Source organism: Sorghum bicolor, chromosome 9 (genome assembly GCF_000003195.3).
Source record: "Sorghum bicolor cultivar BTx623 chromosome 9, Sorghum_bicolor_NCBIv3, whole genome shotgun sequence".
Taxonomy (NCBI): domain Eukaryota; kingdom Viridiplantae; phylum Streptophyta; class Magnoliopsida; order Poales; family Poaceae; genus Sorghum; species Sorghum bicolor.
In genome coordinates this window covers 56489876-56739700 of record NC_012878.2, presented here as the reverse complement: position 1 = coordinate 56739700, position 249825 = coordinate 56489876, and the positions used below count along the sequence as shown (strand labels likewise).

The following is a 249825-nucleotide window of genomic DNA, read 5'->3' as shown; positions in this document are numbered from 1 at the left end:
ATACAAAGCGAGGCTTGTAGCACAATGGTTCACGCAGAGACCCGACATTGACTTCAATGAAACATACTCTCCAGTCATGGGTGGAATAACATTCCGATACTTAATCTCTCTGGCTGTACAAAATCGTCTATCTATGCAGTTGAGGGACGTAGTGACTGCATATCTCTATGGGTCGCTCGATTCGGACATATACATGAAGGTTCCCGACGGAATCCCAATACTGAATCAAAACGCAAATCGCAACATGTATTGTGTAAAGCTACAGAAATCACTCTATGGCTTAAAGCAGTCGGGAAGAATGTGGTATAACCGACTCAGCGAGTACCTTCTGCAGAAGGGCTACTCCAACAGTGATGATTGCCCATGTGTCTTCATCAAGAAATCCCAAACGGGATTCTGCATCATATCGGTGTATGTTGATGATTTAAATATCATCGGCCACAAACAAGATATTGATGAGGCATGCAAACATCTTAAGACGGAGTTCGAGTTGAAGGATTTGGGTAAAACCAAATTCTTCTTAGGCCTACAGCTTGAGCATCTTTCAACTGGAATCTTTGTGCATCAATCTGCATATGTCCAGAAAGTATTGGAGAGATTCAATATGGACAAAGCATATCCTTCCAAAACCCTTATGGTTGTTCGGTCTTTGGGACTAAACACTGATCCATTCAGACCACAAGATGAGGGGGAGGAAATCCTAGGACCTCATGTCCCATACCTTAGTGCCGTCGGAGCACTGATGTACCTTGCCAATAGCACCAGGCCTGACATCGCTTTCGCAGTGAATTTGCTAGCAAGGCACAGTGCCGCTCCTACCAAGAGACATTGGACAGGAGTAAAACAGATCCTCAGATATGTTAATGGCACAAGGGATCTCGGATTATTCTTCCAAAGAGGAACAAATTCCGAGATGATAGGATACACCGATGCTGGATATCAATCAGACCCCCATAATGGCAGATCACAAACCGGTTTCGTATTCTTACAAAACGGAACCGCCATATCATGGACATCATCCAAGCAAACCTTGGCAACAACGTCCACGAATCATTCTGAAATAGTCGCATTATATGAGGCCTCACGTGAATGCGTTTGGCTTCGCAGAATGATCAACCACATACAGCAGTCGTGTGGTCTTAAAGCTATCATAGCTCCAACCATTATCTATGAAGATAATGCTGCTTGTGTTACACAGATGGAGACAGGCTATATCAAGAGCAATATCAACAAACACATCTCTCCAAAGTTGTTCTATCCTCATGAATTACAACAAAAAGGAGAGATTGATATCTTGAAAACCAAATCATGCGACAATCTCGCTGATCTATTCACTAAGTCCCTACCAGCTTCCTCATTTGAAAAATGTGTCAAAGGAATTGGTATGCGACGACTTAGGGATTTACAAAGTTCAGGGGGAGAAATCTCCTAGACATTGGCATGTCTACACCATCATATTATACTCTTTTCTCTCTATGAGTTTTTCCTCACAAGGTTTCTCATAAGGAGTTTTTAATGAGATAATATTAATACAAGAGTGTCATATTCCTTGTTTTCCCCACAGAGGTTTTTAAAGGAGTATCAAAGACACATATTGTCCTCTAAACTACAATATGAGTTTTCTCCTGCAAAGGTTTTCTCATATTAGTTTACAATGAGGCAATCATTAAGTGCTATAACTTTCTCCTTCTTTTCCCAAGCGGTTTTAAGGAGTTTTACCATAGCACATATACACACGTATTTTTCCTCGTTTTTATCCTACAGGAATTTTTGGAGGAGCAATACAATTCATTGATCTCAACAAGTGATTCGATCAAGGGGGAGTGTTACGGATATTTTCCGGGGTGATCTCATCTCCTCGGATTCCCTTTACGGGAGATCTATCCTAACTACGACTTCCCCCACGACGGCCTACGGGATATCACCCACAACTACGCACGTATCCGTGGAGACCGGTTCCACCTCCGTGATATCACCCACGACTCATCGTGGGCACGAGTTTACTTGGGGCGAGAGTTTCCTCTCCCCCCCCCCGACTGTATAAATACCCGTGATCAATGAATAAATAAACACCCCGAGTTCATTCTATTTCTCTCTGTTCTCGTACTCTCGCATTCTACTTGTAACATTTATCACCCTCTGTTTGTTGTTGTTTTTTTTTTTTGAAGACATCACCCTCTGTTTGTGACGAGCGAAACAGACAAACAGTGCGGCGATTCTGAAACAAATCGCCTATAGGCAAAGAGTGCAGGTTGCAAGGGGTTGTTTGCTATCCGTCCGCAAATCAGCCCTCGAAAATCATCAAACATTCGTCCAAAACGATGTGATATGAGGTTTTGGATTTAAAATATTTTGTGTACCCTCGTTGCAACCATCCGTTGTAGTCTAGCTGGTTAGGATACTCGGCTCTCACCCGAGAGACCCGGGTTCGAGTCCCGGCAACGGAATTTTTTTAATGCTTTTCAGGTCAGATTGGAGTGTTTTTTTTTCTTGCGTATCCAGGCCATTTGGCAGTGACAGTGACAGTGAGACTGCAAAAGCCTTTCGCCACATCTCCTGGAAACTCTTTTCAGGTCAGATTGGAGTTTTTTTTTCTTCTTCTTCTTGCGTATCCAGGCCACTTGGCAGTGACAGGTCAGATTGGAGTGTTTTTTTTTCTTGCGTATCCAGGCCATTTGGCAGTGACAGTGACAGTGAGACTGCAAAAGCCTTTCGCCACATCTCCTGGAAACTCTTTTCAGGTCAGATTGGAGTTTTTTTTTCTTCTTCTTCTTGCGTATCCAGGCCACTTGGCAGTGACAGTGAGACTGCAAAAGTCTTTCGCCACATCTCCTGGAAACTCTTCATTTCTTGAACCTGGAAAGAAGCCCACAGCTAACACGCTGGCAGGGATGCCATTATATAGCTATAAAAACTACATAAAACTCTATCCTACCAAATTGATAATTCTGCATCGATCAGTAATCCATATAGCCTATATAGGCAAGCTGAAAAGTGAAATTAAACTGTAGGACAATTGTTCATCCATAAATAGGCAAAGATACATGTAAAGAGAGTGTCAGCACTCGGCAATCTTACATTACAGGTATTCTTGCCTTATGAACATAAACATCCGGAAATAGTTACAACTTACTACACTGATTACTCATACCACAAATGCAAAAAAAAAAAAAAAGGAAAACAGGGAACACTACACTTGCTGCGCTTCACCAAAAGGGGGAAGAGCACCTTTGCTTGTGCGGCATGCATGAGCTAGATCAGGGTGGCGATCATATTTGCTGATGGCTGGTGGCCTACTAGGACGGCTGTATGGCCAGTCACTGGCTGGAAAGCTGCAGCTGCCTCAAGCTTCTCCCAGGTAAGCTTACGCTTCGCTTCTAGCGACACACGTTTTTCTTCTTCCTCCTTGTACTTGGCCAGGCATGATGAGAAGAGATCATCGTCCATCTCAGAAAACATTTTCTTGACATTCACAGTCAGATTCAGGACTGCTTGGTTCCAGTGATTCTGAATATTCTGCTCTAGTGCTGGAACAACAAGAGGCATGATCACTTGGCGGTTTTGTGCAATCAAGCTGATAATGTGATCATTATTCCATACGAAGAGCGCTCTTTCAGCAACCTGAAACCATGCAACTTGTTAAGGCGACAACGACAACAAAACTACCAACAAAGAGGATTTGTTAAGGCAACAACTGTGATTTAAAAAAAATAAAAGCAAAAGCAAACCTTAAAGATAGGACAGCCAACTGTGTTTTTATATTTAGATTATTCCAATGCTTAATGCTGGTCCAAATAGCTGATGTTTTCCATATTAAACAGTATCTAGGGGCCCCTATGATTTAGTGGTGACTGTGACATGATTGCCCACTGTTGTTAGTGCCCACAATTATTTCAGATGTTATGCATTTGGCATGTTGACAAATTATGAGTTTCAAATGCTAGGTACATTAAGGGACTAAATAACCTGTCTGTCAGAGTCAGAGATAAACAGCAAATGTATATGTAATCATGAATCACTCTGATTGAGTTATATCTACTCTCTTTTCCAGACTTACCACCAATAAGATTAGGTTTATAGTACAAGTTGTAGGAGCAAGTAATATAGAATGAATCTAATCCCATATGGCACTTTTGTTACTGAAATGCATACTGCAACAAGCAACTGAAACATTTACTAGATTAGATTTGTCAGGGCAAGTTACCTGGAAGTGAGAACTGGTGATACAATGAGTGATTCTCCGAAACAATGGTACCATACATTTCTGGAATTCTGCCTGGCTGGTAGACTCCAAAATCTCTTCAATCTCACTGAGAAACATCACTTCCTTCTGACAATTTGTTATTGGCCAATATCTTAACAAACCAATTATCACTGAGCTTGCAAGCTTTGGGTCCTTTTCTATAAACTGTGTTACACAGTAGGTCAGCTGCTGAAGATACACACCAACAGATTTCGGTTTGTGTAGGGGAACCAAAACCCTCCAAAGAAAGATCTTGTGTTCTTCTTTCAGAGGCAATGCAAAACCACTAATGACACTGCCAAAGACCTCCAGCAGCTCTGCGATCCCATTGTGCCGATCAGTCTCAAAGACAAACTGGTAGAATATGTTGCTCACTGCTTTGCGAATGAAAGGACGGTGCACCATGAACTTCCCATATACCCTGTGCAGAATAGTTTTCAAGCAATCCCTTTCTCTTGGATCCTCTGAGTCAAGAAGATTCAGGAGCTTCACAATGAATGAGTGATCAAAGTGCTTCTTCCCTATCTTTGCATCCAAGGATGATGATCCAATAAATTTCAGTAGCAGCTCATAAACAAGCTGCAGATGGCACCAAGCAGGATCGAACATTGGCTCGTCCTCGTCGCCCTCGCCACCACCTGATGAGCCAGACCTGCAGTTTGGAGGGAACGCCCGGAACAGGTTGATAGCACACATCCTAGAGCAGGCCGCGATCGCCGCCTCCGAGAAGCGAGTATTGGTGGACTCGACAAACTCTATAAGATCCAGCAATGCCTGCCTCTTGATATCCTTCTCCACAGAACTCTTGTTCGGGTCCGAGAAATCAAAGACAACACAGCACAGGCTCAGCTTGCTCACAAACAGGTTCTGCTTCTCCGAGTTGGGGACATCCTTGAACGAGACCAGCGGCTCGATACCAGCCACAACACTAGATGGGAAGACGGCGGATGACATGCGCCGGATGGCTGAAGCCGGGCGGCCAGACGGGATGCTGCTGCAGCTGCTCGTGCGCTGTATCCCGGTGCCATTGCTGCACTGGCCTGAATCCCCCGAGGCCGACGACTTCCGGGGCAGCTTGCTGAGGAACTGCTTCCACATCTTTCACAAAACCTTGATGGGCCGTCAGACCAACACCATGGCAACAGTAAACCTTGCCACTAACACACCAACACTAGCACCGGGAACGGAACAAGAACCAGGATTGCTCGCCAAAAGATATCTATCTATAGCTCTACGTCTAAACCGACGGCAAGACTGCTCCGTAGATTTCTGGCACAGAAGAGCACAGCCCGGAAAAATGCAGCTAAAAACGCTGGTGGAAACCAACCGAAGAAAACCAGCAGCAACCCGAAAACCCACCAGAGTTGAACAGACTCGCCTTGAAACCTTGAGCAGTAAGAAGAAGAGGAGGGGAAATGGCAGCCGCCAATCTGGAGCTAGAGCGACGATATCACCCCCGGACGGCTGGGTTTCGCTCGGATCTGAGGCTCCTAGCCACGCGCTCCCCGGATCCAGGCAGCGCGCCGCGGAGACTGGAGGAGCGGGGGACGGGAGCTAGCACAGGACGACGGCGGGCATGGGAGGCATTGGGAAGCGGATCGAAATCTGCAGCGCCTCGCTTTGTCCGCTTCTCCTCGGGACGAGACGAGACACGAGAGAGAGGAGGGAGAGGCGCTGAGGAGGACCGAGCAGTGAGATGGGAAGGGAAGGTGGGGGGCTCTTTGCTGTTTCTTGCGGAGAAATGGTTTGTTTATCACGGCACATGTACGGACAAAGAAACAAATTAGGTGGCCGTCAGCGATGATGTACGGCTCACGAGGCTCGTGCTGATGGAGGGGAAATCATCATCGCCCCAAATCCGGGGGCTTTTTTAAAGCCAAGATCCTGGCTTTGCTTCGAAATTACTGCCGCTTTGTCGACGATTAAACCGGCCGTAATTGCGCAGGAACGCAGGGGGGCATGTGCAAACCGCAGCAGGCTTTAATCGCCCCGGTCCGGCGCCATCGTCCTTGGGTGGGCACGGCGCACGGGACCGGCCGGCGATCGAGCGCTTTAATTCGAAAGGAGTGGTCACGGGCGGGGGGATCCCGGCCGTCCGTCGGATGCGGGGACGGACGGGTCAGATGGGCTGGGGCGCTGGGCGGCAGCGTCCCGTGACCTCAGCGAGCGGCGCACGGCCGGGCGGTGGGGCACCGGCGGGTGAGTGACGGCACGGGTACTCTCGCCGGACCAGACCCGTACCGTCCGGCAAGTGCGGTGCGGGTGCGGCTCCGTCGCTGTCGCGCCGCAGGGGGGCTGCCGGCCGGGCTGCAGCGACGAGACCGTGGTTGGCCGCGGGGCTCGGCGTCGGGAGAGCGTGGCGTGCCGCGTGGGTGCGTGTCAGCAGACACTCGGCATGTGCGCTGGCCTGTAGCGTGGTCCGCCACGGCCTAGCGGCAGAAGGATGCGCGCCCATCCGTGACGCGTCATCGACACGGTGCGATCATGCTGGCTCTGACAGATGGGATATACGAGGGTGCAAGCAAAACAACACTGCGTTGGTGAAATTTTTTTTAGTTTTAGTTACTCTAGCACTTTAGTTTGTATATAATAATTATTATCTAATTATAAGTTATCTAGATTTAGAAAATTATCTTGAAAAATACAGATAAATTATAAAATTAGTTATTTCATTTATATTTAATATTTTATATATATACTGAAAAATTTAATATGACAAAAGATCTTGAAAATTTTTGTAAAATTTTTCAGGACTAACCAACCCCTTATTACTCGCAAAAACATTCACGAGCGGCCAGCCAAGGTACCGTAACGTAAAAAAAAACAGTGACAGCCGAAACACAAGCTCCTCCGGCAATTCTTCGGTTCTGACCGTAGTCCAGTGCCTCCATCATGCACGCATTCATGATTCATGCCCAGTTGTGTGACAGATGAGCGATTTGAACGCACATTGCCCTCATTGGCGCGCCATGGTCCCAGCTCTGGCTGCGTTCTACGGGACACAGAACTTTTACTTGTTCAGGACATTCAGAACGCGACGTACAGCATCGTCACAAAGGCCCAAAGTTTAGAGAATTTTTATTAGATATTTAAATACTTCTATTTTAGATTTCTCTCTTCTTAAAGATAAAGAACAAGATTGGCTCTAAAATACACAAAGGATATAGATGATGGAGGACGGAAAGATATAGGAAACCGATTGTATTCGAATGATTACCAAATGATGTACCTAAAGTGCGAACAAAGTATAGAAAAAGCTGGTGGAGAGTGAAAAAAATAGACAGAGCGTTTTTTATTCAAATGATTCTCTAATGATGATTTAAAGAGTGAGTTTAAGAAATAATCTTAGAAAATGATCATTTAAATAGTGGGTTTAAAATGACTCTTGGAGATGCTTTTATTTCTTAAGCCTTCTCCAATAGCGGGTTTGATTCCTTCCAAAATAGGGTATGTTTGATTTTGCCTTCTAAGAGCAACTACAACAGCTTGGCTATTTTTATTGTGGAGGCTATTTTAGAATTTGTATCACAAAAGTTAGACTCCAACATATATGATATTTAGTTTTGTGAAATAGAAAGTTAGCTATTTCTTAATTTTCACTAGCTATATATAGCCAACCACTGATACAAGCTATATGATTTTTTAAAATAGCAAGACTGTTATGGATCTCTTTTTTTAAGAAGTTTTCTACTTTACAAAATGGTTAAACAATAGAATTTAGCTACTAATTTTAACCAGACTCTTTGGAGTTGCTCTAATAGCCAGTCTCATAAAAAAGATTGTTTAAGAGCATCTCTAAGAGACTCTTTATATTCTTTCTAAATGTTAGGAATAGAGATTTTGATAAAAAATTACTCTCCAAGTGCTTCTCTAAATGGTCATCCAAATATAGTCATTGTCTATTCTGCATTTTTCGCTAGCAAAATATAGAAAACGAGAATGACTCTCTAGAATGCGTATGCGATTTAACAAAACTGTTGGAGAGTGAAAAGATATAGAAAGTGATTTTTATGCAAATGGCTCTCTAAATGATGATTTAGAAAGTGAGATTTAGAAAGACTCTTGGAGATGCTCTAATGCGTAAGAACCTATTCTTATTTTCAGCTCGTATTCTCTTTAAGAGCTGGGTTTCAGTTTGCCTTAAGTGGTGAAGAATTGATTTCTTGAGCTCACATGTCATCGTAGCATTCAACCACTAGAGAAGTCCTTACAGCCTTCATGTAAAAAAATGTTATAGCTCCATATCTAGGTCTTGTTTAGTTCACCTCAAAAACTAAATTTTTTTCAAGATTCCTCATCACATCAAATCTTACAGCACATCCATGAAGCATTAAATATAGACGAAAACAAACACTAATTGCACAGTTTGTCTGTAAATCATGAGATGAATCTTTTAAGCCTAGTTAGTCCATGATTAGATATTATTTGTCAAATAAAAACGAAAGTTCTACGGTACCGAAATCCAAAATATTTTCGGAACTAAACAAGACCCTAGTTAAGTTTTTCCAAAGCTTAGCCAAATTTATAGAAAAGGGTATGATATTCATAACACAAAATATTAAGAAAATATATGTCAATAAATCTAACCATACTTATTTCTTATCTTATATATCAAATCTTTTTTATATAATTTTGATCAAACATAAAATGGATAGAATTGATACTGTGCCCATGGAGTTAAAGGGACAAAAGTATATCTCGACACCGTTTGACACAGCTTCACCATCAGACCCTTCAGCTGTTTGTGCGAAACACCATAAAATCCAAATAGCTCTACCCAACAAGACCCTTAAAATATTTTGCTGAAATTTGGCTTATATTAAAATATTATGGGAGGAACATATTATTTGTTTGCTAAAAGCAACTGCTAAAATAGTACAGCACAACAGGGCCACTCAGCTTCACCTAACTCCACCTCGTCCTAGTGGATCCCAACAAGGATGGAAAATTGTTTTGCCCTCACACACAGATGCAGAGACGCACGGAGCCAAGGCACGTGGCACGGCCAGATGGGGAACAACGGGGAAGAGACACATAGAAGAAAAAGATAATAAGATTGGCATTTTGGTCTTTTTAATTTTTTATCCAGTGAGAAAAACTGTTTTGCCGAATAGCACCAACTTCACTAGTAGAGTTGTTTATGAAAGTATGGAAGTGTTTAGGACTGCTTCACTCTACGTTTTTTAAAGCTCTATGTTATGTTTTTCTACCAAATGATTTCAACTTTAATTGTTAGAGCACCTAAAAAGGTGCTTTACAAACTTTAAATTTTTATAGAGCTACTTCATAGTGGAGTTTGGGGATCATCATCATTGTTATATATTGATGCATCTTCATCCTGAACGCCTAGAATGAAAAATAAACAAAGCACATTCTGTCATTCATCAATTCGTGGTTAAAACGGCTTTAAATGGACCGGCAAAAAAAAATGATGGGTGGAGCGCGGCGTGGTTGCATTGTTGGATCCAAACTGCCTACCGTGAAGTCGGCCCGGCCCAGTAAGGTATTTTCTCCTGCACACTAGGCTCAATAAGTAGCCCATGACCCTTTCTACTTAAAAACTGTTTCAACTGGCAAAACAGAAAAGGCCCAGTAAGGTATTTTCTCCTGGACCAGGCTCAGTAAGTAGCTCCTGCCTTTCTGGCCTTCTCTACCTCAAAACGGTCTCAACTCGCAAAACAAAAATAATAAACGCCGTTGCCGGGGATCGAACCCGGGTCACCCGCGTGACAGGCGGGAATACTCACCACTATACTACAACGACTTGGTTGGTTACGCTGATTGCTGCAACGTAATCAATAGAAACCATTTTAACCAATGAGAACCATGTTCTATAAACTACGGTTATTAAAGCCCGTTTAGATACGATTTTTTTTTGGATTTCGCTACTATAGCACTTTCGTTTGTTTGTGACGAATATTATCAAATCATGGACTGACTACGGTCAAAATATTAGTCTCGTGATTTACAGCTAAACTGTATAATTAGTTTTTGTTTTCGTTTATATTTAATGATTTATGCATGTGCCGCAAGATTTAATATGACGTGAAATCTTGAAAACTTTTTGGTTTTTGGGGTGAACTAAACAAGGCCTGAACTCCACCACTTGATGGATCTGGTGCAGCTGCTACGCCGGCTTCCTGCCTGAAGGCTGAAGCTCACAGTCGTTAGAGGAGCGGCGGCCGGCTGTACGTGAAAGAAAACGAGCAGCCAAGTCAGAGCGATGCGTGGCGTGGTGGACTGCTGGCCAGTGGCCAGGCAGGCAGGCATGCCTCGACCTCCCGAGCGCAGAAGGCAGCCGTAGCGTGCCGGCAACACCCAGCTACTCCCTTCTCGCAGCCGCAGGCCCGCACAGCGGAGCCCGCGCCGCCGCCGCCGCGGCAGGCAAGGCAAGGCAAGGCAGCCTCCTCTCGTCGTACTAGTCGAGTTGTCGTAGGTGACAGCACGCGTGCCGGGGCCGGGGCCGGGGCGCCGGGCCATACCCATCGGCTCTGCCCCGCCCACCGCACGCGCGCGCCTGGCGAGGTGTGCCGCGGCTAGGCCCGCGGCGCCGCCGGACCCTCGTCCCGTCCCGTCGCGCGGCGCACCTTAAAAGCGTGCGCGCGGCCTGTGACGGCTATGGCATGCTCCTGCGGCTGTGACTGGCGCGCTGTGGGCGCCAGCATCTCGCGGATCACACGTCGTGTCCGCGCTGCCACCCACTGTCCACTGACGCCCGCGTCCCATCCATGCCGCCGCACTCTCTCTCTCTCTCTCTCTGTGCAATTTTTTTACTCGGGCACCTCAGTGTACGGCGTCCGGTTTCGGGGCCTCCGTATGCCTTGTTTTTTCTTTTACCTCGACCGTTCCATTCCAAGGAGTATTTTACTGCGCCTCGATCTGGCCTGGAACTCCCTTTACCCTTTTTTAGGGACTAGTAATATTTTTCAAAGGAAGCAAAGCGAAGGCGTATTCGTTCCTTCCTTGAGCAGCTCTGGTGCGGGCGGGACAAACGGAGTCCAGGTTTCATGGCCGTTGTGCCTGCTGCGGGGGTGCAGGCCGGACTGCAGGCGCAGCGGAGGAGTACGTTGTACGTACGTAGCGGAGAGGGACGGCAGCCAGCAGAAGCGGGCACGGCCGGCTACGGCCAGCGTCCCCGTGCCGGTCCCGGCAGCCAGGCCGCACAAGCGCTCCACGGCCTGCTGCGCATTTGTGCCGCTGCGGCGGCCGCGGCTCCCACCGATCCTTCCCTGTTCCTCCATTAAAAGCCTTGCCCGTGTGTGTGTGTGTAAACCGTTGACTCTGCTCAGAGCCGCGCGCGCGGCGCCGATCACCGATGCATGCAAGCACGGGGAACCAGGATCTTTTTCTGGGATACACTGTACAGTACACACACCGGGCTCAACAGCGCCAACCCAGCACTCCAGCTACTCCTATCAGCTAGAGTCCCGGCGACGGCGAAGGCGACGGCCGTGCCTGGAGCGGAGTGTAACCGTACTCCTATGCCTTTTTAAGTTCCTAGAAAATTTTATAAAACTTTTCAAATTCTCCGTTATATCGAATCGTGTGGCACATACATAAAACATTAAATATATAAAATAATAATAACTAATTGCACAATTTATTTGTAATTTATAAAATTAAATTTTTAAGTTTAATTAATTTATAATTAGACAATATTTATTAAATATAAACAAAAGTGTTTGAATGTTCATTTTAAAAAAAAAATAGAAGTAAACAAGGCCTATTCGACAAGGGCAGGAGTGCAGGACCATGACTATTAGCGGCAGACGTGCGGCAGCACAAGATGTATGTACGTACGTACTGTACGCTCTGCCAGCAACGGCATGCAATTCATGGGTATACTCTGCTTGAATAGGATTAGTAACTAGTACTACAGCAGTACTAGTAAAGTAGCATACTGCACTCTACCGCCGCGTAATTCATACACTTTTCTTATATGTTGTCTGATTTTTGTTGTTGCTGTTTGGACAACATGTAATATTGTCGTTATTTAACTATAACTTCCTAATTCATAGTATTATATTATACTCCAGTTCACACATAGTACACCTACATGTACCCGTGTATTTACATTATTACCGGAGAGGAAAAGAAAATTCACGGCGAAAGACAGTAGAACCGAACTAGGGCCTTGTTTACTTCTATCCAAAATTCAAAAACTTTTCAAAATTCTCTGTCAAATCGAATATTTAGACACATGCATGAATTATTAAATATAAATATAAATAAAACTAATTACATAGTTTGGTCGAAATTTACAAATCTTTTAAAGCTAGTTAGTCCATGATTGGATAATAATTATCATAAATAAACGAAAATGCTACAGTGTCGCGAAAAATTTTCGAAAAGTAACTAAACAAGGCCTAGAGCGAGCGAGAGCATGCACAGATCGAGCAGTATTCAGCAGGATGCATGAGCGAGCAAGCCTTCGTTTCTCCAGTTGAGATCGACGACCGTCGGCTCCTCAGCAAGCACCGTAGTAGTACACCGTATGCTGCTGACACGCTGGTACGTAGGTCGGAGTAGGGGGGTATATAGGCAGGCAGGATGCTTCCAAAAAACACTCTTGCCCGGTCGCTCCGTGCGGGCCGTCGCGTCGCGCCGCGCGAGCATACGTGCACGACGCGCGGATCACGAAGAAGGGCCGGCCGGGAGGGGGCCGCGGGCCTACTACTAGGTGGCCGGCCGTCGCTCCGTGAGTTAGTGGTGTCAAGCATCAGTCTCGATCCCTCCATCGCCGTGCATGTCGTCCGTCGTCTCCTGGCCGGCCAGCACCCTGCCGCGCGCGAGGATCGTCAATCCGCCGTCAAATCGGGGGGAAAATATGAGAACAATCCCAGTCCATGTCCATGGCTCCTGCGTGCGCACTGGTACTCGGTGTGGCATTTTTACAACACACCGTCGCATTATTGTAGCAACAACAGGTGGTGGGAGCAAGTATTTTTACAGGTTCCATGGAGAGATGGATCGACGACCAAAGCACGTTGGGGGAGAGGGGGTAGGCAGACGGACAGGGCAAAAGGCCGGACAGGATAACAACAGGACACTGGCCGGCACGACCTGTGGGTGGCTCCGTGGCTGGCTGCTGCTTCCATCCGTCGTCTCTGCCCGACTGCCTGCCCTAGGGCCAAGGGCCAATGCCACCACCAGGCACAGGCAGGGAGCACCATCGGCAGCGACAGCGAGGCGAGCGAGTGCTGTCACAGCGATTAAAAGCAAAAGCGTAAAGCGCACAGCAGGATGAGGAGAGGAGCTCGGGAGAGCACGGGCGTCGCCATGCCATGCCATGCCATGCATGCACGAGCCGACGCAGAGGCAAAGGCAGAGCGCAGCAGGCAGGCCCCTGCGCAGCCGCTGAATATTCCCTGCACCAGCCATTAACCGCCAGAGTTCAGAGGAGGCAACGACAAGGCGCGGCGACGCAGCCACAGTAACCACCACCAGAACGCTTGCATCGCGCCGTTGCCTTGTGCCCTTGCCGCCCACTTGCCTTGCCTCCCGGGCCGGCCCCTGTCTGCCCTGCCTGCCTGCCGTCCGCCGATGTCGCCTCTCGCCCCTCCTAGCGTGGTCTACTCTGTGCCATCTCTCTCTCTCTCTCTCTCTCTCTCTCTCTCTCTCTCATGCTGCCATGGCCTGTGGCCTGTGGACCATGGAGGCATGGAGCGCGACGAAGACACAAGGGAAGAGAAGCGAAGCAGAGGAGACGAGGGATGAATGCGCGTCGCCTTGAAGCCTGATGAATCAATGAATCCCCGACCAGACGGATTGCGGTCGGTACACGCATTGCCTACTAGTAGTACTACTACTGTGGCCTGTAGATGCCTCGATCGTCAGAATTCTGAGCTGCTCTGACGGCTTGCTGTGGCCTGTAGCCTGTGTGGCTGTGGGTACAAAGGGTAAAATGCCGCAGCCTAGTTGTTTTTTTCCTTTTCGTTTTCCTCTTTTATTTTATTTACTTGTTGAGGGCCACTAGTACATTTTATAGAATTTGTGTAAAAACTTCCCTCTGGAATGTACTACGAGACAGAAAATTGTTAGAAATTTCGGTTCAAATAGTGCTAATACTACATGCTTATTATAATTATGAACTGCTCGTATATACTAGGTGAAAGAAAACTCGGATTTGATTTGGAACATTGAAAGGAGGTGACAGAAAGCTAGGAGATGTGAGAACTTTTTGCGCCTACTGTATTTTCTTTTAACTCCCAGCTCACAGTCGTTCTGCGCCTGTTCCACACCTGCAGCTCCAACTGAAGAAGTGAAGAACGTGAATGCACAATAGTTTTCTTGAGAAAATGCCTGTATCTAGAACACAGGTCCTCTATATGAACTTGAGAGCAGACGACTCATGAACGAACGAACGAGATATCATCAACCCAAGAACATGGCAGACCCATGGGAAGAGAGGAATTAACAAACATACTAGTACGTGCTGGCACTTCCTGAAAGCATTGTAACAACATGGAACAGAGTGCAGAATCAGAGACTACAGGCATTACAAAATGTAGTGACCGACCGCTGCATTCCAAACTTAATATACTGCCTCTAACAACATTATTATTACATCACTTAGAGGACAACATTGAGACAACTTGGGCATTGCAGCAGCAAGTTAAGTAGCCAGCCAAGAACATCCCGTCTGGACGCATCGTCCTCTCAAAATAGCAGTAATAAAGAAAGCAGGGGAGATGGAAAGAAGATGAGCAAGAGAAGAGGGGGAAAATGAAAAATGATATAGCTAGGAAATCTAAATTAGTAGTAGTAGGTGCTAGTAGTTAAGATACCTAGAGATATTTATATATATCTCGGACCATCAAGCCTCAATTCCCCAAGAAAGCTCAGACCATCTGCGTCGTCTTCCTCCTCATGCTCACGCTCAGCTCATGGATCGAGCAAGCAGCTGAGAGTTCCAGCCGGCAGGCAGTGGGAGCCAAAGGTGACTGCACGCCCTTCTCCTATCTGTGCGGGTGCGGCCGTCCATCCAGCCGCACCTTTCCTCTGTCGCCGCCGCTCATTGGCCAGCTACTCCGTCTAGAGCTCGCCGTGAACTCCATTCCGGCAAGCAAAGCGTGAGGAGGAGGAACAAGCTGCTAAGCTAGCTGTGGTCGAGAAGGAGCTAGTGGGATGGGGAACTGAGGGAGGGAGGAGAGGCCTGCAATGCAAGAGGGAGGAGGAATAGATGAAGGAAGCAGAGACTGAAGAACACGAGTGGTGCTTATATACAAAAGCCCCTCCTCACATGGCTGGCAAGGCAACGGCAGATGGGAGAAGAAAGCGATGGGTTTAACAATGGTTTGTGGGTAGCCTTGTGGAAGGAGGAAGCATGGAGAATGGGAAGCATGTTTGTGGGGAACGCAAAACGCACTTGCACGGCTTTCAAGGCTTGTTGGGGGCGGTAAACAAGAAGAGAATAAAATGTGCAGGAGGGAGCCTGTTCTATGTTTTTTTAAAAAAAAAATAGTATACAATGTGTGTGTGTGTGTGTGCAGGAGGAGGAGCACTGAGCAGAAGCCAGCAGCAGCGGCAGCAATGCAAGCAAAGCATACTGAGGCCTTGTTTAGTTGGCAAAATTTTAGGTTTTTGGCAACTGTAGCACTTTCGTTTTTATTTGACAAATATTGTCCAATCATAAAGTAACTAGGCTTAAAAGATTCATCTCACAAATTACAAGTAAACTGTGCAATTAATTTTTATTTTCATCTATATTTAAAGCTCCATGCATGCGACCAAAAATTCGATGTGACGGGGAATCTTGAAAATTTTTGAGAACTAAACAAGGCCTGAATTACTGATGACTGCCACTGAAGCGCTGGCCCATGCGGGTGGCATGTGTGCGCCTGTTGTTGGTGCAGGGAGAAATGGACCTTACATGGAGGGAGGGAGGAGGAGGAGGAGGACAGGGGAAGGAAAGGGGTGGAATGGGCTTTCTGTTTGACTGCCTTGTCGAGCTGCCTCCTCCTCTCCTCGACTCCTCCTCCTCTTTGCTTTGCTTTTCTAGTGCTAAAGGGAAATATACTTTTCTGTACGTCCTTGCGCGCTGCCATGATCAAAATGATTGAAGAATGAAGAAACGGTATAATGGCGCCCAGAAAAGTCCCTATGATTATCAAACCGCTGCTGGTCAAAAGAATGCATGCATGGATTTGAAAATTGGATTATTGGGCTTTCTATACCACTGAATCTTGCTGAGATCACCTAGTATACTAAGTAAGTGAACAAAAATTGCAGGATGACGGAGATGCAGTCTTCAAACTTCACAATTTTGACCAGTTTGGATTACGACAGGTAGTTTTCAGCTGCATGTGCTTTCATTTTCGGCATATTAAAAGTTAAAAGCTACTCAAAAGGAGGGATTTCTTTTTTTTCAAATGGGAGGGATGGTTGCTTTGCTTGTGATTTACTTCTGTAACTGTAAATGCTTGATCTGATGTGTTACTTTATGAATGAAGGTGAATGAGTCACTCAACCTAACAAGATGGCCAACTTACCTGCCTGGCTATGTAAGTAGCTAGCTGTAGCTGCATGCATGGAGATGAAGCAAACAATAAGTAATTCATGATGAATCACTTTGGAGCAGCAGACAGGGGATCACTTGATTAAGGAAAACCCATTGGCTCGTCAGTGCTGTAGCTTCCATCTGTCGGTTTAGTAGCAGGCTAGCAGGGGTTAGGGTTTGTTAAAGGAGGGGGGGGGGGATTAGGCACCAACTTAACCGCACTTAGTCTCCATGCATGTGCTTGCCACTTAGCAGCTCGCTTAGCTTAGTCGTAGGCCATGGAAGCTTCAGTCAGTCCATGCATTTCTCTCCTCCTCCTCATCTCTCTCTCTCTCTCTCTACCCATCCGAGCATGCATGCAAAGTAGAGGTAACATGCGTGTTAACATTGTCAGAGGGAACGGTCCCAGTGTTTATGCAACTTTGCAAACCTTCCTTTGCATTGTTAATGATTTTCCCCAAAAAGTGGCACGCTGGTGTGTGGTGTAGAATAGGATTCTCACCATGATAGGAGAGAAGGGGGGAGGTTTTGTTTACAGGCAGTTTTGATGACTTTCATGCAATGGCGCCATTGTCGTCGTCCATTCAGGAGAGGACGACATGCACTGCCAGGCCACCTCAAATAATGGATGGGAGTACAGTGGAGAGTATTGCATTGCATTGGTGTGTGTAGTGTACTACTAGTGTAGGGCTTCTTTGCAGGTCTCGGGAGGAGAGACGAGAAAACAATGGGCTGCTTGCGCCTGCGCGGCGCGTTGGACAAAGCCATGATCCACAGCTCAGCTCACAGTCACAGCTGCTGCTTGCTTCAGAGAGAAGAAGACGAAGAAACTGATGAAGGCCTGTGACTGATCGACTTCGACTGTGGGCTGACCTATCGGCAGGGCGTTCAGCATGGATCGACAATCGGGCATGCATGCATCATGCTTTAGCAGCGATCGACGACAAAGTAATAAAGCAAAAACAAATACTGTTCCATTCATCGCTTAAAAATTAGTAAGAAATAAAACGAAAAGGAGACTGTAGGTAATTACATTTAAAAGAAAAAGAAGTCCAATAAAATCCCCGACATTCTGCCTTTGCGATCGAGTTGAAGATAGCATGCATTGTGCGAGAAAGTAAACAAAAACATGTGGTAACAGTGGAGAGCGTCATTTTGAGCCTGAGATATCTTACTCCTGGGTAAGCTAAGCTGCATTCATATATTGCATTACATGGACCATTACATACGGAGAACTACGGCAGTGTGCAGGACTGAAGGAGCAGTCCCTATCAGTGGACAAAAGGCTTCAGCTGGTGGTCAAGTTTGATAGATTCTCCTCACACACTCTTCTCGATCAGACTCTAGTGCTGCTGGCCACTGAGGCTGTGAACGTGTTTCCCTGTACGTCGTCCTCTTGTCATTCCGGGTAGGTGATCGACTTTAGGATGCATGCATGCACATGCATGGATGAGCATGGCTGCATGGGAAAAGGGGCATGGTTTTTTCAGCTAGCGACCAGCAGCAGAAAAACAAAAGGGGAGGCTTCCTTTGTGCAACACCCTTTTTTCTCTCCGTTTGGTGCCGGGAATGTCGTTGTGCACGCGAAGTGGTGCTGTGCATGTCTAGCAAAGCACAATGCAAAGCATCTCTCATTCTCCCCCTCCTTTTGTTCGCTTCTGCCTAGTGTTTTCCTCTTTGTTCTGTTTTGTTTTTATTTCTTGGACGGGAGAAGCATGCATGCATGGAGCATGTCCTCTTATCTAAAAAATTATGGCTGAAAATATTATTTGCTGAATTACTATAAGTAAAAAACACCGTCGAATAGCTGACAGATTTGAAAGATAAACTAAAGTGAACATGACCTAAATAAGAGCAGTGTATTGTAGTGTATCGCAACAATGGTGTTTAAACTCTTCTAACTTTTAGAGGGTCAAGTAATGGTATCCTCAGTACTTTAGCTCCGGGTTCTTTCGTAACCTTCGGTTATTGTTTTCCTTGTCTAAGTTGGGTTGTAGTTAGTTGTTAAGCATTGATTAATTCCTATGCAATGATGTGCAAGTTGTTAGAGTGCACGGTTAGTTCCATACCTAAACGGATCTATTAACCGATGAATGTGGAGGCATAATCGATATAGAAGAAAATATACAAACATGAACGAAACCGAGGCACGATGTTTTTTAATGAGGTTAGGCAATATGTTTAATCCTCGGTGCAATGACTATGAGTGCTCCTCCCCACAAAACAACAGCGGCATCCGGGCGATCCTGCGGCTTCGCCACCACCCAAACCAGCCGCCAAGTCATCTCATGGTTACAACATGGATGACCTCATATTTATGGCCTCCTAGGACATAGAGTTTGACTAAAACTCTATCCTAGCTCCTAATACAACTCAAGTCTAGCGTAACCAAATATACACATATTCGAAATATATCTAAAAAAACACCTTGGTGAATACGCACGCCATCTTGAAGATGTCCATGCACAAACCTCCGTATACCCGGACTTGAGCGGTCTCTTCCGCCGCTGCGACACCGCTTGTTAAGTGCGCAGCGGAATCTGGCCTAGCTCATTATACCACGAGCCGTTGATCAGCCCCTCGGATCTAGGTCCACCACCAGAGCCCACAACATATAAAGCCTTAGGCCTAACTCAACCCAAAAAACTAGCCCCGATAGGTGAGGATTGCTCCTGCCTTATATGTTATGCTTTCCCATCATCAATTACCGATGTGAGACTAAACCTAACACAAGTCTTTTGTGCATTTGAGAAAAAAAACAAGGCCACAATGGGGTGGCATAAATAAGTGCCTGTTGAAATGTGAAGGCTGATTGAATGGGAAACAACAACAACAACAACAACACCTGTTGCTTCGAGATCTTTGAACGTGAAAATCAACCTAGCAGATAGAAAGAAAACGCAACAATGACAGTGGTGTGTGTATAGATTATTCTTGAGAGCCTTTTTGTGCTGAACTCATGATCGGCAAAATCTGTGTACCGAAAGGTGTTCTTGATACCTGTCTGCCACGCCGGCACAAGCAAGCAACGCCGCCCTCGGCCACCATCGCCTTTTCGTCACGGCTGCGTGCGTTGCTATCAGCTGCAGAGCGAGCTGCTGGTAGCTTATCTCTCGTCCGATCCCGATCCTGCATGCTAACTATAAAGCGGCGCAAACGTGAAGCCAACGTTCGGAACCAGCCGGCCCCCCCCATCGCTAGCCTTTTCTAGTAGCTCGGCGGTGGGTGGTGGACCGCCGCCGTCGACCACCACCACGTACGTTCGCGACGCGACGAACGAGCTTTGCATGCTCCGAACGAGCAGTCACAGCTGCGTGCGATGCGCGCGACCATGCATGCAGTACTATGGAGTAGTGGTGCTTTGCATGCTCCTGTCGTCCACGCCTAGCTCGACGACATACGTCAGGAGCACGTAATTCGCTCGCTTTTTTGTTGGTTGCGGCTCGATCCATGCATGCATTCTCTTGGAAGCAAAGGCGAACGGAAAAGGGAAATCCCAGAGCCGAGCCGAGAGCCGCGCCGCCCGCGCGCGGGGCCGCCCGGCGTGGCGTGGCAGGCAACAACGTGCCGGTGTGGGCTTTTCTCCGCTCTGGAATAGGAAAAAGCGGGGGAATCGGCGACGACGCACCGGCGACGGCGGACGAGGAAAGAAAAGGCGGTGGTGCTCGGCGCGAGGGCCGGAAGGGGAGGATGGACTGGATGGGGGCGCGAGAACGTGGGGGAGCGGCAGGCAGCGGCCAGCGGGGGAGTATAATAAGGCCAATCATTGGGCACTCAACCGCGGTCCACGTCCGCGGCCCGGCGCTGCCGGCCCGGAGCGCGACACGGCGAGCGGCGCGTGCGGGCGGGACCCTCGCGCGACCCCCGGGCGCGAGGCCGAGGGCGCACGCGCGCGCGCGTGGAGGGCACCGGGGGGGCGGGGGGGGCCGGCCGGCTTTGGTGGGCGGTGGGCGCCCGCGCCCGGCCGCGATCTGTTCTGATCCCGCCACTGTTGCTGATGTGGAGTGAGTGAGCGAGTGGTCCGTCTCCGTCCCCTGCACCACGTCGCTCTGCCCGTGCCGTGCCGAGCGCGCGCACCGCGCGCGGGTCGCAACACAGCACGGCACGCGCGTCCAGGAGTCGTCGCCGGGAAACCAACGGAGCGGGCGGCGGCACGCGAATCGCGGACGCTGCAAGTGCAAGCCATACTCGCCTGCAAAGTGCGCGCGTGTGTTTTCTTTAGAGGAGCCAGCTAGAGCAAAACACATTTGCCCATCTTAATAGTAGGGGCTTGTCAATCCGGTGATTTACATCCTCTAATTATCTCATGACAGGCTAAACAAAACCCTATTGTTATACTTTTTTTTTAAAAAAAAAACATGGAAGAAAACTCGATTACTCATCAGACGGTGCCAAATCTTTGGCGACCAGGGATACAAGAGGGTATGATATCCCTAACCGAAGTCGGGCTAGATCTCAAACCAGCCCCTAAACTAGCAAGACCATGTGCTACAGAATTACAAAGTCGAGGATCATGAGAGATCGTACTGGATACAAAATTAGAAAATAAAAGATCTTTAAGCTCCCAAATCAAACCACATGCTGAGCTGCAATCCAGGGGCGACGAGGCAGCTGCTCTTGTACCACATCTAATGTGTTCGCCAGGATCCAGGATCAGTCGTTGCACGCCTAACTCAGCTGCTCGTTGTAACGAGTCACAAAAAAAAAAAAAGGCTGCTCGTTGTAACGCCTGGAGACAAGCTAATCTCCGCATGCAGCGGCTCAAGGACGGTGTCCAATTTGCCATAACCAGAGCTTATGACGTTGCCACCTTCAGCTCGCAGCACAAAGCCCCAACCCGCGGAACATGATATTGAACAACCCAGCAGTTGGATGCTTCCAACCTGCTTCCTTGCCATCTCCACCATGACATCTATGTAGCTCAAAGCCTTCGTGGGAACTATATTGTTACCTTTCATATCTCATATGAAAATATTAGTCCTTGTGTGATGTCATTAATTACCAAAACCCAAAGACTATGTACTTTGATTGATAACTTATGCAAAAAGAAATCTATAATTTCTCGATAAAGTCTATTTGACTTGTCTAAACCGTCAACATACATGGCTAACCTGGCGTCCTGTCAACCAAAATCACACAAAAGATGGATGAGAAAATAAAATGTCCTCTATGAGATTTATTATATATGTTTCATCACATCACATATAATTTGCATGGTATATTTTAGATTATAGGATTCATATTTTTAAGATCCTTTGTGAGAAGTATTTCACATCACATATATTTTGCATGTTATAAAAGTATATGATTTTATAAAAATTGACAGTAATAAATGCATACACACTTGACTTGGTTTGGGACTTTTAGTCAAGAGAAGACGCGGGAGAGAGAGGGGAGGATGGAAACTAAAAGGGATACAAAGAAGGTGGTTTTGGGGGGAAAAGGACGCTGACACAACGATGTACACAGTACATCTCAAATAAAAACTATGGACCTTCGGTTAATCATTTAAAATTTGTAACCTAAGAATGCACTTTTAAAGTTGATGAAGCTAAGTGACACTGACCAATAATTTGATGGACTAACAATGGATTTCGCTCATTATATGTGTTCACAATATACTTGTTTGACTTCTCAAAAAACAATATACTTGTTTGGAGACTTAAATGTACATAATATTTTATTTATAATATAAAATTAATTATACTTAAGAACAATAACTTGGTCCACATTTTGAATTACACTCTTTAAAGGAAGAGTACGTCTCTTGGCGTTGTCCTATGCAGAACAATAAGGGCGCACCGCGCACAGTCGAAACAAGCTTGTTACAACCACCATAGGGGACTTGCACGTGCGTTGTTGGGCACCACCGAGGCTAGAATTTATATATTTTTTTAGAAAAAATGTCACTACTGTGACATTAGTTTACCGCCAAGTGAACCAGCAAAATTACCTTACCTCTGATTCAAACGATCAAATTGCTTTTTTAGATAATAAACCTTAAAATAATATTTTTTTTCATATGAATATGGTCTTGATGGAGATATTTTTTATAAAAAAAATAGTGCTCAAAGAGATACACAACTTTATATTTCATAACTTTATCTTTTGAAACCATCTTGATTATTAACCATCTTGATTACTGAATACAGTGCTCAGGTTCGAATCTTATATCAATTATTTCGGAACTAACGTTGAATTCCATTGTCTCATCGAGATATGTATTTTTTTATATAATTTTCATCTTTGTATAGAATCATATGAAAATATTAAGATTTATTTTATAAATACGTTGTGCTATTGAGTGGATAAAGTAAGCATTTTTTTATTCACTCTATCATATAATATATGTCTAAAATCATATCGTTTTCATATGATATCTTATGAAAATAAAATGTGTGTGTGTATATATATTAATATGATCTATAACTTTGTAATTTACATGTTTTTTTTGCATGAAGTCATATTGGTAACAATAATCGATACAAGTTCCATATTTGTATTTGTAGATCTAAATGTTGTATCAATTGTTTTAGCACTAAGATGACTTCAGATGGGAAAAAAGGAACTTCAAAGTTGTAGGTTTCATTGCGACGTACAATTTCCATGTCTCCATCTGTTTTAATATAAAAAGATTATGATTTTTTTAAGATTTACACAAATATAGGCATAAACACTCAATACACATACACACTCACCTTATTACTATAAGCACCTGTGAATGTGTCGGTATATCTTGAGATTGGTGAAGTCACTCAATTCGTCTCGCCGTCGATGAGAGCACAACACCGTTAAATTTTAGAATAAATCTAAGAAAATGCAAACACCCGTACCAAAGTCCAGTTAAACCCGGGTGGGCAGTGAAAGTACTATTTGCTGAATTGTTGTGAGAGAAAAAGACTACTGAATGACTAATAGATTCATCAGATGAGCTAGGACTTTTTTAAGACATATTGTTTCAAAAAGGTTCCACAGTTTGCGTTGGCAGTAGGAAGGGTAAGGCCCTGTTTGGTTCACCCTGTTAAAGTTTAACTCCCGTCATATCGAATGTTTGGACACATATATGGAGTACTAAATATAGACTATTTACGAAACTAAAAACACAACTAGAGAGTAGTTTGCGAGAAAAATCTTTTAAGCCTAATTAATCCATAATTGGATATAAATTGTCAAATAAGACAAAAGTGCTATAATACCTGTTAAACTTTAATACCCTCACCAAACACCCTCTAATTCCGCCGATTCACTTGGAGAGAAGTCATATCAATTGACAATGCTAGTTAATGTATTCATAGTTTTTTTTGCAGAAAACAAATTACTTATATTAAAAATATAAAAATAAAAAAGGTTCGTGAGACGGTCACTTGAATACCTGCGTGCTCAGACCTTGTTTAGTTGGTGAAATTTTTTGATTTAGATACTGTATCATTTTTGTTTGTATTTAGTAATTATTGTCCAACCATAGACTAATTAGATTTAAAATTTTAGTCTCATAAATTACAGACAAATTGTATACTTAGTTATTTTTTATTTATATTTAATGTTCAATATATGCGTCCAAATATTTGATGTGGCCAGAAATGTTAAAAAAAATTTGAAAATTTTTAGGAACTAGGCCCAACCATGCAAAAGTTTCTTCACTTGTGAAACCCGTGGCGGGCCGGACGTCACCAAATGTATTGCCGGACGGCACAAGGCACCCCACAGCCCACTGCATGTCCGCATTGGTTGACAGCCTAGGGGAAAGCAGGTTAAAGAATAAAGAGCTCATGATGCATTAATCCCATATCGTGCAGCGTCCAGAGATGAGGTTATGGGGTATGCTATAAGAAGAAGGGCAGAGCCTCATATGCAAATCACGCAGCTGCGTGATGAGCACAAAGCGAACTATTCTTTCGCCTTTTACTGTGCTCATCACAATTAGCAGCATACCCTAATTTTTGAAGGGTGTTCTCCTAAATAGGAGGGCCCAACAATATAATTCCAATTTATTATTTTCAAAATTAACAATATGATATCAATTTGTCTTCAAAATTTAAAACTAAAAAGGAGGTCCCTGATAATATGAATTTAATTTGTTCCTATTTTTCTAAAGTTCAATTACAAAAGTCTTAAACTGTTATTTTAAATTTTGTTGTAGTATCTGTTGTTTCATATATACGCCTGTTTTATCAAATTGAGAATCATCTTATTCTGAGGTCTTGTTTAGTTTTCAATTTATTTTAAGATTTCCGTCATAGCAATATAGAGCACTAAATATAGATAAAAAAATAATTAATTATATAGTTTATCTGTAATTTGCAAAATAAATATTTTGAGCCTAGTTAGTCCATGGTTGAACAATAATTACTGAATATGTGGAATCCCATGAACAGTAATAAATGCATACACACTAGCCGAATCTAAAATTTTTTGCAAACTAAAAATCTGTCGGAAGATGCTCTCGCCTAGTTCCTGCTTTAGTGTTTGCCATTGCTTACATTCGTCTAAGGGCCTCGTTTGGATCCCATGAACTGAAACCAACATCTAGACTCTCAATTTATAGGAACCAAAATAGCCTAAAAGTTCTGTTACGGCACCTGTTTACTACAATCTGCAGAAGATATGACGCTACAAATCATTGGTCGAAGCGTGCCAAGGTATTTTGCTAGACAATGGATAAGTCCGATAACAACAACGATTGAATGAAAAAGTTGCAAAGTCTGAGGGGGAAAAAAGAGAACGTAAACAATCTTATCCGCTCAATCATTGACCCGTAATAGTGACATCACTAACTGGAGAAGTTACAGCAAACCAAGCCCACTTTCTTACTTTACAATCAATGGCTCATTTACTGAAATAAGAAAAGCTCCATCCATTGTGCAAAATCAGAAGATATACCGGCATAACATTGCTATAACAAATCTGAACATTACGTGCTAATAGCTAATATTAAGATTTTCCATCTCGTTCGCCACATCATCAGATAACTTTGCCTGTAGAGATCCAATGCACTTTTCAAATCCTTCAAGGGCTGCAAAGGTGCTCTCAGGTGAGCCGCCAAGGTTCCCTACTTCCTTGCGCATCCCATTGATGCCATTGTACAGTCTTTTTATAGCGAGCTTCATCTCAGATGAGTCTTGTGGTGGGTATACAGAAGCCCCTAGATCATTGACCTGGTCGGCAATCTCCTTGCAATGGCTCAGCAATTTTTCCATTGGCTCAACTTTGTCCTCATTAGCCCCATCTTTGTTACCTGAGCTCTTGAGCAAACCAGTAATGAAACGAATTGCCTCTTTCACTACAACCAGGGAATCGGATGCCACACTAATAACCAACTTGGCAACAGCAGCCTCTTCTTCAGTGAAATCATCATCATCATCTAGATCAAGATCAGATATCTCATCTCTATCAGAACAACTCGCTGTGTCAACAACACCATTGGAAGACTTCTCAGCAGCACTATCACCAGAATCACCAATAGGGAGCTCATTCATTTCACGGAGAACATCTTTCAGATACACACCTATCTTGGTCATGGCTCGTCCTATGGCAATACAGTTTGATGTAGGCACCTTCTTGAGAGCAGCACAAGCTTCCCATACAGTTCCTGTGACCTGGGGTATAGTTGTGTTGCGGTCAGGGCTGCGAGATTCTGCATTAGATTAAAAAAAGGACATATTAGCCCAATTAAAAATCTTCTGAGAGATCAAAATAAATGATGTGTAAGACTTCATGGTGAAAGTAATAGATTGCATGTTTGTTGCTATTTCAGATGTCCTTTACTATTTATCCACTCGAGGACTAGAATCACAATGCGATGCAACCAACAAAGTTAAAATGTCAAATGTTTCTCCTCACTTCAAATATGTGGAATTTAAATCAGTAATTTTACTCATGTGACTATTTCTCATCAAGATCGCTTTACACAAAATTCTGACTAATGTCTTCCAAAAAAAAACAGTAGAGACTATCAGAAGGCAATGTTACAAATAACAGCACCTTGGGCAGGTTTTTTACATACCACAAGCAGAAACAGCATGCTTGAACAATGAGAAGCTGGAGTCAACCACGTTCTTTGCAGAACCATAGATGGACTTGTGAAGAGTAGGCCCAGCACCGACCATGCTTCCGTGGCAAACCAAAAGAAATCCCTGTAGGATGTTGAAGTAAGCATCGACGTTCTCCTTGAGGGTCTCTACATCAGGCAAGTCACCGCTCCAGAGCATTCCAGCTGCAGCAAAAGACAAGCATCAGCCAACAACCATCAATGCCAAGCCGCGTCATCGACCAAACAATATCGCTTTACTGCAACCAGATGGATGGTGTATACTAAATGACCTAAAGGTAGCTAGAAACAAAGTGCCAAAGGGATACCTATAGAGGTAATAACACAGATACTCTCCTACATTCAGCAAAGAGATTATGCACACTCCGGTAACTGTAAGTGCCAAGTTAATTCCAGTACCGGATTCTGACCTCTTTATGGGCGTATTATTTCAGACAGAACTCAATTTCCCTAACCTGTCAATCGTCTGAGCTGAAATACACTATGTACACCCAGATAAATTCTCCATCAATTCAGCTACAAACGCATGCTCTGAAAAGCTAAGCTCGCGAAACTAGCACATGTAATCGGTCAATTTTGGACTTACCGACGGTGGCCTGCCTGGAGACCTGGTCGCCGAGCTTAACGACCTCAGACCACTCCGTCCGCTCCAAGCTCACCGGAGCCGACTCCGCCATCATCTGTCAAACCAAGAGCAAACAAGCGTGTGAACCGCGCCGGAGAGGTTATCGCGTGGGACGGGATCGGAGCTGTGCCAGGACCGCGGTCGGTTGGGTCGTACTCGTACCTGGAAGGTGTCGCTGATGGTCTGGAGATGCGACTCTAGGAAGCGGGACAGCTCGCCGCCGCCCGCCGCTTTCTTCGCTCGTCCTCCTTTCTTCGACATCACGACGGCCCTTGTGGTGTGTCGCGTTGGGGCTGGGAAGATGAGGGCGGCGCGAGCGGCGAGGAGGGGCCGACGGGGACAGGAAGCGGCGGCGGCGGCGCGGCAGTGGAGGGTTTATGCGCGGTTAGGGCTCGGGACTCTTGACGATGATGTCGGAGTTGCGCGAGCCGTACGAGACACATCAAGATTCGTGCGAGCAAACGTAGTAGTATCTCATCACCAGCATAAAGGGCAGCAAAACAGGCTTGTTTAATTAAAAAAAAAAACAGGCTTGTTTAGCTCTGTGCCGTACGAACTCGAGCAAGGTCTGAATTTGTTTGGATTATATACAGCCAAAACTCACGAAATCCTGTTCCTGGCATTTACTTGGATTGTAATGATGAATCAGGGCGTGGCCTGTAGTATGAGAATATGAGATGCTGTATACTCTGAATCGCTGAACATTTAGGTCGTGTTACAAACTTGCAACACATATAGGCCACGATTTGGTCATGGAACTCTATAGTTTATCTCACCAACAACAAAATGATCCAAGATTTTTATTCTGATTTTTTTTTTTAAAAAAAATGAAGGCATCAAGGGCTTCAACTGGTGGACCGGTGAGACAAACTGAATAAATGATACACCATCCAAGATAGAGATAGGTATTACAGAACTGTGCATTATTGGCCCAGAAGAAGTTTCCAACCCAAATATGCAGTGATCTTGATGCTGCAGCTATCTCATTTATTTATCAATCTCATGTTGACAACAATGATCTATCGTGACAAACCAAGTCCCTGCCAGGAGCAGCAGAAAAATGGGGCTCCCCTAAAACGTAAGTTACATCACGTATCATATCAAATATGTACAGCGCCTATATAAAAATGAAAAAGAAAATAAACAAGCGAATTGAAATAATCTGAGATAAGTTCTTGCAGTCTATCACAGCCGCTTTCTCCTGAATCTTTGGTGACTCCTCCATGACCATGAAAGCAAGAAAATCACAAGTGCAATCCCAACCGAGCTCCAAAAGATGATCAGCCAGGTTGGCATTGGGTCATGAAACAATCCTGCTCAGATTGTTGAGTGTCAGGCAAACGGTTTGTAGAACATTGTCCTTTTTTCCCCCCTCCCAAACATTTATCATACTGCATACTGAATTGACAGGTGAAAGAGGAATGTTACCATGCCCAAACTTCATGCAGATAAGCAGCTCCACTATGCATATAGCCAGAGAGAGCCAACAAAAGGCTCCAACCTTCTTCACCGGTTTGCTGTGATGACCAAAACCAGCACCACATATTAGTAATCAATCAGAAAAAGTTAAAGTGCTGTTCATGCATGCTATTGCTAACAAATGAATGACACTCTTGGACGACTAACCTGTCTTGTAAGTAGGAGTTGTACTCGCGGATGGTTGGGATGGCAATCAGCCACCAGAGGATCAATCTGTAGACGACCAAGGGATTCCTTGGAGGGATCCAAAGGCAAAACTTAAGGAAGAATGTGTTAAGCTCCACGGTCATGAAGACAACGCAGAGGAACAGCACTTGGATGAACCGCAGTGGCCCCATGAAAGGATGCCACTGATCCTTGTCCCATTGAGCAGGGGTGAACTGGCTCAACGATCTTTTCACCTGCCAAACGTAGAGAGTAAAATTAGTCTGCCGGTCTGCACAAATTGCGTTCAAGTTCTAATATCAATACACTGTGAATTCTAAACTTGCTAAAGTTCAGGCGTTCCATACGTTCCTGAAGTGACAAGAACTAAGAACACAGTTCAACTATTTCAGTTCGTGTTTATAACCTTGTTTTGTCATCGCATAATTAGAAATATTCCTTCTGAACAATTTTTCTATGTTCTATTTCTTATGATACAATTGTTTTTGCCCTAGGGCAACATATGGTCGGGCAAGCCTGATTACAAGTTTGGCTGTCTGAAACATATGCAACTATTCACATGTGAGTGGCTGAGTGCAGTTTATAAGATAACAGTGCATGCATAACTGTATGCAGAAAAACAAATTGTGAAGAAACTTCAGTGCTCAATAATGACAAAGATCAGATTTGGACAGCACAACAGAAATGTGAACAGGCCCACTGGGAAAACATCACATGTTGTCTGGCATCTCACATGCAAGAAGTCAAAGCTAGTTACTTTTGCTCAGTAAACTGCATTGCTTTGGAGTCACTTGTCTTGGACTATCCTTTGGAAAGTTGCTTTCCTTACTCAGAGGAGTATCCATGGCATGCAATTCATATGAGAAATACAACGCAAGATTCGGCTGATTTACTTGTTTCAGACTTCAGCAGTGTCTAAAACATGCATTTTTTTCAAAATATTTTCCTAGTCACATGCAGGGAAAATACACGAACATTATGATAATAAGGATGTGACTACTTTCTCCTACCAGAGGTCAAAGTTTTGGCAGTTTAATTTGATGCATCCTAAAAGAACAGCTATCTAGGAACGAAGGTCATATCTATATAATGATTAAATTATGACAATAGTAACCATGAAATGGAGAAACCATGCGTCTGTTAAGGTATTGTCAGTGAACATACCTTACCCATGATGCTTCGTTGGCGGCTCAGTCCAACCCATTCATACGTTTTGCCATCAAAGTAACGGACTGTGTGCATTCCTGCCCAAATACCTGGATAAAAAATAGCAGCATTTCAGCTGAAAGCATGGAATTACCATTGACAAATAATGTCACAAATGCCAGCAATTCTTCTTGGATTCCCAAGGCCATGAGCATTCAACAAGCTTAAGATGTTGATTTATTCAATAGAAAGTTTACTTTCTAAGCACCAAGTGACATAACATTAAATATTCTAGTCAAATAATGCAATGTCAGAAGTATGTCAAAGATGTATTAGTTTTTATTTTCCTTTCTGACTAATGGATACGATTGATAGGATCTGATGCAAAGAAACTGTATAAAATCAAGAAAACCGAGAACATGTCGGCTGCTTGACTCTTTAACTTATTGCAGACCACATTAATGTAAGCAAGGTAACTGAATGTATGAGACATGAACATTAATTATCTTCAAATGTCTCACCAAACCAATTGCAGATCAAGATATCCAAGATAATGCTATCCCACCAGCACTCATTAAAGTTTGGCAACATATGTCTGAACGTTAGCTGCAAAATGTCATAGTAAGCATACTTCCTTGTTAAAAAAAAGGGACAGGAATAAAAAGATATCTTTAAAGTCCTTTCCAATAGGGCACTCAGATCTAACCTCCATTAGCTCAAAGCCAATTGACAAGACCCAAAGGAGAAGTTGATTCCGTATCATTACAGCTTTACCCCACCACCCAAGGATATGGGCAACGACAAATTCATCAAACAATGTCTCCTATACATAGATCAGATAGTCTAGTTTTAATAAAGTAATAGAAACGATGACAAGCAGAGCATGTGCATCGTCACAGAATAGGAAAGTTCATACAGAAAATCATACATAAATATTTATGAACTTGTTTTTAGGGTTTTCTGGAACATACAAACGGCAATCGGCTCCATAAGATCTCTCCGGCAATTCTGCATTGGAAAGGTAAAAGTTTATTACCACCAACATTTTTAAAAATAAATAAATATTTTATTGTGACACTATTTAACGCAGAAATTTTACCAACTCCAAGATCAGGGTGAAGGTGTTTCATGAATTGGCGAGCATCGTCACGATTCTGGTAAATGAGCAAAAGATAAGAACCAATAACATGCCCTTTATCTGAGTTGTCAAAACTAATAAAATCATTTGGACAAAAAGCCAACAATTAACAGAGACTATCTAACTGAAACCCACATGTGGCTAACGCTAACCTGGAAAAGAAGGAAGGTAAGAGCAACGAGGTAAACGACAGCCAGTCCATGTACCAGGCGCCAGACAGCAGGATGGGGCCTAATAAGTATCCTGTGACAAAATTGCCAGGGCACTGAATCAGTATCGTCCAAAAATATCAGCACATTGACCTATACTGATGTACGTAGTACAGTAGATTTATTGGAGCTGAAAATGGCTATGGATTGGTAAAGCAATATTGCGATTTATGGGAGCTGAAAATGGCTATAGAATGAGAGATTGGTGATGCAACATTACGAAGACAGGAAGATAAGGAGCAGAATCTTGCAGCAAGTACAGACAGTAAAATTGGCATTGGTACCGTGTCCCTGGGCAATTTGTCAATTGCTACTTAAAAATAGCCTCATCCACATATGCAGAAAACTACTGTTGCTTCAGCGCCAATTGACAAACAAGAAGTACTGCACTGATAGAGCTCCTATGTTTGAGTTGCATTTTTTTTTTCTTTGACTGAATGGAAACTGACAGTGCCTATTTTTATTCATATAGAGGAAAAATACAAGCAGAAAGCCACGAGAGGCTATATCTACAAGAAAAAAGAAGAAGAAGAAGAAAATTTACTCACGTTGAAGGTGCCTGAAGCGTGCAGTAGGCAAGGAAGACTGCAATCATAGCCCAGACACCCCTGGAAAGTTTCGGTAAGAAGATGAGTCAGCATCACTCACTCTCTCCAATCATTGCGCGATGCTGTGAAGGTAAAACAGCTCGAGTCCAAAAGGCAGCATCAGAATCGAATAGTGGCCTGATTATCTTTTTCCGTTTGGAACACATGAAAAAGTGGGCTGTTTCTTCTTTTCTTTCTTTCTACTTTTGAAAGTTCAGTGCTGCCTAAACAAGGTCATAATTAAATCTCTGAGATGATTCAGCCATACCTCTTGATTGATGTCACGCTACTGTGAGCAGCAGCACCTTCAGGATCAAGTGCTCCACTTGCCCAGCTGAAAGCGAAGAACAAATGAATGTGAGGTCAGATGTGATGGCAGCACCACGAGAAAGCGCAAAGGAAACGCCCCACATTTGGTTAGTAGGGTTGGTATGGTATCCACCGCTGGGCAGCCTACAAGTTAGTCATGAATTGAGTGTTCCGACTCCCGTGAGGCACGTCGATCTCTGGGATAACTTGGGACCGGGGTTAGCCAGCTAATGGTTGTACCTTAGATTCAGGTCCAAGCTTAATTGCATGGTATGTTCCTCGCAAGAAGCAGGGCGGTAAAAAAGAAAATATTGCCATGTGTCTGTTTATCTTTACTTAATGAGCTGAAAATGAACTCATTTCACGCTCGCTTAAGTGTGCAAGGAAAATAATCTGAGCGCAAAATTCAGACAACTTCGTTTTCATGAAAAATTTCAGAACAATTTAATTTTGCACGAGATACTTGAGCCTCCACAGCCACTCGTATCCGACGTGCCAATCCATTGATCATGCTCCAATTATTCGATAGTTCGATGCTTTCGCACATATATATCCACTAAATTCCAGACCAGAAACTATAATTTTTTCATTTTTCAGGGAAAAGGAAAAAAGAAACATAAAAGAGAAAACAACAATGCATGGCTGCGTTTCATCTCTGACACTGTTGCAGCACCTGGTGGTATCCCTCTGGCAGCTCTTGTACTTTGCCCAGCACAGGCAGACAAAGCCTTTTCGCACTCGTAAAAATCCCAGCCTTCGAGTCAAGCGGAGCCGTACGAACACGGTAGCAAAAGGTGAAACGAAACAAGCCTCTCCGTCTCCCCATGCGAGCGCGGGGGAGAGAGAGAGAGAGAGGAGGAGGAGGAGAATTCGAGGGCGCTTGCTTACATGAGAAGGCACGCGCCGACGAGGAGCACCGAGATAGTGTGCGGCTTGTAGAGCCACGCCGTCCATGGGTCGTACTCCTCGCCGCCGCCGCCGCCGCTGTTGTCCGTCGCCGGCGGCCTCCTCTCCTCGCCGTGCCGCGGCCGCTGCTTCGCCTCCATGGATGGTGGCACGACAAGGATACAGCCGCGCCGCCTGCGCCTGTTGCCCGCGGCACGCAGCAGAAACCGCCGCCGGAAAGCAACACCTGTCAGAGCAGAGGGGAAGGTACGCAAACCGCCAAATTAGCAGGCCGCGCACCAAAAACCAAGTCAACAAACGAAACGAACATGGATCGCCGCCGTTGCACCTGTGCAACGAACGAACCGTAAAAAAGGAGATAGGGGGAGAGAGAGGGGGACGCGAGAAGCGCCGCGGGGCGATTCTACTGTTCCTACATGCAAAGGCACATGCGCAACGTACCGGCGAGGCGGCGAGGGATCGGCGCCGAGGAGCCCGGGAAATTGGGGTTGGGAAGTGATTCCGGGCGTGCGGATGATGCCCTTATTTACACGAATACTATGATCCAATCCAACAACACACCGGCCGCAATGGAAACGGAATCGACGGTGACGCGCGCGCGAATTCGGGAATCGGCCGGGGACACCGCAGACGCACGCACGCACGCACGCACGCAACACCGCGAGCCCGTGGGGCGTAGGGCGCCCGCGAGGTGGGAGCTGCGATGAGAAGGGGAGGGCGGCGAGGCTGGAGAGGCGCGAGGGGTGGCGGTGGCGTCGTCTTTAAAAGAGGAGGGCGGAAAGAGAGAGAGAGAGCGCGACGCGAGACGAGACGAGGCGAGGCGACGGGCTGCCGTTAATAATCTGTTCGGCTTCGGCTCGATCGATGGGGTTGCGTTGCGTTGCGTTGCGTTGCGTTGCGTTCCGTGGTTTCTGCGCGTCTGGCTGGCGTGTCCACGTAGTCGCGACGCGTCATGGACTCCCGGGCGGTCTGGGCTCTGCCTGCCGCTGCCGGTGGGGCAGCCGCAGGGGCTCGGGAACCGGCGGCACGCGCACAGCGCGGAAGCAGAGGCAGGATCAGGGGAAGGAAGGGCGCCGTCCGGGTTGCCCGGTGGCGGTGCCCCATGTGTGTGTGCCCCGGACGCTCTGGCAGGGTCCCGGCTTCATGGCCGGGCTGGCGCTGGCGCCCCGGGTAGCGGTAGGGGCAGCAAGGGGTACTACTATTATTCGTCGAGGCTGGCCACCAGCTACTTTTGTTTCTTGTATTTGTGTCCATCCCAAATCTCCAATCTCCGTGCACCCAAGTGGCTTGCGATTCACGTATTTGGGGTATATATGTAAACTTTGACACCACCCGTGTTCTAGGGATTATGGAACAATGCAAGCTGTTACTTGTTGCCTTTTTGTGATTCGGTTCACCCGTGTTCTATGGAGTAGGTGCTTGCATTGCACACATGCCCTGCCGATCGTCGATAAAAGTCTGATCCTGCGTGGTTTTTTCCGACATGCTTTTATTAATTAGTAGTAGTTTAGCATAATGATGATCCCTGATCGTAGTGGCGATCGTGATTTATTACGTTTTGTACACATTCTCTCTCTTTGTTGGTTTTTACTATTGTTTGTGTTAGGCTGATCAGTCTTGTTTATCTGGCTGATAAGCCATAGCCGAAAATATTATTCTTTGATTTGTTGTGAGAGAAAAACACTACTGAATGACTGATAGGTTCGGCTGATAATCTCAAGCGAACAAATGAGCCCCAAGATACAATACTTCATTCATACATCAACGTTGGATAATCTGCCAATTTTTCCCAAAAATAAAAAAAATGAAGCGGCTAAGACCTCGAGCCCACCCACATCTGCTGCAAATGATCCAGGACCAGGATCTTCGGAACTTTTTTTTCTTCGTTAAATTAAAACAATAGGAGCAGGACACGTACTGACGGTGAATGTTGGGTACACCTGAAAAGTAAAAAAAAAAAAAGCAGTAGTGGTAGTGGAGAGGGTGAAGGTGCAGCACAGCAGCAGAAAAGCAGAAACGAACCGCGCCAACAGTTACCCGCCGGTGACGCAACTAGTACTAGGATCAGAGAGCGGATCAGCGAGGGGTCGACACGGCGGCGCACGGAGGCTGGGCAGGCGACAAAGCGCGCCGCTGGCGTACGAGTACGATCCGCAGCTTGGCGCGATCGTGGCCGCGCAGCAGTCAACCCCGCACGCCCGCAGCCGCACCACCGTTCACCGAGGCCGCGCTCCTCCGCCTCAGCAGGTCGGACCTCTCCTTCTCCTTTCGGCAGCCCGCACACTGGGGTCGGGTCTGGGGGCCAGGGGCGGAGGCGCGCGTGGCCGCAGCAGCGGCGGACCCGACCGGGGGGCGGGGGGCAAAGCGCCAAGCGGACAAGGCCACAAGGCCCGCACACGGGCGTGGGGGCGTGCGCGCCCGGGTCCGGCCGGCCGGCCGTGCCAAATTGACCGGCCCTGCAACGACATTTGATGGTTGTGTCACCTCACCTAACAGGATGCCGTGCCGCCGAGTGCTCCCCGTCGTCGTCCAGTCTTTCTGTTTGCGGCCGCCTGTTTGCTGGTGGTAACAGCAACAGCAACGGGGTTTATTACACTGTCCGTCTGGTTCTGATTCTTACGGAGAGAGATTAAACACTGCGTGCGGTGGACCGGTGGTGGTGTCGAATTGTCATGCTCGGGTCTCTTGAGACGTGGGAAGGTCTCAGACGACACAGGGTAGATAAAATTCTGCTCGTTACGTTGCGTGTGGACTGATGCACCTCCTGCGATCCGCATAGCAGTGACCGAGTAATTAAACGCTCAGGACCAGTTTGAATTAGAGGATTTTCACAGGAATTTCAAAGAAATAGATTTTTTGTTTTGTTTTGCTGACACCATACACCATTTGGAATGGAGAAAAGCAGCCAGCCGTTAAGAGGCAAGGAATCACTTGCCTCACATAACACGAGAAAAAAAACATCCACTCTCTGAGCTGTAGTTTTGTGGAAGACCAAGGCGAGTGAAGGGAAAAGAAGCATTTAGGGCGCCAAACTTAAGCCTGAGAACCGATGCAGTGAGCCGAATAGGCAACCATAGCGCCACCGCTGTTTCCCATGCCTACCTCGTCGAGTCGCCGTCTCGCCGAGCAGCAGTTCCCTGCCGCATCGCCCTCCATGCGTGGATCCGCACCTGCCGCTCTCCTCAACATCACAGTCCATCAGCTGTAGCTCATGGTTCTCGCCCAGCTGCTTCCCCTTTGATCGGGATCTTCGCGATAGAGAACAGGCGAGGATGAGAACAATATAGTTTAAGATGAGAATGAATTGATGATGGACTAAACCAGGGAGCTTCTCGGAACAACAAAATGATGGGTCAAATATGTCAGTAGCATACACATGCAATTTTGGTTTGAAGCCTATCCACTTGTGGGACCCATGTTAATCTAGTTTCCTATGTTTAGGATTCATTCCAAACACATTTGGTAAGTTTTTTATGCGTTTTTCATTCCTCTGTTTTGCTACTATTGGGGTGTTTGGGACTGCTCCACAAACTCCGCTCTATAAACTCCGCCATGGAGCAGCTCCACAAAAAACTGGAGTTTGTGGAGTACCTCTTTAGTTGCTCTCACAACTCCACCCTTTTTCCTCGAACAGAGTGCGTGGAGCTAAAACCGTTTGGCTAAAAAACGTGGAGCGGAGTTGAAAACGTGGAGCGGAGCAGTCCCAAACACCCCCTATATATCTCTTCTATTACTGTAGTTATTTCTTTTCTCTATTTTGCATTTATTTGTTCCAAACAGGCCTTCAATTAAGTTTTCAAAAGGTTACATGATTACAGAAATATATCCCTTAGTCCATGGTGGATTGAGCTTCGAGGGCATGTTTGGATCGGACCTCTAAGGCATCCCCGATGCCAGGTGCTCAAATCGAACGAGCAAGAGCGCTTAGGCCCTCCACACTGTGGGCTAAGATTGAAGCTTGTAGAGGAGAAATACTCACTCCATACTAAATTGTAAGTCATTTCAAGAATGTTGTAGAATTAAAACATCTTAATTTTGACTAAAATTATAGAAAAAATTACAAATATTTATAACATCAAATAGGTATAATATGAAAATATAATTAATGAACAATATAATGAAACTAAATTGACACCATAAATTTTATTATCTTATCATATAAATTTAATCAAATTTAAGATAGTTTGGCTCTTCAAAATTCTTGAAATGACTTACAATTTGAGATGGAGATAGTAGTATTTAAGCATTACTGTACACGTATGCATGTAGTGATGCATGTCCTAAAATCTTAGGAGCGATGCATCAACAAGCGCCAATTCTTGATGATTTTAAAAAGAATCGTTCCAGCTTTTGAGAAGTTATTTTAAAAATGATATTGATCGGAGAAACTTTTTTTAAGTATTCACAACCAGATTTTTCAATTTCTCCTAGTGATGTGGGGTTCTCCTAGTGTTTTAGCATTCAAAATTTAGTATAAACTTTTCCTAGTAAATGTCTCCTACTGAGGATTCCCTAGTGTTTTGACTAGTGGTAGTGTTTTATTACTAACTAAAAACACTAGGAGAACTCTACCATTTTTGTAGTGATTGTTTAAGCAGTTTTCAAGATTTGCTTACTCATTAGTGCCTATAAGTACCAAATACAAGTGCCCCCTAATTTATGCACCCCATCTATTATATACGGCTCAACCAAGCTAAAGCTCTTAGGGCACCCTCAATAACTGAGCTAGCTAATAGCTTATAGTTTGTCATATCAGATAAGAGACAACATGTAAGATAATATGTTCATAATCAACTCCAGTGATCATGGCAGAATCTGTTGCTATGGCATCTATAGCACGATTGCTCAATCATCTCCAGTTTCGCCAGGCCACCATTCTGTCGGACAACCAACAGCTGGCGTACTTTCTAAATGGCTCCAATCTCTCCAATCTCCCTGATTGGAGAATTAAGCCATACACTCAGATAATAGCTAATCTTTTATCAGAGCAGTGTGGAGGATAAAAAGAACTCAGAATCAGATGGCTGACTCCCTAGCAAGACAAACCCTTTATGCTCTTCAATCTAATTAGCTGGATTATTCAAGAACCTGTACTAATCTTAGTCATGATATTGATTGCCTCGTTATTCGGGCAATCAATGCTCTAACCATTAACTCTGTAATGGTTCTTTCAGCTTCGTGTTGTTAATATATTTATGGTTACTTGTAAAAAAAAACTCTACATCAGGCGTTGTGGAATCCATGTCATCTTTTTCCTATGCACTTCCTCTCATGCTGCCTATATTTTTCGAGAGCCTAGCCTAATGGAGGAGAGAGAGAGGATGAATAGGGTCCATGGGTCCACGCATGGCCTTGGACTCTAAGCGAGACTAGCGTTGCACGAAAGAGACAGACATTTTGATTTGCTGGTTTTTGTCTCTTTCACATGAGCAAAATGATGATGTGGATTACTGTAAGCTAGTTGAGATGGCGGAACGCCTTAAGTCTAGTTATTTTTATCTTCTATGGTTGACTAGTCTTTAAATGTTTGTTGCTATTTATGTGATTGTGTTATGTGTGAACTGTGGCTATGATCTTACGATGCTATAACAATAATGAAGCACCAAACCAGCTGAGGTATTTGCTAGTACTACTCATTGTAAGGATGGCAACGGGGCGGATTCGGATCAGGTGAAGTCTCTATACACCCGAACTCGAAACCCAAAATCACATCGAACACCAATTCGGGTGATAACCCGTTCCCAAAACCAAACCCGCGGATATGTGAAACCCACTTTCTATGGCAACATAATAATAACAATAAGGACTTTATATAAACATATTCATGATATACATACACATACTTACATGTATAAACAAGAGGTAATAAAAAAATATTTCCATGTGTTAGCTTAAAATAAATTTAATAATATAAGTAAACAAGTTATTATTATCATATTATAAAATATGAAATTTAATTCTAATGATTTATTTCGGATATACATTGGATATTCATGGGTAGAAAACCAAATCCGAAACCGAACCTAATAAGTTTCGGGGCCCCGAAACCGAAAACCGTGGGTGAAAAAATCATCTCCAAACCCGAACCCGCGAGAACCGAAACCCACAGATATTTAACCCAAAACCGCCCCACTGCCATCCTTACTCATTTGCTAGCCGTGTCATTCTGTGTCGTTACTTATTGCTCGTATAGCAATATAGGTACCGAATTCGTACTATACTTATGATCAAGTGGCACATAGCTTGGTGTTTGTGTCATGAATAGACCCGGTAGATATCCAGCCGGTGCGGTTACAAATTAAAATCTCGCCGTAACGCATTTGTGGATGCGAGAATGAAGCTAGGTTTCATATATTCCAGTAGGTTGGATAGATATATACTACCATGATGTAAATGATGAAACGTTATCATTAGTCTGGTCCCAATGACTCAGCGACACAAGGATTTGGCTCCTTCGTGATTATAAAGCCGCTAGCATATTCTTCGTGGCTTTTAGGCATCAGATTCTTCGACATCAACTAAAGAATCCTACCTCCAGAATCTTTTCTATAGAACCACTGCCTCTTGCTACCGTTAGATAAGGAAAAGTCAAACAAGAAACTTATCTCTTCGGGGCCGAGCTAGTAAAGTAGACTTTGTAGCTCCTCTGTTTTTTTGTTTCTTTTTGTTTTTTTAAAACTTTCGCTTCATTCATTAAACTTATTCTTACAATCGAATTGCAGATAATTTTGCAAGACGCTAGGAGGCCGTAGCCAAATAAAAATTTGCTTCAAAAAAGAGGACGCATACTGGATGCACATGTGAGCTATTCGCCGATCTTCTAGTGTCTCTTTTTTTCTTTTCCTAAAAGCATTAGGATAGCCTCGCAGACACTTGCATATGCATATATGAACACGAACTATGTAAACTAAGAGCTTGTTTGGTTGTGGACGGTAAAATTTATCGTCCATCGCATCGAATATTTGAACACATATTTAAAATACTAAATGTAGATTATTTACGAAACTAAAAACATAGTTAGAGAATAATTTGCAAGACAAATCTTTTAAGTCTAGTTAGTTTATAATAGGACACTAATTATTAAATAAAACGAGAATACTACAGTACCTGTTAAACTTTAACAACTCTAACAAACACCCTCTAGTCTTTACTTCTCCCTAAGCATTGCACCCTTCACTAGTTCACTTCTTTCAAAAGTTCAGTGAGATTAAGCATCACACACATATACCTTTTAAAACCATTCGTTCAAAAATACAAAAGTTGTTTTAGAGAATTGAAGTTTGATCTTTTAGAAACGAGCTGAGACTACATATATATACTACAGTTCTTCCTTTACGTTATAGTAAAATTCAATCTGGATGACCGTACTCCCAAACCTTTTTTGAAAGAAGAGTAGTATGTATATGGTCCTGGCCTAGCTAGTGATCTGGACCCATTTTATTTGTGCACACGGCACAGCATATACAGTACATGTCACAGCTCACGACCTCGTGCGTTCGATTACGTTCAGGGATTCCTATACAACATTAGCACATGACGATTATCTGGTTTGGACCACGGCACACGGCATGATCACACAAAGGCACCACCGCACCGGCACACGCAACGTTGCAATGAATCAATCAGAGGCAGGCCTTTGAGGATGCAGCATGCCCACACAAGACACTTCCACCACACCCATGATGCGAAACCAGCGCAGAATCGGGGCCAAATCGTGGCGAAAGAGCCTCACGGACCGAGGACCACCGAAGCAATACGTACACGAGTTTGCTCGCTGGACAACGGTGGCCAGAACAGGAGAAAGATTCGTCCTCGAAATAACGAAGGGATCGGAGAGAATCGTCGGAGTCTCAGAGACATCAATTGATCTTGATCATGATTCTCTAGTGATACGGCGGGTCATTATCTAGGCAAGAGGGTTGGCATTTTTTTGGGATATAAAACGGGACTAAATAAATCCCGTTTCGTTTTCGGTGCTTATCTCGCACGTTTTTGTATTTTCATTTCATCAAAAAAGAGTTCTGCTTTCCGGGATCGGGTGGGCAGAGGCTGGCCTTTGTTTGGGCACATAATCTAGACCCACGAAGAAAAAAATTTTAATTAATTATATTACCAGCAGCTTTAAGAGCCGTGCAGAATTTTCGAAGAAGCAAAACTCTTCCAAACAAAATTTAAAATAGGATGCAAAACAGGACGAGGTGTTTTTTTTTTCTGTTTTTGTATGATCTCGTTTTTAGGTGGGATAGACATAATTCAGCCTGTTTTTCCAATACAGGATAAGCTTGAGCATTGTTATTATAGTACCTTTCTAAACTGAAAAAATAGATTTCTATAACAAATATCAATTAAGAGTTTGGAAAGTCCTCTCAATGAGGGGTCTAAAAAATGTTGGTTGAGACACTTTTAGCGGGGCGGAGCCTCCTAAAGGCGAAATTGAGTGTTCGTCTCTCCTTAAAGTTAGGATGACTTTTAGTTTAGATATGAGTACAAATTTGATGCCATTAAAATATGTTCAAATATAACATCCAATAATAGGAAAAAATATAATTAGAATAAATAAATAGTAAAAAAATAGAAAGCCATGTTTTCTGACTATGACTTATAAATTGGACGGATGAAGTACTTAATAGTTTAAAAAATATATATGGATTTCTGACTTAGAATGGATCTAAAGTAAATATAATTACAAATGGATGAAATGTCGCTAAATAAAAATATTTTCTTACTATAAATCCTTCAATCAAAAGACATAATATGATTTTAACTCCTCGGCTTTTATAGGATTTGTTTGGAACTATTTTCGTGCAGATAGACATCTTTTATAGGATTTATTTGGAACTGTTTTCATGTTCTCGGATAAATGCGGAGAGAAAACTAAACGTCAAACAGTTCTAAGGGCGCCTTCTTTAGTAGAAGGTAGTTACTAGCTTTAAGAAAATTTTCCAATAACATCAACTTTTATTTAATGTATATCTCAGAACATGAGTAGCCTCACCCCTCACATGATGATGTCATATAATTTTAAAATATGTGTATAAACCTAGTTCTTGATCACATGTTAACTTTTCTCCTATTTCTATTAATTAATATTATACTTAGAGCAAGCTTCTAAGTCACCGTCGGGTTGTCCTAAAAGCTTTCTTGAATGTGCTCTATAAATTATTATGTTTAAATAGCCATTTGAATAAAAATTGCTCTCTATATCTTATGCACAATCTATATTTTTTGGCTAAGGAGAAATCTAGAATAAAAGAAAATAACAATTAAAGATTTAATTAAAAAAAGCTGTCTGCGTGGCTGAGGCGGCATCGCCAGTAAGTCAGTAACGAGACAGCTCGAGCACCTTGCGACTTGCGAGTTCCGACTCCCGCATCGCTCGATCCTCTCCCTCCGTCCGCCGCACCGTCGCCGAGCGCCGCCCCGCGCCGGAGACTTCCTGCCTTCTTGCCGCCGACGAGCGCCGCCCCGCTGTTCCTTCCGCGGTTCCGCCCCAGCCTCTGCATCCGAATACGAAGCTGTCACGGCGATGGCGGCGGCCGGCGGCGTTTCAACTGACGATGTCCCGATCCTGCAGGCAGAGAACCTCACCAGCAACGTCAAGTCCGTCTACTACAGGTCTGTCTCTCCCTTCCTTCCGCCCCATCCCCATGCGCTCGATCCGATCTGGAGGCGCGCTTAGTTTAATGTTAGGTTTGATCTGGATTTAGCGAGATCTCTTGAACTGGTAGCCACGGCCCACGGGGTAATTTGCGTTCCCCGTATACTGGGAAGTTTTGCTGGTAAAGGCTACACTATTGAGTGTTTAAATGCTGATCAGAGAGGAAGAAGGGAGTTGTGAGTTCATAACTTGAAATATCTTTTACTACAGTTTTGATGTCTAAGTCGCAGCCATCCTAGTTGTGGAGGTCACACGAGAGGGATTTAGTAATTTTTGTATCTTGATGTAAGTTGCAGCCATTCTAGTTGTGGAGGTCACATGAGAGGGATTTAGTAAATTTTGTGATAGGCAAATTGCTCCTTTCTATAGATGACTAGTTGAATCTGCTACTTATAATTAACCGGGTCTGATTTGCTTGTCGTGTAACATTGCTAGGCCTAGGGACTAGGGATTGAATTCCGCAATGCTTGATGAATAGTGAACTTCGTACTGTTATCCATGAACAGTGAGCAATTATCTGCAAAGACTTTTGTATTATGTTGAGAAGTGAGAACTACCCCTTAGATTCACTAGAGTTGCGAGTTGATAACCTGATTTTTTTTTTCCTACAAGCTGTGGAGGTCACTTTTGAGAGATTTAGTAAATATTAACAGTCTTGTGACTGGTTAATTGCTCCTTTTTATGTTGAATTATCTGGATCTGGTTTATTCTTCATGCTATTACATTGCTACGTTCCGACCCGCTCAACACCTCTGGCACATGACTTGGGCGAAAGCCGTGCCAATGCCCATGTGGAGCTCCTCTTCATGCTTGGCTGACGATGACTACGTTGCGACGTCGTTCACCTCCCTGGAGGCATCGTCAATGAGTTCATGTGTCTTGGTGATTGTGGTAGTGCGGTTGTTGTTCTTGCTCTTCTCCTTTTCTCTCTACTCTCTTCTCTTCTCTTCTCTCCTTTGGTTGCTCTCCTTTGGTTGCTGGCACTTTTCACCCCTGCTTGGGCGTGTGCCGTTGTAAACAAATGTGTAACTTTATCCGGCCGTTTTGGGCCACTATATATATAAACTTCAGGTGGGGAACGCCTCCCCCCCGGTGACCTTAAAAAAAAACAACTAGGGATTGAATTCCATGATGATTGATGAATTGTGAAGTTCATGCTGTTATCCATGAGCACTGAGCAGTTATCTGATATGACTTTTTTATTCTGTTGAGAGGTGAGAAGTGAGAACTACCCCTTAGAACCGATAGGCACGTTCAGTGTGCAATGGGTTTTGTGGTTTTAGTGTTGCGCTTGGCCATAAAGGGTTTTTATTCTTTAGCATGCTTTGCAGAGAATATTCACACTTTAGTGAGTATAATAGGATCAACTGAATATGTACATAGTATTCTTTATAAACAGGTTTAAGGCACAATGTAAAACTCATGAAGATATTGTTTTTTGTGTGATGACATACCGCTCAACTTCCCCTTGTAATGTATCATTAGTACCTCATATGTTGAATATGCCTGACTGATTTGCTATTTTAACTATGATGGTTTATCTAATTCCTAAACATGAGGTATTTTCATGTTACAGTCGAACATTCTTGTCGATCATTGGTGGAGTTGTTGCTGGAATCTGGGGATTCACAGGCTTGACGGGATTTGTCTTCTACTTTCTGATAATGATGATTGCATCTATTGGGCTCTTAGCGAAGTCAAAGTTCTCAGTCCAGAAATACTTCGATAGTTGGACCAGGATTTCAATTGAAGGAGTTTTTGGTGGTCTTATGGTAAGCCTTGTTTACTGCCATGTCACATTCTGTTGCTTATCATGTTGTTTAATGATGTCCTAATACAGTGCAATCTCCTTTGCAGTCATTTGTGCTGTTCTGGACGTATCCTTTTTCTTAGATAATTTATAAACAGTCTTGTCCATACTCTATTTCTGTTCTTCATGTGCTTATATAGATAGGCTGAATATTGCATACAGCTGGGTGCTGGATGGTAAACCAACATATTCATACTCTACTGCTTGCATATTGGGTAACATACTGCTATTATCTAGTGACTGAAAGCCTACCAACGAATATTTCTGTATTCTGTTTACTGCTGCCATCAAATTTGTCAAGGTGGGAATATAAATGAAAATTCAATATTTTAGACAATCATACAAACCAATCCCTGAACCAGCAAAGCAGTTTATTTTCCAAATCACTAAACATGTTTATGCATCTTTCCTGTCTATATTCAAATGTTTCAGTGTTGGTCCTTTTCTGCTTGAGTTCATCCTTGACGAGAGATATAGATTTGCTTATGACATTGTTCACATCTTCTGATGGACATAGAAAGATCTACTCTCCAAAGAAAATGCGGAATTTCATATGACGTTTTGAACATTCCCAATGGACTCTTGTACACTCAATTTTTGTATTGGTAATTGATATAATCTTTAGTGAGACTATCAATGTAGACCTAAGCAAAGCTCATGAACTGATGTAGCAGTTCCTTTCCTTGGATGATCTATAGCTGTTGGCGATTTGTCATTTCCAGTAATGAATATAAACTTTGATTGATGGACACTCATATTTTCCTGGCACAATCAGATGAAATGAATTCATCTCCTGTTTTATGGCACATTGTCATCAGGTTTGTGTTGATGTTTGCTATTTGTGGGGGTGCACACTTTGTCGATGCTTCCACTGTCAGACATTTCTTCTAGATAAAAAATGCCTTGCCTTAATGAAGCTGCCCGGCTTGCTTACCGCAGCTCGGTCCTGCCATCTAATAGAACCCATCTCATCTGAGAGACTGAGAGGGTTATCGGGCCGAAATATCTAAATGGGCCTAAGCCCACATCCAAACTTCCAAACGCATCCCCATGCAGCATCCCGCAGCCAGAATCCTAGCCTCGTCGCCATGGCCTCCTCCTTGCTCCGCTCCGGCCACCGCCTCTTCCTCCGTCGCCATCGCCTTTCCGCGGCATTCTCCACCGGTGCGGCCGAGGAGCTCATCGACGTACGCAAGCTCCCCACCGACTACGACCCCTCCACCTTCGACCCGTCTTCCCCGTCCCGCCCGCCGCCGTCCGACCGCGTGTGACGCCTCGTCGAGGAGATGTCTCCTCCCTGACCCTCGCCGAGACATCCTCGCCATAGCAGTTGGTATCAATCATTCATCATTATGTATGTTGTGGGATGGAAAGGAACTATTTCATTGCAATCTGCTATGAAGATTTTGTTGTGGAGTTAAAATGACCTAGGCCTTGTTAAGTTCACCCAAAAACCAAAAACTTTTCAAGATTCCCTGTCACATCGAATTTTGTGGCACATAAATGAAACATTAAATATAAACGAAAATAAAAACTAATTACACAGTCTAAATCGCGAGATGAATCTTTTGAGCTTAGTTAGTCCATGATTGAACAATAATTGTCAAATAAAAACAAAAGTGCTACAGTATCCAAAACCAAAAAAGTTTTTGGAACTAAACAAGACCCTAGTTAGTTATACTGTTCATAAGAGAATCTGTTGTTTAAGACAAAGTTGCCCATATACATATATAGATACCATTTTGATCTTGTTTCTGTGAATTCACATACCGTACGTTTCTTACTGCATGCAACTTAGCTGTTGACTATTGCTATGTGCAAGTGCTGTTCACAGTCTTAGTTTGCATCCTTTTCGTGTCCGCCAGCTCCATGCGCTTCTCTATTCTTAGGGTTGATGCTACATGCTGCTTGGCTCGGCACTGTTATTGAATTTGTGAGGCTTAACGGTCTTCAACTATTCATGACATCATGTGTTTCCTCTTATTCTGTTGAGGAATAACCTTCGCTAACAGGAAACATGGAATAAGCTATTTTCAAAATTGAGATAAAAAGCATGCACAATTGGAGTATTACAGCATGTGTAGTTCTACTTCTGGACTTGCGGTTGACAAATGTTTCTGTAAGCCTATATTCTGGTTGATGTCATGCACCAGTATCCTTATCTATCATTCTATCCTCTATATCTCTGCAAAGATATCATATGAATTGGTACCCAATGTAACCATGTTGTGGCTCATGATTTACATTCAGTACCTTTTTGGAAGATACCATGATTTGGGAATAGAATATCTATCTGAAATTTTAATCCTTTGTTGTGTGGTAAGTAATCTTATGCTGGTGATTTGATCTTTTAAGTTAGTCAGATCTTAGGGCTTGTTTTGTGCGGATAGAGGAGCTCTACCAAACACTTCAGGAGGAGGAGCCATTTCTTGGCGAACAGTAGAGGTTTTAAGTTTGCCAGATCTTAGGGAATGTTTGTCATGGCCCTGGCTCCGGCAGCAGCTTCTGCGGAGAAGCCGGAGGAGTTCGACCAAACACTTAGGAGCTGTTTTTAGGTCAGGAGCCAGAGCCACAAAAAGTGGCTTCTCCTCTAAGTGCTCCTTGAGGAACCCTGCCAAACATACCCTTAGCCACTAAATTGGTGAAGTTTGTTTTCTGGCCAGTTTTTTTCCTGACGAAGAGAACTCATCACAGCTGGTTTATCTACAGATCTGCCTAAATGTCGTGTTATTCTGTTGTTGCTTCAGTTAATAATTGACTCTTACAATGTCATGCGTAGCACCGAGCACGCACGTTAGCTCCGGCATTAGCCACCATTCTGAGGCTCTGCCACCACTACTCCAGGTACAGACATGCAAAGTTGCAACACAATGGACCCACAACATCAGGGTCAGACAGAAGCAGCGTGCAGACATGCAAAATTGCAAACTGTTGTTACTATCTCTATCATATTATCGTCATGTCTTATGTTTCTGATACAATTGTCCCATTGCTTCAACAAACAAGCAAGCACAGACACAGAACACTGGTCAGAGTTCAGCGAGTTCCCTGTACATTCAGTTCAGAGACCAGAAAGCAAGGCATCATAAACCTATTCCAAGAGGGGCTTCTTTCTCTACAAGATCTTGTCCGCTGCTTCTCTACAAGGGATCAGATGACTCGTGCTAAAATCAGAACAAATTCGATCCATCCGATTCCAAAGGTTCCTTATCTGACGGCTCATCGCTGAAAACTCTCTCCCTTGCCTTCTCAGACTGCATAGACAGAAACAGATCAGTACGCTACAAATCATTTTTATTCTTCAGTGCTCAGTGATGATATAAGGGGAAAACAAAGACTTGCATAGTTCTATAGAATGCACAAACCATCTTCTGCCAGTTGCTGAAGAATGTTATGATGGCAAGAAGTAAGAACTGCACTATGGAGCCGCAGGAAATGCCCATCCAAAGCCCTTTCGCTTCCATCTTCAGAACAAAGCCGAGGAAGAGTGCTGTTGGAATCCCAACGAGATAGAACGAGCCTAGGTTGACATAGGCGCCCAAGTGCTGCCACCCGCATCCTCGGGCAATACCTGATGATCACAAAACTAGAAGGGTTAGCATTTAACACCAACTGTATCTTGAGAGCAACAGAGAGGGCATGAACAATCAGAGTGCTCCTGTTCTGTGAAGTTCAGCGGTGTCAGTCATCAAGCATTACAACATGACAACCACACCCCTGCGTGTAGTTTTAAGTTCAGATCGCTATTCACGTGCCCAAACACTCTTCAGAAGAAGTAAGCCAAAATATGTAGCAGACAGAAATACCACTAATAGCTAGGAGAAAAGGTGTAATTTGCATACATAGTGATGTGGAGCCTGCTTACGGTAACATCTCTGCTAGATGCGTGTTGATGAAAACACCGGCATCCATGTTCACGTAAGAGCCCATTTTTGAAGGAACAAACAATAACTCCCCGAGTAACAAATTTTTGCTTCCACAACACAGAATACCATTAGTACCGTGGAACAAAGTAAAAACAGAAGCGACGTCTTACCTGGTATGACATTGGCATGTCTGACAAAACAGTAATGGCCACCTGAGAGGGCTTGTTATCGAAATTGAAAAGAGCACACAGATTGAATTATGCAGATCAAACTATGGGTAAAAGGTGTAGTAATTTGGTGTAAAGAACAAAAACAAATAGTTTCATAACTTCACAGGTATAATTGGAAGATGTGTCTTCTCGAGGTTCTAGGGAGCAGGAAAATACTTTTCCTTTATACTCTTTTGATGAAGAGAGAGACAGACAGATAAACAATTTAACAAAGTTAAGAGATGTAACCTGATAGAACACCTTGTAGACTGTCAGCAGCAACAGAGACGCACACAAAGGGAACCATTGCATTGACATACGCGACAACATCCTTATCACTGCTATATGCATAGCCCAAGATGTGCTGTGACGCTAACAATATAATTGTGATTATAACTGCTTCCATCACTGCAATACACATGACAACCTGAACAGATGATCGAGCTCCTTCAGGGTTACCACCACCCAATTCATTTGCTACCCTAGTGCTGCTCATTGGACAATATGAACAAAGTTAATTGTGGTTTTGTATTGATATGGATGTAGCATCTAGGAGTGGTTAAGCTTCTCATACCTTGCAGCCGCTCCAAGCCCATAAGGTATAGTATACATTAACGTGATAGTCGTCAAACTGATGAAGAGAGTGCAAATACTTTTAGAGAGAGAGAGAGAGAGAGAGAGAGAGAGAGAGAGAGAGAGAGAGAGAGAAAAGAAATGTACCACAACTATACGGTACTGTAGATGTGAAAGTACTTACCAGATTGAAAGAACTGAAGTTTGCAGCTCTGGATTTGGTAAAATCCCTGAGACAAGAATAAGGATCTCAAAAGACCACCATTCGAAACTATAAAATTGTGGAATAGAATTCATTAACCCAATATGGAACCTTACACAGAAGAAGATAAAGAAGCTTAAGAACATCACTATAATTACCATAACATCAGTGCAGATGGCAGAGCTAGGCGTAGAAACACACCAACTCCTTTGAAAGCCTCAACTGTAGGAGGTGAGCGGGTCTCCTTACAAGAATTCGAGTATCTGATGTAAGCAGCAAGCATAATCACATTTAACCAATATGACAAGCTTATTGCCAAAGAAGCTCCAATATACCCCAAACTGGTCTTGAACACTAATAGCCAACAAATAGGAATGTGCAAGAGCAAAGTTGCAATGGAAGACCAAAGCATAGGAATTATCAGACTCTGAGACTGTAGAAATTTTGTGAGAGGCTGGCTGATGGCGTATGCAAAGAGACCTGGAATCAACCAGGCTATGTATCTCCCCGCTTCCTTTGAGATCAAGGGGTCCTGACCTATGAGCATCAGGAGTTTGCCTATGAATGCCCACAGAAGTGAGATTGGAATGCTCACAACAATGAGTGTGACTATAGCTCTATAGGTGTGCATCCCCAGTTTGTCATACTGTTTTGCGCCATAGGCTTGACCACATAGAGTTTCCAATCCACTTGCCATCCCAATCTGTTTTAGAAGTATACAAGTTAAGTTACGGGAAGAACAATAATATTGCAATAGTTTTCATTAGATCGGATCAGAAGATAGTCACACAAGGACAAAAAAAATGAAGACGATTCTACTAGTGGACAAAAAAAATGAAGACGATTCTACTAGTTGTGCTAAGGACATGTTGGCTACACCAGGAGTGCTGGATAAGGAGAGCAAGTTTATACTTGAATGAAGCATAAGTTTGCTACCCCTCGAAAAAAAAGGCTGCTTCATGTACCACCATTCTGCAAAGATTTATTTTAGTTGACGAAATCATGAAGGACTAACCTGCCATGCAATGCATGCAAACAATTTCGGCAGCAGAGATACTTATATATTTAAATTTTAGATACAAGCTTTATAGCTTCTTTGATGAAAAAGGAACTGTATATGTCTGTACTGGCAAGTTATACAGGTTTATAGAATGCCAGTTTCTAAATACTATGCGATGTTGAAGAATCACTGTATAATTTTAAGGTTCCCTACCGGCTACCGTGCTACAGTGGATCGGAATTGTTAATACAATTCCTTATAAATACGCTAGTTGAAGCCAATCATCGATTTTGAATTGAAAAGCTTGTAACTCCGTTTGTTTGGTTCTCAGCTTCTGTAATCACAGTAGTTACGGATTTTGAAGGAACTGTAAACTCAACCAATATGGTAACAGTAAAACGCTTGTGTATATAACAAATTTAAGCACGAACGAAACGAGAAGGCACGGTGTGCGTAATGTGAAACGTACTAGGAGGCTGAAACCGGAGACAGTGGCGAGGGAAGTGGCGATGGCGGAGGCGGAGAGCGGGAGGACGCCGGGGAGGTGGCCGACCATCATGTTGGACGCCACCTGCACCGCGTACTGCGACACGCTCACGGCCGCCATCGGCAGGGCCACGCAACCGACCTTGCCGGCCTCCCGCGCCAGCAGCTCCCTCCACCACCTCACGCCGCCGCCGCCGCCGCACTTCTCCTCCCGTCCGTCGTCGTTCCGCAACGTGTACTGCGGCAGAAGCGGCACCCTCTCTTCCATGGCGTCGACTCGTCGCGCGCTTCTCTCTCTCCTCCGCTTCTTCTCCCCTCCCGAGGAGTCGTTCGTGTCTGGGATAGGAGTGTCTGGATGGTGGGCATGGTGGCGGTGGCGGGGGCTTCTTAACGGGGACGGACTCGCGCTGTCAGCGGCGGGTGAACGAAGCAGACGGGATTCTATATACGAAAAATAATGATTTCTGAATATATATATACTCCTCTTTCCAAAATAAACACACGTATCTTTTTAGGAGAAGTCATGTTTTTTAAAATGTAACTAAATTTATATAAAAATATATTAATATTAAATTAATATTATATAATAAATATTATTAGATTAAGTATGGAGTATATTTTTATAATAAACTTATTTAGATATACAAATTTTAATATTATGTTCATATTAGTATATTTCTAGTTAAATTTTAAAAAGTTTAAATTCTTGAGGAATGAGATGTGTATTTATTTTGGGACAGAGGGTGTACATGAGTTCATATAGATATTTTATCAGGCGTGAATTAAAAGTGTATTTGTGCACTTGACCACCTGTCTTTTGTTTCAGAATCCAGGGTTATTTGTGCGGATAAAATTTTTGCTACATTATTTTCCAAAATCTGTGAGCATGTTAAAAAAATGTTTTAGTGTGCTTCGCTATCCAAATTAGATGTTTTGCAAGAATGGAGTGAAATATTCCATCTCCACACCATGATTTTTAGCTACACCAATTCTAAGAAACAGCAACACGGTCACTGTAACTCTTCTAAAATCCCTTATAAGTTGACCGTAACTAAAATTGAGTAGCTAGAGAGAAGATTTTCACCCGATTCTTGAGTTACACAAAATTTACTTTGAAACTATAGCAAAATAATCACTATATATTCAACATAATTTAATAGTAACTAAATTGAAGTGTGGTTGCACCTAAATCTTAGTTTTACTCCAAAAAAAAGAAAAGGAAAGAAAAAAAAACAGATCTAGAACAGAAGGTTTTTTCAAGATTGATGATGAAGTTACCAACTGACACATCATCACAAATTCACAATGAATAACAACACTAAATCATGACATAAATAAATTCAAAAAATAGAAACATCAAAAAATAGAAACGTTCGCATGAAGTCGAGAACTTAATTAAATATGGCTAGACAATTCCACCTCATAGAATAGCAGCTGAGCTATATTAAATTCAGAATGCATGTATTTTCTTTTCACAAGACTAAACAAGTTTGCGGTTGGACAGAAATGCAGTTTTTTATATTCATGAAAACATTGGTGTTTATCAATATAAAATTTCTGCTTTATTTAGAGCAAAATTTGGTCTATTAGATTAGATGTGATCGGATGAGATGCATGCACACACAACTACACAACCAGGTTATACGCATTTTATTTACACATGTATTAGATTAGAGTACCTCAACAGCTCCTTAAAACTACGAAAATAAACATTTGATATTGTTGAATATAATGGGCTATTAGTCCATATTTATATTTGATGATTAATTTAAGGGCCCATAATTAATGCTATAATAATGGTTTAGTACCATATTGATGATTGACCATGTGTTAACTCAACTTAAATAGGTGGCCTTTGTTAGCCCCTATGGAGAAGTTGAGGGAGGATGAAGGGGTGCCACACGCGCGCGCCGCCGCCGCCGCCGAGCCGTGGACTTGTCTTGTCTTAAACGATTGTTTTTCGTTTTCAGTATGTCTGCTGTTGTTGCAGTAGTATTTGCAATGTTTGTCTCTAATCTGAGTAGTGATAAAATTGCACACGTGCACATATATGCCACCACAATATTATGCGTAATTTTCTGGATTAAATCAAACAGTAAAATGTCTAAATTTCTAACAATCCAAAAACCTGATATTAGGCATTTTTCTGTTAGTGGTTTTGCTGCTGCGTTAAAACCGGATGCGTTCGATGGTTCAAACTATAAGCGGTGGCGCGCGAGAATGATATTGTGGTTGACTGCTATGAGTTGCTATGACGTCGCGAAGGGGAAGCCTGAACAGTTTACTCCTGAGGAGGAGAAAACGTTCATGGCTGCTGATAACCTCTTCAGAGGCGCCGTCATAAGTGCGCTCGATAAAAAGTATGTCGACAACTATATTATTTGCTCCACTGCTAAAGAATTATGGGATGCGCTTGAGGCCAAGTTCGGGGTTTCTGATGCTGGTAGCGAGCTGTACCTCATGGAACAATTGTTTGATTACAAGATGGTGGATAGCCGTTCTGTGATTGAACAAGCACATGAGATACAGGCACTAGCTAAGGAACTAGAACAATTTCCTTGTGTGTTGCCTGAAAAGTTTGTGGCCGGCGGTATAATCGCTAAGCTGCCACCTTCTTGGAAGGATTTTGCTACTTCTCTAAAACATCAGAGGAAAGAGTTTGGTCTTGCTGAACTCATGGGAACTCTTGATGTTGAGGAGAAGACGAGAGCAAAAGATACACATGGGAAAGGCGTTGAGTCTTCTAGTGCCAATGTGGTGCAGAAGAAAAAGCAATTCGCATTCCGTAATAAGAAAAAGAACAAGCAAGAGAACAAGCAAGGAGCAAACCCGAAGCCAAAACAAACTACAACTTTTAAGAAGAAAAAGGCAGAAGGAGGCTGCTTTGTTTGCGGTAGCGATGACCACTGGGCGAGTGGTTGTCCAGACCGCAAATTTAAACGAGAAGAGAAAAAGTCAGTAAACATGGTCATTGGCGATGCTGAAGGAGGAACATCTGGGTATGGTAATTATTTACCTACTGTTCTTTCAGTCTGTCATTCACCTGAGTGGTGGATGGATACTGGGGCTAATGTTCATGTATGTGCTGACATCTCTTTGTTTTCTTCTTATCAGGCCGGCAACACTGGAGCCTTACTGATGGGGAACGGATCTCATTCGCGTGTTCTTGGTGTTGGTACGGTCATTCTGAAGTTCACTTCGGGAAAGACGGTGCTGATGAAGAACGTGCAGCATGTCCCCTCCATCAAAAAGAATCTAGTTAGCGGCTCACAACTTTGTAGAGATGGCTACAAAATAGTCTTTGAGGCCAATAAAGTTATACTTTCAAAGTTTGGAACTTTTATTGGTAAAGGTTATGATTGCGGAGGCTTGTTCCGTTTATCCATGCATGATGTGCGTAATAAAATCGTGAACCATACTGTGATTTCGAATGAGTCGAATATTTGGCATTCGCGATTTTGTCATGTTAATTATGGTTGTTTAACGTGGCTAGCAAATATGAATTTAATCCCGAAATTTAATTTAGTCAAAGGTTCTAAGTGCCATGTATGCGTGCAATCCAAGCAACCTCGCAAGCCTCACAAGGCTGCGGAGGCGAGGAACTTGGCACCATTAGAATTAATCCATTCCGATCTATGCGAGATGAATGGTGAGTTGACTAAAGGTGGTAAACGATACTTCATCACTTTTATAGATGATTGTACTAGATTTTGTCATGTGTACTTGCTTAAAACAAAGGATGAAGCATTACAATATTTTAAAACCTATAAAGCTGAAGTAGAAAATCAACTTGAGAGGAAAATTAAACGCTTAAGGTCCGATCGTGGTGGAGAATATTTTCAAGTGATTTTTCTGACTTCTGCGTAGAACATGGAATTATTCATGAGAGGACACCACCATACTCACCACAGTCCAATGGGATTGCCGAAAGAAAGAACCGTACTCTAACTGAGATGGTTAACGCCATGTTAGAGACTTCGGGTCTATCTAAGGAATGGTGGGGTGAGGCGATATTGACAGCGAGTCATGTCCTGAATAGAGTTCCTACTAAGAATAAAGAAATCACACCATTTGAGGAATGGGAAAAGAAAAGAGTAAATGTCTCTTATTTGCGTACTTGGGGTTGTTTGGCTAAAGTGAATGTGCCAATAAACAAGAAACGCAAACTCGGACCTAAGACAGTTGACTGTATTTTCCTTGGTTATGCTACTCACAGCATAGGGTATAGGTTCTTAATCATAAACTCTGGAGTACCAGATATGCATGTTGGTACTATAATGGAATCTAGAGATGCAACATTCTTTGAAAGTGAGTTTCCTATGAAAAGTACACCTAATATTTCTAGTCATGAGTCTATAAACTCCCATGAGCAATTTATTCCGATAGAACAATCTGAGGAACCCCATGTTCACTATCCTGAGGAGGACGATAATGTAGTCACTCGAACGAGCAAAAGACAAAGAAAAGTGAAGTCTTTTGGAGATGACTATATTGTGTACCTCGTGGATGATACCCCAACAACCATTAAAGAAGCATTTTCCTCTCCTGATGCTGACTTGTGGAAGGAAGCAATAAGGAATGAGATGGATTCTATAATGTCTAATGGAACTTGGGAAGTGGTTGAACGACCTTATGGGTGCAAACCTATAGGGTGTAAATGGGTGTTTAAGAAAAAGCTTAGGCCTGATGGTACAATTGAGAGGTACAAGGCTAGGCTTGTGGCTAAGGGTTATACCCAAAGAGAAGGGGAAGATTTCTTTGATACTTATTCACCTGTTGCCCGTTTGACCACAATTCGAGTGTTATTGTCTTTGGCTGCCTCTCATGGTCTTCTCATTCATCAGATGGATGTGAAGACAGCTTTCCTAAATGGAGAGTTAGAGGAAGAGATCTATATGGATCAGCCTGATGGATTTGTAACAAGTGGTGAAAAGGGCAAGGTGTGTAAGTTATTAAAATCCCTTTATGGCCTAAAACAAGCTCCAAAACAATGGCATGAGAAGTTTGACAGAACCTTAACTTCTGCCGGCTTTGCTGTTAATGAAGCTGACAGATGTGTGTACTATCGGTTTGGTGGGGGTGAAGGTGTGATCCTTTGTCTGTACGTGGATGACATACTGATCTTTGGGACAAGCCTTGTTGTGATCAAGGAAGTTAAAGACTTTTTGTCTAATAACTTTGAGATGAAAGATTTGGGAGAAGTTGATGTTATTCTAAACATTAAGCTTTCAAGAGAAGGCAATGGTGGGATAACACTTGTGCAGTCCCACTATGTGGAAAAGATTTTAAGTCGCTTTGGGTACAGTGACTGTCAATCTGCTCCTACGCCTTATGATCCTAGTGTGCTATTGAGGAAAAATCGAAGAATAGCAAGGGATCAACTAAGATTCTCCCAAATTATAGGCTCATTGATGTACCTTGCTAGTGCCACGAGGCCTGATATCTCGTTTGCAGTGAGCAAACTTAGCCGGTTTGTGTCAAATCCGGGAGATATTCATTGGCAAGCTCTTGAGAGAGTGATGCGCTATTTGAAAGGTACTGTGAGCTATGGCATTCACTATACCGGATACCCGAAGGTATTAGAGGGTTATTGTGATGCAAACTGGATATCTGATGCTGATGTGTTAAAGGCCACAAGTGGATATGTGTTTCTGCTTGGAGGTGGCGCTGTTTCATGGAAGTCTTGCAAGCAGACTATCTTAACGAAGTCAACCATGGAAGCAGAACTCACAGCATTAGACACCGCCGGTGCTGAGGCCGAGTGGCTTCGTGAACTCCTGATGGATCTACCGGTGGTTGAAAAACCTGTGCCGGCTATTTCCATGAACTGTGACAATCAAACAGTGATCACTAAAGTCAACAGTTCTAAGGACAACATGAAGTCTACTAGGCATGTCAAACGGCGTTTGAAGACTGTCAGAAAGTTGAGAAACTCCGGAGTTATAGCATTGGACTATGTTCATACGTCCAAGAATCTGGCAGATCAATTTACAAAGGGACTATCACGTAATGTGATAGATAGTGCATCGAGTGAGATGGGTTTGAGACCCACGTGAGGTCTACCATGGTGGCAACCTGTTCTATGAGATCGGAGATCCCGTGAAGTAGAATGGTGAAACAAGCCAGAAGTAGATTGTGAGGAAAGACCCTTTACTTAACTCATCTCAATTGCACTTCTTTCCTAAGTCTGTAAGGAAGGCTGGTTATATACCTTAATGTATTCCAAAGCGGCTTGTGAAGCGATAGATGTTGTCCTACAGAACATCTTTAAGGAATACACCTATATGAGTTTGACTGCTAGTCACAGTCTATGAGATTTTGGGTGATCTCTAGATACTCATGAATGGGCCAGAAGTATGACTTATATGCTTCAACCAGAGGGGATGTTCATGCAACCCGGTATCAGTTATGAGTATAGATGAAACTTATATCACACAAAACTTGCAATTCAAGGCATAGTCCATTGTTCAAGTTGTGGCTAAGTGTAGTCTGTACTCTAGGTGGAAGTTCAACTTAACAGTCTCCACTGAAACGACTGGTATATGAAACGACATGGAAACTCGAGAGTTTTTCTTATGTGCCCTAGAAATAGGTGGGGATTGTTGAATATAATGGGCCATTAGCCCATATTTATATTTGATGATTAATTCAAGGGCCCATAATTAATGCTATAATGAAAATGGTTTAGTACCATATTGATGATTGACCATGTGTTAACTCAACTTAAATAGGTGGCCTTTGTTAGCCCCTATGGAGAAGTTGAGGGAGGATGAAGGGGTGCCACACGCGCGCGCCGCCGCCGCCGCCGAGCCGTGGACTTGACTTGTCTTGTCTTGTCAAAAGGGAGGAAAAACGGGATCTGACCGTTGTGTAATTAATGGCAATTAATTGCTAATTGATTGACTCGGTTTATGGCAATTAAATGAGATTAATGGTCATCAATCAGATGTTTCCTCCTGAGGCCTATATATACCATACGCACCCACTCCTTCCATTCCTGTGAGAACACACTCAGTCTTCTCTCTTCCTGTCGAGTTGCACTCTGTCCATTCCCGTCCCAAACCTCTGCGCGCACAGAGATCGGGAGAGCAGGCCTCCGGAACCCGACGCCTTGCATCGAGACACCTGCTCGGGTGTTGCGGGCAATCAGGTTTTTGGGGAGCGTCTTCCGCGACTGCTCACCGGCGAGATCGTCTTCTTCTACTCCGGCGGGTCTTCTTCCTGGTGGACGTTCGCGCGGATCGAGATCGACTACTTCGTCTTCTTCCTGGTGGACGTTCGCGGGACTGCACTGCGAACATCTTCCTGCACCGACTGTGGTCCGCTACTTCGAGCAACGCACTATGTCGACTAGTGCGAATGGAGCCGCCGGTGCCTTCGGCACTGGTCCCTCCTCTGGGTACAATCTTAAACGATTGTTTTTCGTTTTCAGTATGTCTGCTGTTGTTGCAGTAGTATTTGCAATGTTTGTCTCTAATCTGAGTAGTGATAAAATTGCACACGTGCACATATATACCACCACAATATTATGCGTAATTTTCTGGATTAAATCAAACAGTAAAATGTCTAAATTTCTAACAGATATATCCATCCCTCAACTTACAAATATGCATGTGCATTCAAAACTGCTATCGGTCGGGACGCCCCTCCACTCCACCGTCGTTTTCACGCGGGTTCTCTCTCTCTCACCCAATTTTTGAGTTTCAAAAGGCTAATTATTGGGGCAAAAAACAAGAAAGACAATAATATGTATGGCTCCCTGTTTTGTTTGATTACTTGACACAATTATTAGTTTAACGAGTAATATTTTTTTTAAAAAAAATGGAGATGCCATCCTGGGCATGTGCTTAGTCTATATTGTGCTAACTAAAGTATGTAAATAAAGAGTATATCTAAAAAATTATGTAAATAAAGAGTATATCTAAAAGTCATTAGTTTAACAAGTAATTTTACTTTACTTAGCACAATCACAAAAAAGTGCCTCTATTATTGTGCTAACTAAAGCATGTAAATAAAGAGTGTATCTAAAAGTTCTTTGCTGAGATATCCAAAGTATTAATCTATATTATCTTAGACATTTTCCTGCACCCATCTTGTTGAACATGGATCACAATTCACATGTCCACCCTAATCCGTGAAAGTGGCTCTCAATTGCCTGTGTCTAAATAAAATACTTATAAAAAGGATGCTAGTAACAATCCAAGTCTATATTATGTATAAATCTTACTATTTGCTTTTCTTTCTCTTTTTTTTTGATAAAACTATTTGTGTTTCTGTACTAGGCTTGAGCCTATAGCTTGAGGTCAGTGTTATTCGGGCAACAAAAATGAAAAAGAAAATTAATCCACATAACTTACTCTAGCGATGAGAAGAAATGACAATGACGAAATCATCAATCCGTGAGTATGACATAAAATTGAATTGTACAAGATGGTATAGGATGTGACTCCATATATTGAGGTCGTAACGATGAGAAGACATGTCAATGAAGCCATCAATCAATGAGTATGACACACAAAATGAAATAGTACTAAGACGGTACCATATATCTGAGGTCGTGGCGTCTATCAAATATAAGAGTAAGGCATAGCTTACAATTTGCTAATGGTGGAACATTTAGGTCAGCGAAGTGAAAAAATCATTTGTTCCACATTCCCAAAGTCTAGGTAAAAGTATCGGCCTTCCCACGGGCGATGTGTGCAGGCATGAGGTTGGACCCTTGGAAGATTTTTTCGACTTAGGCCTTGTTTGGATGTAGTCGTATTCACATCAATCCACATGGGTTGAGTTGGATTGGAGTGGAACTTGAAATAATTTCCACTCTAATCCACACCAACCCACATGGATTGAAGTAAATACGACAACATCCAAACAAAGCCTTATGTGAGAAAGTCTCCGTCTAAGAAAGAGGGACGTCAACTCCTATGGGTTGAGTTTTGATAAAAACATTAATGAAGTCACAAATTTGGTAGTATAACACGAGAGTAAAATAAATGTGAAGAGTGCATGCAGGTTTTCTTTTTTGAGATAAAGAGAGCACGCATCATGCATACTATGTTGTATACTTGTATTAGAGATGAACATCATGACCCCATTAATTCGATTTATGTCTGAACTTTTGAAGCCGAGAATTTCTGGAAAAAAAAAGGAGCGGAGCGCGGCACATGCATGTACGCCTTTTTTATGATCTGAATAAAAGCGAAACTGATGAAGTACAGCACAGACTTGCATGAACGCTGCCGTGGCATTTTGTTTGGTCGGCACCTTTGTCAGCTTGCCGTGGTTGAAATTGTATTGTTTCCTTCGTCTGTTCCGCGACAGAGTTTCCCGTTCGGAGACGTCACTCACTTGTTTATCCGGCCGTGCGCAGATACAACGGATATGCTCGGTGCAGGAGAAAGAAAACCGGCGGCGGCGATGGCTCCGGCGGCACCAACCTGCTGCCATTGCGCTCATGGTTAGTTGCACATAAAGATGGGGGATAGTTCTCTAAATAGATAGTCAGTTAGTCACGGTTCTTCTCTAATCTAATTTAATGAATATTCATTAAGTTAGATTAGAAAAGAACTGCGGTTATCTATTTGAAGCGTTATCTCCATCTTTAGTTGCATGCAGATGAGCAGAAGCTTCTCCACGCATGTTTTATTAGTGCCATTAATGTTTTTTTGCGACCGGATTTTGTGCCCGTTTTTTAATAAGAGGAAGAGAAATTCAAGGTATACAAGCCTGTTACGAGTAAGGCAAAGGCGAGCAGCCATGATCCTAGTATGCATGGTTTAGGAACAAAGATGTCTCACTAGAAACAGCTCAGCTGAATTTCTACGAAGCAGCATAGTATAGGAAACGGTGCGTGTGTTCATCTCTTGTTCACGGCAGACACGCTAGCTGCAACCACCGGCGCGGCGGTGACGGTGCCGCCTGGATTCAGGAAAACAGACGGTGTGTAGCCGCTATCTGTCCACGATTATTACGTATTATATAAAAAAGAAGCCAGGTAAGCATGTCGATCCATGCAGAAGCAGATCGAATTTCTAAAGCTTCAGATAAGTGGAGCAGGATTGCCGATGATACTGTCAAGTGACAACAAATTAAATGTGCCAAGGTGATTTCCTTGCCGAACGGTACTCTACCTTCTGATGAAGTGGAGTAGAAAAGCATGGAGTGTATGTGTTTGTCGCTGGTGCACCCACAGGAAGACAGTAGCAAGCAGCAAGTAGCAACCGCTGGCGTTCAAAGAAACGGGCTGCCTAATGTTTGTTTTCACTTTTCAGAAACGGTCAAAATAGATGGGGTAGTTTTTCTTTTGGATCATATACACATATACATAGTCTACCAATAGTTTTAATAAGGTTTAATTAAATATTTTGATAAATGGTATATATATTTTTATGACCAGATAAAGTAGCTTGTAGTCATGTAGTAGACGATAAAAGCTGCTTCGACAGAATGACCCATTTGAATCAGGCAGAGATCTCTCCAGCCACAGTGGCATCCAGACGGAAAAGCGTGTACATATGACGATTCATACATAACCGACCTCAATAATCGTAAGAAGTCATCTAAGCATGTCGGTTCATAAAAGCGCCATCAGTTTCCTGAAGCATCAGAAATGGCAGTAGCCATAAACACAGAAACACAAGACGAGAAACAAGCATTACTCTTTTCCTTTGTGCACTCCTCGCCTCAACAATATCAAATCCAGGCATCAGCTGGACATTTCAGAGTTCAAACTCGTACACCCTCTTCTTTGACGAATCCGCGTATGGTTTTGCAGAAGTTCGGGGCGTCTGGAACGCCTAGTCTTGCAAGTAAAAACTCAAACTCGTACTGATCCGGAGGAGGGAGATTCAGAAAGAGAAATGTTCATGGGGTTGTCCTCGTTTGAAATTCGGACCACCCTCTTCTCTGGTAACTGAACAACGACCAGCTGCACATAATCTACACTGAAGACCATCACAAAAGATTCTGTAAATAAGGAACTAAAAATAGTGCAATTGCCTCGTCACCATGCAAAAAATCACACAAACGAATTTTGTAGAGAGATGAAAAGTTTACTTCAAAAAAAAAGAGGTGAAAAGATGATAAATGAAATGATCATGACAAGGGGTTGTGGCAAGCTGCAGGCACCAAAAAGGACTAGAAAAAATCACGTGCAGCAGCGTAAGCATGGCATGGCAGGCAGCCCGATTGGACATGCAGGTTTAGTGCCGTCCACAAAACTGAGATCAAAACTATCCAGGGCTGGTCACGGAGCATGCATCCAATTGGCAGGATATTCAATTTGGTCTGGAGAGCACCATGCCCTAGACAGTTGATGAAAGCAGAGGCATCGGCAAGCTTAATCCCTTTAAAGCAGCATTCATGGCATCCATAATCAATATATGAAAACCAAGGCTGAACAAAGCATAATAGATTACAATCACAAATCATTTCATTTCACCATTTGCGTTAAGTGAACAAAAGGATTCCAGTTAGAAGCTATACTGCGAAGACCAAAGCTGGTAACCAAGACTAGCCAATGAGTAGTTTTGAGGTAAAACACTACTCTAAACTCTAAAGAAGCATACAGCAATTGCAGGAGAACAGGCTGAAATACTCTTGTACTAAGGAAACATACAGGTACCCAGCATTTGCATCTCAAGGTACAGAACAAAGAGTTCTAAACAACCACCATGTGCTAGAACCAGGATCCCAGGGCAATGCATAACCACTAATCCCGTTTGTAATATTACAGCACAACCTGTAAGTGGCGCGCATCAAAATATTTGAAGCCAACTGTGTTCATTGGTCAGCTTCAGGCTTGCTTCCATCGCCATTGCCATGGCCATTGCCTGTGTGGTTTTCTGGCGAGGCTGCCTGGGGTTCCTGCTGCTGCTGTCCCGTGCCAGTACTGGGTTCAGGATGGAAGTTGATAGGGAACTTGGTGACTCGGGGCTTGTCAGCCAAGATATTTCTCTGCACCCGGTCAATTAGCACCTTTGCTGGAGGCTCTTCCCTCAATTGCTCATCATCATAATCATTGTTCACGTAGTAACCTACTCTCATGAACTCCTGGCCCATGTAAGAGCACGTCAGTAGCAGCACAGTCACACCAATTATGTCTTCCTCACGGATCTTTGAGGGATCCGGTGGGTCAGCCTGCAATTGGATTGACATATTGTTTTTCAAAATTCTGTAGATATAACAGGGGAAATCATGAGCAGTGCTAAAAAAATCAGGACCTATTGTCTCGTGATTTTTTTGGACTTTGGAGTAACTGGAATAGAGCAACACAACATTGATTGAATACCTGGAGGACGAAACGGTAGGTCCCAACATTGACAGGGCCAACAAGCACGCTCTCAAGCTGTTGGTCGTAGTTTTCATCTTCAGCTGATCCAACATATATAAGCTTCCACTCCAGATCTGAAATGCAAACAAAGGAGCTCTTTACATGTATTTAAAAAATCCAATATCCAAAAGCAAAAGAACAGAGAAATTAAAACATACGAATTGCATATATGCTGCATACAGATCATGTATATCTAGATATGCCTTAATAGTATGCATGGAAAATAGACATAACATTATAACTAAAACTGCCTCAAACAAGACAATACATGCATAATCCATAAATTATATCCCAGTACTTCAATGTCGATGGGTTATATTTGTACAATTTCTTTGTACCTATCATGATATGTCTTTATGCCACTATCAACAAACCAGAGCCAGAAGAGGGGAGAAAGTAAAGCAAACATGTCTGGACCAGAATTAGCTTAGATAATGACCCACCCCACTCAAACAGCTTTTGAAGCTAGCAGGATCCCAAGGAATCATGTAGCTTATGAAAGATGCCAGCAGATTCACCACTGCAGAGTGCAGTGAATAAATCACTAAAAGCAAAAGAGAGCATTTTTTTCAGAGTTAGCAGCAAACATAGAAGATTAAAACAACATCAAAGGAAACTCCACTTGATATACATTTCTATCATCCGCTACAGCTAACAAAGGTGTTAATCGCTTAACTAGGTACAAGATACGTGTCCGAGAAAAAATATGTACAAGATACAAATAACATGAGATTTATCCACTGCACATTCAATTATAATCAGCTTGAAACACAACTAATGCTACATTGTAGGCAATCATCCACACATGGCACAGGTGTGCATGGAATTTTTTGCACAACTGTATAATGTGGCACCCAGATTTTGTCAATACAAGTATACTCAATGACCCGCTAAGCAAATACTAGGTTCAGTCATATGACATACTGGTTTCTAGATACTAGTAATAGAGGATAGAATATATGATAAAGAATCACATGATACATAATAGCATAGTGGAAATTACGCTGCATTCTTTTGTTAATTGTTACATAAAGGCCAGAATATGATTAAGAGAAGTTAACCGTCACGAGCATACAAGCAAGGTGAGCTCTAGAACAGGAGTACAGACAGTTCAGTTTCCCCCCACCAAATTCCATGTAACCCTTCTTAATTGTTTGTGAACCGACAATTAGCTGTATGTCAAAATTGTTAGGCGATTCTTATTCATTCATAGATTCGCCAATCGCCCTACATCCAAAAGCATACTCACAATGGAATTCTTACAGGAATACAATATGCACTAAAAAGAACAGTGGTAGCCTCGACTGCAATGGCATTCGCATATATGCTAGTACTGCCGCACGGGAATACAATCGATGCAGCGGCGCTCGACTCCCATACCCTCCTGATCCCACATCCTGCAGAGGTAGGAAAGCCAACCCCATAACCCGGTATCCCCGCTGCATCCAAAGCGACAGCCACCGACCTCACGACGCACCAAACCCTAGCCCGCCGCCACGCCCACGCATCACGGGGGAACGAAGGGGGGAAAAAAGGAGGGGAGGCGATCCGTACCGTCGTCGAGGGGCACGAGGCACTCGTAGGAGATCTCGAACTGGAAGGGGTTGAGGAAGGCGGTGGGGTTGTCCAGCACCGCCACGTTGGTGATGTTCACCGCGCTCATCGCCGCCGCCTGACGCCGGGAGTAGCCGCGCGTGCTCGAGCAGAGGGGAAAAGACGAGAGCGCGAGCCGCGGCGGCTGGGGATCGGATTTCTGGCCAGGGGTTCGCCAACTTCTCGAGGGCGCGGCCTTTCGGGCGGGTTTAATGGGGTGGGAGTGGGATGTGATGGGGAGCGGCGGGAAGCGAAATTGGGTTGGCGGGAGACGGACCGGAGCCCAAGGCTTGGAGTGGAGAGGAGAGGTGGGGAAGCTAGTAGAGGGGGACGACGACCCAATCGCCCAACCGCTGTCGAAACTGAAGTACCAAAGCTGGACCCTTTTTTTTTTTTTTGAGGAATCGCACTAGGGCCTTATTTTAGACGGTGGAAAAAATCTCATTTTTAAAAAAATTACACAAGTACGGACACAATCACACAAATGCTCAAAGAGCACGAGCACTCATCTCCTATGAACATATGTATGTACACAAACCTGAGCACTTCCTATCTCAAGATTAAAAGTCAGCGCACCAGGAGTTGCAAAGAATTTTGTGTAACGCAGTAGTTTTCGATATATAATTCTCCTAAATTGACACAATGCAAACGAACAAATAGATTGCCTACTTGCAGGCACAAATAGATTGCCTACTTGCAGGCTACTTATCTTTCCTGATACGTAGCTGCAAGCACATTCGTTGGGAGACAGACAAGTGAAGCGGCTGAAATCGTTGACAGTGCTGCTCTTGGTACCAAGACTGATTCAAGAGAAACGATGGAGACGAAGCCCTGACGGGATGAATATACATGAGCACGCTTACATGGTTCGATAATAAGACGATAAGAATGATGCCGTGTACTCTTTCCTCGCTACGAAATTTATTCCCAGATATACAGCAGATATGTTACCAGTGTCTCTTCAACAAGCCTAGTCAAGGTTCAACTTGGACACCATAATAATACAGATATAAGACAACACAAATGGCTGGTGCACGCAAATCGCTCAAAGAACTGGGTAGAACCATGGTGACAAAGGGACCACGACATGTGTGGTTCCAAGGCAAGATTCCGCCTCACTTTTTTAGAACACTGCAATGCAAAAACAGAAAGCAATATCATGAGCAGTATATATCAAACACCAGCTGTTACAATAACTATCTAACTCAAACAAAGTACTGCAAGTCTGCAACAAACACAAACTAAAGAAAATCTCAGCATCACCATAACAATAGTGGTATTCAGAGTCTCAGACCTACCCTAGCATCCTTTTGGACATGAAACTGGATTTTACTGGGAATGAATATTATACTTACTTGTAAAGGTAGGCCGCAATACCAAGAATGACACACAGAAGGATGATGTCGATGCAGAAGTTGCGGCTTGATCTAAGCTGATAACAGATCGATGTGAAAAGCAAATGGTATGAGGTCACCAAACTATGCAAGCATTAGTTAGCAAGTATAGAATGGAAGTGCTAGGTCTTACCTGAAGAACAGTCTCCTTCAGTCTCACATTGGTATTCTTCAAATCTGCATTGGCTCTATCCACCTACAATCATCATTATATAGCAAGATGAGAGTTGCTAGACTATTTCCAGATAGAGCCTACAGAAACTAATGGTTGCCAGATAACAGACCTTGTCATCCATTTCGTCCATCAGAGGGACTTGTCTATCCAATTCCTGAAGGTCACAGTTATTCAGTTAATGTCCATAACTTACTATAATTATCATATAACAAGAAATACAGTGCAGCAAACAACCTCATTCATATCAGATGCCATGTTTTTCAAAGTTTCCAGTCCTTCACCAATAACGTCCAAACCTTCATCCTGCACAATTTTATCGCCAAAGACAGGTTACACCACATGACAAATTGAGAGGAAATGCACCCAGCAACAAGAGAATATGAAACAGAAAGAAGGAAAGTGGCTGAGTGAATTTACCTGTTTCATTCTCCGCATCTCATATTCCCGACGGAACTGATTAGATTCTTCTGTCCCCTTAAAGTACTCGTCATCAAAGTTCCCATCTGTATGTTTTATGTAGAGTTAAAGAAGAAAAGGACATCAGCCAGTTGTTTCAAACAGAGATGAAAGTCAAAACTACAAGGATCTTAAGTCTCGTGAAAGACTACACATGAGGTTCAGCTTGATAGATGGCTTTCCAATAACTAGGGAACAACAATGTTATGTACTTTAGCCTGATTTATGAATCTAGGTGATTACATTTTCGAATTGGGCACACAATAATGTTATTTTGAATCACGGGTTTCATCAAAAGGTATGCCGAATTTTTCCTACTAAAAAGGAACAAAGGTGGACAATAAAGATGTTCAGTTGCTTACTAACCAGCAGTAGAGTCGAACTTTATGGCTCCTCCAGTACGAGATCCTGAGGCTCCCCCCCAAGTTCCATTTTTCTTTGTGGCGGTAGAACTACCATCTGGGATAGATTGTATTCTGTCAGGTAAGGCGGCAACCAGATCACTACGGGTCGCAATTTCTTCTCTTGTGAGCCCTTTCACCTGTTCAAAGGAGTCTTCAGAAATACTAGCTTAAATAAATTTTATAACGTTGGTAGATCTAAATGTTTGCATGCTGTCAAATATAATATAACCATATAAAAGGGTATGCTAAATTAAACTGTAAGCAGTGCAATCAAGAACAAGTAAAACCAAGCAAGTGATTGCTTGCTCAGCACTCACAAAACTTTGCATCTTTACAAAGAGAGAAGTGTAAATAAGGATGTCAGCTTGTCTAAGCTCAAACGTGCAGGTGAGAAGCAAAGCAATCAAGACTAAGGCAAAAAGATTGGGCCATGAAAATAAAAATCAAGATGGATGCCAAGAATAACAGGCTATATGAAGTTCCATAACATCAGAAAAGAGACGACATGAACAATCAGCATTCAGTTATGTCAAACAAATAGTCATGCATTTGAATAAAGCAAGAAACATAACATGGAGGGAGACCTCAATCACCTCGTATTGTTTAAATTCGTGTAAGAGAGTTGCACATAAGTGGAGAGAAGATCAAGTAAAATCAGGAAGTGGATCAAACTCATTCTATGATGGCTAATCTGCCACACAAGTTAGAGCATACACTGCCCACGAAGTTACTAGATGAAGGCTGCAATCAACCAATCAGCATTCCTCTGGATTCCAATCCACATGGCAAAACAGAAGACACTAAAGATTTCACTTAGGCATGTCCGTTCAGCACGTAGCCCTCATGCAAGCAATCCTATGAAATTCTCCTACATGGCTCCCTCCCAATCTACACAAGTCACAAACCACCAATCAAGACCAGAGGTTTTCCCCAAAATTCCACCACACATTCTAGCATCAAGTCCCCAACAATCTTAAAATTCACGGAATGGCCAGGTAAATCATTTCCAAAACGTCAAGACCCCGTAACACCTTCAGCCGCACAACCTAATTTTAGCCAGCTATAGTCCAACCAAGTTTAGTAACTGGCAAACACGAAAACAAGCCCTCAAGTCACCGAGTTCGCAGATCTAACACACTTCACCCAAAACTCAGTGGATGCAATGCGGGTACTAGGGCGGCAACCTTCTTCACGGCGAGGCGCTGCAGCTTGGGCAGGTCCTCCTCGATGAGCTTGGCCTTGGTGCGCCGGATCTCGGCGTTAAGCGCCACCACCGCGGCGCGGTTCTTCTCTTGCTTTGCCGTTTCTGCTTTCTGTTCAAATCACCAAACAGTACGTCATCAGATTCAGATCGAGTGCTCCGGGTCACGGACGCTGAGAGAGATAGGAGAGGAAGACGACGGGATCTCACCTCGACGCATTGGTTGATGTCCGCGTCGACGGACGCGTAGAGGCGGGCGAAGGGGTCGTCGCCGGCGACGTTGGCGCCGTTGAGCTTGTCGACGTCGTACTTGTCGTACTTCTGGCAGATCGCGTCCACCCGCGTGAGGATGTCGATCACGGTCATCCTCGCGCCCCGATTCCTCCCGCCGCGAGCGAATTCGAGACGAGGATCTGCGGAGGAAGAAAGCGAGGCCGGGCGAGGAATAGCCCGTGCACGGCGAGCCAACCGAAGCTGAACTGAACGGGGAAACGGGAAAGGGAAGAGACGAGACGAGGCGGCGGAAACCGGCTACCTGCCCGAGTCTGGCTGGCTGCGGGCTGCGGCACACAGCCTGGACGGGCGGTGGCGACGACGCTGTCCGCTGGGCCCCACCAACCGGCCCGGCCTAGAATCACATCGGTTGGTGGATTGGCTGGGCCGATTTGTGGCAAGTTTGGGCTACTACTGTGGGCCATACTATTTTTTGTAAAATAAAATGTAGGCCCGTAAAATCTATGATCGGACCTAGGCCCATCAGCTAAACTGACGTTGCTAAATAGAACAGCTAAACTGACACTTGATTTCAAAAAGCTAAACTCCCTCTCAAAAAAAAACTAAACTGGTAGTACCGGCGTACCGCCATGTTCCTTACATCAGTGCAGTAGATGTATGTATGATTGATTGGACGAAGTAGCCAAATGTATGTCATGCCAAGATTACAATACTCCCTTATTGCCGCTATGGCAAAAAGATAGAACATAAAAATAAACGAACTGACATAAGCAACAATGTGATAGCTGCCGTGTCCTAATAAATACATTAACCTAACGACCTTACGATATATAAATATCCTTAGATTCCTTGAGACTTTGTTCCGTTGCATAAGGCGCATGATACAAGCACGCACGCTAGCTACCTGACGCACTGCTCACGGATCGACGTTTTCACAATGGCAGTGTGCAGGCATATATATATCGTACTAAAACATCCAGTGAAGCTGCTGTCTCTATCTAGGCAAACGTTATCTCTATCTAAGAGAAAAGATACACCATTCTAGTTTGGTCTTTAGTCAAGCTATCTAAAGTTTGATTAAGGTTTTCGCCAAAAAAAAGTTTGCATATTTGTTATGACATCGAATAGTCAAATATAATGTCATGGTTTTAAATTTCGGTATTATATTTTTTGGGCACCTCCAAATTTACCGAAACCCATGAAATTTTGTCAAAGTTAATTTCACCGACATCTTTTAAGAGACTTGAAGGTGACGTATGAATTTTCTAGAAATTTTAGACCTAAACAAAATGTTAGCATGATTTATTACTACGTATCTATTGAGTATAAGAACATGCAACATAAATGATAACCGGTAGAAAATACGAGTCTAGAGTTATATAACACATGCATTAGTATTATATATGACATTTTGGTTTTTTGGCTATCCCAAAATTATCTAGTTTTGCAAAATTTCACCTAAATTTTCACCCCTGCTTACTATGGAGATGTATGCCATGTTGAATTTAGTGGGCAACTGTTTGTCATCGTTTATTGACATTCCTTATATATAATTAGCCATACTCAAAATAGTTTATCTATCACCATGACGGAGAAAGTCTAGCTAGTAACAAACTAACAATCAAGGTACTAATTAATACCAATATAATGGGTAAATTATTGTTCCACCTCAAGCGAGACTTGACAGCTCCCGGTACGAGAGCTAATCATAGCCAATGTCAACACTCTGGGAGCCCATTATTGAGACAAGACGGCCATCAAGTCGCCCATCTCGTCAAACAAAGGAAACCAAGAGCGCATCCATCAGGGAAAAATACATCCACTTGGAGATGTGGCCTAGTTCTTCACTCCTCTCCTCAGTGGTTAGCATAGTCTACTACAGGCCTATAAAACTGGTCCATCTTGGTAGCTCGCTGCTACTAGCTAGGATAGCATATAGTCTACTACAGGCCTAGAACTTATAGTAGTATTGGAAAAGGAGGCTAAACTATAATCACCTATCAGCTTCACATTCAGATTCATCGTCAGGCATCAGCTCATCACGTCTCCATATATGCATGCATATGTTTCAAACCTAGACCGCCACGATTTTCTAAAAGAGGGGTGGTCACTCATTTCTGCTCACGTTTCATCTTTTACACGCGGAGAAGAGAGAACGACGACCACGGTGCGTGTGAACCGGCACCTATATGTTAGAATTTTGCCGGCACTAATGATTGTCTCCGGTCATGTGTGCCGCGTGGGTCATCACGACTAGCTATATACACATTTTGGTCATTGACTACAACTAGCTAGGAATTTGAAGGCGCCGATGAGACAATTAGGCCAGTCTTAGTAGTCCGTTTCAATGCACTATTTCCAAAATAATCCTGCTGACAGAGCATCAATGAAAAGAACGATGAAACAACCTCCACAATGCATGAGTTTCACCTCGACGTTTCCTAGGCTGGGCAAAGCATTTAATTACTGCAAAATGATTCGATCACATGCAAGATGGTGAAACGATTTAGTCCTCAGTGGGGATTTCATCTCGTTTCACCGTGTGGAAAACAGCGCCCGCAGAGCTTCACCATGGTGAAACTACTTCATACAAAAAGTGTAATTTTGCTGACACGACACTCTAATAAATGTGCATGACATCCTGATGAAAAAGCTCTACTAAAACTAGCCTTACACAAACAAACCGGCAGACGAGTAATTAAGATGATCCGGCGGCCATTTTCTGCGAGGACGACGACGACACTGACCGGGACGGTGTTGTTTACTCTAGCTACTGGCCATGGAAACTTGTGGAAACGAAACGTCGTCGCCGCCGCAAAACTTTGGAGGTCGATCGAGACAATGTGGATTAATTAGATGTATTGGATTGGATTGGATGAGCAATTGGCGCCGGGCTGGAATTAGTTAAGTATTTGGGCTGGGTGACGTAGAAGGCACTCCAGTTGCCTATCACCAGTTCACCACCGACTTTAATTTGCTCGGTTTGTTCGTTTGGCTTGGTGTCCCGTGGAGAAAGTCAAAGGTACTTACTCGGGAACGCAAGGGAGATACTCCGTGCTGAAGCCAGCGTGACGTGAGGCGGTAAAAGTCCATAGTTCTAGAACTACTTTGTTGGTGCCGAATGGTACTACAAGGATAGGAATGCCCAGGAAATTAACCGAACGTTGCTCACATGTTAAAGTTCAGGGAAAAGCTAGCCAGATGACTGAACTGAATCGCCTGTGGGATCGTCAGCCAAGTCCGTCCTGTCCGTGTCAGCTGGGGACATCTACTTGTACATGCTCAGGATCAGGATTGGGTGTTCACTGTCCAGTGATAGCCAGAAACCGATCTTTTACTGGAGACGCGACGTCGAGGGCGTGGATGCATCAGGTGACTGCCAGGTGCCAGCCATTCCGTCAGCCACCCTTTCCCCTCCAGCGAAAACGAGGACACCTACACGCGCACGCGCGCGCACTAGCCGCTGCCCCCGTACGATCGCTTTCCCCCGCGCGCGCGGCTGCTGCAAGCGAAATCCGGGCACCTTGTGGCGACGACGACGACGACGAGTGTGAAACGGCGCCGGCTGTCGTAGATGCCCCTCGCGCGGCGCCGGGCCGCCAGCGGAAAAGGAGGTCTCAAAATGCGATCGAGGTCCCCCGTGGTGCCTGCGCTTCTAAGCACGGAACTGGCCCGAACACTCTTTATGGTACTGGTAATAATACTAGCAAAACAAGCTGTTGGCTCTTTCTTATCGGTGGCCACAGAACTTTTGACTTGGTACAACCTCCCCTCACCTCTCGTCTCGATGGTCTTTGGTCTGTTGCCGGAAGAACATTCGTTCCTCTCGGACCTGCTGCTTGAAAAAAAATGGCAAGGCCTCAAAGTCATTTTCTTCATCATATCACAGCACTCGTGCTCTGGATGGTTCTAAACGGGAAAAAAAAAACCGCCACCTCAAGGCAGAAACGATCGAGCTGCGAGAATATGACTGCCAAGAGAAGCAAACAAAGAGAAGAACAGAAACAGCCTAGCCGGTGCTGAATTACTCCTAAATCTGACTAGACAGACATTGTACGTAGTTATCCTCATCCTGCGCTCAGTGCTCACCCTCCCTTTTACATCTCGAATTACATCTCTCAGGTGCCCGGATTCAAAAGGCAGTTTTCGATAGCTGTGGAATATTCATGCAACGGTACCGACAAGCGCAAGGGGATCGAACGCTCTAAGTGGGTGGGGGGGGGGGGGGGGGGAGGATTATGTTCCAGGCAAGTGCGTGTGGGCAGCTAGCTGTTGTTGTTAAAGGGAGATCGATCCACAGTGTCTGATTGGGAGGCGTCACCGGCCGTTGCTGCCCTTGTTAAGCAGCAGAGACAGAGAGGTCGGTCTAATATGATGAGTAGGAGATATGGCGACCGTCAGTTGTCATGCTACTACTAGTAGTACTAGGCGTTGCATTGCATGGTGTCATGTGTCTATCTGCCTAACTTTTGTTTGTTTTGTAGTGCCTGTCACAGAGTCAAAGGCTCCCAGCTTCTGCATATCTCGCCTGTTGATTTTAATTTGCCACACCTGCGCATAGTACACCATGTGAGTCTTGTTCCAAAGCCAGTGGTGGAAGTATAGCTAGCTTCTGTTGACGATTTTATATTGTTTAATATCTATCCCGGTTCAAACACAAACTCTTGTGATCGTCAAGCATCAAATGATACCTGAAGCTAGCACATTGTTTTAGACCAAAGACCTCTCACGGTCTTACCTGAAGCACATGGCGCAGTCCATATATACGGAAAAGACACGAGAGATATTATCAGGCATGGCGTATAGTGTAATAATGTGTGATCAAACATTTCAAACTGACGATACGAAAAATTTCAAAAAAAAAAAAACAAGTCCTCGCTGGCAATCATGGCATCCCTTACTGTAGGGGCGCAAGTCCCTCCAGTTTTCCTTCAAAAAAATCATGGCATCCCTGAATCCTTTTTCCGCTGAAGAAAAAAAGCGCACATCCTTTACCAGCAGGTGAAGAACGACATCTCGGGTCGGCTGCGTGCGAGACGCGACGACCTTTTGATCATGTGACCATTAGGCTCCTACCCATCCAGAAAGAGACAGCAGCAAAGCCAGTCTCTTGCTGGTCGCTCTCGCTCTCCAAGCATTGCTTTGCTGCTTCGCGGGACCTGCAAGTCACTCTAGTCTCCTCTCCGCCCCATCATCACCTTTAATTTGCTTGCTGATGCTGCAGCCTGCAGTGAGTGCAGCGTAGTAGTCCTTGGCTCCTGCAAGCCCACTCTTTTGCATGAGTTTTTGACGGTTTTACTTCGACGCTGTCCTCAGTGATTCTGATCGATTTCCATGTGATCGTCAAGCATTTAATTAATTTTGTGCTCGATCTCTCCTGTGTTTCAAGTTCTATGATTGCAGTGTGGTTTTGTCAAGATGATGTTCTTTCGCTCTGCCGTCTACATGGGTCTGTGTTTCGAGTTTCGACTGATCCAAACCCAGGCGGTTCATTCAGTGCATTTGGTGAGTGAGTGCGTGGTAGTTAGGTCGTTAGAGCTACCAAAGCAAAAGGAAGTAAGCAAAGCGGCTTGGGGCACAGGCTTGCATGTCGTCGTTTCCTGTCATCGTTTTCTCCTGCCAGTACAGAGAGAATCCCCGCAACGCAACGAACCAGCAAAGAACGAAGTCCACTCCCCGGAAGGTCCCATCCATGCATGCATACCTATCTTGACTTGTTGCGTGCGTGGGCGTGGCCACCACCTACTTCCGATGTCGAAATGCATGCATGGATACTCCTACTTGGGTTGGGTGTTACTTGATTATTAATGTAGTTAGCTATCACCAGCTTATCCCACCGAACACTTCTCAAAACGTCAACGAGTGTCGTAGGGGAAAACAACAGCGTCGTCAACGAGCTCCAAAACGAGCTAAGATGCAGGGTAGAACCACGCCATTGAGTCGGTAGAACGTTATTATTTGTCTTTGGCAGAAATGTGCACGATACTCCCTAGCAGCACGGTGAGTCAAGAGCCTTCTCACCCGATGTTGTGAGAGACTGAGTAACAGTGAACAAGTAAGCACAACGGTAGGTGAAAATAGTAAATGCTCTCTCATCTTAGTGACGGCTTTTCTCCCTTTATATAGGGCTCGGAAACCGCCCTAAGGAAATTACAGAAATGCCCCGTGACGGTGGGGGAATATCCTAGCATATTTCTATATTACAGTCTACTGACCCTAAGTCATTTGTGTAATTTCACACTACGAGCCCCTCACACTCTCCTCGTCTAGGGCTTCAGTCTGTCGAATGCTCGAATCCTCCGCCCGACCGCCGATCCTTCGACGCTTCTGCGTCGGAGGTTCCTCGGCCTGGCCACGCTGGAGGTTCCTCGGCTTGGCCACTCCGGAGGTTCCTCGGCTCAGACGCGTCGGAGGCTCGCCCCCTCCGCCGCGTCCTTCGCCCTTCCTTCGGCCATCCTCCGCCACGGGAAGGCTCGAAGGTTCCTTTCTTCTCCGCTTGCAGACCTCCGCCGATGTCTTGGTTCCTGCATTTGTTCAGTATCACAAGAGACGTGTCAGCGTTAGTCTTTCTTAGGATCCTCCGCGCCGTTTCGCACGAAGGTCCCTCGGGTGAAGGATATCCTTCGAAACTAACAGGGGGAAGGATGCGGCCAGCCCCCAACATCTACATTCTCCGAGAAACATTTCAAATAACAACGAGAATCGATGAAACCGTTTGGCTACCAATTCAGATTCACCTATTTGGGTGATTCTCATTCCTAATGTAAAAAAGAGAAACACTTCTCTGAGATATTCATTTGGCACAGATTCTGGTGATTCTTACGAGAAACGGAACTGGTTCTCGTAGCAAAACGCAAATCGCAAGACAGCTGAAGTTTCACAGCGCACTGCAAGAATCATCTGGTTTTTCTTCGATCCATCGTAACTTGTAAGGCGGTGGCACACATGGAAGAAGCTCAAGTTTTTTTTAAAAAAAAAATTTGAGCTCAACTATTAATTAGTTTGCACATTGCTCTATCAGTAAGTGTATCATCAATCTTCAAACTTCAATGGAGTCAGACATAGATCTCTCAACTATTAATTATTTTGCACATTCAAGTTTCTAAACTCGCTAAATGGTTCACTTTTAGGTCTAAACCAATGACGTCCACCCGCCACCCCCTACCCTCACCTCCTTGTTGTCTTTTTTTTAAAAAAAAAAGATTGATTTACCCTCCTAAAGGTAGTCGCAGAATTTGAACCCACCCTTAAGTTTCCATACCATGCAACATACTCACCTTAACTTTTAAACCGTATAAAATACTCTCTATGACCATTTTCAAAGTGGTATCTTGGATGGTTTTGTCATGCAACGACATATTATGTAGTCTCTCTTTTTATTATATGAAAATAATAGTTTTCACATTAAGTCATATTGAATACAAACTTTAAACCAAATTATTGAGTTAATTATAATCCACAACTTTGTAACTGACAACATTTTTGTTCAAGATCTTTAGCAACTCAAATATTAGTTTTAAGTTATCGTACTTGGATATTGAATTTTTTTAATTTTCCATATGACCTAGGACATTGGCATGGCTATAACAAAGTTGTAGCTTTTAATGTAGTCTGCAACTATATTGTACACAACTTTTTTGGTCCAATATATTTAGAATCCTAAATATTCATTTTTATGTTTGCTACTAGCCTACTAGCTCTATTTTTTTATTTTTTTTCAAACACCCTTTGATATTGACGTGATCTACTGAAGTTATAGCTCTAAATGTGACCTACAGTTTTATAGTTAGCAAATTTTTATCTAAAATCATTTGGAGATCCCAGCAATCATTTTAGTTTCTCGGGTTTTAAAATATATTTTTTTAAATGACATTGCATGAGATATTCCTAAGTTATAGATCTCAGTGTAATGTATAACTCTGTAGTTATTTTTATTTAAGATTATTTACAGACTCAAATATTTGTTTAAGTTCTCTATTTATGAAAATCAATTCATTGTTTTTTCCAAACGGTCTCGGATGGAGACATGCTCTATTTTTAGGCTTGAAGAGATCTAAAACTTTTTAGCTCATCTTTTTGTCATTTGAGATCATAGAAGCCCAAATATTCAATGAAAGATGGCGTCACTAGAAAAACAAAGACATATGGGGCCACATACTAATGAGCCAAAATCACAATTTAAGAGTGTTTTTAAATTTCAAACAGGTTCAATTGGGAAAATCACACTTTACTCAAAAAATAACAAAGTATTCGTTAGCACATTGGACGTTTATGTCACAAACTTTTTAGCTCATAATTCATAGCATCATCTTCTCTTGCTCACTATTGTATTGCCACGTTAGCATGCTAAAAAAACTCAATTAAGGATGAAAACACTCAGGATAAATGTTGTTCTATTTCATCATAATCTCAAGATTTAACTTGCTTGAATTTGTACTGATTATCATCTTGGCTATTTTTTTTCACTTATTTGTAAATCTAAAAATACGACAAAAACTGTATTGTCGTCCGGACATCCTGTTTTATAGGTTTTTAGAAAGTGCAATAATGCGGCATGGTAATCTATGCCATATCGTATCAACATTGCCCATGGTAAACCACAAATCCAATTCCACGGTCGTTCACCAGTAACGAATCCAGCGAATCATCAGCTACTCCCACAACTTTCCTTAATTGGAAATGATAATTTCCGCAACTTTCTATTTTTAGAAGGTGACTAAGTTATACATATATGTTATAGAATATAACTTATTTCTATAAATTATACTAACAACTTGGTATAACATTTTGCAAAATTTATCACCATATGACTTATACCATATAACTTACAACTTATGCCAAAACTTTGAAGCACAAAAGTTATAAAACATTTTTTAATTTTTCTTTTGCCTTTTTTTCTCTTTTTATTTTTTATATAAGTCTATCAATTTTTTCTTTTTATATATGCTGTCAACCCTTATTTTATTTGGGCGATCGTTCACTTAGATTTGATGTAACAAATGTTCAAACTACCTCCTCTTCTAGCGTGTTTTTCCATAACCACCGCTGATGTCATATAAAAATAAAACATTTATTTTAAAATGCTAGATGTAAATTTTATAATTATTAACTTTCTGCACGTAACTTTTATATCTAACTTTTTGTACACAAATTTTATATCTAACTTTCTACATGTAACTAGTAGATATTAACTTATAATTATTATCTTTTATGTCTAACTTTTTGCAAAACTATTTGATTTATTATATTTTGTGCTTAACTTGCAGTTATTAACTTATATGTTAAAATTGGTTTAATTAAATTATATGCTTAAGTTTTAATTGTCTTTTTTGAACGTTCGCTAAATTGTCTCGTCATAAATTATATTGATAAACTTGTTCTATAAAATATTATAGATAAAAGTTGTGCGTATAACTTTATCATGTAGTAAGTTATATGTATAAGTTATGTGTGTAACATTGTCACAGTGAAGGTATATATTAAAGTCATGTATATAAGTTATACGTAAAAGTTTGTTCCATAAGTTTTACGTAAAAGTTGTGAGTACAATTTTTCAAAAAAGAAAAGTAGCGATTTTTTTGCCTAAAATAGAAAATTTTTCAAAAATAGAAAATTGTGGGATTTCTTTTTTTGCCAAAAAAGAAAAGTCGTGAGGACTGTCTGATCGTTCGCTAGATTCAAATGTGATGAACGTTCGCTATTTAGTGAGTCCGATGGTAAACTAGTGGTTTGTTTGGTATGCTATGGACTCATGGAGTCATGGTATTGCACTTCTATATTCTTGTCATCTTATGAACCTTACTGTATAAATTAGAATTAATTATGTGTTGACTGTTGCCATGCCGTGTCGGTAGGTTGGTATGTATGTGAAGGCATGTGTTTTTTTCTCTGTGATGATGTTCCTGTTTTCTCTTTTCCTATCCCAACCATTATGAACACGTTTCTGTTCATATTAATCTGTTTTCAATTTTTTTTGAACAAATTTGAGAGTCTCTAAATTTCTCTCTCTCTATATCTGTCTATAAACTACCATACTGTTAATATTCTCTTTATATATCTCAAGTGTCTGCAATATAAGTTTTATTCTCTATACTCTAATAACTTATCATCTTTTCCTCATGCAGAAGAATATCATAAGAGAACTATCGTATATTAAATTTAGAGAGCGACATAGCCTCTCCATTTTTTTCGAACTAGGGGTTAACCCATTTCCATTACTGATAACGGAAATACAATGTTACCAGAGTCTGAACAGACAGCCAAGCCAGACAGTTCAGAACAGAAAAGAGAAATAAAAGAGCGAAACCAACCTAAGAATGTTTGACATCATAGCAGAAGTAAATGACATAACGGTAGCCAAAACAAAAGATTCCAGACGACACTAAGATGTTTTTTCCGGTCGCCTCCTCTCCATTAGCGGAGAGCATGTTCCTCTGAATTCTGATAAAGAGCCAAAAGGTACAAAGCAACGAGGCAATGGAACATCCGCGCATTGACGACCTTAGCTTGGAGTAACTTTGAAAATTACCACATATGGTAAGCTGCATAATTGTAAAATGACCATTAAATTGACTAGTCCCATAGGGATGCATATAACACTCAAACTTCGTTGTCACTATGACTTCACCACTACAGCAAACTTTAGAAAAAACGATGTAAGCCTCGCCAAATCGCAATACGTCAATGACAAATCTTTTGTAGGGTAGGACACAGCTGCTGAATTGTCCTCTGATCGACAGCGAAGAAGCTTCGCGGAAACCGATGCTGCTGCTAGGCTGCTAGCTAGCTCGCTCTCGCCACGGTCAACTAGGCCGGGCCCCCCCATTTTTTTTTTCCCGTCGTCCTCGTGAAGCCTATCCCCGAGCCAGTCACTTTACAAGACGGTCGACGATTAGACATGCATGCCTAAGTGCGATTAGTAATAATAACCACATATAAAATGACATAGCCCGATGACCATGTGCTCCGAGGACGAGATTGATCATTGACACGATCAACCGGTGGTACCAGGGCAATATATATATGCAGGCCCTTGGAAGGGGGAAAAATGGGAATTTTCGTAACGTGATACACAGGAACATGGTCGTATGGAGATTGGAGAATCTTGCAAAGGTTCCTTGCGTCCACACCACACGCTTCCTTCCTCCATTGGTGGCCCGATCTTGGCCCTTGTTCCTGTGAACTGGTCAGCACTGTGGCGCGCGCATGCGATGCGGACAGCATGTATGCCGGCCGGCGGCCGCTCATGAAGTGGTCCGTGAAGGCGTAAACCATGCATGCAGTACATGTGCGTCCGGCCACTGCGGTGGCGGTGCCATTTGGCCCCCCAAATCCTACGTGGCACACAGGCTCCCTTGCACTGTCGCACACGCCGGCCTCATCCGTTGGCACGCACGCACAAGTGAGCAGCATGCATGCAGTGCATATACGCATCCATCGACCATCATCCCTTGCACTATCATATCGTACATGTAGCATTGTACGGCCATGCGATTGCGTCGTCACCGCGGCCGGCGCTGCCGTGCCGAGCGAGACCGGCCGGGACAGGAACAGGACAGGACGGACACGCGCAAGAGCTGCGACTTGGACGGAGAGGCATCGTTTTCAGGGACTTCTGGCATCGACGCGGTGCATACATATACGGACAAGCGTATCCATTAGTAGGTGACTGGCTGAGGTTTTCAGAGTAGACTGGAGCAAGCGTACCAATCGTACCACTGTAGTAATAAGTAATTTACATGTATATATATGTAATAATACACAGCAAAATACCCGCTACATCGTCCTAATGTCCACGCGAGAAGGAAGAGGGGGCAAAAAAAAAAAGAAGAAAGAAGCAAGAACAGGCAAGAGCACAAAGGGGAGGAGATCGAGCAGTAACTATTCTAGCTTGCACTCCTGCAGTCGTCGTCCAAGAACGATGAATCAATGGAGCATACAAGCGTGTACCAATTAAATCGATGTTTCCGCGCAACAATCCCGTGACCTCTACGGGGCTCGATTTCGGCGTCGATCTCCTTCCTATGTCAGGGTGTTGCAGAGACCCGGCGGCTTGCAGTTGCCGTCGGGGGCGGCGACGGCAGCGGTGGCGCCCCATATCTCGGCCATGTTGGGGAAGTAGCACGCCGAGAGCTGCTCCAGGGCCCTGCTGTCCTGCAGCAGCCCGCCGAAGAAGTCGCCGCCGTACGGGAACAGCTGCTCGCCGCCGCCGATGAGCTCGGGCAGGAACACGTCCCCGCCGTCCAGCGCCGGCGCCACGGGCGTCGACCAGGCGCCGTCCAGCTGCGCTCCCACTGCCGGCGGCACGGGCGCGAGCTCCGTCCGCGGCGCGTCGAAGCGTATGAGCCCGCCGGGGTGCTGCGGCTGCGGTTGTGGTTCCGTGTACGCCGCGCCGAAGCGCACGTCGCCGCTGGAGCTGGTGACGGACGAGGAGGCGGGCGAGAGCGCCGGCGGCGTCGGCGTGGCGGGCGCCGCCGCCGCCGCGAAGGCTCCTCCTCCGCTGCTACTGGCGCTGAGGCCGGCCGCCGCCGCCATGGCCATGGCCTTCTTCTTGAGCTTGGTGTTCCAGTAGTTCTTGACGTCGTTGTCGGTCCGGCCCGGGAGCTTGGACGCGATGATGGACCACCTGACATGCAGCTCGATCGGTCGGTCAGTCCAGCGCGCAAACGGTGGCTGCCGGAGATCGCAAAGGATTATCTAGCTAGTGCACTGGAGACAGTGCGACCCACCTGCTGCCGATGGAGCTGTAGAGCGACCAGATGATCCGGTCCTCCTCCTCGGTGTAGCCCCCGTGCTTGATGTCCGGCCGCAGGTAGTTGAGCCACCGCAGCCGGCAGCTCTTGCCGCACCGGTTCAGGCCTGTGGACAAATCAAGCAATTAAGCACAAGCACAGGGTGGTGAAAATAGATAAATAAATACTCTGGTGTAATGCTAGCTAGCCTGGTTGTTGGCAGCAAACAAGAATCGTGAACAACCTGACGACGACGATGGATGAGGCTGGAGTGTGTACCAGCTCAGGCGTACCTGCTTTCTGCGGCAGGGCGATCCAGTTGCCGCCGATGCCGTTGCGCTGGACGTAGCTCCGCAGCTGCTCGTCCTCCTCAGGCGACCAGGGTCCCCGCTTCACGCTCGCCTTGTCGCAGCACGGCGCGCGCCCCATGTCCGCCGCGCGCGGGCACACCACACCAGCCGATTTCAGCTCAGCACTGCACTGCGATGGGCGGCCTCTGACAGTCTCGTTCTGACCATGTACGGGGGCGCGCAGAACGCAGAGCGCAAGTACGAGACGGGCACGAGCAGCGGGTGATGATGCGCTGCTCGGCGACGGATTTTATAGCGACTCGGCTGACGGGGAAGTCAGGCAGGTCTGCGCGGGCGCGGGGCCCGCGGGTACGGCCCAGCACCAGCAGCCGCCGTGAGCTCGTCCCGTTCCGTTCGTGGCCGTACGGGCGGCATGATGGCTTCCGTTTCTCCGATTGTCACCTAGAGTAAAGTAAATAGAGTAGGAGTTGGTTCTTTTGACCAACAAAAACGAGGAATCCTCGACCGGCCGGCGATTTCGATCGCCGAAGGCATTTTTAACCTTGGGGCTTGGGGGCGCAAGGGCAACCGTGGACAGTCATCACTTTGTTTCTGCTGCTAATTATCGTTACCGTTTCTGGGGTGCTACTAAAAGTATGTGTGTACTATGTGGAAACTCTTCCGGCTTTTTGATTCCGCTGCGCGTGCTTCCAAACGCAAGCGGAAGAACAACTTGATGACAAGATGAACGCGCAGGGCCGCAGGAGTTCTCTTTCTCGGTCGAGATTTTAGCCAAAGCTCGCCTTGTGGCTTATCAGTCAAACGAATAAGACGAGCCGATACTGCGTGCCGTAAGCACGCTTATGGCTGCCAAAACCATTGACCATGACTGCATGAGCGAGAAGTATGATGGCGCGAGAGAGGCAAACGCAAGTCAAGCATTGTTCTAGGTGGCCCGGGGAACTTTGCTTGCATTCTGTGGCGCCATTTCATCCTCGCATACGCATGGCACACGCTGCACACACAGCACACCATGTACGGGTGCAGAAAGAAACGAGCCTCTTGTCGACGGCAATGCTGGATCAGCACCGCCGGCGCGCGCGCGCCGAAGGCCGGGCTGGGAGAGGCCGGCCGGCAATGGCAGGGATGGAAGGCGAGCGGGCTGGGCTCGCGTGATCCTGTCCCTGTATCACCACGGGCCACCGCAAAACGGCCTTACTTACACCCAGTTGACGGGCTGTCCGGCCCAATGCACGTATAAATAAGAGTCGCTTCAGAACTTCGACAAACTGACATAAAACAATGGAAAGAACCTGTAAAAAACATTGCTATCGAGGATAGAAAATATGCCACTTCGGTGGACAAAAAGTTGCAACGACTAATTGTGATTAAGAACTCATAGTTGTTTGTTGTTAGATTCTAAAATGCCAGACCAGCAAAAATAATGAAGGGAAATGAACAGAATATATTCCAGCCGCTGCAAAACCAAGCAACAAATTCATCCTCGAAACGCCCAACCCGCGCTCTCACTCGCTCACTGGACCGAGCCCATGCACCAGACCTCCCCGCGAGCGATGCGACCGAAGCACTGGCTGCTCCCCCACGCTTCGCGGTGCCCGTAGACGAGGTCCACTCGCCGATCCGTCTCCGAGATCTCCACCCACTTATTCCCCCCCCCCACCACGGCCAGGCCTCAGTCCTCTCTCCCCCCCTCTCTCGCGGAGCCGCCGCAACCCAGGGAGACCCCCCCGGAAGTCTAACCCTAGATCCGGACCGGCCATGGCGTCTCGCCGGGTCGCCTCCTCGCTCCTCCGCTCCGTCTCCCGCCTCCGGGCCGCATCGCCCGCGGCGCCGCGCCCGCGTGCCCCGCCTCACCGCCCGTCCCCGGCCGGGTACCTCTTCAACCGCGCCGCCGCCTACGCCTCCTCCGCCGCGGCCCAGGCGGCGCCCGCCGCGTCGGCGCCGGCCACCGGGAAGACCGGGGGCGGCAAGATCACCGACGAGTTCACCGGCGCCGGGGCCATCGGCCAGGTGTGCCAGGTGATCGGCGCCGTCGTCGACGTGCGCTTCGATGAGGGCCTCCCGCCCATCCTCACGGCGCTCGAGGTGCTCGACAACAACATCCGCCTCGTGCTTGAGGTGGCGCAGCACCTTGGCGAGAACATGGTGCGCACCATCGCTATGGACGGCACGGAGGGGCTCGTCCGCGGCCAGCGCGTCCTCAACACCGGCTCCCCCATCACCGTAAGGACACCCTCCCATTTCTTCCTTGGTTATGGTCGTGCTTTCCATTTCGTGATGGTACGGATCGATCTGAAGAAATGTAGATCTAATTGTGTTAGATTTGATCTCAGCATGCAGATCTGCGTGGCCAGTGATAAAATTTTAGATCTTCTGCTGTAGTCTGGACACTGATAGGTTAGCTGTGGCAGCATCTGGTTAATGGTGCCATTATGTTTTATTGTTATGACATACCTATTGTTCATAGATACTCAAATAATGTTGTTGCATGCTTGTTTTTGGCGCCATTGGCATCTGTAATGTTAAGTTGGCATTGTTATTTGCATGAATATTCGCGGTGTTTATGATTACAGGACCTCGCATTTATACCACTGTCAACCATGTTTCCTGACTTCAAAACTATTCCTGTTTGTAGGTGCCTGTTGGCAGGGCTACCCTTGGACGCATCATAAATGTTATCGGTGAGCCGATTGATGAGAGGGGTGACATAAGTATGTGTCTGGACTTGTGATATATTTTGCTTGAATGTGTATGTGGAAGAACTTTTGCTAACCATCTACGTTTCTATATTTCAGCGACAAACCACTTCCTCCCTATTCATCGTGAAGCCCCTGCTTTCGTTGAGCAGGCCACTGAGCAGCAAATTCTTGTAACTGGAATCAAGGTAGGTATCTTCAGTTCTTGTGCCAGAATTTGTTTTGGAGTCCTCTAATATAGTAGCACCTATGATTATACATTATAGTATAATGTTTCTTTGACATACAGGTCGTGGATCTTCTTGCACCCTACCAAAGGGGTGGAAAGATTGGTCTCTTTGGTGGTGCAGGAGTGGGTAAAACTGTGCTCATTATGGAGCTTATCAACAATGTTGCTAAGGCCCATGGTTGGTACTGTACCTAGTTTCATTGTCAATTTGGCTCAGTTACTTGTTGGATGTGCTGATTGTGATAGCTGTTTTATTTCTATAGGTGGTTTCTCTGTGTTTGCTGGTGTTGGAGAACGTACCCGCGAAGGTAATGACCTGTACAGGGAAATGATTGAAAGTGGTGTCATTAAGCTAGGTGACAAGCAGGTATTTCTTGTGATGTCGTAATTTCATTGTGAACTTAGCATATCCGGGCTGGCCATTTCTCATATATTGCTTTTTGTGGTAGAGTGAAAGCAAATGCGCTCTTGTCTACGGGCAGATGAACGAGCCCCCTGGTGCTCGTGCTCGTGTTGGGTTGACTGGTTTGACTGTTGCTGAACATTTCCGTGATGCTGAAGGACAAGATGTGCTTCTTTTTATTGACAACATTTTCCGTTTCACTCAGGTAATATCTGCAGGGCATTTGTTTTGCCTGAAAATGAGATACAGCTTTTGGAGTGATTATCTCGTTCCCCGTTTGAATATTGTGTTCATGTTAAATCTGGTGTTAATCGTTGCATTCTTGATATCAGGCAAACTCTGAGGTGTCTGCTCTTCTTGGACGTATCCCATCTGCTGTGGGATACCAGCCAACCCTTGCCACTGATCTTGGAGGACTGCAAGAGCGTATTACGACAACAAAGAAGGGTTCTATTACGTCTGTCCAGGCTATCTATGTGCCTGCTGATGACTTGACGGATCCTGCTCCCGCTACTACCTTTGCCCATCTTGATGCTACAACTGTGCTGTCACGACAGGTTTGTCCATTTGGTTTATTTAACTGGCGCATTAGGAACATGATGTGCTCATTGTGACTTGGGTGCTTCCTGTGTAGATCTCTGAGCTTGGTATTTATCCTGCTGTTGATCCACTGGATTCCACATCAAGAATGCTTTCTCCCCACGTGCTGGGTGAGGATCACTACAACACTGCTCGTGGTGTTCAGAAGGTTCTTCAGAACTACAAAAATCTTCAGGATATTATTGCTATCTTGGGTATGGACGAGCTCAGTGAAGATGACAAGTTGACAGTCGCTCGTGCAAGAAAGATTCAGCGTTTCCTGAGCCAGCCTTTCCATGTCGCTGAAGTTTTCACGGGTGCTCCAGGGAAGTATGTGGAGCTGAAGGAAAGCGTTAAGAGTTTCCAGGTACAGTTTAACCCTTTTTTTTGTGGCTCAGAAATGGCTGTTTGAAATAAAGAATTCCTCGTCTAGTAATGCTTAGTAAACCACACCTGGTGCTTGCTGAGCTTTGCCATATTTTTTTGAGGTCTCATATTTAGTTTTGTCAGACAACCCTTAGACTGTGTACATGTTGCAGGATGATGTTTCTATTTCTCCAGTTATTTTTAAGTCATGCAAGACTTGTTTACGATGTGCTTTTCTATGAAATCTTCTCTTGTGCAGGGTGTTTTGGATGGGAAGTATGATGACCTCCCCGAGCAGTCATTCTACATGGTTGGAGGCATTGAGGAAGTCATTGCTAAGGCTGAGAAAATTGCCAAGGAGTCTGCTTCATAAGGAGGCTTCTTGCTTGTCGAATTCGAATCCTGTACAAGTTCCATTTTTGGATTTTAAGCGTTTATTTGTGCTTTTCGCAGTTAGGCAGGACGAGCTGGAGAGCCATCTCCTGCTGAGAGATGCTTGTTTTTCTCTTTTTTGTTCCTCCACCTTACACCCAAATAAGCAACTGCAGTGACATTGATTTTGGCTGCACCAAAATTACATGACTGAAGAAACTTGTGGCCTGTGTAATGCGACCCATCAGACCATTAAGTTATGGCTTCTGGTTGGTAAAATTTGTTGGCCCCCAGGTTCGCTTCCTCATTGTGGAGGTATCTTTGTTCAGGACTGGCTCTGCGGTAGTTTCCGTGGTTTTCCATCTTGTAGTGTTGCAAGTTCTATTTTTGTGCAAGTTCTGCCGGAGTCTGTTTAATGTTTATCCACTTTGGATGGAGATGGTTGAAACGAAAATACTGTCCTTCTAATTCACTTGACAGATCACGTAGGCGTAATGTATTTCCTCAGTAATCATTTAAATCTAGAAAACTAGAAAATCATTTTCCAACGGTTATAGTCATTTAATAAAATGAAGGTCGTGAGGATTGAAGCGAACGGCCGATGCTTTTGAGCCACAGAACTAGCTGTCTTGAAAAAGATAGTTTTGGCCGTACACTGTAGAGCGTGTTTGGATTCTGGTACCACATGAGATATGAGTTCGGTTAGCTGGCAAGTAACGAAGACTATTACTCCCTCTATCCTAAATAATAGGTTATTTTAAAATTGAAATGTTTTGACTCTTTAAAATTTTGGGAATGACTTATAATTTTGTATGGAGGGAGTATGTTAGAAGCATTGTTTGTTGCTTTCGCTTTTTGTTTGATTACATGGCCCATTTCTTGTTAGGAGCTTTTCGATAGAGTTATGCTGTTGCATTATCTCTTGTAGCAGTATGATATGTATTACGATTAAGCGATTAACTGATTAACTGAACCGTATTAACCAAAATCAATTTTACAAACACTTTTGTATAGCAACCTTCTGAATACAAGCGCTACATAAATGTCAGTGCAAATAATTTCTGAACTTTAGAAATCTTCATAAGGTCAGTCTCAGTGCGGGTTTCATCAGGATGTCATGCACATTTATTAGAGCGTCATTTCAGCAAAATTGCACTTTTTGCATGAAACGAAGAGAGAGAAGAAAGTAGTTTTGCCATGGTGAAACTCCGTGGGCGTTGTTTCCTACGCGGTGAAATGAGATGAAATCCCCACTGAGGGCTAAATCGTTTCACCATCTTGCATGTGATCCAATCATTTTGCAGTAATTAAATGCTTTGCCCAGCCTAGGAAACGTCAAGATGAAACTCATACATTGTGGAGGTTGTTTCATTATACGTTTCATTGATGCCTTGTTAGCGGATTTGTTTTGAAAACAGTGCATTGAAACAAGCCACTGAGACTGGCCTAAGGCCATTTTCAATGGAGTTTCATAAGAGTTTCATGTACATTAAATATGCTGATGTGACACTATAGTAATGAAAAGAGAGATGATAAGTGTTTTATGGGAGTAGAGAGAATTTCATCTCTATGAAACTCCTATGTACTGTTTCCAAAATATGGATGCGTTAAAAACTGGATCATAAAACTTGCATTGAGGATGGCCTAAACGGCGGACGTAAAATTTTGTTTGGAAATGGTGCATATTGTGTTGGTTACTGAAGAGCGGCGCGGTGCAAGAGCAGAGATGCAGGCCTTTGTTCTCTCTTTTCTGTTCATCGCATTTGATGTAGCTCTGGAGCATTATTAGAGCAAAATTTGCAAGCGCTAAGATACAATGTACCGTTTTCTATCAGGGCCTTGTTTAGTTCCAAAAAAATTTTGCAAAATTTTTCAGATTTCCTGTCACATCGAATCTTTAGACGCATGTATGAAGTATTAAATATAGATGAAAATAAAAACTAATTGCACAGTTTGGTCGAAATTGACGAGACGAATCTTTTGAGCCTAGTTAGTCCATAATTGGATATTTTTTGTCAAATACAAACGAAAGTGCTACAGTGTCGATTTTGCAAAAAATTTTGGAACTAAACAAGGCCCAGATGTTGGTGTCTGATGTCTGTTGCCTTGCTGACCAGGTTTGAGCCCCTTTGTGTTTCAGCCGGATTTCAAGTTGCTGCTGATAGCAGTGTAGAGGTTGACTATTTTTATTGTGAAGACTAATTTGTAATTTGCATAACAAAAAGTAGGTTCCAAATATGATATCTGGTTTTATAAAATAGAAAGTTGGCTATCCCTTAATTTTCGATGGCCATATATAGCCAACCACTGACACTAGCTATCTGCTTTTGTAAAATAGCAAGACTTTGTGAACTTCTTCTTTTTTTAAGAAGTTTTCTATCTTACAAAATAGCTAAACAATAGAATTTGACTACTAATTTTAGCCAAGTTCATAGAGTTGCTCTAAGCGTAGCTACATTAGCATTTGGCATCTGAATATGCTCGATGTGCTCGACATATGATTACATTATAAGTAATAAGCTATTAACTGACAAATAGTTTTGTTACAACAAATCTAATTAACACGTCTCTAGAATCAAAATTCGTGATAATTGAATTCATCAAATTAATTAAATATCCCGGCTATAAACAACCAGGCATGCCCACGGACCTTACTAGAACCCAATGAAGCCACTAAAATTGGGCTTCACTGGCTCTGGAACCTAGTGAAACCACCAAAGTATGGTTTTACCGGCTTAGTTGTTTTTCTGATAAACAATATCAATAATGTTAAATAAGTCGTAAATCATAAGTTCTGAGTTGTTGTCGCTGGTGCTACTATAGTGCTAGCAGTTGAAACCATACCAGGCGAAGAACCGATAGTCTTTAGAAGAAAGAAGCATGTGCATAGATTATAGTTGGGAACACCATTTGACAGACGCCCTTGCTCGCCCTGCAGTCTATGTGCATGGACACTGAAGTCGAGAACCATACATCTAGGATACTTGGAGCATTAACTATCTTCTTGGTTGCCAACATCGTGGTGATGACTTCTTTGACTCCAATAAAAAAGTTTCAGAAATGCATAATTTTGAGTATGCAAGATTTGATTCTCGACATGCATGTAGAAAAACACAAAGCAAACCTATAGGGAAAAATGAAGAACTCACTTGTTAACACTGGAGATGACGAGGCTCGTTAGCGTTAGGTTTCGAGGATTAGGGTTTAGAGTTTTTTAGAGAGGGGGTTCCATGGCTTCCGAGCTTAGAAGGAGGCTATCAGAGAGGCCATTTCAAGAACCATGGTGGCGGAAGAGACGACAACCGTAGGGTCGCCATCTACCGAGGCCATTGGAGACAGTGGTTATGTAGTGCAGGTAGTAAGGGCGTCGTCTAGAGATAGAGATCACATGTGGGATTAGTGTCGCCAGAGTCAATGGTAGGCGGGGGCACTTGATCTGGGTATATAGAAGTTAGATCCTATGATTACTTAGGGCTGCAGTCGAGGCCGCCAACGGCGTCCGAGCGGTATAGGAAGTGTTCATGACAAGAGAATGTTGAGAATAGGTGGAGTAGGAACAAAGAGAGAACATGAGCAACCAGAAATGTTGAAGATTGCAGACACACTCGGAGGTAAGGTCCAAAAGCTTCACCTTCCCGTCTCGTTCACGTGTTTGGTTTGGGATCATAGTGAGATAAATCCATCTAGGTTTTAGGGAATGAGATCGTCCTTGTTAATTGTTTTGTTAAGAGGACTGAGGGGGTCTCTGTTTTTCTTTAAGGGCTGTAAGATTTAAAAATATTGGATGGATGCCATTTTTCCATCTAGTTCCTGTATTTTTCGTGGGAGAGCAAACTACAATGTCCACGAGTGTGTAATCGCAATTTCATGATCGGCGTCACATGAGAGGTGCTTGGTCACTCCCCCACCACTATGGGATAGTCCTCACTCGTGTCGTCTCCTAAATCGTCCTCTTGCTTGCGCTGCTGCTCAGAAGGTCATCACCTCACGCCAATCAGAAGCTCCCTATAAGTGCTGCTAGGAAGCCCCTTGCCTGCTCGTGGCACCCGAAAGTTGCTCGCCCCTCGCCGGCACCGCCTCTCTCAAGCGGATTTGCTCCCTCACACTTCTGTGGAGCCGCGTGACCACATCGTATGCTAAAGATTGCCCATCACACCATACAAAAGGGACACCCTGTGCCTTGGTTTTGGTGGTGGGGGACGGGCTTGTCCTGCATCTAAGCCGAATCTTCGCCTTAGGGAGGAGCTTGTTCCATCAGATCCAAATAATATGAAAAATAGGTACCGTTCCATCCTATTTCTATTTATTCTTAGAGGCGGAGTTACTGTGATTTATGGGTGTTCTTTGGAATACCCATTTTTTTAGAACATCAAGGATATATATGTATGCATTCATTCATTATATATACAATTTATATTGAACTTGTTTTCTGAATTTTAGAGTGAAAATAAGCCCATAGGCGACACATCGACAGCTATCTACCAACTCCTCTATTTTCAGACGGCCCCCTAAGGCTATCTCCAACAAAGCCCACCCAAACCGAGACCCATTTCTCCCCTTTGGGTCACGAACAGTGAATGAGCAAAGCACCCAAAACTACTCTCCTCCAACAGCGAACCCAAATTCCTGCTGAGCACCGCCCTCCTTGTCTCTCTCCTCGCGCGAGCGCTGCCCCTCCTCTCTGCGTACCCAGCGTCGCCCCTCCCTGCCGAGCGCCGGTCGCCTCCTCCCTGCCGAGCGCCGCCCCTCCTCTGCCTCCCTACCCCGACGAGCACGACGCCTCTCCCTCCCGGATCCAGTGGTCGCAGGCGAGGAGCAGCTTGAATCCGGCGGCCGCAGGCGAGGAGGAACTCAGGTCCGTCACCCCATCGAGCGTTGCCTGCCTCCGTCCCCGTCGAGCGCCGTCCGCCTTCGTCGTCGTCGAGCGCTGCCGCTCGCCTCCTACCCCGCCTTGCGGTCATCGGGCCCACCACTACGGGGCATTTCATTTGCATCGTCGTCCCAAGTGGACGCTTTTTTGCCTCTCGATTCATTCAGAACGCAAAATAAGTTATCTGTTTGGGTCATCTATTGGGAGGCGTTTTTAGGAAAGCAAAGCACTGTTGAGAGCCTATTTTGGGTATAGGTTGCATTATTGGAGACAGTATAAGCCAAAGAAGGTCATACACGGTCGCACAGACGCACACCACCCCTACCGAGTGTCGACTGTCGACCTCTCGATTCTAACGGTCGCCTGCCCAATAAACCCCCGCAATCCCCAGAGGCCAGGGATTCAGGAAAAAAAAACGATCCCCAATTCTCCAATCTGTATCTCCACAACTGGAGTTCGGTGAATCGGCCGACGGCGCTGCTCTGGCCAACGCTCAACGCCGGGTCCCTGGGTTGGGCTGGTCGGGTGGCACCTGGGCGGCTGGGGCTGTGGTGTGGTGGCCGGCGGCAGCCAGGAACAGCGGCCTGCGCCAGGCGTCAGGCGAGGAGACATTTCCGTCAGGGCGCGGAAGACAGCCGCCGTTGGTGAATGACAACTTTGCATCTCCTCTCTTCTGCTCCCAGTTCTGCTCGTTCGTCTGTGAGGCAACAAATCCTAGGGTTTCTGATTCCAATCCGCCGCCGATGCCTGTCGCCAAAGAGCTGGAAGCCGCCCGGCGCGTGGCGACCCTCACCTTGGCGGAGCTCGAGATCTCCTCTTCGACGTCCCCTCCTTGCTCCAACCTCCCGGCGCTCCTTCGCCGCTGCCTCCGCTTGCTGCCTCTTCTCAACGCGGGCGATCCAAGGTTAGCGGCTCGATGCTGCCGTGACCTCCTCGCCTCCCTTCACGCCATCCTCTCTCGGGATCCCTCGCCATCCCTCCTCCCTGCAATCGAGGTACCCGTTTCAGTACCCTCTCGTTGGTCGCGTCAATTCCTTTACCAAATATTTAGGAACTAGTTTCAAATGCTGTTTTCCCGTTCACACTGAACTGTTCTGTGAGTTGATTGGTTTGGATAGTTGAACTTTTTTCTGGTTCTTGCAGGCCTTCGCTGAGAGTTTTGTTTCTAGTAAGCAACTGATGACCTGCTTGGTCATAGGCACCTATGCTGCACCGGAAGGATCAAAGGTGTTCACTGAGGCCCCGCCACGCGAGGATGAGCACATCGTGCTTGAACTTGTGTGCCGCCACTTCATTTCATCATTACAGGATGAGGGAGCATTTGAGGTGTTTGTGAGTGCACTTTCTTGGTCGGGGAAGGTATTGCAGCAGACTCCAGAAATCAGCTTTCAGGGGGCTTTAGTGCTGGTTCAAAGGACCTGCTTCTTCTCGTTGCCGGCTGTTGTACAAGGACATCTTTTACTGCTCATGTCAAGATGCACCCGTGATCAAAATCTTAACATGCATATGGTAGCATTTCAGTATGCCATGGAACTTTATGTCAGATATCTACCGACATTGTGTGTTTTCAACAGAACTGGTGGTGCAAAAGGCCCACAGAATGATTTGGACAAGAAAAGACCTTATAAGAGCTATATCAAAGATACCACAGAGCAGAAACTCAGAAGTCAGATCGATTGCCTGCTTTTGTTCTGTAAATTGCACTCTGGTGATGATCTTCCCATCAGTGTGAGTGATATTGGTCGTGTAATTGAAGAGAACCAGCATATGTTTCATGAAAAGTTCAGGCAACAATGTACTGTGGATGTGAAGAGCATATTGTCTAGTATCCTGTGCTGTGCAAAGCAAAAGGAGGTGCTTGAACCTGATGCTGAAGTATCAGATGAGATTATTTGCCTTGCTGCAGCACTTAGGGTAATGGGCTCCTCAATGCAACACATCCTGCACCATTTCCGCCAAATGAGGTCGGCCGCTGACAAGAAACATAACAAGGAGTACAATGTTATATATGAAATTATCAGTTCGCTTAGGCAATATGAAACAAATGAGCTTCATAGATATGACCTGGCTATTACTGGGAAGTGTGTGGACAGAGAAAGTGCCTCAGTGCTAATGTTTACTCATTTTGCTACTGTATCAACTTCTTGTTTAAGAAGGCGGCTTGGCTTCTTGTGGAAAGGTTGTATTATCATGATGATGATGGCCACAAATCTTATTGCTGAAGAGGAAAGTTTGAGTACATTTGATCTCCCTATGGATGTCCCAAAAGAATCTGCAGTTTTGTGCAATACCAAAGTGGGGATCTCAGAGGTAGCGCTTGCCGATGTCATATATTTATTCTTCCCGGTTCATATTGAGTTGCCTTTTTTGCATTTTTTTTTATTTCTCCAATTTCATTTCATTTGAGTACCATGTATGCAGGTTTCTGCTCGGACTAAAGAGATAATATTACGGTATAATAGATTTCGTGATAAAGGCAGACACTTTTATGCTGATGGAATCAGGTAGGCTCTCCAACTATACACTTTGATTATGTTTCAGTTATGCGAACTTAATGGGGGCCATGCGTTATTGACTTGGATTTACTGGGGCCAGGAATGTGCCCCAAATTAGCACCCTGAAGGACACTACCCTCTTCTCCCTTTTGACCAGTAGTTCCTGGATTCCTGGTGGCTATTGGTGGGTGTATAGCAATTTTAATCAATAAATGACGCGACATTGATATTAAAACCAGAATGCTGGATAAAGTTCTATTTAAATGTGTTATATAATCTTTTTTTTTAAGAAACTGTCTATAGGAATGTCAAAAGGACAATTAGAAGATGGTGTGCATCAGATACTTTTGTCTGGAATGTTTGTACCACTATTATTTGCATCTTGTGGTATGTAGTCAAGACCAATTTAAGCCCTTCTACCAAATTTGATCAGAGTGAGTTCCTGTAGAGTGTAGATGAACAAATTTATGATGGTGGACTGTTTTGTTGTTCTCATCTTTATACTCTTTTTTTAACATGTCATGTGTCTATTAGCTGCTAATAATACTAGTTTCATGTGTCATGTGTCTCCTTATTCACGTGTCTATTAGCTGCTAATAATTGCTTATTTTGAATTATGTTATCCTGTTGCAGTTTGGGCACCCCTGAGGAGTGTAATTCCAGAGTTGGAAAGGCTAATGGTCAAAGGTTTTTTGAGTGTCATCCTGAATATTCAGGAAACTCATGGGATGATATACTGGATTGTGTTGAATGTGAAGAAGGAAAAGATTATTCAAATGCCTTGAAGCAACAGCAAAAGTTTAAGGTGTTTAAATATGGGATGTGGCTCAACCAGAGACAAGCTAAACGGCAATCTACCATGGATACTTTGGGGCTGAAGTCAAAGAGGCGAACCTCAATGAGGCGAACCTCAATGAGGCGAACCTAGAAATGGACTGTTGCTTATCTCTTTTAAGCAAATGTTGGCGCGATCACCGAGCAAGCATCCTGTCTGGTTTCACTGCATCTGCGGATTTTATGGATCTACGGCTTGGCTGGCTTGGCTGGAGTGGAGCGAAGCCTAACATCTGGTTTCAACTGCTCTGTGTTCCCTAGGTGCTTTCCTGAGAGAAAATCTGGTTTCACGAGCTCTTTTGTATTCCCTAGATGCTTTCCTGAGGAAAGAAAAAAAATGGTATTATCATCGTGCTATAGAGCACATTCGAAGAGAGACGCCTTGCTGTAATGCTGTCTATCGTGCCGCTCAAATCGCTTGATAATGGAGAATGCCGGGAGATCCCCTCTGTATAGCTGAATGTCTGAATCCCGTGAGCGATCTTGTCAGAAACGCAAGTATTGGTTGGTACTCCGCCTGCCTGGTTTAGCTCCCCATAACTTTTCACACATCACATAAAATATTTGGTTTACCTCCTCACCTCCTTCCCTTGCCCTACCGTCTCAGCTAAAAGAAGACTGAACATACAAAGAATCTGATTTTAGGTGACAATGGCACTGCTACAGTTTGCAAAATGTGATTCTGCATAGCTCATTGCTTGTGATTTCGTATGTTGGTCATCCGGTGTTAGTGATATTGATGATTTGGATGATGAAATTGACAGATTTTAGGTAGTTTGTGCGTGTTGTCTTATGTATTTCTTTCTGTCAATGCTTGCTTTGGTTTAGGTTTTAGGTGGAATAAAATATATATGGCCAACAAGCGGATGTGGTGAAACTATGAATGTGGTGAATTACTGCCAATTTTTGTATTGGCTGCGGCGCCTTAGCCATCGTCCCAACTGCAAGGCTTGCGGCTGCGTGGGCGGCTTAGGGTTAGTGGCGGTGTGGGACAGAGTTGCGAAGCTTCGGGTGGACGGGTGGTAGCGGCAAACTCGGCCAGGGCGGCGGGCGACAACGAGGGCAGGGCGGCGGCCGTGGCCTGTGAGGAAGAGCACGAGTGAAGGGTGGCGGCTGCGGCTGCAAGGGCACGAAGCGTGACCCCTTCGGTGGGCGCGATGGGGGTGGGGAGGGGATGAGGGAGAGTGTTGTGCAATGACCGTATTGCCCTTCGATGAATAAAATCAATAAAAATGGCTTTTTTGCGGAGGCGATGTGAAGCGATGGAAAGCGATTTCAACCATTGTAAAAGGTCTCTTAGTTTAGTACTTTTTAAAATAACTATTATGGTTACCTCAACTATTCGCTTAAATCACTTGATACCTGATTGCCTGTATGGATTGGATTCCAAATGCAAGGTGGAAAAGCAAATTAAATTTGTATATCAAACAATTACTTACCGTCTAGTACAACTTTCAGGCTTCAATCTTCACCGATCACCATCTGGCATCCGTAGAGGTACAAACCGCATGGAGTCAGGGATGGAGCCTTGGAGGGACCATAGCGCTGCCTGCCTGTTGCTGCCTGCTAGCCAAATATGATCAGAGATAGAGACGAAGGGAATTGGGAACGTTGGAACGGCAGCAGCAAGACGCCATCACGCAAAGTCAAAGAGACTACTCATTGCAGCAGTCTGCATATGTGCCAATACACATACTATAAAGGCATATACTCATGCCCCCCCCCCCCCAAACTCCCCAAGTGTCATGGGGGGGCACTTCCTGCATCCCCTCTAAGACGGCATCAATATATTTGCTAGAACAATACAATTTTCAAGAAGCTGTATATAATAATAAAACGACCAATAATAGACGACGCATTATTTGCGAGAACAATAACAGACAGCACGAGTACTGCTCAACATGCTGCCTAATAATACTCTAAGGGCACTCACAATGCAAGACTCTATCACAGAGTCCAAGACACTTAACTACATACTATTTATGGTATTTTGCTGATGTGGCAGCATATTTATTGAAGAAAAGAGGTAGAAAAAATAAGACTCCAAGTCTTATTTAGACTCCAAGTCCACATTGTTCGAGGTAATAAATAACTTTAGACTCTATAATAGAGTCTGCATTGTGAGTGACCTAATCCCTCAATTGCTGCCAGGTGCTGAAACCACTAAGAATGCATGTTGACTAATGAACATATACTATATATGCTGCACAGGTCAACCCTTTTCCAGTTCCATAACAACAATTAGCGTCTGCTGCTCCCAGATCTCCACTAACCACCTTTACAACAAGGCTCAAGCACAGAAAACAGAAAAGTATCAGGCTGCAGGCCCTGTTCGCTTGGCGATAGAGAGTCTCAGAGATGCCACCTGGCCACGGTCACACACACCACGCAGGAAGGACGGCAGACGAATGGTTCAGGTTCATTTCATCGTCCATTCGTTCGTTCCAGAACAACTCGCTCGCTCGATCACCGCCCCACGTCTCCAACGTGATGGATTTGATTCGGCAGCTCAGTCCACGCGCAGCGCAGGCACAGCACGGCGTGTTCATAGCCTGGTACTGGTACTACTACCAATATTATTCTGCCCGTTCAGGTCACCACTACAACTGCTGCATCTAGCTGCAGGTTCCCGGCAGTTTCGTCGGCGACATTCTTTACGACGAACTGACGATGGATCTTGGATCATGTGAATGTCAGCTGCTGATCAGCTTGAGCCGATGGAAGAATTATTCACGCCGCGCGCGCGGCTCGTGGTCAACTATCCTTTTCGTCGATCTCCTAGCTAGCTATACTCTGCGTAGTCATTAACTTTTCAGACAGGATTGTCTCTGTCAGTGCGGTTTAATTAGAATTCCAGAGTTCAGGCGATTGGATGTGAACTTGGGGAAGACTTTGTTTTATATGGAGGGAGGAACCGGTCCTGGAATCCTGTGTGGCTGTGTGATCTAATTGAGCATGAGTTTATCGAGTCGTTTTGTCGGCCGATTTCTTTTCTCTTTTTTTTTTTCTGGCAATCAAAAGTTGGTCGATTAGTACTTTAGTAGGTATCCAGTTTAGAAAAATTCCAAGCGAATTGTTTGATGGGTTTTTCGAATTGGAGTGTTTGGACTGGTTCACTGCTGAATGTTTCCACCGAAAGATAAATAAACTTACACTGAATTTCAATTCATGTCTGTGAGGCACCACCATCCAACCTCGGTGATGTATATTTTAGTAGAGTATATGCAAGGGTAAAAGATCCTTGCAATTGCGTCGAAATGTACTAGTTATTACGCTATCCCTTGACTTCATATGAAAAAAAGGAGGAATAATCTTTCTTGTCCACTGCTTTACTGTTGTCTGTGTGTCTAAAATGGCTAATAAATAAGCAACAGACACCTGTGTTATAGTGAGCATGTAGATGACCAAGGACAGACAGTGTGTTGCACACTGCTGCCCCCAGCGCTTTCATCTGGTCTGGTTATCACCTGCTGCCTCTATTAGAAGCAGAAGCCTTAAAAAAATGGATAGAGGTAAATTAACCAGCAACCACAGTAGGTAGCTACGCACGTTTAAGTTGTGCATGCAGATTGCAAGGGTAGATCGATGCTAATGACTAATCCAATCTATAATAAGACAGGCGGACTGTTTCTTAATTAGACACCTCTCGCAGTCTTGGCTGTCTCAGTCCGGAACAAGAAAAATCTGATAAAGACGAAAGCACTCGTCTTTGTACTACTCGTTTAGTCCGGAGCTTGGTACGATAATTCCATATACGAAAATAAACTACACGGATTTCCATCCTTGCCAAAGTTAATATAATATATGGCAATATTGCAGATAATAGGTCAATGTTCTTGCATCAAACGTGGTTGGCGAATAGCGACTTCTTTTCTACTTGAGCCTCACGGGGAAATTCCTTAGCCAAAAACCCTGACGCATTGTATTTGTAAACAACAAATATTCTAAACATCCCGTAACGCAGAAACATCGGTACGGTTTTGACCCGATAACTCCGAGAGCCCGAACCACTTAAACTTTGAGAGCCTATTCATTTGAGTTTATCGGCAATTACTCTGTAGTCACATACTTCCTCCGTAGAGCAAGGTCAATAATAGAGTCAAGTGTTTAGTTATAAGTTAAGTGATTAGAGTTAAGTTATACAGTAAGTTGTCTCGTACTTGTCTCTAAAACACCTTCCCTTTACTATTCATTCTCACATCACTTGTTATTTGAGCCCACCACTACCTATGCATTCGTGCCCAACTTGGTGCTTACATAAGAGCCAAGCTATCATCTCTCTCCTCTCTTCTCTCCTCCACATCAGCATTAGCTTGGCTAAACCCATTATTGTACCTGCTCTAAGGCGTAATCACCTCTGTTTCAAAGGTCAAAAGCGCATTTAATTCTCTCTTTCAGCATTAGTACTACTGTATTAATGTTTGTGAGAGGACATGCCTTGTATTACGGGACATGATTAAAAAGTAGTTACGTCTTATATATTTAGAACCGAGAGAGTAATAATGTTCTTTTTTAGAAAAAAACGATGAGCCGAGCAGGGCCGCTCGGTGCACGGCAAAGTGTTGGCTACACTAGCACTCGCCACTGGCCCACTGGGCGCAACTGTGCAACGAGTGCAGCCCACGCCAACCTTGCCGAGGTGGGGAGACTCGGGACGCCTTGTACGCGAATGGGATGCGAGCGGGCGCACTTTCCGTCACGCGGCTGCGCTGCGGCTCACTCCCAGTCAGCCCCCCGCATCAGCAGCGGCGCGTCTCGTCCCGAGCGAGAACCCAGCCAGCCAGCCGGGCAACCACCGAGACCCCACCCACCACGTCCCAGTCCCACGCGGGCCACCGACCCGACCCACCTCCTCCACCTCCATCATCACTTAACGGAGGCTTGCCTTGCGCCCGCGCTGACACCGCCACCCGCCAGGCGACTGAGGCCTTGTTATATTTTGTAAAATGTGAATAGTACAAATTTTGTTTGTATTTGATAAATATTGTGCAATCATAGACTACATAGGCTCAAAAGATTCGTCTCGTTAATTTCGATTAAACTGTGTAATTAGTTTTTATTTTTATTTATATTTAATACCTCATACATACGTCTAAAGATTCGATGTGACGAGGAATCTGAAAAATTTTGCAAACTTTTTTTAGAACTAAACAAGGCCTGAGCCACCAAACCACACGCATCCTTTCCCTCTCCACTTGGCGTCTGCCATCATCCATATCCATCACCGTCTCCTATCCTACTCGCCTTCGCCCTTCGCCCACACCACACGCGTTTCCAAGCGCCGCTTCTTCCGCCCCCGCGCCGCCCCCGCGCTATATAACCCGCGGCCTCCCCGGCCAGGCAGGTTCATACTCATACACGACCTCCGCAGCGATCTCATCTCAGTTCTCACAAGTCTGTCCACCAGCTAGCCGTCGTGCGTCAACCACCACGTACAGTTCGATCCTTCCTGGTCTCGACCGGCGGCCGGCCGCCATGGGCAACTACATGTCGTGCACGCTGGCCAAGGCGCCGGGGTCCGGCGGCGGCGGCGGCGGCAAGTGCGCGAGGGTGATACTCCCGGACGGCGGCGTCAGGCAGGTGCCGCTCCCGGCGACGGCGGCGGAGCTGATGATGGACGCGCCGGGCCACTTCCTCTTCCTCGTCGACGCGCGCGGCAAGCCCAGCCTCGGGGCGCGCCTCGCCGCGGTGCCCGCGGACGAGGAGCTCCAGCTCGGCGCCGTGTACGCGACCTTCCAGATGAAGCGCAAGGGCACGCCGCTGGCGGTGGACGACGTGGCGCGCCTCGCGGCCGCCGCCGCCGAGGCCACCAGGGAGGCCCGCCGGTCCTCCGCCAAGGTGGCCAACGCCGTCGTCGCGCCGCCGGCGGCACTGGCGGCTGCTGCCGAGACGGTGGCGGAGGACGCGCCCTGCTGCAGGCTGCGGTTGGAGGAGATGGTGGACGACGAGGTGGCCGCGGAGATCGGCGAGTTGAAGCACCGGGCCAGCAATGCCCGGTCCAGGAGACCCACGCTGGAGACCATAGAGGAGGAGTACATGTCGTCGAGATAGCTACCAAGACATGCATGGCGTGGCAAAGCTTTTTTTTTTTTTTGATACTTTGTGATTCATCAAGCATGTGCTTCTCTTTTCCGTTGCATTTTTGGAGGATTATTCAGTTCAACTGAAGCTCCAAAATTTATGTGATGGAAAGTAAGTAAAATGTACAGCCATTTTGGTAAAAAAAAACATATATGAAGTATATATACTAGTATTACTAGTCAGTTGCTTAGCTTTGGTCTCTTGTGAGGTTGTCTCGTTTCAAATTCTCCTGTTTAGAGTGCAATGGCCGGTTGCGTTCAATTTCCCCATATTATGTTTGAATGAGCAAATATTTTCAGCAGAAGAGAAGATTATTGGTTCCACATTTTCACCGTACAAATTGGCGCCACAAATTGCTGCACCTATTCCTTACAGCCTAAATTTGATGCTTTTATTGCTTAGTATTAGAACATTGGGCGCGCCGCAGAAACTACATACTTTCAAGTGATATAATGTTTATCCAATTCTTTCTGTAATAATAGAAGCAAGTAATAAGGTGCGCTAATACTAAACTTTTCTCAAAGAATACGCATAATTTTTGCTCCCAAAAATGATGTGTGTCCTCAAATGACTTATACTATATGCAACCAATTTAGAAAAATACAAATCAATATCGCTTTTTAGTATTGAACTTAAGCATGAACATATGTTGATTTTGCAGGTACATTCACCTTGGTAAAAAAAACTTTCACAACATAATAACTCTGCATGTTTCATTGACTACATTATATATATAAATATCTATAGTTGCACAGCGCTAGTGACCAAAAGAAAAAGGGACATTTTTTTAATCGCAAAAAAGGGACATTTTTTTTTAGAGAGGAGTATACTATACATTGCGCAGGCCGCAGGACACAAAAACAAAACTTGTAACAATGATTTCAACATCGCTTGCAAGCATTCTCAGAAAACGACATTCAGAACCGGCATGATGTCCGTGAGGACTAGAAATACCATAACTATATGCAACTGCCGCATATATCCTCATTAAAATTCTACTAGTAGCAAAAAGAAGCCGTTTAGATTCGTCCAATGTTAAACTTTTATTTTTACCATCCATAATAAAACCTTGTATAAATTGAGTTCAAAATATAAGTGCATGGTTACAAACCTATCACAACACATGCGTGCGTAATATGCATACAGTAACTATCTAGATTTAAAATAAAATTTCTATATAAAAATGGTAATATTGGTGAAAGTGTCAGATTAAGCACCGTATGGATGTAATCTACTGAAAATGCATGCACATAACCCATGTACATAACTCGGTAAGTTTAATCAGAAGCAGCCAAGCAGGTGATCCTGGGTTTTCAGAACCAACACATCAGAAACGGAGTAACAGAGGAATGGGTCACTGTCAGGTCCCATTGCTACGAACACCATGATACCAGGCATGTTGTGACATGAACATTGTTTGTGCAGAAAGACACCATGATGTTCCCTCGGACGGACCAGGGTAAAGAAAGAGAGAGGGGAGCAGAATGACCGGTGGAAGCAAGGTGGGCTCGCCTCGGCCTGCCTGCCTAACGACGGGCTCTGCTGATTGATGGAGAAAGCAAACCCACAAAATTTGGCAGCGGAGGAAATGAGGAATGCGTTGCTCAGAAGGCGAAGAAAAGCATTCTTCCCAGCAAGAAATTAGCCGCGACATCCCCGTTAAAAAAATTCGTTTCCTTCCCCTGAATTCGCCGCTGATGCAAAAGCCATCCAGGCAGCTTGCATAGTTGCATCCAACAGCACGCACGCCTCTGCCCTTTTCCCGGTCGTCCACGGCGTCGTCGGTAGATTGCACGAGCAGCAGCCGTACACATGACGCATGACGGTGTGAAGTCGGCCGCTTATAGAACACCTGTTTCGGAACGGAACTTGGGGGGCACCTGTTCGTGTTCGCGTGCCTGTGTACGGCTGACTGGCGACGACTACGAGCCGGCCGAGTCGCGCGCGACACGGGTTACGCCGCCGTGAGAGCGAGGGGCCGCATGCGCGGAGGTCAACCCGCGGCGGTGCCGTGTGTTTTTTTCTTGTTCCTCGCGCCGCGGCCGACGCACGCCCCGCCCCGCCGCCCGTGCGTTCCACGATTCGATCGCCAGCGACCCGGGCCACTCGGCTGCGGCGCGGCGAACGTGGCACCCGCAACACATGCCGAGGCCACGGTCCGGGAGCGGAACAGGGACCCCGAGCCCGACGGGAGACGACTTCCGTGACACCGGCGCGCGCAGCCGATTTGCGTCGTCCGTGGCCCATGGAGCGTGGGTGTGGGACGTGGGAGCGACCCGTCTGTGTTTTGCCTGGGCCGGCCGGCCGGCAGTCTACTTTTAGAGTGACGGCCCATAGTACTGTTTCTGCAGCGAATAACTTGGCCCAAAGATGTTGGGCTAACACAAACAGTGAGTGATAGGACATTCCTGCGTACTAGCCGAGCATTAGCAAACTACCCATCGCTCCTTTTGAGTCTCGTCACTACTCACTCGTCACTCGTCAAGCAACTAGCCGAGCATTAGCAGATTCGCCTGGTCGCTTCAGAAAAGCAAATCATTAGATAAGATGACCATCTTTTTTTTTTCTAACATAATGAAAAGGTCATTCCGACTTTATCGAGTCCATTTTTCTAAAAAAAAGAAACAAAGAAAAGATTATTGTTCATTAGTTAAACAGCATATTCTTTATTCAAAAGTTGATCTTCTACCTCTACTAGATGAAACATGAAATCAAGAAAACATACTAGAGACTGCGTAATGGGCACAACAGATGCACACGAGACAATATTTGTTGGCAAACACATTCCATCAGGAGGCAGTCCACTATGTCGGGTGACCGGCCTGATCACTAGCTCTCTCTGTCTCACAATAGACGATGTTATTGGATATGTATTAGTCAAACTTTTTTAATTTTAACTAAATTAGTAGAAAATATGTAACATATTTATATTCCTAAATAAATTTATTATGATAATTAATAATCTATTTAATAATACTAATTATGTATTATAATTATTAATATTTTTATATATAATTAGTTAAAATTTAAAAAATAACTTCTGACGGTAAACGAGAATACTTCTATTTTGAGGCTACCCGAATGCACTAGAGCATCCAGCCATTGGCCCTGCAATGGCCAATTGTCACGTCCAACCCTGAGCATGCACCCATGTTTGTCGTCATCGTGGCTCCCTGGAAAGCAGCAGAGGCGGACAGGCGATCAGGCATCGCATCTCGCACAGTTGAACAACTGACGGCACGTCTGCACGAGCAGTGTGCTGCAACTGCAAAAGGTTCTTTGGTGTTTTGCTACTCCCCTGCACCCTTATCCATATGCTCTGGCCCTTATCCACATGGCAATTGCCTTGCATACCCATAGGCCATGCAGCCCGTGGCCCGGCCCACGGCCCAACATTTTAGCCTGACCCAGGCCAACAGCTACCGTGTCCACGCCGGTACGGCCCGAGGCATTAGGCCGTGCCTACGCTGTCACCGTAGCCCGTGGCATGGCTCAGGCACGGTCTGACGGCCCCGTACTTAATGGTCTAATAAAAAATATAGCCTGTTAAATCTAAAAAATATAGATCTGTTAGCTCATCCATCCATCTTAATTTACCTGGTAAGAAATATAGCCTGCTAATTCTAAAAAATATATATATGCCTGCTACTGACCTGGCACAACCTTGACCCGGTGGCTCGCCGTGCCTTGGGCCATAACCCCAGCACAAGGCACGGTGATGGCACAGCCTGACCAGCACGATGGCACGGCGCGGCCGGATGGCCATCTATACCCGTAGGAGTCAAAAATTTAGAACCGTGTAGAAGTAGCACTACTACTCCCTCCGTCCACAAATAAATACACGTCTCATTTACCAAATAGTTAAATTTTTTAAATTTGACTAAAAATATATCAAATAATATTAATATTTATACCTGCAAATAAATATATTATAAAAATATATTTCATGCTAAATTTAATAATACATATTACATATGATAAATATTAGTTTACTTTTGTATATATTTGATCAAATTTAAAAATGTTAACTTCTCGAGAAATTATATGTGCATTTATTTGTGGATGGTGGGAGTACTTCTAGGCCTTGTTTAGTTCACCCCAAAAATTAAAAAAAAATCAAGATTTCTCGTCACATCAAATCTTACGGCACATGCATTAAATATAAACGAAAACAAAAACTAATTGCATAGTTTGCTAGTAAATTGCGAGATTAATCTTTTAAGCCTAGTTACTCTATGATTAGACAATATTTGTCGAATAAAAATAAAACTGCTACAGTAACCCAACGAAAAAAAATGGGAACTAAACAAGCTATAAGTACTAGCTGCATTGTACGTGCTGCACGTGGATTTTAAAATAAAGTAAATGCTAAATGGTGCTTTGACCGTGATATGGAGCTGTTCATGCGTCGGGTCTCAGAAAGAAAAAAGGGGAAAAACCACACGGTGATTTCCCCGTCCCCACAACTGGCTTTGTTTAGTTTCAAATTTTTTTTGAAAAATCGATATTATAGCACTTTCATTTGTATTTAACAAATATTGTCCAATCATAGACTAAAGACTTAAAAGATTCATCTCGTCAATTCCGACCAAACTGTGCAATTAGTTTTTATTTTTGTCTATATTTAATACTCAATGCATACGTTTAAGGATTCGATGTGACGGAGAATCTGAAAAATTTTGCAAAATTTTCTGGAAACTAAACAAAGCCCAAGAAAGGAACATGTAAAATAGCAGCCGGCCGAGTACGAAATTGGTCACCTACTACTACTCTACTTGTGCCCTCGAAAATATTGGTGTGTCTGATTGTTTAGCTCATGATGTCATACATGATGAAATCGATCTTCCCTTCTGCGCAGTATAAAAATGTCAACAGCAACGCTTCTTCCATTTTGTCAATTGTCATTGCCATCTAGCCTTGGTCTGCTTACACCGTTTATATTTGTTTAGACTGGTTTTCGTAGAAGGGGTGATTGTGATTCATGTTAGGGCCGTGTTTAGTTTCTGAAGTGAAAAATTTCGCGATATAGCACTTTCGTTTGTTTGTGGTAATTATTGTCCAACCATAATAAACTAGTCTCAAAAGATTCGTCTCGTAAATTCCGACCAAACTATGTAATTAGTTTTTATTTTTGTCTATATTTAATAGTTCATACATGCGTCTAAAGATTCGATGTGACAGAGAATCTTAAAAAATTTTGTGTTTTGGGTGGAAGTAAACAAGGCCTAGGTGTCTTGGAGTTTCTTTTATTTCAGTCCATCATTACTATACTACGTCGATCACAGTCTACAAGGCCATCCGCTATTTGTTTGCATGAGTGCATCTGTCTTGGTCAGACGTTTGGTCATCCACAGTTAGCAACGTGTTTCAAGTTAATCTCCTGATTTAACACCACCAAATTTGTGTGACATCATCAACATTACCGTACCAAAAGCACGCTGATCCCCTTTCTTCCGGAGTACGCAAATCAAGACATCTATTTGTGTCATCCGCTTGATAATCAGACAATTTTATGAATAAACTTAGAATAAATCATGACGAACATATAAAACTACCATGTAATTTCTAACATAGTAGATAGGCTGAATAACATAATAACATCAACAATTATGCTATGCACATGATTGAATAGCATGACACAACACACATACTTGTTGAGGAAGTTATTTTTTATGATGTATACTGGTGCTTAATTTGGTATTTATTTAATAATATGACATGGTATTTTTTTTATATGTTGAGTTTGAATTTCTTTTATTGACTAATCACTAGGATGATAGATATTTCGCCATTTATTTCCTAGATGCACATGGTCATCTATTGCTACGCATGCAATTTTAATTTCTCATAAGTCTAAGTAATGTAGCATGACTAAGCTAGTAAGATTCTTTGTGGTAGCACTTACTAACCTAACTAGATCTATTTAAGGACTCGATGACATATTCTTTTAGGGATCATTGAAGATGTGTTCATCGACAGTGGTGCTTATGAAAACATATTGTGCCATGAGGATGAGGAACAGGGACAAGCCTAAAAGAAAGTTTAAGAAATAAAATGATGACTTTGATAGTTCATGGATGAAACTAAGTCGTAAAGTAAAGTTTGAAGATTGAAGTGCCCACTTTAGTAATTCAAAGACAAAACTTATCAAGAAGGTAAACGCGAAATAGCTACTTTAACACTAGATCAATAACGAAACTGAGAACCGAGCAATAGTTGACAAACAAAAATAGCTGTTCCATCGTGTCCAACCCATGTATACATCCCATTAGGCTGGAAAAAAAAATGGCTATTCGCTTTTGTTGAATAGAAATGTTGTTTTCCTGTTGCCGAAATTCAGAGTTGGTTGTAAGTACACATCTGTCAATCTTTGTTTGAGGAGTTGTTTTGACATCCAAAATGTGCAATACACGAAGAACCCGGGCTGCTTTCATGCCCCATTTTAAACACGCATCGACTGTATAACGCTGGGGCAGTGTGCTGTCTTGTCTCGCCGCGCCGACATTTTCACAGGAGTACCGAGTACAGGACCAGACCCACACGACTCGCCTGTGTAGTATTTAGAAGCAGGCAGGCACGGAGGCACCCAACCTGCTCTCTCCCTTCATTATTACTAGAAAAAAATCACAACCTTTGTAATTTGTACAAACACTAGTCCACAGGCATGTCGTCGCAGCCGCACGTCCTCCTGGTTTCGTTCCCACTCCAGGGCCACGTGAACCCGCTGCTCCGCCTGGGCGTCAGCCTCGCCGCCAAGGGCCTCCTCGTCACCTTCACGACGTTCCGCCACGCCGGCCTCCGCGCCCTGCGCGACGACGGCGCGTGCGTCGCCGTCGGCGCCGGCCGCGGCCGCCTCCGCTTCGACTACCTCCGCGACGACGACGTGTCGTCGCGCTCCCCGGGCCCGGACGACCCCAGCGACATGCTACGCCACGTCGCGGACGTGGGCCCGTCGGCGCTGTCCGGCCTCCTCCGGCGCCAGGCCGACGCCGGGCGGCCCGTGGCGTGCGTCGTGAACAACCCCTTCGTCCCGTGGGCGCTCGACGTGGCCGCGGCCGCCGGCATTCCGTGCGCCATGCTGTGGATCCAGTCCTGCGCCGTGCTGTCGCTGTACTACCACTTCTACAACTTCCCCGAGGCCTGTTTCCCCTCCGAGGCCGACCCCGGCACGCCGGTCGCGGTGCCGGGCCTGCCGACGGTGGCCGCGGACGAGCTGCCGCTCATGGTCCGCCCTGAGTACGCGAAGAATCTGTGGGGCCAGATGCTCAGAGCGCAGCTCGGGGAGATCAGGAAGACGGTGACCTGGGTGCTGGTCAACACCTTCGAGGGGCTCGAGCGCCCGGTCCTCGAGGCGCTTCGCTCCCACGCGCCGGTGACGCCCGTTGGTCCGCTCCTGGCGGACCATGAGGGCGACGGCGGCGACGACGACGACGGCTGCATGGCGTGGCTGGACGCGCAGCCGCCCGGGTCCGTGGTGTACGTGGCGTTCGGCAGCCTCGTGAACATCGGCCGCGGCGAGATGCTGGCGGTGGCGGAGGGCCTGGCCAGCACCGGCAGGCCTTTCCTGTGGGTGGTGCGCGACGACAGCCGGCGGCTCCTCCTCCCGGAGGACGCGCTCGCGGCGTGTGGCGACAGGGGCAGGGTCGTGGCGTGGTGCCCGCAGGGGCGCGTGCTCGGCCACGGCGCCGTCGGGTGCTTCGTGACGCACTGCGGGTGGAACTCCGTCGCCGAGGCGCTCGCCGCCGGCGTGCCGATGGTTGCTTACCCGTGGTGGTCCGACCAGTTCACCAACGCCAAGCTACTGGTGGAGGAGTACAGGGTCGGCGTCCGGCTGCCCGCGCCGGCGACGCCGGGCGCACTCCGCGCGTGCGTCGACGAGGTGATGGGCGGGCCACGGGCAGCGGCGTTCCGGATGAGAGCCCTGGCGTGGAAAGACGAAGCGGCGGACGCTGTTGCCGATGGTGGGTCCTCGGACCGGAACCTCCTGGCTTTTGTTGAAGAGATACGGCGGTTTCATGAAACAAGATCAGAAGGTAGCGTGATCAACTCGATCAAACATTTGAATTCGATCGATGTTCGTTGAGATGTCTGTAACTATAGGTTCTATTTACTGGTCAATAATGTTTGTGTCATCCGCAGCTTCAGATTGTACGTTGCCTTGACATGGTCAAAATGAACTAGTGTCATCTGCGTGCTAGTCTAGGTGTATCGTGTATGTGTGTGGTCGTGTGGTCGCAGATGTTTTTCATGTAAATGAAGTCGACAATGTAATTCTGTCGGCCCAAGTCAGGGTCCTGTCCTTATATTCAGTAATCCTTGGATTATCGAGGACCGATGTAACCTTGACGTTGTACTTCTGCTTAATGAAACACGCCTCACAGATTGTTCGATAAAAATCTTTCCAAATTAAGAATAAGAATGGTCTTATAGAGATTATTAAAATATAATGCACGTGTTACACGAACACAGGAGCTACACACATTCCGTGGTTTCACACGGCTACGTTCATCGGTTCATGGGGTAACAAGCTTAACTTACTGATTTGAGCCCACAGTTGTTATGTGGATGCTTAGGTGTGCACATTTTTTTAATCTGTTACGACTTACGGGGCACGAAAGAGCGTGTGAGGTCTGTCTCAGACTTTGTTTAATAATAATAATAATAAAAACTTTTCAATATTCTTCGTCTCATTGTTACCGGAGGCAACGGCAACCACATCATCGGCACGACTAACATGCACACGAACTAGGAAATGGCCTCGAAAAAAAAGCCAGTGGCGAAGAGCCTAGACGTGGTGAAATCCCTCTCGCCTCCCATGACAGACATCTTCGCCGACACGTTGAGCCCGTTCACGTAGGCCTGTATGTCTGCCCCGGCACGCCGTGCACGTCGTCGTCTAACTTTGACTCTTTGTTTTTATAAAAATTTTTATCAAAAAGTGGTATATGTATATTTTTATTAAAGTATTTTTAAAGACAAATCTATTCATATGTTTTTATATTTCCAAACTCAATAATAATTATCAAATAAAATAAAAATATTATCGTATGTTAAACTTTAACACTTCAACTAAATATCCCTTTTACTTGTTGTGTACAAGTTCTCTTGTTGAGTGACAACTGACACCTAGAATCGCATAGTAGCATGCTTAGCAGGTTTACTTGTTCTTTAAGACCTTATTCTAATGCGAACCTTGCTAAGGATTTGTGCAATTGTGCTGCGTCCTGCGTGGCGTGCCTCTGCTTGCCTGCCTCGCACGGATTGACCCCCAAAAAAGCATAGATAGCGTCGCACCGAACCCAGCACAAGAATCCTCTGGTCCACGCCTCAACGAGTCAACGGTGCCGGTGCAGCCATCTTTGCACGCTTGCCTGTGGGCCAGAGCATCCCTCTTGACATTCTTGGGAACCCATGTGTCAGCCAATGAACGTCATCTAACCCACGGTACGCCTATCTCCAGCACGCCACTAGTCTACATTTTACGACAAAGCATAGCCCACTTGCACCCCAGGGAATTTCATAATTGCCCCTCAAAAAAGAAGACGTAATTACGCAAAAGCCTTTTTCCCCAGATCGGCGAAACAATCGCTCTAAAACCCAGCCCCACACTAGGAGTAGGAGGAAGCAGGTGTCCGAAACGGATCACCAAATCCCTCCGGCGTAGCCGAGAGATCCGACCCCCGCCGTGAACCCGTGATCCCATGGCCGCCGCGACGGCGGCGGCGCGGCGGGTCCTCTTAGCCCTCGCCGTCCTCGCCGCCTGCCTCGGCGCGGCGCCGCGCGGGGCGGACGCGCTCCGCTCGCTCGGCGTCGGGGGCGACAAGGCGGCCGACGGGGACACGGCCGTCGACCTCGACGCCTCCAACTTCACCGCCTTCCTCCAGGCGTCGCCGGAGTCGTTCGCGGTCGTCGAGTTCTTCGCGCACTGGTTGGCCCCTCATCGCTGACTTCATTGATTCGTTTTTGTCCTTTTGGTTGTCGTTGATTCGATGCGGCGGCTGGGTTCCTTCCAAATCGATCGGCGCGTTAGTCTCCGAGTCGCGAAATGGGTTGAAATTGAGATCGTCCCATATGCGGGAATTGGGATCGTTGAATCTGTGACTCGAAATCCAAATGATTATTTCGTCTCGCCTGTGATATGGGCGACACCTGAGTAATAAATGTTCAGCGAATTTTTTTTTTGTGGTTTTTGAGTATGCTAGGATTGTTTTGTTAGTGTATAAGCCGAGGCCTATCGGGTGGGATGGATGCACGGTTAAATCCTATTAGCGTGCTGCTGCCGTGCTTCACTGGTGCACTGAGATGTATAAGTGCAAATATGAAGTCAAAAGGATTGAAAACGTACAAAATAGATCTCTACGACCATCTCTTATGGGGTACGAGGAACTTTATGGCTTATTAGTTGCACCATGCTGCAGCCTCCTCAACTATTACATATTTGTAGTAACTATGTCAGCACTATGGATGTCAAGCTAAAAATAGCACTTGAGCAACATGTTGAATTGTACGTTTGGTCAAAAACAATTTCCTCAACTATGTGTGTTTTGTATGCTAGCTGTAAACCTGTACCAGATGTGATGTGCTCATTGAGTCTTACCTCATCGTTATCGTTTCTTTCTGAAGTTGTACTAAAGTTATATTACTGTCAAACTGCTACATAGGAAGTAACTAAATGTATATGCAACCTTGGAATGATCTCAAACTGTTTTGTCTCATTCCAAAATGCACACACTAGATTTACCTGCCAAGCTGCTTTGGAATTTTGAAGTTTACATGGATAATAATGTATCCAATTTGTCCCCTTGCTGCCAACCCAAAAAATAGTGCTAGAGAACCTGTGGCACTTGTTGGTTTGGGCCCTCCTATCATAGGGTAGTTGCACTGGCCGCCAGCCCAGAAGGTCATGGTCAGCCCAGGTTACGATGCGGCCCTATAGGGTGAAGCTGGGGTTCAGGGCTTTTCTTGGTCGGTTTGACTGAGAGTTTCTTCTTATAGTTAAATAATGTGTGGTGGTATTTCCCCACTGACCGATCAATTTGTTATGTTTTATTTAGAAGACATCAATCAAAGATATGACTGTGAAGTTGCGTTGATTATAAATCTGTACTCTATTGCTACAGTATCAAATTCTCTGTACCCCAAGGGTTCTCACTTACTGAAGATTTTTGCAGTTGAATAAAATGCTAGACTGCAGGTTGCCATTTCTGAACTTGTTTCTTATTACCGAAGAGTGGGATAACATCATGCAGTAGTTTCTAGATTGACCGATGACCACAGCTTGTTGTCAACTTTTATTGCAATAAACTCTTGACATTTTCTTTTGTCCATCTATTTCCTGCCTACATCATTTCAATGTATTGTTGAACTGCTACTAACTTGAATGCCTGCCATGTTTGCTCAGGTGTCCTGCTTGCAGAAACTACAAGGTATGTAACCAGCAGTAGACTCTACTATGATCTGAACTACAATTCATGCTAATCTTGATTCCTCTGTATATACAGCCTCACTATGAGAAGGTTGCAAAAATTTTCAATGGCCCAGATGCTGCACACCCAGGGACTATTGTGATGGCACGGGTGGATTGTGCATCAAAGGTACAGTAGCTCCAGTGAAGGGTGATATCTTTTCTTTTCTTTTTAATTTCCTCGATCTAAACAACTAAGAACTTTGAAAGGGTTTTTCTGTGATCGAGTCTAACCTTTAACTGGATAATGATATTCCTTTTAGAACGATTTAGTCTTTTGTTTACCTTTTATTAAAGCTAAAACTATATAAATAAGTTCTCTTTCTCTCTTGTGGAGCATAACTAGCGCCTAATTTGATTTAGTTTAGTTTTGGTGTTCTCTCAGAATACCATTAAGCTGGTAAATAACGAAAACATGTTGTACAGCATGTTGTGGTCTGCATTGGCATGCAGTAATGCCTTATTTCTTTTGAATGTTCGACAGCACAGGTGAACGTGGAGCTTTGCAATAAATTCTCTGTTGACCATTATCCTTACCTAGTATGGGGTCCACCAACAAAATTTAATTTGGCTCAGTGGAAACCAAAGCAAGAGAATAGTGAATTAGAATTAATTGATGATGCAAGAACAGCAGATCGGTTACTTAAATGGATAAATAAGAAGATGGGAAGGTAAGTTGCCTTCTATTATGCTTTAGTTCACAATTTCATATCAATCAGAAATTGTTTGTACATCTGTTCTTGCCTTTCTCTTACCCGTGTTTATCTGGAAGTATGTTGGTGGGTTGGTTTGACCCTAATTCTGTTACGGTTTGAGTTCCTTTAGGATTTAGTTTAATCTAAGCATCTAACCATTATATGCATGCTTTATTTTTACTGATACAGCCATTGAACCATCTTTATTTGTTGCAGCTCATTTAATTTAGACGACAAAAAGTACGAGAATGAAAGTATGCTCCCCAAAAATGCTTCAGATCCTGAACAGGTGCAGTTGCATACTGGATTTCTTGAGTAAATTTACATGAGATCTACAAAAAGATTCAATTCTTATGAAGCACAATTTACTGATAATTTTATGCTGATAGATTGTTCGAGCAATTTATGATGTTGAGGAAGCTACAGCTCATGCATTGCAGATAATTTTGGAGCATAAGGTTTGAGTCAATACTCAAATGATCAAAACTTACAACTAATGTGTTGTCTGCGCCTGTTTTTATGATTATTGCTAATTGTACCTGCTAACTGTAGATGATCAAACCAGACACTCGTGACTCACTTATTAGGTTTTTACAAATTTTGGTGGCTCATCATCCATCAAAGAGGTATGGAGGTGACCTTTTGAGATTATACTAGTGCCAATGCATAGTCATGCTGTATTATGCAATATTTGTTGATTGCTTAGGTGTCGAAGAGGATCTGCTGAGCTACTTATTGACTTTGATGATCACTGGCATACAAACCTCTCAAGTTTGCAAGACAGTTCTACATTGTTGAAAAGTGCAGGAGAGAAAATATGTGGAAATGGGGTGCCACGTGGATACTGGGTACGCCTGAATTCTCAGTTTCGAACCCTTTCAATTGCTTTTGGCTACTACTTTTTCCATTGAATGTATGGAATTTAAGCATCTCCTTTCCAGTTGTTACTTTGAGTTTACATTGTTAGTTCAAAAAAAAACTTTGGAGTTCACATTTGTTTATCTTTTGTACCTGTGTCACAGATTTTCTGCCGAGGAAGTAAAAAGGAAACGAGAGGATTTAGGTGATGTCTGCGCTCTGCATATTTTATTGGAAATTTGCCAAAGTTATTTAATATTCTTCAGATTCTTTCTAAGGCATCATTCAGAAGCTCAATGTCACATGAAATTAACATTTTCTTCTGTATCAGCTGTGGTCTATGGGTTTTGCTGCATTCACTAACTGTCCGAATCGGAGATGGAGAGAGCCAAACAACATTTACATCAATTTGTGATTTCATCCACAATTTCTTCATCTGTGAGGAATGCCGCACGCACTTCTATGAAATGTGTTCAAGGTTTGGAGAAACTACTGTAGCTATATATTGCCACAAAAATCAAATACATGTCTAATTGTTACCGTTCACCTGTAGTGTATCAGTCCCCTTCAAATCTGCCCGTGACCTTGCTCTCTGGCTATGGACCGCGCATAACAAAGTTAATGAGAGATTGATGAAAGAAGAAAAGGATTTAGACAATGCTGATCCTTCATTTCCTAAGATCGTCTGGCCTCCAAAGCAGCTCTGTCCATTGTGCTACCTTTCTTCTAGTAAGACTGCTGATGGAGCCATGCAGGTTGAGTGGAATGAAGATGAAGTATTCAATTTCTTGGTTAACTACTATGGGAAGATGCTTGTATCATCCTACAGGGAGACCTCCATGGAATCTCTTCTTCAAGTAACCAAGCAAGTAGGCTCAATTTCTGACGATTCTTCCGCATCCAGTGCCGCAACAGTACCAATTGGAGCTGCCCTGGGTATCGCCCTTGCTAGCTGTACATTTGGGGCACTAGCATGCTTCTGGAGGACCCAGCAGAAGAACAGAAAGTACTACCATTTACGTTCTTTAAAGAAAATTTGACTAAACATTTTAGGTTTGTAGGATTTCAATACTAATCTGAGCTGTAGATTCATATCATAGTGAAGTGATTAGGATCTTTTTGTCTCCTTTGTTCATTTCACAGGCAAAGAAAGAACTGGAACTGAAAATAGTGCATCACTTGCAAACTCTAAACTGCATGTCTGCTTCGGAGGGAGCCTTCGTGAGTGTATATTTTCTGGACTGGTTATCTTGGCAATGGCAAGTACCCAAAAAGTTGATCCGTGATTACATGAAAAACATACAGAAGTAGATTTAGTAGTGCCAAGTGACGTGATTGTTTTGTGCAATGGCGTCAACATTGTTGCAGGTCATACTTTACCTGGCTAAGTGGCTATTAATGTAATCTTATAGCAATTTAATGGGTGAAAACGAAAATTAAATTTTTTGTCGTGCCTTACTTTATCCTGTGCTGAAACCTCAGTAGCATTGTACGTGTCATCCTAATTGTTGCAGTACTCTGCTCCAAAAAGAATGGAAATATCGCTTCTTGGGTAGTCAGTTAATCTCAACTTAGATCAAATATATATAAGAAAATACTAATAGTTACGGTGATAAGTATCATTAGATAAATGATGCTATATTTTTTTTTATAATGAATATATTTAGGGATACAAATGTTGATACGCTGATCAAACTTGAGAATGTTTGATTTACATGTTTTGGACGGAGGGAGTGTGTTTATACGTGTAACATATTTCTCTCTCTCAAAAATAACTTGAATCATATTTAAAAATAACAAGAATAAAATCATACTGAATGATGTTTTGCGAAATTTCACAGGATTTACAGATATGAAAATATACCTTGGCCGCTAAAACTTATATCTCGAGTAACCACAGTATGTTTCTTCCAAGTCTCAGACCCGTCCCATGAGGCCATGTACTTCGATGCACTACGCCCAGTGCAGAAGCCATGGAGTTCTCCCTTCTGAATTTGCCTTTGCTCTGCATCAACTTGGCAAATCGATTCGCAGCTTACTTCAAGTCATAGTGTTATGCACAGGAAGCTCACTTGATCTTCATTCGAAGAGAGTGGCCACGTACAATGGTCTCTATAGAAAGCTGCTGGCAGCAGTTAAATATGCTACGACTACTATGTACAAGTGCAGGCAACGCTGTTCTGTGGTTACAGTCATGTCATGTTCCATATCTGCTGTCACGTCACGTCACACTACAAGTAGAAGCTCAGTCCTTCGTTGAAGGATCAATACTGGATGACAACAAGAACACCAGGATTGATGGCCAGCCTGCTACTGAATGCTAATGACATGCTGCTGCGGCTGCGTACTCTCCCCTCCTTCATGCTCTGAAGTCATCTGGTCGTGCACAACCTGCATCGTCACGCTCACGCCTCATCATCTCAGCTTGAAAACTGCATGTCGTAGTACTATCTTGCAGCATGATCTTTGGTAATACATTCAGACAAACCTGCCGTTGCCTGCGTCGATGAAGCAGCTCAGTAACCGCCACCAATATGATGTAGACCGGAATGACGATCGCCGTGGTTCTAAGCATCAGCAGCTGTTTTTTTCCCCAGGAGTATGCATAATTTGTGACAAGTTAGACAAGCTGCAAGCGTCGATTTGAATTTGATGCATCTAGGTTTTCAAGGATGTGATTCAGAGCCTTACAGTGACCATTGCAACGGTGTAGGCATCTTGGTCATCCAGGAAAACCGAGAGAGCGTCGCGGAAGACCAGGAGAACCATCAGCTGAAAGGTGGACGTTTCAGAATGTTACTGTCGAGCTTCTTTTGGACGAACAGAAAGCAATGTACTCTGTATCTTTCACCGACCACTTACAGTTATAGCGATTATGCGACAACATAATACGCCGGTAGGAGCTGGAGTTTGATCATACCCATAGCTTGTTGATGTAGCAGAATGATCTGGCCGTGCTTGAATGTAGCCAGGAGCACTGCAATTGAGAAATGAGAAGGGTGTTATTTCATACATTCCTGATCACTGGTCAGATTCAAGCATTAGTTCCTGTGATAACAAGTGAAATCCTATAATGAGGTACCTGAAGAAAATCGTGTTTCTTCCTCGTTGAAACAGCTTTGAAGAGGCAGTGTAATTTGGTACAAATTGCTGCGTGGCCGTGAATCAGAAGATAGCAGTCAGTTTTTGTTTGCGTAAAGTTTGATTTGAATTACCAGCTGAGTACTTGATGCCTGGTGAAGAATCTCACCTTCAAGCATATCTCACATATGGTGTCTCCCTTCTCATCACACCATCTCTGAATGCATTTGCGATGGGCGTACTGCAACAAAACACCTCATCATTTAAAAATAAAACTAATTGCTGAAACGAAGTGGGATTAGCATGATGATGCGTTGTACCTTCAAGCTTCCCTTGCAGGAGCAAGGAGCCTCCATGCAGGCCTCGTCGTCATCCTCCTGGCAGATTCTGCATTCTACCAAGACAGTACCGCTCGCTTGCCTGCCATCTTGGACAGGCACATCGCACGCAGTCGATGCGGTGGAGGGCACGGCAGAGGCCTCCCCAATGGCGGACTGAAGACTGGACTCCGTCAGCAACCGGCCTGCCATCACCGCGAAATGGTCTGCCATGGATCCCTGGAAGCTCGAGACAACCGCCCAAGCATAAGAATGGAGGGGGTGGAGGCGAGGAAGAAGGACAGAGGCGGCAGGCAGGCTGAAGGAGAAGGCTTGCGACGAGGGGTTTGGATATCTGAAGCGCCGAGAGAATGGCGCAGAGAAGCAAGAGATGGAGTAGGCGCCTCTGGTCTTTGCTTGCTTCTGAAACATCTTACGCTCTGACATGCTTGATTGTTAGTGCATGCAGAGAACAAGGCACCGCCTGAATTCGGCGGCAAACGAAGTGTTGCTTACTGGCTAAATAAAGCCATTCTTTTCCCATTAAAACTCAAAGCCATTCTTTTCCAGGGACGGATAAATATAATCACACTTCTAAATGTGATAAATCTCTATATAAGTATATGTCTCAGTAAATTTTTTAAATGTTTTTACGTATATAGGTAGTGTTCATAACAAAAGATTAATAGCTTGATGTGCTATAAATTGTTCTTTTAAGCATCCAGCTGAACTTTTAGTTCAAGAAAGCCAGCGTTGTTATGATATCTTGCTGCAAAAATTACATTATTTCGTATCTTGTTGCTGATAGGCTGATATCATCCTTTGCTTGTCTGTTTGTCATAAACCTGCGATTCTGGTTACGATGGGGAAGTCCGGAAGTTGGCAGGTGAAGGAAGTTAAGGTGTTGCATGATGGATTGAGCTCTGGTCTCTTTCTGTAATCTCTCACCTTTCGTACACGTTTCCTTGTCTTGTTACGAATGTGTGGAATCTCCTGTCCTGGTGCACTATTTTGTTCGTCTCCTTTTCCTGCAACAGTTATTCGGCATGTTTCACGAGATGATTGACCAAATAAAAAAACCCATCATAGTTTAACTCACATTTTCAAAGTTTATACAATGTGCGTGACTTGTTTTTCTCCAAACAATAATTATCAGATACCAAATAATGGTAATACGCTTTTAGTTGTATTTACTACTCTATACCTTACTCCTTTTCCAAAATTTATTGGTTACTTGAACTGGATACTGAGTTCAACTTCTTAAATTTTGACCGACATTTTTTAGTAAAAGAAAAAACACCAAATAGAAAAAATAACTTATTTGATACCAAACAGATGCTCTATCAATACATATTCTATAGTGGATTTAATAAAAATAGTTTCCTAACTCATAGTGTATTTTTTTGTTGGTGAGGCAAAACAGTCCCTAGCAAAGGTACCAAACGAACCCTGAGCTAGCAAAGGTTTTGCTCGCTTGGACAGGCGAGCCAAAATCCATTCGCTTGGTACTTGTACCGTCGCGGCCTCACGAACGAGTCCAACCAGGCAACCATGCACGGAGACGCCGCTGCCGCTGGCTGATATGTATCGATTGTGGCGCAGTTGGCTAGCGCGTAAGTCTCATAGCTTGGCTGAGTTATCCTGAGTTCGAGCCTCTCTCACCCCCAAATAACGAGCGATGATGATTTAGCTCTGGTGACAACTTGGGTCGTCACACTTATCTGTCCATACCACAGATGATTGAGCACCAGCTGAGCTCGTTTTTTGTTTCTTTTTTTTTTTGCTGTCCTAATAGATTTTTTTTTTCGGCAAAGCGACCATCTAATATGTGCTATGGTAATAGATTCTTTTTCGGCAAAGCGACCACGACTAATCTGGCGACAGGAGCGGTTTTCTTTGAGGAAAATTTGGATTTATTATATGAATTGAAGTTGTGAATTAAAAGGAAAAAGTCGACCTGTGGGGATAAGATAGCTTCAGGGCATTGTGGTTAAGAAGAATACCTGTGGGGATAAGATAGCTTCAGGGCATTGTGGTTAAGAAGAATACCTACTGTAATACCCGATTTTAAGGACAAAACCAGATATGCACCATATGTGAGTTTTAGAAGTCAAATCTCACATATAGCTACAAATAAGGGGTAATATCAAAAGACAATGCATAAATATATAACGTACTTAGTATAAAAGAGATAACCTTTGATAGCAACAGCGGATAAACAACTCCAAACTTCGGGTATTAACTTCACTCTACAGGATCCAACTGACTGGTTGATCACAAGCCTAACATCTCCTGAAGTGTGGGGGAAATTGCAAGAGTGAGCACATATCGTACTCAACAAGTATAACCAGGGTTCATGAGGCTCAAATAGCTGACACTGGTTTGACTGCATTTAGCTTTTATATGTAGATAGCATGTTTAATCATTTGATAGCAAATATCAAGGTAGCATAATTAATCCCATAACCACATGATCAAATGTATACAAGAATTATGAATAACACATATAAACAACATAATAAATCATCCTTTATTATCGTTAATCATGTTCATCAGTGTCCATCTATTCCGTCAGTTTTCCGGGCCGCCCGTATCCGTGGGCGCGGCTAGTATACCAGATTTAACACTCTGCAGAGGTTGTACATCTTTACCCATGAGTCATGATTTACCCTTTCGCCCGAGGTGATCAGCCTCTTAACCCACTTCCAAGGAAGGTCGGCAGGGATCACTATGAAGCCTTTCAAAGGTTTCGTCTAACAAGTTAGGGCTATTAGATTCACTCGGCAGGCAGATATAGAGCTCTCCTTCCATGGCACATAACTCGCAGCCTATACACACGGACAGAGGCCACACTATACCCAACGTGTCTAGCCATTCTTACGCCATTTAAGGTAACCGCTAACAAGCTAGAAAAAGATCCTCATACTGAGCTAAAACCAGAGCCATGTAGCCCTCATGGTTGTACGAGTTGTCCCAGCTTTTGCCAAGGGATAAGTCCTTACGGAGGGTCAAGATCAATCCAGCAAAAACTAGAGTTCTTTCCACCCTTTATGTTCAAGTTGCTAGAAAGCTTATTTTATTGTTTATTGTATATCCAAATATTCATGTTACAAGATCATGGATTATATTCAAGCACTAGCAAGAACTACCCAAATGCATATCCAAATAGGTAATCAAGGAATTCAGGATAATAATCATCTATGATTTTGCTAAGGTCATCAAGGTGGACACATGCATATGATACATATTGTATTAATTGTGTATAGGTAATAAGGATAGTCCCCAGTTATACTTGCCTTGATCAAAGCTCTCCTAAGCCTGCTGGTCTTCAAAGGCTTGGTCTTAATCACCATCGTACAGCTCACCGTCTATTCCCAAACATCAATCAACAACACGCAAACAATCGGAGACAAACATACACGAAGCAAACAAGGCTACAACTAGAACAGTACACCAATCATATGAAAACAGTGAGAAAAGTTTATAAAATGATTCTACGCATCGCTACGATTTCATAGACGTAAAGATCATGAAAATCAAAGTTAAAACGGAAAAGTTATGAATTTTCTAAGATTTTGTATAGAAAAGAAATTTATTAATTAAAGTCACGAAATTAAAAAGTTTCAAACTGAGAAAACAGTGTTACTAACTTGTAGATCTTGTGATTACGAATCTAACACAATTTGAATGGGTCAAATCGGAGTTAAAACAAGTATTTTATGGGCAAAACAATTTCAATGGCAAAACTATAAATACTAGAAAGCGTAATCGGATCCAACCAACGAGAATACGTTTTCAAAACAGAAATACGCGATTAAGAAAGGCGCCAGGGGGACTGCGGGTTTATACTTAAAAAGGGCAGGGGGTCTTTAGAAAAATAGCCATCGAAGGGGTATGTTTTATTTTCATCCGTTGGATCTTGATTGGATGGCCCAGATCAAGTCGCAGGTGGGGGAGAGAGCGGCCAGCACATCGCCGGCGGCCTGGGCGGCGGCGCCATGGCCGACAGGGATCAGAGCTCGCCGGAGTTCATAGAAAGATGCGCTACGGTCCACTATTCGCTAAACCGATAGCATGGGGAGACAGAGGGGGAGTTGGTGAGCTCACCTGGGGCCAAACCAAAGCTCGGGGAAGGCTCAGAGACGACTCGCCACGTAACCTGGCGGACGGCGGTGCTTCTGTGAAGTTCGGCGAACAATTGAGCATCACAGAGAGGGATAAAAAGCTGATGGAATGAACAGAGAGGTTCGGGACCGTATCACGGAGCTCGGCTTCCACTTGATTTCGACGGAGCGGCCGCGTATAGCAAGAACCACGGCGGCGGTTTCTTCCCCTCGCGGCGAGATCCGAAACCCGGCTAGAGCACGTCCAGGGTCGCGGAAACACGAAAGAGAAGCACGGAGAAGGTTTAGGTCTTTATAGGGGTGGCTTACACGTGTTTGGAGGCAGCAAATCCCGTGCCAATCGGGATTTGGTGGCACCGTATGGAGTCCGGCTCGAGGACGACGCGACGAAGAAGAAGGAAGGGAAGGTCGGTCGCTGACGTGCGGGCCCGGTTGACCAGTGACAGAGAGAAAAAGAGAAGGGAAAGGCGCGGGGCTGGGCTGGGGGGAAAGAATGGGCCGGTTGCACGTTTGGGCCGAGGGGGAAAGGGAGAGGGGAACTGGGCGCATTGCTGCTGGGCCTTCCAGGCCGAAACCGGAGAGAGGAAAAGGATTTGCTCCTTCTTTTGTTTTTTTCTTTTAAATCCTTTTCAAAACAATTTAAAAATCAGTTTGAAAATATTTTGACTTTCCCCAAAATCACACAACACAATGAGAATAAATGCTCCAATATGAATGCACAACAAGTTGCTACATCCTATGATAAATTTTAATTAAATGAAAAATATTATTTTCCTATGTTTTCATGAGCACAAAATACAAAATTAAATCATTTTTCTCCTATTTCAAAAGTTGTAAATTTTTTGGGTGTTACACCTACTTACACAAGTCAAAAAAATATCTAAACTTCTTCCTCATCTATACACAATGGCATCGTACCTCCTATAAGATAGAGTTAGGCTTATTAGACATGTGCTTTAGTGTAGGATAGATGAAGAAATTTTTTTTAACACATAGATAAACTATGACCTCTAGCTAACAAATCTGTCCCTACGAGGGTTCGAAGCATACAACTAGACTAACTGGTCTAGTCACGCTTGCTGAAGGTGTGAATTTTAGATTGTCTCAACCGTGATTCCACAATCGAGAGCCTGGTCATGCCATTTCTTGTTCCATAATTTTTTTTTCAACGTATTGTTCCAGAAATTGCACAAGATTTACATGCAATTTTAGACTATCTCGGTAAACTGCACAATTTTTTGTACGGTGATTTGAGAATCGGGAGGCTAATCATGCCACTTTTAAGGCCTGTTTGAATTCAACCTGCTAAAAAGTAGCACTATTAGAAGGACTAAATGTGACTGTGACGGCAGCCTGCGATAGCCGCCCGCACCGCATGGGGCACCACGACGCTCGTGACCCTGACCGTGAGGGACTGAGGGGGTGGCCTCTCGCGGGCCTTGGCTGCACGGCGCTAGGAGCTGCCCAGCCGCTCTCATCGCCCAGGCCCGACACGCTAGGGTTTTGGTCGTAGAACATGAGTACGAAAGTACGCGAGGGACGGAGGGTTTCGGTCATAGAATGGAGAGAAAGGAATCAGTAGAGGAGACAACAATGAGGAAGAGGTATTATTATCTTTTGGTCTCCCTATGAAGGATTTTTTGTTTTTTTATCTATTTTATTGCACAAAAAACTAACAGAGTTAAAAGTGAGGGTAAAATCACAATGTACAAAGGAAGGTAGGGGCATTTTCACAAGGGTAAACTTGTCCTTACCGAGCCCATTTGACACCGTTACTTGTTATTCACAGAGTAGGGGTAAAGTGAAGCTTCGTTTTCGCAAAGCAAGGTAAAATCGCAACGGTGACAAAAACAAGGATAAAATCACAATTGGACTTCAAAATTAGAGTAAGAACGTAATAGCTCCAACATTAAAACATAACAGCTTCTCAACTCATACTACCCTTCTACGGGTATCAAAACATTAGTACATATGGATGGATTATAGAAGATATCACGTAACTAAAGATATGGCCAAACTCAATCTACGGGAAGTACACGTGTCGGGGAATCACCTGTGGCTCACACTCCTTGTAACAACTAATCCTACCCTGACCCTGAACGATATACCAAGGGACAGTAATGGTCAGTGCAACCACATTGTTGTCAATTACCTCTGGAACTCTACCATAGTGGTAATAAAGACTGTTGCCCACCCTGTGAGCACCAACTAGCATCAATGGGAACTTGGGAGTGTTACAGTGTTGCCACAACAACAGGGACCCAACATTTGCCCTATCCCACACTACGGGTAAGGGCAAAATGTGCCATGCTCCAGAGCCCGCTGGACAATCACAAACCGATAAGTGATCAGGGCATACCACGTTCCTTAGGCAGCAGCCGATGTAAGCAATAGCTGATTGCTTGCAGCCTGCGCATTGAGGTTGGGGCAGTGGTCTTGGCACGAACTGAGTGGGAGTGATGTCGCCCGCGCCGCCGCCATCTCCGGCCGCCCCGCCGGCTCCACCACCGCCAGCTGCGGCCCCTCCTCCGTCTCCAGCTCCGCCATGGCCACGGCCACCGCCACCGCTACGGCCACCACCACGGCCACCGCCGCCACCACCACCGGGCACGCTAGCAGCAGGTGGTGCGTGGCCACGTCCGCCACCTAATGCAGCGACAACAGATGAGGATGAGGTAGCTGCAGACGCAACACCGCGGCCAGACTCGGCAGGTCCCATCGTCGTACTGCCGTCGAGCCCAAAGGTGCCGCCGCCCCGCCGGGCGCCCGCCCGCGACGCGAGCACGGGCGAAGCGGCAGCGTCGTCCTCATCCACCAGCGCGACCACGCCCGCTGCGGGTGATGGGTCGCCGCCCTTCTGGTCAGCCCTCTGGACAGTGCTGCCGTCGAGCGCACCGGCCGTGCCGCCCCGCCGGGCGCCTGTCCGCGATGCGAGGACGGGCGAAGCGGCGTCCCCGTCCACCAACGCGGCCACGCCCGCTGCGGGCGATGCGTCGCGGCCCTTCTGGCCAGCCCTCTGGACAGTGCTGCCGTCGAGCGCACCGGTGCCGCCCCGTCGGGCGCCCGTCCGCGATGCGAACACGAGCGAAGCGGCGTCCCCGTCCACCAGCGCGGCCACGCCCGCTGCGGGCGATGCGTTGACGCCCTTGCCGCCGCGGGGGCTGACGTGCAGGCCACCAGCGGTGGCAGCGATCTTCGCCCCCCCGCTGCGGGGGCTGGCGTGCCCGAGCCCGACACCAGCGGTGGCCGCTACCTCGTAGTAGCTCTTGCCTGGCGACTTCTTTGGCGAAGCTTTTTTGGACACCGCAGGTACCGTGGGGCGCAGCGCCGTCATGGCCTCGTCGAGACCCTGAAGGGGAGCGAACCGGTTTGGAGACGCCGGCGAGCCTCGGGAACCGGACTCCGAGCGGCGCGAGAGTCGGCGCTCACACCCTCCCAGGGAGAGAGGGGAGCCGCAGCTCCGCCTTCCCTGGCGCCCCGCGGCGTCCACCCATGCCCAGACGGTCGTGGAGGCGGCGCGGGGGAAAACAGCGACGGCAGCCATGGCTGCGGTGAAACGAGGGGAGTGGGAGGGTTTTGGGAGGAGGAGGTGGTTGTTTGCTTTCTGGCTGTGCGCGAGGAGAGAAGGGAGGAGGAGGGGGAGGCTTGCTTTATCGTCGGGGCATTTTGGTTCCTGGCTGGCCCGGCGTAGAGGCGAGACGCACGAATCGAGCGTACTCCCGGGCCCAGACGTGAGCGATGGGCCCACGCATCCTCTGCACAGATGTTTTAACCCCTTTTTGACAACTTAATTTTATATATGTATTTATATTACCTTATATATATACACATCAAATTATTCACAAATAACATCAAATTATTTATGTGCATTCCAGATACCAAAGAAACATATGACAAATTATTCACAAATAACATCAGATTGTTCACAAATTATTCATAAATTTTAGAAAAAAGAAGAAACAAATTATATGGATTGCAGCTATGGGAGGGGGCCACGCCCGCGCCGGTGCAGCGCGCGGAGGAGAAAGCAGCGCCAGTGCCAGGGGGAGCGTGGTAGAGGGCCAACTTGGTGTGCAGCGGCGGATGGTCAACCTAGTAGGCGACAACAAAGGGAGGCCGGTGCCGGGGGAGGCAATAGACGACGGTCGTAGGGGTGTCGTCAGACGACCGACCTAGGGTGCGGTGGCATAGCAGTGAGGGTGAGCCGCGCAGAAACTAGCCAGGACAAGATCGGACGCCAAACAACCAACCCCCTTGATCATCCGACGGCCACAAACTCGGTTGATAAAAAGAGGCATAACAACTGACAATTGTTTAGCAATGACCTGTTTTGTTGGTTCCGCAATTTGTCACGCCAAAATCTTCGGCGATAAGGGCTGCCAAAGAAAGTTCAGCAAGAAAAATTAAAGCCACACTTGTGGCTTTATAACGTGTGGAACAGGGTGCAAAGAAACTTTGGCACACCCTAGCTGTTGCAACGAACCAAACAGGTGATAGAAAAACTATAACATGACTAATCTGGTGCATAGTGTGTTCTGATCATAAACCAAACAAGCCCTAGATATCCTAATAAATTATAAAATAACTCTCTATCTAGAAAGTCTTTCTGTTTCTTGGACCAATCCCAAATACTGTGTTGTATTTCCATTGTCAGTAATAGAAATGGTGAGATCCCCGGTTCGATGTTTTTGTATTTTAGGAAAAATAATCCTCTAATATTTGGTAAAAAGAGCTTGTTTTTTGATGGAACAATAAAAAGAGCTTGTTAAAAGTAAAAAAAAAGGCAAATATCACGTTAATAACGTCCCACGCAGCGGCATACGCGCGGTGGGCTCCACCTGCACCCTGTCCTCTTCCCTATCGGCAGGCAAAGGCAATAGTACAGTTTCAGTTGGCTCGTGTCGGCGGCCCGCGAGACGCGAGAGCTAGCCCTTTCACCGGAGTGGAACTCGACCACGAACCCGCCCCCACGGATTTGGACGCCTCATTTTCTCTCTGGCTTCTGCCTTCTGGGAACACAACAGGCTGCAGCGTGATGATGGCCATGTCCATGGCTGCAGCGTGATACTACGCCTACGCTGTCAGTGCCAGCACACATCTTGTCATGGCGTTTAGAGTGGTTGAGGAGAGCTGCAGCAACATTTGGCCATTCGGTGCGCGCGCCACGGCCCCCGGCGACCCTGGCAGACATCACGAATTCCATCACAATATTATTGTGTGTACAAATATTGTTTAGTTCATCTGAAAACCAAAAAGTTTTCAAAATTCTCCGTCACATCGAATCTTGTGGCACATACATGAAACATTAAATATAAATAAAAACAAAAATTAATTACACAGTTTAGCTGTAAATAACGAGACGAATCTTTTGATCCTAGTTAGTCTATGATTGGATAATATTTGTCACAAACAAACGAAAGTGCTACAGTAGTGAAAACTTTTCACTTTTCGGAACTAAACAAGCCCAAAGTGAAAGTAAACTTTCCATAACCCGGCCGCCCGTACCGTGTGCAGGCGGAAGACCAGCTGGAGCAGATCGGACCTGGGGTGGCCTCCCTGCCTGGCCTGTGCACTATCAGCAGGCACAGCGCAAACACTCGTACGTACATGTTCCAGTTCGCCCCATGGACATGATCGACGCTTTTTGTAGACTTAAATGCCCATGGCCATGATCGCCAAATTAAAGTGCATGAGCATGCCATGCAACAGCAGACAACACAAAGTGTCTGCCAATCGATCCAAATTTACTCGTACTACCTTGCGCATCACGTCTGTGACTCTAGCTAATTTTGAGTTAGGAGGTGTTTAGTGCCCCTTTTATCCAAAAAAAAATTCTATATCTTGGCTTCTCATTTTGTATAATAAAACTAAACTATGTAAAAATTTGACAAAAAAAATATTATTATCCATTTTAGATTTTAGGCTCAAGAGGAAATTAAAAAAAAACATAGTGAGGGTAATAAATTTTGTATTTTAGATCCTGAAAATTTTGACATTTTGCATTTATTATTCTAAAATAATTAGCATTTTATATTTTATATTCCATGAAAAACTAAACATGCCCTTAGTTAATACATAGGCCTTGTTTACTTCGAAAAAATTTTACAAAATAGGAATAGTACCACTTTCGTTTGTATTTGACAAATATTGTCCAATTATGGACTAACTAGGCTCAAAAGATTCGTCTAGTCAATTTCGACTAAACTGTGCAATTAGTTTTAATTTTTATCTATATTTAATACTTCATGCATACGTTTAAAGATTCGATGTCACAGGGAATCTGGAAAATTTGAGGAACTAAACGAGGCCATACAAGAAAGAATGAAAGGATGAACGCCCAGTACCTACTATACAAGGCGTGCAGCGACACGGATCGATGGAACAGGTGTGGTCCATGAGTCAGGCAGCAGCAGGCGTGTGTAGCGCTGGCAGGAGGAAGGGATGGAATCGATCGATCCGGCCGGCCACTGGTACGGTGCAGTGCAGGCGCAGCAGAAAAGAAAAGGATAGGGCGAGACGCGAGAAAGTGTGCTCCTCCCCGTCTACCTAGCTACTCCTAGCGGTTGAGATGCATGCAGCGCGGCACACATCAGCCAACAGTACTTCGCCCCGGCCGGCGAGTCGGCGACCCCTGCCCAGCTGGGCGCGCGGCGGAAGAACTCGACCGGCCGCCCGGGAGGAAGTCGTCCTTGTCGCACTCCAGCCCCAGCGTTCCACCAGCATCGGCTGCATCGCCTTGGCCTGCGCACAGCAAATCCATCATGGCATAGCAGCCAATAGATCCGTCACAGCCGATCACGGCACCATCACATGCTGTTGTGTAATCGAGTATTTCCTTGTGTGGCATATTTTCTAAGAAATTATGCTCACAAAACATGTCTAATTTGATTGCATTTTGGAAACATCATGTGAGGTATCACAGAGCATAGCGCTCCATCCTCTCAGAGTGGCTGTTACATGTCATTATCAATTATCTAGAGACAGTTCCTTTATCACATACTGCCTCATGCTCGTTGAAAATATAAATGCATATACTGAGAGCAGGGAAAATGGCCACTGCTATCAATAAAGTAATAACGTAAGTAAGCAAACAAGTTCAGCTAGGGCACTCATATTAATTTATATTTATATTATACATCATTTTAGGATGGGAAGCTGAAACGGCAAGAAGAAATCATTTAGCAACCAGAGATTGTAAGACAGCACATATCTGACAACTAAAAGTAATAAGGCATCTAACATCTGAAATACTCGATTACACAACAGCACCACAAACTCCAGAAATGATTAAAGGTTAAAGGGAATGATTTTTCGCTTTTATACATAATGCAGTGAACAAAAGAAACTGGTTCAGAAAAAACACAGGAACACTTTCTGCCTACCAAAGGATCTGAAATGACGGTGGCCGTCACCAATAGTTTCTGCATGTGCACTCTCAAGTAACCAGCCTAGGAGCACCAGTTTACCAGCCTATCTCCAATTGGACATGAACATGATAAAACATTATATACATTGATGGACTAGTATTATGGAAATTGTGATGCTAAAATATCTAATAAAACGTTTGATTTGCGCTTTCGGGGAAAACTTGTCAGACTCTCCCCGTATAATATAGGGACCAAGGGTATTATTTCAGTATGTAATGAATTTCTTCTATCCAAACATTGCTCTCCGCTGGAGCATGCAGAACTATTTCCAGATAAAGCAGGCGAAGGATCATCTGAAACCTTGTGCTGCACAAAAAGTGATTTCTGTGAACAGAACCTCTCAACATCATGTTTGCATTTGGCAATGCAAAGATTTTCAGGGACTCCAATATGAGAGGATTGCTCTGTACTCCTGACACGCAGCACCTCTTCAAGATCATACAGGTTCTCAATAAAACGCCTTGCTGGATCATAGAATCCCAATTTCCTCCCCGTGTTTAGCAAGATCTTCCCGTCCTTGGGATCGATAGCCCATGGCACCACAACATTTGCCCCAAGGGAATAGCCTGGCCAACCTTCCAAATACACCGTGTATGCGCTATGCCACTGACCATTCTCTCGCTTCCAAATACTTAGCTCTTCTGCATCAGGGTCTGCAAGAACAGCACATAATGTCCCCTCAAGCTCAACCAGAAAAGCACTGGAAGCAATTCCGCAGTTCCACTTAGCAATACATTGCGGACAGGGGATGACACTAAATTCACTTCTTGTTATGTCAAACGACACAACAGCCCTCGCATCACTTTCGCCCAACCTTGGATCAGTCATCCAGTAGAGCACTCCTGCAAGATACACCGGCGGCATGTCACTCACAGGCAGAGGTGGCGGGAAGCCGTCACTGACAGAGCCCCTTGTACACTCGGACACTATGCATGTCAAGAAATATCGACGGGATTTGAAGTCCTTCATGTGGTAAAACATTTCAACAATCACGTGATCCTGCGTCGACAGATTGAACCCCAGGCCAACATTCTTGCTGCCAACTGCAAAAGCATGCAGGCATTCTGGTACACAACCATAGCTACGAATATTCCAGGGTACGTGGACGGATGCCTCCCCTCGAGTGTGATACATACGACAGAAACCTGTACAGGGGTTGTAGAGATAGTCCTTCAGCTCAGTGCTTAGCAGGTTCAGGCCATGGCAAGGCTTGGAGCAAACCACCTTCGTGTCAAGCCATATATCATGTCTACGAGCACGTTGGAGCAACTTTGAGCAGGGAGTAAAACTGAAGCCTGATCCTCTAGTGATGCGATCCCAAGTGATGCCCTTGCCCACAAGCATGATCTTGGGCCTCTTGTCCATGTTGTTATGCGAGTGATAAGAGTGCACAAAGCTGTTACTCTCAATCAAGCTAAGCCACTGCTTGCAGACAAGTTTGAATCGCATGGTACAATCACCTGGGAGTCGGAGCAAGATCTCCCTAGTCGCTTTAGCCAGGGGAGCTGACAGGGCCCTCTCTTCATTTGTCTGATGCACTGGAACCAGGCTCTCTTGAAACAGGGAGACACTAGTAAGAGCAAGATTTTCAGCTTGGTAAGATGAATGGGTCTCTCTGATTGCAGTGACAGTTTCTACAGTCTGAGACACGGGATCATAGACAATCACCTTGCGTTTGGATGTAGCAATGACTATCCTCTTTGTGGACACACAACTGCCAACAGAACCAATAACTCTAACAATCTCAGGCTCAATTACAACATCTCTGCCAACATGCTGCAACAGATCAATGCGATGTTCCAATGACCAACCACCAGAGCTACAGTCATTCAGCTTCCAAATCTCTAGCACGCCAACATGACGAAGGTCCCGGACCATGCACAGGTGGCCTGCAAGCTCCACCAAGTGCACACCTGATGCTTCAAACGGCGGCGACCGGACCCATGCAAAGGTCTCATCTGTGACAGAAAAGGATAGGATGGCAGCTCGTGGCCGTTTAACGATGAATGAGAGACAGAGAAGCCAATGCAGACACCCATTCGCATATACTGGCAGCAGTTTATCCCATCTAGCATGGTGGATGGCTGCCACAGCAGCCCTGCAGAATCTGAAGGGTACACCTGCAGCAGGCGGCCTCCATCCATTCCCATGATCACACGCCAGCGTGTATATCTCGCACTTGATATGCTGCTTATCACCAGGATCCCCTCGGAATAACCTCACCACCTTGTACTTCTTCGTCCGGGCATCAAACCCAAGCCCAGCGGTCACATAGTGCGCATTGTGGCACGGGGGCAACCGGGTAACTGCCCTTGTGGATGCGTTGAAGACATAGTAAGCTGGTGCAAAAGGATCGTGTAGGAGGGTGAGGCCACGGCACGGTGCAGGTGTCATGTGGATGAAGTCACCGCCACATACATCATCAAGAGTGAACAGCAGGCCGTCATCGGGGCCTGATGATGAGCTCAAGTACACCGCAGTGGCGTCAAAACCAGCTGTTGGTGAAGTGAAGAACAGACTAGGAGGCGCTGGCTCTGCTTCAGCCCTGGCCATGTGGAGGCAGCAGAATTCATCGGATGAAAGCACTGCATTCCAGGACCGGCAGACGGCCCGAAAGCGAAGAATGGATTTGACAGGCAGCCGTAGGAACACCTCTGTCATCATCTCCTCCGGCAGGAAATGTGCAGCACCAGATGCTACAGCCCTTCTCTTATTCCCGATCATCATGTCACCCAAAATTGATCAACTATGAGATAATCTGCACTGAAATAAACACGAGATTGGTATCAGGACAATCTAAGATCCTATGTACTTGGACCATGTAATGTAAAGAGATATATACTAAATATATATTCTGAAAATTCTCGAGTATGAGTGAAGAGAAAAACGCACCCCCTGAATTATAATCTCGGCGTAGAAGGCGTCCGCGGCGTGTTGGTTAAGACAAGATGATTCGTAAATTGCCCCCAAAGATGCAAAAACCTCTCCTTTCCCCAACTTTTATAAGGGAGAGAGAGAGAGAGAGATCGGTCGGACGCGGACTCCCGGAGTCCGAAACGAACACATACTCCCGCGTGTCAGCCGCGGCAGCTTGGTCAACACCGGCGCCCCCTCTTCCACAGTTGATATACAAGCCGAAAGGGCGCCGGATATGCGTTTGCCAGGTTGTCAGAGTGACCGCCGGAGACCAGATGGGGCCAGCTTGCTTCCCGCGGCGAATCCTGTAATCCCGGGCCGGTGGCGAAGACGGAGAAGGCGGCCGATCGGGGCGTGTGTCCAGGGTGGGGGATTCGGTGCTGGGGCTCCTATGCGGAGGATCTCGGGAGGATGGAGGTTAGGGAAGTGTGTTGAGGAAGACCTAAAGCAGCTCCGGTGGGTGTGCGGCGTCAACAACGGATGGCGGCTCAGCAGTCAGCACACGAGGATTGGCTATACACATTTAGGCCTTGTTTAGTTCCTAAAATTTCCCAAAAATTTTTAAGATTCCCTGTCACATCGAATCTTTAGACACACACATGAAGCATTAAATATTGATAAAAATAATAACTAATTGTACAGTTTGACTGAAATTTGCGAGACGAATCTTTTGAGCCCAATTAATCCATGATTGGATAAAAAATGTCAAATACAAACGAAAGTGCTACAGTAGCTCAACCCAAAAAATTTCTCCAACTAAACAAGACCTTAGGCGTCAAAATAAAAAAGAAACTTTTTGATCTAAACACTCGAGGATTGGAGATACACATTTAGGCGTCAAAATCAAAAAAAAACTTTTTGATCTAAACAAGAGTTTAGGCCGGACACGATAGCTATTTTAGTCTCTCAAATATTACTCGAGGCTCAATTTTATCTCTCAATTTTTAAAACGGCTATTTTGGTTCTTAAACTTTAGTTTTAGACTCAATTCGTCCTACAACTATGAAGATGATCATTTCAGTCTTTAAATTTTATATTTTGGACTCAATTTCATCTATAAACTATCAAAGTGCATTTAACTTTTTATTTTCAACTAAATTTTGTTTATTAAAAAAACATTATATTTTAAGTATAATTTCATCCATAAATTATCAAAATTATAGATCTGCTATTGTTTTAATACATCCATGTATTCTTGAAGAATAAATAGTATTCGATGTAACTATATATATAAGGTAACACTAAAAATAACAGCGTGGAATTATCAATGCCATGAAAGAGTTTTTGGATAAATATTATTTCTCTATCTTCAATTGCTAGTGGTGTTGGAGCTAATCATGTGTAATAGTGGTAAATGTGTATTGATTTTCTCTCTGCTGCTAAAACTGTGTCACTAACCCTAAGAGTGCTATCTAATTATGATCTTAAATTCCCAATAAAAATGGGAGAAATTCTCAATAACAATGGGAGTGCTCACTACTTTCCGTAAAAGAAGAGGGGCAAAAACATTGATTGCCGCCTGTTCATCTGTTCATCTCCCAATTACACGGATCATGATTTCATCATATGTTTTATTTTGCTTCATCATTAGTGTTCTAGTTAGCTGTTCTACAACATGTTGGCGCATGATAGTTCCCCTATCAAAAGAAAAAACGAAGATTAATGTTTTTATTCAGGGACAATTCACATATTCATCTTGACAATGCCCTTCAGCTGAGGCCCCAACACACCATCATAATTCATAACGGCACAGTGAAGAGTATATTATTATATGATTGGTATATTAAACCATTACACCATCGGTAGACACTACACTTAGCTACTTTCACTTCAGAAAAAAAAAATAAACCATGAACCACTGCCAGGCAAACTTCACAGTTGCTTTACATTTACTTTCTGGAAAGAAACCGGTATATTACACCCAAAAACGTATACACAAAGGTCAATCTGTCTTCCACACCACAAATGGCCCCTTCTTCTGATGCTCGCATGGCCGAAGCTTGTTCATCGCTCGCCCCATCATCGCCATCGCTGCAATGCTTGGGAACTGACCTTCAAGTTCTTCGGATGACCGGCCAGGCTTTGTTCCTTGCCTTCCCTGGCCTGGGTCTTCATGGTAAACAGGAGTGCCACCCTGGCACCATCTTCCTATCCAACTATTCACGCTCTTCTCTAGAATTGGGGTTCTTTCTTGCTGTTCTTGCAATTTTTTCCCTTCATCCAAGCTTTGGTCCTCCTTAACACGATCGATTGCTTCAGTGTCAGTCCTGTTGCAAGGAAGTGCCATGTCAAAAGAACGATTTCTTTGCCTGAGTGGAGGACTGTCTCCAATTTTTGGCCTCTTGGAACCAGGCATGTCAGGATCTGATATGTCAAGCTGTAGGCGCTTGAGCCATCTATCACTTGGCTCGGCACCTATTGGTGGTTGAATTATACCACGGGAAATTTGATTTCTCATTCTGCTCATTTGGGAAAGTATGAGATCTAGGTTCGTGATTCCTGTTCCGGGCATGCACGGTTGCTTACTACCAATGGTTGCTTTGGACGAAACATCATGACCTTCATTGACAGTATGGGTTCCATCTTCTTTGCTGTATCCTGAATCTCCTCTCTTGGATGGAGCTGCCAGCTGCTCACTTTTTGCTTTGTCTGGACAACCGTAGTCCTGTAGTACATTTATTATCGGTAATGAAAGAATCAGTACATAGATCTATCAACTGATACGGATCCATAACTAATGAGCACAGCTTGAAATAATTATCATGTGGAATAACAAACAACAGGTAGGTGAGCATATATTCAAACCAACCTAAATATATTCAAATTCCAGGATTTTAACTAAAGAACATAAACAGGAAAGATCGACTAACACTAAAACAAAGTTGATGACACATGAAAATGCATTTCTGACAATAAAGCTTATAAGCCTTTTTCAGGAAAGTTTTTTTTTTTCCAAAACCATCCAAACAATACAAAAACAGTTCAAGCCATATGTTGTTTTTTATAGTATCAAACAATATAAGTAGTCCGGGAACCATCTTCATGCGCAAAACAGAAGATCAGATTGCTATTGGATTATGGAACACTGATACCTTTTGTGCCGGCAATGAAGCAATGCCTACAACAATCCAGAAAAAGGAAAACATGTGTGAGTCTGAGAGTGATACTGCTATCATCAGCAACAAAGAAGCACCTTTTATTCTCTATATAATATATAAAGATGTGCAGTGATGCTGCTTTGTTAGCATATATGTTTTGAATAACTAAGAAGCACCTTTTATTCTCTAATATAATATATAAAGATGCACAGTTCTCCTGTGCGTTCGACGAAAAAAAAGAAGCACCTTTTAACGCAAGCCGCGATACCAAACACACACTTAGCTGATACTGTATTTTATAGATGCTAGACCTCACCTGCTGAGGATTTGGACCCAATAAGAGTATCACTGTGTAATGTTTCAGTCTTAGCTGAAGATTGATTCTGTTCTCCGAATAACCGACTGCCAATATTGGTGCCGTACATACAAACTCCAAAGCCGCTAGATTTTCCTGAAGACGCAGAATTTTTAGGATATGCACTTTGTGATTTGGAAGGAATCGTTAACTTTTCAAATAAATAGGGCCTTCTTCGGTTACAAGAACCTGTATACATTTCCTTTGACTTTGCTCCATATGCCAGCAGCTCACCATTACTCTTTTCTGTCAATTTATTTGCAGTTTGATCAGGTAACGCGCAGACTTTCAAATTTCCTGCAGATTCCGTTCTCTGTGCTTTCAGATGACGATGATGCTCATAAGGTAACAAAGAACATGAAACGGCCTTGCCACGAGATTTATACATCTCATGAAAATTTTCACCATCCTTCTTGCCCATGGTACAAATAGTTATTGGTTCATTCTGAAACTCACTACCAAGTACTGGTTCACAGAACATTGCCTCTGCAGCACTTTGTTGTTTACAGACAGCAGATCTTCTTGTCTTCAGATTGTGGGCCGCACTTGAAACCATTCGATTGTGGCTGTTTCCTGCAAACTTGAACTCCTTTTCGTTAGATACATAGGGTAGTTCATGCTTTGAGTTTGCAAAATAGTGGCTTGTATGCTGCTCATCTATTGGACAATCTGCTGAGTTGTTGTCGTCCTTGCTGCAAGAACATGACATGGTATCCAATAATTGTCCCTTTAACTTTGGCCCTGAAGGATCTGAGTTGAGGCCAGCAGGATCTTCTATGTGAGATGCAAAGCCTTCTGCAGGTTTGCACGTATCCATGTTCTTGTCAGCTATTTGATGTGAGTGCATCATGTATTCCTGTGACGATAGGGCCATCACATGGGATGCAGACACATTTAGATTCAGAGGTGCAGGACCAAGTGCTGCAGACTTTCGTTTACGGTTGAGAATACTGTCAATCTTTCGATTAATTTCGAACATTGGAAAGTGGCTCCAATCTGGACTTGGATCATCTGAGCTCCCAAGGTCTTGAAAATCCAACGGTAACTCTGAAAGCTTGTGAATAGAATATGTTTCTGACACAACTGCTCTAGCTCTCAAGTTCACAGCATCGTGCTTCATAGATTTTTCAAAAGACTCATCAACCTGTTCGCTATTCTTTGGTCCCAATTCATTGGAAACATGGCGTGCCATACCCCACATACTAGAATTGAACTGCCGGGCATGCTGCATGGAGGCACTTCCACGGCTTACTCCTACCATGAGCCTTTCAGCAACTGTAGATTTCATGAATTCATAAGGCAAGGTCTCACCATCTTTCGTAGTAGTGCCCTTGTTGATATCCTCCAAAGGATTGCTGCCATTGTTGTTTCGGGCTTCTGCACTGCTGCTTGCTTTGGTCCAGTGTGCCATCCACAGGTAATGCTTGTGCCGAGGTGGTTCTCCAGGATCTTTCTTGCTCAACAGAACTTGAAAATCTTCTTGCTTATCATATCTACTCCCAAGTAAATCCGACATGATTAAAGTAAATGAGTTTGCTCGCAAACCAGGAATGATGATTGCAGATGCTTCTATCTGTCAAGGACGCAAAGGAGAACATAATCAGAAACAACGAGATCCTTTTAAGTCCTGATGACAGAAGAAACGATGCAGAAACTGGTAAATCCGGAAAACAGAGAAGGGTCAGAAGTTCAACTAGAGTTGTAAGTTGTTTATATACAACTCCACTTTTAAATCCAGCTGATCAATCGCGCTGGAGATTCACTAGAACTAGTAAAGTTTGGAGTGTATATATTGGTAGGAGAGGAACCTAATAGGAAGTTTTCCATCACACAGAGTTGGTACTCCTACATGGTATATGCCCTTGCGATACAAACTCTTCAGAAAAACAGGAAGCGTGATGTTAACCCGATTTCCAATTTCCAGACAGAACACCCAAAAATGACTGCATCAATCAAATGGATCTAGTAGCACCTGATCAACAAACAAAAGGTGAAACAGATTTACCTTAGCAAGCACCAAGCATGCGCTCGTGTTCTGCGGCGGGCACCTCTACGCCTCTCAGTTGGACCAGAATTGGATCACGCCAATCTAGGCAAGGAACACGCACGCCGCTGCCAAAAACTGAGAATTACCGCCACATAAAAGCACGGAAAAAAAAGGAACAACGAGCATCCAGGAGCCAAGGTTTCCTTCGCAACGCTCGCTCCTAGACCGTGGGAAGACACAGCCAAAAAAAAATCCAAGGCCGGAATGGCAGGAGAAGGTAAGCATGGACTCACCCAAATTGCGCCGCCACGCGCCACGACGACGAGAACGTACTACGTACGAGAGCCGAGGCGGCAAGGGATCAAAGCAGCCGCGTCTCCTCCCTCCCTCCCCCGTGGCTCAGAATTCCTCCTCCCCAGAATCCATTCCCCGGAACGGAACCGGGCGGGGAGGAATAAAAAGAAGCTGTGGGCGACAGGGAGACACGCGCCACAACAGCTCCCCCCTCAATCTCCACTCCTCACCTCACCTCACCTCGCGGCCGCCAGTTCCGCCCATCCCCAAAGGCCCCAACCACCACGCGCGCGGTACTGCTACCACGACCCACGCCGCGCACAGCGAGACGGCGAGCCGAGGCGGCGCTGACGGAGAGGCGGAGGCATTAACTCCGGTGGTGGAAAAGGTCAGGAGCCACAGCCACAGGCGTGCGAGGTGGGAGAGGGCTGGTCACTGGTCAGCCAGTCCCCCCAGCTCAGGAGACGGGGATGGGAGAGGAAGGGAGGAACAGGGAAAAGCGAAGCCGCCTGGGCCACGTCCTCAAAAAGGCGGCCATCGGTTGCGCCGGCGACGCGGTGGCGGCAACGGAGGCGTCGGATGGGGAGCGTACGGCCGATCGCCAGCGGAAAATATCTCCGGGGACGGACGTGGCGTGGGAGAGGTCCCTCCCTCCCTTACTCCCTGTTGCCCGCGCGTACAGGGTGGCCGGGGCCCCTGGGCTCGGCTGCCACAGTGGTTTCCGTTCGGCACGACGGGACAGAGAGTTGACGACGACCTGCGCGGCTGTGATCTGCCGAATGGTGACTACAGTAGCGCGCGTTGTCTGGTGAAAAATGGGAAGGTTGTTTCCTTTTTTCGAAAGACCGGAAAAAAAAAGAGGTGGGAATTGTGTGTGAACTAGTGCTGCACTTTTTCTTTAATTACTGATTGTTTTTTACCCTCTTGAATATGCAGTTTCGATCTCTAAAATATAAATATGTTTTAGCTAAATGGATTTTCAAACCTGTTCGTTTAGCTGTTGTTGATGCTGATTTGTTACGAGAAAAAAATATTATTTCTTCACTGAAAAGTACTGAATCTACTACAAGTAAACTATGTTTGGTGGGATCCATGGAAAATGAGTTTATCTTTATATGAGAGTTTGTTGGAAGATTCAAACATAATTTTGTGACTAGTTATAGACTTATAGTAAAGCTGGTTCTACGGAAACTAGTTCTCACTAGATCTACTAGTTCTATAGAAGGTCTTGATAAGAAAGAACTTCTTTTTAGATATTGTTATTAGTACTATACAATATGAAGTGGTATAAGTAAGTATTTAGCAATTGAGGTAATATTCACCAAGTGCATGTGCTTGGAATGTTCGTAAGAAAATAGAACTTGTATCTTAGGACACCGTTCAAAAAAACATATAGGTTCATGATATAAATTTATATTTTTAGATCTAGTATGAGAAGGTGTTGTGGAACTTTTCTTAAAATAGGTAATATTTTATTTAGGACATTTTTTAGAATTAAAAATATAACACAGACGCATACAACACGCACACACGCACCTATATAAACACATATATATAAACTCTATCCTACGAGCACCTCTGAAGGACTGCGCTGGCAGATCTTGAAATTTATAAAGTCACCACATGTCCCTCGTTTCGCTGTCGACGATGACATCACCTACAACTAAAAGTATAGTGTCGTTAAATCTTGGAATAAATCTAAAAAATATGAATACTCACATCAAGACGAGGACTTAAATCCAAATGAACAGATTTTATCACACAAACCCCAACCGGCTCATCTATGATATTGACACGATATGTAAAAAAAGAACGGATAGATAAGTAATCTAGAGCCGTTGTGACCTCTTCCAAAAAAACACAGCCCCTTACCCTTACTACTTGGAAGCCTTTTGGTGTTCGGATCTCTGATGCCGACCCTTGAGGTTCTACTCTATCTCCGTGTCTCCAATTGACCTGAGTGTGCGAACCACACAGAGCAACTGGATGGAACGGGATCACTTCGTTCTCATGGCACCACACATGGGCAACAAGAACCAGCACCACGGAATGTTTCACCTTTCACGTTATTATCTCTTTAATATCCATAGGCTTAGGCCTTGTTTAGTTGGCAAAAATTTTCAAGATTCCACGTCACATCGAATGTTTGGTCGCATGCATAGAGCATTAAATATAGATAAAAATAAAATCAAGTGCACAGTTTAACTGATGAAGCGCACAGGCACATGACTACAATCCCCCACCCCCCTCATTCCTCAACCGCCCCACGGGTCGCGGACGGACCTCGCCCACGACGCCACGTACGTCTCGCCGCGCTCGGCGCGCCGTCGCGATCCTCAGGTCGCCGAGAGCGTCTGCGCGGCACGGGGGCGGGGGCGGCGCGGCGCGGCGCGCGTGGGCTTCATTCCCCGCTAGGCGCTTAGGCCTCGGCGGCCTACCCCCCAGCTGTTGTGCATTCATCGCGAGGTGGCGACGCTGCAGCCGCCGTGTCCCCGTCCCCGTCGCGGTCGCCGTCCCTTCATGTCTACCGTGCCTCGACCGAGAGCGCGCTCCCTCGTCGTCCTGATCCGATCCGCTCGGGGTGGCCACGGTGTGCGTTGATTCCCGCGGGCGCCGCACCGCACCGTACGTAGCTGTCTCGCGTGAAGGAAAAAAATGGGCCAGTACCGAGGGCGTGTGGCTGTATCAGGGCCGCCGGCGATCGGAGCGTATGGCTGACTGGCGTCCATGGCTCCATGCAGCGCGGCCCGTGTAGTGCTGCCGTTTGCTTTATTATGCTTGCGTATGCGTGGCTTGTGTGGCGGAGGTGCGCGGCGTGGCCATGAATGGAAATGGAATCGGCGCTTTTTTTTTAGAAAAAGAAAAAAAAAAAGACAAACAAATGTGGTGTGTCCTGTGTATTTTGGGGAATTTGATGCCTTTTTTTTTCCCACCCGAGAAACTGGCGAATTTGATGCGTCTTTGTCTAACGACGAAATGTGTGGGCTGAATGACTATAGGGTGTAGGGGCTTCGAGCCCCTCCAGTTTCATAAAAAAAAAATGGTATGTGGGCTGATTTTTCTCTAGAGGGGTTAGGTTGGGCCGCTTTGCTAGATCGCTATCTTTCTCGGCCCTTTTCTGCTCCGCTGCTCTCGCTGGCCCGCCTTCGTGCTTAATAGCCACCCGTGGCCTTCGCTAAACATTTCAATTGAGTAATATAATCTCTATCTTCCACTCAAAAAAAAAAGTCCTAACGGTCCAAATTCATTCGCCATCAGCTCCTTTGCTCTCTGAGGCCCTATCGTGTGTAGCGTGGATTCGTGTACCGGCAGTGGCGCCGTGTGCCCGTGTGCCGGCTTGGCTTTACTTTTTTTAAAAAAGTCTTTCCCGAATTTTATGTTATGAAAAAAAGAAGAAATGACAACTTTTTGATCGCAACAGCGTCATTTGGCTGACATCAAACAAGACCATCAAAATCGATTCTCGAGACTCGAAATCTCAAAACAAAAACAAAAAAAATCAATTACGTCATTGTAGTATAATTCAGCAACACGGCAACTCCGAACGAACACGTATACTATTACCTATATATATCCTCTGGCCTAACTACCGCCACCAACCCTTGATCACACTATTCAATTCAACGCACGCATCAGGGGCCGACGAGAGCGAACCGGCAAAAGGCCGACGAACGGTTCAACAACACTTGATCGAGCTCGTCGTCTCGTCAGGGGCTGGCCGCCGGCACCGGCAGGTGGTATAGGCCGCCGGAGCGCGGGAGGCTGGCGGTGGCGTTGAAGTAGGCGAGCGTCTCGGCCCACCTCGCGTCGTCCTTGAGCATGTGCACGGCGATGGTGTCCGGGACGAATCCGTGCCGGAAGCAGCTGTCCGGCGAGGCTCCCTTGTAGTTGTACATCCTGGGCGCGTTGTCGTACCGGTTCTTGGCCTTGCCGGCGAGGTTGAGCCACCGCCCCGTCCACATGTCCTCGGGCCCGTCCTGCTCGCGCCGTGCCAGGTCCGACGACGCCACCCACTGCACCAGGTCCCACGACAGCGCGTACCCCATCCCGGACATGAAGGGCGGGAACGGGTAGAAGTTCTCCGTGTCGCACGGCATCTGCAGCCCGTAGTAGGCGTCCTCCCTCGCCGCGCCGCGCAGCGACGCCACCAGCGCCGGCAGACGCAGGTACGTGTCGTCGTCGGCCTTCATCACGTAGTCGTACTCGTACCTCCTCCTCGGCCGCCGCCGCCGGTCGCTGCCGCTGAACGCGCGCGCCACGGTGGAGAAGAAGGTGTACGTCTTGCCGTTGTCCATGTTCTCCGCGCAGTCCAGCACCATGATGTCGCCGTAGCGGATGGCCTCCAGCGCCACGAGCACCGCGTCGTCGGGGGACGTCACGTTGCAGAACACGAACCGGACGTCCACGCCGCGGGCCACCGACGGGTGCTCCTGCGCCTGCAGCGAGTAGACGTCCCGCAGCAGGTGCCGCCGCGCGCGCTTGCTCGGCAGCGTCTGGATGCCGATGAGGACGCGCACGTCGTCGTCGTCGTCGTCCGGAGCCGGCGCCGGCGCCCGTGCTGCGGCGAGCTCCTTCTCCGTGGTGGTGGTGGTGGTGGCACCGTGGGGACTGGTGGCTGCGGCAGCAGCTGTGTCCGTGCCGGGGCGGCGGTCGCAGCTGCTGCTGCTGCCGCCGCCTGCGAAGAAGGATTGGATTTCAAACTCGTTGGGGTGCACGACGAAGACGGTGAGCGCGAGGAAGCCGGCGCCGAGGATGAGGAGGGCGACGTGGCGGCCGGTGAGCGGGGAGCCGGCTCCGGAAAGGCCCATCTGCTTGTACAGCGACGACGACATGGCGACGGCTGACCCGATAGCAATTGGATCAATTAGCTGGTGATATGAATCTGAAATGGCGCGTGCTTAGAGAACAAATCAGAGTGACACGGCCTCTACGAAGCTGACGCCATTTGAGTTGAATAATTGGGCCGGTTCACAGGACTTGGCCCTCTCAGCTCTGATTGGCTGATGGAGCAGTTGCGTGTGAGTGTCGTGGAGCTTTCGCATGGGAAACTACAGAGGCGAGTTGATTATCAACAATTGACAAATGACAACGATTTGAATCAGAGTTGTACGCCAAGGCTATGGATGAATCAGAGTTGTACGCAAAGGTACGATGAGATAAGCCTGCCTGATAGGCCGCAGAGGTGGTATGATGAGGCTTTGCATGATCCGGGAGCAGCAGGCAAATGACTCGAGGGAAGGGAACCCAATTTGTAGTGGCACCCAAGCCAGCGGAAAGTATGTTTATTGATTTGTTATGAAAGAAAAACATTGCTCACAGGGCGTGCTTATGGAATCTAGGACAGGTGGAAAGAATTTAGCACACAACCTGAAACAGAAATGCTTCAGATTTGAAAATAAAACCAAAAACAAAAACAAATGTGATAAGGAAACGGGGCAATATACTTATGCATCACAGAAGCAGTTCATGTTCTCGGTTGCAACTCAGTTGTCATTACCCCATGCATAGATCCAAGTATGCAACCGAACCGAGTCATGCATAGAATTATTTCCTTACCAATAGTCGCATTACTGGAGACACAGCAACAGAAAACCATAGCACATCAACCCAGTAACAGGCTTTTAAATCAGTTGGTTGCATGACTGAAGCATATATAATGTAACATAAAGCAGAAGCAAAACAGAACCATGGTGCAAAATAGATTCTTCCATAGTACGATTAGCTCATTAACAAAGCTAAGCTTAAATAGTTGGGCGACTGGAAAGTACCAAACAGACGATATAGCTCACGACTTCAAAAACTTGACAACATTACAATGTTTTGCCAAATAAGACTGCCTAGACCTTCAACATTGAAGTGGCTTTTCAACATCTAGCCTGCGTAGCCATAAGCAGAGATCTTCCAAACCCTGATAGACCCATCGGTGTAGCCAGTGTAGAGGGTGCTTCCATCTGCGCTCCAGCTCAAGCTTGAGCAGTACAGGATCTATACAAGTGCACCAGAAGCAGTTAAATATCAATCAGAGAAATAGTAGATAATCATCCATCCAAAAAATAATAATAATTAGTATACACTGAACGTATATATTACATCCTGTAACAGAATTTTCTACCAATTTCAAAGTCCAACATCACAACAAAAGACAATTTACACGTAAACACCTAACTGCTCTGGATTCATGAGTATATAAAATGTTTGAACATGTCTAGATGATAGTAGGTTATGATACACATTATAGCAGAAAATCCATTGCAGACTACAGTTCCTATGCACAATTGAAAATAAACACTACTCTTAAAATTAGTCTACACAAGTGCACTGTTGGCACAGAGCTTAACATAGAACACAATGACATTAACAGAGTTCAACATTACATGTGTGCCCAAGCATATCTAGAACAATGACGGACCAGGTGAGGTATAATGCTGATAACAAACAATAGACTGGATGAGGCTATAAACTCACATGATGCGTAATACGAAGATATGTAAAATTCAGTAATACTAGTAGATATGCATTGATATCATGGTGAAATGCTGAATAGAAACAATATACTACAGGCTATATAGGTCTATAGCTCATGAGACAGATTGGAAAACAAGAGCAAATGTAAAATAAATGGAAAATTGATAGAACAAAATAAAAATGACAAAAATATATTTCTATATGCATTAGCACTAAAAATTCAACACACCAATTCTGCAGAGTACTGGAAATTTGTTGCATACACATACAAGTAGCATTAAAGGACTAACTCATTAATGAGGCAGGCATCCGAACATTACCCATGTAAGTAACTACATATCCTAACCTACATGATTTCTCTCATCAAAAGATAACAAACATGCTAAGCTCAGGTAAAGGGTAGAGACAAACCTACCTACACGATTTCTCTCATCAAAAGATAACAAACATGCTAAGCGCGGGTAAAGGGTAGAGACAAACCTGGTTCTTGGAGATCTGGATGTCGGGCTTGAGGTCCTGCACGACGTGCTTCGACTCAAGGTCCCAGATCTTGACAGAGTCCTGTGTCGCAGCGCAGAGCCAGTAGCGGTTGGGCGAGAAGCAGAGGGAGTGGATGATAGAGCCCGCGTCCAGCGAGTACAGCCTTTTCCCCTCAGCCAAATCCCACAGCAGAGTAACACCGTCCTTCCCGCCAGATGCGCACAGCGACCCGTCGGGGCTCACGGCGACGGCGTTAACATAGCCGCCGTGGCCGTCGAGAGTGCAGCGCAGCTTGCAGTTGGTAAGGTTCCAGACCTTGACGGTGCGATCCCAGGATCCGGAAACGATGGTGGGCTGGAAGGTGTTGGGGGAGAACCTGACGCAGGAGACCCACCCGTTGTGGCCCTCGCCACCACCGAGGTCGCCGCCGATGGTGTACTTGCACTCACCGAGGGTGTTCCAGAGCTTGATGGTCTTGTCGCGGGACGCGGAGATGATCTGGCGGTTGTCGACGGAGAAGGCGACGGAGAGGATGTCCTTACCGTGGCCGACGAAGCGGCGGGTGGTGGCGCCGGTGGAGAGGTCCCAGAGGCGGAGCTCGCCGTCCCAGGAGCCAGAGAGGGCGAACATGCCGTCGGAGCTGAGGACGACGTCCTGGACGAAGTGGGAGTGGCCGGTGAGGCGGCGTTTGGGGACGCCGTAGTCGGCGGTGACGCCGGATTCCGGGGTGGAGTGGACCGGGTTTTCCAGGTCCCACAGCAGCACGGACTTGTCGCGGGAGGCGGAGACGATGAACGGCGAGTTGTCGATCGGGGTGGCGATTGCCGTCACCTCGCCGTTGTGGGCGCGCATCGTGCCCACCAGGGACAGGGACTCCTGCGCACCGGCCATGGTCGCCGTGGGGGATTGGGGCTGCAAGGGTTGCGGTGGCGGCGGCGCGAGGGTAAGGATGGTGAGGGAAAGGGCAGGAAGCGGGAGCTGGAGGCATTTATAGTCGGGAGAAGCTGGGGCTAGGGTTTTGCGGGGCTGCCGGGCTGGAGATCTGCGCTAGAATGGTGGGGGGAAGATCACGACCGTTGGATAGGATAGAATAGGACGGGAGAATCACCAAGGTAAACGCCCATTTCTTATTTATTTATTTATTATATATAATATTGCGGCAATATATAGCCAACTACCTACTACATAAAAACATAGAAACCAATTCATACAGCCTGTTCATTTTGGCTGATAAGGCATTGGCTGAAAGTATTGTTTAATGATTTATTATAAAAGAAAAAATACTCATTGGCTGATAAATTTAGCAGATAATCTCAAACGAATAAATTAAACTGAAATTTGACACATTCGTAATTTATTGTGGTGGAACCGGGTTCAAATCCCCGACTTTGACACGGATGCTCGCATTCTACTGGATTTACTCCAGGGATTTAACGGCATTATGTTTTTAGTGGTAGGCTACGTACTCCTTGACAGCAAGGCGTCTGTGGTGACTTTATCAATCTCGAGATTTGGCGATCCAACTCGATTCTTCGGAGCTGCTCAGACCTTGTTTAGATCACCCCAAAATCCAAAAAAAATCAAGATTTCCCGTCACATCAAGTCTCGCGGCACATGCATGGAACACTAAATATAGATAAAAACAAAAACCAATTACACAGTTTGTCTATAATTTACGAGACGAATCTTTTAAGCTTGCTTAGTCTTTGGATAATAATTGTCAAATACAGACGAAAGTGCTATAGTATCAAAATCCAAAAACTTTTTCGAAACTAAACAAGGCCTCATAGGGTAGGGTGTGCGTGCATTTGTTCATAGGGTAAGTGTGCGCTCGTGTATGTGAGTGTCGCGTTTGTAACTGGGTCTCGCAAAAAAATATATACTCATGTGCAAATTCATATAAAAATAACCAATCTCATATGCATGTCCACTGGTAGACAAATACTCCCTTCATCCTAAATTATAAATTATTCTAAGAATTTTGAAGAGTCAAAGCATCTCAAGTTTGATCAACATTACACAAAAAATAGAAAGATTTATGACATCAAATAAATATTACTATGAAAGTATAACTAATGAAGAATCTAGTAATACTTAGTTGATACCATAGATATTATTATGTTATCATATAAATTTGGTTAAACTTGAGGTGATATGACTTTCCAAGATTGCTGAAACGACTTATAATTTGAGATAGAGAGATTACTTCATATTTTCGTGTGATTTTGCGTGTGTGGGCGATACACTACGAATGTACCCCAATTGCAAAAGGAAAAGATCAAAATATACCTTTTGAATTTGCACAAGTTCCATACAAAAAAAACAACTTTTTGAAGACTCGTCAAGTGAGATTCAAGCGCAAACCAACTGGGCCATCATTCAGTTCGTGATTAGCGGATGAACAATCCACGCATAGAGGGTGCAGACTGAACATTGTGGTGCTGGACAGAGACGTGAGTGTGTATTTGAGCGGCATATTTCACGAGCCAGAGCCCAACACTATGAGCATCGATGGCACGCTCATACAATCATAATACTACGACCACAAGCTAAAAAGTCCTAAAAAAAACTCAAGAGATCATGTTGGCGAGATGAAACTGGGCCTTGTTTTGTTTAGTTCATCAAAAACCAAAAAGTTTTCAAGATTTCTTGTCACATCGAATCTTTCGGCACATGCATAAAGCATTAAATATAGATGAAAATAAAAACTAATTACACAGTTTAATCGTAAATCGCAAGACGAATCTTTTAATCCAAGTTAGTCCATGATTGAACAATATTTGTCACAAACAAACGAAAGTGCTACAGTAGCGAAATCCAAAACTTTTTCGCATCGCCTAGGGCAAAATAACATAACGCATCTTGTATAGCTCCTATCCCCGAGATCCAAGTCATGGACTGAAACTGGTTGGCCCAAGTCGTCTCTGTCGACTCCGTTGGGTGCACCACCTTATTGATGAAACAGGGTCTTGGGATGAGACAGTTTTAAACAGGTACTTCTATCCTTGTGATGCGTCTGAGATTTTCAAAATTAAACTGCCTTGTGCCTGCACATGGAACAACAGATTTTGTGGCTTGGCACTATGAAAAAACCGTCATGTTTTTCGGTTCGAAGCGCATATAAGCTAGCTGTCCGGAACTTCTATGGAGTTGGAGATATTGGTACTAGCTTGAATTCAGAGCAAGGCCGCGCAGCGTGGAAGAAGTTGTGGCAGGTTAAATAAAGTGCCTTCAAAGGTCAATGTTTTTACTATGAAGGCTGCTAACAATGGATTACCAACTAGAGTAAATAATAAGGAAAGGGATGGCTCTTCAAATGGATACTCGTGGTTTTTCTTTAATGTAATTTAATGAACTAAATAGACATTTTTTTCTCATTTTTTCATTTAGTTCATTTAGTTACACTAGAAAAGAACTGCGGATATCCGTTCGGAGCACCGTCCCCATCCTTAGTAAATAAGAAACACCGTCATATTGAGGAGCAGGATGTGTGCCAGTCGTGTGGTCAAAAAGGCTGAAGATATCTCTCATGCTCTGGTAGTATGTCCCCATGCTCGGTCCCTCAGCACACTTGGAACATCCGTAATAGGTTATTGATTCAGTTACCTTCTTACCCGTTATATGGATTCACTGCTTATTATCCGACAACAGGGGCTGCATCAGGACCTAAAAGGAAAACGTAGTGTGGTGGCCTGTATGGGTGAATTTCAGAAGCAGAAAGGGGTTAAGAAAAGATTATGATGGTGACTACCATTGCAGGGTACTTTCAAGATCAATGTCGATGCCGATTTAAATACATTGACGGGTGAAGCTTCAGTGGGAGTGGTGGTTAAAGATTGGGAAGGGAGTCTTAAAATGACAGTTTGGCGTACTATTTCTCATTGCAGGGATGCTGAAGAAGCTGAATATCGTGCGTGTCTGGAGGGGACTAATTTGGCTCTCTGGCGGCCAGACACTCCGATGATCCTCGAGTCAAACTGCCAAACAACGGTGGTGTCCAAGCTTCACGCTTAAGGTCATGATCGATCCATCTTGCGGCAAGTTATTGTTGATGAAACACGTGCTTTGGGTGACTAGCTATGTAAATTTGAGATAACCAAGATCAGTAGGGAGCATAATAATTTGGTGCATGAGTTGGCACAATTTGGTATTAGTTTTAGGGATTATCAGTGTGTGTTTTTTGCTTGTTTTTCAGTGTGGATTGTATCCCCCTCTTGTAAAGATATTAGTTAATTTTAATAAAAATTTTCCATTTCACAAAAAAATGCTCATAATTAACATCCAAACATCTAATGTGACATAAAGTAAAGTTTAGTTAGGAGTATCAAAACACCCCAAGCTTGGTATTTGATTTGATTGGATAAACCTGGTGAGTGAATTGTGCAATATGATGAGATTCGTCTAGACTAGGTGGTAGATCGTGCAATTCTTGGGCGTTGGCTTCGTTGTCGTGCTCCTCCACCTTTAGGTAGTGTGTCAACACACTAGCAGTGCACACGCCTAACCTTTCCTATGTAGGTCTGATCACTGCCGTCTTCTTTTATGTGTGCTTGTTTCTACTAAGTAGTAGTGAAGCTATAGCAAACCGAAGGGATGCACTTACTTTATAAATAATAGACTTGTATTCTCGAGGGTGTACAAATGGTGATTTTACTTATAACTACGATTTTCACATTTTTTAGCCCTAACTCCTATGTAGTTTCACTTTCACCCCTACTTATAACCACGATTTTCAAATTAGAAGGTGATGCACTTAGCTTGTGGGTGCATAGACATCTTCCGTGGGGATGCATATATGGTAAAATTTTGGACCTAATCATTGTTTTTATGTTTTGGCAGGGGGTGAATTTACATCCCCTAATTAACATGTAGCTTCGCCCCTGCTTGCGGGGCTTTGTCCTTTGTCACAGGTGCGGTCCGATTAACATGGTCACACATAGAGGATTCCACAAGCACTTAGAGCAATGGTTTGGCATGGACTCAATTCATCATCTTTCGCTTTTTGCATGTTGAGTCTCGGTGTTTTGGCGGTGGCTTTGCGTGGGACATGCTTCATGAACCCTAAGGAATTTATTATGGTGGGTTTGCGTATGTCCGTCATATCGCCCTGTCGAACTCAATCGTGCGGGAGGTAAGAATGCGGAGCGGCTAAGGGCTTTCCCAACACAAGCCAACAAAACTATTAGCGTGAGCAGTCCATGTAGAGAGAAACATATTGGAGCACCAAAATTCACAAGGCAAGCTGCTTTTCTAGTATCTGTAAAGCTTTTTTCGCAATGCTTTTTTTCACATAAACAATCATGTGATTCTGAAAAGCTACAGTCCTCCCCTTGCTTTTCAAATGAGGTTGTCGACGCCTCTGACGGCCTGCAGGGCTACCAAGCCTTGTGATCTGGAGCATTGTTGCTAACCTGGACACTAGGGCAGCACGCCACGCAATTGCATTGGAGAAGGCCTAAGAGGGCTCCAAAAAAACTGTGAGGGGCTCCTATGGGTCCCCTTTTGTTTCTTCGGGGCTTGTTGGTTGTTGGGTACTTTGAGCATCATGCACTGGTTGGGCTCTAGTAAATGTCCTGGGAACTGGTCCAGGCAAACAAAGAAGTCTTTGAGCAACGAGAGGACCTATCTACCCTAAATATATTTGTTAACAATGAATTAATTAGGTTTAATAAATTCGTCTCGCGGTTTACGAACATCTGATCATCTCTATGTGACACCTGATACTGTACACTTGGCTAAAAAGTCAGGGTAGAAAATACTATTCGCTGATTTGTTGTAAACACTACTGAATACTTGATAGATTCACTCGATACGAAACAAGGCAACCAACTTTTTCAGCATAAGCCAACTTTGGGACAACTTAAAAAGCAAGTTTAGGCCCTGTTCTGCTGCAGCATAAGCCAACCTTTTCCAATCAACCGAAGTCTCGGATAGTTGATACACACTCAGAATTAGGACTGAGAACAGCTTGTGCTGTTTGACACGTCACAAAAGTTTCAGGTCAATGTCGTTCAGACATCGTACAAGTAGAGCAAAGCTACTTGTCTGACTAAACTAACTATAAATTCTCGAGAAAGTGAGGAGTAACAATTCATAATAGTCATTTTGAGTTTTGGTTCATCATTTTACATAATGAAATAAAATACGATGTAAACTTTTTTAGTAAAAAGGTGATTATTTTCTATTTTGGATGTTGGTCTTAAGGGGGTGTTTAGTTTCCATTTTTTCTCAAAAAAATTTGGGTTTTGGTTCATCATTTTGCAAAATAAAACTAAATACCGTGCAAAGTTTTTGGTAAAAAAATAGTTATTCTCTATTTTGAATTTTGATCTCAAGAGGCCAAAAAACCAAAAATAAGCGTCAAGAGGCTTCATGAGGATAATAAATTTTACATTTTGGATGGAACTAAACATGACTCTAGAAATCTTGGTATTTTGCATTTTATCACTGTAAAGTAGTTGACATTTTGCATTTTAGATTCTATGGGAAACTAAACATCCCTAAGATGAAAAAAACTCCAAAAGAGCCTCAAGAGGCCCTCACGAAAGCAGTAAATTTTTCAATTTAGATAAAACTAAATATAACCCTAAAAGTTTTTGTATTTTGTATTTTATTATTCTAAAGTAGTTGACATTTTGCATTTTAAATTTTATATGAGGATTAAACACCTTAAGCTGCAATTTTCGCAAGACAGACAAACAAGAAAAAAATTAATGCACATTGCACACAGACGGACAAACAAGAAAAAAAAAAGGGAAAAAAATCCTCTCCGCTCCTCCTCCCCTAATTTTTTACAATTTGGTCCTTTTTTTGAAAAAAGTTCACTATTGGACCCTTGGAAAACTTAAATGCAGAAATGGACCCAGGGGGTCGGCGCCATGCATCATGGCGCCGAGGTTTCACGTCTCAGCGCCATAGATCACGGCGCCGAGGTACCTGGCTGCCTTCTGACGTGGATCTGACGTGGCAGGGAGCTCGGCGCCATAGATCACGGCGCCGAGCTCGGCGCCACAGATCACGGCGCCGAGCTCGGCGCCACAGATCACGGCGCCGAGCTCGGCGCCACAGATCACGGCGCCGAGCTCCCTGCTACAAATTGGCCGACGCACTTCGCTACCTGTGGACGCAGTTCATATTTTCATCTCCCCTCTCGGCTTTTTCTCTCCAAAAACCGAGCACGAATTTGGATTCAATATTTGGACCATCAAAAGTTTGATTTGTTCCATAGATCTTGAAGAGCCAGGTATACTCTTTCAAATATTAGTTTTTGACTCATTCATATGACCTATATTACACGTATGTTGTAGACTTAGATAAACCATTTATAGTTTTTTGAATGGATGATTAATATTTTTCTTATGCAATCGTAGAATGCCACGTCGTGGAAAAAGTAGCAAACCAAGGTAACCTTTCGACATGTTTCGATAAATTTCATTCGTTATTATTTATCATTTGGTAAATTGTAGTTTTCGGTTCAATCGTTATTTGCTATGATTTCTTAGAATTGAATTCTTTGAACTGTAGCTATGGCCGGACGACCGGGAGTCCGTACATCCACAAGCCGCTTCCTAGCGGTGTTCCAGTACCTATGTGCTTTTGTGGTGATCCTTGCAAGGTAGAAATTTCGGAAGACGAGGAAACCTATCGGCAGAGGTATTGGATGTGTTCGAATTTTGCCTGGGAGCCTACGCCAAAACAACGCCGCAGTAACTTTATTGTAAGTTATTTTTTCTATTGTGCACTTATTAATTTGTGTCCTATGCAGCATGATTTAATTATTTGAACAAATATATTTGTTGCAGACCCCTCCACCATTGTGTGATTTTGAGCAGTGGATCGACACTGAGATTAAGGAGTCCGACAAGCGGCTTCTACAAGGCCTAAAGGAGTGGGATGCAGAGCGTGCAGAGATATTAGAGAAGAGACGTAGAGAGGAGGCTCAAAAGCGGGAGCACAAGGAAGAGGAGGAAAGAAGACGTGTTGCTGCGGCTCGGGAGGAGAGGGAAAAGAAGCTTGAGCGTGTGCGCCGAGCGAAGGCAGCGATGGATGAGAATCCAGATGCCCAGAGGAAGGGAAAGTGGCCTCGTTGCACTCAGTAGTTACATTACCTTCTTGTTCTTTGTTTGGTTCATGGATAATATTGTCTTGTGTTGGACTTTTCAATTTGTTGTTATGTAATGCACTTTAGCAATTTTAATTTGGTTTCATTATCAGTAGACAGTATTTTTATTTGAGTATTGCATAGGCAATGAAATGAGGATAATTAGTTGAAATAGAAGTTAACGAACTAGTATATTGCATAACTAGTAGCACACATCACATTGAATGGCATGTCAAAACATGCACCAAACAAGGGTGCAGAGGTCTGAGACTAAACCTAACATGCCTTAGGTAATTCAAGCAATTAACAAGCACAGGAAATGGCATGTGAGAACATATACCACACAAAGGTACATAGTTCTTTCGACTAACCCTAACATGCCTTAGGTGATTAAACCAAACAACAAACATATGGATGTGGCCTGTGAATTAGTTCAGTTCTACCTAGTAGTGTGGCCACATAGCAAACTGTGTTGCCCCTTCTCCATAGTATCCTCCCGTTGTTGGTGGTGGTGGTGGGGGTGGTGGTGAAGGAGGGCCCTTGTTCTTGTGATTAGGGCATGTGCAGTATGGATCATTGCATATTGTGTTTTGGGAGCCAGTACCATTGCTGTTGTCGCCCTCTTCGTCGTCATTGTAACCACAGCTAACTTCCGTTTCTAAATCAAAGATACGGTCCTGCAGGTAGTAGATGTACTCTGCATGGGGATGAATAGGTCTAGGATCGACCCATCTGGTGAAGCCACAGTTCTCTTTTGACAAGGATGACTGCAATAAGTATGTAGCTTTAGCACAAGAGAGTATCTTATTGAAGGTTGAATTAGTAATATGACTTACCCATGCTCGTGGACATTTGAAGAAACGACGCCCTCCATCTATCCCCTCTGTGTACATCTGCACCAAACAATCCTCACCATGCATACATTTTGGCCACTCTTCTTTTCGGTCATCATATGCCCTCAGTGGTGCCTCTTTAGTAAAATCATGTTTGCTCTCAAGGGGGAACCTATCATAAATTGCTTCCTCAAAGTCTTTAGGACCAAGAGGACCCTCCCAAAGAAAGGGATTACCCTTCATCGCCGCCTTTCCCTTTCCCTTCCCTCTAGACGACCCTCCAGACATTTTTACTTGAACTTAACAATCTCAAGTGAGTAGCAACGCTCTCACCACTGCGTATATATATAGGAACCCAATAGTTGGTAGCCGTTGTAGTATATAATAAATGCACCTGAAAAGCCTAGATTCGATTAATGAAAAGCCTAGTTGAAAACTGAAAAGTCTATTTGGATTGTCATTTGAAAAGCCTAGATTCGATTACTGAAAAGGCTAGTTGAAAACTGAAAAGTCTATTTAGATTCGTTCACTGTTTCGGATGTGATGATTCAATAAAAAGCCATATTGGTTCACTGTTTCTGAAAAGCCTACACTGCCAAAACCAATAGGAATGGACCACAGAATATGTGCACTACATTGAATAATTCATGGAAAAAATTTGCAAGAGTTTCCCCTGTTTTTGGTACATCCACAGTTATAAATAGACATCACAGTACAATAGGAACATTGATTCATCCAAATATCACAACACAAGCACGTATGCCATCAGGAATGATAGTTCAGATAGTCCACAGAGACCATACAGTCTCATATAGTACAAATAGTCCACAAAGTTCACAGTGTCGATACATGCAAAATAACAGAAGTTATGCCATAAATTGTAAGTTGCTACCATGGTGTTAGCATAGAAGTCATCCTCACTGCCTCCTAGTCTTACCCTTACCCTTGTGGCCAAGAGCATCGGTGCCTGGAGTGTACCTAGAAGGCGAACGACGTCGCCTTCTTGCAACCTGCATAGGCTGAGTAGAAGGAGCATCAGGAAGCTGAGATAACCCAAGCTCGTCATAGTCACGCTCCTCGGCCACCCCCTCTTCGTCCTCATCATCATCGCTTTGAAAAGTGTCCATAGTTGGCCGAGACGAGCTCTGTCCTCCAGATCCTATAAACATTGTTCAAATTATGTGTGCACTTAATTCATTATCTCATACCATGTAAATTGCTCAGTTCAAATAAACAACAAATTTAATAAAATTATACCTCCCAAAGAAGATGTACCATGCACAACAGGTGTGTTGCATTGTCGTTCCTGTGGCACATGCACATTCATCGCAGCACTAGTACCGCAACCGCACCGAGCTGCAGCACGCCTAAGCCTACGTGCTAGTCTCTATTATGCAAAGATTAAAATTCATATTGTTAGATATATGATAAATGAGGGTCGTAATACTTGTTCTTAGATAAATTCGATGTCAAGTACTTACTCCAAGAAAGTTGTTTAGTGTGTGCTCGTCCACACCTGTTCTTGGAAACCGTTCGATGTCAAGTACAGATTGCTTTATTGCGTTGCCCTATAAGATAAGACACGTATTAGTTTATATAAGTGCAATTTATAAAGTGGAAAGGACAACAATCGTACAATTGTATAGTGGAAAGGACATGTACCACTCGGTCCAAGACAGGTGCTGCCTCGATAAGTGTCCCTTGTCGTGCTGCTAGGTCATAGGAAGTGTCCTCATCCTCAGATGATTCAAGGTACGCATAATCTGCTTGGGTCCACTGAATTTTCAACCTTGTTCGTGTAACACCTAGGTACCAAGTAAGGTATGCACGAAAATTGTAGTTGGTATGTGGTTGCTCATTTTCGTAGAGGTTGTCATGAAACTGGTCCCACACCTCTATGTACTGACGATGCAACGTTTGAAACTCAACTGTCTTCTTTTGCTTCTGACGATCAATCCTAAAATTAAATATTAAAGATGAAAATAATAACACAGATTTAACAACATTGATTCTAAAACTCAGTACGTGGTTAAAATATTGAACTAGCAACATGAATATAGTAGGTATGAAATAAATTTCAGCAAGTAGGTTTTAGTAGCACACTTCAAATACGTTGGAAATGACTAAGGATATAAATTTCAGCAAGCATGGATTTGCAATAGCACATTTATAAATTTCAGCAAGCATGGATAAGCACTAAGCATGTAAATTTCAGCAACATTTATATAAATTTCAGCAAGCATGTAAAAAGTACCAACATGCATATAGAGGGTAATAGATTTCAGCAAGGATTTATATTGGACCAAGTAGCAAATAAATTTCAGCAATCATGTAATTTTCAGCAACATTTAAGGTATTGAACTTTGAATAAATATTGAACTTTGAATAAATTGCAGTCAACATATCTATCAAATGCATGGAATAAATTACCAAAATAACTTACTTGTGCAGCTCCACGGAAGTATCAAATGGAGGGACAGGCCATTGCTGGCACAAGCCAAATTGGCGGGCTACTCGATTTGGAAGGTGCCACTCAACAGCATAGAAGCAAATCAGAGGGCAGATCATCAAGTACAAGTCTTCATCCTCGCTACACATGCTGCTTACTCCAAGATGTAGCGCATCATTCGCCGTGTACGGCTCCCAATTAACCTGCAAACATAAGACATGTATATGGCAAGTTAGATAAACTATCGAGCATACAATAAACAAGAACTACTGCATTTTACTCACCATGGAGGGCCTAAGCGTGTCGAGCTCATTGGCATACTGTACGTACGCACGTGAAGTCCTGCTGAAGGCGACTTTCGCCTGGTCCCAAAGATGGGCAAACGTCGGACGGTGACGAGGGTTGCCCACTGCAAACCATTCCCGAGGAGCGTCAACTATGGGCCGTCCAACTGGAAGACGAGCCCACATCCAAAGCTGCAGTAGGTAAACACAACCACCAACGGAAGAACTACTTGCGGTCCGACGACACGCCTCACAAAGGCTACGGTATAGGTAAGCCAGCACTCCCGAAGCCCAGCTGTAAGTACCTGAAACCGTTGCAATCAATTTAATCAATGCATACGTGAACATAAGAAACCAAATTAATAATAACTGTGTAAGGGAAAAGTACCTGTGGTGTCCCAGTCAGTGAGGCACGGGAGGTACATCCACGATGCAGTGTCCCCTGTCGCGTCAGGGAAAAGAACACACCCAAATAGGTGCAAGATCCAAGCTCTACAGTAGTAGGCAACTGTCTCCTGGTCCGCATGTGCCGGACAATTACCAAAGCTCTGCCTAAGCCAAGCAATTGGTACCCCAGTGGTGCGCTGCGTCGGTGCCTCCGGAGGAAGTGGTCTTCCAAGGAAGGCCTCAACTCTGGCCCTCCAACCATCGGGCCTGCAGTGTCCGATAACTGGACGACCTCTAACACTCAAACCCAGGATCTTCTGAGTGTCCTGGAGTGTAACAGTCATCTCTCCACAAGGTAGGTGGAAACTATGAGTTTCTGGCCTCCACCTACAATTTAAAGAACATTGTTGTTAGGGTTTTCAGAAAGATAGATAAAGTTTGTTCAAAAAAACATACGATTACTATAGATAAATGGTGCACCTGTCAACCATAGCTGTGATCGCCGCGGGGTTAATTGGAGGCAACCCACGACGAACCTGATACGATATGACATCTAGGCCAGCCCTCTGCAGCAGAGGTGTGTACCTGTCGTCATACCGCATCTCCTCGAACTTGTCATGCGTTCGAGGTCGAAGCGGGGGTAGTTCCTGCAACCATACAATCAAGTTATTTAATTCATAAGTACACAAATTAATAATTAATGAAAAGCAAAGATCAAAGTAAGTACCGCCCCCTCGGCAGTGAGTCGTCCTCGGTGCTTCACCTCGTAGTATGGATCCAGGAGGTGGAACTGCTCCATCCTATAAACAAATTTGATCCATTAGTTAGTAATTAAGCAGAAAAAAATAATACATTACAATGTCATTATATTAAACAAAGGAGCACTAGAACATGTATGTCTGCCAAAAAGTAAGTTGCATATGAAAGTATTTAACAACTAAAGTACATAGAATATTAAGTGCACCTGACTTAGCGGCCAATGGCAAGTACGCGAGTTGTGTCCAAGTCTACCACATTTGCCACATTGATTTTGCTCGGGGTCAGTAACAAACGGGGTTGCTCTCCCTCGCCTCGTTCTACCTGAAATCTGGTCCATGACCATCTTATGCCTCGTACGCTTTCTGGTTCCACGTTTGTTCCAGCGAGCACCTGGATCTGCAATGTACCTTGGGCCAATGTATTCTGGCCACTGCCCCTCATCTAGGAAAGGCTCAAAACGGGGCGACCAAGTTAGCACAAGGCTATCAACACTCAACTCCCATGGTATCTTGGTCTCGTAGTCAAAGTTGCGATGCCTAGCTGCTGCAATATAGTGAGAACAAGGAGAGTGGTACTGTCTTGGTCTCCCACATCCACATGAAAAATCAGTCAGGACAACAATATAACTCCTTGATGGTCGGATCTCACCATCTGACGTTGTACCACCCCTTTCAGTGACCTGGTACTTGCCAGTGGCATGGTCAAAACACTCAATGTCATGTGTTCTAGCCCTTTCCTTTGCCTTGTCAAGGTGCTTCTTAGCTCTAGGTGCCCATTTCATATTATTACTCTGTAATTGCAATGCTTGAGCATGTCTATCGTTGAACCAGGCCACTAGTCTATAAAAGGTAAAAGATACAATGGCATTGACTGGCATGGCACGTATACCCTTGAGCACACTGTTAAATGACTCTGCCATGTTGCTAGTCTGAAACTCGTACCTCCATCCACCATTATCATGGGCTCTTGTCCATTTCTCAGGTTCCCTCATCAAACCTAGCAGCCACTGCCTACCTTCTGCATTTGTTGCGGTTTTTAACTGCTCCAACTTCTCCTCAAAAAACGGCACCTCAAGCATTCGAGCAACCTCCTCGAATAGAGGAAAGTTGTCCTTCGTACCATCTTTCCGAAGTAAATTCTCTGCAAGGTGTCTAGTACACCAACGATGGTGCAAAGGTGCATAACCAAGAATCTGCTCCTGTACGGCACTGAGTATGCCCTGGTGCCTATCAGATATGACACCAACCTCCCTATGTGGGCCAATGACATGTATACGAACTAGGCGCATGAACCAACCCCAGCTGTCTTTGTTCTCTCTCTCCACCAAAGCAAAAGCCAAAGGAACCAATGCGTTGTCAGCGTCACAGGAAATGGCTACCAAAAGAGTGCCCATGTACTTGCCAAGCAGAAAAGTACCATCAATTGATAACACTGGACGGCAGTGCCTAAAGGCCTGGACACACTGTGGAAAACACCAGAATGCACGAAAGAATATCTGCCTCCCATTCCTCCATTCATTAGGCTTCGGAATGTACTCGTAATGCATGCCTGGATTAGCTGCTTTCATTGCATTGAACATTGCTGGCAGCTGCTCGTACCCCTCCTCCCAGTCCCCATATATCATCTTCCAGGCCCTTTGCTTTGCCCTCCATGCTTTGCCATACTTTATGTCATATTTAAATATCTTCTGAGCCATGTCCATAATTGTTCTGACCTTCAAGTTGGGCTGACCCTTTAAAGTTGTGCATAACGTACTAGCAATAAGTGTAGAGGTCAACTGTCGATGCTTCTGTTGAAGGTCAGTCTGGGCACAAGTGTGTGGACCTACAATTTTTGTGATCTTAAACTTCCCGGTGGCCTTCTGTTTACGAGCACAGACCCTCCAGTTGCAATCTGACATCTCACACACAACCGTGTAGCGGCGCTCAACATGGGAGTGCATCACCTTGAAGGGTCTTTTACGTATTACAGAATATTGTTGCAACCACCTTCTTAAGCTGGGCAAATCATTAAAGATCATGCCCTTCTGAATTTGCACACTCTCACCAGGCTCAGGAGCCTCCAGCAGCTCATCATCTCTTCCCTCTGCATAAGCATTTTGAGAATGACTGAGATCACTAAACTCGTGAACTAGTGGATCACGATCAGGACAAAAACGTCTGATAAGCTCCATTTCTTGTTCACTTAAAGGTGCAACTGGCCGGTCATCATCGGAATCAACAGCTCTAGCTGTGCCATAGGGCTCCTCATCATCCTCAATATTAACATCCAAACTATTAGATGCTATAAAAGCTGCGTCAACATTAAATGTTGGAGGCACAGGATGACAACAATCATTACTTGGATTGTCACCTACAACAAAACCACAAATATGCATACAATTGAGACAACTAAATCGAACGAAGGAATGCTAACAAAATGAATAATGCAACTACGCCACTTACATGGAATTGTCTGGGTCATAGGGGTATGTACGCAGCCAACCTCATTGGGACCGGATTGAGCATCAGGAACGGCAACCACATCTTCCACACCCACGTTCTGAATGGGTATCAGAGAAGCTGAGGGTGCCGGATTGTCCACTAGAGGGCCAATGGGTGGTTGCCAATTAAGAGGAGAATCCACTAGAGGGCCTGGCTCCTTGGACAAGTTGCGCACAACCAAATCCAAACATTTAAACTCACTCTTCATGACAGTTTTGACATATTTGTCCCATTGAACCTCGGATACAATTGGGACCAACCGCCTAAAAATTGTTCCTGACCCGCCATGGTGAATGACCCCCTCAACTAAGATTTCTTCTTCATTCGAATTACATTTAAGCTCATCACGAGCACTACCCATCAATTCAGAAAACAAGGGCCGCTCATCAAACATCAAAGGGACCGTTTCCATTCCAACAAAATCAACATTGCCAAACTGATCTTTCTCCACACTTCCTCCATGATATAAGGTTACTAAATTATCCATCTAATTGATACACAAAACAACCATGTTACTAGGCATATAACTAATACAACTACAACTATAGAACACATACGAATTATTATGTATATGTGTATCTATTTTAATAATAATCTACCTACCCAACTATATAACTAAATTTGCTAACTACATAACTATGTTAATAAGAACATACGACATGAAAATACATAATATTATTACATATCCTAAGTATCTTTGGTAACTACGTTTATTACAAGTACTACCTATCTAACTTAATTGACACCAAAACTTTACTAACTAAAAAATTGCTAGATGAAATACCTAACTAAATTATAACACTAATAAAACTAATAACTAACTAAATTATTATTTAGTGATAACTAAATTATAAAACTAATAAAACTAATAACTAACTAAATTATTATTAACTGATAACTAAATTAAACATTACAAAACAACCTAAATAATAAAAAAATGCCAACTACAAACTGAAAATTAAAAAAAAATTTACCTCGGGTGGGCGCCGGCTGCCCGCCCGCCGGCGGCCGCACAGGACCACGGCACGAGCCGGCCACGCCGCGGTTGAGGAGGCGCCGCGGGCCACGCGGTGCGCGGGGCGGCGTGGCGAGCTGCGGCGAGCGCGGCGAGCGCGGCGTGGCGAGGCACGCGCGGCGCGCGGCGAGCGCGGCGAGGCGCGCGGCGGAGGAGGAGCAGCGCGGGGCGCGCGGCGAGGCGAGTTGGGCGGGAGCAGGAGCAGAGCGCTGCGCGAGGAGAGAGGAAGCAGAGAGAGAGAGAAAGAGGTTGGCCGTTTTGGAAAGGACCTCGGCGCCGAGATCTGTGGCGCCGAGCTCGGCGCCGAGATCCGTGGCGCCGAGCTCGGCGCCGTGATCTCTGGCGCCGACTTGTTTTTTTTTTTTTTTTTGTTTTTTGCCACACAAGCCGCCACGCAAAATCCACGTTGGCTTGGCCCAAGGAGCTCGGCGCCGTGATCCATGGCGCCGAGACGTGATACCTCGACGCCATGATGCATGGCGCCGAGCCCTGGGTCCATTTCTGCACTTAAGTTTTCCAAGGGTCTAATTGTGAACTTTTTTCAAAAAAAGGACCAAATTGTAAAAAATTGGGTCCTCCTCCCTTATCCGCCACCACCAAGCCCAAAACCCCACACGCACTCTCACCAATCCATGGCGCCACCGCGCTGAACCCCCCCAACCGCCGGCCCGCCCTCCGCTCCCCGCGCTCCATGGCGCTCTCCGAGCTCCCGCTCCACCACTCCTTCCGCCTCTCGTCCCGCCCCAACATCCACCGCCTCCTCCCGCTCCGCCTCCTCTCCTCCTCCCCGGCCTCCCGCCACGTCTCCTCCTCCTCCTCGTCCGCCGCCGCGGCCTCCTCCCCTTCATCCACCGGCGGCAATCGCACTTCCCCACCCTCCACCAGCACGGGGGCGCCGTGGCTGCAGAAGTGGGCGCCCTCCGACCCCTCCCGCCCGGTCCCACCTCCGGCTCCCGTCCCGTCCCCGACCACGTCCATCGACCGCATCGTGCACCGGCTCCGCAACCTCGGCCTCGCCTCCGACGACGACGACCCCTCCTCCGTCTCCGCTGCCACGGCCGCCGCGGCGCCCCCCGACGGCACCGAGCGCCTCGGCGACCTGCTCGACCGCAGCTGGGCGCGGCCCGACCGCCAGTTCGCGGCCGCCAGCTTCGACGATGCCGTCCTCCCGTGGGAGAGAGACGACGAGCCCATGGGGTCGGCAAGGGATGAGGAGGACGGGGTCAAGAGGAGGCGGGTCAAGGCGCCCACGCTGGCCGAGCTCACCATCGAGGACGAGGAGCTGCGCCGGCTGCGCAGGCTCGGGATGACGCTTCGCGACCGCATCACCGTGCCCAAGGCGGGAGTCACCACGGCCGTCACGGAGAAGATCCATGACGCCTGGAGGAAGTCGGAGCTGGTCCGCCTCAAGTTCCACGAGGACCTCGCGCACGACATGAAGACTGCTCATGAGCTCGTTGAGGTCTGCACCATTTTGCCCCTGCCCTCTGACTTGGCACTCCCAGCTTGTTCGTGAAACGTCAATACTGATTACTTTAAGCGATCCAATTGTGGCAATTCAACCTGCAGTTAATTGCGGTGAATTTGAGTCTCACTCGGAGTTATTGGTTGTCTTCCAGAAATGGATTCCTAACACATGTTTGTGTGCATTGATCAGCGACGCACAGGCGGATTTATCATATGGAGGTCTGGAAGTGTAATGGTGGTTTACCGAGGGAGCAATTACAAAAGACCTCTGAAATCTCAAGCTCTAAATGGTGCCTCATCACCAGTGAAGGGGGGAGATGGTGCACTGTTCATCCCAGATGCCTCCAGCCCTGTTGAGAATGATAATCAGAGCAAGGATTTGGCTGGGCAGCATGCAAACGTGTCCCAATTGAACACACAGAATACTGAAGATATGACAGAGGAAGAGCTGGAGTTCAATCAGATGCTTGATGAGCTGGGTCCTCGTTTTGTGGATTGGTGGGGAACAGGTATTTTACCAGTGGATGCCGACTTGCTGCCTCAAACGATCCCTGGTTATAAAACACCATATAGAGTTCTTCCGACTGGAATGCGTTCGACCCTTACTAACGCAGAGCTGACTAACTTGCGAAAGTTAGCGAGGAACCTTCCATGCCATTTTGCTCTAGGTATTGCATTTGACAGTGTCAGTATTACTTTTTCCCTGTCATAGCTTTTACCAATTGGCAGCAAAAGGCGTTCTTATAGCTTGCTAAACTTCATTGAAGGGAGGAACCGAAATCATCAAGGTTTGGCAGCAGCAATTGTTAAGCTTTGGGAGAAGAGTTTGGTGGTGAAAATAGCTGTCAAACGTGGAATACAAAACACAAATAATAAAATAATGGCTGAAGAAATAAAGGTTTGAATGCCATATTCTGATTTTTCCTCATTGACTGACGTGACCGCTTGGCAACTTTTTTTTCCCCTAAAGGAATCTTGAGAAAATAGTTATTGTCAGTTTATAACTTTGTCACAAAGCCCTGAATATCATACAAACATACTTGTGTTATCTGAGGCAACTAAAAATCAAATGCTATTCCAGATTCGCTTAGCAATTTTATATTAAAAGAATCACTCAAAGCAAAAGGTTCCTAAAATAATGGCTATAAATCAGTTTTTGTTCTTATAAATCAGTTTTTTATTAAATAATAGTAACAGAATTTTGCTTCCTATATTTGCATAGTTTGGTTCCTCTACAGTAAACTCTATCTTACCAAAATTGAAGTTGAGAATGGTTCAGTATGGTTGCAGTAGAGAATGCTTATTTTGCTTTAGCTTTGTATTCCTATGTTGAATTTTCTTATAGTTCCAAAAGCTTCTCCCTAAAGATACAAATCAAGTGTGTTGATGTACCATATGTGCTTTTGTATGTTCAAGCTTCATGAAATAGCTTAATATATCTTACAATTTTCCTTCTCATGTTACTCAGAATCTAACAGGGGGTACCTTGCTTCTTCGAAATAAATTTTACATTGTAATATATCGTGGAAAAGACTTCCTCCCAACATCTGTGGCAGCTGTGTTGGCTGAAAGAGAGGAGTTGACAAAGGATATTCAGAATATGGAGGAGCAGAGAAGAAACATTTTGATTGCACAACCTCCGGATGATGGCTTCGATGGGCATGCTCTTGTGGGTACTCTTGCTGAGTTTCAGGAGGCCCAAGCTCGTTGGGGAAGAGAAGTAACTGCTAAGGAGCAAGAAGAAATGAAAGAAGCTTCTTCTAGAACAGAAAAGCAAAAGCTTTACAGGAAACTCGAACACAAGCTTTACATTGTGAGCACTAAAGATTCTATTTGTTCTTCTTGAACCACCATAGCCTGAAATGGGAAAAAAATTAGCCTGCATTTAAACTAGGATATTTCAATTTAGTGGTGCATATATAGTTAATATGTTGTTGTGAGGTTGACTTTCTTACCTTCTAGGTATGCAATTCCTTTTCTGCTTCGTTTAGTTAGTCACTACTTGTTCCTTAATTTTTCTTTTCAAATGTTCAGGCTCAGGCAAAAATACATAGAGCAGAGCGCTTACTATCAAAGATTGAAGCTTCTATGGTACTTGCCGATCCATGTGATGATCAAGAAATGATTACTGATGAGGAAAAGTCTGTTTTCCGTAGGATTGGTTTACGGCTTAAGGCATATTTGCCACTTGGTAATTTCTTGAACAATTATCTTCTAACATGCTCCACAGTTTCTATTGACTGATCATTTTCTTATGTATTTCAGGAGTTCGTGGCGTTTTTGATGGTGTAATTGAAAATATGCACTTGCATTGGAAGCACAGGGAAGTTGTCAAATTAATTTCAAAGCAGAAGACTTTGTCATTCGTTGAAGAGACGGCACGACTTCTTGCATATGAGAGTGGTGGTATACTAGTTGCAATTGAAAGAGTTCCAAAGGGTTATGCACTCATTTTTTACCGTGGAAAGAACTATAGGAGGCCTATTAACATAAGGCCAAGAAACCTCTTAACAAAAGCTAAGGCATTGAAACGTGCAGTTGCTATGCAACGTCATGAGGTTAGTTTGCCTTATGAAAGTAGAGTTTTTGTATTGAAAATTCTTCTAGGTAAAGTAGAATTTTTCTGATTTCCTTTAAACCAATAATTTATTATGCAGGCCCTTAGTCAGCATATAGATCAACTGGAAAGCAATATCAAGCAGATGAAGTTGGATCTGGTATGTAACACATTAGGAATTTTTTTGGGTATTGCACTGTATTATTTCTACAGCATCTGAGTTTATTTCTGGACACATAGCAATATATATTGGCAAAATTATGGCACTCTTGGTGGTTCCTTTCCTTTTCTTGGTAACATTTCTTTTGGAGTTATAGATGGATTACACAGTCTTCCTTAATCCCTTTATTTCATCAATATTTAGCAATTGCCATTTAGTTGCAGCAGTCCCTTGGACTTCCATGCTAGATTCAACAGATAAATGTAGTCGCACTAGTGAATAACTAATGTAGTCGCACTAGTGAATAACTAATGTGTTGTAAAACAAAACAGGGTATTGAGGACTATGAGGAACAAGATGAGGATAGCTCAGATTCAGAAAACGAATATGGCATGGCAGTCGCCTCTGCTAGCTATGATGAGGTATGCATTCTTTCACAAACCACATGGTCTGTTTCTGAACCACCATAAAACTCACCCTTCCCTTCATTGTGGCCAGGATCAAGACGATTTTGATGAATCAGCTGATGAAGATGATGATTATGATGATGACGTTGAAGATGAAGAGATTGACAGCTAGTGATTTGGAATTGTTTCTTGTGATGTGCAGTTCTGATTTCTGAATTAATGATTCTCTGGACGTGATACTACTGTCTCTGGGACATTCATGGTAAGAGAAAACACAGTTGCTTCTTTGGTTCACTAGTTCTTTTTCTGTGTTTGTATAACATTGCAAAACAATATAGAAGTGTGTAGAAAGTGTCACTCATGCTGTTTATTTCTATATCTGGGGCATTATTTATCAAATCCAAGGGTATGTAGTAACAAGTCTAATTTATTTAGAGGTAAATCAACCAGGTCTATGTGAGTGGATGGGCGTTGCTGCTGGTTTTCTTATGGCTCTAGAATGTATATGAGTCTCAATTCTCAAATAACTCTGTAACAAGTCTCATTTATTTAGAGGTATAAATCAACCAGATCTATGTGAGTGGATGGGCTTTGTTGCTGGTTTTTTTGTGGCTCAGAGTTCTCAAATAACTCCAATCTTCGGAAATACTTGTATAAATGTTATGCTCTCCCTAACTGTCTAGACCTTTGTTTTTTGTTTTTTTGCACCTGACAGGGGTGGGATCTTTTAAATCCTTTCATGTGGTTCTCTTTCTGTTGTGTAAATAGATCACATTTCAAATCTCTTCAATTCTGTATTAACCTGTTGCAGGACACAAGTTTGGTGATGGACCTTCATGACCGGTATGCAGCATCTGTTATGCCTGTGTTCCGTTCGTTCTTGGAATCTGGCCTAGAAGTGTCCGTGCTGATCTGGGAAACTGTCGCACGATGTAATTTATGAGATCGCCCTGCATGCTTACAGCATCCTCTTCTTTTCTTTTCGTTCTGCCTTCCTATTTTGTGACTACATAACTTAGAGGGCTTAGGAGGTGTTTTCCTTTCCCCATTCTGCTCCAGAAAATATACCTGGACGCGAATTGTGTAACTCATTCTTGGCCAAATACACTAGAACAAGATAAATTTGGCCTCTTGTTTAGTTGGCAAATTTTTCTAGTTTTGTAGCACTTTCGTTTGTATTTGATAATTATTGTTCAATCATGGACTAATTAGGTTCAACAGATTCGTCTCGCAAATTATAGGGCTGTGCAATTAGTTATTTTTTATCTATATTTAATGTTCTATGTATGTGTAGCAAGATTTGATCCGACAGACTTGAAAATTTTTGGAAAACTAAACAAGGCGACCGAAGGGTGTCCCGCTGTTCAAAATTTTTGGAAAACTAAACAAGGCGAACGAAGGAATATTTGAAAGCTTTGGGTCAGATTAATATGCCCCCAAAAGACCATTATGCATCTGGGCTACTGGCTGCAGCCCAGAGTCCAGTTCCCACAACGGATGGATGGGCCTTGTGCGTGCACGGCCTATCAGATCTCTTAGCGGGCTGCTGGGATTTGCAGGCATGTATGTTAGTTCGGGTAATACTAGCCGGCCAGCTTGCTATAGCTACTATGCAGCCACAACGCTGCCGCTGCTGGTTTATAAGGCCAGTTTCAATGATTTCATAAAAGTGTCATACACATTTAATAGGGTGTTATATAAAAAAAATTGCTGGTTTGGCAGAGTCATTAAATAAAGGAGTTTTATCATATGAGAGAGAAATTTCATCTCCATGAAATTCATGTGACTCAGTTGCCTAGTTTATAGTCTTAGTAACTGTGTCATGAAACTATGCTTTGAGACTGACCTAGTCTCAATGGAAGTTTTGTGACCCAATTTTTAAAATATTTATATTTTGAAAATAGTGCAGAAGAGTTTTATCTCCATGAAACTATCTCTAGTCTCATGAAATTCTCATTATCTCTCTCTTCATTAATATAGTGTCATATAAGAATATTTAATGTGTACGAAACTTCTATGAAACATCCATTGAGATTGGTCTAATGCACAACGTTTGGCTGATATGGCACCATATTCGTCCTACGTGGCGCCAGGTTAGCCACAATAAAGTAAATCAGACTTCCGCCACAATTTCGAGAAGTCAATTAGACTTTATAAAGAAAATATGGAAATAGTATTTTTAAGAATCTATTTCTTGAATAAATATGCCTTAAAAAAACTAATGGTTTCATATTAAATAATACATAGAAATCTTCTAACTCGGTTAAAACAAATTTTACTAACTTTTTGATACATATTCATCATTGATGCCATTATTGGAACCTATGGTGCGAAAGTAAGCATGCCAGGTTCTAGGATGAAAAGAAGAAAGGTTTAAGTCCATTTTTGGCTTTTTAGCTCTTAACTTTATCCAGTTTTAACGACTAACTAGAAACCTGTCGAACTTTGGCTCCTCGTCAACTATAAAACCGTTTTATTCTGACCCTAGAGCACTTTGAAACCACTCAAACCATCTCAACAATCAGGATCAAAATTGAATGGTTTTGATATTGAGATGCAAAAGTTAGAAAACGCCAAGAGTTGATGGAAAAAAAATAAACTTAATCATCAAGTACTTTAGCCTTTAAGATATTTATGGACAATATTATATGTTTAGATTTTTTTGAAGAAGCTTATATGTTTAGATTTACTATTGACATACATAATAACAACATACACAAGTTTTATGGACCCACTTCTTTTTCCCCGAAACCCCAATCCTACGACGTACGTCAATTAAGTTGCGTGAGTACAACTGCGTCAGTCTCTCAGTCATCTCATCTCATTCATCGGCATTGATGCATATGCATGGCCGTCGTGTTGCGCGATGTAGGATCAGCGCCAGCGAATGGAGCGACTGGTGACGGTGCGATGGAGCTCCGATCCTGCCCTGCGCCACGCCCCCCACAAAGACTCATGTTCGTTTGGCTGCTATGACTATGTAACGTGAGGACGCATGACCGTGGGCAAACTCAGATCTGACTCCCGCAGACCGGCACTTACGTTAGGAGATGACGATTGGCGTGGTGGTGCCCAGTGCTGAAGCGGCCAATGCAAAACTGTACTGATAGTCTGATACATTCCTTTCCTTGAACATGGACATGGTCATGGCCATGGTTGTCCGACGAGTATGGTCTTTCAGCCTTTCACGTACCGTTAGCTGAACGAGGCGGTGAGCAAGCACCGAAAGCGTTCTGAATTAGCTTAACGCAGCACCAACGTACTGGGCTCGGCCGCTAACCTCAGCTCTGAATTAGCTAACCTCAGTCAAGTGCTGGTGCTGCCAGCACGATCTATATATATACTATGGAACTGTAGTTATATTTCAAATGCTGGCCTGTTGCCTGTTGGGGCTAGCTGGGTGGGCGCTAGATCTGCAGTTTCACCACGCGTGCTGTTGGCGTGCGTCCTTGCTCCAGCAGCTTCTCTGCTCCCAGTCAAAGCTACGTGCAGCGTGCGCCGTCCACTGGACCTTGGTCCAAGGTCTACTACTACACCAGTCTCTACTACTGTACGAGCATAGTACTAGGGTCCTTTCTCCAGCAGACACCGACGCAAAACCCAAGGGGATGGTTTTGCGTGCGCCGTGCACTGTCATTGTAGTACTCCTGGTTACTGTGATGATTCCGTTGCTGAAAGAGAGGAGAGCTGCCGTGGACCCGGGGTTCAGTTCAGGCCTTGCTCTCACTGCAAAACTCTGCAAGTGCAGTCTATGCAGTACCTCCACGCATAGTATAGCTGTATAGTACTCCGTAGATGACTTGTGCAGTAGTGCTGGACGTACTCAGGGCAAGGGTACACAATCATCACAGTTTTTGGGGCGTTCGAGTGCGCGGTTTTGCTCCGACGGTTTGCCTTGGCGGTCGAGGAGCAAAGCCACGGACTTGCTATCTCTGGATTGTAAGGTAGAGTACACTCGTAACACTCTGCTGTAGTTCCTTCCTTTTTTTTTTCCTCCTCTATGGCTCTATTTCTCCCTTTCTCCTCTTCTCCCCCTCTTTTTATCCGAGTTGATGCCTCCGTCCAAATTGCTCAGCCCGTGACGTGATGACTCCACCAGTTTGGAGTTGCAAATCTTTATTGGGCAGTACTACTCATGCCATGGCTTGGCCCTTGGAGCTTGTTCATGTCATCGTGTGGCGTGTGTCTCACCTTTCGGCTTTCCTTACAACATACTATATATGCGCAATAGCTACCCCCTATCAATTTCTCATAGGGCATGAATCCTTTATTGCGCTAACATTTATTATGAGCTTTAGAATTTAATCCCTGTTTGGTAGAGCTTCGGTTCCTTTAACGGACCCCTACCAAACGGTTTAGTAGAATGAGCCATTTGGAGCTGTTGTGTTTAGTGAGAATGTTTTCGACTCCTCCACAAGAGTCCTTGGGCAGAGCCTTATTGAATTTAAGGTTGAACTAAGTCCAATTAAATCTAATAAAAATGTCTACCTCATTATTATTGGCACGAGCACCGTACGTGAGGCTCCATCATGGACTAGGACACTGTACAGTGAACACGGTAGAATTTTTATTTTATTTTATAATTAGTGTCTAATCACAGAATAATTAGACTTAAAAAATCGTCTCACAATTTATTCTCTGGCTGTGTTTTTAGTTTCGTAAATAATCTATATTTAATACTTTATGCATGTATTAAATATTTGATGTGATAGGCGGTAAAGTTTACTGCCTCCAACCAAATATGTAGATTATGCAGTGTTCGAGGACTAGGACTTTGCAAAAACTGAAAAAAAAAACTTAGAATTATGTGGATTGTTGAGGGGATGGCAAACCACGGCCAACATCGCTAAAAAACCCTAGGTTCCCTCTAAATCCATTCATCATCATTTAACTGAGTTATGCTTTTGAGGAAGTAATAACAGAACGTCAGTACGTCACTGGCACGCCGTACTGTGTTTTGTTTGAATCCCGTCCGGGCATGCGTAGAGACAACGAGAAAACTGGGGAAAAAAAACAAAAGAAGCGGCAGTAGCAGAGCAGCAGTAGGAAGCAAGGAAACTGGAGTCGAACTGTTTTCCTAGCTGGCAACAGCAAGAACACCAGGCACCAACTCACACGCCCAACTCCCCCTGATCAGCAGCAATCACACACTAAGCATGGCGGGATTACCATCCAATCATCCCTCCGTGCCGTGGCTTCAGCCATTACCAATTCTTTTTTTTTAACCGCCTGCCTGCCAAACCATCATCCACCATGGCATACCCTCCCATTTAAAATTTAAAACTGGAGAGCCAGCAGCAGCAAAAGAGAGCTGAGAGATGGAGCAGGTGAGCCGCCGACGCAAACCCCCTTGCTCAAGGCAAAAAAACGGAAATGCAGAATGCGTTATGGGAACAGGACAAACAGTGTCGAAAAAAAGATCAAATGAAGAAGCAGGCTCAGCTAGCTGTACTGCATAAGTATATATTTCAAAATTTGAACTGTCTAATAGTGGATTAGTAGTACATACAGTGGGTGCAGTTAGGAAACGGACGAACCAAAAAGGGAAAAAAGAAGAAGAAGAAAAGAAACCCCCCTGTCCTCTGCAACAAAGAATTCACAGCCTCTCTCCCTCCCTCCCTTCTGCAATGCTTATCTCTGCCTAAACTAAATTAACACTAACAAGAAGCCTTTCCTAACCTTCGTCTCTCTCGTCCCCGTGTCACTCACCGTGCCCTTCGCCGGACCCCACCGGTCAGCGGCAGAGGGCGCCGCCGGAACCCTGCAAAATCGGCGGCCAAAACCCTCGAATCCAAAAGCCCCCCGCATTCTTTTTGCGCCGTAACGCGAATAACTCCGCCAGGAAAGTGACAGCAGCGGCAGCAGCAGGACGGACCCGGGAGCTCACCCCACCACGTCGCAGCATCGCACCCGCGGCTCCGGCTCCATCTCGGCGCTGCCATTGGTGATGATGCTGTCGCTGTCCAGCTCCAGCAGGAAGCTCCGGATGGCGGCGAGCCCGGGCCCGCGCACGTCGCGCTCCCAGCACGCCGACTCCACGTCCGGGCCCGCGCCCTGGATGCGTGCGCGGACGGTGGCGGACGCGTCGAGCCGTTGGATGGGCCAGCCCCAGGCGTCGGCCATGCGGCGGATCTTCGACACCTGCGCGGCCGCCAGGTCCCGCGTGTTGGCCTTGATGTCGTCGATCGCGGCGCGGAAGCTGGTGCGGCCCGCGAAGTAGGCGCCCAGCTCGGGCACGCCGATGGCCCTGCCCAGCCCGGCGGCGTGCGCGGCGCGCTCCGCGGCGGTGGTCGTGGCGAAGTACGCCCGGAGCTCCTCCACCATGCCGCCGCCCACCATGTCGTCCACGCGCCGGTCCAGGTACTCGGCGAGGAGCGCGTCGTCTACGTGGACCCAGAGGAGGCAGCACGGGGAGCGGAGCGCGGGCCGGTCGTGGCGGACCCACGACGAGGAGAACGGGTCGGCGGCGGAGTCGAAGCGGTCGGCGAGGAGGGCGTGGATGAGGGAGTTGGACCCGCCGGCGACGATGGGGACGCGGCGCCGGGCGGCGATCGAGGCGGTCGTGGCGCCAGCGACGGAGCGGAACGTCGAGGGCGGGAACGCGCCGGCGTCGGGGCGGATGGCGCCGAGGAGGTGGTGCGGGACGCCGCGGCGGTCCGCGGGGGCCACCTTGTTGGTGGTGATGTCGAGGCCGGCGTAGAGCTGGATCTTATCGGCGTTCACCACCTCCCCTCCGACCGCCTCCGCGGCGTCGATGGACAGCTTGGTCTTCCCGGTGCCCGTGGCGCCGACGATCACCACTATCCCCGTCCCCGACCCCCGGGCGGGCGACGCCGCCGTCGACGACGACGAGGAGCAGGAAGAGGAGGACGAGGATCCCCTGCTGCGGCACGCGCGCTGCTGGTGCTCCTCCTCCATCTCCATCTCCGGGTGCGCGAAGGTCCGGTGCAATGGCCTCCTCCCTCCCGCGACGGCGACGGCGGCAGCGGCGGTGGCGGCCATGGGAGGAGCGCGCACGAGCGTAGTGATCCTATTGGCGAGGAGGGTGGTCATGTAGCTAGTGCCCGATCCGAATCAGCCGCCCTATGACCTCCGTGTTTGCGATTGATTTTCTTTGTTTTTGTATTTTTTTTTTGTCTCTTGCGAAGGAGATACACGCCGCGCCAGCGCCTGCTGCCTTGTTGGGATTTATGCGGCGTGGACGGGGAACGGAACGGGTGCCACGCCAGTTGGACTCGCCCTTTCTCTTCCACCTCTCACAGTTGCGCGCCTGTTTTGAGTTTTTCGCGAGGTTTCCCCCCCGTATTTCTGCCGCCCAAAATCTCAATCCCTATTCGGCTGGCTATTCCCTCCTCCTCCTCGGCCACCGCCACCGCCACCGCCGCCGCCTGCACTGCACCTGCTGCTGGACTGGACGAACTGGTTGGGGTCGTGCTGTCTGGCAGGGGCAACGCGCCGTGCCAGTGCCCCTGCCTGGTCGACTCCTTGTGTGTGTATATATACCGGTGCCGATCACCGAGACAGCGAGGGGCAGGAGAAAGGCCGAGAGAGCGGCAGGCACAGGCCTGGCTTTGTAGCCTTTTTGTAGGAGTGGCGCTCGACACTCTGAGAGCAATGGTCACGACACGATCGATGCGATGCGCGCGGGGCGGGGCGGGGCGGGGACCTTAAACAAAAGCGGAAGGTGTAGGTCGAGGCCGCGGGCCATGCATGATTGCGGTCGCGGCCATGCGGGGTGTCCTGTCCGGATGACCGGCCCTCGATCCCCACCGGCCTCGCAGCGCCGGCCGGCAGCTTCCCCTGCCCCTGCCGCCTGCCGGAGCGTAGGGGATGCCAACAACAAAAAACCAGGGGGCGACCGCCGGACAGAGGCGTCGTTATAATAAGCGTCGCATGTCGTCCCAGTCTCCCACGGGCGGCGAGAACATTCGGAGCCGGGAGTGGGAGGGGGTGCGGGTGGCGACGGCGCGCTTGGCTTGGATTCGGCAGGCACGCACACACACGGACACGGCCGGCCACGGCCACTGGCTGCTGTGCTGAGTTGGTGGCGCCCGCCTGCCCGTCCATCGTGTCGGGTCCGCGTCCGCCCCCGATACTCGGGGTCCAGTCCAGTCCAGTCCAGTCCAGTCCAGAGGTACAGTAGTACACCTTTTGTTGGATCGGGGTCCCGTCGTCCCGGTCCCGGGCTCGCCTTTCCGGCCGGGTCCAGAGGCTGCCTGCCTGCCCCGCCCCCGCGCTGCCGCGCACGACACGACAGGTTTCGTTTCGTCCCGCGCTCCCTCCCTTTTCGTCCGGCCACAAGGGCCTCCATCCCGGTCATGGTCCCGGCGTGCGACGCGACGGACGGTTTGGTTTTTGTTTTGTTTTGTTTTTTTTTTTAAAAAAAAAATGCGTGCGTACTCCGTCCGGGGCTCTGTCGTCTCGTGGCTTGACCGCGCGTGTGGAGAAGAAATTTCGGTGTACCGAATTCATGGCTGGTGATGATGCGGCCATGCCTCTCGTCCCCTGGCCGGTGGCCGGAGGGTGATCCAGTAGCGGAGCGCTGTCTGTCTCTGGTACGTACAAGTTCAAAGTCGGCCGCGCAGCGCGAGGATGGAGACGAGCACGACTCGGACTGCAATGCACCCATAACCTTACCCGGTCACAGAAGAACGTGCGGACAGCAAAAAAGAAAAAGGAAAAGGCAGGCCTGATGGCGTTGTGTGTGTGAGGCCAGAGGCCCTTGCTGTAAAAATCTGGTACCGCGTAAACTGGTACGAGTAGAAAAGAGAGAAACGGGGAGAAAGGTTCACCGTTCACTGACGGCCAGTGCAGGGTGAGGAGCCGAGAAGAGACGGCCCCCCTAGCTATGAGCGCCACCAAACCGAAGCTACGCCTGCCTGGTCGAGGACCTCGGGGCCCACACATGGCCCCGGCGGCGTGGCCGGGCAAATGCCCGCTCGTTCCATCACATGACCACATGGCTATACGTACGCCTACACACACAGCGCCGCAGCCGCCGAGCGAGAGAAGGGGGCAAAGGAGGGGCTGTTTAGTTGCCAAAAAATTTTGTAAACCTTTTTTAAGATTCTATATGATATCAAATCTTACGTCATATGTATAAAATATTAAATATAAATAAAAAACTATTTGCACAGTATCATGCATGAATTAGCGATCCTCACACCGGTGAGTCAATTTGTATCTGTGTGCTTCTTGATCTGGACGATGTGTAACAACACAACCAATTTATACTGGTTCGGGCAAAGAAATGTCCTACATTCGGTGGGAGAGAGAGATCTTGTACCAAAGTGCTTGTAGTAGGAGTTACAAGCTTTGCAAGAGAGAGTTGCTCCCAACTCCCAAGCTGTGTCGGAGCCAGGGGCTGGCAGAGGCCATGCCCGCCCCCCCTAACAATGTGTCAACAATTTTTTTTACTAGTATAAATTTATGATTTTTATTATATTAAAAGAGAAATATAACAATTTTGTCATGTACAGTTATTAATATTCTCTAGATAATAAACTCGTACTCCCTTCATTCGAACTATAAGTCATTACAAGAATTTTGAAGAGTCAAAATATCCCAAATTTAACCAACTTTGTATATAATATTTATGATATCAACTAAGTATCGTTGGATTCTTCATTAATTTTATTTTCCTTGTATAAATTATTTCTATAATTTTGGTCAAACTTGAGATAATTTGATTCTCCAAAATTTTAGAATGATTTTATAATTTAGGATGAAGTACAAAACATAATTAGATAATATTATGAAGCACCTTAGAAAAACGGAGGCGTAGATTTTAAGGTTTACAAAATCATATCAAACATCTTGTTGTTAAGAGCTTATTGTCTACCACCGACAGAATAACACATTTGATTCTAAAATAGATATAAAAAATGCGAGCACCTGTGCAAGTCGATGAATTAAGCTAGACGGTCAGCGATTGTGCTCAGTTTTGACATATTAGATTTTTTAGTTGACCCACCCTATACATAATTCCTGGCTCCCCCACTGCTCCCAAGTCAGGGTGTATGTGCGTGTGAGTGGAGAGAGTGTTTTGTTCTCCAATAAATTATCCTCTGTCCGTGTCGAGAAATGGCCCCAACCCCTTTTTTTATAGCTGCAAGGGAGTGTGTAGGGTTACATACATGCTACATTATGTTGTATTCTTTACCAGGGAAGGGACATCTGAGGCTCATGTAGCCCAATCTCGTGGAGGCATGGTGTGGTGCAGTGGAGAGAATGGCCTCTATCCTTGTAGGCACTATCGCGACGTGCTCAAGCGTGTCTGGCTCTGTGGACGACGTTGTTGCCTCTGCAGACGACGTGCGAAGCCTACACCGGTTCTCGTGAGAGACGTGCACGTCCCTGTATGCGAGGCCTCCTGAATCGGGAATCACACCCTGACTCCATGAAGTTTATGGATATAGGGGCCTGGGATGACGCCTGCACCTACAGGCCACACATGCCTTGGCCATATGTATAATGCAGGGAGTTTGCAACATAGTGGCTGTCAGGCACTGTCGTGTGTCGTCGTGAAGGGATTGATGATTTGCAATATTGTGAGACAAATCTTAGGATAATAATTATTGAAGATCTATGATAGGTTTATTTTTTCTGCAACCGAAGAGCCGGGTCCGAGGCAGTAGCCCATAGCATAGCCCCACGGCGACGGGTGCTCCTCACTAGTAGTAGACCACCAGTAGCTAGCTAGCTGCCTTTGTCCCCCATGGTTTTCAGGTTCTTGTGCTGCGCTCTAGCGATAGCCACCAGTCCATAGGAGTGCTGTAGCTACTGGCAGGCCGGACTGGAATCTGGACGGTCATCTCCGTGAGCCTGACACTGTCAGGATTGGGTCAGCCTTTGCATGAACTGCCGTGGCAACGGAAAAAAGATACCCTGGAACAACGACGGTTTGAAAGGGCAACCATGGGGCTCGCCGGTCCGTCCGTCCGAGCTTTGCATGGTTCGCCCAAAGGCATGCAGCTTCTTGCTGCTGTGGCGTGGCGTGGCTGTGGGCTGTGGCCTCCATGTGTCCCACGTACGGTGTGGTGCTCTGTCTACCGCGGCGGCAGACGAGCACGAGCTGTCCACTGATGCAAGTACGTACTATGCGGCTGCAAGGATTAGCTGGTCCGTATCCCTCCAGACGCCAGTCTCGTGTCTTTGCTTCTTTGCAATTGGCCACAGCTTACGGCTTGTTTAGATCTTTTTTTTTTAATTTTGACACTGTATCATTTTTGTTTTTATTTGACAAACATTATCCAATCATAGAGTAACTAGGCTTAAAAGATTCGTCTCGTGATTTACAAGTAAACTTTATAATTAGTTATCCTTTTTATCTATATTTAATGTTTCATGCATGTGCCACAAGATTTGATGTGATGGAGAATCTTGTAAAGTTTTAGGTTTTTTGGTGCATCTAAACAAGGCCTTATTATACAATATACAATTGTTGCTAGTTACTCCATATCTGTAAAAAATCATTTTAGATAAAGTTTAGACTGAGAATATAAATCATGAATAACTTTTAAGTTGTGAGTTTGGAAATATAAAAACTATATAAATAAATGTCTTCAAATATTTTTTTTATAAAAATATACACATACTACTTTTTAATAAATATTTTTGTAAAAAATAAGAAGTCAAAGTAAGGCTTTGGAGATCGTGTCGTTGTCCTAAACAACTTTTTTTATAGATATAGAGGGAGTACTAGTTTCACTTATTAACTCTCCATCTTAAATTATAAGTCATTTTGAAATTTTTTTGAGAGTCGAACCATATTAAGTTTGACTAAATTTATGCAATAAAATACTAATAATATTTTATGATATTAAATAAGTATCACTAGATTGTTTATTAAATATATTTTTACAGTATACCTATTTAATTTTATAAATATTTGTAATGCTTTTTATAATTTTGATTATTTGAGTTTAGATGAATTGACCATTTAAAAAGTTAAAATGATTTATAATTTGGAATGAATTGAGTAGAAAGGAATAAAAGGAGGACTGTGGTTCCTCTTGCATCTGGTAGTAGTATAGCAAAAAGAAACAAAATATACTTGGGAGGCATGCGGGCGCCACATGAGCAACGCTGAAGCGTGCATGGTTCAATTTTATCTGGGATTTAGTAACGAAAAGGTAGATTTATCCTGCGCAAAGGGCCCGATCGAGGAGATACTACAAAGGATGATATGATATTGTTCGTGAATGAAAGGAAGACCAAAAAGGAGAAGATATAAGGTGATGATGCCGAGCAAAAGATGGGGGAGAAAGATGCGAGTGGACTTATTTTTTGAACGTAAGATGCGAGTGGACTGATCAGGCATTCAGGCGTGTTGACCTTGTGGACCGCGACCGCGACACTAGCATGGTGCTATAAAAGGTTCGACTCCTAAAATCCATATTAGTTAACTTTTCTTAATTTTAATTAACTTTATAAAAAAGAATATCAATAATCTAATAATATTAATATGGTACTATGAAACTTAGCTTTTTTTTCTAAAAATTTTTAAAAAGCTAACTTCGGACAACTCTAAAAGTTAAAAAGTTTAGAGACAGGAAATGTTGTTGCTGCCGCTTGCGTCAATCGAGATGATACTAAGAAAATGTTTATAATGTTAAATGAAGATTATTAGTATCATCACACAATATATTTTTGGGAGAATTGGCTGTGGGACATGCAAAATGGTGGTTATTTGCCGACGGACACTAGGAAAAATTAGATTGATCAAAGACACTCCATTTCTTGTCAAATTTACTGGCGGATACTACGTCTAATCAAACATTATTACAAAATAGATATAAAATCATATAAGTGCTAGAAAATTATACTATAATTTTTTTGACACTCTACATGATGAGAACTATAGTGTAAAAATATTGTTTTGCACTGAAATGACCATTTTGCCCCTCTTCATAAATAGACAAAGATAACCATGTTTAATTAGTTAATATATTAGTAAGATACTAAAAATACTGAACAATATTTTTACACTACAGTTCTCATCATGTAGAGTGTAAAAAAATTTAAAGTATAATTTTCTAGCACTTATATGATTTTATATTTATTTTGTAATAATGTTTGATTAGACGTAGTGTCTGCCAACAAATTTGATAAGAAACGGAGTATCTTTGAGCAATCTAATTTTTCCTAGTGTTCGCTGGCAAATAACCACCATTCCGCATGTTCCACAGCCAATTCTCCCTATATTTTTTTTAGAGTACAATTTTTCTATAAATTGGGTTAACCTTAAGATAATTTAGCAAAGGATGATTGATAAATAAAAACATAATTACATTAATTATTTTTGGGGGTGAGAGGGGAGGAGGGGGGGAGTGAATCTCTCACATAGATGCACGCACTTGCAAAAAAAAGAAAAAAAAAGAAAAGCGGGGCGTCGGCGTCCCGGCTCCTGCTCGTATAGATGCGCAGTGGCGGAGAACGAGCTCGCTCCCTCCTCCGGTAGCTTTTCTCTGCACCGAAAAGCAACCGCGTGCATGCAACTAGCTACCGATCTGATACCTCGTCGTTGGACGTTGGTTTGGGCCTTTAGATGTGAAAATATTTTGAATTTTGTTACTGTAGTATTTTTTGTTTATTTGTGTCAAATATTATTCAATCATAAACTAACTAGGGTTAAAAGATCCGTCTCGCGATTTATAGGTAAACTGTGTAATTAGTTTTTGTTTTTATCTATATTTAATGCTTCATACATATGTCGCAAGATTGGATGTGACGAAGAATCTTGAAATTTTTTTGGTTTTCGGTGTGAACTTACAACCTTGGTTCATTTGTTCATTGGCATCCATACGAAACGCGCAGGCACACGCGCATTCATGCAATGCCGCGCAATTGGACACGACAGGCAGCACAAAGTAGACCTGACCGGACCCGAAAACAAGACGATCGGCCTTGTTTACTTCCAACCAAAATCTAAAAACTTTTCAAGATTTCCCGTCACATCAAATCTTTAGACATATATATGGAATATTAAATATAAATAAAAATAAAAACTAATTGCACAGTTTGGTCGAAATTTACCAGACGAATATTTTAAACCGAGTTAGTCCATGATTGGACAACAATTACCACAAACAAACAAAAGTGCTACAGTATCGCGAAAAAATTTCAAGCATAGGCCTTGTTTAGTTCCGAAAAATTTTGAGAAATCGACACTGTAGCACTTTCGTTTGTATTTGACAAATATTATCTAATCATGAACTAACTAGGCTTAAAAGATTCGTCTCGTCAATTTCGACCAAACTGTACAATTAGTTTTTATTTTTATTTATATTTAATATTCCATGTATGTGTCTAAAAATTCGATGTGACGGGTAATGTGAAAAATTTTGTAAATTTTTCAGGGAAGTAAACAAGGCCTAAACAAGGCAAATCGAGCGAGATCTCGAGGCGAACATATGGCCGAAAACGAGAAGGTAGGAATAGGAGGATGGACCTGCATGCATGGGGGTGTGCAACGAGGGACCGGAATCGCTCCGACCCAATGCAAAAGCCTGGATGCCATACCTGGTCAAAAGGGGTTTTTTTTACCAAAGTTAGTAGGGGGAACTTTAGTATATATTTTTAAAAATTTTTAGTGTAGACCTGTTTAAATTCTTTCTCACAGAGAGTCGAACCTAGGTCTGCTGGATGCTACTCAGGTGCTCTAACTACTAGATTAGAGACCCTTTTCGCTACCTGGTCAAAAGGTACTCCCTCCATTCAAAATAAGTGCCGTTTTAAAATTTTAGACATGTTATTTAATCATTCATCTTATTAATTTTTTTACATAAACATTATATATTTTGTTAACATTTATTTTATCATTAAAAATATTTCGCTAATAATTTATTTATTTTATATTTTACAAAAATTTGAATAAAACAAACATTCAAACTTGATATCTAAAAATAAAAACATTATTTTTTTAGATGGAGAGAATGCTCCCTTAGCTCGCCACCTTAGATCGATCGAGGTCTTGTTTAGGCATTGTTTAGTTTTTTTATTTTACTATTATACCATTTTCGTTTGTATTTGGTAATTACTCTGTTTGTAAAAAAGAAAATTATTTTGGACAAGGTTTTAGTTAAACATTGAGAATATATATCATGAATAACTTTTAAGTTCTTGAGTTTAAAAATGTGAAAACCATATGATTAGATTCATCTTGAAAAAATACTTTTATAAAAATATATATATACCAGTTTTTGATAATATTTTTTTATAAAGTTAAGGAGTTAAAGTTATGCTTTATAGACCGTGTTGTTATCCTAAACGGCTTTCTTTATGAGTACATAGGGAGTATTGTCTAAACATGACTAAATAGACTTAAAAAATTTGTCTAGTAAATCACAGGTAAACTGTGCAATTAGTTATTTTTTATCTATATTTAATGCTACATGTATGTACTGCAAGATTTGATATGAAAAAAAAAATTATTTTTTAAAAAATTTTGGGTGTAACTAAACAAAGTTGCGTTGTGCGCCCGCTGTTCGCTGGATCGTCAGCGATCCATACGAAAAAGCCAGAGATATGATGCGAAATTGCGAATGCGATGGATGGCAATGTTTTCTTTCCTCGGGCGCTAGCTGGAATAGCCAATAGCTGGTGGTCAGCGGCCACTGGGTGGGATTTATTGGGAGTTTGTCCTTCACGAAAAGAATATGTACGTGCATGGGCAGCTGAATTTGCATTGGTACGTACTACCCGCCCGGCCGCCCACTGGAATGAAAGCGGCACGGAGCGCGTCGACGTATTCCGACCTGATTTTGCGCATCCAAATTAAAAGGACGTGACGCATGGGTACCAATTTGAGGTGCCCGGCCACTTCATGGAATCGAACCAGGACGTGCATATGTCTTCTTGGCCTGTCAACGCAGCATGATATCGTAAAAGGAGAACTGTTCCTCTAAACCCTAAGGTCTTGTTTGGATGTTGTTGGATTCACTTCAAATTATGTGTATTGGTATGGATTAGGGTGAAATTTAGTTCAAGTTCCACTCCAATCCACCTCAACACATGTGGATTGATATGAATCCGACTACATCCAAACAAGGCCTAAAGTGTAAACAATGTTTTTAGATTTTATTTTTACAATTATAACGCAGACGTTCATAACACACATGCATAGTCAGCCCTATAAACACACGTAGGTAAAACCTATCTCTATGAACTCCTATTCAATGTTATATGATGATATGTTCCTTGTTTTGTTTATAAAGTTCAAACAACCATTTTATCCATTTAATTAGGCATTTAGCTTCAATTGCGTCAATCTCTTAGAAAAGACGTCACTGTGATTTTCTGGCAGGGCATAAAAAAAACATGTGAATGCTCATCAGTTGGTGTAAAATGATAGCTCGGTCTCGGAGTACAACGTTGTTGTAGTATCTTTTAGAGCAACTCCAGTAGTAGCTCCTAAAATTAGGCTCTTACTTTTAATTTGGATGCTCCCCCTACTTCTTGGCTGGGGCTCAACTTTTTTGCTTCAATCCAACAGTAGCACCCAAATTTGGGCCCCCAAACCAATTCTAGAGAGAATGACAGAAGGGACCCACTCATCATTGTCTTTTTTTCTTTCTCTTTCTTCTTCCTTTGGACAGGGACACAATTAGAGCATCGAGCCGATTACCATAAGCTGTCATGCACATACAAGGGAAGAGAGAGAGGGAGCACGCGTTGGGGATAGGACACGCGATGGAGGATGGGGGCTGTCCTGTTGGGGCAACAGGAATGGGGTCTGGGAAAGAAATATGGATGCCCAACCAAATATGGGGTCTGGAGTATGGGCAACCATATTTAGCTATTGGGGCTTGAGTAGGGGCCCTGCTGGAGTTGCTCTTAGGAGTACAAAGTTGCATTTTGTTGAATTTATAGAAGAAATAAACAACGTTATTAACTCAACGATAAGTAATACTCTCTTCATCCCAAATTATAATAAGATGTTTGACTTTTTTACCTAAGTTTGAGCAGTCGTTTTATTCCAAAAAATTATACAAATATAGTCAAATTTAAGTAATTTTTGATAAAAGAAGTGATATTTTGTACAAATTTTCGAATAAGACAAGTAGTTAAATTTGATGTTAAAAAAGTCTTATAATGTGGAGTGGATTGATATATACTACTACGTCGATATGAAAGGCACATGTAATGCGACCAGAGGCGAAGTCGATACTCATATAGGGGATTTGTTGTCGTTGCTTTGCCTACAGAACCACACCATTGTAAAATAGTGCTCATCAGAGGATCGGCTGCTAATTCCAGCACTGATTAACTGTGCCATGCTATATATAGTATTTTTCTCTCACACCACATACACCAGCAGCTGCAAGTAGCACTGAACTAAAGGGCAGTCGAACGGACCCATCGTTCCATTCCTATGCCTAATGACTTCATAAATATCAAGATATGTCCACTCAGTCTCTTGAAAGTGTTCATCAAGGTTGTGATATGTATATCCACTCTGATCAATATATACTGGTTATTGTGGCTGCTGCAACTTTCCCTTAGCAAGTTAGAACGTGTTTAGTACCCCTGCATGTAGCCTGGCCTAGATGGCGATGGACAGAAACCAGACATTTGGTTCCATGAGACCATGAGTGATGCAAATGATTTCCATTTCTCTTGAACCTGGCTCGTGCAGGCGCGTCTCTTTGCTTGTCCATGAGACCATGAGTGAGAGTGTGCAGTCTGAACTAAACGAGAGCGGCCGGTAACAAAACAACTAGCTCACTCCTGTATATAATCATCTAGTTAACCATGCAACAACCATGTCTCAACTTAGCCACAGGCTCTCTTCGTCATCGAAGCAATCACGCCCTTATTACTATAGCAGCTGAAGCAAGCTATAGTTTGGTGCACCCCTCATATGAAAGCTAGACAAAAGTTGGAAACTCAAAAGGTCATAACTACTTCAAAGTTCATATATGTGCAAAATATAAGATGCTTTGGCGTCTCTTAAAACTTGAAACTTAGCACACTCATCATTTTCTTTGTCACAAAGTTTAGATTCAAAAAATCTTTAAAAAATTGATCATACCAAAATGACAAATTGTAGTTTTGCAAAGGCACCACAATTTGTCATTTTCTATGATTATTTTCAGAACAGATTTTCAACCACGATTTTTATGACAAAGCGCATCATAACACAACCTATACAAAGTTTCAAGTTTTTAAGTGGCATCAAGCATGTCATTTAGGTAAATTTTCTAAATTTTCTCTGTTTTATTTATGCACGCATAAGTGTAAGGCTAGGTTTGATTTAGCTTTTGGAAAATGTTTCTACTACTAAAAAGCAAAACGTCAATCAAACATTTTGAAGTACAAGCTATTTTTTTAGAAGAAATGCTTTCATACATTTTTTCGTAGCACCTTGCACTCTAGATTTGGATTAAAGTTCACATATGAACCAAATAGACCCTAAGATTGTCTACCAATCTATTACAACTTTAACCCCACATTTAATTGTGGTGCTGTAGTACTATATTGTTACTCCTTTGGATTTAATTGGATTAAAACTATTTATATATCGTATGATATATGTACACACCTACATAATTCATCCCAAAACCATATAGGGTATGTTTGACATAGCTCCTCCTCAAGCGTTCCTCCGGAGGAGCCACAACACTTGAGAAGGAGCTACATTTTGTAGCTTTGGCATTTCACCAAAAACGGCTCCAGCTTTTCTACAGTTCACAAGAAAAATGGATCTTCCTCGAAAAGTGTTTGGTATGGCTTGTCTATAGAAACTACTGGTGAAGTCAGAGCCGTGTCAAATAGACATATACTCCCATTGATCTTCTGTGAGATGACGTGACGTGACTAGTAGTATGCATTACCAAGTAGAAACACACACATAAGTACGCACATCATCGTGAAAATATTCTAGTACGTGGCATCAGTCACTCGACCATAGGGAAAACGCTAGTTTCATAGAGCAAGAGAGAAACTGATTAATAGAAAAATATATACACAGGGCAGGGAAATTTAAACTCCGATACTTATGTATAAACTGTCTACATCAAGGATATGCGTCATCCATACACAGTTGGTGGCGTTTAGATAATAAAAATTACTTCTTAGTTTGCAAGATTTATTTATTTATGAGTTGTTGCTCACAAGCTTATCACTGGCTGTTATAGTGTTATATTTGCACTTGAAACCATTTTGCATGTTTTGTTTGTCGCTGTCATATATCCTCAAGCTAATATTTTCCTGACAAGTGTCTCCTTTTCGATGACTATATCTAGGATTAGACCACAATAAGTGGAGTCTCAAGGATGACGACTAATCGCATTACCTATTAGTTAATTAAACCAATCGACAGGTTTCAAAGGATGACGATAAGTGTCGATCCATCTATAAAAAACTGAGCCTTCGAAATATATATTAAAATCCTTGATGAAGTAAGGACAAATGTGTTATATACAGAGATAGTGACTAATTTTAATTTATTGTGAAGTTAACTTAGTGTGTGCCTCTGTGAGCGAGTGCATAAGCGATGTGATAGAGATGGAGATACATAGAGTTCTAGATTAAGGGTAAGACAATCTAATCTGTTTTTTGTACGTAGGTGGGGGTGGCAGACGACACTGGCTAATGAATTAGGAGTACAATATAATGAAGTTAACTTAGCATGTCATTGTGGGCGAGTGCATAAGGATACGATAGATCAAGATGAGTATAGTACTAGAGCCTGTGTAGATCATTGGTGCTAGTAGTTGTACACTAATAAAAATCTAAAATTAGTAAGGATGGCTCCAAACAAGGAGAGCTAAAAGCTAATAGGCCACCTTTTCACCTACAAACCTATTTGGAAGGGAAAAGTTGCTAGTAGTTGGTAAAATCTAGCAAGGTAAAACTAAAATCCAAACTGAGGGCTAGCTGGTATTACCTAAGATGATCTAATCCGCTTGTTGTATGTAGAAGGTGTGATGACAATTTTTGATTGATCTGTGACATGTTAAGTGTGCGTCCACCTTCTAACCAACCCAAATTTTAGCATGATAATTTTTGACAACTAAACTGACAACTACCAATTTGGTCAAACAACGGATGATTTGAATGTATAAATATTTAATTGCCATTAGTTCTAGCTTTACAAAAAAGGTATTTGCCTAGAGATGCAAGGTGGGTTATCTATGAACATGCAAATAGACTTAATTTTTGCGAATAGCAAACTCGCAAAACTAAGTCTATATGCGGGTTCACGAATAACCCATCTTGTATCCCTACGTGATATGACAAGATGTGTGTATGTCTATAGGAATGGGTATGCATACATATATATGGGTGTTTGTACAAAGAGATATGGGTAGTTTATTCTTCTATTTTTTTAAAAAAAGAAATTGATAGAGTAACTACAGAAGCCGGGAGAATTTCACGTCAGACCATTTTGTACATATGGTGTTTTTCACTTCCTCTTTAAGAATCTAGTAGTGGTTGTGTGTAGTAAAAGAGAGAATTGCATCCTCATACTATATAGCATAGACAGCCTCTGACTACGGTCCAAGACTAACAGCGCAAAATGATGGGGGAATTTAAAACTCTATCTGGAAGCTGCTCCTGCCAAAATGATTGGCCCCTTGAACTATACAATAGTCTTTTCTGCCATTGACGCTTTGCATGAGTGAACTGTCCATCCATTATTTAACAACGCCATTGACCTCCTTCAGTTGAGAATAAAAGGAGCAGCAGGCAGCGCACGAATACGATTAGATGTAAAATAAAATAAACAAGAGGTGGATGGGGGAGCAGGTCAACTATTATCCGGACGAGCTAGTGGCAAGGTCCTAGTATATTCTACTCTACTCCCCCCCCCCGCGTTGGCCAGTTCGCAGTCGTAGTGGAGGCAGCCGTCATGTCGCTGCGTTGGCATGCTCCCGGTCGCCGAGGCGTCGCGACGACGACGACGCCGACGCCGACGACGGAGACGACGCCTTTCCGCGGGCTTGGAGCCTTGCGGGACAGCGAGAGGGCAAAGGCCGCTCGCGCAGCGCAGAGAGCTGGCTGGCAGGGGAAAGCTAAGCGAGAGCAGGGGCAGCAGGGCCGTTGTTTAAGCCGCCGCCGCCACCACCACCACAACAACAACCGAAGCAGCTAGCTAGCGTGTCCTCTAGCGAGAGGACGAGACGCCGCAGCTGTTGCGCTGTGTGCCTGCTGATTCTGCTAATCTGCTTGGACGAACGCTGGGTTTCTGCGTGCTTCGTCTCTTGTGATCCATACAGTGTCCCTCCTTGCTTAATTATCTACTCCCTCGATCCTGTCACTTTCTCCTCCAGAGAGGAAAAGAGCTAGCTAGCTGCTGTTCGTACTGGCTAAACTATATATGTACTATATTGCTGGTCGGCGGCGCATGTTTACAGGAGCAGCTATACCACATACTTGTGCCAATGTGTCATGTTTCTTTTTTAATTAATAACAATTATTATTATTATTATTAGTCGGAGATAACAGATAAGGTGAGAGTAGAACATCATGCATGCATGCACTTGGATCTTGGAGCAGACAATTCTTGAGACTCACTATCTGAGCTTGATTTTTCTTTGGGGTGATAGGGTTATCTTTGTTTGGCTGATAAGTCATGACAGAAAGTATTGTTGGCTGATTTATTGTAAGAGAAAAACACTGCTGAATGATTCGGCTAATAAGCTCAAGCCAACAAGTGGCACTACTAGATTCTTTTTAACCACATGGCGTGTTTTGGATGAGAAAGTGATCCAGTAATATATAGGTACGTTGTTGTTATACGTATACCACTGCCCATAAAATTAAATAGGGGCAACTAGAAATCAAGTGACGAGGTCGACCCAGAGCATTATCCTGTCCGTTTTGCTACCTCGTGAATTCGTGGCCTCCCGGCTTGCATGGCGAACATCGTCACAATGCGACACCCGATCTACCTAGTTGCTCGATTTGTTTATTTAGCGTGGCCTAGCTAGATCATCGCTTGCATCTGCATGCTCGCGTGGCAATCAACTAGCAGCTAGACTAGCTAGCTGTTCGGGTTCGGCCACTGTATATACGTCTTGTTTAGATGCGAAAAGATTTTGGATTTCGCTACTGTAGCACTTTTGTTTGTTTGTGACAAAATTTGTCTAATCATAGACTAACTAGGATCAAAAGATTCGTCTCACGATTTACAGTTAAACTATGCAATTAGTTTTTATTTTCGCTTATATTTAATGCTTTATGCATGTGACGAAAGATTCGATATGACAGATAATTTTGCGCTGAATTCACATGAAAACCTTAGCATCGAGACTCGAGAGCATGCATGTGGTCAATGAATGGCTCCACCCAACTTGCCCCCGTGTGTGCGGTTCAGCGTCCAGCTACAACTACATTTTAGGAGACTATATAGGAGTGCAATGTGTGGGTTCCTTCCAATAATTGTGTTGTTTGTTGAAAAATATCATCCAAAAGTACAAGTACGATTGTACGAGGTCCTAAAAGGATGTTTCAACAGAAAACCGTGTAGTAGCAAGCAATGCCAGAGAGGTGTTTGTAATAGGTAGAATGCTCGTTGTTTGCTTTGGGGGGTTTTCTTTTCTACAAAAATTATGTTGCTTTATTTATGCGAGTCTTTTCTTAATCTGCCTGAAGGTAGGACTACAGCTATCAGTTATTATGTCTTGTTGAGTGTATAAATTATGTAGAGATCGAAATAAATTATGCAAAGCCTCTAGTGACGGCTGGAATTTATCCACCTTCCCTGGCGCTGAGGTCGTCGTAGCACAATCGCTAATCTTCAAGTTCAAGGACAGCCTGAACTCGTACATGGGCCAAAAGACACGCAGAATGGAAGGAAGGAAAAGGCTCCATCTTGCATTGGGCCCAATAACGGTTTCGAGGCACCTGGGCCTGGGTGGATTTTTTTTTTTTTGATAGAGGGCTTGGGTGGAATTGAGGCAGGGCCGAGAGAGGATGACGAGCTCACGGGGGATCCCTGCGCTGCATTGTCTTGTCCCACTCCCGCCGTCACGCGCCATGCTGCATGCCCCTACGTTCCGTAGCATCCTAAGAGCATCCTCAAGAGCTTGGCTAAAATTAGTAGTCAAATTCTAATATTTAACTATTTTGTAAAATAGACAACTTTTTAAAAAAGAAGAGGTCCACAACAGCCTTACTATCAGATAGCTAGTGTCAGTGGTTGGTTATATATGGCCAACGAAAATCAAGGAATAGCAAACTTTCTATTTTACAAAACCAAGTAGCACATCTGTTGGAGCCTATTTGTCTGCTATACAAATTCTAAAAAGCCTTCATAATAAGAATAGCAAAGCTGTTGGAGTTGCTCTAAGGTCTTCTTTAGTTCATCTCAAAAAAATATTTTTTTAAGATTTCTCGTCACATCAAATCTTACGACATATACATATAACATTAAATATAGATAAAAATAAAAACTAATTACACAATTTGCCTATAAAAATTCAGTTTCTTACCTATTTGGCTGGCTGATTTTTCTGCTCACGCTGATGCTGATCTAATTTGTTGTGAGAAAATTACAATTGTTTCATAGTAAAAAGTAGTGCTAATAAATTCAAGCGAGGGTTTTAAGAGTTGAAGAAATTTCAAAATTCAGTTTTCTGGTTGAGGAAGGTAAAACACACTTACTACTTAACTTTTCTTTAGGAAACTTACTCAGCGGTTGAGGAAGGTAAATTGGAGCTTGCAGGCCGTGTAATATTAGAGCATCTCTAACTGTTTGGCAAAATTTGTTTCCCAATCTTATTGTTTACCAACTCCCAAAATAATATAGGGAGGAAAAAGATCTCATCTTCAATTGTTTGTCAAATTTTGTTTCCAAAAACCCGCTAACGAAACGAAGAGTCCCGCTAAGCGAACAAAGAGCTCCGCTAACTATGAGGACAAAGATCGATGCCAAGCACGGAACCAACGTGTATATTTGCGCAGGAGGTATGCCAAGTTGAAAAAGATTAAAAATTAAGATATCAAACGGTTACAGAGAGCTTTTTTCTCATGTAGCTAAAGAAATTATGGATGGGAAAGCCGTTTGCCGAGATGCTCCGAACGAATCTACTCAATCTATCCCAAATTCAAATTATTATAAGATGTTTGACTTTTTTGACACCAAGTTTGACCACTCGTCTTATTCAAAAATTTGTAAAAAATTATTTCCTTTGTTGTGGCTTGATTTATTAATTAAAATTCTTCAAAATAACTGAAATTTGACTATTTTTATATAAATATTTTGAATAAGACGGATGATCAAATTTAAATTAAAAAAATCAAACGTCTCGTGATTTGAGATTATTACGATTGAGGGAGTACGGGCCTGCAAACCCCGGCAGCCCACTCAGAGGCCGTGCACACAAACGGCCCATTCACGCGTTGTGGGAACTGAGAAGTGCCGAGCTCCCGAGCCGCACGCACCCTCTAGTTCGCGAGTAATCCACCGCCGCGCCGCCGCCGCCGACGCGCAGTTGCGCTCCTTGCCGGTTGCCGCTGCTGGTGTTCCCGTTCCGGATCCGGCTGTCTTCTACTTCGAGGCTCCAGCGCTCGGCTCCGGCGTTCCAGAAGAGCCGCGGCAGCGACAAGATCCGGCTCCCGTCCTCCCCAGTTCCAGCTCCGGTGTAGGCGGCACCAAGGCAACGGGCAGCTTGGGTCTGAAGCACGAGATTGAGAAAGATGGCCATGTTCTCATCGGCGCGCCTTGCCGTCCGCCGAGCTGCCTCTCTTGGGGCGGGCCTCTGCCGTGCCGCGGAGGATCCCTTTTCGCGAAGGCTTCTCCATGGGCAGCTCCTCCCACGTTCCTTTGCCTCCGATGCATTCGGACACAGCAGGGTATCTGTCTATCTCATCCCAACTCTCTCGATTGATTTCTTTCTCGATCTATTAGGTTAATAAATCTAGGAGACCTTGCATCTATCCCTAGGCAAATGGGGTTCTATCATGTTTATATCATCATATCAGACTTTTTTAAGACCTTACAAATACTATTTTTATTCTCTAGCATGTTTTGAGGGTACTCTTGCACTCTATGATCTTTTACATTCGTTCGGATAGCAAAGAACTGCAGCCTAGCCTATTGTTACCCCAAAACCATTGATAACAACTCTGGTTTTGTGATTAACAGAAGACGTATTATTAGCATATTATCTACTTGATAAATATCCACATCATACCATACACCAAACCAACCATAAACCATAAAGGTTTAGCTTGGAGTCTATATGACTCATTTGACCAAATAAGGTGCCACTTTCAGACGCTACTAATTAAAGGTAAGAGAGCTTACCTGAGACAAACTTTTAGCCGAGTGTGTGCTTCAGTCAGAAAGTACCTAGTTTCCATAGAACTCTTAGCAATTTCTAGACAAACTTTTCATAGAACTTTTTCAGTGGACAATGCACATGTCATCAAAACATGAAAGGTGAGAGAACTTACCTGAGCATATTCTACATAGAGGGTTCGTCCCGTGACAATGCAAAGGAAACAGGTTAGTCTTACATACTGTACAAAACAAAAACTGTGACAGATATTTAATTATTTAATTTTGGCAACCCTCAAATAGCTGCATGACTGCAAGAAGAAATAGTTAAATAGCTGCGGTTAAACAACAAGGGTCATGGGACACTCTTTTAGTTGTAAGATATTTATGAGACAAAGAAAACTGCTGTTAATACAATAACTTTGGTGTTTCAAAGATGACCATCGTCAACAATGACCGTGATCCAGTAAGGTCACATTAAAATTTCTCATAGGATCCAATCTAGAAGAAGCAGCCGCAAGTTCATCAGCATCTGAATCATCACACTTGACAACTTGAGATAGCACCAAGATCTTTGTGTGAAGCCCAGGAACGAAATTAATCATAAAAAATGTGCAAGATGACGTAACCTAGTTAAGCCAAATATGAACACAGAAATATTCAAGATTATTCAAAATGGCAAGCGCCACTCTGATCAGTGCATGGCAAGAACTTGATATATGAAAGGGACACATCACCACCATTTTTTGTTTGATATGAAAAATTGGAGAACGAAAAACAATAGCTACCTCATGACTTTCTCTGGTTGGTCAGTTCTTACAAACCATTACTTTCTCTGGTTAGTCAATATCTCCTGAATCATCATTCATTTTCTTTCTCTGGTTGATCAATATTTCCTGAATCATCACCTTTCATTTCCTTTCTCTGGTTGGTCAGTTCTTAAAAACACAGTTATTCTTATCATGTTTGTATCTCAAAAAACTCCACATGATAAATCTGAAATCCAATGGCGAGAGGAGGCCAAAGAGCCTTTGAGGGATTCGATGGCGGGAGCGAAGAAGTGCAGCGGATTTGGCGGCTGGTGGGGGGAGCGGAAAAGCCGTGGGGGATTTGGGGGAGCAGAGGCTGTGCGAAGTAGCGGGAATTGGGTGACCGAGTGGGAAGGTGTTCAACCAAGTGGGGTGCCAGAGTGCAAAATGGTTGGACCATTGACACACAACATACTTTTTAAGTAAGAGAGAAGAGAGATCAGAGATGTCCAAAGTGTTAAGGATATCCTACTGGAGTGAGTGCATCACTTTACTGTTGTAGTTTCATAATTTTCAAAGTGAAGATTGTCAATCTTGGACTTTTTTATGGGTTAGGGATTTCTCTTTGGCGTATTTTTTTATGAAAAACAATTTGGTTCCATTCTATTTGCAACAACATAAACTGTCTGCCACTTGTTGTCAATTTCCCTGATGCTACAGCTGTTGTTGATGGTTTTGATTAATGTTCAATCCTTTGCATAGTATTTCATATAGTTGTCGGTTTCTCATCTCTGAATCTACACAAGTGCTGACAAATATCCTGATTGTATCATGAAAAGTAACTAAAAGCTGTTGCATTGGAGCTTGAAATTGAGACAATAATATCAGCAAGCATGCAACATGTTTTCACATGAGTTCTTAATTTTAGAAGTCTGTAGCTTTTCTTTTCTTTACATTCTGTAAAGAATGAAAAAATGTTTCCACTGTTTATATATTTCTGTGTTGCTTGTTTTAGCCACATGCTCTTACCTCGTTTTTCATTCTCCATGTGGAACCGTGATATTATGCCTTGTAAACCATAGAATACTGAGATCACATAGCGTCAATCACTGCTTATCAGAATTTTAACAGAATCAATCTTGTTTATCCAGCCTTTCCCACCTGTTGGGTCTGGAATTGCAGATTTGGATCCACGTCAGAATTTTAACCGTTTTAATTTTGTGCGTCAAGATACTCGTTCTAACGCACAAGTCAACTTCAACAACACAGATAATGGTGCGGCGATGTAAGTAGGCAAATGCAATTTTAATTGGAACAACTTACACATATATTTGTCTATTCCATTATTTGCTGATTACTCATTTTCGCTTCATTCTGGCTTGCCATAAAGGTCCAGGACAGCAACTGGAGAAAAACTTTCCAGCTCAAGGGAGGGCTTCCCTTTCAGCTCTTTGCGTGACTTTACTAAGGACCATGAACAATATTCTAAGAAGAAGAGAGATTTTGTCCATGTCTTACTGAAGAAAAAAAAGACATTTGTTACTGTGACAGACTCTGATGGAAATAAAAAGACAGGGGCCTCCGCTGGTTGTTTGGAGGACAGGAAAGGGCGATCCCGACTCTCTCGGTATGCTTCTGAAGCAGTCGGAGAGCATGTCGGACGATCCGCCAGGAAGATGGGTTTAACCTCTGTTGTCTTGAAAGTGAAAGGGGCTGCTTTCTTCAGGAAGAAGAAGAAAGTGATCTTGAGCTTCAGAGAAGGTTTCCGAGGCGAAAGAGTGAGAGATCGATCTCCTATCATGTACATCCATGATGTGACCCAACTTCCACATAATGGATGCCGACTCCGGAAGCAACGCCGGGTGTAGTTTCTGAGTGAACTGGAATTAGAGTTGAGTTTAAGAAAGAAGTGGGAAGTATGGAAGATGATACCAAAACCTTCTGTAATCGGTTTGCTGTTGGCCTAGTTGACTTAATAATATGAACATGTATTGTGTGACTTGAGCTGGTAGTGATTTTGGGCAAATCCACCCTGGTTTTTGTATGACATTAATTTGCTCGCTCAATGAGTTATAGACAATTCTGCAGTTTTGTACTGGCTTAATAATGCTGATAAGTTGTGATTTGTGAAATGTCTGCGGCGGTATGATATGAGGCCTGGAATTGAGAGCCGAGGACGACCCTCTCAAGCTTTGATCTAATTCTTAGCCGCCTGATGACCTGAACGTGTTCATATTTCTTTCCTTTTTCCAAAGAGGCCATGTTTGCTTTCCCTGTTCTTGCAATGTTCTTGACAGTAGAAGCTGGCCTGATGGTAGTCTCCCGGACCATAAGCAGTTCCTGGTACCATCTTAAACCTGTTACAGGAGATGGCAGCAGCGGTGTTCACCGTCTACAGGTTCCAGAGTGGTGATATTAACCGAACTAACTAGTCAGCAAAAGCAAACCCATCCATGACCGACAGGAAGGTTCTCTTCTCCGCTGGGAATGGGAATGGGATAATTGCTACAGGAAACAGGAGTCTGGACTCTGGACACACTATCTAGCGCCACAACTGCGTAGTCTTCTTTATTTTGTTGCAACATGAAGTTCAGGTCTGTTGTCAAAAAAAAAAAAAAGTTCAGGTCCCTTGCCGAGAGACAAGAGAGAAGAGTGATGTGCATGTGCTGGCTTGCAAGACGGCAATGGGCGGTGGTGCCTATGGCTTCGTTGGTGGCTCAGCGGAGTTGTATGGCTTCGTTGTTTTCCCCCTGGTTGCCCTTTCGGAGCTACACTAGTTTTTACCTGAAAATAACTTGTAGGCTCGATCGACACATCTGTTTTTTTTAAAAAAAATTTCTTCTGAACAAACGTCGGCACTTCATTCGGTGTGTGCACAGAAGATGCAAAAAATGGCAGTTTTAACCTCAGTTCACTACTGAGCAACAGCAACCTCGTCTTGCTCTGCCTTGCACTGATAAAGGTTCAGCTCTGAATGGCACCACTAATGCTGAAGGCATCGTACGCCGGAGCTCGGACTGTCGCCCTGCCAAATTATCTATTGGCAACGGAGGCGTCACATTCCCATGTCACCATCAGTAGCAACACATTCAGCATCTGATGATTCACCCAGCGTCCAACGAGGATCGGGAATTTGGGATCGTCGCCTCAAGCGCACGTACGAATACAATATAGTATAGCCGCCGAGACAATAGTCCTAAACAAAGATAGCTCTACCTGCAACTTCTGAAAATTCAATGCACAGCTGATTACAACATTGTATTTTGTATGCTTACATTATCTACCATCGACATAACTTACGTTACGTATGAACAAACCACTCAGTTGCAGTTGTGGCACCCACACCCAGCCTTGTTGCTCTTGCTGCCTGGCAGGAGGACCAAAAGTTCTTCAACGATGTCACTTTCCCCGGACTTGTGAAGCTCCCAATGAATCAGAGTGCATAGATACTTTAAAAAACATTTCGAGTAGATATACATGCGGATAGTTTACCAGGTGCAGTGAGTCAGAAAACACAAGTCTGATCTGGACATGTCATGCTGGTGGGGCGCACAGCTTATACAAAACATTGTCAAGATTCATGGGCCACTGAACAAGATTAACAAAGAAATGATAGCAACTTTTACCTGAAAATAACTTCTAAACCCAATCAGGCACTTGTGACATTTCGCATGCACAGAAGATGCCAAGAACAGTGGAGCTGTGAATGGACAGCTTGAGCCTGAATTCTGCAAAAGGTCCCTGCTCAGGGGGATTCTCAAAGAACACAGAAATACAGACTGTTGTCACACTAGCACATCAGCTTTGCTACGAAGGGAAACCAGACCGGTCAATCAGGTGCCGTGCACAGTAACATGCAGGATTCTCATCCAAGTCAATTATGTGAACATACAGCGTTATCAAGTGTACAAATGCAAAGATAATGTTACCAGATGAATAAATCATAAAGAAGCTCGGCTACATTGTCAGGACCAACACAGCAAAGCAGACAATGTCATCCAAATTCTCACCAAAAAAAAAAAGAAGAGCTCATGAACCCAGGACATAAGGATTTAGAATATCCCACACCAACCAAGCAGCCTTTTCACATTAGAAATGTCCTCAAGTAAAAAGGATATCCAAAGTTTCAGTTCTGTATTAAATGCATTTGCAAAGAAAGTGCGCTTTTTTCTCAAGCAAGCATTGCCAGGACTTGCTACTCACTTGTGTAAAGGCCGTAACAGCTTCATAAATGGCTATTGAACATGGTACCTTCACCATATAGAGAAAAATAGATCAAACAACAATGATGTACAGGTCAAGCCAGCAAATGGTAAAATTATTATCATTATGAGCAAGAATGGAATGCACCAACTTTCTTATATGTCGAAAATTGCAGCAAAAGAATCAAAAGTGATACTCCAAAATTGCAACTTTCTTATATTGATAACTCCAAAGGAAGACATTTGGCATTTGTCCACATTACTACATTTTGCAAAAATACAAGATGCATATAGGTTGCATCATAACCAGACAGATTTTAAATATAAAGTAGAATTTTCAGAGACCACGTTCCTTATATACAGGTACTGTGCCATCTCTTTCAGGAGTAGAATGCATACTCTAGCAGTCTAGCAGAGTAGAATCAGAGCTGCCTCTCCTGTTGTCTGCAACTAAGCGGCATGGTTTTCATCAGTACATCCAGAAAACAATCAACCAAGAGAAATTTAAATGAGAGAGGGAGAGAAAAAAAAACTCCCCACAGAAATTTCATGCCATTCAATCAACAGCTTACTTGGCGGAATTTGAATGAGAGAAACGGGAACATTTCATAGAATTAGAATTAGAAGCATGTACAATACAATGACAACTTCTCATCACCTAAGGATATTACCCTATCCTACCAGAACCATACCCCAAACTCAACATCAGACAAGGAAGCACAAGCATGACCCAGCGGCCCCATAATTTATCATATAATAACAGGACTCCCTGTACAGAATTAGCACTGGAAATCTACAATTCCGCCTTCTAATCCGCAGGAACCACAAGAACCATGGGATAGCCATCGCACAAAGAAAGGGAAAGCTGGAAACATCTGAAAAGCTCCTCCAAACCAGCTGCAGCACGGCGCCGATCACCTCTGCTGCAGGAGAAAGAAAGGCACATGAAGAAAAGAACCAACTTTGTGGAGGAAAGGGAAGGGAAAAGAAGTAGGAGAGCACCAACGGAGACCAGAAAACGATTTCTTACCTCGTCGATCTTGTACGAGTCCAGATTCACGTCGGCGAGAGACAGCCCCGGGTACAGCATCTGCAATCAACCAATACCAGCGAAACCAGACGGGATTGAGCAAACCGCGGGCGAAAGAAAATTCGCGCACCAGACCAGAACGTGCTAGAGGCGAGAGGGAGAGAGAGAGAGGCGGTAGAAGAGAAATCCTTACGTCGAGCTGGCGCTGCACGGCGCGCGGGCGCTTCTTGGGCCGGCGCGGCGGGCGGGTGCCACGGATGGCGGCGAAGTCCTCGGCGATCTCCTCCCTGGTGAGCGCAGCGGAGAAGGTCCTCTTCCTGGGCGCGGCCGCCGGCGCCGGCGGCGGCGGCGACGCGAGCTGCGGCGGGTGCGCTCCACCCGCCGACGCCGGCGCCTTCCCTGCGGCGTCCGATCTCGACGCGAGCGGCGCGACGGTGGCGGAGCGGCGGGTGCGGAGGTTCCACGGCCGCGGGGGCTGCGACGCGGCCGCTGCGCCGGGGGACGAGGCCTGCGGCTGCTTCTCCTTGTCCGGCGACGGCGTGTGCGGGTGCGGCGGCGGAGACGCCGGGCCGCCGCCGTCCTTGGAGCAGCGGAGGAGGCGGTGCGCGCCCCAGCTGAGCGTCGGGAAGGCGAAGTCGTGGAGACGGGTGCGATTGGCGGGAGCCGGGGACGGGGTCGGGGTCGGGGACGCGGACGCGGACGCCGCGGCGGGGGAAGCGGGCTTGGCCGTGGCGTTGTGGTGGTGGTGGTGGTCGGAGGCTCCGGCCATGAGGACCATGAGACGAGGAGAGGAGAGGAGAGGAGGAAGGAGAGGGAGAGGCAGGTGCAGGCAGGGAGAGGCGACGCGAGCGAGACAGGGAGGAGGAGAAAGGGGGTGAGGTTTTCAAAAAGGCGGAACGCGAGAGAGAGGAGCCGCGACGCGAGCCCCTCCTGCTCTGTTGTGTTCACCGCGCGCCCGGCCGCCTGCTCCCACCACCACCACCGGGACGGCGCGGAGCCTCCGATCACCGGTGGATGGATGGATGCAGCGGATGGAGACGGGCGGTGGGGCGGTTTCTGGTGCTGCGTCCCGCGGCTTTGGTTGGCTGGTGGCGTGGCTGCGTGCGTGACCGCGACCGCGACCGCGTCGCCTGCCGTGCCACGAATCAAATCGGCAACGAGGGCACCCGCACCGCCAGGTCGGTCTGTATGTTTGGCGTTGGCCGCGGCGCCGGCAGTGCGGTCTGGGTTTCCTTCCTAGCTGCTGCCCTTTTCCCTGCCGCCCGTCGTGCTTCATCAGGGCGGCCAACCCAGACCCAGATGGCCTATTCTTCCAGTTTGTCGATCGATTCAGCTTAATTTTGCTTATCTTCGACTCTTTGGTGCTAAACTTGCAACGTTTTTTTTGATCTTTTCAACTAACGATGCACCAATACTAAAATCGGCTCAGCTTATGGAATAGCATGATAATTTGATGATGCATTGTAGTCCCTACATATTCTATGCTGCAACCCTTTTCATTTCGCTGAAATTTGGCTTTATGATGAAATGCTGTGAGAGAAAAATATTGTTCATTAGTTGAAAATACTATTGACTTAGTGCAATAGAACAGTACCTATGTTTTTCTTTTACTGTAATAGTGTATATAATAGTCACAAAGGAACTAGTTAAATCGGTTAACGCCACCTAAGAATCAAGAAACCACCGACCATCAAATAAAACTAGAGTTTTCGGCACCATAGATCACGAAAGAAAGCGACTAAGACTTTTTCAATTAAATGCTACATCGATTAGTCAGTTGTAGTAAATTATATTCGTCGGCAATGGACACACAACAGTGTATGGAGACCTTTTTTAAGATGATGGTGTATTTAAATGATACATGAAAGGAACACTCTGTATGCTGGTAAAATAGTGTGACTCGACGCCACACATCGTATACATTCCAATTCCACCAAAGAAACTCTCCTTGTGGAGTGTGGTTTTGCATTATGTCTTTGCCGCCAAAATACAAGCTACAAAAGTTAGATGGTCGGATTAAAAGTTAATGATAGCCAAAGTTGCAACAAATACAAAGCATCGAGCACGTGATTTCATTTTGACGTGACAATGCCTATAGTAACACATATCAATATTGACAATGCCTATAGTAACACATATCAATATTTCGGAAGCGTTACTATAACAAAATGTGATAGTTTATCTCGACACATGTACGACGATTAGAACGAAGTCGTCATTGTGAAGCTACAACAAAGACAAAGCATCGAGCACGTGATTTCATTTTGACGTGACAATGCCTATAGTAACACATATCAAACTTTCGGAAGCGTTACCATAACAAAATGTGATAGTTCATCTTGACACATGTATGGCGATTAGGGTGGAAGTCATCATTGTGAAGCTACAACAAATACACAACACCGAACACATAATTTCATTTTGGCATGCCAACATCCATAGTACATACATATCGATCTTCCAGAAGTGTTACTATGACAAAATGTTATGCTTTATCTCGACACATGTATAGTGATAGACCAAAGTCGTCATTGTTAAGCTACAACAAGCGTACAATACCGAGCACTTGATTTCATTCTGACGTGGCAATGTCTACGACAACATATATCGATCTCTTCGCTGAAATTTGGCTTAAGCTAAAATTCTATAAGAGAAAAATATTCTTTGTTCGCTAAAAAGTATCAATGAAGTAGCACAACAGAACATGGTCATACTTCATCTAGACACATGTATAGCCATAGGGCAATGTTGTCACTGTGAAGCCACAATAGATGCACAGCACCACCGAGCACTTGATTTTTCATTTTGGCGTCGTAATTTCGACAGAAACGTGTATCGATCTTCCGGAAGCGTTATTATAACAAAACGTGACGGTTCATCTCGACACATGTATTGTGACGGAGCAAAGATGTTATTGTGTATATCCGTTGAGGCAGAGAAAAAGGCACAACTTAACCACAAAAATCCCTAATTTGATGAATAATACATGTGTCATTCACGTTTTCACAAAACCGTTGTTTCCATTTATCTCCTTTTGACACGAATCCTTCTCAAAAGAGTGCTTTGATGGAGATGCGTTCAAGACGGGCCCTTAAACCGGTCGTGCCATTTGCCCCCTATTACCACCAACACCCACAGCCGTCGGATCAGAATCCAACGGTCTAGAAGACTGGCGTCACCACAATCACAGTCGCAGCCGGTGGGCCAGGCAGGCGCAACCGACCCGAGCGTTCGAGCCGCACTCGCCTTCGGGTGGAGCCTATAAACTCCAGAGGCCCCACACTCAAGGCCCCAATCCCCCCCCGCCCCAACCCCCCGAGAAGAGGAAACCGCGCGGCGCGGCGCGGCGTCTGCTCGTCGTCCCCCTACCCCCCCTGCTCGCCTCGTCGCAGCCTTGCTGCAGGCTTTCTCCCCTCCTCGTCCTCGTCCTCGTCTCTTCCTAATCCGATCAGCGAAGCAGATTCTTTCTGGCGAGGAATCGAGCGGCGCCACCGGACCCAAGAGCTCCATCCATATATAGGCGAGCACATGCAATTGCCAGCCTAGTTGCTGTTGGGGCTCTCTGCCTTCTTCTGCCTCTGCCCCCGCGCGCGCGCACGCATTTGCCGCCTCTCTAATCCCCTCGGCCCGTCCAATGGAGTCCTCGCCGGCCGCGTCCTCGTCACGGCCCAGGGACCCGCTCCTCTTCGGCGGCTTCGACCTCCCCGCCGGCTGGGGGTGCCGCAAGCCCCTGGCCTTCTACCGGGACCAGGACCGGGACACGGACGACGCCCCCGTCGCGGCCGAGCCCAACGCCGCCGCCGCCGCCACCGAGGGTGGCAAGAACAGCGGGCCTCGATCGCCAGCGACGGCGCAGCAGGCGGCCGTGCCGGGGGAGGAGGCCCAGCAGGAAGCTCCCCGGAGGCAGTGGAACCTGCGGGAGCGGACGTCGTGGCGGGACTACAGAGCGGACGACGCGCGGCCGGCCAGGAAGCTCGGGAGCACGGACGCCGCCGGAGGCGGCAGCCGCGGGTTCTCGGTGGCGCTGACGCGGCAGGAGATCGACGCCGACTTCGTCGCGATCACCGGCCGCAAGGCGCCGCGCCGGCCCCGGAAGCGCACCAAGAGCGTCCAGCGCAAAATCGAGGCGCGTGCTCTGCAATGCCGATCTTCTCGATTGATTTCTTACCTGCGATCGCAGAATTTCGTTCGTTGGTTAGTTGGTTGGTTACTGATCGTGCTTCCTCTTCTCCTCCTCTTCTGGCGCAGACGCTTTGCCCGGGGAGTTCGCTGGTGGAGGTGACCCGCGACCGGTACAAGGTTAACGAGGTACGCCGCCTAACAACCCCATCTTTAATTTCGCCGGAATCTGCTGTTTGGGAGGGGGGTTTGGGAAGACGATTGATTCGATTCTTGTTCCTGACGGTGCAGAAAGGAGGATTCTGAGTCGCGCAAGCACAAAAGGAGGAGGAGGAGATGGATTTCCAACCGAGGAGCTTGATCGAGTAATGGCTAGCTCATCAGTGTTGCTAAGAATCAAAGTCGCTAAGAGGAGATTTAGGGCTAACTGGTTCTTTGTCTTGTGGGTAGTCAAGCAATTGATGATCATGTATATGCCAAACCCTAACAGTATGCATGTTGGTTGGGTTCTTTTCTAAGTGATTGTGGATTGCTTACCGATTTCCATCAGATTCTTTTTTTGCTGTCAATCCTTGATGCCCCCAGTCTTGCAGGCGAAGAATCACGAACCTCTGATTTTTTTTTTCGGTGAGAAATGCAGTTCAGATTCTCCATTTTCCATCACTGTTTTTTTTTTTAAAAAAAAAGCAGATAAAAAACGCAGCCGATTATATTAATAAAGAACAACATTGATCACTTGGGAGCCAGAGGCATGGAAGTGTCTGACTGTCTGTTCTGCCTGCGAGATCGAGCCATGGAAGTGCTGCTGTGAGGTGACTGCATGTTGCCAGCAAAATCCTGATGCAGTGCAGAAGGTAATCGACTGAAATCAATACGGAAGATTACACGAGACCCAGAAGTGATGAAAGATGTAATTAACGCAAGTACAGAACAGGAGACTATTTATCTCTCCCGCATTTCTCGTAAGCTTGCCATTCTTGTGGTTGGCTTCACTCTGATCGACCTGCTTCGTGATGAAATAAGAACTGTATGCTAGTCATATCAGGCGGTGTTTAGGAATGGGATGGTTCGTTCTTTAAAAAAAAAAAAGGACCAATTGCATTTGGCTCTAAGAGTGGTTCATCAGGATCGCGTGCTGAGAACTGAAATGAGTTCAGCTGGCGCCCCCGAAACGGGAAAAGAAAAGAAATCAGTTCCCAAATAGAGTAAAGGGGAGAGCGCAGAGAAGATGTGTGTGACGCTCGCTAGGCCACCATGATTTCCCAATCATTATTCCCGTGTATTGGAATGTTTGTTCTGTCAGCAGTCATTGCTGAAAGCGACCCCTTAAACAATGCCAGAACCAGAGCGATCCTCCTCCAATATTTTTAACAGTTCCACACTAAAAATTCTACCCTACTCTAGGGCCTTGTTTAGTTCACCTTGAAAATTAAAAAATTTTCAAGATTCTCCGTCACATCGAATCTTGTGGCACATGCATGAAACATTAAATATAGACGAAAACAAAAACTAATTACACAGTTTAGCTGTAAATCACGAGACAAACGAATAATATTTGTCACAAACAAACGAAAGTGCTACAGTACCGAAATTTTTTCACTTTTCGTAACTAAACAAGGCCTAGGTTAATTTCTACAGTTTTTTTTTAAATAGAACACTGAACAGATATGCCAACTGACCGCGCTGTGCTTTCAGCTGTAGTGGTGAAAAGGCCGGACTGGAATTCAGGAGTATGAGCCAACGTGTGCCCTTGTTTGTACAGTAATATTTTATTTGTGCATTCAGCTATGCCGTGCACATACGGAGTAATAAGCAATTAGGCCTTGTTTTAGTTCCACGTAAAAATCAAAAAAATTTCAATATTTTTTATCACATTAAATCTTGCGATAATGAAGCATTAAATATAAATAAAAATAATAACTAATTATACAATTTGACTGTAATTTACAAGACGAATCATTTAAATATAATTAATTTATGATTAAATAATAATTATCAAATACAAACAAAATACTAAAAATTATTTTCACCCAACGAACTAAAACGAGACCTTACCCGTGCTCCTCCGGTAGAGTACAACGGCTACTATTAGCGACTAGTTTATGATATCTTTCTCGCAATCGCAGCTTCCATGCAGAGTCCAGACTGCCGGTGTGTCTGGCAAATTGTACTAGAGCCACCACTGGGGACTTATTGCCATTTTTTATACTCATCTCACTACAGCTGATATGACTATTTACTTCACCCTATAAATCAAAAAGTTTTCAAGATTCCCCGTCACATCGAATCTTGTGGCACATACATGAAACATTAAATACAGACGAAAACAAAAACTAATTACACAGTTTAGCTGTAAATCACGAGACGAATTTTTTGATCCTAGTTAGTCCATAATTGAATAATATTTGTCACAAACAAACGAATGTACTACAATACCAAAAACTTTTCAATTTTCGGAACTAAACAAGGCCTATATATGAAGAGGAGCTTGGGCCTATTTAGTTTTCAAAAAAAAATAAAATTCTTCATCACATCGAATATTGCAGTATATGCATGGAGTATTAAATATAAATAAAAATAAAAACTAATTCCACAGTTTACCTGTAAATCGTGTGATGAATCTCTGAGCTTCGTTAGTCTATGATTAGACAATATTTATCAAATAAAAATAAAAATATTATAGTATCCGAAAACTGAAAATTTTGGGAACTGAACAAGGTCTAATTTGGCCATTGATTTTGCAGAATTCCGAGTTATTATTTTTAGTTGTGGGCAGGATGTGTTCTCTTGGTCGAGACGACGAGTACTATCCTTCTCCTACCTGTCACGGCGGTCAGGACAGCAGAATAATCCTCCTACCTGTCCATATGCAAATAGATCCTGTTTGCCATGAGATTATTAGTAGTACGTTTTTTTTTCTTCAGTTAGTTGGTAGCTGGTGATCACCTATGATCCTCCTCGTGCTGCGCTGGGTGCTCAATATACAATTCCCAAAGGCATTTCAGTTTTCAAAGACCATAATAGTATATAGTTCCTAAAGATCCGAAATAAGCCAATATGCTTTTTTTTTTGGAAAACAAAAATGAACCGCCACTCAAAGTGCCTACATTTACCAATCTTTTTTTTTTTCAAGATCAGGTCATTCACCTGTATTTCTATATTTAACGATCTTAATTCTGGGTTCGCGACGCGTGTTGTTGTTTACAAATCAAGCGAACTGTGCTGTAAAACACGTTCCCAAACAGGCCAATATGTCGGTGTAAAACATCGTACCACATGTAAACTTTCCAATCTTTTTTTGCCGGTACAAAAATTTCAATCTGTTTCACTTGAATTTCACATTATTCCTGCACAACCGTTTCATGTAAATTGACCTTAGTACTCTTATTTCAAACACGCATCAGTGTTCAAAAGTACAACCACAATTTTATTTCTTGCACGTGTTGCCCCCCAAGTAGTCCAATCCATTGTCAAATCATCGGTTAATCAAAAGAGGCAAAGTCCCGGACGGTATCCGTTGAATTGGTTGACCTTTTCACGAGAGCGAGGCACCCAGTCGTCGTAATATTCTGTGATCTGAAACGCGACATCGCCACGCCTGCTTTTGTTATATTTAATCCTTATATATTCTAGAATGAAAATTAGCATGCTTTCAAGCCGACGAAGGCCAACGTATCCATTTACGAGGCAACACGGTGCCAATAGAACACGCGAGTATATGCAGTGGGACCGAGACAACACGGTGCCAATATACTTTGTTCGTGCAGATACAGAATCAAACATTAGTTCTTTTTGCAAAAAAAAAAATGAACTTTTCTTGTTGAACTTTATTTTTGCAAATTTTAGTCAAATTGGAAACTTGGAAGACAAGATTTGTAGTTTTTGAAGAGTGTGGTAATAAGTGTTAATGCAGAAGCAAGTGATTGAGCAACCGCTGCCCATCACGGTAAATACGACATGCAAGAAAAGCAAGCGCCATCAGCTGACCGGAAGCACGCGAGTCGCGAGCAGCTTTTGGTGAGCGGCGCGCGGCAGAGCAGGAACAGGAATATGAAGCGGGGAGCGCAGCCGCGGCAGGCAAGACCTGGCCTGGCCGCCTGGGTGCCGAGGTGGGGGGCCGCCCCGGGCGGTAGGGACCGCGCCAACGATCTCCCCGAGCCGGCCCGGCCGTCCGCCGGTCCACCGCAGCGCCGGCGAAAGACCAGGTCCAGGAACTCAGGGCACGGGCCGTCGCTGTGCTTCCCTTCCCCCCTGACCCGCGGGCCCCGCCCAGGAAATCCGAGGCGTCCCACCACGTACCGTACGAGGACCCGTGCATGGACGCTCCCCGCTCCCTGCCTCGTGGACCCCGCCCTTCCCCTCGCCCTCACGGACACTGCCACACACACACACACACGGTACCGGCTTCCGCCTCCCGTCCCCGCCTGGTGCTGGTGGTCGCGCTCGCGCAACAGACTGGCCTCCGTCCAATTCCTTTTCCGTCGTCACCGCCACGCCCCGTGCTGACGGATACTGACACGTGGGGCGAGTCTACGTGGCGGACCCACGAGTCAGTGGGCAAGAGGCGGCGCCGGCATTGTCCGAGGCAGTTGTTGGTCCTCTTTCTCTAGGGCCGAAACCTCCGACCCGCGAGTCCTGCCTGGAGAATTACCAGGCTGCCCTCGGCGACACCACCCCCTGGCTCCCGTAACAAAACGCGAGCCAGCGAGCGACCCCACCCGGCTGTGGCCTCAAAACCTTCTCGCCTCCTCCTACTCCTACCCCTCACCTCACGCTCGCTCTCGCCGCCTCGTCGTCGGTCGGCGCACGCACGCACGCAGCCGACCCCGACCCCGACCCGACCCAACCGCCGCCTCCGCGAGACCGGGTTGACGGCCATGGCGGCCACGGCAGATCCGCGGGCGAAGCCTCCGGCAGCGGCGCCGCACCACCTCGCCGAGCCGTGGGCGCATCAGGCCGCCTCACCAGCCGCCGCCCACCGCAGCATGCCCGTCGTAGCCTCGGCCTCGGCCGCGGCCGGCTGTGGCGCCCGCGATCGCCGCCGGTCGTCGTCGTCCAACCGCCGGGCCCAGGCCGTCGGGGACGACACGTCGTACGACGGTGGGATCGAGGCGCTCCGTGCCAAGCTCATGGGCCACCTGCGCGACGCCGCGGACCGGCTCCGCGTGCCCCAGCCCAGCAGGAGCACCATCGCCTCGCTGCCTCCTGCTCCTCGCCCTCTGGCGCTGCCCAAGGCTACCGCTACCGCGAGCCCGCCGCCGCCGCCAGGGACGGACTCCGAGACCGAGCCAGAGCTCAGGGCGCCGCCACCGCCTCCGCCTCCTCCCGCACCTACTGCGCCCGCGCAAGCGGACGCTACCGCTGCCGGCGCGACCGCGAGGCCGTGGAACCTGCGGGAGCGCACGCGTCGCCGCCCCGCCGCCTTCAGGTCGTGGGCCGCGTCCCCGTCCCCGCCGCCTCCTCCGCCGTCGTCGTCGTCGTCGCGGAGGCGGCGCAAGCGCGCCCCGTTCTCCGTGTCCCTGACGGCGGAGGAGATCGAGGAGGACATCTACGCGCTGACCGGCGCCCGGCCGCGGCGGCGGCCCCGGAAGCGGCCGCGCGCCGTGCAGCGGCATGTCGATGTAAGGCGATGATTTCCCCGAACTGCCCCTCCGAACCACTCTAATTAATTACTAGTCCCTTTATTCAATTCCGCTCTTATTATTTTATCAATTCTATTTATCCCCTCGATACGCTTTAAATTTCTTGCTTATCACTAGTACTAATATAAATAAATATTCTACTGTATATGCTGACATAATTGTTGTGTGCAAGAATAATAATCCTGCAAATCCAAGACCACTACTAACACCAATCGTGTGCGCTGTTCTCGTTTCCCTTGTGCAGTCGCTGTTCCCGGGGCTGTGGCTGACCGAGATCACCCCCGACGCGTACCGAGTGCCGGACGAGTAGCTCCACGACTCCAGCTCCTGCCCCAACCCCCGCCGGCCAGCCGGCGCCGCCTGAGTTCCCAAGCTCCAACTCCAAGGCAGCAGCCGCCTGCTCCGACTCCTCCGAGCCATCGTCCAGCGAGGCAAGGCAACCACCTCGTGTCATCGCGTCGCAGTCACGTCGACTCACCCTCCTCCTCCTCCCGAGCTCACAGCTCGGGTCCATCGAGCGAGCCCGGTAGGTCCACCTCGCGCGTGTCGTATGCCCTCCCGAGTTTTTTTTCTCTCCCTTCCTTCCCCCTCCTCTCTCGTCATCTGGTGTAGTACTAGTGTAGTATAGGAGTACGTGCCTGCGTGCTTCGTTTCCCCCACCTCTGCTATCCTGCTTGCTGCCTCTAGTGTGGTCTGTACAGTGGCGTGCTTGTGATTACAACTAGTGCTAATTCATTATCAGCTCTTCCTTTTTCCATTACCTGATGACTGCTTGCTACACTCTGTGTGCCGTTGAATGTTCGTCACCGTTATCGTGCAGTGCCGCGCGCCGCCTCTGCGTGTCTGTCAGCGTGTGGCTGTCCCGATCCATTTTACGAGTACACTGCCACAGCCAGCAGCTGGCAAGCCCTGCAACCTGCAAGTGCAAAGGGGCTGTGGCTGTTAGTATTTGGGCGTTGTGTACTTCCCATGAGAAAAGTTTTAGGCTCGTTTCTATTTGTTAATTATTGTTTAATTATAGACTAATTAGTTTTAAAAAATTCGTCTTGTCGTTATTTTTTATCTATATTTGATGCTTCATACATGTATAGTGAGATTTGATATGACAAAAAATTTTGAAAAGTTTTTAAATTTTAGGTGAAACTAAATGATCTGGTCGTTGTGCTTTCTTGGGGCTACCCAATAGTCGATCGGTCGTCGAGACGGATCGACAAGAGAGAGGAGGGAGTCGAGCGTGCTGTTCAAGTGCTCGGGCAGGCCGAGGCGTTTTCGGATTCTTTGGACCCATCTCGTCTCCTCCTCTCCGGCGCTAGGGTCGACACCCGCCGCACCACCAGTCCACCACCCTCACCGGGGTCCGGGGTCGGGGGCATGCATGGCTGCTGGTGCAGCGCCGCCTATCATGCTGGGAGTGGGAGAGGTAATAGCCGGATGGATAGCTCGCCAGTCGCCACAAAAGGAAAGGGGGCCGGCAACTTTTCGGGTCCTCTTTCTGACCCAATCATCGAGTCACCATCCATTATGATGAATCGAACACACAGGTGCTACAGAAGAGGAACAAAAAACAAAAGAAAAAGCTTGGGATTACCGCATCTGCTGGTACTACTGTGCTTCGGCCTTGTTGACTGTCCGGGCACCCACCGTAGTACGTACCACTACCACAGTCCACACTCGACAGGCGCGGAGAAAACGAATACTTAGGTTATGTAGTTAGATTCGCATCGATCCACATATGTTGGGGTGGAGTGAAGTGGAACTTGAACTAAATTCCACTCCAACACATGTGGATTGAGGTGAATCCGACAACATCCAAATAAGACTTTTTTTTTTTCTGGCAGATGTGTTGGGTGGAGCAGCGCAGTCTCAGATCCAAAAGCTCAGGCAACCGGGCCGGAGAGGGAACGGCGGCGATCGCTGATCACTCCAGCCAGCTGCGCTGCGCACTCGCCACAGGCGACACGCAGGCGCGTCACGATCTCACGTCTGCCCGTGCCACGGTGCGCCAAGCGAGTGTGCCGTACATGCTGCCATGCTAACGGTTGAGCGCGAGGAATGCGGCTGTTCCCCCGTAGCCCCGTTCGGTGTAGAGGTGGAGGAAGAGGTGTCATCAGGTCAGGTCAGGTCAGGCATGCCCCCGTTAAAAAAATAAAAAGAAGAAAGGCATGGCCAATTTAAGACGCCAATCAGGCTGGGCACTTACTACACGATGGCGTCGGGCCCGCATGTCAGCTTTCCACGGATACCGCCGCAAGGCTTTATTATAATGGCGGGCAGGCCCACAGAATAAGAATGAGCATGCATCAGTGCAGTTCAAATCCAAGAGCGCACTTCTCTCGCCTGTCGCTAGGTCGTCAGGACTACGGACTCCGGGGTGCGATCGCGACGAACTGATCCAGGACTATTACTCCGAATACTTTTTTTCCTTCACTTTATCAATATAACAGCACTCACACTATATGATGAAATCTGGCTGATCACCAAAAAAGTCTTGTTATTGAACACAATGAGGATAATCAAAATCGGTTACCTTGAGGGTTCAGGTGAGTACTTAGTACCTCTTCTTATTTGCCCCCCACGAAGCCACAGTGCGTGACTGCGTGTCGTCCGTCCGGGAATGCCCATCCGCCGCACCGTACCGCCGCCTTGACACACACGTCCATGGTTTTCGCTTCGCCTTAATTTTGTACTACTCGCACGTAATAGGCACTGCTACTAACGACAGCGACAGTGAATGGACGGCCGGTAATTAACGCGCAGCTAATCCCTCTGCCCCCGTACGGTGATTTTCCTCTCCTCTGTTTTGAGTTCTCCGGCGGCAACCCCTTTCACATGCATGCCGCCAACTCTCCCGTGCCCGTGTGGCGTTCCACACGTAGTCCACGTACATGCGCTGGCCGTGCGGCGACGCGGCGGCAGCAAAAGCAGAGAGTCGGCGAGGCAGGCAGGCCGGCATCCCGTGCAGCGCGGGTCGCTCTCCGGCGTCGGGCGTTGGACCGGCGCACTACACCATCTGTACTGTACCGGCCGGCCGCGGAATGGTCAAAGGATGCTGTTGATTTGGCCCGGATAACTTGGGCATGCTGTTGATTTGGCCCGGATAACCATGCCCACAAAGCTAGTTTCCTTTTTTTTTTTCGTTTGAAATGCTGCAATTTGTTTTGTTTTTGTCTTCCAAAGGAGTAACCAAGTATAAAACTTTTCAATGGAATACTTTTCGTGCAGATGACCTCAAATTTTCTGATTGGCGGTGTACACACATAACGTGTATGGTGAAGCAAATGGAACCATTCTTGACCTGAATATCCCGCTTTCGTAAACAAACGAGTTTGCCGGCAGTAGTGCTGCTGCTTTTACTGGGCTAAGCACCTATTGGCATCAGACAGCCCGGAATGCGACGGAACTTGAGGCTCAGGCCGTATATACGGGCAAGACCCATGTCAAGTCAAGCCGTCAACCACCACCAAGCACCACCGGCATGCCAAAGCCATTGATCCAGCCATTGCTGGATCATACTGTCAGTGTCTCGTAACGGAGTATGTTGGCGACAACACAAGACCAGTGGTTTGCCATTTTGATACCACAGTGAAAGCAGAGGCATGCTGTAAATATTGGAGTGAACACAGAGTTCTACAGCATAAGAGCGGCACAAGAAGGGCAATGACATTTCTTTCAAAATAACATAGAGAACCTCTAACTTGCACCCAGTGCGGCAGCAAAAGGACTGGTATATAACATTGAACCGTGGAGGGAATTCTACATTCACCTGACCAATCAAATACCAAGTAGTGGAACAAAATGATTATACAATCAATCAACTATAACAGATATATGTCGCACCAATATTAACACCATGGTCACACCTGAATTCCTGAACCAATAATCAACGGATTCCCAACTGGATGTATCAAAGGACCAGCCATAAGCATGTACAGCAAGAAAAGTGAAGGGGGTGGACAAACGCGCTTCCGTTGCATCTACAAACTCCTTGTGGCTTATATGCTAGCAATCCACAGCCAAACCTTCTTTTGGGGCGGAGGTGACACCCTCTTTTGTAGTATTTGTAGTAGAGGCAACACCCTCTTTTGTAGTTTTTGTGGTAGAGGCAACACCCTCTTTTGGAGTAGTAGAGGTCACACGGAGGATGGCTTGGGCGCTCAAGGCAGAAAGCTTGGACTGACAGAAAGCCTCCCATGATTCAGCATCTTGTGAAACAGAAGGTTCGCTCTCATTTTCATCAGAGGTTGAGGCCTGAGACTTCTCATAGATTACTTGTAGTTCCAGTGCCAGGTTGCGAGCAGCCTCCCTTGATTCGGGAAGCTGGTCACTAAGTTGGGTTGCTGCAATCTGGATGAGCTTATCCATTCCATATTCTCTGATTCCCTGCACATCCTGGACCAAAAAAAAAGTATCATTGTTGTTAAACAACAAGAATAGCAATGTATCTCTCAAATGCTGGACAACAAATACTGGTTGGTGCATGTAGATCTACAGTGCACAAATTGATCACTCTGCTCGGCTGCTCTTTTTATACAGTTAGTACGGGTCTACGCTCTACGGCTGTTGCTGCTGCTACATGTTTCTCTCTCCGGATACTGTAGCTAACCAGCAGCAATAGCACAAACCGTGCTGTAATAAGCACAGCCGATCAGGCTGATGTATCCAACCTCCAATCACTGTTGCTCTATTGAAGATGACAGCAAAGTATGAGTTAATGCAAGGACACTAATTATTAACATGTACCTGATAGATCATTTGGTACGTCATATCAGGAAACTATAATCTTGATTAATCTTTTTCCTACATTAAGTTTCTTTTACAGTAAGAATTGGGGCTACAGAAGCTGCAGCTGTACAAAATTTTCAGGCAAGAAATTTCACTTACTAGGCAAGGCACACTCTTGCTGAAACACACTGATGCTTTTGCTCGAATCCGTGGATTCCTATTCTTGAGGTAGGGCTGCATTCTTGGTAACAGTAGTAAAGGGGAGATCCAACTTGTCATTGATATAAGAGCTGCCTCAGCAGCTTCACAGACAAATCGCTTATCTTGTGAAGCCTTTAGAAACAACTGCATTAACTGTGGATGCAGAAGTTGATAGAAAGATGTTTTCAGAAACCTTATAGTTAATAGAAGAAATTTTGAAATGAATACCAGTACTCACCAGTGGATCGATGGAGTCAACCATTAGGTCTCCATAGGCCTTAAAGATGTCAGCACAAGTCATTAGTGCTGTTTTGCATACAGCGCTTCTTGGATTCTTCACAGATTTCACGATAAGCGGAACTAGAGGCTCCCTGCATTCAAACAGTTTGTGCTAAACCCTTAATAAAGGAGATACGATACAATTCTCTGTCACTCGCATGCATAAGTGGTTCCAACAGGTATCTGAAGGATTTTCCAACGGGGAAACACATTTCGTGTGCATACGATATGATGGGAACAACTTACAGCAGCTCCTGCAATCTTTCCTTGTGATACATTGCCAACTGCCGAACATTGTTGAGAGCTTCACATGTCATAACCCAGTCCTTTGAATCCAACCTTTTAACTAAGGTCTGTTGAAAAAGTAGAAACAATAAAACTTAGCTCCGAATACAACCAAAAACAAAGAAAAACCAATCTGTCAAATATCACAAATATGAAAACAGGTTCCCTACACTTAGAGCTGCATCAACATCTGGTAGATCTACTAAATTCTCAGAATCAATGTACTCCACGTCTGCATTTCCAGCCACATTTCCATTCGTCACTGCATCAGGGCAAGCAGACAGAGAACTTTCTTCCTTTTTGGCACAACTGTTGCCATTTAACACAGGCTTGCTAATGCAGGATTTCACAGAATTGTCTTTTCCATTCTCCAGGTTTGCTGATTGAGAAACATTGAGATCTTTCAAAGCACTTGCTGACATTTTCATGCCCTGTACGGGTTATTGGCAGAAAAAGGCAATTAGGAACAAAATGAACAAATTTCAGCCTCTTCCTAACAGGTACAGATTAATAAAATAGTTAAGAAAGTCTCTGGTGATTGTTCTTCCATAATAAATAGACAGTACAGAGTGTAGTCAACCAGTCCGTGGAAGGACGATTAAGTAATAAAACAACAGTGCAAAAACATAACTAAAGGAAGCTGAAATTTGGATGGTTCCACCACATCAATAATCATCCAATGCACACTCAATAAGACAATAATCAAGTCACAAAGCACATTCATAATTATGTCACAAAAGCACACTCAATGACAAATTATAATCCAATCTCCGATGAGACTGAGATCTCACTACATTAAATCTAACAAGTATTAGATCTCCTCAAGGCTTAAGGCCAGAACGACTTAGACTACAGTGACCGGCACACTCAAGCCATACACACAAACGTTTGGTATCTTATCAGCAACAGCGCCACGGGTACAAGTGTAGAACCTAAATGAACCACGCACTGGCAGGGGCGGATCCAGTAAAGGGACATGGGTGTAGACATGTACACCCATATTTTTTTGCAAAAACTTCGAAGTTAGGAGGATTGTCAAATAGCTAAATAGCTTTAGGTTAGGGTTTCGGTGCTCAGCTTCGCACAGCATAAGGGAAGGGAAGAGAAGGGGTGGGAGTACCTGGTGGGTGCTCGTCGCCGGCGAAGAGACCAAGGAAAGCCTCAGCACCTGGCCTAGTGCTGCTGCTGCGGCGGCGGCGGCGGCGGCGGCGGCACAACAGTCGTCTGGGAGCGAGAGGGTAGCGAGAGAGAGAGAGAGAGGAGGAGGAGGAGGAGGGAAGGAGAGGAGGCAGCGGACGGAAGGGGAAGCAGGTTATGCATCGACGGCGGAAAAAATAAAACGCACGGGCTTCTTCTTTGAAAATTTGTGTTCTTTTTTTTTGTTTCTCTTCCTTTTATTTTTTTATTCTTGTTGATTTCATATATATCAATGGCTAGTAAAACATTTGTTTTAAATAACATAATAGAAATTTCATATCTATTCTCTTCATTAGACACTATCAGTGGCTAGTAAATATATTATAAATAAGTAAATGAGACTTTTTATATTTTATTAAGGTTGAATATTTTTATATTGAAGCTAGAAGCCATTTTCACAAGGAACATATACCAATTTCACAAACCAACAAGCGATAATAATATTTTTATAAAATAAAAACAACTTTCTCTTTGTGAAAAATTCCCAGGTAAATATTAAATATTTTTATGCTGCTAAACATTAAACAATAGTTCCCATGAACTAGGAACACTCTTATTATCAAATAAAAAAGGTATTAACTCATTAAAAAGATTCATTCTCTAACAAGAACTAATACAGAGTATTGGCACTTTAATATCTCGTCAAAAATTTAAGTCTTCCTAGTGCTCTCTTTTGGTTCTATAATTTACTGAGTATTTTTATGTTGTAATAGAGTTAAAGATTAAGTTGCAAAATACTTTTGTGTGTTAGAACTATTGCACTTTATCAACCTTAAATAAATCTGGTTAAGCGAGTGTTTATTATCCATGAGGCACAAAGACAATAGAGGCACGTAGTGATGTTAATCCATAGAAAAGCTCCAACCAAAAACAAAGTTATACAAGTTGAAAAGATACACATCTTTGTGAGGTAAGAGTAAAAGAACGCTTGACATGATAAGATAAGATAAGAATAGAAATAGTTTGACCATAAAAAACAATTACGCATTCGAAAAAATTATTGTACAATTAACAATATTGCATAACTAATAATTTAGAAATGTTGCCACTCTTACATAACACTAGTTGTTGTTCTTTATGGAACAAATGGTTTTTTTCTACAAATAGAATATTTTTTTACTTATCCCTCTGTAGTAAAACATATTTTTAGGCTAGAAACAACTTTTAGAGTATAAAAGGTATTATTTTATTAAGAGAAAAAATATGAATGGGTGTGACACATTTGCCTTTCTAGTATCTTACGGAACAAGAAACTTCTACTATTCTACGTGAGAAACCTTCCAAAAAAATTGGAGTAATTATCGTACTTTAGACAATATAATACTCTATCTAGTTATTTTGCATGAGAAATATCTAGACAAATAATATTCTACATGAGACACTCTAGATCTTGATATTTTGTGTAATGAGAAATATATGGGAATAGATAATTATGAGAGATATTTTAACATATCAAAAAGTGTAGAACGTTGTCACCATCAAGCTATAAACACATATATATACTTGTGTTCATCCATAAATACCAAGTCGCATAGTGAGTTATCAAAAGTTATGAAAAACAGTCGTTGCATATTTAGGTCTTGTTTAGTTTACCCTAAAATCCAAAAACTTTTAAAGATTCTCCGTCACATCGAATCTTGCGGCACATGTATGAAGCATTAAATATAGATAAAAAATAACTAATTGCACAATTTATCTGTAATTTACGAGACGGATCTTTTAAGGCTAGTTAGTCAATAGTCGGATAATAATTACCAAATATAAATGAAAGTGGTACAATATCAAAAAAAAAATGTTCTAAACCAAGCCTTAGTTTGAAGTGAGAGTTGTTCTTTCACTTATCCTTCCATATCTTGAGGTGGCATACGGGTACGGGTGGTGAGCATATCTTTTGGTTCTGGGCCACCGAACACACGAAAGGGAATTTCTTCATGGAAGAAAAAAATAGATGCAGTGACTTTGCGGGACAAGGGCCACAAAACGGAACGTCTCATATGAAAAAAATTGACGCGGGACTTCACCAGCAGTTGGACGAAAAAAAATCGATGTTAGAAATTTTATCTCTTCAGTATTAGGGATAAATAAAATATAAATATAGATAGAAATATAAATATATTAATGTTATTTAAAATATAGTTAAACTTAGAAAAATTGGACTACCTGGAAAATGAGAGACACAATTATTTCGAGACATAGAGAGTACGAGCACAATGATTTACTTAGGCCTTGTCTAGTTTTGAAAAAAAATTGAATTTTGGTATTGTAGCATTTTCGTTAGTTTGTGGCAAATATTGTCCAATCATAAAATAACTAGCCTCAAAAGATTCGTCTCATAAATTACAGATAAACTGTGCAATTAGTTTTTATTTTCTTCTATATTTAGTGCTTTATGCATGCGCCACAAAATTTGATGTAATAGAGAATCTTGAATTTTTTTTTTAATTTCGAGGTGAACTAATCAGGGCCTTATTTCTATGCAGCAAAGCATCTATCACAATTCACAAGAGGGGAGGATGCATGCGTGCACAACAGTTCCTTGTCACAGGTGGGCCCAGGTGCTCGTTGACCAAGGCTTTCTACGTTTCTTGGCTGGACCATGCAGCAGGGACAACGGACAAGGTCAGGTCACAAGCGGTACTTTCTGTTGAACGAGCCAGGCCCAGGCTGTTCCGGTGTCCCATTGCCTCACTTGAGACTGTGCGCGTACTCCTGCCTAGTTACTACGTACAGTACGCCATTGTCAACACAGTTTAGTAGATTAGGCCTTGTTTAGTTCACCCAAAAACCAAAAAGTTTTCAAGATTTTTCATCACATCGATTTTTTCGGCACATGCATAAAACATTAAATATAGACGAAAACAAAAAATAATTACACAGAGATGAATCTTTTGATTTTAGTTAGTTCATGATTGGACAATATTTACCACAAACAAATGAAAGTACTACAGTAACAAAATCTAAAAAGTTTTCACATCTAAACAATGCCTTAGGGTCCTGGAAAGCAAGTCCAGTAATAACGTTGAAAAACCAAATGCTCATCAAGGTTTCCATTACACGACCTAAGAATCTGACAGAAAGATATCAACGGGCCGGGGCCCCAAAGCAGATGTCGTGGCAGTTTATATACAGGAGTACTATACTATAATGCAAATCCTTGTTACTTAGTCAACTCTGTGCCCAAGAATGTCCGACTAAAAAAACATGCTTGAGCTTTAGAACGACATAATAAGGCTGCATTTGACCGGGAGACCTGGAACATATGTTTGGACGCCTGCAGACTTGATGTTATGCCATATTGTGGGTTCAGCACTCAAGGCTAGCCGTCTCAAGTGAATAAATACCATTTTAATTTGCCGTCTCAAGTGAATAAATACCATTTTAATTTGCCGCCTCGAGAAACTAGGCATTTGAAAAAGTTCAGAGTTGAAATCGACCGCCTTTACCATATTGCGCCGTCTTGTTCAAAAATCCAACTACATTACAAGCAAAGTATCAAACATGCTACAATGCTCTTGACCCTAGACTCTAGAGCGAGCAGGTGTGGCCATTTCCAGTTCTCAGTTACTACTTGACCCGTCACCTGTCCGTATGCGGCAGCAACAGCCTTCCCTTTGCTTTGACCTTACTCTTTGGTTAGCTAGACATAAACCGGCAGCCAAACATCCAACCAAAGGTAGATGCACCATCGCCGTATGTGTCTTGAGCATCTGATCACAGTCACCATAATTACTGCTATATATGGTAGCAACATGGAGCTACTTCTAGTCCTAAGTATGGACTGTTAGTCTGTTACCATCGACATGTTCAGTTTTTGTATAAAGGCCGTGTTCAGTTAGTTACTGACGATGATGCTACCTAGCATTACAAGCAAAGTTTCACTTTTCTATGCTCCCTTAGATTCTACTCAAGTATCTGTAAAAGATGCTGTAACTTTTTCACTCAACATCAACCTAAGCAAAGTTTTCTTTTTTTAACCTCTGAAACTGAATTACATAAGGCAGTGTTTGGATCAGAATTACAGTTCAGAACTTCAGACCAGTCCAAAACTCCAATAATACTTCTTTTTTCAAAAAAAAAACTCCAATAAGACTTCAGACCAGTCCAAAACTTCAATCAGACTCGCACACAAACACAGCTAACGGGCGGGGCCATGCAAACGAACAGAAAACGAGAGACGTCAGCACAGAAAGGTTCGTCGCTGACAGAGCTATTCACCTACGCATGTCACGCGGAGAAACAGACAAGAACAGTCTTAGAGACGTCGCTTCATATCTGCAACCGCCAACAGTGCCAAAACACAAGCCTGCATCCAGCCAGCGGGACCCCCAAAGTCTCCCTTCCTTTTCTCTCAACTCCCTTCCTCTCCATTCTCCGGTCACCAGGCTCCAGCACTTGGATAATCTGCCTGCCCTCTTGCTCTGGATCACTCCCAAGTCCCCAAAGATGTTTTCTTTTGTTGATAGTGCCAATTTTAGTTTATAAAATGGGCTCACATGAGGTCAAGAGGAGTTACAGTTCAGCAGTCAAATCTTGAGCAAGAGTTACAGCAGTGGCTTTGCTTCTCTTTTGTTCTCTAGCATCTTGTCCATGATTGTTCATGGGGTGTGACCAAGGCATGGCCTTTTGGGCATTTTAGTGACCCCGTCACTCCAGATGCAGCAAGTCAAGAAGTGGAGGTAGCAATAAATAAATACCAAGAAGAGCGAAATCTGCAGCATCTGTTCAAGATCCTTTTTGCTGGCATTTATTTCGACTTGGAGTGAGAGGCATCCGAGATTCTAAAGGAGATGCATTGCGGCACAAGGCTTGGACAGAATTGAGTTTGGTTTTTCTTTTTGGTCGTGGGGGGCATGAAGAGCGGCAGCGCCTCCGCGCCCAGCGGCGGCGGTGCCGCCGGCGTCCTCGCGATCACCGAGCGGCAGAAGCCGGCGCCGTCGTGCGTGGCGGCGCTGTTCCAGATGTTCGCCAAGAGGAAGCTCTTCTCCTCGTCCTCCAAGAAGAGCAAACTGCTCCCCCCAGGTGAGATTTCAATGGAAACGCGTTGTCCTTTCTCTGCGCAAATCATTCTCCCCTCCCCTCCTTCGTGCAACTATGCAATTCCGCCGCTTTTCGTAAGCTTTCGTCTTCGGTGTTTCAGTGCGCGCACAAAAGTTCTCGCCTGGGGGACCGCCGGTCGGCGGCGACAAGACGGCGGTGGCCAAGATGAGACCCCTTCTGGTAAGCTGTTTTCTTTTTCTTCATCGGATTTTTTGGGTGGTGAAACTGCAATTTTTTCTTAGAATTTCTGGTTTTGATGTTGTGATGAACTCACCATGATATTTTGGGACCTTTGGCTTCTGCAAAAATCTATGCCTGAAATGTCAAATTCTCCTTCCCCCAAGTAATTCACGATTTGCTTTGTTCCCCAATAGTTCTAACTCTACCATGCTATTTTTCCTTTCAGCTAGATTCTGCAGATTACTCAAGAAGCAAAACTGAATGCAATGGCACCAGTCACTACCCACAGCCTGGCCAAGACCCAAACTGCAGCGAGAACGAAATGTGTGCCCCTGGGGTGGTAGCCCGGCTGATGGGTCTCAGCTCGATGCCGGCAAACCAAAGCCATCAACGGCCGACCGAAGCCACAGACTCCGCTGAACCCGGTGACCACTGGAATTCAGGCCGTCAAGATTGGTCTGGTACGTCTCGGAGCATATACACATCACCTCAGAAGCAGCAGAAGACAGGGCAGCTCGTAGATGATCGGCGCCACGACAATGCAGGTCAGTTCAATGCTTCAGATACACGGTCATTGTGGCCACGAAGGCATGCACACAAGGTAGCCTCGCCTGTTAAGAGCCCAAGGTCAATGTCCAGCAGGAACAAGGCCCGGCTGATTGAAGCAGCAGTCAAGGTTCTGGAACCTGGTTTGCAGTCCAGGAATCGCCGTCTGTCTTGGAGACATTCATATTTGGAGTATCCATGCAGCAGCGGTGATGGTGCGCCCGGTCCTGCTGCTGTCCTACACAATGTGTCTGATCAATTCTTAAGAGATATGTGTGATGTTGACATACCAAGATTAGGTGCTCAAAATATAGGAGCTACCTCTCTGGACAATTTTACTTCTGATCTGAGGACTGAAGAGGGTACTTGTAAGAAGAGCATTCCAAGTAGGAGGTCAGACAATAACTTATCATGTCAATTGCAACCTGAATACTTGCTTGTCAGCTCAACTGAGAAGGTTAGATTTGGGGACAGTGTTCAGAAGATCTCTAATTGTATTGCTGATGCAAAGCAAGATGTTCCCAAAAAACAGCTGAGGAGCAACATATCCCGGGACAGTGCTCCTCATGGTCCTCTCAAGCAAAACAACCTGAAGCAGAATGCACTGCCTGCAGCTTGTGGAACGGCAGATCCAGGATATGTGACACAAAGTATAAAGCATAGAAGTGGGGAGCGAAACATGAGAAACAAGGCTCAGGACTTCATTTCTCTGAACAAAAGGATGAATGACAGCGCATCTTTGAGGTCAAAAAGAAAGGTCCAGGATAGATTTGGCGAATCACATACTAGTGCAGAGAACAAGAACATGGGCACAAAAGGTTGTCGAGCCAGCAACCTTCATGGTGGAACCTCTAACAAGCTGAAGCTAAAGACTGGAACACCAAAAGCTATGGAAAAAGACATGATAATTGCAAAAGGAGCAGGGCTAGTCAGTGAGAAGCCGAAGCCTGCCAGTCCATACTGTGCAAGAATTGATTTCCAGAGACAGTCAGTGTCACACAATGTTTCAAGGGCTAACAAAAAATCAGGCATCATTTCTCTCACTTCCAGTTCACGGATGAAGGTCGCCCCAACTTTGCGTGGTGACAATGTTAGTGGAACTGGTACTGCTGTTCAGAGATCTCCAGTTGATAATTGCCCTAAGAGACGCTCTAGTAGAGATTGTCAGAATATGTCTCCTCAAAGAGAAATAGTTTTCTGGGAAGATTTACAAGGCACATCAAATCTGGAGTCCACTGAATCAGTTTTGTGTAACCAAGATGAGGTGAAAAATAGAGTTATTCTTGGCGGTAGAGCAGCCTCTTCTTTGTTTGAAAATAAGAATGGTGGCCATGTTACAGAGGAGTCTTTAAGCAATGAACTGCTCAGACAGCACAACTCAGTGGACTGTGCGATTTATGACAACAAAGGCCCTTATAAATTGGCTCTATTGCGTGAAAATCGTAAGAAACATGCGGTCAGTACTCTTGACGTTTCTTGTTCACAACCATGTTGTAAATAATTCTGATGAAAACCACAAAATAAGTTGTCTGACAGAAAATTCCCTGGTCTCGCTACGATCTGCAGGCTGATGCAAAAGGAAGCAAACCATCTCCATCTCTATCCAGAGGCAGCAATAAGCGCAGTCCTACATCTATTCTTCAATCTAGAAATGCTGACGATGCCTGCGTTCCTGGTATTCCACGCAATACTGCAGGTAAGGAAACAAACATTTTGGCTATGTTGTCTATGATTAGCTTATTTCTGCCCTTCCTTTTTTTTAGAATTTCAGTCTACAAGTAAAAGCTGTTGCTATTGCTAGCGAACACTAGTCCTTTTACATGCCATTATTTTGTAATAACATGAACATCCTGGTAGATATGCCATGCAATTTGAGTTGTGCTCTGACTATTTCTTGTCGTCAACTATTTCCAACAGAAGCTACCTCCACTAACAGCCATCCATGGAAGACATGCACAGTAGCAGCTAGCATTTTGCAAGACATAACTACCCAGAGAAACCCCAAATGCAGCAATTCTAATTTTGGCCAGCATGGTGTTCAACCTTCTGAACCCGATGAAGTCCAAGACAGGAAGCTGAAACACCCTGTGGAGGTTACAACAACTGTCGAACTGCTGCTAACAAACGTCCGCGCTTCTACTCGACACAATAAATCCGAGGAATCACCCAAGGCATTCCTCCTCCGAACAACCGAGTGCGCTCTCGCCACCTTGACGACGACAGGCTCCAACTCCAGCTCCAAGCAGGAGGATTTCATCAGCACCGCCGCCGCCGCTGCCGCCATCAAGGACAAGGAAGAAGCGAGCGCGCTGCGGAGCCTCGCGCTGGACCTCGTCTGGGACTGCCTGGACTCGATGTGCTCGCAGCTCTGCGACTCCGGCTACACGTCGTTCTCGGAGCTGCTTGCCCTGATATGCACCGAGGAGAGGCTGTCGGACAGGGTCGGGAAGGAGATCGCGAGGTGCGGTGCCATGGCGGGGAGGAGCTTGGACGAGCTGGCTGTCGGCGACGTCGAGCGCGCCGTGGAGGCTGGCATGGATCCCATGATGGAGGTGGTTCAGATCGGGGCACAGATCGAACAGGATCTTGTCCAGGAACTAGTAGACGAAATCGGAGTAGATGTGTTCAAGCGTTGGTGACTTCGTGGCACCATATATGATATGAATATATATAATTCCTTATTAGTTCTATATTTTGTTGCGTTGTAATACTTGTGATGTTTGCCTGCCGTGCCGTCGCACAAATGCTTTGCAAAGCGCAAACGAAATTTCGCCTACGAGCAGGGATCGGCAAAAATTGTCATGGCAGCATGCATTGCTTGACGCTAGCTTCCGGAGTCCCACCAACACTAGAAAAGCAGAGGACCCTTCGTCGTTAGCATTGGCACGTGGTGCGCGGACTCGCAGCCAAATTTCACCGGGTCACCGTGACGAGCGAGACCAGGAAAGCAAGAGCCCCGGCCCGGGCAGTTTTTTGAGAAACTTGTACGGACAGAAGAGGTAGCAGTTGGGGTTGGGCCGTGGGGGGGGGGGAGGGGGGGGGGGCTTCGAGGTAGCGGTTGGGCCTTGGCTGGATCCAACAAGTTCGGCTGGGTAGTCTCCGTATTTTTTTCTGGCAGCAACAAAACCCCTACACCAACCCGACGCTTTTGTGCGACTCGCACCGGAATGACCCAAGGCCAGGCTCTTGGGGAGCATATCCGGTGCTCCCGGCCCAGATGTGCCTAAAAAATTTGGAGGCAACAAAAATCTATGGGCCTATTTAGTTCCCTATGAAATACAAAATACAAAATATTAATTACTTTAAAATGATGAAATGTAAAATGTCAAATTTTTCAGGATTATGTTTAGTTTCGTCCAAAATGTAGAATTTATTGCTTTCATTATGGTCTCTTGAGGTTCTTTTGGACTTTTTTTTGCCTCTTGAGGCCAAAATCCAAAATAGAGAATGACAATCATTTTACCAAAAAGTTTGCATAATATTTAGTTCTATTATATAAAATGATGGATCAAAACTCAGAATTTTTTGGAATGAAAGGGGATCTAAACACCCCCTATATCTATAGACATAAAAAAAGTGAAATAAGCACTTGTATAGTTGTGGATCAGACAAAAACAGTACGATCCACAACTACTCACGCTTCTTTTTTCAAATGGGTGCACCGGAGCATGGGAAGGACTAGGAGCACCGAATATGTTCTCCTACGGGCAGGACAGGAGGTGCTGAGGCCGTGTTTAGTTGGTGTAGGAAAAAATTTCGCGACACTGTAGCATCTTCGTTTGTTTGTGGTAATTATTGTCTAACTATGGACTAACTAGGCTCAAAAGATTCGTCTCGTAAATTTTGATTAAACTGTGCAATTAGTTTTTATTTTTATCTATATTTAATACTTTATGCATACGTGTCTAAAGATTCGATGTGACGAGAAATTTTGAAATTTTTTTGCTTTTTGGATGGAAGTAAACAAGGCCTGACAGGAACTCATCACGCAAGAAAGCGGGTCTCGGTCCACTAAAAAAAGAGAGAGGGAAAGTGGGTCTCGGACCTCAGGTGTGCAGACATGCCGTATCTTGTGTGTGTTTTGCCGCACTAGAGTCAAGAGTCTACATCTAGCCATGATGCAACCACTGCGAAACATTGCATTGAACAACAGGTCACGTGGATGTATCTCGGTGCTGCATCCTTATCAAGGCAATCCATCATCGTGGATTGCTGGCCATGTCGATGGAATCACGCTTGTCACGGTCAAAAACGATCACTCATCGCCTTGCTTGAGAGCTTGTCAATGTCCATAAATGATTGTGCTTTTCTTCCCATCCCTCCTTACCGCAGCGCTTAACTGTTTATGTTTTAGTTAAAAACTCTATATCCCATAGCTTATTCATCGCCATGTTAGATTATTTGAGTTTTAAACTTTCAATTCTAATATTGTAGTATTGACACCACAAAAGTGTGTCTAATATATGGGCAATATTAATTGATCTCAGTATTGTCCTTCATGATCTTGCGTACAAGTTACCACTTGCTATCACAGCTACGTCAAAAATGGTAATTCTCAGACCCCTCGTACGCACGCGTGGGTACACTTTTTTTTTTAGATAATACATCCAGGTGGGGCTCCTCCCCACAGTTTACTCTTTAAAAAACTATCACAGCTACAGTCACAAGTTCTACCCCGTTGATATATATGTACAAATGAATTGCGGAAAAGAAATTACTGAGGGCGAGAGAGTCGCAAAAGAAATCAAAATCTCGCCTGGTTAGTTTGATGTAGAACACTCTGCCGTATCAGTCTTGATAACTCTGGTGTTGTAAGAACCACAGGAGCCACATTTGTGGTACAGCCAATGGAATCGTGACCTACCTTTTCTCTCACAGTCGTTACAAAGTATATCCTGGAACAGTTATGCAATGTTCGTAAATATATGTGAGCTATATGAAAGAATGAAACTGGAATTAGGAGAGTGGTTCACCTGACATCGGTCCCGGTATTCCTCAGGAAGCTGTTCTGCAGCCAGCAAACCATCAAGCATACCAAAATACACCTTCAGAAAAGAAACATTGCATTAGCTATTTACTGGACTGGAGAAAAGGGCAAACGGCTGTAGGACACTAGGACTTGATATCATCAAGAACTGTGAGCAGAATAAGATGTTCAAAACTAAAATGAACTATAGTTTGGAATGTATAGAGTATTTATTTGTTTCAAAACGAAATACTTCAAACCTACAGGGTCCTTGGGCATCCCTCAGATTAATTTGGAGAAGAGAGCACAAGAATAGTATGCCTATGAACTATCAATGGCAGAGCAAGCTGAAATGGTAAATGCAAAATAACTCTTTATGCTTAAATGGCATAGTTTACCGTCATATCTCCCAAGGATTTGCAGCAGATTGGACAAGTGTAGTGGGTACAAGTATATGCCTGAAATAATAAAATCAAATCTATTAAAATAGCACTTACCCCCATCCATAATAGCAAATGAGAATGCAACTAGATTGTCATACCTGAAAGCAAGCTGAATGCATGAAATGACCACAAGGAAGACCTTTAACTGGTGCACTCGATGTAAATAAAAAGTCGCAGCAGATCGGACAGTTCATCTCTAGCATCTTTTCCCGGCATTTGTGTTCTATCATCTTTATGCCAAGGCAACAATTGCACTTCATGCAATGAAAAAAATCAGTGCCCAATCCACTCCCAAGACGACACAAGTTGCAAAAAGGACAGTGGTAGACACTCCTGGGAAACGACACCGAATTAGGAGTGCAAAATATCACAAAGATGAACCACATCAAACAAGAATTTAACTTCAAGTAATAATGCAATGAAGTAAACAAACGAGGCACATAACACATTAGATCCTCACAGCTTGCTACTTTAGTGGTTTGAAGTTTTGAACTTTTGCATGAAGCTGAAGTTAGAGAAGAATATAGCACAGGGCAATTTTACTGTTCATAAGTAGAATATGACAATAGGATGGAGAAATTTGACCACCCAACAAAGACGAGGATTTTATAGTGCAGAACAAAATAAAATGTAGATATGCACAGTATTACCTTTCATCATCGAAGAACTTGCATATGCTACAATAATACTTTGCCATGGACAGTCCATTGCAAGAAGGGGATTGGCAATTTGGACCGACCGGTTGAACATTCAGACATAGCATGCACATCATCTCCACCACTGACTTCCTACAAACAGTAGCTCCACAAAGTAAGCAAACTATAATTATTACTTTATTCTTCATAACAGATTTCTAAGTTCTAACAATCACTTCAACACGCCATATGACAGAAAAGGTTGTCCAAGTATACAAATACAAGTGTGTTCTTTTGTCCTTATGCAAAACTGATATGCTAAGAGCCAAGTATCCCACTGGAAATAAAAGCTCCAATTACAAAGTTCAATGATGAAAAACAATTCATTTCACAAGGGAGGCACAGATCCATAGCACCACCACAAACAGCTATTTCCAAATAAAATGTCATGCTTAATTGATATTGGTAGTTCAATGTTAAAATGAAATCCTTGAAACTCTACTAGCATAAGAGGCATAAGCATCCCTGATCCCTCGGCAGGAAAAGTGTGGACGGTAAAATAAATGGTTGTGGTGAAGATACCTGTCCATTGTATGGTCACTAACTTTATCATGACAGAATCTGCATGTGAATAGCTTATTGCAGCACGCAGCAACAAGCTTGCAGTTTCGTTTGTAATGCTCACAGCCAAATATTTGTTTCTCTGGGTCTCGGTATGAAGGAACACAACCAGGTCGTCGTGTACATCCATTATGTCCTTCGACGCTTGGTTGTGGTGATTTCTGCTGAGCAGCTATCCAACGGCTGAAATTTACCAATTTAGAAATATATATAATACAAACTTATTTTCTGTAGGGGGAGATAATAGTCAACTTATTTACTTTATTTTTAAATAACAAACCTGGTCATGAGATTTTGTATCAGATAGGCCTTCCTCCTTGGATCAAGAGTAGAATCTCGAGAGACCTTTCGAATCTCAGCCTCGAGATCACTCTGGTTCATTCGGAAGATGTCTTTCCAACCAGGCCTAAACATCTGATCATTTTGTTCAAAATTCTCCTGAAAATCATTTTCTACAAGGCCAAAGTAAAATATCTCAGTGACATAGACCACCATTCTAGAGGAGAGGAAAACCAACTGCACAAACCTTCTGAAAGAGTAGAAGCCTTGTCTGAGGGGTCAGATGAAGTTGAAGGTCCTTTCCACCATTCATTTAGCCATTCATCGAACATTGTATTTTTTGTTGCTTGCTTCCATGTATCCAGCATCATGTTCTGTTCCTCTAGACTAAGTGCTGATGTAACCCAAGGTAACATTGACTGCAGAACCTCAGCACCAGTAGTTCCAATTATACGTCCAATAATCTTATCCTGCTCATCTACAGAAAAATGTTTATCGAACAATGGCCACAATTCAAGTTCTTCTCTGTGAACGTGATTTGACAATGTGACATGGATAGACTTGCATAATCCTTGAAGCTTTGTCAAAAGTTCATTACGCTTTTTAGCCCAATCAATCTCATTATTTGAAATATCATTTGTTCCAGCTTCAACATCAAGAGGATGGCTCAAACCATCATGTAGTTGAGAAAGTTCAGATAGGACAATGGATATATCTTGGAACAATTCTTCTTCCTGCTTGTGATCAAGAGTGTATGAATGACTAACATTGTGCAATGTCTCCTTCGATTCAAGAGCAGGAAATACAATCTCATCTTCAGCATTGCTGTGTGCTCTATATAGACCCCACAGTAAACGAAACCTTCCGATAAATTGGCGAAGGCAAGATTCATTCCCGTCAATAAGCTTTCCAGATTCCACATCTAAAAACTCCAAATCCTTACGAATTGCCTTGTGGAATTTGAATATGGTATCAATTGGCTTAGAAATGTTATCTGGGCCAGATGATAGTGCATCTGTCTCCCATGAAAAAAGGCTTGAATATAATGAAGGTGCAGAATTATTGTAAGGCAGAGAGCGAAAGGATTTTGCAGGGGTAGATGAATTAACACCAAGGTAGCTACTTTCTACTCTTAACCTGGGAATGTAACAGGGTCTGTTGTTACACGGCGAGGCTTCCGTATCTTGTGAGCAGTGACTTCTATTAATGTTAGTGCTAGATTCTCCATGACTTGCTCGCTTAACTGGTTTCGAAAAAGCTCCATTGCTACTTACATAACATGGACAGAATGACTGGCATGTTTCGGAACCATTTCCATCTGATGCACAGCCCACCGCTCCTGATGTGCATATGAACTTTCCAGGGTTGGATGTGTCCTCCAGACGACCTTTGCATGCCCAGCCGGAGAGAAGGGTAACCAATGCAGTTTCAGAGGAAGGTGCTGCGATGCATTCAATAAACATAAAAATTAAGGTATGCTAAGCAGTTGTATTATTCAAGAGAGAAGTCAGAACATAACAGAGAGAACCTGCTAATCGCATATTCTGAAGAAAAGATACTGCCTCTGCTTCATTCAGCTTCACCACAAACCATGGTAGAACACGTTCCAACAGCTTTAGTGGCATGACACATAGACTCTGATACATAAGTTCCCTCTGTTTCTCTGGTGAGAACTTTATCCTAGCTTTAGGAAGTACCTGAGTAATAAAAGTAAACAAGACCTGATAATGTGTTGGGCAAGCAGGGTTAACTTTCTGACTGATAGGACAGCAGTCCTGGTTTCTTTAGTACCAAACTAACCTTTATTTCCTCATCATTGAAGTGACTCTCAATTTTCTGCATTATTTCGTCAGCTTGTGAACATAACTCAGAATGAAAATCAATTACAGTTGACTTGGCTCCTGCTATTTGAATTTGTTCAATTAAACTCCTAAACTCATTTAACCGCTGTTCTTCTTCAGCATGCTCCTGTACAAAAGATAATTCACCATCCACTGCAGGGAATATAACTTGATCCTCAGCAATACTGCAGATCAACAAAAAAAACAACTGATGAAACTAAGAACTCAAAGATAATAGACTTCACTAGAGCGCGCGCACACAAACACACACACACACACACAAAAAAAAAACATAGTTGGATACAAACATCAAGTTTTTGACCAAAACCATAATCTACAGAGAAGCAAAATAAAGAACATATTCTAGCATATGGCGTATTTTCACCTCTTAACTGTGGCATCTGGTGCGTCTAAAGCATGTATCAGAACATTAACAATTTGTTGTCACAATGCATGTAATATAATGTGAAGCTGAATAAGTATCAGCGTATCTAACACAATAAAAAGAAGATTCACATGAGTTGAGATTCCAAGCCTCATACCTGTGGAAAATGCACACATCTGCAATAAATTGCAGCCTCATATTAAAGCCTGCTATGTCAGAAAAGTCTCCAGACTGCTGTATCCTTTTCGTCTCTTTTGCTATATCACTCAGTTCTCTCCGAATAGCATTGTGCCAATACAGAATTTCATCAATTGGATGTGTGACAAACTCACTAGATTCTGTGGACTTCCTTTTTCCAATTTTGGAGTGTTCAAGTGAACATACGTGTTTATCTGATCGACCAGAGCTAGACTCACATGTAGAACTGCTTTCTGAACAAGGATCACTGACATTTTGTGTTATTGTTCTGAATGATTTCCCTCCGAACCAAGTGAAAACAATCTTCACAAAGTAAAAAACTAAGTTAAGTGAGAGACACCAATAACTTTACAAATAGAAAGTTAAGATGTGTGATGCCATAATCATGAGGACCTCTTGGAGGAGTTTTTCTTCTGGAACTATTTTACTTAGGCAGTCAAGAATGTCTTGATTCTCATCTGTTGAAACAGAAGCAGAAATCCACGGAAGGAAGTTTGTCATCATATTTACAGGGATGCTACATAAAAACTGCCAGACTAAATCGGCTTGCTCTTCGTGTGAAAACTTTTTGATGAGCAACGGGAAGACCTGCAAAGTTCTCAGAAGATTAGACAACACCATTATATGCGCTATGTCCCAGCTACTAGCACTACAGATGCAAATTGTGAAGTTACTACAGCTTCATAATGTTTAGCCTGTTACTCAGAAAAAATGTTTAGAACTACAAATGGGAGGAAACTATACAACTACGGATGCCTTTTCCTCTCAAACGCGTAGATCAAAGAGAGGAACCGTTTCAATTGTAAAAATACTATTATAGATGTGACAGAGGAACAACTAAAAGGTTGATAGATATTCCTTATCAGACTAATTGTGCATACCAACATGTCTCATACAGCCACTTGATAGAGAAACTGAAGGCCTGCAAGCTATATTTCAATATTTCATCAAATTACATAAAAAAGGCAGGACAAAGCAAGCAAGGAAACAGGAATACCTGTTCTTCTTCCTTGGACATGTGTTGGGTTACAAACGTCCGAATTGCTCCAGTACAGGATGCAAGTTCCCTCCGAATAGCATCATCATTCTGCACATCCAGCTGCAGCAGAGTGAATAGATGTGCGAAGAGATCATTTTCTCCTTTGTGTTCAAGAGAATATGTCCCTGCGACATTTTTCACTCGAATATCAAGTGCTGGAAAAATAACCTGCAATCATCAACAGATAAGTCTTATACCACAAATGCTCTGTGCATCGCGACGGGCTTACAGTTGGCCAATAAATTTCCAGAAATATACCGATCTATGGGCATTAAAATCAGCAATTAGTCTATGATACGAACATGCAAGGTCCATGCTTTGAACAATTGGTATAATAGGCCCAGCATTTCCCTGAATGACCGTATGAAACAGGAACAGTAGTTGTAACTGCATATAGGAAGTTAGGAACAAATTTGTTTGTAACATTTGCACTGTGTGGATTGCAACCTTCATTTGATCCAAACACCAAGATTACTGATTACAGGAAGGAGTTGTTTCTTAGAAAATAAAAAAATAATGTACTCCCCCGTAAACAATTCGCATTAGCCATGCTAGTCTAACAAGCACCATGAAACATGTAATTGGAGATGAACCGCAGGACTAAGGTGCTGTCAAGGTTGACAGTTTACTTTAAGACATAACTAGACTTTCACATAAGAGTGACAGTAAAATCCAGCAAATCGACACTGATGTCACACTGCAGCTAATTGTTTTACAGCCACATGGCCTGTACACGTACAGGCATATCAAACTGCAATTGGGAATAATCAAATCGCGCAGCTAACTAGCTGCACTTGAAAACTCCTTCCGTTTTCAGATCATCTCGACGCAACCGCAACTCAGCCCAAACCCAAAGCAGATCCTCTGAGCCTAAGCGACAATTCCGCAACCCTGAAAACTTCCCCCCACCGCAATTACCACAATTCCGCTGGCTCATGTGAACAGGGGGCACTCGTAGCCGCCACAATCCCAGTACAAAACCACCGCGAAACAAAAATGCGACGAGGAACAGCAGAATCCCCGGCGGCGCGCCGCGCGCCGCGAACCGCACTACGTACCGCGTCCTCGGCGTCGCAGTGGTGCCTGTAGACGGTGAAGAGGAACCGGCAGCGGGCCTCGAGCGCGGCCACGTCCCCGCCCGCGCACCCCGTGGCGAGCCGCACCGCCGCGGCGTGCATCCGCTCCAGCTCCGCGCGGATCGCCTTGTGGAAGTAGACGAATATGAGCACGGGCGCCTCGGCCGCCGACCCTCCCGCGCCGCCCTCGGACAGAGGGGGTGGGGACCGCGGGATCGCCGCCGCGATCGGACCCTCTCCGGCCATCGGCGTCGCCATGCTGCGGCCCCGTGTGTGTGTGCTCTGGTGCGCGTCAGGCTCTCTGTTTTTACTTTTTTTTATTTTTTGGACCTGTTGATTTGTTGTTTTCTGTTCTGTGGGCTGCTTTATGCTTGCGGCCAATGAGCAGGAACGGCGCGTGGTGGCGCTGTGGTCTGTGGCCTCTGCGTCTGCGTGCGCCTGCGCGGGTGCGGGGTGCCTGAGTGCCTGTGCCTCCGCTTTCTCTCACTTTCTAGTGGGATTGCATTTTAAGATAGAGTACATGTTTGACTTTTGGATGTTGGTACCAATTAATTTTATTTTCAAAATTAATACTTCATCTGTCTCAAAATAATTACATGTCCCATTTCAAGAAGTCAAGTCTAAATATTAATGTTTAATTCATTGTAGAATATAGTTTATAATAAACTTATTTATAATTACAAATAGTGATAATTATTTTATATAACTAGTGAAATTTAAAAGAATTTAACCTTTTGAGAAACATAAAGTGTGTTTATTTTGGAACAAAGAGAGCACTCTATATCTAAATCTAATCTAATATCGAAGAGTAAAGACTTTTTTTCCTCTATCCCTCTATATGTGACTCACTCTTCTTCCATGGTCACACATCTTTTCACTCTCTACTCCATTTGTTAGCCTCTAACTCACTGTTGATCTTCCCTTAATCTTTGCCATGTCAGTCTCTTACTCACTCTAATCCTTTCCACAATCTTCGTAGCCTTGCCTTACTCTATGCTCTGGTTCATCAATCTTTTACTAACTTTGTCATATCGTCTCTTACTTTCACTCTTCTTATTTTGAATTTAGAGCTATGGAACATTTGTTGTCACTGCTCCCTTGTCCGTCAATCCCTTACTCACTATCATCCTTCCCTCACTCTTTGTTGGACGCCTGGGCAGATCCCAAGGATGACAACAGCGAGGATTCATTCCTCTCCTAGATATGCGGCTAGCATTAGGATGTCTAGGTCATGGTGTTCATTAATGTGGAGGGACTCCTTAGTCGGCACATACTCTTAGTGCCTGCAGTCATGGACACACAAGAGATTTGCCAATTCCTTTGCCACATTGAGGACACCATTGTATTGTCAAGCCACGACATCGACTTGCCCTTCTCCTTGACTTTTTCTTGGTGCTTTTCATCAACTGGTCAACACCTCTCCACCATAGAGGCTGTTGGATGCAACATAACGGTCAAATCTACCTTTTTTGCAGCAGGTGGTGGGTACTGGCCAACAATGGCACACAAGCTAAGGTCGGCGAGCATTAGGTCTATGGGCATAGCATAGGAAGGGGCGAGGCTGCTCAGGCTTGAGTTGACGGTGATGTTGCATTCTCATTTACTCTAGCTAGCCCTGATGGGGCACAACAACTATGGCTAGCCACGAGGACCCTGTTGTTGGCATGGCATTCCATCTAAAACAACTACTCCATGAGTTGGGCTTGCGAGCAGCACATGGTGGTGGACAATCACACACGTAGATCTTAGACCACGTGGCGCGGTGCTTGCGGCACCAACCATTGAGTAGTGGTGCACCTCTTTTTTTTGCACGTATGAGGTGGAACGCATTGTGCGAGAGGCCCGACCAGTGTTTGTCGTCACTGCCATCGACACCACCTTAGACCTTTATTGATGTGTATGTACTCATCTTGATCCAGATGTGTTGAAGTGCATTGAAATAAAATTAAACTAAGTTCTATTCTAATCCACTCTAACCCATGTGGATTGAAGTGGATACACATGCATGGTTGTATGAGCTGCTTATTGTTATGGACTTATGATAATTTCGACGCTCCCTAACCTTTTTTAAGGTTGCTTAGAAAAGTTGCAACTAGAAAGACCTCGACCGTCCAAAAGAGGGAAAAGAACACTAAAAATCGTTGACGTGCCGTGGCTGCCCATTGGTGCGAATTCATGCAGCTCATGCACGCATGTGAGATGTGATGTGACCCGCCACCTGGAGCCTTGTCAGCTATTACAGGTGCTGCGTCGTCGTTGCCTCGTAGGAAAGGAGAGACGGCGTGCCGCGCGCCGTGTGCTTAGGTCTAACATTTCCCTTTATATAGTTTATTATCTAATTTGCGAAACGAAGTTTTTAAACTTAGTTAATCTAAATACAAATGAAAATATTAAAGTAGTCGGACCTAAAAATCTGATGGTGATCCAAGCCGTGGAACCATGTCTCCGATACAATATGTATTAGCGTGCCTGGTAGTAGTAGGCGTGACTAGAAGCATGCATGGGACGTTGACAACGAAATTAATCAAGTGCAGAGTTTATTGCCGGATCTAGCTAGCTAGAGGCCACCATAATTCTATACTCGAAGCATGTCATGCACTGATTTTAATTATGTTTATACGCGGTCTCTGTCGAGCACAGATCGTGTCTGACGACCTCGCAGTCAACACATTTCAGAGCCTGTTGAAAGATACTGCAGGCTTCAATTCGTCCTAAAAAGATATAATTCACTATTTAGTCAAACTATCTGAAATTTTACTAAACAGATAAAAAAATATAAATTGATATTTATAGAGCGAATAAATATATTATTACAATGCACTTAATAAATAATCTGATAATACTCATTTTGGTACCATAAATATTTATTTTATATATACTCACTTTGTATTCATAAAATAAGTTGTTTTGGACAAGGTTTGAGTCAAACATTAGGAATATAAATCATGAATAAGTAACTTTTAAGATGTTGTGTTTGAAAATGTAAAACATACAAATAGATTTATCTTAAAAAATACTTTTTATAAAAAATATATATACCACTTTCTAATAAATATTTTTATAAAAAAACAATGAGTCAAAATTAGGCTTTTGGAGATTGTACCGCTGTGCTAAACGACTTCTTTTATGAGTACGGATGGAGTATGAGTTTGGCCTAAATAAAATTAATTTGGATCCGTACTGCACTAGAATTAATTGTGTCCTTTCTCTAGAACGAGGGCCTTGTTTAGTTCACCCCGAAAACTAAAAAGATTTTAAGATTCTCCGTCACATTGAATCTTTCGACACATGCATGAAGCATTAAATATGGACGAAAATAAAAACTAATTGTACAGTTTACCTGTAAATTACGAGACGAATCTTTTGATCCTAGTTAGTCCATAATTGGACAATATTTGTCACAAACAAACAAAAATGCTACAGTAGCGAAATCCAAAATCTTTTCGCATCTAAACAAAGCCGAGGAAGATATTATAAAATTACTCCACGAGTAGAACAAGCGCTAGATTACCAAATATATGTCTTGTGTGGCTTCATGCCCCCTCCACGTTCCGAAAAGGCAGAGGGTGGGTGCCTGTCAGATATGCTGTACTATACTAGCAGTAATCAGTTTAATTAACTAACGTATTCTAGTCTTTGTTTGCACCACCCAGGCTGGTGTGATCAGTTAATTAACTATACTAAATGTACCTTGTCAAAAAAAAAAAACTATACTAAATGTATGGCTAGATTGTAGGAGGAATATTATTTGAGTATGTTATGATTTGTGATGGCGTGCGTCGGTGGTGACTGCTGGTGGGTGGTGGCTCTACCCACCTTGTTTTGTTATAAGGCCTTGTTTACTTCCACCCAAAATCCAAAAACTTTTCAAGATTCTCCATCACATCGAATCTTTAGACGCATGCATGAAGTATTAAATATAAACAAAATTAAAAACTAATTGCACAGTTTGGTCGAAATTTCCGAGACGAATCTTTTGAATCTAGTTAGTTCATGATTGGACAATAATTATCACAAACAAACGAAAGTGCTATAGTGTTCCGAAAAAAATTCGGCCGGGAACTAAACAAGGCCTAAGTTATAATTACTGTTGATTAATTTGTTATAAAAGAAAAAAATACTAAATAATTTGTAGATTCGGCTGATAAACTTAAGCGAACAAGCTAGAAGGGTTTTTTTACGCGAGTCTGGAATAGCTATTAGCACCATAAATCCACTCGACTGCTGGACTTGACTACAAAACAACAAAGCTGATTTAAAAAAAACTATATATATATGCCGCATGCATTCGACCTAGGTGGCAGTAATACGTGGCGAGTGGGCCATGCATGGTCATGGCGTCCCAAAATGGTAGGGTCATTTGTGAATAATTGTGATATATATATACTCTGTGTGATCCAGCAAAACCGAACTGATCCACTATATGTGATCGTGGTTGCACCAATATTAGCCTGCCCGGGTCCGGCCAAACTGGTCCCCGTCGGCTCATACTAATAAGCCGATGACAATTTGATTAGGTGACAAGGACTGCCCAGAAAGTGGGAACCCTAATGCATGCTATTCCAATGCACCCATCTGATATACAGTACTTTTGCTGATACACGAACGAACAAAAAAACGTGTCGGCCCTGGGTCGCATCGAAGACCAGATCGACCGAGACGGGAATTTTCTGCGCTCTGAACTCGATCAGGCGATGAATAATGATACCTGTCTCGAGTCTTCTTCTTTTTTTTTAAAAAAAAAAAACAGTCACGAGAAGCTAGCGTGAATCATGCATGGACCACGGCATGCAGCCACAGTACAGTGGGTCCAGCGCGCGGTCGTCCAGGTGATGTCTTGATGAGCGCCTGAGCTCCTCCTACTTGCGGCGTTGCCATTGCCAATCCGGCGGCCGGGAGGTATCGCATCGCATCGTCGCATCTGCCAAAGGGAAACGCGGGCGCGGCGAGATCATATTCGCGGGCCCAACGCCACGCAGGTACGGCGATGCGCCGTGTCCTCTTTCGGCGGAGCCGGGGCGCGGCGTGTGCCGCCTCGCGCGCCGGTCGGGGTCGACTCGTGGCGACGCTGGCTCGCCGCGAGGAAACGGGTGCTCGGAGGCGGGCCAGGCACGCGCGGCACGCGCCCCTCGCGTGTCTGCCCGCAGCTGCTCGCGCACCGAGCGAGCAAACCACCGGCGCTCCGCGTCCTGGGTCCGTCTGGGATCCAGCGCCAGAGACGCCAGCCAGGAGAGAGCGCTGGGATTTGTTGGAGACGATGGCTCGGCCGCAAGTTGGGGAAGCGAAAATCCCAAGATTTCTGGCCCGTTGCGGCTGGCTGAGTAGGCCCAACTCCGGACAAGACTGATCAAGCCTGATGTCTAGTTTGACACTCGGCCCATTTCTAAAAAAAATTCAAAGTCCTCTATCACATCGAAATTTTAGATATATATATAGAGCATTAAATATAAATAAAAAATTAAATAATTATATAATTTACACGTAATTGAATCTTTTGTGTCTAGTTAGGTCTTGTTTTTTTGACCCTAAAAACCAAAAACTTTTCAAGATTCTCCGTCACATCAAATCTTGCGGCACATGTATTGAGCATTAAATATAGATGAAAACAAAAACTAATTGCAAAGTTTGACTGTAATTCGCGAGACGAATATTTTAAGCTTAGTTATTCTATAATTGGACAACGTTTGTCAAATGTAAACGAAAGTGCTACGGTAGCCAAAATCAAGACTTTTCTCCAACCAAACAAGACCTTACAAAGGGTTGTAGTCCATAGACCTTAGGGCTTTTGTATGCCCATATATTCATCTTAATCTAGAAATCCAAATAAGCCCTTTAAGGATCTTGTGACACGCAATGCGTGCAGAAAAAAAAAATCTACTGAAAGATATTTTTTAAAAAAGAAAAAATTTATGTTTTTAAGCTATGTTATAGATTTTTACCATATTTGTTGAGCTACTGCTAGGGATGAAATGATAAGTAAAAAATCCCGGAGGTATTGGCATCGTGCGGGCACTCATCACATCGATTTTTAATACATGTGAAGCATTAAATGTAGATAAAAAAACTAATTATACAGTTTAGTTGTAAATCACGAGACCAATCTTTTAAGACTAATTAGTCTAAGATTAGCCATAACTGCTATAGTAACCCATATGTTCTAATGATAGATTAATTAGTCTTAATAAATTTGTCTCGCTGTTTCTAGATGAGCCATATAATTTGCTTTTTATTAATCATATTTAATACTTTAAATGTGTGTCGGTATATCCGATGTGTGTCGACGAAAACTAGTTGGCAGTCTACCTTGGGGTATACCCACGGTAGTAGTTTATCGGTAGACGGTGCGCAAGCTACGAACTTGATGGTGACGCAAGACACGGACAAGGTTTTTATCCAGGTTCGGCCGCCGTGTGGGCGTAATACCTACGTCCTGCGTCTGATTGTATTGAATTGTGCTGAGATGATATGTCGTGTATGACCTGTCCTCTAGGGGACTCCTGCCCCTCCTTATATATCCTGAAGGGACAGAGTTACAAACAAAGTATCCTATTTGATACAATATCTTGTAGTCTTGCGGTGCACGCCGATCAGTCGTGCGTCGCACGTCTTCATCCTATGGACCGAGCCACCTCTGATGGTGCGGCCCATATAGGCCAATGAGGGTATAGAGGTTTATACCCCCACAATGTGATATTTAAAAATTTTTCTTTTAGCCAACTAAATAAGACCTCAATCATGCACCAAAGGACAAGACCTCAATCATGCACCAAAGGACCCAGCCAACACGCACTGAAAGGAAGACACGCGCAAACCTAGGCCTTGTTTAGTTCCGAAAAATTTTAGAAAATCGACACTGTAGCTTGTTTAGTTCCGAAAAATTTTAGAAAATCGACACTGTAGCACTTTCGTTTGTATTTGACAAATATTGTCCAATCATAGACTAACTAGGCTTAAAAGATTCGTCTCGCCAATTCCGACTAAACTGTGCAATTAGTTTTTATTTTCGTCTATATTTAATACTCCATGCACGCGTCTAAAGATTCGATGTGACGAAGAATGTGAAAAATTTTGCAAAATTTTCTGGGAAGTAAACAAGGCCCTAGCCAACGGCGGACTCCCACCAACGTGTCTCGTTAGCATTTTTTTGTGTGACTCAGTTGGCTTTCATTCAACCGGCTGAAGCCTCAAACATCACTGGTTCATACACATACGCCAGAGTTACAAGCTACATCTCCGACGCGTGCTCGTGACTTGTTCCGCTAAAACATACGCTAACTTATGACAAGATCTATTAACATTAAAAAAAAACTCCTGAAAGGTAAGCCTAAGATCTTCAATTTCCTTCAACACCTGATCAAGAATGGAATGAATGCTACTTGCTACACTTCTTTCTTCTTCCACAAGTTGAGTAGTGGTGTGCACACAGTGACGAGCCAGAAATGTGAATGTTATCTTATTAAAGGGAATAACAATGTAAATTTTATCTAAACTTGATTGAAAATTTGAAAATTTTAAGCTTGGGGTCTTTTGCTCCCCACCCCCTACCCGGCTGCCCCTCCATCTAAAAGACAAATCAATAGAAAACATAAAAAACATATGTACTCTCATTTTGTTTTCTAATCAGACACTACCATCGACGTGATTGAGGGTGATTGGTTGATAAATATAAAATATTTAATGTAAAATTAGATTTTATCCTTTGGAATATATTAAGGATATTTTTTATTGCTAGAATACACTATATTAGAGTGTTGAGGGGTAAAGTATTAGCACATGGATGTGTGGGAGCAAGCGTTGGAAGAAAAATTCCCATGGCATGGAGTGTATTTTTTCTTTCATCCAAAAGTACAACTCTCATTGCCTTTTTCTCTAGAAAGTTTCTCTCCAATTCCTTTGTTCCAAACGCATTGGTTGCTTTCCTTTCCTATGGAATGGCTTCATTTTTCCTCTGATATTCCTCTATTCCAAATGGCCCCTGACTCAGCGAGCAGAAGATGTTACCAGCTGCCACTCGTTTAATATACAGTGACAATAATTTCTAGCCTATTCGTTTGAGCTTATCTGTCGAATCTATCAGCCATTTATCAATGTTTTTGTCTTACAATAAATCAGCGACCAATACTTTTAGACATGACTTTTCTGCCAAAGCGAACAAGCTAATATATATACATTTACATGCTGTTTGAAAGGTGCAAAGAGAGACATAATTTACACCACCAAGAGGCCAAAATCTCTATTCTATTTCTACATATATCGATCGGGAGCACTTTAGATCTCAACAAAATGACACCCATCAAGTCATGACATCTTTGGGCCACGGATCTTGTCGTACTACCGTGACTACTCGTCAAGGTGCTTATTATTGTCATTGGCTAATACTGGGGGTTGTACTCATGCTATCCCACGGAGCGTGCACGGTGTCAGGCGAGCGCGGCGCGATGAGCGCATCTCCCTTCTTCCCGAACCCGTCCTCCTGGATGCTCCTAAGGGCGTCGAGCACCTCCTTGATCGGCGGCCGCATCTCGCCGTTCTGCTGCAGGCACCGGAACGCCAGCTCGGCGACCATCGTCATCGCCTTCCTCGTCGCCTCGTCGGAGCCGTACCCGAGGTCGAGGTCCACCAGCTGCTCCAGCTGGCACTGCTGGATCTTGTGGATGGCCATGCCGGCCAGGTTGATCTCGCTGCGGTCGCGGGTCACGTCCACGGCGGGCTTCGACGAGATGAGCTCCACGAGCACGACGCCGAAGCTGTACACGTCGCTCCTGTCCGTCAGCTGGTAGCACTGGTGGTACTCTGGATCCACGTACCTGCACATGCCAACCATTGCCACGAGGGTAAATAACAGAGCAGCACGAGCTTCGATCTTGCTCGTCAATGTCGATCAGTCGTCATGGCTTTAATTTACCCCGGGGTGCCCTGCGGGGCGGTGGAGACGTGCGTGACGTCGAGCGGGAAGAGGCGGGACAGCCCGAAGTCGGCGACCTTGACGTGGAAGTTGGCGTCGAGGAGGATGTTGCTGGTCTTGACGTCGCGGTGCACGACGGGCGGCTCGACGGCGTGGAGGTAGGCGAGCGCCGCGGCCGCCTCGACGGCGACGCCGAGGCGGAGCGGCCAGGTGAGCGCGCGCTCCGCGGCGTGGTCGCCGTGGAGGTGGTCCGCCAAGGTGCCGTTGGGCACGAACTCGTACACCAGCAGGAGCTCGCGGCTGCGGCTGGAGGTGCAGCCGTAGAACAGCACCAGATTCGGGTGGCGCAGGCGGGAGAGGATGGCCGCCTCGTTCAGGAACTGCTCCACGCGCCGGCAGCTGTTGTTGTACAGGCGCTTCACGGCCACCTCGCGCCCATCTCGGAGATGCCCTGATGAACACATCACAAACCAACGTAAAATTGCATGTCAATCAACAAACTGAAAAAAAAGATCTTGCTAATAGTGTTTTCATTCAGTGTGATGTGTACCTTTGTACACTGTGCCGAAGCCGCCATCGCCGATCTCCATGGTGCCACTGAAGCTGTCAGTTGCCTCCTCCAGCTCCTCGTATGTGAAGTGGTGCGTCTGCAGGCTGTGGACGCTGCCGGACTCCATGTCAGTGGTGCTACCTATGGAACGCGGCGTCCCGCCGGAGGCAGTGGGCTTGAGAAGCCTGGAGGACGAGGTCAAGTTGTACTGCCTTCTCTTGCGGATGTACAAGCACGTCATGACCACAAGAAGCAAAGACAAAACGCCGGCAGCTATGGAGGTCCCTGAAGTTGCAATTTTTGCAAATGGTGAGGACATTGTTCAGGAAAGAACAGGTGCATGGGGTTTGGGAACTTGTAGGGTGGCAAGCCCACTTGCGTAATTTCTGCTAGCACACTGCACTCATCACTATTATGGTGATGACAATCACAGTACCACAGTGTGCTTATATTGTCTGCAATATTTCTAAAGAAAAATAAATTAAAATCAATCATTGCCACAATAAACTAAAGCAAGCCTTCAGTCAAAGACAATTGATCTAAGTGTCCCTAGCTGCGGAATTTTTGTAACAACAACAATGAATCATTTAAATGATATTTGATCAAACGATGAATTATTTACAGTTCATATATCCAATTATCCATGTAAGATTACAGTATTTCTGGTAGAGCAGACATAGGTTCAGAATTTACCTATTGTAATTGCTTTTTTGTTATTCTTCGATCCTGCAAAAGAAGTGGAAAAAAGTTATGAAACGCGGGTCATTATACTACATAAACTCCCAATGGGTCATGTTCTGTTGCAACAAAATTAGTTGCAATTCTATCTCATTCTTCAGAGTAGTTAGGCCCACTGTCAATAAGCGCATGAACGCTGGCTTCTATGTGTTAGCTCTATGGCCGGTGTTTCAATTGGTCCTATGACCGGATTTTTTTGGCACTATGGGTGCCTGTACATGAAACTCTATTTCCTTCTTAATTGAGCGGCAGAGCTTCTGTCTTTACTTTCAAAAAAAGCATCTACTGCTTGTCAACTAATATTAACTATTCAATCAGATAGACATTAAACTTGCATTAAGAAGAAAATGAAAGAACTATGCTAAGAAAACTATCAAAGTCCAGTTCTTCGCCCACATCTTTTTTATCTTGTTGTTAATAGGAATGTCACTGTCATGGAGATGAGAACAACCAATTTGGATTTCCTTTCAGGAAGGGACGAAGGGTCACATTGGAGGGTACTTAGTTTGCCTTGTGTCGTCAACTTAATTAATTCTACAGTTCCTACTAATCTTCAAGTCAACAATTGATTACCAGTCTAGGTGAAGTGTCAATATCAAGAAGCAAAAGTTTCCATAGACAAAGTAATGGACCAATACTAGAGGAATTTGAAATTTTACGTTCAGTTCAGGACTTCAGGTATGGCGTAAGCAATATCAGACTGGGTCATTTGAACCATGCCAAATGCGCACCTTGAGTCAAATATATGTCACGGCCTGCTACTGCGATTGAGATTGCATTCAGTTTCTATCAGTCGCTCCAATAGAGTTCATATAAATTCAGGCCAGAACTATACCAATATGCTATTCAAAAATAATAATGTCTGTATCACACTAGTTTGTACTCACTCCGTATAGAATTTAGAAGTCGTTTTGGACAAGATTTGGATCAAATATTGGGAATATAAATCATCAATAACTTTTAAACTGTTGAGTTTGCAAATGTGAAAATTATATGAATGAATTTGAATTGAAAAATACTTTTATAAAACTATACATATATCATTTTTTTCCTAAATATTTTTATAAAAATAAGAGGTTAAAGTTGAGTTTTGGAGACTGTGTCGCTGTCCTAAACGATTTCTAAATCCTATATGGAGGGAGTACTTAGTAGTTTTCTACACTAGCCAACTACACAGCAGCCTTGATATCATGATAGAAACAATAAACCTCGGTTTGCCAATCTTGATTTTGGGGGACAGAAGATACCTGACGAACATGCTCCAATAACTGTACCATCAGAGCAGTAACAGGTGTGATCAGTAGGACTGGTGGAGTTATATCCACATCGCCCTCCGGAATTCTCACAGTCTCGACACCACCCCGCACCCGCCGTCCACCGCGCGGCGAAGCCACCTCTTACGGCATTCCCAAGGCCAGAGCTCCCAGCCGCAGCAGCCATGGACGAGTTGTAAGGCACAACCAGCGTGGAGCTACACGTCCCTAGCAAGTCCGGCGCCACCGTCCCGTTGTCCGTGCTGTAGTAGGACGTGCCCCCGGACAGGCACGAGAGCACATCGACCACCAACGGCAGCGATCCGCCGCCGCCGCTGCAGTTGACGTACACCGTCAGGAACTGGTCGCGGTCGGTGTAGGCGAACAGGGCGCCGTCGATGGTGGTGTTCCGGTACGGCTGCAGGCACGTCTGCTGCGCCAGGCCCTGGTCGACGAGTGTGAGGAGGCGGTTTTCGTAGTCGACGCCCGTCACCTGGAACGTCCAGGCGCCGCCGGCGGGAGGATTCATGGTGATCAGCAGCTTGCTGCTGCCGTTCGTGCTCGTGCAGGAGAGGCGGTACCCCGGGAACGAGCAGTAGTCCGGCCGGTCGGCGCCGCCGTCCACCGACAGCGGGTAGCCGACGTCGAACTGGACTGAACCGCAGCTGTACGGCGTCGGCGTGCAGCTGCTGTACCGGTCGTCGGGCTGTGGCTCGCATTGGGGCAGTGATGTCAGGAGTAGGGTGACGAGGAGTGGTGTTAGTGCTAGACTCAGGCGATGCATTTGCTCTGAATGAGCCATTGCAGCACTGCAAAGGGGAGCGGGGGATGCCGGCGGGAGCAAAGATACACGGGTGCTCAGTCAGAGGTGGTAGACACGGCCGGGTGCTGCTACTTAAACCGGTGGTTTCGTGGTCCTTGCAGTGGTCATGGTCCGTTGGCACAGGTCAAGATAGGATGGCCGAGAACGGAGCAGCATGTGGTGTCAACGTAGGGACGTGCAGTGCGTCAGTGATTCGGTCTGTTTCTTCTGTCCTCGACGGCACGGCTCCAATCCAAGGGAAAGAGACTCTCGGAAAATGCAGTGCAAGGACGACAAGGTCAAAGACTTGAGGCTGCGCCTCTTGCGGATGGTTGACGAACAAGATGACCATCCGCATCAGACATTTGCTTCTCTCCGGTGGCACGCCGCGCTAGGTCAGGGTTGGCGACGGCCCCCGTTTCCATCGTGTCCTATCGATCTCATGAACAACGACGGGACGGATCCCGTTGTTTGGCTCGCTGCCCACCAGCTGCGACTAGGGCTCAACTCCTTCGCCACATGGTTTGCCGTTGCGCTGCTCGTAAAAGGATCAGAAACCACAGGACAGAACCGGAACTATGTTCTACTGCTAATTGATGTCTGGCTTTTCGACAGTCACGTCTCTACTACCAGGCAATTGGTACACACGGTGGTCATTTTTCTCTTGAGTGTCAAAGTTTAGCACTAGTAACAGTAAAAAGTGCAGAAGGAGGAACTTACCGCAGTCAGGGCTACGCACACGGCCGTCGGAGCAGAGGCAGCCGATGAACTCGCCGACCTGGTTGTAGCTGCACTGCCCGCCGGAGTTCTCGCAGAAGTAGCAGGACCCGGCGCTGGGGTCCCACGTCAGCTGGAACCCCTGCTTCAGCAGCTGCCCATACCCGTCGCTGTTGAGACGCAAGAGGTAATCCTCATCAGGGCTCAGGAGCTTCTTCAGCACCGGCGCGACGAGCGGCTGCTTGCACTCCCGCGGCCAGTCGTCCTGCAGCCTCATGTCCCGCTCCACCACCACGAAAGACTTGGCCCCGGTTGGGTTCCGGAAGCTGCTGCAGTTGATCGGCGGCAGGACGGACGCCGGCGGCGGAAGGGTCGTCGTCTCTGATGACGTGAAGACGCAGTCGTAGAAGAAGACGAGGTTGTCGTTGGCGGTGTCCGACAGGTTCAGCCACGTCTCCCGCGGCACGGTGACGTTGTGCGCCACCCTCGGGCAGTCGTCCCCGCCGTCACCGGCGGCTAGCACGTCGGCGTCGGCGACCGTCACGGTGTGTTTGTCGTAGTCGATGCCCAGCACGGTGTAGTTGTCGCTCTTCAGCTTCAGCGTCGCGCGGCCGCCGGCCTCGTCGCAGGCGATCGCCATGCCGGGGTACCCGCAGTAGGACTTGGCGTAGGCCGTGTCGCCTTCGACGACGGCGTAGGTGGCGTTGGCGAGGAAGAACGGGTACCGCACGTCCACGGTGTCGCCGCACCGGAACGACGACTTCTGGCACGCGCTGGGGTTGTAGTAGTGCGCCGCCTCGTCGGCGACCGCGGGCGCCGCGGCGAGGGAGACGAGGACGGCGACGGCGCCCCAGCCGAGGAGAGCCGGCACCACCATGGCGAGGGCGAGTGAGGTTTGAGGCGAAGGCGTCCGTTGCTTGCAGCGCACGGCCGTCACGTGTTCACGTGGTCGATGAGCACAACACGAGGTCGCAGCTGCTTGGGTTACCACGGGGCTCTCCGGCTCGGGACATCTGGGTTTGGTGGTGGCGGCGCGCGCGCGGCGCGGGGGCGGGACGTGGACGAAACTTAACTCTCGTGTCGCGTCGCGATGGCGCATGGCGGTGCATTGTTGGTGCACCGTGCACAACTTTGACCTGCCCGCCGGCGCGGCGCGGTTGGTGGCACGGGAACACGTGGCGGGGTGTGATTTGTTGGGAGGGGCGGTTGGGGTCTTCGGTTGCTGGTGGCGCGCCACCGGTCGGCCGGTGGATGACCTCACCCGCGCGCGCCGCGCGCGTGTAGTACGGCTGCACGGTGGGGACGGACCGGACCGCCGGATCGGTCTCCGGCTCGAGGGCTGCGCGCGCGCGCGTGCACGTTTCATTTTCGCGGCATGTTCCTCGTTCATATTCTTTTTTTTTCTGATTGTTTTTTTGTGGGCGTGTCTTTTGTTTTGGGGATTAATTAATAATTTGGAGATTTTCGCTACTCCAACACAAAAGAAGCACGCACGTTTGTGATTGTGTAAAGTGGTGGGAAACATATCACAGCCTTCTTTTAGACCAGACACCAGAGTTTAGAGGAGAGGAGGTAGAAATGTTTAGTTGCAAAAAAATTATAAAATGAATACTGTAGCATTTTCATTTGTATTTGATAAATATTGTTTTAATCATGGACTAACTAGGTTCAAAAGATTCGTCTCGTAAATTAGAAATAAACTGTGTATTTAATTATTTTTTAATTTATATTTAATGCTTCATATATATGTCGTAAGATTCGATATGATGGCTGAAAACTTTTGTAAAATTTCTCGGAAACTAAACAAGGCCTAGAGTAAGCGGCTGGGTTTGATGCCGGCACCGTGAATGCGCGCTCACCAGAGGAAATCAAAGAAAAAAAAAGGTATACATTTTCAGATTGGAGTAATTGTACATATCTGCGTTGGTCAATGTTGTATTATAGAAAGATTGAAAGACAACGTAACATGTCTGCTTTGCTCACTATTTACGATGCATTCATACTAGATGCGTCAAGTATATTTTTAAGCGTGGAAAGTTTTAAAACATGTTTAAACATTGACTAAAATACTTTCAAAAAAATCACGATTCTCTGGATATCTTTTTTTTTCTTTTTAGAGTTCACTCTAATTTTTCAAGCTTCTAGATATACTTTCACAAACTCTAGATAAATATTTTTTATTTGGATTTGTCACGTCCTAGTCTATCTCTAAGATTTTATTAAAAATGTTATAAACATACAAAAAACTTCATGGTTTAAAAATTCTATCAAGTATTTATTGGATTTTTATTAACTAATAAAATGACAATACCTACTTCAAACTACCTCAATTAGGACAGAAACGTAATTTTCAACAGTTTTAAAACTTTAATGGTAATATATCTAATTTCAAAGTTAAGTAAGAAAAATCAGACTACGGATAGTCAGAGAGTTAAAATGGACTTCTTTTTTTCTCTGTCCACCACAAAATAGGTCGGACCTAGTCATGGGCTGCAAAGGATGTCCAACGCTTGGGCCCTGGCCATTCTGAGCTGAAGTCGACGAGGCAGCAAGGCCCATACACGCGACCGGTCGGGCCGGACCACGACGTTTCCGCATGATCAGTGTTCAACGTCATTAATATTTGTGAGTTTCCATTTCAAAAATTTTAAAAAAACAAAACAATATTTGTGAGTCTTGAACTCTTAATAGTGAGGTTTGGGATGCTCTACCTGCATGCTTTACTGATCTGTTTTGCTATTCACGTGAAAGATTTTTATTAGAAGAAAACAATTTAAGGTGTGTTTAGATCCCCATGAAATACAAAATACCAAGTACTCCCTCCGTCCCAAATTATAAGTCATTCTAAGAATCTTGAAGAGTCTAAGTATGTTAAATTTTACCAAAGTACTGAGTTGACTGTAGTGTTAATCACTTTAACTTGAACGATAGGTACATGTATGAGTGCTGCTCCTGATTGAGAATCAGAGGTCTGAAACTGTAATCCACTTGCTTATATAGGATAACGCTCTGTTAAAAATCCTCTCTAGTCTCAAATGACCAAATGATACAACAGTTTAGGCCGGGGTCCTATATCCGTAGTTCCCCTAAATAAGAATAGGGGATGTGTTTTCTTTTTCTTTATTAGAGCAGTTTCTGTTATGTGCCTTTTTTTATTTGAACTCACAGTCAGGTCTTGTTTACTTCACCCTAAAAATAAAAAAAAATTCAATATTCTTCTTCACATCAAATCTTTTAAATCGCATTAAATATAGATAAAAACAAAAACTAATTGCACAGTTTGCATGTAAATCGTGGGATGAATCTTTTAAGTCTATTTACTCCATAATTAGATAATGTTTATCAAATAAAAATAAAAGTGCTATAGTGTCAAAATCTAAAAAAAAAATTGGATCTAAACAAGGCCTCACTCTGATGAAGTACCATGCTTTATGGTCGCTAGTTTGATAGTTTCCCACTCCTCGCGGCAGTGCGGCACGTTGCTTTCATGCTTTGTCTAGTGTTGTCTGAATCACGGCTTTCCGACAGAGACTGTAGCCGTACGTGCTCGAAACATGAGAACACTGAGGCCTTGTTTAGTTCGTAAAATTTTTCAAGATTCCCCGTCAAATCGAATCTTGCGGCACATGCATGAAGCATTAAATATACATGAAAACAAAAACTATTTGCACAGTTCATCTGTAAACCGCGAGATGAATCTTTTAGGCCTAATTACTCTATAATTAGACAATGTTTGTCAAATAAAAACGAAAGTGCTACAGTGCCGTTTTTCACATGTTTTTGCGAACTGAACAAGGCCTGAACCTGAACGCATGGCTAGTGGTTTCAGTCGAAAGATTAGGTTTTGGACAAAATTCAGCAGGGAGAAAAGTCACTACTACGTTGGGAGACATTTCTGATATCACAATTGGCATTGGAGATGTTGGTCTACACTTAGGCACCTCCAGTGTATGCAGAATCGAACCGAGGGAGAAGCAAATCGAACCGAGAACCCTAGACTGTTCGGCTGCTCGTTGTCAGAACTAAAAGCGAACCAAACTCAAGCACCGAACCGTGCCGTGACTGTTTCAATAAAAAAATCTTTATACAGGACAAGCCATTGATAATGTTGTGTGTGAAACCTCCTAGGCAGGGTCACTTTCCGATTTGTTTAATGTTTCTTTGAGCAAACACCGACGCCACACTGCAGCTCTCTCAAACCGAACTGCACTCAGCCGAACCTTGTCAGTTTTGTTCGATTTAGCACTGGAGATGCTCTTAAGTATTATAGTCTGTCCAAAGTCAACTCAGAAGTGGCAACACTTTTATTCATTTTGTAACATCATACATAGTATACGTGTGACACGTATAAATACATGACATACCAAGTCTGCACAGAGCAGAGGACTCACACTGTACCAACTACGAAGTAGTACTGAATTACTACGTCTCCGTTTATTCTCAAGCAAAATACTAACTCAGCCAAGTATTCATAAGTACCATACACGAGAGTGCGTGCGTGCCCGCGAGAGGTCAAGGTCGACATCGACAAGGAACAGACTAGGCACTACTCTAGCTGCATGCACTTGATTCAGCACTTGGGCAGGGGCACCTTGCAGGCGGCGAAGACCTTCTTGCCGTTGGGGGAGTTGACGTAGCGCTGCATGTTGGGGTTCTTCTTGTACTGGCAGAAGCAGCTGGCCGGGTGCGCCTTGAGCCTCGCGCAGCACGCCGCGGTGGGCGCCGCGTTCCCCACGATGGCCGGCGCGCACGGGGTCAGCTGCGTCGGGACGCACGCCGTCGTCGCCGCGCCCGCGCCCGGGGCCACGGCCAGCATGCTCGCCACCACCGCGCTCGTCGCCACCACCAGGAACAGCACCAGAGACGCCCTGCTCGCTGCCGCCATGACGCTTGGACACCTGCTGCAGGTTCGATCGATCGATCGAGAAGCACGCGTACGTTTTGGTGTGTCTGTGTTGTGTGTTGGGTGCCGTGGAGAATGGAGAGCGATCCATGGCGTCTATTTATAGGCCCTGATGTGGTGAAGTAGGTGATGAGGAGTACGTACTGTAAGTAAGCGTTGCGCAACGGACCAAGTTTGGTACGTGAGCAACGGGATCAGTGCGTACTCTATCGCGGAAGCACAAAGCACAGCATTGGGCGGCTGACACACAGCACAGCACAGCTCCAGCGGCGGTCCACTACAGCTCGATCGATCGAGCTCACTGTTGCGTGTCCATGTGCAGGGACAAGCTATAGCTACCAATAATTCAACGCGTGGACCATCAAACGTACGGGACCAGGGGGTGACGTGCTACATCTTTTTTTTTCCTTCAGTTTTTTCAGTATGAACAAGACGAGCCTTTGTTCTAGAGAGAGCGTAGTGGGTTGGGTTAGTAGAACGAAGGGAGAGGCATCATGATGATGAGCGTGCTGAAACCTGAACTGATCGATGAAGGGGATGGCAAAAGCTGGTCAGAATTCAGCAAAAGTCTCAGCGGCGTCCACTGCAGAGTTACACGTAGTAGAAGGTCAAGCATGCGCACCAGAAGCTCAGGGCCATCTTTTTTTGGACGGCAAGCAAGAGGCCAAGCTGGCATGCATGCATGTAGATGTCCAAGCGTCGGATCGTCAGAACAAATCAGTGATGACTGACGTGATCATCGATCAGCATTTCGACATCATCGCCCCATGTGGTCGTATTAGTTTTATTTTTTTATTTAAAGTAAATTAGTCATGATTTTTTATACGTTAAACCATATGTTTATATCATTTTTTAAAGTAGAAACTAGCTAGAGGATGACGATACCCGGTGTCCAGATTTATGGTTTAAGGTTGAAAATCATATTGTCATATACTCCATGTTGGAGGTTACAAAATGGTAAAAATATATTCATTTGGATTTTAAAGAAGGAATGCGTGTTTTACTATTCAGTGCATTTTTAGAATTGTGATACTTGAACAGATTGTTTTTTTTAAGCTGAATAACAAATATTATTTAAAAAAATCCTGCACTTTTGGCCCATCCTTCTGTAGATTCTTGATGCAGCCAAATCAAGTTTAGCTAACTTATGTATCCACTTGCTCCGTATTTGTGTTATTCTCATTCACAGGAATTGGTCATAGTGGCATGACAACAATCGGAGCGTGTGGTTAAAGAATTTTTTATCCGAAAGACACATAGGTGGTGGTTTAGTCTACAGATTGATAATCGCGAGTGTCTAGAAAACAGTCTTTTATGGGTTGTGTGCTTTATACAGAGGTTGAAAATGACATAGGTGGTTGTATCTACTTGATATAATTATCATGAGTTAATAAAAAGTTTCCTCAATAAAAATAACTCATGTATCATTGTTTTTTCCCTTCAAAAATGTATGCTTAGTTTTTTATGCAAACTTGACCATAAAACCACCGGTTCTATTAAAAAGAATGGACCTATTAACAATGTATTCATAATGGAACCGGCGAGGGCATGGTGAGAGGCTACATGGGTATTTTTAAAAATTTTATTCGATTTTTCACCATCGCTTAGAAACCAGCGGTGATCAAAATGCTGTAGGAGTGGACACCGGTGGCAACCATATCAGGGTCCTCAAGAAAGTG

General features: G+C 44.6%; 31 protein-coding genes, 1 long non-coding RNA gene and 2 other non-coding genes across 46 annotated transcripts; 13 read left to right on the top strand and 21 right to left on the bottom strand.

Annotated features, from left to right (window-relative positions):
* Positions 2375–2447, top strand: TRNAE-CUC. The gene has a single exon. It is a non-coding gene; the product is annotated as a tRNA-Glu (tRNA).
* Positions 2978–5967, bottom strand: LOC8063560 (serine/threonine protein phosphatase 2A 57 kDa regulatory subunit B' kappa isoform). Its single transcript, XM_002440168.2, has 2 exons — positions 4205–5967; positions 2978–3621 (listed from the first exon to the last, which is right to left on the bottom strand). Exons 1-2 carry the CDS (start codon positions 5339–5341, stop codon positions 3253–3255), a joined length of 1506 nt encoding a protein of 501 aa, XP_002440213.1. The 5' UTR covers positions 5342–5967; the 3' UTR covers positions 2978–3252.
* Positions 9936–10007, bottom strand: TRNAD-GUC. Its single transcript has one exon. It is a non-coding gene; the product is annotated as a tRNA-Asp (tRNA).
* LOC8063559 lies at positions 25402–27865 on the bottom strand. Its single transcript, XM_002440167.2, has 4 exons — positions 27578–27865; positions 27377–27470; positions 26746–26955; positions 25402–26376 (listed from the first exon to the last, which is right to left on the bottom strand). The coding sequence occupies exons 1-4, from the start codon at positions 27674–27676 to the stop codon at positions 25661–25663; spliced, it is 1119 nt and encodes a 372-aa protein (XP_002440212.1). The 5' UTR covers positions 27677–27865; the 3' UTR covers positions 25402–25660.
* LOC8074565 (CDP-diacylglycerol--serine O-phosphatidyltransferase 2) lies at positions 28291–34146 on the bottom strand. Of its 2 annotated transcripts, none has more exons than XM_002440166.2 (13): positions 33796–34146; positions 33337–33580; positions 32408–32473; positions 32101–32160; positions 31496–31586; positions 31305–31359; positions 31134–31213; positions 30912–31028; positions 30727–30811; positions 30224–30315; positions 29042–29295; positions 28844–28932; positions 28291–28728 (listed from the first exon to the last, which is right to left on the bottom strand). In XM_002440166.2, exons 2-13 carry the CDS (start codon positions 33492–33494, stop codon positions 28601–28603), a joined length of 1275 nt encoding a protein of 424 aa, XP_002440211.1. In that variant the 5' UTR covers positions 33495–33580; positions 33796–34146; the 3' UTR covers positions 28291–28600. The 2 variants fall into 2 exon arrangements, with proteins under 2 accessions (XP_002440211.1, XP_021303389.1); XM_021447714.1 differs by having other exon boundaries at positions 33804–33856.
* Positions 42649–45623, top strand: LOC8063558 (ER membrane protein complex subunit 6). Its single transcript, XM_002441442.2, has 4 exons — positions 42649–42969; positions 44589–44784; positions 44870–44889; positions 45300–45623. The coding sequence occupies exons 1-4, from the start codon at positions 42881–42883 to the stop codon at positions 45328–45330; spliced, it is 336 nt and encodes a 111-aa protein (XP_002441487.1). The 5' UTR covers positions 42649–42880; the 3' UTR covers positions 45331–45623.
* Positions 47737–51557, bottom strand: LOC8063557 (protein DETOXIFICATION 14). 3 transcript variants are annotated; one of them, XR_002447355.1, is made up of 7 exons: positions 51142–51557; positions 49831–50375; positions 49655–49741; positions 49472–49528; positions 48665–49385; positions 48188–48393; positions 47737–48076 (listed from the first exon to the last, which is right to left on the bottom strand). XR_002447355.1 is itself a non-coding variant. In XM_021447122.1 (7 exons), exons 1-7 carry the CDS (start codon positions 51424–51426, stop codon positions 47993–47995), a joined length of 1503 nt encoding a protein of 500 aa, XP_021302797.1. In that variant the 5' UTR covers positions 51427–51556; the 3' UTR covers positions 47737–47992. The 3 variants fall into 3 exon arrangements, 1 of the variants encoding a protein (XP_021302797.1); XR_002447356.1 differs by having other exon boundaries at positions 48688–49385; XM_021447122.1 differs by having other exon boundaries at positions 49147–49385; positions 51142–51556.
* On the bottom strand, positions 62557–65446 carry LOC8063556 (histone chaperone ASF1B). Its single transcript, XM_002440164.2, has 3 exons — positions 65044–65446; positions 63448–63563; positions 62557–63296 (listed from the first exon to the last, which is right to left on the bottom strand). The coding sequence occupies exons 1-3, from the start codon at positions 65150–65152 to the stop codon at positions 62940–62942; spliced, it is 582 nt and encodes a 193-aa protein (XP_002440209.1). The 5' UTR covers positions 65153–65446; the 3' UTR covers positions 62557–62939.
* On the bottom strand, positions 65884–69300 carry LOC8063555 (syntaxin-71). Its single transcript, XM_002440163.2, has 9 exons — positions 68923–69300; positions 68696–68824; positions 67474–67648; positions 67069–67154; positions 66886–66954; positions 66761–66805; positions 66610–66672; positions 66438–66514; positions 65884–66213 (listed from the first exon to the last, which is right to left on the bottom strand). The coding sequence occupies exons 1-9, from the start codon at positions 69076–69078 to the stop codon at positions 66198–66200; spliced, it is 816 nt and encodes a 271-aa protein (XP_002440208.1). The 5' UTR covers positions 69079–69300; the 3' UTR covers positions 65884–66197.
* LOC8074564 (transcription factor RAX1) lies at positions 80639–82269 on the bottom strand. The gene is made up of 3 exons (XM_002440162.2): positions 81971–82269; positions 81675–81804; positions 80639–81571 (listed from the first exon to the last, which is right to left on the bottom strand). Exons 1-3 carry the CDS (start codon positions 82104–82106, stop codon positions 80968–80970), a joined length of 870 nt encoding a protein of 289 aa, XP_002440207.1. The 5' UTR covers positions 82107–82269; the 3' UTR covers positions 80639–80967.
* On the top strand, positions 83660–87049 carry LOC110430260 (ATP synthase subunit beta, mitochondrial). The gene is made up of 9 exons (XM_021447618.1): positions 83660–84211; positions 84624–84699; positions 84784–84872; positions 84974–85091; positions 85177–85280; positions 85363–85521; positions 85649–85873; positions 85951–86262; positions 86521–87049. Exons 1-9 carry the CDS (start codon positions 83747–83749, stop codon positions 86632–86634), a joined length of 1662 nt encoding a protein of 553 aa, XP_021303293.1. The 5' UTR covers positions 83660–83746; the 3' UTR covers positions 86635–87049.
* LOC8074563 lies at positions 91817–95304 on the top strand. The gene is made up of 4 exons (XM_021447103.1): positions 91817–92498; positions 92647–93813; positions 93925–94007; positions 94632–95304. Exons 1-4 carry the CDS (start codon positions 92247–92249, stop codon positions 94924–94926), a joined length of 1797 nt encoding a protein of 598 aa, XP_021302778.1. The 5' UTR covers positions 91817–92246; the 3' UTR covers positions 94927–95304.
* On the top strand, positions 100072–101103 carry LOC8074562. Its single transcript, XM_002441440.2, has one exon. The coding sequence runs from the start codon at positions 100308–100310 to the stop codon at positions 100881–100883; it is 576 nt and encodes a 191-aa protein (XP_002441485.1). The 5' UTR covers positions 100072–100307; the 3' UTR covers positions 100884–101103.
* On the top strand, positions 107536–109288 carry LOC8074561 (cinnamate beta-D-glucosyltransferase). The gene has a single exon (XM_002441439.2). It carries the CDS (start codon positions 107578–107580, stop codon positions 108994–108996), a length of 1419 nt encoding a protein of 472 aa, XP_002441484.1. The 5' UTR covers positions 107536–107577; the 3' UTR covers positions 108997–109288.
* On the top strand, positions 110440–115388 carry LOC8063554 (sulfhydryl oxidase 1). Of its 3 annotated transcripts, none has more exons than XM_002441438.2 (12): positions 110440–110841; positions 112315–112339; positions 112415–112507; positions 112867–113048; positions 113289–113361; positions 113462–113530; positions 113625–113698; positions 113779–113920; positions 114095–114135; positions 114262–114408; positions 114484–114936; positions 115074–115388. In XM_002441438.2, the coding sequence occupies exons 1-12, from the start codon at positions 110615–110617 to the stop codon at positions 115093–115095; spliced, it is 1548 nt and encodes a 515-aa protein (XP_002441483.1). In that variant the 5' UTR covers positions 110440–110614; the 3' UTR covers positions 115096–115388. The 3 variants fall into 3 exon arrangements, with proteins under 3 accessions (XP_002441483.1, XP_021303512.1, XP_021303511.1); XM_021447837.1 differs by having other exon boundaries at positions 114484–114983; positions 115074–115377; XM_021447836.1 differs by having other exon boundaries at positions 114484–115376.
* On the bottom strand, positions 115514–117738 carry LOC8074560. The gene is made up of 7 exons (XM_021447838.1): positions 117332–117738; positions 117181–117252; positions 117013–117080; positions 116793–116907; positions 116622–116702; positions 116419–116511; positions 115514–116321 (listed from the first exon to the last, which is right to left on the bottom strand). The coding sequence occupies exons 1-7, from the start codon at positions 117560–117562 to the stop codon at positions 116241–116243; spliced, it is 741 nt and encodes a 246-aa protein (XP_021303513.1). The 5' UTR covers positions 117563–117738; the 3' UTR covers positions 115514–116240.
* Positions 128659–132277, bottom strand: LOC8063552. 2 transcript variants are annotated; one of them, XM_021448314.1, is made up of 2 exons: positions 131771–132277; positions 128659–131641 (listed from the first exon to the last, which is right to left on the bottom strand). In XM_021448314.1, exon 2 carries the CDS (start codon positions 131603–131605, stop codon positions 128978–128980), a length of 2628 nt encoding a protein of 875 aa, XP_021303989.1. In that variant the 5' UTR covers positions 131606–131641; positions 131771–132277; the 3' UTR covers positions 128659–128977. The 2 variants fall into 2 exon arrangements, with proteins under 2 accessions (XP_021303989.1, XP_002440205.1); XM_002440160.2 differs by having other exon boundaries at positions 128659–131636.
* Positions 133530–138391, bottom strand: LOC8063551. 4 transcript variants are annotated; one of them, XM_021447789.1, is made up of 6 exons: positions 137528–138391; positions 137253–137359; positions 135437–136820; positions 135209–135343; positions 134887–134912; positions 133530–134459 (listed from the first exon to the last, which is right to left on the bottom strand). In XM_021447789.1, the coding sequence occupies exons 3-6, from the start codon at positions 136761–136763 to the stop codon at positions 133737–133739; spliced, it is 2211 nt and encodes a 736-aa protein (XP_021303464.1). In that variant the 5' UTR covers positions 136764–136820; positions 137253–137359; positions 137528–138391; the 3' UTR covers positions 133530–133736. The 4 variants fall into 4 exon arrangements, with proteins under 4 accessions (XP_021303464.1, XP_021303463.1, XP_021303462.1 ...); XM_021447788.1 differs by having other exon boundaries at positions 135209–136820; positions 137253–137369; positions 137528–138389; XM_021447787.1 differs by having other exon boundaries at positions 135209–136820; positions 137528–138389.
* On the bottom strand, positions 140955–142993 carry LOC8063550 (beta-1,3-galactosyltransferase pvg3). The gene has a single exon (XM_002440158.2). The coding sequence runs from the start codon at positions 142358–142360 to the stop codon at positions 141236–141238; it is 1125 nt and encodes a 374-aa protein (XP_002440203.1). The 5' UTR covers positions 142361–142993; the 3' UTR covers positions 140955–141235.
* Positions 143148–145460, bottom strand: LOC8063065 (guanine nucleotide-binding protein subunit beta-like protein A). Its single transcript, XM_002440157.2, has 2 exons — positions 144474–145460; positions 143148–143513 (listed from the first exon to the last, which is right to left on the bottom strand). The coding sequence occupies exons 1-2, from the start codon at positions 145362–145364 to the stop codon at positions 143400–143402; spliced, it is 1005 nt and encodes a 334-aa protein (XP_002440202.1). The 5' UTR covers positions 145365–145460; the 3' UTR covers positions 143148–143399.
* On the top strand, positions 151633–152634 carry LOC110430583. Of its 2 annotated transcripts, XM_021448386.1 has the most exons (4): positions 151633–151716; positions 151844–151876; positions 151998–152190; positions 152276–152633. In XM_021448386.1, exons 2-4 carry the CDS (start codon positions 151845–151847, stop codon positions 152570–152572), a joined length of 522 nt encoding a protein of 173 aa, XP_021304061.1. In that variant the 5' UTR covers positions 151633–151716; position 151844; the 3' UTR covers positions 152573–152633. The 2 variants fall into 2 exon arrangements, with proteins under 2 accessions (XP_021304061.1, XP_021304062.1); XM_021448387.1 differs by lacking the exon at positions 151633–151716 and having other exon boundaries at positions 151758–151876; positions 152306–152634.
* On the bottom strand, positions 153018–157018 carry LOC110430494 (protein MAIN-LIKE 1-like). Its single transcript, XM_021448210.1, has 9 exons — positions 157008–157018; positions 156529–156914; positions 156141–156445; positions 155851–156059; positions 155070–155364; positions 154889–154975; positions 154665–154794; positions 154418–154566; positions 153018–153341 (listed from the first exon to the last, which is right to left on the bottom strand). Exons 1-9 carry the CDS (start codon positions 157016–157018, stop codon positions 153018–153020), a joined length of 1896 nt encoding a protein of 631 aa, XP_021303885.1.
* Positions 157087–157965, bottom strand: LOC110430069. Its single transcript, XR_002447274.1, has 3 exons — positions 157492–157965; positions 157255–157327; positions 157087–157174 (listed from the first exon to the last, which is right to left on the bottom strand). It is a non-coding gene; the product is annotated as an uncharacterized LOC110430069 (long non-coding RNA).
* On the top strand, positions 161378–166595 carry LOC110430268 (CRM-domain containing factor CFM3, chloroplastic/mitochondrial). The gene is made up of 10 exons (XM_021447642.1): positions 161378–162246; positions 162442–162919; positions 163019–163149; positions 163720–164064; positions 164286–164442; positions 164517–164809; positions 164909–164968; positions 165301–165390; positions 165467–165637; positions 166187–166595. Exons 1-9 carry the CDS (start codon positions 161476–161478, stop codon positions 165545–165547), a joined length of 2406 nt encoding a protein of 801 aa, XP_021303317.1. The 5' UTR covers positions 161378–161475; the 3' UTR covers positions 165548–165637; positions 166187–166595.
* Positions 170814–172867, bottom strand: LOC8074559 (adenylate isopentenyltransferase). Its single transcript, XM_021448233.1, has one exon. It carries the CDS (start codon positions 172426–172428, stop codon positions 171259–171261), a length of 1170 nt encoding a protein of 389 aa, XP_021303908.1. The 5' UTR covers positions 172429–172867; the 3' UTR covers positions 170814–171258.
* Positions 189691–193478, top strand: LOC8061121 (probable ribosomal protein S11, mitochondrial). The gene is made up of 3 exons (XM_021448390.1): positions 189691–190179; positions 192507–192640; positions 192746–193478. Exons 1-3 carry the CDS (start codon positions 190024–190026, stop codon positions 193221–193223), a joined length of 768 nt encoding a protein of 255 aa, XP_021304065.1. The 5' UTR covers positions 189691–190023; the 3' UTR covers positions 193224–193478.
* On the bottom strand, positions 196139–197538 carry LOC8074558 (formin-like protein 18). 2 transcript variants are annotated; one of them, XM_021447232.1, is made up of 3 exons: positions 196781–197538; positions 196588–196647; positions 196139–196477 (listed from the first exon to the last, which is right to left on the bottom strand). In XM_021447232.1, the coding sequence occupies exons 1-3, from the start codon at positions 197363–197365 to the stop codon at positions 196472–196474; spliced, it is 651 nt and encodes a 216-aa protein (XP_021302907.1). In that variant the 5' UTR covers positions 197366–197538; the 3' UTR covers positions 196139–196471. The 2 variants fall into 2 exon arrangements, with proteins under 2 accessions (XP_021302907.1, XP_002440200.2); XM_002440155.2 differs by having other exon boundaries at positions 196139–196480; positions 196781–197532.
* On the top strand, positions 199901–201252 carry LOC8074557. Its single transcript, XM_021448305.1, has 3 exons — positions 199901–200713; positions 200836–200895; positions 200998–201252. Exons 1-3 carry the CDS (start codon positions 200222–200224, stop codon positions 201010–201012), a joined length of 567 nt encoding a protein of 188 aa, XP_021303980.1. The 5' UTR covers positions 199901–200221; the 3' UTR covers positions 201013–201252.
* Positions 205442–207108, top strand: LOC8061120 (actin cytoskeleton-regulatory complex protein PAN1). Its single transcript, XM_002441434.2, has 2 exons — positions 205442–206327; positions 206593–207108. The coding sequence occupies exons 1-2, from the start codon at positions 205584–205586 to the stop codon at positions 206656–206658; spliced, it is 810 nt and encodes a 269-aa protein (XP_002441479.1). The 5' UTR covers positions 205442–205583; the 3' UTR covers positions 206659–207108.
* Positions 210016–213157, bottom strand: LOC8074556. The gene is made up of 6 exons (XM_002440154.2): positions 212956–213157; positions 212006–212266; positions 211797–211903; positions 211510–211642; positions 211230–211424; positions 210016–210737 (listed from the first exon to the last, which is right to left on the bottom strand). Exons 2-6 carry the CDS (start codon positions 212261–212263, stop codon positions 210348–210350), a joined length of 1083 nt encoding a protein of 360 aa, XP_002440199.1. The 5' UTR covers positions 212264–212266; positions 212956–213157; the 3' UTR covers positions 210016–210347.
* On the top strand, positions 217349–221505 carry LOC8061119. Its single transcript, XM_002441433.2, has 5 exons — positions 217349–218051; positions 218170–218249; positions 218476–220251; positions 220362–220491; positions 220713–221505. Exons 1-5 carry the CDS (start codon positions 217883–217885, stop codon positions 221432–221434), a joined length of 2877 nt encoding a protein of 958 aa, XP_002441478.1. The 5' UTR covers positions 217349–217882; the 3' UTR covers positions 221435–221505.
* On the bottom strand, positions 223247–230710 carry LOC8061118 (zinc finger protein BRUTUS). The gene is made up of 14 exons (XM_002440153.2): positions 230261–230710; positions 229161–229370; positions 228557–228751; positions 228123–228466; positions 227540–227765; positions 227268–227436; positions 225987–227180; positions 225741–225912; positions 225422–225643; positions 224855–224992; positions 224303–224537; positions 224160–224219; positions 223769–223840; positions 223247–223690 (listed from the first exon to the last, which is right to left on the bottom strand). Exons 1-14 carry the CDS (start codon positions 230534–230536, stop codon positions 223556–223558), a joined length of 3648 nt encoding a protein of 1215 aa, XP_002440198.2. The 5' UTR covers positions 230537–230710; the 3' UTR covers positions 223247–223555.
* Positions 238389–244320, bottom strand: LOC8061117 (LEAF RUST 10 DISEASE-RESISTANCE LOCUS RECEPTOR-LIKE PROTEIN KINASE-like 1.2). 2 transcript variants are annotated; one of them, XM_021447004.1, is made up of 5 exons: positions 243247–244320; positions 240427–240459; positions 239734–240018; positions 239184–239634; positions 238389–239085 (listed from the first exon to the last, which is right to left on the bottom strand). In XM_021447004.1, the coding sequence occupies exons 1-5, from the start codon at positions 244118–244120 to the stop codon at positions 238644–238646; spliced, it is 2085 nt and encodes a 694-aa protein (XP_021302679.1). In that variant the 5' UTR covers positions 244121–244320; the 3' UTR covers positions 238389–238643. The 2 variants fall into 2 exon arrangements, with proteins under 2 accessions (XP_021302679.1, XP_021302680.1); XM_021447005.1 differs by lacking the exon at positions 243247–244320 and adding an exon at positions 241719–243195.
* LOC8061116 (probable non-specific lipid-transfer protein 2) lies at positions 247520–248240 on the bottom strand. Its single transcript, XM_002440151.2, has one exon. It carries the CDS (start codon positions 248126–248128, stop codon positions 247814–247816), a length of 315 nt encoding a protein of 104 aa, XP_002440196.1. The 5' UTR covers positions 248129–248240; the 3' UTR covers positions 247520–247813.

What these genes read in the sequence shown, in the direction of transcription:
- LOC8074559 (XM_021448233.1), bottom strand. Translation starts at nt 172,428, where the DNA reads ATGACCACCCTCCTCGCCAATAGGATCACTACGCTCGTGCGCGCTCCT.
- LOC8061120 (XM_002441434.2), top strand. Translation starts at nt 205,584, where the DNA reads ATGGCGGCCACGGCAGATCCGCGGGCGAAGCCTCCGGCAGCGGCGCCG. An exon ending in CCGTGCAGCGGCATGTCGAT is followed by an intron (nt 206,328 to 206,592) that starts GTAAGGCGATGA and finishes TCCCTTGTGCAG; the next exon opens with TCGCTGTTCCCGGGGCTGTG.
- LOC8074556 (XM_002440154.2), bottom strand. Translation starts at nt 212,263, where the DNA reads ATGAAAATGTCAGCAAGTGCTTTGAAAGATCTCAATGTTTCTCAATCA. An exon ending in ATGTTGATGCAGCTCTAAGT is followed by an intron (nt 211,904 to 212,005) that starts GTAGGGAACCTG and finishes CTTTTTCAACAG; the next exon opens with ACCTTAGTTAAAAGGTTGGA. An exon ending in GAAAGATTGCAGGAGCTGCT is followed by an intron (nt 211,643 to 211,796) that starts GTAAGTTGTTCC and finishes GTTTGAATGCAG; the next exon opens with GGAGCCTCTAGTTCCGCTTA.
- LOC8074561 (XM_002441439.2), top strand. Translation starts at nt 107,578, where the DNA reads ATGTCGTCGCAGCCGCACGTCCTCCTGGTTTCGTTCCCACTCCAGGGC.
- LOC8074557 (XM_021448305.1), top strand. Translation starts at nt 200,222, where the DNA reads ATGGAGTCCTCGCCGGCCGCGTCCTCGTCACGGCCCAGGGACCCGCTC. An exon ending in GCGTCCAGCGCAAAATCGAG is followed by an intron (nt 200,714 to 200,835) that starts GCGCGTGCTCTG and finishes CTTCTGGCGCAG; the next exon opens with ACGCTTTGCCCGGGGAGTTC.
- LOC8074564 (XM_002440162.2), bottom strand. Translation starts at nt 82,106, where the DNA reads ATGGGGCGCGCGCCGTGCTGCGACAAGGCGAGCGTGAAGCGGGGACCC. An exon ending in CGCCCTGCCGCAGAAAGCAG is followed by an intron (nt 81,805 to 81,970) that starts GTACGCCTGAGC and finishes ATTTGTCCACAG; the next exon opens with GCCTGAACCGGTGCGGCAAG. An exon ending in TACAGCTCCATCGGCAGCAG is followed by an intron (nt 81,572 to 81,674) that starts GTGGGTCGCACT and finishes GCTGCATGTCAG; the next exon opens with GTGGTCCATCATCGCGTCCA.
- LOC8063559 (XM_002440167.2), bottom strand. Translation starts at nt 27,676, where the DNA reads ATGTCGAAGAAAGGAGGACGAGCGAAGAAAGCGGCGGGCGGCGGCGAG. An exon ending in CTCCAGGCAGGCCACCGTCG is followed by an intron (nt 26,956 to 27,376) that starts GTAAGTCCAAAA and finishes CTTTTGCTGCAG; the next exon opens with CTGGAATGCTCTGGAGCGGT. An exon ending in GCATGCTGTTTCTGCTTGTG is followed by an intron (nt 26,377 to 26,745) that starts GTATGTAAAAAA and finishes AATCTAATGCAG; the next exon opens with AATCTCGCAGCCCTGACCGC.
- LOC110430268 (XM_021447642.1), top strand. Translation starts at nt 161,476, where the DNA reads ATGGCGCTCTCCGAGCTCCCGCTCCACCACTCCTTCCGCCTCTCGTCC. An exon ending in TCCATGCCATTTTGCTCTAG is followed by an intron (nt 162,920 to 163,018) that starts GTATTGCATTTG and finishes ACTTCATTGAAG; the next exon opens with GGAGGAACCGAAATCATCAA. An exon ending in AGCAGATGAAGTTGGATCTG is followed by an intron (nt 164,969 to 165,300) that starts GTATGTAACACA and finishes AAAACAAAACAG; the next exon opens with GGTATTGAGGACTATGAGGA.
- LOC8063554 (XM_021447837.1), top strand. Translation starts at nt 110,615, where the DNA reads ATGGCCGCCGCGACGGCGGCGGCGCGGCGGGTCCTCTTAGCCCTCGCC. An exon ending in ATAAATAAGAAGATGGGAAG is followed by an intron (nt 113,049 to 113,288) that starts GTAAGTTGCCTT and finishes TATTTGTTGCAG; the next exon opens with CTCATTTAATTTAGACGACA. An exon ending in AGATAATTTTGGAGCATAAG is followed by an intron (nt 113,531 to 113,624) that starts GTTTGAGTCAAT and finishes TGCTAACTGTAG; the next exon opens with ATGATCAAACCAGACACTCG.
- LOC8074565 (XM_002440166.2), bottom strand. Translation starts at nt 33,494, where the DNA reads ATGGAGGCGAAGCAGCGGCCGCGGCACGGCGAGGAGAGGAGGCCGCCG. An exon ending in ACGCTTCAGGCACCTTCAAC is followed by an intron (nt 31,587 to 32,100) that starts GTGAGTAAATTT and finishes ATTTTGTCACAG; the next exon opens with GATACTTATTAGGCCCCATC. An exon ending in TTGGCTTTGAGCTAATGGAG is followed by an intron (nt 30,812 to 30,911) that starts GTTAGATCTGAG and finishes GACATTTTGCAG; the next exon opens with CTAACGTTCAGACATATGTT.
- LOC8063558 (XM_002441442.2), top strand. Translation starts at nt 42,881, where the DNA reads ATGGCGGCGGCCGGCGGCGTTTCAACTGACGATGTCCCGATCCTGCAG. An exon ending in GAGTTTTTGGTGGTCTTATG is followed by an intron (nt 44,785 to 44,869) that starts GTAAGCCTTGTT and finishes TCTCCTTTGCAG; the next exon opens with TCATTTGTGCTGTTCTGGAC. An exon ending in TCATTTGTGCTGTTCTGGAC is followed by an intron (nt 44,890 to 45,299) that starts GTATCCTTTTTC and finishes CGAGAGATATAG; the next exon opens with ATTTGCTTATGACATTGTTC.
- LOC8074562 (XM_002441440.2), top strand. Translation starts at nt 100,308, where the DNA reads ATGGGCAACTACATGTCGTGCACGCTGGCCAAGGCGCCGGGGTCCGGC.
- LOC8074563 (XM_021447103.1), top strand. Translation starts at nt 92,247, where the DNA reads ATGCCTGTCGCCAAAGAGCTGGAAGCCGCCCGGCGCGTGGCGACCCTC. An exon ending in CCCTCCTCCCTGCAATCGAG is followed by an intron (nt 92,499 to 92,646) that starts GTACCCGTTTCA and finishes TGGTTCTTGCAG; the next exon opens with GCCTTCGCTGAGAGTTTTGT. An exon ending in CCAAAGTGGGGATCTCAGAG is followed by an intron (nt 93,814 to 93,924) that starts GTAGCGCTTGCC and finishes CCATGTATGCAG; the next exon opens with GTTTCTGCTCGGACTAAAGA.
- LOC110430494 (XM_021448210.1), bottom strand. An exon ending in CACTGACTGGGACACCACAG is followed by an intron (nt 156,446 to 156,528) that starts GTACTTTTCCCT and finishes CAACGGTTTCAG; the next exon opens with GTACTTACAGCTGGGCTTCG. An exon ending in CACCTGTCTTGGACCGAGTG is followed by an intron (nt 154,976 to 155,069) that starts GTACATGTCCTT and finishes CTTATCTTATAG; the next exon opens with GGCAACGCAATAAAGCAATC.
- LOC8074560 (XM_021447838.1), bottom strand. Translation starts at nt 117,562, where the DNA reads ATGGCAGACCATTTCGCGGTGATGGCAGGCCGGTTGCTGACGGAGTCC. An exon ending in CCTGCAAGGGAAGCTTGAAG is followed by an intron (nt 117,253 to 117,331) that starts GTACAACGCATC and finishes GTTTTGTTGCAG; the next exon opens with TACGCCCATCGCAAATGCAT. An exon ending in ACACCGTTGCAATGGTCACT is followed by an intron (nt 116,512 to 116,621) that starts GTAAGGCTCTGA and finishes GGAAAAAAACAG; the next exon opens with CTGCTGATGCTTAGAACCAC.
- LOC8063560 (XM_002440168.2), bottom strand. Translation starts at nt 5,341, where the DNA reads ATGTGGAAGCAGTTCCTCAGCAAGCTGCCCCGGAAGTCGTCGGCCTCG. An exon ending in TCACCAGTTCTCACTTCCAG is followed by an intron (nt 3,622 to 4,204) that starts GTAACTTGCCCT and finishes GCATGGTTTCAG; the next exon opens with GTTGCTGAAAGAGCGCTCTT.
- LOC110430260 (XM_021447618.1), top strand. Translation starts at nt 83,747, where the DNA reads ATGGCGTCTCGCCGGGTCGCCTCCTCGCTCCTCCGCTCCGTCTCCCGC. An exon ending in TTCTTGTAACTGGAATCAAG is followed by an intron (nt 84,873 to 84,973) that starts GTAGGTATCTTC and finishes TTTGACATACAG; the next exon opens with GTCGTGGATCTTCTTGCACC. An exon ending in TTAAGCTAGGTGACAAGCAG is followed by an intron (nt 85,281 to 85,362) that starts GTATTTCTTGTG and finishes TTTTTGTGGTAG; the next exon opens with AGTGAAAGCAAATGCGCTCT.
- LOC8061116 (XM_002440151.2), bottom strand. Translation starts at nt 248,128, where the DNA reads ATGGCGGCAGCGAGCAGGGCGTCTCTGGTGCTGTTCCTGGTGGTGGCG.
- LOC8061117 (XM_021447004.1), bottom strand. Translation starts at nt 244,120, where the DNA reads ATGGTGGTGCCGGCTCTCCTCGGCTGGGGCGCCGTCGCCGTCCTCGTC. An exon ending in CTTCGGCACAGTGTACAAAG is followed by an intron (nt 239,635 to 239,733) that starts GTACACATCACA and finishes TGTGTTCATCAG; the next exon opens with GGCATCTCCGAGATGGGCGC. An exon ending in GCCCCGCAGGGCACCCCGGG is followed by an intron (nt 239,086 to 239,183) that starts GTAAATTAAAGC and finishes TGGCATGTGCAG; the next exon opens with GTACGTGGATCCAGAGTACC.
- LOC8063065 (XM_002440157.2), bottom strand. Translation starts at nt 145,364, where the DNA reads ATGGCCGGTGCGCAGGAGTCCCTGTCCCTGGTGGGCACGATGCGCGCC. An exon ending in TCCAGATCTCCAAGAACCAG is followed by an intron (nt 143,514 to 144,473) that starts GTTTGTCTCTAC and finishes GCACTTGTATAG; the next exon opens with ATCCTGTACTGCTCAAGCTT.
- LOC8063552 (XM_021448314.1), bottom strand. Translation starts at nt 131,605, where the DNA reads ATGATGATCGGGAATAAGAGAAGGGCTGTAGCATCTGGTGCTGCACAT.
- LOC8063551 (XM_021447788.1), bottom strand. Translation starts at nt 136,763, where the DNA reads ATGTCGGATTTACTTGGGAGTAGATATGATAAGCAAGAAGATTTTCAA. An exon ending in TGGGTCCAAATCCTCAGCAG is followed by an intron (nt 134,913 to 135,208) that starts GTGAGGTCTAGC and finishes GGATTGTTGTAG; the next exon opens with GCATTGCTTCATTGCCGGCA. An exon ending in CTTCATTGCCGGCACAAAAG is followed by an intron (nt 134,460 to 134,886) that starts GTATCAGTGTTC and finishes AATGTACTACAG; the next exon opens with GACTACGGTTGTCCAGACAA.
- LOC8063556 (XM_002440164.2), bottom strand. Translation starts at nt 65,152, where the DNA reads ATGAGCGCGGTGAACATCACCAACGTGGCGGTGCTGGACAACCCCACC. An exon ending in CCTCGTGCCCCTCGACGACG is followed by an intron (nt 63,564 to 65,043) that starts GTACGGATCGCC and finishes TTTGCATTTCAG; the next exon opens with ATCTGGAGTGGAAGCTTATA. An exon ending in CCTACCGTTTCGTCCTCCAG is followed by an intron (nt 63,297 to 63,447) that starts GTATTCAATCAA and finishes ATCCAATTGCAG; the next exon opens with GCTGACCCACCGGATCCCTC.
- LOC8061118 (XM_002440153.2), bottom strand. Translation starts at nt 230,536, where the DNA reads ATGGCGACGCCGATGGCCGGAGAGGGTCCGATCGCGGCGGCGATCCCG. An exon ending in TCAATGATGAGGAAATAAAG is followed by an intron (nt 227,437 to 227,539) that starts GTTAGTTTGGTA and finishes TTTATTACTCAG; the next exon opens with GTACTTCCTAAAGCTAGGAT. An exon ending in AATACCGGGACCGATGTCAG is followed by an intron (nt 223,691 to 223,768) that starts GTGAACCACTCT and finishes TAACTGTTCCAG; the next exon opens with GATATACTTTGTAACGACTG.
- LOC8061119 (XM_002441433.2), top strand. Translation starts at nt 217,883, where the DNA reads ATGAAGAGCGGCAGCGCCTCCGCGCCCAGCGGCGGCGGTGCCGCCGGC. An exon ending in GAGCAAACTGCTCCCCCCAG is followed by an intron (nt 218,052 to 218,169) that starts GTGAGATTTCAA and finishes TCGGTGTTTCAG; the next exon opens with TGCGCGCACAAAAGTTCTCG. An exon ending in AAAATCGTAAGAAACATGCG is followed by an intron (nt 220,252 to 220,361) that starts GTCAGTACTCTT and finishes TACGATCTGCAG; the next exon opens with GCTGATGCAAAAGGAAGCAA.
- LOC8061121 (XM_021448390.1), top strand. Translation starts at nt 190,024, where the DNA reads ATGGCCATGTTCTCATCGGCGCGCCTTGCCGTCCGCCGAGCTGCCTCT. An exon ending in ATGCATTCGGACACAGCAGG is followed by an intron (nt 190,180 to 192,506) that starts GTATCTGTCTAT and finishes TTGTTTATCCAG; the next exon opens with CCTTTCCCACCTGTTGGGTC. An exon ending in ACAGATAATGGTGCGGCGAT is followed by an intron (nt 192,641 to 192,745) that starts GTAAGTAGGCAA and finishes CTTGCCATAAAG; the next exon opens with GTCCAGGACAGCAACTGGAG.
- LOC8063555 (XM_002440163.2), bottom strand. Translation starts at nt 69,078, where the DNA reads ATGACCGTGATCGACATCCTCACGCGGGTGGACGCGATCTGCCAGAAG. An exon ending in AGATGCGGAGAATGAAACAG is followed by an intron (nt 66,955 to 67,068) that starts GTAAATTCACTC and finishes AAAATTGTGCAG; the next exon opens with GATGAAGGTTTGGACGTTAT. An exon ending in TGGCATCTGATATGAATGAG is followed by an intron (nt 66,806 to 66,885) that starts GTTGTTTGCTGC and finishes TGTGACCTTCAG; the next exon opens with GAATTGGATAGACAAGTCCC.
- LOC8063557 (XM_021447122.1), bottom strand. Translation starts at nt 51,426, where the DNA reads ATGGAAGAGAGGGTGCCGCTTCTGCCGCAGTACACGTTGCGGAACGAC. An exon ending in TCTCCGGTTTCAGCCTCCTA is followed by an intron (nt 50,376 to 51,141) that starts GTACGTTTCACA and finishes CTTCTAAAACAG; the next exon opens with ATTGGGATGGCAAGTGGATT. An exon ending in CCATCTGCACTGATGTTATG is followed by an intron (nt 49,742 to 49,830) that starts GTAATTATAGTG and finishes ACAATTTTATAG; the next exon opens with TTTCGAATGGTGGTCTTTTG.
- LOC110430583 (XM_021448386.1), top strand. Translation starts at nt 151,845, where the DNA reads ATGCCACGTCGTGGAAAAAGTAGCAAACCAAG. An exon ending in GGAAAAAGTAGCAAACCAAG is followed by an intron (nt 151,877 to 151,997) that starts GTAACCTTTCGA and finishes TTTGAACTGTAG; the next exon opens with CTATGGCCGGACGACCGGGA. An exon ending in AACGCCGCAGTAACTTTATT is followed by an intron (nt 152,191 to 152,275) that starts GTAAGTTATTTT and finishes TATTTGTTGCAG; the next exon opens with ACCCCTCCACCATTGTGTGA.
- LOC8074558 (XM_002440155.2), bottom strand. Translation starts at nt 197,365, where the DNA reads ATGGTCCTCATGGCCGGAGCCTCCGACCACCACCACCACCACAACGCC. An exon ending in CCGTGCAGCGCCAGCTCGAC is followed by an intron (nt 196,648 to 196,780) that starts GTAAGGATTTCT and finishes GGTTGATTGCAG; the next exon opens with ATGCTGTACCCGGGGCTGTC.
- LOC8063550 (XM_002440158.2), bottom strand. Translation starts at nt 142,360, where the DNA reads ATGTCGTCGTCGCTGTACAAGCAGATGGGCCTTTCCGGAGCCGGCTCC.